The sequence below is a fragment of the Sipha flava genome, unplaced genomic scaffold (assembly GCF_003268045.1).
Source record: "Sipha flava isolate LNK unplaced genomic scaffold, YSA_version1 217_pilon_pilon, whole genome shotgun sequence".
NCBI classification, from domain to species: Eukaryota; Metazoa; Arthropoda; class Insecta; order Hemiptera; family Aphididae; genus Sipha; species Sipha flava.
This window is the reverse complement of record NW_020272843.1, coordinates 1,184,734-1,414,325: the sequence shown is the minus strand read 5'-3', so window position 1 is coordinate 1,414,325 and position 229,592 is coordinate 1,184,734. Positions and strand designations below refer to the sequence as shown.

The 229,592-nt window shown below is 28.1% G+C and overlaps 7 protein-coding genes across 18 annotated transcripts; 5 read left to right on the top strand and 2 right to left on the bottom strand.

Annotated features, from left to right (window-relative positions):
• Positions 1 to 74,468: 74,468 nt before the first annotated feature.
• Positions 74,469 to 162,974, top strand: LOC112682965 (pyrokinin-1 receptor-like). Of its 4 annotated transcripts, none has more exons than XM_025553762.1 (8): positions 74,469 to 74,994; positions 107,436 to 107,544; positions 108,438 to 108,686; positions 114,618 to 114,834; positions 131,834 to 132,122; positions 152,344 to 152,567; positions 160,888 to 161,013; positions 162,172 to 162,974. In XM_025553762.1, the coding sequence occupies exons 2-8, from the start codon at positions 107,492 to 107,494 to the stop codon at positions 162,415 to 162,417; spliced, it is 1,404 nt and encodes a 467-aa protein (XP_025409547.1). In that variant the 5' UTR covers positions 74,469 to 74,994; positions 107,436 to 107,491; the 3' UTR covers positions 162,418 to 162,974. The 4 variants fall into 4 exon arrangements, with proteins under 4 accessions (XP_025409547.1, XP_025409549.1, XP_025409548.1 ...); XM_025553764.1 differs by having other exon boundaries at positions 152,341 to 152,567; positions 160,888 to 161,030; positions 162,172 to 162,259; XM_025553761.1 differs by having other exon boundaries at positions 74,470 to 74,994; positions 152,341 to 152,567; positions 162,172 to 162,973.
• LOC112682979 (jerky protein homolog-like) lies at positions 84,822 to 85,145 on the top strand. Its single transcript, XM_025553777.1, has one exon. The coding sequence runs from the start codon at positions 84,822 to 84,824 to the stop codon at positions 85,143 to 85,145; it is 324 nt and encodes a 107-aa protein (XP_025409562.1).
• Positions 85,142 to 86,336, top strand: LOC112682978 (jerky protein homolog-like). Its single transcript, XM_025553776.1, has 3 exons — positions 85,142 to 85,184; positions 85,242 to 85,549; positions 85,650 to 86,336. The coding sequence occupies exons 1-3, from the start codon at positions 85,142 to 85,144 to the stop codon at positions 86,334 to 86,336; spliced, it is 1,038 nt and encodes a 345-aa protein (XP_025409561.1).
• Positions 162,975 to 162,987: 13 nt separating the features above from the next.
• On the bottom strand, positions 162,988 to 176,908 carry LOC112682966 (2-iminobutanoate/2-iminopropanoate deaminase). 2 transcript variants are annotated; one of them, XM_025553765.1, is made up of 5 exons: positions 176,656 to 176,908; positions 167,302 to 167,462; positions 163,498 to 163,566; positions 163,351 to 163,406; positions 162,988 to 163,105 (listed from the first exon to the last, which is right to left on the bottom strand). In XM_025553765.1, the coding sequence occupies exons 1-5, from the start codon at positions 176,826 to 176,828 to the stop codon at positions 163,061 to 163,063; spliced, it is 504 nt and encodes a 167-aa protein (XP_025409550.1). In that variant the 5' UTR covers positions 176,829 to 176,908; the 3' UTR covers positions 162,988 to 163,060. The 2 variants fall into 2 exon arrangements, with proteins under 2 accessions (XP_025409550.1, XP_025409551.1); XM_025553766.1 differs by lacking the exon at positions 176,656 to 176,908 and adding an exon at positions 167,714 to 167,825.
• Positions 176,909 to 192,544: 15,636 nt separating this feature from the next.
• LOC112682977 (jerky protein homolog-like) lies at positions 192,545 to 193,365 on the top strand. The gene is made up of 3 exons (XM_025553775.1): positions 192,545 to 192,587; positions 192,645 to 192,958; positions 193,054 to 193,365. The coding sequence occupies exons 1-3, from the start codon at positions 192,545 to 192,547 to the stop codon at positions 193,363 to 193,365; spliced, it is 669 nt and encodes a 222-aa protein (XP_025409560.1).
• Positions 193,366 to 204,921: 11,556 nt separating this feature from the next.
• On the bottom strand, positions 204,922 to 215,123 carry LOC112682984 (pre-mRNA-processing ATP-dependent RNA helicase prp11-like). 7 transcript variants are annotated; one of them, XM_025553786.1, is made up of 7 exons: positions 211,067 to 211,678; positions 209,646 to 210,409; positions 209,304 to 209,537; positions 208,396 to 209,226; positions 207,977 to 208,340; positions 207,574 to 207,902; positions 204,922 to 205,399 (listed from the first exon to the last, which is right to left on the bottom strand). In XM_025553786.1, the coding sequence occupies exons 1-7, from the start codon at positions 211,107 to 211,109 to the stop codon at positions 205,346 to 205,348; spliced, it is 2,619 nt and encodes an 872-aa protein (XP_025409571.1). In that variant the 5' UTR covers positions 211,110 to 211,678; the 3' UTR covers positions 204,922 to 205,345. The 7 variants fall into 7 exon arrangements, with proteins under 7 accessions (XP_025409571.1, XP_025409568.1, XP_025409566.1 ...); XM_025553783.1 differs by lacking the exons at positions 204,922 to 205,399; positions 211,067 to 211,678 and adding exons at positions 213,743 to 213,886; positions 214,631 to 214,742 and having other exon boundaries at positions 207,165 to 207,902; XM_025553781.1 differs by lacking the exons at positions 204,922 to 205,399; positions 211,067 to 211,678 and adding an exon at positions 214,934 to 215,123 and having other exon boundaries at positions 207,165 to 207,902.
• Positions 215,124 to 220,726: 5,603 nt separating this feature from the next.
• On the top strand, positions 220,727 to 227,271 carry LOC112682986 (ATP-dependent rRNA helicase RRP3-like). 2 transcript variants are annotated; one of them, XM_025553787.1, is made up of 10 exons: positions 220,727 to 220,912; positions 221,047 to 221,230; positions 223,923 to 224,517; positions 224,579 to 224,719; positions 224,799 to 224,990; positions 225,414 to 225,590; positions 225,651 to 225,740; positions 225,806 to 226,165; positions 226,238 to 226,607; positions 226,735 to 227,271. In XM_025553787.1, exons 3-10 carry the CDS (start codon positions 223,960 to 223,962, stop codon positions 227,214 to 227,216), a joined length of 2,370 nt encoding a protein of 789 aa, XP_025409572.1. In that variant the 5' UTR covers positions 220,727 to 220,912; positions 221,047 to 221,230; positions 223,923 to 223,959; the 3' UTR covers positions 227,217 to 227,271. The 2 variants fall into 2 exon arrangements, with proteins under 2 accessions (XP_025409572.1, XP_025409574.1); XM_025553789.1 differs by lacking the exon at positions 220,727 to 220,912 and adding an exon at positions 220,921 to 221,013 and having other exon boundaries at positions 221,137 to 221,230.
• Positions 227,272 to 229,592: the final 2,321 nt, after the last annotated feature.

Below are 229,592 nucleotides of genomic sequence, written 5' to 3'. Positions count from 1 at the left end.
AAAAAAACATTTCCAGACTTAAAGCAGTTGTCTACCTCTGGTATATAGTGTACGCGATAATTCCCTGAGAGTTAATATAAAATAGTAAATAATCTTAAGATTCTAAATATTTAATTGAGTATAATTACCCTTTGGAACTGGTTCATTTCGATAACCGTCATATTTAAACGCGATGATGGTTTAAATCACAAACTAAAAACGTTTAAGTTTTGAAGAAAACGCTAAATATTGTTTGGAAATTATAATATTATAATGCATAGGTCAACTGATTGACTTGGAGTGAAAGATATTTCAGTTAGTGTTGTCGACGATGATAAAATACGAAATTTTGTCTAACAACTGGTTAGGTACTATTTTTATAAACAACACTTGTATTATATTTTGGCCAACTGTGGATTACCTATTTGTAACAATCTTATATTTAAATTTAATTTTTCACTCGATGTGTTTTGTTTCTTTCAAATTTGAAGTGATAACTGTTCATCAATACGAAAATTAATAAATATCTATTAGGATGACAAATTACAATTAATAAATGATTTATGAATAGAATACTAGAACAATGATTTAAAAAACTCTATGTACTATTTACTTATATGATTGTCAGAAGTTTTTTGATTATTTAAAGCCAGTTTCGAGTTTATATGCAAATTTAAAATATGCTTGACATTTTTTTATGTTATTTTATTTATGGATATTTAATTTACAAGTGGTTTATTCTCGAACATACTCATATGAGATCTACTATAAAATATTAAAATGTATATATAAAATTAGTTTTTAAAATTGTTTTATATTGAATACCATATTATCCGTCTTGTTATTACTCTTGATCAGGGCTCGAGAAGTAAAGCATTTGCTTATTTTTATGGATTGACTTATAATGTAACACAGTGCTATAGAAGTATATGTCAAGTTATAATAGGTACAATTATAAAATTTTAAATTGCTTTTTTTTGCTTTTTTCAACAATTTTAAAAAAAAAATGCTTAGTTTAATAATAGCTCCAGTTTTTCTGATCATTTTTGCTTATTTGACCAGTTTTTTTATATTTTTTAGTTTTCTTCTGCAAAGTCGTTTTTAATCAAATTAAAATTAAAATTAATTCTCATCTTATTTACGTTGTCACGTAATTCGTCGTCGTCCAAGGCATCGTTTTAGAGTTAACAAAGATATTCCAACGCTTAAAATAGAACTGAGTGTTAAACATCAGAATAATCAAGAACAGAAAGAACAATTTACATTTTATTTTTCAGAAAAATCTCTTAGAAAATCCATAAAATCCTTAAGGTCTTGAAAATGAAGATTTATTTTATTTTGTTTGATTTTTAATTTTAAAAAAATTAAATTAATTTTTTTAATTTTTTTTATTTTGTATAGTTTTTTTCTTTTTTTTATAAATATTTTTACTTAATTTTAAAATTTTAAATGCTTATTTTAGGGCTCATAATGATATTTTTAAGCGCTTATTTTAATGATTTTAAGTGCTATAAGTACCGAGCGCTGCTCATGATGTATAATACTGAATTATAATTATCTATTAATATTTATTAATTATTATTATTATTATGGATTAGGTTTGTACACATATTTACTGTGCACTATAAACTATATTATCTTGAGTCTATGTGCATATTTTCAGGTTGACTGATTCATTTTTGGTAGTGGTCCTAACGTAGACAGCACTGATTCTTTTTATCTATTGAAGGAGCAACGTTTGGAATTGGATTGAACCGCATATTTAATATTTTTTATACATTGTTCAAAAAAATCATCTGTTTACTATTATTACCGAATATGAAAAAAAAAATGAAAAAAAACATCAAAATATGAAGTAAAAGATAAAATATGCAATTAAAAACCTATAGTAAGGCGTCTATATAAAAATAAATGCGTAAATATTGAAATATGCAAAAATATACTCTAAAAAAATTCGATTGTTTAAATCGATATGTTATAAAAAAAATGCTGTTCCAACTTAGCATATCATATAACAAACCAAAATAAATATGCAAATGTATATAAATACGCACTCTAATCATTATATAAGATATTATAATCAATACCCTCATATGTTATCATATGCAAACATTCCCGTAAGCATTATAATTTACTTTTATTTTATTTAATGAAAATGGACGCCAATTTTCATTCCTATCAACCGAATGTTATTTGCCAGTTAAAGGTTATTATTTAACATGTCTATCAAACCACGTCATATGATGACATCATTTCCAGTCTTCCAGATTTGGTACCCATGTCACCAACTTACACAACATTAAACGATTTACGATAATATACCTTTGTCTCTATTTATTGTCGATACTAAAAAAAACTACCAACAACTTGGACATATAAAAAGTTGAATTTTTTCTAAACACTAAAATAGTAGTTGAAAAACTATATCCACGCAAAGGCTCACCACAGTTCTACGGTTCTACCAGAAAATACTGCCACCAGTATCCACGTTGCATTATATATGGAGAGAACCACATTTCTTAGTTTCTTGCGCCAAACCGCGTAACTCTTCCACCAGCTGTGCCCAATGTGATAGCAACCACCCTTCCAACTATAAAAGTTATTAAGAATATAAAAAACTTAAACTTATCCATCCAATCAGCCAAGATACTTTCATTTATATTCCATCAACCAAAAATAATTCTTCTAGAACAACTTTTAATGACACTTCCTCTCGCCTAATTCATACTCCGTTTTTTTTTTTTTTTTTGATATTGAAACATGAATAACTTCATTCGTCTCCGAGTTTATAAATATTAAAAATCCTATCCTTTCTTATTTTACAGGATTACTACATAAAACCCAATTATTATTATTAATTATCTCTTCGAAACTGGAATTAAGTTATTTTATATTGTTGTCTGTTATCTGATATTGTTGAACTATTTATATATAATGCTCATTGACAATGTTTATATTATCATCATTTTTTTTCTCTTTTCTCTAATTATATATTTATCGAAACTGTCTCATTTAATTCGGATAATTGTACCATGCACTCTTTGTAATTATTGAAAACTTTATTTTGAGAATACATATTCTTTAAGTATTATGAACAAAGAACGAATATAATTTATTACGCTTTACAGTATCTATATACACCAGTACCTTGTATACCTATATGGTATTCATATTTATTGTAAAATCTAGTTATGTCTATCGAATGCTTCATGACCGACCACCCTGATATTGATTTAAGAGTATTGATTCAGGGCTTAACCGTTTATCATTTTTAGAGTCCAGTAAATTCACCGTAGTTCTCGTTCAAACTAAATTATTAAACGGATACTTTATTTTTTATCATATTTACAACAGGGTCATTAAACATCAAAACCCTTTCGTAGTCTTTCGAAAAATACATTTATCTCATCTTGGTATCATATTAGCTTAAGTGACCGGCTTCCTTATAATTCATAGGATAGACAAAAAATCAATTCGTATGCATAAACAAAAAGATTAAACGTTCTTTTTATTTTTTAATTAAAACACAAATGCATATTACAATTAAATAGAGCCTATTCGTTATTCAAAGAGCTGTAAACTGTTTTTCGAGAAAAAAAAAATACCAAAAATGTTGAACGTTTGAACGATTTCTTAACACGATATTTACATGGAGCGCAAGAATAAATTAAAAGATAGCTCTCCCTCCCTCCCTCCCACTACTTGATGACGTTAAGTTTTACGACAAAATAGCTGTGGATAGATGTTATTTGTTGTGGCGGGTGGACAACGAGGCGATGCCGGACGTTTTTCCACGGCGGCGACCAAACCGGAAGTATATCGCAGCAGAAATACATAAATCGTTTGATAAGTTCTTTACATTTATGGAGGTCACGGTTTTATACCGCCTTCCCCACCCGGAATAAAAAATAAAACAAAAACTTTCGGATCCGAAAGGAGGAATAGTAAAAACCTCTCTCCCCGCTACAACCTCTACCACGACCACGATCTTTTCGTGAAATCATAAAAAATTACCAGTACATAAATAACTCAATTTGTACATCATGCATTAACTTGTATACGATTTGGCGATACCGAGGAGTCTGGTTCTTTTTTTATTTTTACGACGATCGTGGATATTATTCTCATCGTAACATTATACAGTGTATATAGTTCTCCACCCTCCTCCTATCACGTACGTTCGCTTTCGCCCTCTTATTGTCATCCAATTCTTTCCAGTTTCTCTCGGTCTTTTTCACCCCATACATCGCAACCAAAAGTTCCCTTCACCCCCTTCACCCATTACAGTCAGTGTCAATCTTCCTTCCGCCCCGAACCTTATCATCTCACAACAGTCTTCGAGTTCCGGTGCCGTACTAGTCCTTATAATACGCGCTGTGCCCGAGCTCGCACAGCCTTAAGCTGGACATAAAAATGCCGATTTTATTATATATTTTCACAAAACCTCCGGATGGTATACGTTGCACTAAATTGGTACATTTTCGATACGAAATGATCTCGAATGTGGGCAGAAAAAGAAAAAAAACTACCAGATATATACCTCACTATCATATATTTATATATATATATATATATATATATATATATAACTGTCTCATTAAAATATCACTTCCTCACCCTTCCACTATTTTTAATGAAATTATTTTTAAATGATTTTTGATATGTTGAATTTTCATTATATAATTCTTTTTTTCATTCTTAATACAACCGAACAAAAAAAAAAGCGTTTATAACTATTGTATTTATTTTTAAATATAATATATTGATTATGTATTAATGATAGACGTACATTAAGTATTGCAATAGTTATTAATAAATGAAATATGTATAATAGTATATATATATATATTTATTTATATAAATTAAGAATAATGTATACTACTATACTTGTATACAGTGACTACGAAAGTCTAAAGAAATAAAAATGCATTACATATTTTTTTTTATTCGTTGAACCCACATTTTTATTACATATAATATAAACCATTTTTTCAATAATAATAGAAAAATTACAATAGTAATATTAAATATATTTTTTTTACTTCTATGAGAGTTATTTTAAATTTTACCGTTTCCTTGGTAGACACTGTATCATAATACGAACGACGGTAAATCGGAAAGCGTATAGGGTCTTGGAAAAGCGATATTGACCCTCATAAATTCACAACTCTAATATGGATAGCTTAACGTCAATATATTTACTATAACGGAGTGAAAAAGATTTTAAAATCTCTACAAACGTCACCTAGCGCGCTTCGTAACGTGTAGTATCGTTGTCTCGTCTACATGTAATCTATATTATACTTTTTTTTCCCGAGTAGTAAATGGATATTCGCGGATATTTTCTTTTTCCTCTTACTCACCGCGCTTTGGCTAATCGCTTTGTTTCGTCTGACATAAAAAAATATATTCAAAAGCCGCCGTAAGTCAAACTTCCGAGTTGTGTCAAGGTCTTACAATCATATATTTTTGTCGTGTCTGCATCACAATACCATTGACCATAATATGTACGACTCTCCCGACTGGCTCTGTACGATCAACAAAAAGGAAATTTAAATTGAATATATCAAATAATCTTTACTCGAGGCGTTTGAAATCATGGCCAGAGGAATCTCAGAGAAATCATTTTCAAAAATGAAATTCGTGTTCGTTTAGTAATTAATTGTCTATGAAGTGATTAATTAGTTTTTAAACGTGTTATACTTATAATAACCATCATTTTAATCCCTGCGTTACAATTCACATGAGAACTTTACACTGATCCATACATTTTTCAATTATTGCAATTCATAATCGTCAAATGTAACGGGAAAATCTATAATAATGCAAACAAATAATACACAAAAACATACGTTTTAATTAAAAACCGGATATAATTGTTTTAAAAATAACTTAATATTGCACTAAAAATATGCCAACATCGCAATGAAAATTTATCGTAATTTCAGAAAGAATATGTTAAAATTGCAATGAAAAATACATTAAAATTAATCAATAATTTACTTTAATAATATTCTTATGGACATAATATAATATTTAATATAATAATTATTATATATATATTTTATTATTATATATAATTTTTCTGAATTAAAATTTATAATTATATACATCTCTAAATTGTGTTTATGAAAATTTTACTGTCTGTTATTTAAAATATATCTAGATAATGAAAAAGGACGCTCAAGGTCTACGCTTGTTATTGTTGTATATTTAAAATAATTTTAAAAAAATTTTTGTTATATCTAAACTAACACTTTGATTTTCTGCCATAACCTTAGAGTAAGTTTTAATAGTTTTACATCCTTCATTTTTTCTCAGGCATATTTTAATTTATTTTTAACTGTTTTTCTATTGGGACGGGAATATTTATCAAAATATTTTCAATTTCACTAAAATATGTTTAAGCTATTAAGTAATTAGCTATTTGATTCTTCTAAACTTAAGGGTTTTGAGAATGATTCAGTTAAATATAATTTTAAAAATGCTAAGCTACATTTAACTACATGTAAAAATTACGTCATAATTGTATTTTGACAGTAAATAAATTTAGAAATAATAAATTGTATATTTTATCACGTGAAATATACAAAGAATGCAATAATTGCAAAAAATTGAATTATTAAATTAAATAGGAAGACTGTAATTAATCCGATCCATATACAAATTTAATCAGATTTAATTTACCTGGTATCAGTAAAAATTTGCAGTATTTATTAAATCTGGTTTTAATTAAACTATTTCGTATGTAGTTTTTGATCGTAAGCAATTTATACGGTATAGGACGGAATGATCAAGTCAGCACAAAAAGATAGTCAACTTCACGGTAATACTTTAATTTTTTTATTAATGAATATGCATTAGTATTATTTTATGTTTCTGGTTCAATAATCACTTGATTACCCTTATCGCATAGTTTTACCTATAAATTTTTTCCATTTCATAACCATTATTATGTCCAAAATTTCACTATAATGGTTTGATCAGTAGCGTCAAATTACATTTTTAATGGTCTAGTCAATAGCCACCCAATTTATAACTTACAATCCATTATACCCAATAACATACCATAAGACGTTGGGGGTTCGCCTCCTCCCAAGAATGTTCAACCAATTTTAGCGTCTATATTAGAATTTAGGTTCTTAAATATCTTAAATAGTAATTATTAAATGAACAGTATTATAATTAATTATTAATTGGATCAGTTCAATTATAACTCGTATACTAACCCACTACCCAACAAATATGGTCTGGTTATAACCAGACATGATCTCCCATTTAGGTTTGATTATAAATCATTTTCTAAATAAAATCGCCAAATTTAAATTCTAAAAAACACACAGTTCATCATAAAAATTATATATATATATATATATATATATAAATGGAGCCAAAAATATATAACATTTCATCGATTGAGAACGGCTGGGCCAATTTGGCTCAATTTTTTTAATTGTTCGTAATTGCCAGGAGAAGATTTTTATGAAAAAAAATGTTTGGAAAATTGCTATTGTTTAATAAATCGTAGTTTAATTTAATAATTTTTGACCCGGTCGATAATTGTGCAGTTGAAAATTAATTATTAAATTAAATTATTAACCCGTTGTTAGGCGCGTCGTCTACAATTGTAGACCAGCTATAAATATTGACAATTTTAGTTTTTATAAAAAAATTGTAGTGCCTTATACTTTATAGTAGCTGTTATTTATCTATACTACTGTGTGGTCAGTATTATCGTGACCGTTGATGAGCGTTGCGTAACGAAACATAACAATATTCCGAGTGATTTACAATATATGGCCATGCAACTTACCATGTTATGTTTTTTATTTTTTTTATAAATTTGCAAAATTCAATTTTTTTTTTTTAAATGGATACAGTTGTATAATATGTTATTATTATTAATACACCTATTGGGTCATGACACGTTGTTTCATATAAACTATAAAATCCGTTAATTATACTTCATATCAATATTATAGAATTTAGTTTACAAGAAAAAATGATTACTAAGAAAAATAAACACTAAAACTCATATACACTATCATTTCCTATAAAGAATTTACAGTTATAATACCTATATTTATTCGACGATAACTGGTAAAAAAATATAAAAATTAATTTTAATTTTGTTTTGGGGTCTTTTATAAACATGTCAATTTCAGATATTTATAGTTTCAGGCCAATTGGAAGGTAATTGAGTAACTAATTTTAAAAATAAAAATGTCATGAATGAAATTATCATAGTTTTACTATTAACAAAATAATTGTATTTTCTTCGAATATTTATGGATTATTTTTAATATTTCAATGTTCATACGATTCATTATATGCATATAAACACTTAACATTTTTAATATAAACAAAAATAATTAAAATTAATTTAATTTCTTATAAATTAAAATGGTTTACAAGTGCGCCTAAATAAGTAACAATATATTTTGCGCCTAATTAAGGGTTAAAAACCTATAAAAAAATATTTAAAAACTTTTAATTTTATTTTTAGTATTAAATGGTGGGTATTGCATAAATATTAAACAACAAGATCACGCAACAGGTTCCAAAACAAACAAGAATGTTAGTTCGTAGGATTATTATACATATCGGTTGAAGATTAGACGTGATCAGGACAACATTATTCTATGATGTCGTGAGCTTTGTCAACAATTCATGGTCAACATGTATGTAAAGATAGAGAGCAAACGATTACGATACTTGCAATTCAATCAAAAAAAAGCTGCGTGCGGAAGATTCTCAAAACAATTGTTAGATGTCGGTGATGGAAAAGTAACTACAGATGAAATGAGATGCATAAAATTACCGACCGATTTCTGCACAATCATTGAATCGCAAGATACTCTCATTGACCAGATATTTCCCAATGTACTCAGACAATACACAAATTATAAGTGGTTGGCAGTAAGAACAATTTTAGTAGTAAAAAATGTGCACGTCAACGAATTGAATCTCAAGATACAACATTTGTTACTGGGAGACTTGGTGTCATACAAATTTATTGATACAGTTTACGATGCTACTGAAGCTGTAAATTATTCAAGAGTTTTCAAACTCATTGGATTTACCAGGAAAGCCACCGCATAATTTACAACTAAAGGTTGGATCTCTGGTTATTCTACTTCGTAATTTGAACCCACCACGGTAGTTAAAAAATGAATAAAAATGTTATCGAAGCCAATTCCGAGGTGAAAATATATTATTACTGCAAATCTCTATTATACCCACAGATGTGCTAATACGATTTAAACGCCTTCAATTTTCAATTAAATTGGCATTTGCAATGACTATCAATAAGTCTCAAAGCCAAACGATGTCTGACTATGGCTTAGATTTGAGCAAATCCTGTGTTTCACACGGACAATTATACGTGGTGTGCTCTCGAACCATCCAGTTTGTGTTGGTAAAAGATGGGATAACAAAAAATATTGTACGCTCTCTTGCATTAAGGGATTGATATTGTTTTTTCTAATATTGTCATAATTAGCGATATATATAATTTCAAAGGATCAATTTTAATAAATTATTAAAAAAATAAATGTTTGATATTTTTTCATTTTTATATTCCGTCACTTTTCACAGCACTCCATACCTCTCCCACTTTTATACCACATCCTTACACACTCATTTTAAATTAGTTATTTTTTTCTAACAAATTATTCTCTAGAAATAATTTATACCACAAAACAACGTTTGTCGGGTCAGCTAGTTTAATATATTGTTTATAAGTAATCAAATATTATTGTGTAATCATGTTCATCACAACACATATGATGTACATTTTATACGTTATTAGTTATTTTAAAAAATACCGTGTTTTCACAATGACTAACCTCCGATATAAAAACAAAATAAAGCATTATGACTCATGATCGAGAGTAAATAAACAAATAGTTTGTGTAGAAATTTGATTTAAATTGAAAATAAAATATTTTAACAGAATCTTATGACATCTGTTTCAATATTCTAGGGCTAATGTATTTTCCAATGTTTGGATTAATGAAAAAGTATTCATACGTTCAAGAAATAATGTATAACTTTTAGATTTTTCATTATCGCGATAAATAATTAAAAACAGATTGCAATTTCGAAACAATCACATATCTATCTGAGTTCATTCAATATATAAGAGTTTCCATAATTCGTCAAATGTTGTACATCGTAGGAAGTTATGTAACTTTGTTTTGAATTATAATGTAACTCCAAAATTAGAAACAACGACGTTGTATTTCCAGAGTAACAAATATCCTTTATAGCCAATATTAACCAAAAATCTATGAACCAATGAATAATTTTCTAAAATGTTGTTTATAAACGTGAAATTCACGTTACAATTAGATTGAATAAATATTTGATTAACTATAAACTACAGCGCAGATTTATATGCATTGAACACCACAAAACATACGATAAAAATCTTAAACGTGCACAAGTATAAGCATTAATGTATTAAAATATACATTAAAAAAAATACGCAATCGAAATTTATCAAAATTTGTTTTTTTATGAACATTTACCCGTAGAATTATTAAAATTACAATATATATATTATTATCATTTAAATTTATACCAATTATATTTAAGTATATTGTAGATAATATTTTATAAAAAGATTTAAAGTTAACTTATATTTGTATATCTATACTTTCATAAAATTAAAAACTATATGTATTAATAAATTTTTGGCCCGCTAAGAGCATTTGATATTTTTTTTGGACCTTCAATAAAAAAGTTTGGAGACTCCTGTTTTAGTATGTCGTATTATCAATGTATACGTCATATATTACAATAATTAAAAAAAAAAAAAAATTGATATTTGTACTAAAAAATAAAATATGCAATTAAAAACGTAAAATAAGCACTTAAAATTAAGATAAATAGCTAACTATCGAAATATTCAAAAGTATGCTCTAAAAAAATTTGGTTGTTTAAATCGTTATGTCATAAAACAAATGTTGTACTAACTTAACATATCATATGACCAACCAGAATAAATGTGCAAATGCGTATAAATCCGCACTCTGCATATAATTAATTACAATCTTAAAACTTTTAAAATTGTTACTATGAAATTTTATTTAATTTTTCTTTTCTCGTTATTTTTTTTCTTTTCCTTAATTGTGGGCTATTAGAGCACAAGGAATTAAAAAAATAAAACGTACAGGAATTTCTGTTTCTACAGTCGGCTAATTTGATTTAGCGGGCCGTGGAAATAGACCCGAGAATATTGGTTTTGTGGTAAATTCGTGAGATCACCGGATTTTCATAATTTTTTCAACATTATTCGAAGGTACACTATTTAAAGTCGGCAAGTCTAAACGACGAGTTGACCGGTCAAAAATGTACGGTTCACCGTTGATATGCAACCGAAACTTATGGTATGCAGGGCAATTATACATATTGTGTACATGTCAACTCCGGGGTCGCGCGAACGGAATAACTCGACGGCATCCGTAGAACGATTCAAAACATACTGCGTAACATTTCATGGATTGCAAGTAGGCTGGCTTATCCTTTTGTGGACTATGACAGATGAACGGACGGGAACCTAACCTCGAGTGTTTTTAGTGACATGGATTCATGTTTCGTGAATCAGTACCCAAACAAATACTCCGTAATACGTCCGCAGACGCATATGTAAACTGAACATAGTCTCGCAAATAGGAAACGGGGTGAATGTGTCACATATGTTTCACATGTACAATATTTTTTTTAAAAACAAAGGGTAACGAGAGTAGAAAAAACCGCCTAAAACGAGAAAAACCGAACTCGAGGTCGCATTAAAGCCCTGCTGTTTTTTAATATCAGGGTTTCTTACCCAAGCACAGTTAATGATTTTCGAAAACGACACACGTGACACGATTCTCCGACCGCTTCCGTCGCGAGTTCTTTCCGCGGTATTGCATCTTTTTTCTGTATAAATTTACATATTACGATACCGCTTCCCCTATTGAAATCCAAAATTGATCAAAGGGAGTACTCTGATCGAAACGATCTCAATAATTACAAAATTAAAAAAAAAGAAAAACCATTAAAACCCGTGACTTTTTAGACGGTTTATACTACATTTTAAATTAATCAAAGGTGTAAAAAAATTGAGATGGTTAAAATATATTTTAAACCGTAATATAAACCTTCAAACTAAGTGAAAGGATAAATTTGTAGTAAAGTAATTTTGGAAAATTATCCACCTCCCTTCGTTAATTTCTTCAGGATTCACCATTGTTCGAGATACGATTATTTTCAAGTAGGAACCGAAGGTAATTATCGTAAACGTCATGGTACGGACTCGTATTAATAATAAGTTCTGCATTTCAACCACGTTATCCTTGAATCGTATGACGTAACGCGCTCGTGAAAATCGATTCAGTTGAATCGTATTGTGTTGGAGTATAATAGATAGGACGATGTTTTTGATGTTCAGAAGTGCGTGTCTACTGAGCCGAATAAAACGTACGCACAAATATATACTTAATCACTAACCCAACCTCACGGTCTTATAATTCTATATAAAATATAAATTTTTCTAGTGTTCGGTATCAAAGTAATGAAGCAGACGCATGATACGCGTATGTCGCGTATATCTTACGATTTTCATCATGCGACCATGTCGTATTTTATCTTTTTTTTTTTTTTTTTTTAAAAAAAATTTGGAAATGAAAGTATTACTTCCAAATGCTTTACTTATCTATATTAAAGGCTAAACAATATTCAGATAGCAAAACACTCTCGTATAGTGTAACATTTTTTTTATATTACTTCCAAACCACATCAAGTTCATTAGCCACTAGTCTATTAGATAATACAATGGCAATGAACGTCCCGAATGTTAATTTCAACCAATACATCTCATCTCAATAAAAGTTCCTGCAGTTTTTATTACCTACGCGTTTATGATGATTTATATTTTCAGTTATGTATTTCATGAATTTTCCTGTAGTTTGTTGTTATCAATAACTTATTATCAAGAATATTTTCGTCACTGTTTGTCGATGTAAAATTATCCATTGCACGATGGTTTTATATGATATAAAAACAAAAATAATTCGATTCGTTCAGATACATAATAAAATGATCACATAATGAAGCGATCAGGTGAGTCAAAAATGTTCGACACGTGATATGCGTTTACAGAAAAAAAAAAAAAAGGAAAGGCTCTCTCATTTCGGACGCGTAAAGGGAGCAGTATTTTCCCGATTGAACAAAGACCGTGCGCGGGTTAGGGGTTAGTCTGAGAATGCTGGAACCGAGCCTACCCTCTTATTTCGGAGCGGCCGAGTTGGTTTCGTGGCGGTGTTGAAACGTGAAATGCTCTTGACGGACGACGATAAACCGGTGTGTACGGGCGCGGAAAAACGGAGATAGGACCATAGCCGACGTAATAATATCGCTTGTCCGAGCGCCAAAATGTTATTGTTCATTCGCCGCAAACTAGAAATAAACCGCGTCACGACCTGACCTCGAATGCTACGTAATACGTTCGTGGTGAAGTGACGAGGCGTCGAAATAGTCCGAAACGACCACGAATTATACAAGTATACAGTGCGAGCACGTTGAATTGAATTTTTTTTTCTTTTATTTCCTATTTGTATTTATTTTTTTTCTATCGCGTACGGCCAATGAGAAAATGGATGTACCTAGACTCGGATGTGTGTGTGTGGTGTGCGTATTTAAAATTACTGTGATTCGTATACATTTACATACGAAAAAAAGTCAAACATGCACTAAAAATATCATATCAAATTAGCTAAAAAATACTTTTGAAATAGATGAAAAAATATGTATTACTTGTAAGCATCAACAATTCAAAATTGATTAAAATTTATATAGGTATTTAATTTAGTTTTTAGATAAAAATAAAATATTAACAATTAAATTGGGCAGATACAGCATTGTACAGTGATACAATGGTTTCTTTAATGTTATTAAATCTGTGACTGCATTTGTTGTCTAAAAATAGATTTTTATAGCGTGAAGAAACTTATATCTGTCTTCTGAAGTTATAGTAGCCTATTTAAAAAATTAAGAGAAACATAATGAAATTAACTGTACATTTTTTTTTTTTTAATAATATTATTATGAAAAACCCATAAAATATACAAAAATATATAAAGTAAAAATTGTATAATTTGATTCTATAGAATATGAATTAGATTTGTAACTCATTAATATTAAATTAGCGTCATGAAAAAGAAACTTAAAAAACATATGTTTTGTATAACATAACATTATGTATACTCAAAATGTATTTAACAAAAAGTGCATTAAAGAACTTATGTTAACTAATGTTTTATAGAACTTAACAAGTACATGGTTTTTAGAACTTATACTGTTGAACTTAAAATTGATTAAACGTTTTTATCTCAAGAAAAAACGGTTGTAATATTAGAGTAGTTACTATATATTAATGCATCCGGTCTTGTTTCTAGGACAGTTAGCTTTTGTCTAAAACCATCTTTAGTATAGACGTTCTAACCCAACACCCGGATTTTGTAATCCCATCTATAAAGTATTAAAAATTCTGTGATAACCAAAAATGAAAGAAAAGAAAAACGAAAAACAGATAGGGAAAATAGTGGTTGTAGATTGGATTGATAACCTTTCTATATGTATTCAAGGTAGGGTATTTAGGACCACAAAGGTTTTAGAGCAGATCAGTGCAACTGAGTAGACATGGACACCTAATGGAATAGTATTTAATCGTCGATATACTTATAACTTTACGAAACTCAAGCAGAATTTTTATTTTGTTGTATTTGAGTAATTATTTTGTATATACTGATGATAGAGCTATTTATTTTCAATATTAAACAAATAAATGGTTAACAGTCGATATATGAACACACTGAAAAACTATTATAGTGCGCAATTCTCCTCGATAAACTACCTAAAGAATTCAAGTAATCTTAATCCCAGCTACAATGTATTATTATATTAAATTAGGTGACGTTATGGTATATTTATTTGCATTTGAAAAAATGTAATATCACCAACATGTCTATACCACCGCCAAAACGATTACCGCCTTCCACTTTCCAAATCTGGTGTCCTCGTTAATAAAATATCTTCAAGTATTAACAAAAAAAAAGTCTTTCTTTGAATCGGATTGAACTAGAAGAAATTTTAGATAGTCAATAAAATATTTTATCCTGCTGATAATCACTAAATTTAAAACTTAGAACCAAATTTGATATTTTTACGGGTTACATTTTTTGCTTAGTCTAGTTTCACTTATATCATGTCGGTCTAAACACAGGCTTGAAACCAAATAAAAAGCTATAAAATGTCGAAAATATTTTAAAGTAAATTTTCTTTATTGTTTGTTTTCATTACTATATATCATTAATTAAAACTATGTCATATCGAATAAAAACATAACACGTTCGTAAGTTTAATTTAATAAATTACAGCAATACAAACAAAAGATGTATGCAATTAGGGAATGTAATCCAATGCATTTAGTGGACCGTTTATTTTTATGACAACTATATGTACATGTATTTATGTTTGTGTTGTTCCACATACAGGACATGTAAATTTATTATAATTATTATCATTATTATTATTTTTGTTGGTAAATATTGTATGAAAATAAGAATATGAAGAATAATAGATATACATAAATTCATAACATACTCGTAAATATCAAATTAACGATATCAAACAATATCAAGAAATATTAAATTGAAATAATTTTTATATTTTTTTTTATTTCATTGAACTTCGACAACAGGAACCATTATTGGTAGGACTTGAGACTTAATGCATTCGAAAGTTTGTTTCAGAAATAGGTAGGAAAAATTGGTTTCGATACATATTTGTTTTTTAATAGAAAAACTTTAAAAAAAAATTTTACTGCATACTTTTGCATATTTTTGGTTTTTTTTATGCATTTTGTAAATATTTATTTGTTTTTATTGTATATTCCGCAATTTATTTAATTCATTGGTAAGTAAAATAACGTTTTTGAAAAAAATTAATAAATTACCTATGTAATATTTTCTTTTTTCGTTTTAATTAACAAATAATTTAAATGATAAATTAATAATAATTATTTTAATAAATTAAAGTACTCGTATACCTAAATTTGAAAATTGATTTTATTAATTTTAATTTTTAAGATATAAGAAGATTCTGATTGTTAAAATAGATCCAGAGACCAACCCATTCAACAGTTCGACCATTTTTTTGATTTATATAATTTATAATATACATTTATTACTCATATGTATATTATATACAATTATTAATTTTATTTTATTTAATTGTATACGTCTCTTTTTAATTAAAAATGAACACATATTTAAGTGCATATTTTAATAATTTTAAGTATATAAAGTTTCGAGCCCTAATTATTACCATTAATTAATTAAATTAAATATATTAATTATAAATCTTAATGTATAACTAGTAATTCCAAAAATAGTAAAAAATTATTTTCATAATTGTATAGTATTATGTATTAGCTCTTTTTTTTAGATAGACCATGCACTTTTTCTAATATTCCGATTACTTCATAGGGAATTCCAGAATCGTTGTGCTTTCGTTTTCGTATTTCGTTTTAGATTAACATAATTCCGTCGTTACGCGTTTGCTATTAAAACCACTACACGAGTATAACATCTTGTATCATTACCAAAACTATCAACAAAAAACAAATTAGTGGACAAAGGGAGGTGATGGAGTACTAGAGAATGGGATATACACTATTCGCTTTCAAAACGCCCACTTCATCCTGAATGTTTGTTAATGTAATAAGTTATATCCGCGACCAAAAATATTTCATCCAGAGGATGAACGAGTAGATAATTAAAAGAGACGTATAAAGTTGCATAAGATGTATTATTTCCGTAAAAATTTTGGTATGGTAAGGATAATTGCTATGATGTTCATCTATCGATATTCCAGGAAATACGAATATGTACATGATGTGCATAATATAATACGGACATATTTATTCGTTATACGCTTACACACGTTATGTTTAGAAATTAAAACAGTATATAAAAATGTATGTATTTTTTTAAATAAAAAAAACTCTACCCATCAGAATATATCGAGATGAGGAAAATTTTAAATGTTAATTTTATTGAAAACCCAAAAAGGTTCATTAAAATTGAAGTTTTACATCTGGAAAACGGAACATAAAGACAATTAATAATAATTGATAATTTTCATAGTTTAAATTATTACGACTTAGACAAATAGCCAATGAATTCCCTCATCCCCCTCTAAGTAGAGTATAGAATTGCATTTAAAACAAATAATTGCACTCACACAAATGAACAATCTTTAAAAAATTATACATTCTTAGATTTAATAAAAAAATTAAAAACATAATTAGTAGAATCAATTTTAACCACGAATTACACTTCAAATACTTATTGATTTAGTCCTAAATCTTAAAATAATTAAATGACGATTAAATTAATTTTAAGTGAGGTTACTAAAATGTAATTCATAAATAAAATTATAAATTAATTATTATTGATTACAATCATTGAAGTACAATTTATATTTTAAATTCTCTACATTGTAATTCCTAAATCTTTTTATGGCTTTCTTTTAATTTGTGGTATTATTAAAAATATAAGGGGTATTATATTATTAATTTCAGGGATAAATAAATGTATAATTCGTAAAAATAAATTGATTTATAATTTGGAAAAATATTCTATAATTATAACTTAACAGTTTTTATTTATTTATTTATTTATTTTATTCAAAATAACTGGCGGCGGCATCGGCCATTGAAAAATTATACCTGTCTAAATTTTACTTAATAACTTTTTAATTGTAAACGTATCATAATTAATTATTATTATTTTAAATTATTTTTTACTTTAATAATTATTGAAATCAATTAAATAGTAGAACATAAAAATTAATTATGTAATACAAAAGAATTATTTATAAAACAACCTAATTATGTTTATCAACAATTTAATAGCAAACTACTTGAACAATGTGAAATGTACAAACATAATGACTTAATGAAGTAAGCTTAATGAAATCGAAATTATTTTGTTTATATTGAACAAAATATCTTATAATTTATATTTATTTTATAAGAATGTACAAATTTAAAAGAAATGAAAAATGAATAACTAAGTATGAAGATTTGTCAAAACTTAAATTATAGATTTTTTAAAAATAATAACGAAAGCAAAAATATATTCTGGAGATGATAATCATTTTTCAAATACTCATATAATGTAGTTTCATTAATAAAAAGTCATTCTTGAATTGACATTTCTAATAATTTTAAATGAAAAGTAAATAAATACATTCTCACGGTTAATTACTATGAATAGTACATAAAGGCATGCGCACAATGGGTTCTAGGTATTTTCAGGCAACCTCTCCCCCAAAAATGTTTTAAATGAAGCCATACAATTGAATACTAAGAGTAAGGGGCCTTTTTTTTTTTAACTGATGTTTTTGCTAAAACTGTAAAACTATTTTAATAGAACTTTGGTTAACCTATATTAATAAATCAAATACCTAAGTTAACGTTTTTTCAAGTTTTCGAGAATTAATGCTAATTTTTACATGTTTATAACCATCTTTTTTTTACATCAACAACAGATTAAGAGCTTTTAAATTAATCTACAAAGTTGGTAAACAAATATGATAAAGACATATCAAAAACATTTACAAGTGAAATTTTAGCTGTAATATGAACTCTTAAAAATTAAATAAGTTAACTTTGTTCAACTTGTTCAACTTTTAATGGTGAAAAATCATTCTCTAACAGTCAGTTCATTATTTTTGACAATTTCTGTTACATTTATGTACAAGCGCGAAACGATCATTTACCAACCTAAAAATTATTAATGAATATTTAAGAACTACAATGATGTAAGATTGCTTAAGTGGTCTGGCATTAATTTCAATCGAACAAGAAACAACTCGGAAAGTTGACGTTGAAGATTTAATCAATAAGTTTGCCGAAACAAAATCAAGAAAGAAGAAATTTTGAATATTTAAATTTTGTATTGGCTTGTTTATATTATTTAAACCAAAAAATGTTTAATAAAATGTCACTATAAAAATAATATTACCCTAAATATGTTTTTAAATATTTTTAAACTTAAAGGGCAGAATTTTGCAGGTGGTTATTTTTATAGGCTATTCCTCATATTTCCTTCTTTCAAATTTGTAAAACTAAGGGCCCTTTGGATTATTTTTCCACGGGCATTAAAAGTTCTGGCACTGATACAAATAATAAATAACTGAAGAAAATATATGAGATTTAAGGGAAAACAAATTAAAGCTACATTTATTTTATTACTTATACATTATAATATATTTGATATACTTACACGTTTTGTTAAGATACATCCCGAATGTATTGTAGTCCACCCCTGAAATACAGGTTTCCGCACGTCTATGCTAGTACATTACTAAAACGTCTGTATATCCGAACGTTAGAAATGTGATTTAGCTCTGTGGCAAAACTTAATTTTGAAGTTTAGTAATAATTTTTCGTAAGGGTTATAGCACAAACAAGCATTCCAGCAAATGCACTATCACCGGTAAACGACGGAATAAGTTGTCTAAAAAATTAATATCTCGGTTAAATACTTGAACGCGTATCACCATGACAAGATGTATGGTGTTGTATATGATCAAGACAGAGAAGTTTTTGTGTCAAATTACTTTGCAGGAATGCAGTTGAAATCAACTTCTCGTACAAATATTTGCAAGTCGTAATATTATATTGAAGCCCGAACTATTTCTAATATGTAATAGTTAATGGTTTAATAATATCTGATGGTAATTATTATTTTCACCCGAAACCGTTAAAATACCTACTAAACGCAATGCTTCCACGATATTTCGATACTATAGCTATACATGTAATATGTTATACACACACTTATACCACACACTTGAGGGAAATTGATAAACGATGTTTATTTAATATTAAACACTATACATATTTCCGCACCGGATTCATAAGCGAATGTACACAAAAATAATATACCTTGATTGAATTGTGATACCCTATCCAACGGTCAATGCGCCTCGAACAGGATTCCATGTACCTGCCCCCACTTTGGAAATTCAAAACCAAACTTTCACCATTCATTTGCACTGGTTTATGCTATCAATCCCGTTATTTATGCTCAACTCCTTATCGTCGAATTCAGCATTGAAATTTAGGGAATGAAGTTTACCCCAGCTACTTCTCTTTGTAGAAATAATTTATTTTTCGCGTCTTCCTCTGACAATAACTGTTCACATAAATATTTTTTATTAACTTTATTGATGTCAAAAACTTATTAAAAATAATTTTTACCGTTTCCTTACATGAAACTGAAAGAAATAATTTTATTAACCAGTATACACGTTGTGAAATAGCAAAATTGTATTTGAAACAACGGATTGTTATTCATATTACTGACTATGATCAGACAATTATGGATAGCAATAGCCACTAAGAAAATGTAAATTTATAATTAGATTCTATAACAATAAATGATATAGATGATACTATTTTCAAAAAAATCAAACATATTTATGACCTCTGTATTGAAAGTTCAAAACAAAAATACAAAAAGTACAGGTGATCGCGGTAACACACAGTTTTGTCCAACGATTGCAAAATTAGTATAAGATTTTCGTAAATTCATACCAATTTGGTCAGCCTTAATGATTCCAATTTTCAAGTATGGGAATCTAACGAAAATTAGCTGTACTTTAGAAAGCTTATACAAGGATTTTAAAACCTCTATATTTAAACAAAAGCCATTACCACTTAGGTTTTTTTAAAATACATATGAATTCCATACTTGGCTTAATGAATATTTAAGCAGATAAAAAAACAGTTCAATAAGAAAAGTCATCGTGTAATGAAGAAACAAACAGTATCAGGACATCAATAGATATAATTAAGAGCGACAAACACAAAGTTCAACCAACATTGGAATTTGAAGATATAAATAAAAATACATTAAAAGCAAAATGAAAATATGAAAATAAATAGATAAATAAAAAAAAAATTATCTAAATAGAAAATATATATATACAAATAAAATAATAAAAATAAATATAATATAAACTATTTAGACACATCGAATAATGATCCTACTGTACTTGATAATTGGAAAAGCTCGGGGTATCAATTCGGTGAGAAAAAAAGAAACCAGACTCATCTGGATAATGATCCATCCATATTATACTCAAACGATACCAACAATTCCAAAAGTAGAGTGTTAAAACTTCAAAAAAATGGAAGTATATCAAATCTAAGAAGTATTGAAGTCGATAGTAAATTGTATAGTGTCACAAATATATGCGCTTTTGATAGCATAGTTCAAATAATGTATATACTCATATGTTGATAGTGACATTTATGATGAATGGTTTAATAGTTCAAACATGCTATTTAAATTGGTTATTAATGCAATTAGGGATGGCATAACTTCACAAACGTATATAAACGAGCATATATTATTATTATTATTTCACAGTACTAATTCAATGAAATTCCAAATAGACTAATTATAATAGATTCTTCACGTAGAGCCCGTTATATGTACCAACAGTTTTTTGAAAAATTTGGTTCACATACAGAAGTAAAAAGATGTTTACTTTGTAATTATTACCAAACATAATCGTTTAAACTTTTACAGTAAATTTATTGACAGAAAGTACTTATTTTATGCAGGATATATTGAAAAGTATATTCGAAGAGAATAAGAAGTGTAATCAATGTGCTTTTTTGTAAAACCAAAATATATTTCCAATGCCGATTTATTAGTTAAACCAGTGCAATGTGGACAAAACAATATTCAATTTGATTTATCCATCGTTTTAAAAGATGTCCCTACTAAAATCAATCTGTTTGATAAGCAATTTTCCCTTAAGGGTCTCATTAATTTCATACAATCACCCAAATGTATGAATATGAATGACATGGGCTATTATGCATAATACAACTGTAGAGATACTAACAATAGCTGGGAAAGATGTGACGACATATTAAATTGCATTCGACATGAACGAACATCAACTAAAATAAATTGACAATTTAGTATGTACGCTTTATAAAAAAAAAAAAAACACGGTTTTATTTTAAATTAATTTCTAAACCTTGAATAATTGATATATAACAGCCATATAATTTGTTAATTATGTGTTTTTAATCAGATAAACGTATTTTCATATATAATATTGTTAAAATAATCTATTTTAACAAAACGCTTAACCGTCCTAAGTACACTTATACATTTGAAAGGTTATGTCTATCATATATTCGTATTTATATAAATAAATTTACATTTCATTGATATTTTTTAATATTTAATATGTTTGATATATTTACAATAATGATGTACGTATATTAAATCATTACTATGTAATAGATACATCATGTTTTTTTCCTATTAATAAACTATTAAAATATTTTTTATTTATATACTCGTATATTTAAGTACATTAAGTATTTTGTTACTTCTATACAATATACTCGTAGTAATATTATTATATTTAATATTAATATTTTAGTTTTTTTAAATTATTTATAAAATATAATACTTATACATAAATAATATAGTACTTTTGTGTTCAGTACTTCGTTATTTTTGAACACTAATGTTACTCTATTCTGTTTGTTTTTATAAGCTGATTGATTTATGTTGATTCTATTTTAATTATATTTTTAACATTTATTAAATAGTTATAACTTACATATTATTTTCAACTGTTGTATTAATTAATACTGTTTAAACAGTTATATAATTTTTTTATGAAATATATGAAAACATAAAATTATTTAATATAGTTGACATTAAATTATTTTAATCTATCAATGTATGGATGGAGATGAGAGTAGCCTTCAAGAGTTTTAAAAGTTTTAAAAGTATGGAATATTACACCTAAAATGCAAAATTTTTTTTTGCCAAAAAAAAAAAACTACTAATAAATGTCTGTTCTTTGGAAAAAAATACCTTAACACGGCTAAGAAAAATATAACTCTATATGTTTATCATTTTAGTCGAGAAATGAACCCTTGCCCCCTCATTTGATTGTAACACATTTGATTTTTACGGCAAACCAAACATTATACACAGCTATATACCAAAGAGAAAAAAATAATAATGTGGGCAGTTATCATCAGAGAGGCGAAAAAAAAATTATTTCTACAGTTTATATTCCTCGGCAAGGAGTTGAGCCCAAACAACAGGATTGAATGCACAAATTAACACATTTTTTTAATTATTGTTTTAAATATTATTGCTACAATATGAATTGATTGTAGTAAAATTTACATAAGCCATCTCTCTTAAAAACCGTTCAATTATACCGAGGATAGTTTTAATGTTTCCGTCAGTTAGTACTGGAGTAATTTACCATTAGGAGAATGATTTTACAGGTCATTAAAATTGGGAGAGTTTACAATCGAGGGTTCGTGAAAGTGGTCAAAGGACACGTTAAACCGCCAGATGGGGTCTTTCGACCCATGAGCATTAAAAGCGTTCGAAGACATGCAGGACTTATAGGGAGTAACGTATAAAGTATTAAATTACATATTTTTTCCGAAATAAATATGAACGCATAAAAATCGTTCTCGATAAAACGTTAGTGTTTTTCGAAGATTTCTTTTTCGGCTTTTTCTGCTACTTGGGAGAAACACTAAAAAACGCGGCGATCAAAAAAATATTTAAAGTTACTCGGATTTGTATGTGATTTCCGGTTCAATACGATGTTATACTACGTCGTATTTTAACGCAATATTATCGTAGTGGTAAAGGATAGAAAAGAAAAAATCTGAAACGGAAAACCCATAAATGCTTTAAATCGATAAATTCCCGACATCGGTCATAAACCAAAATTAATAGGAAAACCCGGGGGCATGGTAATAATTCAATAAAAACCCTACAGTTGTTGTCTTATAGGCGATACTTGAACGTTGGACAGATCATACAGATGAGTTGCTCTTCAGATCCAAAACAATAACTAAATGGTACTTCGTTTCAATCGAAAGACGATTGTTAAACGTTTCTCAATTGTGTTCATCCGTGCAATTTTATATAAAATACAGTGTTTCGTGCTACTGTATTGTAACAACTTATGTCAATACAATACAGTAGCATTATTGTACTATTAGCAGTATTTTATCGACATATGTTGTCTCAATACAGTAGCACGAAACACTGTATTTTATATAAAATTGTACGGATGAGTACTATTGAGAACCGTTTAACAATCGTCTTTCGATTGAAACGAAGTACCATTTAGTTATTGTTTTGGATCTGGAGAGCAATTCATCTCTATGATCTGTTCAACGTTCAAGTATCGCCTATAAGGCAATAACTGTAGGGTAATTTTTCAACATCGCCGTCCACTCGATTCTTTAATCGACATATGTTGTTTGAAGAACCGAGTGGACGGCGATGTTGAAAAATTCAAAAAGTAATCTCTTAAAGGTAAGTAGGTACACTTGTTATGATTCATTTTTAAACCGTTCGATCAATATTCTACGTATTTTACTAAACTTATTACGTTACTGCTATCTTCACTACGCGGAGCTTAAAATCGAGGTAAAAAAAAAAAAAAGAACCGAGCCGAACACTATTTCAAAAGGAGTAGTGTGTATAGTATGCACTGTATAAGTTGTTTCGCATCGCACTGCATCCGTGAATATGTAGATACGTAACACTGTATAATCACTCACACGTCGCAGTGATCCGGTTGAAACGCGGTATTTAAAACGAAACGGGTCTTCGGTATTATATGCAAATTAATTTCGTACTGCGCCGAGCATTAATCATTAAACATCAGCTGGGTGTTGTACGCAATGCGCCCAGACACAAGTGAGTGGATATTGTATGCGAACCGGTGCGAAATCCCGTACGACTTTTCCCTCGACGTGCAAACGTGACGTACTATCGTGTCTGTACATAGCAATGGCGTTATTGTGTTGCATCTTCTACGCTAAATACCGTAACACCACCCGCACCCGCTAGTCCGCATCTTCCGCATCAACGGCGTAGGAGTATAATAGTATCAAATCGATACGGTCGTGATGTATAATTTACTATTGACGATGCGCGTCGTTTCGCTATCTACAAGACACTAATCAAATATTAAAATGCACTAAACGTCAATGGCACCGTACTGGGAAATGGTCACGAGCAAGGCATTAGCCTACATAAGCCATCCTTTCAGATCACAATCGACGTGTACTAAATAGTTTTGTTTCGTTTTACTCCGCTACAGTTTCCGTCGATATCATTGTGCTTTTACCGGTTTAACTTCTTATACAAGCAAAGTATAATTAGTGTGTGCATGAAATGTTTAAACGTTTTTTTTCTCGTTTATCTCGAGCTTCGAGAAGGATAAGTATAAGATAATTATCGGAGAGAAAAAAAAAACGTAATCGTAAGATCGTGTTACACAATCAAGTCGTTTTCACTTCCAAATTCACATTGCCTTTTTATCTATTATACTTATGACATTTTCAGATGTTTGCATCCCGATAAACCAGTAAAGAAATATATAATTATTTTAAAAAGGAAGGAGAAACACAAAATAAATAATTCTTGAGCCACAAACTACACGGAAATATATATTAGCTATAATTTAATATACCTACCCATAGTATATAATTAATTATGAATTAATGTGAATTAACTATACATGTTCAGCGGACAATACATATTATAATCAATATAATATATAATCACAATTAGTAAATGTTTTTATACTAGTATTTAATCAAACTCTTATTATAGTATTAAACATATGGTAAATACACCCCCTTGATAGACACACATAGATTCTTTGCAAGTTTGATTTCCCGGTTTTAATAGTCCTTTTTGTAATTTAACATGATAATCATACTTTAAGACTGAATCTCGATGAACTGATTGCGTGTAAAATCAGTCGTCAGGTAAATCAATCACCAAATAAACCTATTTTAGATGCAACTATTATGAATTAGTAGTAAATTATTAATAACTAAGATAATTAAGAAGTAGGTATTCATTAACGTCATCACATACTTGAAAAATGTCGTTTTGTTTATTGTAAATATTTTCATGATAGATTTATAATGTAGTCGTCAATACAGTTAATTATTACATTACTGGTTCTGTGAAATGTATTATAATACTAAAACATTTAAAGATTGTGTTGAAAGGCTATCACTCGTGACACAATATTATTTATATTTTTACCGTTCATTAGGTAGATTAAATAATTATATATTATGGTTATACAAGATATGATTAGTCACATTATTATCGTAATATTTATACGGATGGTATTGTATATTATATAAATATCATCATTATTATTATTATTGATCACATTATTTTTTTTTCATCTGATTATTACATATTTATTATGATTTAAGACATAATTAATTATAATTATAATTTATTAACAAATGGAGAAGAAGAAAAGACAACAACTGCAATAGATAAATAAAACACAACATAAGTTTTTAATACACATCTTTTTCAGTTATTACCCAGTCCAGGGAATTGAAGCCTTCAAGTTTATGGTCATCACTAGACCGCAGACAATAATGACCACAGTGAAATGGTAACACAGGATATTGAGACCAAAATGAACTCCTGATAGGTGTCCATAGGCGATTCCTGAATATGTTACGCGGATGTAAGCACAGTGTGATTTTTACATCATACATTTTTACACATGCTGTTTTTTATGTTTTTAATTTGTATCGTTTATTTTAAAAGAAAATTGTAACTGTCATTTATTAAATATCATATTTTAAAACAAGTAAGCGTATTCCCTTTCCTCATACAAACAAAAAATAAAAATAAACATATCAAAACTTGAGATACCAACTCTATAAGAAGCTCATAATATTAAAGACGCTATGTTACTATGTCACGGTTCGACATCGAATTCTTACATCCTTCTGGAAAAATAAAGTAGTGATTGATTTGTATAGTATAGAAAGGACTGATACCCTTTCCAAGCATACTCCGTGTAATTCCAATACAAATACATTTATCTCGTTTTTATCACTACTATATATATATATATACACACATTACATTTTCAGAGTATATTCAAAATTATCTGTATCACGTAAAAAGTTCTATTATATTTCAAAATAAATATGAACATTCCGTGTTTTAAAAAGTTATAGTTACCATAGTTTCTGTCTTAGAAATCAAATAAATTTCAGTGACACAATTAATATTAGGGTAGTTTAAAAATATTACAAAACTCAAGGGTGAGTTGGTGAACGAAAATTGAAACAGAGTAAACAATAAATAGGTAAATACTACACGAGTGTAATAATTTCGTTATAATGACTTTTGTGTTATAGCAATTTATTGAAAATGAGTGATCCATTTTCTATTTATATGAGAAAATTAAAAAATATTTTCCATAAAAAAAAATTTATATTTTTAATGACAAAGAAGAACTAAATGTGCACCAGTTGAACAAAAGAAATATCCTCAACTCGGTTTGCACAGTGAAATATTGCAATATCGGCCACATTGAAAACGAGCATAATTTCACTAAGATACCTTATTCGGTATTCGCCATGAATAACAATATAATTAACATTACTTCCAGCATTGTTTAAACTCCAATGAAAAAAACACGATGCAATACACACCGCGTATATGACTTTGTGTTCTTCAAATACCTGAATGCATTATGTGGTGGAAAAGCGCTCTTTTTCAAGGACACTGCAAGCACGTTATGTGTACTGCAGCTATTCGATAGTGTTAAGGAAAACGGTTGACCTCGTTCGCATAGTATGGCAACTGAATATTTATTTACTGGACCAACTTTTAAAATAATTGCCGGACTACATACTTATATGATCCGGGTAAAACTTAAAAATATATCGATATTGTTTTTAGTTTTCAAATACGTGAGATATGATACGATAAAATGCGCGTTCCATCCGAATAGGTTTTTTTTCACCCACCCAGTCCATTCCCGGTAAAATGTTCGCTTAATATTGTATTATTTTATGAAACTCAATGGGGCGCATTATGTTTTGCTTACTGTGATTGTTATTGCTATTACTTATATTATTCCACGATTATGAAAATAATAATTGTACTATGTGTATTCGTTTTGGGTACCTACCCATAGTAATAATAATAGCTCGTGATACGGTCAAGGACGAGCCAGACGGTAAATAATTACGTAACGATAGAGTTTCTCGGGAAAAGTTTTCAAATCTCTAAAAATTAGACGATCACAATGAGTAGCCAACCCTTGATGTTATCCGCTGCACATTTCGGGAAACGTTGAAAGTATCCAGCATCGCTTAGCTATTAGCACACTGATTGCCGGCGAATACTAAATTCGACATTATAATTATCATTAGAGCACGCTAATCGCAAGATTTACATTTGCGATAGTAATTGGACAGATAAACAATAAGATTACAAAATCAAATAACAACTTTTTGGGTTACAACATTGGTTTTGGTTTAAAATTAACAAAAAAATAAAAATAGATATTTTCCTTTATCTTGTCTACAACGGTAGGTTTCCGGGAAATGTTAAGTATTATATTTAAATCTTAAAACGCATTTACACTATGTATCGAAAGAATACATATATATACATATAAGTACAATATTTTCAGTTGAATAGTTATATGGCTGGCTTCTGCAGTTATTTGGTGACAACAAAAGGCTACTTCTTTTTGATTTAATACGATTAGTTTGATACTTATTGTTTGGATAAATATTTTTTCCTTTAGTCGTTACCTTTAAACGGAGAACTTTCTTATGTAAGTATCATTATTAAATTACATTAATAAAATAAATTTTACATCTTTTCATTGTTCGGTTGTATTTTTAACTTCATTAAAGTTTTTTTTTTCTTTTCTTGTATTTGATTTAGTTATTCAGTTTTACTTGTTATATAGTGTAGGTTCTATTGATTTTATGTCTGAACAATATGTTGTAATTTTTTTTAAGTAATCGCCCCAGGCTTATAATTATTACTAATAATTTATTACTTATAGACATTATTGTACCAAATATAAGTTTGTAAAAAGTATTAAGAATTGAATATGTGTTTTTAAATTCTATACAAACGAATAATGGATTTTAGTGCCGAGCAAAAGAGCTATTATGAAATATATCCAACAAGTTATTTACACTTATTATTTTATAATTTATGAGATAGATTCACGTCATTTAGCTCGTTATTTGTTTGTAAAATGATACCATCATCGACATTTGTGTATTAGGTATAAATTTGTGTGATGCTATTTTTATGCTATTATTTTATAATGACGTTAAAATTCGGTATACTCAGTAATGTTATACCCATCAGCTGTGTATTGAATTGTTAATATAATACAGCAGCAGAGTGTAGGCCTTTCGAGCATTTATGCATTAACATTTGACATTTTTCACTATTATAGAATATAATGAAATGGTAAAAATAATATAATTCTATGTCAAGTACTGGTCTCTAGGTTATTGACGTTGGTGAATAATATAAAGTATAGATTTAAGAAGTATTTTCTCAATTCATCAAATTTTAATAGCATCAATCAATACTGTCAACATTTTTACTTTTATTTTTTTTCACTGTGTGTAACTAGTAACACTTGAATAGATATAACATTTCACCTTTTATTTTAATATTAATTCTATAATAATTGGTTTATAGCATGAAATTATAACTTTTATTAGCACTTAGTTTGTTGGAAATCAAATACGACAAATAACTATACACGTTTAAACTCTGGGTGATATTTATCAGTAATGCCTTCATCAACGTCTACACTGTAATTTTGACCATTTAAAAAACAAATAGCCTAATATCAATAATGTTATATGATTATAGGTTATATAAAATCTCATACTGAATGTGATATTCTATAATTTATCGTTTTGTACATTATTTATAAAAATATAAATTTTATATTTACATATGTCGATTATTAACTTTATGTTATTTTGACCATTATCATATAAATAAATAATTAATATCTGTAGAAGTCAGTGTTTTTATTCATGCAATGAAACATAATAACATAAATAAATAATTTTTAAATTTTATCGGTACAAATAATACATACGTGTAACATATTGATTTTCCGAGACCGATCAGGAATTAATAACTTACAGATTTGTCACATTTACGATAGATAATACGGGGTTATGATTAGTATGTATCTGTAAATTAATAATTCAAATGATTTTATACATAATTCGTCGGGTTGGATCGAATTTCAATCATACTTTAATGATTATTTCATCTCCGCTCGACGCGATACATTCTTAACTGTCCTCGATTTATCTTTTTATTTCCACTGAGCTTTCGATTTGAATCTTTGTGTTGCTACCGGGCGATATTTATCTTCAACGACCAACGTTTAACGTTGACGGTAAACTTAAAATACTTCATTCACTGACACCGAACTAGACAATCATTTTAAACAGTATCCAAGAAGATCTTGGCGCATAATGTTTACAGCTACTCAGGAATCGGAGCTAGGACTCACACAAAATTATGTTACGAAAAGATTCTCGATGTCTATATACTACATAATTTACTGCAGATCTCACTCATGTTGATATTTTTTTTTTAACGTCTGCAATAGCATTGTAATAAAAATATGACAGACATTGATTTACTTTTTTCGATTTTTTTTTTTTTTTAACAACGCATTCCAATGTTAATCATAATCGTTCGTTGTTATTCGCTACAGGTGTGTTACTACACCGCCTCACGCCACCTTCAACTGCATCGTAAATAATGGCCAATTACGTTCGCATTTCGAAATCTTGATACTCGATTCCGGTAGAACAGACTCGCCATACACGGGTACGTTTTTGTTTATATGCGCCGAAGCCCTAAGGTGTGAGTTATCGTCTAAACTGTAACAACTGAGTTCGAAAAACGATGATGTTGCCCTTCACAACCGCATAATATCCTACGGCGTCATAATATTATACGATAATATTTTCGGCTGAGTCGTGATTTAAATATTGTATTTTGTATGTAAAAAATATAAACAGTCAATGGCCTATTTTTAAGTTAGTATCGTTTAAATAAATATAAAATTACCATTGAAATTACTTTCAGTAAAACCATAAAGATGGCTAGACTGATGGGACAAATGTTCATTCGAATATTTCATCGAGAGAGCACTAAAAATGGAAATTTCGGGTTGACGAGTGCATCTGCCAGAGTGCATCACACTTTCTACTCAGAATGAACGTTATTGAATAAAATATGATAAATATAATTGAAACGAGAGAAGTATTTCATCAGAGCATCGCCCTGTCAAGCAAATGCGATAATGCGCTACAATTTTTTTTTTTTTTTTTACATTTCAACATCGACCGGAATCAAGTCTAGAGGTAGGTGATAAACAGCTAGAAAAAAACCAATACCTAAAGAAATATTCATAAATAATTAAAACTCTTTGTTTCATTATAAATATTTCAAACAACGTTTATCAAAATGTATTTTTATAATTAATAATATTGTATATCCACAATAAAATCTCAAACCAAGCAACGACATGAAAATACATCAAACGAAACTCAACTAGCTGAATACTCATTTTTCTCAAAAACTATAATTCAAAGTTGGTTGTAGTTGTTTAAAATAAACACTGCTTGGAATTTGCATGTCTACCATTAGTTCTGACACACGAAACAGTTCTGCGAACAATTTCATAAATAATAAATGAGAAAATTCTGAAATTTTTTTTTACAGCAATGAACGCAGTACAGAAATGAATAACATTATAACATAGTATACAAGTATAGGTAATCTGTCACTCGTCTTTATATAACCGTAATCGCATTGAAAATTCATATCAGCTACAAACACCATGGCGCCGAAGTATTATGTCCGCCTTCGATTATGACAAATTGATGAACAATAAAATTATAAGTAAAAGTATAGTGTAGATAAATGAAAATAAATATCATTATAATATATGACAATCGTACGCTATTTTCCACTTCAATCCTTTTTTTTTTTTATCTCGAAATACTAACTGCTCTGACCTTTCCGCATCACACCATAAAATAATAAAATACATCCCGGGTTAGGCCAGGTAATTCGACGCATTTCTTATATAAATCGACAATAGTGTATAAATACATATCGAAAATTGCCATAAATAATATTATTACTACAAAAACGTCAGCTCTTATAACAGATAAGAACCATAGTAAGTGATTGATGAATAATGAAGGTAAGAAAAAAAAAATTACCAAAGCCAATTTCACTGTATACAAATTATAAAAAAAAAATCTTTCAAATACAATAAATGTTAAACGATTTCAATGCGATAAAACTTTTAAAACATTATTTCCGTCTCGCAAAGATGTTTGAAAACAAAAGCAAACATTATGGTGAAACTTTTTATTTGAACATATACAGCATAAGCGACAAATCAGCGACAGTATAAACTTTTATTTGGTTGATGAATTCAAAATTATTTTATATTATACAATGGAAACTACAACTGCATTATACACAATACTATAATGGTAATATTGTATTTAATTATTCTCTCCGAAAGGCGATATCAGCTCTCGAAATGTTACTTTGAGTTCGCCTGTATTCGGGTAAACCTACGTACACGAGTTCGTAATCCGTTCAAACAAATTTCAAACTTTCAAATAAATTTCTATTGCGTTTTCGTTTTTTTTTTTTTTTACGTTTTAAATATTATTACAAAAGCGTATTACAAAGCTGCGGAAAATGACTTGCTGCCATTGTGTTTTCATAAAAATATCATCAACATTTATGATCGATATCTAAATTTTCGATTATTTTCAATAATTACATGGATTCGTTGCAACATTTATTTTTCCACTCACATTTGATGTACATCTCCTGTTGAACACTTAGTTACTAGGGTCATAGTAAATTTTTATGAAATAAATCAGTGTCACTCTATAACTACCAGCTAACTAATTCTAATATGTAGCCAACTCACTTCCAGTATGAAGTTTTCTTATCTAAATATATGTTTTCTTATCTGATATGATTTCAAGTCGTCCGGCTTCGATAAGAAATAAAAACACGAATATATTTCATCATATTCTGAACCTCTATTTTTTTATCAAAACTAATTTCTACAAGACTTTATTTTGTTTGTCTTCCATTATTTTATATTGTTTTTTATTTTCATTTTTTATACCAACACTTAATAGAAGTTCATCGAACGGAAAACTTTTCAATTTATAAGTGAAGCAATCACGTGACTACCACCCGGAGAAGAGAGAGAGAGAGAACAAATACATTTGAGTTATCCGAAATTATTTTATTAAACTGGCTTGTACAAATTAAATGTCTAATTTTTTTTCGTTAATTCCAACTAAGCGTAGGAAACGTATTTTGTGTTATATTGTATTGATCTCGCTATTCAATCAATGATCGTTAAATCAGTCGATAAATTACGTTTCGATGATCTGTTATTATATAAGAATATTTAGCTATTCTAATGAAATATATTATCACTTCAGAGATTTGAATAATTATAAACTGTTAATGTTTTATTAACGATCAGCCGTATCAAATTTTTATTACAACTAAACAATACATAAAAACATATGTACGGTATCATAGATTGTATTCACTCATTTATATTTGTATATTTAATCTACGAAACAGTACACTTGTGATCTATCTCTCCACGTTGTCGTTAATTAAACTATAATATTAATAAATAAAAAAATAAAAGTTTCATGAAATACAATTCGATTGCGTATAACTAAATGTAATAATTTTTGGATCATAAATCAAATTTCTCAATACATATGTGTATGAATTAAATGTAGGTACATATAACATATGCATATTATATTTAATCAAAATAATACTATTATGACGAAACTGTTAAATCATAATGTTAAAATAACTGATACAACTAGTTTTTATTTTAAAATAATCTCCTGCACACTAGGGGTAAAAACAAACGCGATTAATTATAGTATGTGTTTTTTAAACACAATATTTATTTTTATACTATCTTTCATCGACAATTTTCGAATAGTGAATGAATACAATATGACATATAATACTTTCGATGCTGATTTGATGTATGTCAATATTGAAGAACACTGTTCCTGATGAAAACACTTGAACATGAATTATGTATACTTATTTTGTCATTTTTCAGGATACCGTATAGCCGATTATTTATTTCTTCATCATTTTCAGTTGGCAGGCCACGAAATAACACCATAAAATATACCGTTAGATAAATTCAGTGAAAAAAACAGTACATATAATATATTTATTATATTTATATTATAATATTACATATTATGTAATGTATTTCCATGATTATATATATATATATATATATATATATATATATATATATATATATGTATAATCTTCTTTGTTGGTTCTTTAGGAAAATAACGAGGTATCTGTTCAATGATGAAGAGTCTTGTATCGTAGGTTTTTTAGACGCGTCTATAAACGCACTGATTTAGAACACTTTGGTTACCTCGTAGTTTGTGGCTTGGATAAATAGTGAAACCTGTGCAACGGGTGTATAACTTGACAAACGAAATCGAATTATACGGTTTACATTCGATGAATTTTAGATTGAGATCTATAGGTTCAGTGCTCGGTATTCAAGAACTTTACTCCAAATTGAAAACAAGATTTTATAGGTTCTAGAAAAGGTATATTATAAACTATAAGTCGTAGTTGAATTTATTTATAGTTTTATAAAAAGAACTTGAAAGAACATAGATTGATAGCTTATTAAATAATCGAATATAAAATCATATCATATTTTTGTACATGAATCTGAATCAAAGCAAATGAAAAATAGTGTTTTATTTGAAAACACGGAAGGAAAAAACAAGTCCATCTCAAAAAGGTTTAATAAATAAAAGTATAATTATTACCAATTATTCTTGATTTAACACGTACATTGTATGCACCCGAAAATTATGTCTGTAGAAGCATATTTATTGTCGAGATGACTGTGTGGTTTACCTTCTCTTGATATTGACATTTGTTAATATATATATATATATATTACGGATAAATTCTGAAACATGGTTAAAGTTCACACTATCCGGATAGTATGCATCCATGCTAATGGATAATATGCAATCTATATTAGTTGATTAAAATAAACATTTAACATTTAGAATCACAATTTCGTATATTAACCATGGATGAAGTAAATGGGTAGAAAAAATGTACAAAACCTGGTATTATATAGTTATATTTTCAAAGGCACTAAATTTAAGACATAAAATTATTTATGATGTGAGAACCATACAAAGATAATATCATAACCATTTATCACGCGATCATTTATCGTAATCGTTTGACTTTACCAATATGAGTAGAACGTCAGTTGAAATTTAGTTGTATTTGGAGTGAAACTTCTGAAATATAATGAGTTCAAAAGACAATTTGTACGTGTGTTATAATAAATTAATTGCGGGAAAAAACCGAATTCCATTAACTTATCTTAAAAAAATATTATTATTTATATTTCGTGAGACAAATATTAGTGATAGAGTAAGAGAAGTCATTTTATATCTTAAATTTAGTGTCGTTGAAGAGAAAATAATAATATCAAGTTTTGTGCATTTTTTCTACTCATTTACTTCATCCATGGTTAATATATGAAATTATAATTCTAAATGTTAAGTGTTTACTAGTATAAATTATGTGCAAATTATCCAGATAGTGTACATTTTAACAATGTTTCGGACTTAAACCGATAAATATATCTCAAACATAAAACCCACCGAGTAAAAAGTTCACGTTTGAATGTAGAAAATTAAATTTAATTAAACACTTTGTTATCCATTAAACTTATTTGACGATTTTGGAAAACAAAATTAATTCTCGACCCCACTATAGGTTATATATATATATATATATAGGTTAGATTATAAATGGTTACATTTTTATACATAAGTAGCATAAATGTATTACTTAGTTTCCGGCATATCTTTCAACTATGAAAATAAGTGTCAGTGTAGAGTTCTTAAAGTTTACGTACGTGTTCAAGTATAGAAAACGTGAGATAAGCGGCCAGAGGACTTTCGTCAACAAGAGTTGGTGGATTTAAATAACCCATGTTATACGTAATATTACATTTATTGAGTGTAAAGTAAACATATGATGGAATAACCTGAAGAAAAAAATAAATATGCCTATACTACATATAGGGTATAAAATCAGGGATACGACGACTAAGTAAACTTGCTGTGATAAATCGTATTGAACGCAAACGCGTATAATATTAAATCTATAGAGTTTTGGAAAAAAAATGGTCAAGTCCTACAGTTTCTAACACGATACTTTTGTGTAGAATTTATCGTACGTTTACATACTCGTATAAGTTTAATCAGCGATATTTAACCGTACGAAATGTCTTTACAGGATCCACTTTATCTGAGACAGCGTTCAAAAACGTAATTATTGTTCGATTTGCACAAATTTTATTTTCAACGATTTGAATAATGATTTATTATTACCACCAAATGGCACCTTTAACAGCCATTAGTAAATTATCCAACTATTTAACCAATGTACATCGAATGGTACAGTATAATCTAAACATTTCACAAAGATAAATTATTGAAATTATACAGTACTTGATTGGGTAACCAAAAAATAAGATTATGACATTTTCATGTTAACGAATAGTTAAATTTTATTATTTTCTTTTTGATTCATATAATCTCACCCGTAGAAAATATAAAAATATTAAGAATATTTGACGTCTAATTCAATAGTATAATAATATACTGGATTAAATATCTTGATCTACATTATAAAATATTAAAATACAACTGTATTGCACATAGTATAGGTTCATTTATCTGGTTAAAATTTGTCAAATAATATAACGTTATGTTAAAAACTTGATTTTCAAAAAAATTTAAGAAGTAATTTATGAAAATAAAATCAACAGTTGACCTGTATATTACTGGGAATATTATTAAACAATATTTTTCAAATGGCTTTTGAAATATTAATGATAAACCATATACAATAATGTACTATAATGTTTTTATTGAAATTTAGAATGCATCGATTTCATTACTTAAGCCTGCAATTAACTAAAATACTTATCAAAATATTTGCATTATTTATTACACTTTAACTGTTTTGATTGTTTTTATTAAACCATTTTAAATGCATGCATACATTTATTTATATGTCTGAAAACAATTTTCTGTCGGTTTTTAAATTTACCCTAGTTTCGCGTTTACTTATATAATATGTATTCAATTGACTGGAATCCGCTTATGGAATACGAATTACAATTTGAATATATTTGAAAAAATTACAAAGTTCCATAATTTTTTACACAGAAAATCTGCTTAAACTGCCATAGATACGTGTTCAAACTTTGAAACTTGAAAAACGTTTTAATTTTACATTTGTTTATACAACATTTGTAATTTTAAGACCAAACCAAATTTAAATATAAATTTGTTTAAAAATATATATTACTTAGATGATAATGCATAAAATATTAATATTAAATACACAAAAAATGTAATCTATATTTATAAGTTACATTTTTTGTGTATTTAATATTAGTGCAATGTTATGTCTTCGGTAGTGCGAAGGGGATTCGATATGGCGATGCATTTAATCATTTTTTTTAACCGGAAGAACAACTTTTAAACGTGTACACTGAATATTAGTGTCTGAAAAATAATTTTGACGGAAATTAATATTCAGCGTGTACGTTTAAAAGTTGTTCTTCGGGTTAAAAAAAATGATTAGATGCATCACCATATCGAATCCCCTTCGCACTACCGAAGTCACATTATTGCACTAGATCATTATGTGTTGATACTATATCATAACAATGAGCTACACAAAACGTTATGCAGTTTGGACATATATGCTTTTGATAAGCCGCCATAGTCGAAAATATTTCAGTAGGTACCATTATGATCGCAAACATCCGTACGCGTGTTGGGTATACGTGCATTGTTGCTGCCTCGTTTCGGTATGCGTTTTTGACCAATATTAAACGTACACGAATTTGCATATAGCTAACGCCGGAATTCACTCGACATTACTTTTGACGTATATGGTTTTTTTTTTTTTTTTGTTTTTTTCTCGGGTGTCTTTGGAATAACGTGGTACAACACAATATATTTATGAATACGAAACGGGTTTGGTACACGAAATGCGAAACCGGATATTATCGAATCCATGTGCGTCATAGCAGTGACAACATTCAGAAATTGTTTTGGAAAATATCACTAACGCACCTGACTGCTGCCCGTCACGTGCGCAAACATATATAATATGTAGTCTAGTATGGTCCTAATTTTTAATTTATATTCCTATTTGTCTTTCAACATGATTTCCCAAACTCTTCTATTGATCCGAATTGAATTATTCAGACGCGTGTTCATATTTCACAGATTCGCTTAAGCAGTTATTATTTAATTCATCCGATCGGCACGTATCAACATGGTTATTCATATAAAGATATACATTTAAAAATGTGGTTTTATTTTGTTGATTACGAGTAAGTATCTGCAACTACTCGTATTTAATTGATACAGTATATCGCGGAGAATATTGTATGTATAATTTATTAGCCGTTGACAATTAAAATCCTTTGCAAGTCATTCATGGATAATTTTACGCCGCATATTCTTATGTTAGTACGGAAAATAATTTATATATTTATACAACATTTCAAAAAACAAACTGTCGGCACGACAAGTGCCTACCAACAATAAGAGGCCATTTTCTTCGCCAATTTAATAATAATAATGAGTAAAAAAAAATAATAATTAAACAAATAAATTATAGCTATGAGTGGACTGTATAATATAAATATAAATATGTTGCTTGTTTAGCACATGCAAATAATAAATATAAATAAATTAAATTAAATAATTTGCATACGACGGTACAATGCAGTGTTATATATACAATAATAATTAATACAATAAATAAATGAAATAATTCACCTTCGACGGCACACCGTAGTGTAATATATAAAATAATACAATAATTCAATAACAAATGATATAATTTGCCTTCATCGGCCTTTACAGAAATTAGAACAGATATAGTTGACCAATACTCACATTTTATTGTATTCCATAGCGGATTTAATCCCACGCGATCGCACCAGCACTGTGACTTTAACAATCGCCTACGACGGCACACCGCAGTATATAAAATAAATATAAATAAAAGTCACAATACTTGATACGTACGACCACTAAAATACATTCAACAACGAATATGAATCCACGTGTCTGCAGCGAAACACAACACATTTGAGGTTAGGTTACCTAACCACGTTACTCACAATGACCGCTGGTAGATATGTCTAAAAAACCATTAATGTTAAACAATGCAACAAACAGTTGCTAAAACGATAAATATCACATGGTCAAACAGGAACTGAACACAAGACAGCGTGGGTTTCACAAGTAATTGACTGCAGACAATGGCAAAAACGGATTTTTATGTACATACCACGAAGACACAAAGATGACAACACAATGATGCCGACGACATTCACGACGAAAGCTATGGCCGTCGGGAGGGCCGTAGAGAAAAATTAAGGGCCCTAGACATAGGCGTGCGCAAGGGGTATGCAGGGTATGCAACTGCATACCCTAAACATAGAGCCTTCTTTCCAAAATTACATAAAATAAATAAAAATTATGACATATTTGGTCTTATGTATATTATGTGATTTTGTATTACATTATGATTTTTATTATATTTTTATATTCAGTCCCAGACAGTTTAATTTATTTTTGAAACACAAATCATATGCTATAATAACGATTTAATCTGTTAATGAAATTAAGAAGTACAATAATTCAAGCGAGATTATATAACTATCATTTACAGAACAAGAAATGGCTATAAATTAAAATCTCGAAAACATAATTGGTGATATTAAAAACTCAACTGTACGCAGAATCGTTTTATGATTAATTTTAATTATTTATTAAATTTATTTTGTTTTTCATTTAAGTATATAATTACGTTTTTATTTATTTACCCTATTTAAACGTATTATTCAAACCATTTCAAGGGTTGTGTATTTAATTTTTTTTTCATAATTTATTTTAAATTTTAATCATGAAGACAGTTATAAAGATTAAGAAATGGCTATTCAGTCACTTTTTTTTGGAAAAAAAAATTAAAATTTTAAATTAAATAGTTATTAAGATCAGAATTTTGAAGGCTTAAATTAACTTTCAGTTTTAGGGGGGGGGGGATAGGCAGTGGTAGCCTTTTGCATACCCTAAAATAGAGGTCTGCACACGCCTATGGCCCCAGGGATAAATTAATCCAGGCACTCCTCACACGAGGTATTAAAATTGCCACTGACATCCAGTGTCTTCTTTTAAAATGTGTATACTAAAGAGATAATTTAATCGCAGTCCCGGTTATTCCACAGACTAAATGAAAATAATTATTTATAGCCTATGGGTCTTCCTTGAAAATGTTATTTGTCTACGTTTTAAATCAAAATTGTAGTGTTCACTTTATTTTTGACTCGTTATAACTATACAACATACGCTATAATTATTTGAGTAGGTATTAGCACGATTCATGTTGGTGACATCATGGCCGAGACGCAAGAGCGCAACTAGAGCACAAATATTGGGGTTGCTGAAATTGCTGAAAATAAAATAAAATGTAAATTAATTGTAATTATCATAGATTATATGGAGCTGAAGAAAAAAAACAGAAGTACTACATTTGAACTCAGGGGTGCTAACAATTCTATTGTGTCCCACTAGTTGCGCTAATGCCAAGACGTAATGACATTATCAGGCCCCAGACTATTAATAAAATGTTCAATAATTCTTTATTTTTATTATAGCCTGTTGGTATTAAATATCACAACGTATTTCTATTTGTAAATGATGTGGTACCATTCATGGTAAAATGGTTTTCTTAATAACTTCGAACATTTTTAATACATAAAACAAGTTTTTAATGAGCTTGATAATGAAGACGTTATTTCTATTAAAAAAGTACAAAAGGTAGTTGAAATGTCTAGACTAAACAGCAATTCATTTATATAAAAGCTAGTATATGTGAATCAATGAATAAATTAGAAACTCACAGACTGAATTTATCAGAATGGTTAAAAATATTAAATTAAATAAAATATTCGATTAATTTAGCCCCAAATCAAATCGACATTACAATTAACAAAAAAATAGTAAGTATTTTGAATAAAACAATGGGTTGAAAATACTAAAAAATATTTCAAAAAATTATAAATAGTGAAAAAATCAATGTAAAAATAATCCATAATATTTGATGGTGAATGCTATTTTATATATTAAATATAAGGCTTCAGGCACATCAATCGATGTCAAAAAATTTTCTGTTTACAAAAGTATATTATCCGGCCAACAACAATCAATCTAGTTCGAAAAGTTAAGACAAAATATTATAATTCAATGAAACAACAATATTTATTCAGGTTATGACTAAAAAAAATTAAAAGTTTAGTCAATTATTATTTTACATTTTAAATTAAGAATTTAAAACTGTTGAAAAAAATTCTTTGGTCAACAACGATCATCAACAGCAAGTCTCTAATGCATTTAATTCTATAAAAAATTAAATACATAGTTATATATCTCATAACTATTATAAAAATGGTAATAATATTTAATAATATAATTTTTTAACTGTAACAAAAATATTTTTTGACGCATTTTTTAATAAGCATTATCGTATTTTTTGGTAATTTTTAGATCATCAAAAATCTAACCCTAATTATTATCGTAAGTATACCACGTCTCATACGATGAAAAAATCTACGAGTATACATGCGTCTATTCATCGTTTCAAAACAGCTACCATCAGTTTGTTGTGGGCAATTTAATATTCAGTAAAATGCATATTTTATTTTAAAAAAAAATGAGAAATATACATGACGAATATTTGTTAAACGTATATAGTAAAACTTTAAATATATACAAAAATAACTTCATCGATAGTCTAATAATAATAATGATATATAACAATATACAAATAAACAATAAAAATAATGAATAATAAAAAATAACAATATTCAAATTATTAATAATGAATAATGAAATGTATCAATATTAAAATAAATAAAAATAATAATAGTGATGAAAATTAATGAAGATCGATTGTCTCACGGTTAATTTGTTAAGATAAATAATTGAGGCGCAACCATCGATGTTTGACGACAGATGGAATAGCATATTGTAGTTTGGAGATTAATTCAGATGGTGATAGACGCAGCCACACGTGTTATGTGTACACCGATTTCCGATTAAGGTTCTATTGGATCCTTTTGGATCCACACGAAATTCTTTATCTTTTCCCCGTGGATCTTAGAGAATATCTGAACCCCGAGGGGTAAAGCGTATTCTTTACATATAGGTATATAAAATCACCTCCGTTCTGAGGAAATGTATTTTGTAAGATGGAAAGGGAATATTGGATATTATTGAACTATTTTCGAATGTATTGAAATATAAATCAACTCTTAAGGGTTGTTTCCTTTGTCCCTATTTCTCATAACTATGTCATATATTTGTAGACGTTTTCTTACTAAAACGACCGATCGACCAAATAAAATCTTTGATACAATATTATAATATTCTTATGCGAATAAATAAAACGTTGAAATGTCTGCTGAAAATCATAAAATATTAATCTGACAAAACCATAACAGTATAAGTGTAAGTGTAAGTGTAGTATAAGTGTGTGTTATATATATAAATTATAACTACTGAATTCTTGATAAACAAAAATTATTGAACGGTCAACAAGAAACATGGATAAACTTTTAAAACGTAATTAAATGGGCTGGAATTTTAAAATTAATATTAATTCTCTGTGAAATTACAATAACTGGAATATTGCATTGAAGATTTCTTAAAGTATTATCCTCGGTTTGTGGTTTACCAATCGCGATATCTTCTGTGTAAATAATGTTTATCAAACAATATGTATAATATTTTTAGAATAATTATTATTATTATTATTATTTCGCTGTACGGGGTGGTAATGCTATATCACCAAACTTCATCCATAGTAAATCCCATCTAAAAAATTGTTTTATGTAAATTGAAAAACGAAGATATTAAAAACATGAGTATAATGAAATTTAAGTAGACCTATCAACAAAAAAACTCTGTTAAACAATTGCTCTCTTTGACGTTTTCGATAAAAAAAAAGCTTTAAAAGTTAGTTTTTTAATTTTCTACCGAAACATATATACTAATTTTTTAAAAAAATAACAAAAACCCTGTAGCTATTAAAATCTAGACGCCTTATTTTTTTTAACATTTTACGTAGGAATTGATGATAGTAAACTTCAATATCTATCCATAATGTTAGTATAAAACGAATCATCTTATTATCATTGAAACAAAGGTAAACCCGTATTTTAATAATTGTTATGAAATATCGTAAACTTATTATCATTTGCCGATCAATTAATTAAACGTGTAATTTAAAGTAAATTAGTTAAATATGGAAGGAAGGTACTTGCATTCTCCTGCAGTCATCCACGCGCAATCTACTTAAAAGGTATATGTATACGCTTGGGCGGTAACGGTCGCGGGCTGCAAACTACGTTAAATAAGATAAACCGCAAAAGACGAGCATAAAATCCGATATGACGCATACTTTTGTTTACGGTGTGTTATAAATACCGGGACAAACAGACAATTATATTTCTCTCGTGGCGAAATTTATTGTTGAAATCGTTGAACCGAAAAAAAAAACGCTTTCGATTACGGTTTGTTTATTCTCAGTAAACGAATTTAATTTAACGTAGTGGTCGGGCTTATTTTCATACGAATTTTGTATTTTAATTCAACTCCACTCGACATTTCAAACTTACAATGTTTGATAAATAGCAAATCGGTATAATAATATTTACACGATATATTCAAAACGCGCGTTTAAATTTACTCGTACATTAAAATGTATTACGTATGAAACATATTTTAATATACGTTGTAATTGTTTGGTCCGTATAAAAATATTCAATTACTTCACAACCATTTTTAAATATTTCGTTTTACTATTATTGTTAATAATTCGAATCAATAGTACTCGTATAATAAAATTTAAATTTAAATCGTAAACAATTATGTCGAAGATAATGATAAAAAAAACTTATAACTCGAAATATAATTGTTAGTATCGACAATTTTAACTGGAATGATTCCAAAATATCCGTATGAGTTATAGATTAAAATATTTTCAACACGATTATATTTCATATACGAAAATATCAATGTTAAATTAAAAAATGTAGTTAAATTAAATTAACTTGTTTAAGTAATTTATTATTACGATGGACACATATGACGGATACATAATATTAAACTCTGATATTATTATTACTTGGAATAGTTATTATTTTTTGATTACACATGTACTACTATTCTTATTCGTCTTTATATACTTTATAGTAATCAAGTTTATGTAAGACCTTGTGTTCTCATCATGAACTTTTTATTTGAAAAGTCTACAAACCACAGTAAAATTTAGGTGTTACTTGGAATAGTTGGTTATAACATAAATAATAACGACTATAATTCAAACATTTTTCGATTACCAAATAGAATATTTATTAAATGGAGTACAAAAGTGCGTACAATACCAAAGTGGAAACTGATTCAGACGTTTGTTATATAAAACGTCGGAAACCGATTCGGATGTGACCATTATTCTTGTATGCGTTAAATTTCTAAAAATTGTTTCGACGAACACATGTAAAACACAATAGAGTATATATAACCTGGCAAAGTAAACAAAAACTAAACAATTCGTTTTGAACAACATTATTATTATTACATTATTTTAATTTTAAACCTCACGATCGAATCGTCTAGACACGAGAAATTTGCGCATTGATTTGTCGATAATGTTTAGATCCTCGTTTGCGTAGAGATTAAAGCAATAATGTCGTTGTATTATTTTATCAATTTATCGAAAAACCTTACAACATGGGGTAAAATCTAATTGAAAGCAAAATGAGCAATGTCTATGATCCATAAAATGTTTTATTTAAAAATATACTTTACATTTACTATTAGACTAAAAGTATTTTTTAGTGAAAATTGTCTAATGCGGACCCTGTATAAAACGGAAAAATATCCAATCAGAAATTTATTTTTGGTTCCAGCATGTTCCTATAGTTTTATATAGACATTGAACCTCAATTAAACGGAACAATTTTGCATATTCCTTGCAAGTTAAAACTTTGGATAAACCATAAATATGACACTCGTATGTAACAAAAACGTTACGTAAATATTATTGATATAAGTACGTACATACATCGTAAATCAATAATTACTGTCAGAAAAAGTCCAGGTACATATTGTTAAAGCAAAAGAATCATATCATATTTTATAAATGTTTTATTAATTAATTGGTCATCAATTATCAAGACTCGACCAGGAATCATTTGCTTATGACCCCCCTCCTCCCTAAATGTATTAAATTTGAGCTGGGTCTCTGCGCGCAACCCTCACGGTCAGTCGGTTGCCGGTTATATAAATCGGATTGAAGCGTTATAATATCAATGATGAAGCGGAAAACTATTATAAACGAATCAAAAATCTGTGTTCAGTGCAAACACGTAACATCTCGTCATGTGGGTCGTACGATCCTTCGAAAATTTTATAGTTTAAATTTTACAGGACAGTTTAAACGCAGGAGTTCACAGTATAGTGTCATGTAATCCCAACCATGAACAATTAATATAAATCGATGTAATCGATGTGTCTAGAAAGCATATTAATGTGCATATATTAATATATATTATACTGTTGCCGAGTCGTATGAAGATTGTCTCGTTTGAAGAGATCAAACAACGTGTGAAAACGTTAGGTGTATGCAGTGGTTGCGAATACCTTAATGGCATTGTTCAGACAACTTATTAGTCGTCATCACGGCGTGCACATCGGAATTCGTGAGATAAGGGCAAAAGTGCACGTATTACATGCGTAACGATATACGGGTCTGGAATCTCTCAATTCAGACCTAATTAACGATGGTGTATGCGAAACATATCGCCACCATCGCTATACTTGCGTATCCTTCACCGACTTCTCATGCCCGTTTCATCGCACCACATTGAGTTTTTGGGAGAAATTACCCCTAAAACTAATACATAGCTTCTACCGTCATCGGATTTCCCGTAATCATAGAACAACCCTATATTTGTACATCTTCTATAAATCATTAAAAATCCACCACTATGTATTTATATATATATTATATTATCACATCGATTTGGTTTTAGAAAAACACTGTTCTTCGCAATAAGTACATAAACGCGATTGTTCATCGGATTCTAAAACGATAATAACAATTATCATAAACCAGTTCCGACGTGAAAAACTATAATACTAAAATAAACTCGTTAGCGTAACTAGAATCGTACACAGTGAGCTCCTTACCTTAAAATGTGCTCTCCGAGGTGTCGATAAAAAATATACAAATAAACAGTTTATACATAAAGATAAATAAATAAATGCTTAGCCTGGCTTTTTAATTTTATTTATTTATTTCCTTTATTTGTTCCACATTCAATCGCGATTTTATCGTATATATCTGATGATAAATGTTTCGATACCGGCTGTACAATACAAATATAATAATACTCACACGCTAAGCATTTATTTATTTATTAATTTACGAATAATAACAATTTACTCATTTTTGTTTTATTTTAACAAATAACTTAATTATAAAATGTACAGTGTGAAATTTGGATACAGGTTAGCTCCCGTGGTCTGTGAGCTATTCTAGTATATGCACCCCCAAAATATTGGTTTAGCTGCGTTTATGTGTAACCTGCTATACAGCATCGTCGCTATACCTTTTCTTCATTCGCTATTTTGTGACGCGTGTTGTCGAAAACAAATATAATATTCCAATATACTACTGACGAATTGAACCTTTAGTACTCATTCTATGTCAATTCACTCGTAACGCTTCGACTATATCTCACCATGTGACACATTCGGCGACAGTCGAAATGTGTTATTTTATCAACGCTCAACACGGCTTTTTTATATGGAACACTCCACTGGAGGAGTCTAAATCAGCAAAACATCCGCTCTCGATTTATACGAGAGAGAAAAAAGAAAGCTGACAAGTTCGCATAGTGATATTAGTATACAGAAGTCATTTCACATAAACTAATAATTAAATGCTGATCTCGTCATTTTAAAACGACTGAAACAGTTTCAAACCTTTTTTTTTCCTATTACGTCGATGTCACGTTTAGTATACATTTTTCGTGTTAGCTTATTTCCTTGTATTGTGTATTTTATTTATTTATTTTTTTTCGTCTGTCGACAAACCCTGTATGTAATGCAATAAAAACAAACCGTTCTTTCCGTACTGTGGCTCGTGGAAAATCACTGCTCGGGACGTCGCACGGATCGATCCTTTAATCGAACAGACATGACACGGTACATTTTTTTCAAAAAGTTCTATGCTCTTTCCTTACCGATGTTTAACGATCAATTTTTCCACAGCTCTACTAAAGTACACAAACATCTGGAGTTCATGTCACTGACTCGGCATTCAACCAGGACGTAAGTTTCATCTCTCCTAATATAATATTATTACACTCGCGGTAAATGACCATAAATCGGCAGTTTACTACACCTCCCGGCGATTTTTGCAAACGTTAATGTGCACTGACGATCGGACATATGTTGCATGAATCGCTAGGAAATCACTTTATCACCTTACCAGATAAAATGTACAGTAATGTTATAACATATAATAAATTGTTTACGGGAAATCTACTAGCGTCTCGATAAATATTAATACCTGGTTAGATTTTTCGTTCACGAGTATCATCAAAATTGTAAATAATTTACACCTGGTACGTAAAGATTAACTGTTCTGCCATTTCAAATATTACTCGAACAGCATATTATTACGAGTAATAATAATAGTTGGTACTCTCCGAGTTCTGTAAATTATTTCCTACGCCGAATTATTTTTCCTTAGAAATCGTAATTGGTATAATGTTTTCAATTGTTTAATTTTAATACTTATTTTAAGTGCTTTTTACTATCGTTGGTTAACAAATAATCTTAAAAACTAACAAACGGAAAAAAGCTGTTATCCGACATTTCTTGAGAGTATAAATGAAAAATTATACGATAATATGTACATATTTTTTCAATAAGCATTATTTACACTTAAAACCAAGTGACACTGATGTACCGAAAACCGCCGATAAATATTGCAGGATAATTTTTCTTTTGTTTCTAATTTTCTCAGTTGCATAATATACAGATAAAATATACCATTTATGACTATTAAAGACGAAATGGTTCAGGGGTCATTCACTTAAAAATATGGACCCACAAATAACGAAAATCATCAATTTTCTTTACCTCGTTAAGTTTCTTAGTAAAAGTATATTATTATACGAGAATACATTTTGTGTATTGAATATATATTATTATTTTCTAAACGAATAAGTAAGGGCCGGTTCTATTTGGAATAATTATTTGAATAATATAACAAAAATGCCGTATTCAAACTATTATTTGAATAAGAAAAAAAAGAGAACCACAAAACACTCTTTTGTTCGAACTATGCTATTTACATGGTTGATAACTGATATAATATTATACGCAGTATATATTGTATTGTATTACGAAAGGAAAATAAAAACGAAAACATGGAATGTAAAACGAGATGGAAATTAAAACACAAGATGAATATTATTTGCACGTTTAAATGCATGTTCGTAATATAACTTTCCGATTCTGGAATCTCTATCGATCACGACGACCACTGTATTGTATTATTATTATTATAATGATTAAACCATTAATACGTCGTCTCGTATAAATAAAACGTGTGTTAATAAACTAAAGACCATGTTTCTATTTTCGTTTCGGTCGAATATCACAAGAAAATACGTAACTGAACACATTAACAGTCGCCAAAGTTACGGTAAGTATGGTTCATATTATTATAAAATACACGTATATAATTATATTAAGCTTTGTGGGATATCGAAATAGTAACATAAACTTGTGAACGGAAAATCTGCGAAAATATATTTTTTTTTTAACTAAACTCGTTATGAATTAAATCAATCATCCCCGCATGATTGAATTCAACTATTCGATTAGTCCGATATCCAAAAAAGCACTCTTTTTGGAAAATGAGCACGCAAAACACCTATTCGATAAATATCATAAAATACCTTTTAAGCCTAAAAGCAAACTGATGAATTATTGGACTCATTATTTTTTTTGAACTGTATACGAAATTTATTTTCGACACTCCACACAAACCACGAACTACATATTGTGTGATTGTAGAGTTTGTCAATCAGTGTGAAAGCACTTGTATAAAAGCACCTTCCACTGAGGTATCTTTCGTCGTAAAAATCATTATTATCATATGTTAAAATTGTTAGCGCCTACAAAGACATAACAAATAAATTTGATTCTTGCATCCAATTTGATAAAAAAAAAAAAAAAATGGTTTTCAACAATATAAACTAATATTATAGATAATTAAAAAACCGTTTACTTATAAAGTCGAACGCAAACAACGACGTCTAGTGGTTGCGTCCACATAGGTACTGCCAATTTTAACAATATAGAATTACGTATATGTGTATTATATTCTAACATCAATGATTGGTCAATTTTATTATCAGTATCAGGGCTGGGCAGTATCTTAGATACTAGTATTTAAGATACGTATCTAAGATACAATTGAATCTTGTATCGAGATACATTATTTTAATGTATCTGGTATCGTAGATTTAAATACTTTTTTAACTTGTATCTAGTATCTTTTTATGATTAAAGATACTAGATACTAGATACAATCCATTGTTATGTAATAATAATTATTAATAATTTAGATTAAAGTTAATCTTACATATATGGGGGTGTATAATATACACCCCCATATATACACTGTATATACGCGTGGAAAGACTCGCATGCATTGTAGTTCTTTGATTATAAATCGTATCTGAAGCCTAAATATGAGGCGGAAAAAGTCCTTCATCAGAAATATAATTATCGACTAAATAGTCACTAAATTCTTTAACAGCGTGAATCTCTGGGATAGTTGACATAAAATCATTTGTATAAGATTTACCAACTTTAACTGCATTTAAAAAACTTATTCCAAATATATTACGAAGCCATTTTCCAATTTCTCTTTAAGATTTGTAATTAGTTGAAAGTCCTTAATTTTGTATTTTACGATACCATGATTGTAATAAATGGAATCTACAACCTACTATCGTACATAAATGAAACATTTCATTGATCGCATTATAGATTGCTTGTTCAAAATCTGCTAAAAATAAATTTGGCATAAATATTATACCAAATTCATTGCACTTTTCAGAAATTATTTTAAACATATTTTTGTATATTTCTATAGTTATTCGGAAGCAAAGCAAATATGAATGGTACATAATAATTATTGTGAACTGTATGCAGTGTGAACATTTGATAAAAAAAATTTTGGGCAATGTGAAAACGTGCCACCCACAAAAATAATCGTTTTTTCACATATATATTTTAAATTTTTTTTAGTTGAAAATATTATAATTTTATATGCAGAATTGTTATCTATTAAAAAACCTTCATCAATATTTGTGTTAATAGTGTCATGTATGTCATTAAGAGATTTTGGTAAAATCGGATAGTTTTTCCGGTGTTCATGGTGTACATTTTTTCGTATTCGATTTATGTCCTTACTATTTAATAATTGTCTTAACTCTGCAGGGGCGTTAACGATTTCTTCCCTAATAATTTTTAATGATTTATAAATACCTTGGTCAGTTGTTTTTCTTTTTGCTGAATTTTAAATAATTTTCCGAAGTAGATTAAATGGTTCTTCATGGTTGTGTATCAAATCACACTGCAAAATTATTTTAGAAAATTCATCTAGATGTAGTTTTGAAAGACAACCACGATGAGTACAACGCCATTTAACTTCATTATTTACATGTTTTTCTTTGTAAAATGTATAATTTTGATACACGATTAAGTCACGGCCTCGTTCATTTTTAATAATTATTAAATTGTTCATATTTACACAACGACGTAAAAGTGTGTACTAATTATAGATTACATGGGTCTACATAGTACACGGTATACAATATAAGTATTAATCGTATATTTGTATTGATAACTATTTATTATTCAATTAGGTTAGATTCTTTTGTCGATTTTTGGTGAAAATGATATTATCTGCGTTATCTAAATGGCACAAACTATTATACAATGCTATTAAATAAGTACGCCGTGGCGTTCTTCAACAGAAAGATTCGTAATATTTTTAAAGGGTTTTCCATTTTAACTCTTTTTTTTGAACGAGTGCAGTTCGATCATTATCTTTTTTCAATCCAAGTGTAATTTGACATTAATTTGTAGGTAATAAGTGCAATTCGACGATCCCGTCTTATATATATCTCAGCTACCTGTATCTTGTATCTAGTATCTTTAAAAATATCGAAGTATCTTGTATTTAGATACGAACTATAAATGTATCTTGTATCTTGTATTAAAATACTTTTTTTTAGGTATCATGCCCAGCCCTGATCAGTATGCTAATTTGGGCGAGGCCGATTATGGAATAATATTAACTTTTTTTAGTGACGACATTATATTTGTTAAATAATAAAATGATGCTCTTCTTTTGGGTGGCGCTCGACTCCGCGTTAATGATTCAATCTAATTACAATACGCACATGGTAAAAGAAGTCATAGGTTTTTTCTTCGACAATGGACTACTTGGACGTCATACATACCGCAATCGTATTGCAGAACTAATTACCTACAACTTTTTAATTTATCTAAATCTATACCAATGCGTCAGCACGGAATCTTTATAAACAATTGAGTAAAAAAACGAATCCCGCTACCATATACAATAAAAACGTCAATGTTGATAGTAATGTATAGCACATTTATAATGCCAGTACCATAAAACGCTTATTTGAACATCAGATAGTGCGTCTATGATTTGTCCTTCGGTCAACAGTATACGCATGGCTGATGATTTTATTTCTGTTTCTCAATTCGACTTTAAATACACGTTAACAATGGATATTTTACGCACATGCGCACTACATACTCGAAGCTAGCAACTTTTATTTTAATCTAAAACGTAACGATTTATTTTTATTCGTCCGAATTACCGACGACATTCAGTTATTCTTGTTTTCGTTATTTTTCAATACTTTTTATGTATTACGAACTATTTTCCTAACTAACAGTAAGTCTCTACCCTAGTAAAATAGGTTTGAATAAAAAATAATTAAAACAATAAAAATTTTAATTTTTTACGATTATTTATACGTACCGAGATTCGAAATCCAAAAGTATTAAAAACAGGCAATTAAAACTGTGATTCTCTCGAATAACGAGTTAAAAGTTAATGAACAAAAAATGATTTCATAATTTCATCTTAAACAAAAAAAAAAATTGATTTTATTGAACATTTTGCGCATCTTGAAAATGCATACTAAACAATAAAATTATTTCTTTTGAATGCTTACGATTTAATTCAAAGTTCATTGATTACAAATTCGTTCAGGAGTAATTTGTATAAAATCACGATACTTAATTAGCATACAGTAATGGAGTTAGCTTATAGTAAATACAGTGGAATTTCCATATAACGATCACCAAAGATACCGGAAATATTAAATGCTATTTAGAGGAGCTCGTCCTACAGATGACCGATAACAGAAGTTCAATACCTTCCACGTGACCACTATAAAGAGTGCATACATATTTTAAAAATAAAATATCAAATAAGTAACACATATAATTTGGGAAATAAAAAAATTATTTATAATTTATGTTATAACGTAGGTAGGTAGAGTATAAAATGAAAAAAAAAAATTCATATAATCTTTTTTATAAACATTTATATCAGTTTGTTTTAAATACCAAATTTATCTGTAAATAAATAAGTGTACTCTTATTTTATTGTAGGTAAAAAAAATAGTTACTTGATTTTTTCCACTAAATTTAGATGTTTTTATTTGTATGCAATCGAAACTATGCGCACTTCGAAACGTATTCAATAACACACAGATAGTGTTATTAACACACGTTTTCAACATCATCAATGCTCAATAAGATAAACTATCGAAAGAAATTTAATAAATAATTTAACATTTTTAATTTCAAATATTTTTAAATATTTTAACCGTTGATTAGAAGTGCCCGCTGTATAAAGGAGTTAATGTATTTTTCCCACAAAATTCGACGTGACCAAAAAATTTGACCATTACATAGAAATGGCCGTTAACGGAAGTTATATTAATATAATGATAACAATGCATTATTCTACGGATGCACATGATGCTACAATATAATAGGATGTGCATTCTGGATGTGTGTTACATATTATGTTCAGACGTTTTAACAAATCACGTATAAATACGGTCTGCCAAAAGCGATAATTTTAACTTGGTACTATCACTTTTTTCCCTATTTATTTATACGTAACTGAACGAATACCCCATTTTAACGATAATCGATAGTTTAAAAACTAAACACAAAAAATGTTTTTGATAAGCAATGTTTATCAGCTAGACATATCAAAGGCTATGGTTTATCGAACTTTGCTGAACGGGAGAAAAAAATGCTATTTTAGATTATAGGACTTGAGGTATAGGCATCCATTCACAGCAATATACAATTTTACTAATGTTTTCTTCCGAAAAAACTTTTAAGTAATGTTCGAGCACGTTTATTTAGGGCAATGTTATGATCGTATATACTATCGAGTGGAAGCATTTTCAATAGATTTTGCAATTTTTTCCTAGATAAAAAAAAATAAAACCATAAAACTATATAAATTCCTTTCTTTCCCAAAAAAATATGATTATTATTATTATTAATAAACAAGAAAATATTTACACATCAATTTGTTGGATAAAATAAAATATTTACATCTAATAACACGTATAAATAGAATATATGCATAAAATGCATATGCTTTAATCATTTTAGTTCAAACGAATATCGAACAAAGTAATTGGTTTTATTTCGATGTAAACTGCGTATTAGTGATGAGGATTGATAATGTTACTCGCTATAGCCAAAAGTAGACAAGTGTCGAATGAATTAAGTTACAATCATATGCAATACATTCGGTCAACGTCCAAAGATTCAAGTGGTAAAAATACATCTAAATAATGTTGAAAAAAACAATAATTTATAATGTAAAAAGTAAATAAATTAAGAACAAAATTGTAGCTAATTTTAACTTCATAAAGAAAAAATTAAAAAAGAAAAGAAAAACCAATGCGCATTATATAAAATGTAATAAAATAATACATATATACATGAAATTATATTATGTTGATGTAAAAATAAAAAATATTTATTATTACACAAATAATAATAACCAAAATAAAAACATTTATTTACCGATTTAATTTCGGAGTGCTAATAACGTTATTAAAATCAAAACAACCTACAGATGCTTCCATAATATGAACACCATTGTACTGATACATGTGTGCACGAATAAACAACCTAATTTCTAAGTGATTCAATACATGGAAAAATAATAAAGTTGATCGATTTCCATAAACATCAAATAATAAAATCGACTTTCGATGTTAGATCGATTAAAATTTAAAAAATGAAATTCGATTCCGTTAATCAAATCAAGTATAAATAATAAATCTAACTTTATACTATTATTTTTATTTTTTATACACCTACGTATAATAAATATAACATAATACATAAGTCTTGATGATTATAATTATTCGTGATATAAAAACAAGGAAAATTATGTTTTTCATAGTTGGTTTTTGTTTTAATTTAACGATGATGTACAAATGAAATAAAACAAACAATTCACTTACATATACATACACGCATATGTACGTATTTATGATAAAGCGCAAATGTGTGCGTGTTGCCTTTAAGCTATACCCAACGTCCATAAATTAACTTTTTTACAAAATATAAATTATAAAACCATTTCAATCATACCACATACCTCATTTATTCTTTAGTTGTATAACTTTATACAAAATGAAATAGGCATATAATTATAAAACTGTACAGCCATAAAAACGTTTTTATACTTCTTTTTCTCAATAGATAACAGTATTAACGCACTTCTGTTTTATATATATCCGTTCATTTTGCTAAAATTGTCTTCTCTTAACTCTAATCGAATTGCCGCTTACACTTGTCGCTCACATCATGGTTTATTAAGGCACTATTTGTTATATGATAGCACTATTTCAGAAGAAAAAAACCGGTCATACAATTAGACGATGTCATCATTAATGAAAGCATAAAATATTGTTATCAAGTCTCAAAAGTTCTAGCAAATATATAATTTTCTTGGTTCGTCCTTGAACATTCAAAGTAATATACATACAAATATATTTCACATTTCTCAGATGTTGTACATAAATTTAATTTTGCTAATTATTACATACTTATGGTTTTTTATTGCTATATTGTCAATTTAGAGTTTCAGTGCTATTTTTGGTTATATTTTTTACATAATATAGAAAATTATCACATTTCGTTGAGAATAATGATCTACCTATTTAGTTATATTTATAAAAATATATTTATTATTATAAATAAATAGACCTCAATGAACCTTCAACTTAATCGAACGTAGATATGAGCGGTCACTTTTCATTTACAAAAATATATTTACAATCAGATAACCACAGATCTTTCAAATTTGTAAAAATATAAGAAAACATTTAATAGTCCAGCATAATTTTCAAAGAAAATATATGCGATAATTTAATTATAAGTACACTTTTACAAACAAATTAAAGTAATTTAACATTTTTGTTAACAGTTTATAATTCAACAGTCGTCTATGAACCCAAAACATTTATAAAATTGTAAAATTATATTTAATTGATTTCTAATAAATTTATAATTTTTTCAAATGAAATGCTTATTTTTTAATTTTCCATCCTATAAATAGCACAATTTTGAAATTTTTAAGTGCATATTTAAGAGCTATAAAGTAAAAATGTTTAGTGTTGCAACTTCCAAGCCCTGATTATTATTTCCTGACACTCTATTACGATGTACTAAGGCAGTCGACTTACTGATGTACTGAATTATTGGCTTTAGAAAGAAAAAAATGTTGTACAGGTATCTTCTTAGAATTTTTCAAGGAATTTTGCAGGACATTACCAGAGTAAATAAGTTAATTAGTATGGTATTTTATACAGAAGATATTTCATTTGAATAAATTATTATTCGAAAAAATTTTTCATTATTATTTGAAAAAAAAATGTATTGGAATTATTTTAAACCTTATTATTCGAATAAAAAAAAATTTAAATTATTTTAAAATATGATCAATTTGAATAAAAATATATTTAGTTAATTTTCAAACACAGTTATTCGAATAATTTTCGGTTACCTATTTTATTTTAGTAAACATAATTATTAATTGGAAATTTAAAATATGCATATTTTAAAAATACCCTGATCGATCATTATATTATTGTGTAGAGTTCTATATTTAAACTGATAAATATAAGGCACAACTTAAGTACCTATCATCGCGTATAGAGATACGACAATAGCTATATCCAATAGCTTAATGATATGACATGTGCATGTGCTAATGCACATAGGAATGTAACAATATTATAATGCACCGTGCTAAACACTACGTCTATGTTGCTCCTCACGTTCGTGATACACTAGTACTACAATATATGTACAAATCATTTTATAATACATTTGAGTTTTGAATTAGCATTAGGTTTAAAAATTATTTTATCAACTATAAACGAAAATACCCATGTCATCTTTTCCCTTTCCCGCAATATATTATACGACTCAAAACTGAGTTGAATATCGCAGTAACCATTTTTATCTCCAGTAAAACAAAATACCTCAATATTTTACTGGAAAAACATCTAATTTACCTCTTCCATCACGAAAACAAAAGAAAAATAACCAACAATAGATTCTACCTTTACCAGTCACACATAAAGACAAAATTAAAAAATAAATTAAAATACATCTGCACAAACCCATGATTCCACCAACCTCTCAGAACACCCGAATCTGGGACTCACCAAAGTCTTGAAACTTTAGTAAATTCAAAATATGACATTTAGTATTATTACTGAAGCCACCTGGTATATTACCAAATCAAGACCTACACGACCTCTTACGAATAAAAACTTAATTTGAACTGGAAAAATTGTAAGTATCTTAATTTATTTTACATGGATCTTGTGTCCAATAATAATACCCTATCTTGTGGGCTTACAAATACTTTGACAAACCCTCTTAACGACTGTAAATAAAACAAATCACGACGTACTATTCTAACAAAAAAATAAACAATAATAATATTAAAAAAACATAATTTAAATTTCTAAACATAATAAAATGACGTACAATTATTTTTATTTAATATAACACTTGCTCATGTTCATTCATAAATGGTACTGTAATACTTCTATGTGTTATAATTTTTTAAGTTTTTTTTAGTCTTAAATGCTTATAAGGATTTTAGATTTTTTTTTAAATATTTTTATTTATAGTAAACAATATTATCTCTCATACATATACTATTGTTCAGTAGCACCAACAAAATTTTGAATGATCTGGTTAATAGCCACCCAATTTACAATTTACAATCATCCTCGCCCAAGGGTCGAAGAACGTACATTAATGGTTTAGGAATTCACCCTCTCCTAAAATTCCTTAACCTATTATAGCGTTTACTATAGTATTTAGATAATTAAACTTCTTTAAATAGTAATTACTAAGTAAGTAGTATGACACGAAATACATAGTAATTTATAATTAATTCGACTAATTAATTTATTACTCGTACATTAATCCACTAAGGCATCACCCACCACCCTAATATGGTCTGGTCATAACCAGACATGAACCCCATATTTGATGCCACTGCTATTGTTAACGAAAAGTTTTTCATCCATTTAAAATAAATAAATATTTAAATTTTCAAATGTAATGGATGAATAATAATAAATGTAAAAAAAAATATCAAGAAAAAAAATAGTTATTTGCACTTTTCATCTTCGATTAAAAAATCCTATTACTTAATTGTACAGTTACAAAAAGCATCAGAAAATTACTTTTTCACTTCTATTATTTTTTAATAAAAATTATAACTATTGTTTCCAAACAGTTAGGTTTTTATCAATTATTTACGCCTTGTGCTTATTTTTCGTTTAATTTTTTACATGTATTTTTAAACATAGAAAATATTTAATAAATAGCAGAAACAAATAATTTTTGAATTCAGAACTTTTTGAAAGTAAATAATTTAAAAACCTGAATCAATTTTACTTTTGATAAAAAATATTAAAATAACAATATTTAAATTTAAAAAGTCTTCATAATTATAATAATAACATCACATATTTTATAGTTTCAAACACGACAACATTCGTTTTATTTATTAGCTTCTTTTCAACGATCTAAATTATCGATAAAGTATCATGCAAAAAAAAAAAAAAACAAAATAAGTTTTTTAAAATTACGTTACTATTACAAAGTGACAATATTTAAAAACAAATGTTTACATTATACATTAAGCCCTTTTGTTATTTCTGTATTTCCAATTTTGAAAAAACATAATACTATTTTATAGACCACATACATTTTAACTAAAAAAAAACAGAAGGTACTGTTTTCGACTAAATATTTTAGGTTAAGGTCAAAAGATAATAGAAATTTTAACATTGAGAAAAGTGAGATAATAAATTAAGAAATCAAATATTTTCTATTTTAAATATATATCAACAAACAACAAATGTATTAAATGAAATTATTTTTTTTTTCTTTATAAGTATTTTACATAAAAGTAACCAGTGAAACAAATATAAATGTGTTTCTCTATTCCTATCAAATACCTTTTCTCGAAGGTTAACATTTTTATTTTAAATTTTTAAATTTGAAAATTAGTTTTAATTCTCAGTGTAATTCAACGCAATATTATTAACGTGGAAAAATAATAAAAGAATACTTAAGTTTAAATAATAAGCTAATAATAAGAAAATAGAAATATTTCAATAAATAGAGTTACTATTACTTTTATAGTTCAGATTTCATACGAAGCTTTGAACTGATTTTTAAGTTCCTATACTAAATGGATAAAAAAAGTACTGTACACTGTTACGATTGTTTTATGCAAGCCTAACGATTCTCCATTTTTTAGTCGAATTGGCCGAATGTCGAATATATTATTATACGATGCAGTGGCGCAATTTAAATGAAAAAACTAGAGAGCTGAAACTCATCTATCTTTTTTGTGTTCCTTCCTTAATGGGTATAGACACCCTCAAACCATACAATTCAATAGTTACTAAAATATTTGGTAAATATATGAATACTTCTAAATGTATATTGTTCACTTTGATTTTATATTTTTATTGTATGTATAACGAATTACTTGTCTGTAAATACAAATGTCTTATCACATAATCACTTTTAGATTCTGACTGAAGCGAAGGATATTATGGTTTTATAATGATGTTTGTATTTTATTTGTTAAACACTTTTTCGGATAGAAATACTGGTCCAAAAGTTTTTTTTAGGACCTTTTTTAGATTTTAAATTAGCATTTGGTGGTACTTTAGACAGGTCATTTATTTAAATCTTAATCGTTTTCTAGACGTGAGGAAACAACTGTCCTAAAATGGTAAAAATACGCTCTAAATAAGATTTTCACATATCAAATTTTATTTATTTAGTCATAATTTCAAAAGTAATGTGGCTAGAAACTTGAAACTTTTAACCTATAGAAAAGATATTTATTTTCGTATTGCGAAATATTTTCGTATTGTATAAAAATTTATATATTTATACAAAAAAACTCAAAAACTATTTTTTTTTTTTTTTTTTTTTCGTATACAAAATGAAAAATGAATATTTAAATGTAAATTAACATAAACACATTTAAGGGTGCTAATTTCGAAAATGGGGGTGCTAAGCACACTCAAGCCCCCCACAAATTGTGCCTATGGTACAATGGGGGGGGGGGAACTGCTGATGAAGTCAACGGTCAACTATAACCCGTAGAACAACAGTTGACCAGTTAACAGATCAGCACTTTAAAGCGAGTAACTTGAGATCAGATCAATATCAAGTATTTGCTGTGTGTTTTCTCCGCCTGTCATTCGGACCATCATTGTTCAATGCTGTGGTCCACTCAGGTGCATACATTTAATTTAAAATATTTCATATTTAAGTAATAAACATCATCGTGTTGCTTATTTCAAAACTATATATTTTACGAGATTTACGAGCTCTTGAAGTTCCACAACAGGGCTATAAATATTAATCAGAGAACTTCAGAGTATCTAGTACAGAAATAGTCCAGCCACTAGATTTTACTAGATAATTCTATAGGCAGACATTCGTTATTCTTAACGGATATTGAATAGTCACGTTACATTTGTTCATTATTATTTCAATTATTCTTAGGCATAGAGGTTGGTCCACTCATTCTTCTTCACTTAGAATTATTTTTTGAAACTAATAGTACATTGATATCGAATTTATAAGAACTTTTAAGAATTAAAATGATTTGTTTCTATATATTACTCGACCCTTGAATCTTGCCCTTTTACAATATTTTTTTATGACGTACATAAATCATTTAAACATACATTATTCAAATTATTTTGAAGTTAATGTTCTACAGTTAGCCTGTATTAATTTTTAATATGCAAACATAAATTTATTACAATTATGAATTTATATATTATTTCGGTATTTTTCACAACTTAAAAACAATACTAAAAATATAATACTTCAGATGAAATCGGATGGATTATTAAAACGAATAACATACATTTAAAAATAGTTTGTAACTATTCTGAGATAAAAAAATAAAAAAAAAAATGAAAAATAAGTCTGTATTCATTAGAGCTTCACGAAATTGTATTTCAGGTAATATATTATTTAAATATATTTAACACTATTTGTGTGTTTCTGGGAAAATGTTAATCTTTGCAGGATAAAAAAAAAATGATTTTATCAAATTAATATCTATGGTAAATAGTTTCAAATCAAATTATCACAATTTTTGTAACGCTTTGACAACTGGTAAAAGTATAAGTTTGAAAATACGCATTGCGTTTAAACCAATAATCTCAATAAAAATAAAAAAAAATAATAAAATGAAAATATAAATCCGAACGAAATACAATTAAAGGGAAAATAACGTACTTATACATTTTTCATCCTTGAAAAGAAATATTTAATGATGTCGTTTCTGAATATCTGAAGATAATTTTATTACTGTTTTTATTAGCTGACGAGTTACCACAATATATTACACCAATTTGTTTAAATTTCAGAAGCATTTGATATCTAATGATTGTAGATTAAGCCATAAAAACTATCATAAAAATACTATAATTCGGCAGTTTAGGACATAAATGATGTAGTTTTATTTTCAACATTCTCGCTGGACAAGGCCGAATATTAAATTAATATTTTAAGGAGTATATAATATTATTTATAAATATATTGTAACATTTGAGACTTTTTTTTTTCAGATTGCATTTTTCTTTCGTTGTTATATTTTTGTAGTAATTGTTCTAAAAATAGCACAGAATCGAATATTAATTTTATTATTTCAGTCCTCTTTTTTGCCACAAAAACGAACTTCGATCCATCTTAATTATCATTTAAAAATAAAATCTATTTAAATTTAACTGTCGTTTATTTCATGTGGATCAAAACTGTAAAATGAAATGTTTTGGGTGTTGGTTTGGATTATTTTGGAAGAAAAAACATCCTCATAATTTTATTATTCTACTCGTAATTTATAGACGCATTTATCGAGAATTGAGTGACTGTAGGGAAAAAGGAATTGAACTCAATTCTAGTATACCTACTTATAATCTATGTTAATGTACATGGGACATTTCTTCGTTCAAAAGGAAAGTTTTCGATAGGTAAACTGTTTTGCACTAATAACTTCTACACGGTATAAATGTAATATTCTTCGATGCAGCAGACAAACTATTATCATCATAATAAAAATTAATAATATGATCACGTACTCGTAGATTATAAAATCATAACAACAATTCCGTCTCGATAAAATATAGTTTATTATTATAGGATAAACACAGTTCACATAAATATTATATTTTTTCGATGATTTTGTTAAACATACTATTTACAAGAGCAGTCCGTAGTTGGAAATGGTGGTATTTTATTACGTTTTTCGTGAAAAAACTAACAAAAATATCTATGTCTTGGCAGTATTCTATTATTCAATCTAATTTTATTGGCATATCGTATTAGCATGTACTATGAAAATTTAAAAACCGTATTGCCCATACAAATTATAATATATATTTTTTTTATTAAACAGAATATGATCATAATATTATAGAATAAAAAAATTGGTATTTTCAGTAGTTGCATTTTGCAAATGCTTTACGTTCCGCGAAAGGAGGAAAAAAATAACGTTAAATAAATAACGTGTTTTCTGATTGCGTCATATTACACAACTGAAAATATTTACTCATTTCTTTTACCGTTAAACTAAAACATTCGATTTATATTCGTGTTTGAAAAATGCTGCTGGAATTCACAGCACACGTTCGTAAAGGTATGATGTACTAGTCACTATAATTGTATATACGAGTATACAGTTCCTTTTCTAATCTGATTCTGAATTTTGTGGGATATTTAAATAATTTAACTAACACTTTTTGTGCATCGATTTTTACGTATGATTATGTTCATTTTAATAAAATAGCCTTTACACTAATACTTGTAAAAAATTGCATTAATTTAATGAACTTTGTTCTTTGTGTATGATATTTAACCTTATAAAAAAAGTTTTAATTTATTTATTTTTATTTTTTGTCTTCACAAAATGTCTAAATTCAAAGTGTTATATTTGTCGGCGGTAAAACTCTTGGAAATCAAATTTCGTTAGAAACACTCGACGAGTTTAAACTTTTGTATGACTTTTTACTGTTACGATTAAAAACTTTTAAAATGATTTAATCTTTGAAAAAATACCCTTGACAGTTATGCTAACCTAACAATTATTATTAAGATCAACATCATCAGCAACCCAAGAAGTTTAAAAATTAATTAAAAGTCAACATTTTAATAACAGTAAATGTTTATTTAATTAATAAAATATATGTTTTCGAGCATTCATTGATCTAAAAATTACACGCGATAACTAATAACAGTTAAATCAATAGAAATCAAATATTACATTTTATTTATGAGTTCTTTTATTTTTTTTTAAGTCAAATGTTCAGATGAAAAATAAAAAATAAATTCAAATGATTTGATTAACCAAACATTAATTTCTTATTTTAAGTAATTTTTTTATTAGTCTTTATTAAACAACTACAACGGTGAAAATTAGTATTTGGAAAATTTAATAAATATAAATTAGCACATCAAACTAAATATTTATTTCATTTTTTTTTTTTTTTATATATTATTCAAATAATCTATACATTTCAATTCGATATCTATAAATAGGTAATAATTTTGAAAAGTTAATATAATAATACAACTGTGTACTTTGGTTTTGTTAAAGCGACACGTTAAATGTCATGTATTGTATAAAAGCAATAATATATTTATTATAATAGTATATAATCATAATTGTTACATAGATAACTACGGTTTTTTTTCGTCAATGAACCAAGTTTATAAATATTAATAGTACATATTATAATTTTGTGATATATTTTCTTATTCAATCCAAATATAAACTTTTATTTGCCTCATTAAAAATTAAATAAATAAAACAATATTATTTTAAAATATTAATTGTAATGGTATAAAACAATTACGTCTATTAAAATATAAACTATTACCCAGATCTGTTAGTTAAACAATTATTAGGTATGCATAAGGTTTAATGAACTCATTTACAAATGCAGTCCAAACGATAAAATTGAGTGAAATTAATTTATATTATAATTTTATAATTAACAATCAATGTTATTATTTATAAAATTCAAACAATGTGATTTATGATATAACATCTTAACAGCAAAATTATTGGAGTTCCATATGCGTATTTTTTCTACTCGATTCGCATACTATACAGACATTTAATATTTTAATTAAGAGTATCAAAAGTTCGAAAATGATAACGAAACTAAAAATATTTTTATGAAAACCAAATATTTTCCTGTATTTATGGAATCAGTAAATTATGTACTAACAAAACTTTTAAATCATTATTATGATTTTTAATTTCGAATTAATTGAAAATATTTGACGCACTACAAAGTCAATAATATAAGAGAGATATTGTTAAGATTGATTATTAATAGTATTGTCTAATGTTTTTACGTGTTGAATTATTTCCAAGACAATTATAATCGACGAAACTAACCCAAAGTATTAAAATAATTATATTCGAAAAAAAAATAAGCATATATATATATATATATATATATATATATATATATATATATTACATAAATCATAAACAAAAAAACATGAACCAAATATTTTCCTAGTGAACCATTGTATCATATACGTCTTTGGTATGAGCTGAAATTTAAATAAATCTATGATTTATTAGCTGACTAAACAGACGTTTTCTTGTCTTAACTATGAATTTTGAATTCGAATTGGTATAGTTAATAAAAAAATAAATAATTATTCCAAAAACATAGTTTTTATTTTTCTAATTATTTTTTATTTTCTTTATTAATATTATAGAAGAAATCGGGTGAAACTGACGTTATCGGAACTTACAATAATAATATGATAGCATTAATTAACCACGGCTACGATGATTTTAAACCGTTAAATATTGTCTGGGCGAAATAATATGTATATGTATTCGATCTCGTTTCGTGAATAATATCGAGGAATATATTTATGTTACCGTAAAACGGGTCTATCAGGAGTAATATTACCTGTACGGGGACGAGGTATATTTTTGATAAATTATACCGTTGCCGATTCCTCGGTCTGGTTACAATAGGATAGTCTACGTAAGTATATGTGAAAATATCGATAGTAATAAGCTGCGACGTATCGTAAACATAATTATTTTCTTATATTTTTCTTTATGACTTGCTTACGATGCATCATAATACCTGAATATATTATAATATTCATTGTTGTTACATACATAACTTCAGACTATATCCACTGTGGAAATTCTATTAAGCTCGTTTGATCTTTTAATTTAGTACTTGTACGATTATTATATTTACTTTCTAATTTTAATATTAATTTTGTGTTTTACAAACAAGTAGATCAAAAACATAATTACTTCATTTTAGCTATTACTGTTTCTCCGTCGCAGCTAGTTAATAAAAAAATTTGTGAAAAAAACAATATGTGAGTATTAGGGTGGACCATATTATTGAACTTACGAATTTTTGATTTCTTACCCCCTCATTTTGTTCATTACTATAAGAAAGTTCACGTTTTAATGTAGTACAGTTTATACAATATCTTATAAATCTATTACTATCTATTATTTATTATTTCAAGAAAAATTATAAAGGTAATATTGAATATTTTATTTATTTAAAAAAATAAATTTTTTATTATTATATTATTATTTTTGTACATTTGTTATTATTTAGAACTTATAAAATTATATACATTTTTAATATTTGTATTTTTGAAACACTGTAAATTGAGTGTCAAGCTAAAATTTTACTGTCGTAACTCAATAGTTTCATAAATAACACACATTTTAAGATAATAATACATTGTATACAAGTAAATAATATTTTGTACCTAATAGTTGTATCGAAATAGGATATGTTACAGTTGAGATTATGGGATAGTAAACTTCTTCCCTCACTATCCGGAAAAAAAATGATTGACCGCCTATAGGAATACCAATAGTAATATCATTTAAAGGCAAAGAGCAGCTGCTTGGTGTACCAGAACTTATATCTGGCACTAAAAAAAATCAAACAATAGCAGTATATCAGCTCTTGAAAATTAAGGTTTAACCGAAAACATACAAGCTTTATGTTGTGATACAACCGCATCCATCATGGGTCGACTAAAAGGCACTGATATATTATTAGAGCAATAGCTAAAACGTGAAATACTATATTAACCATGTAGACATATTCTTGAAGTTATATTGAGAAGTCTTATTGAAATAAAAATTGATATTGCATCCACCCCAGATGTACCAATTTAAAAGTTTCCAAAAAGCTTGGCGTAATATTAATGTCAAAAACTTCCATAGTGAATTGAAAGATATTTTTGTTTCTCAATCAGTACAAGATTTCAAAGAAAACCTTTTAATGTTCGGTAAAATCAATTACAACAGTTTCAACCTCAAGATGACTATAAGGAACTGTTAAAACTTAATATTATATTTCTAGGTGAAAACCTTAAAATGGTATATTTTTCAAAGTTCTAGATTTCGTACATGATGCTCGTTGGATGGCAAAAGCTTTATATACTCTAAAAATATTTTTATTTCGAAACGAATTTAATTAACATTAAATGAACACAATGCTTTCCACGACTTGTATATTTTTATAGTTCGGATATATGTTAAATTGTAGTTTTGTGCTCCAGCTATAATCGCTCTGGCACCATACATGGACTTATAATTTATTAAAGAGCTAATATTGTACGAGGTCATTGATATACAAATTTCAAAATGAACATTAAAAAAAATGTGTAGTCATTTGTGATACTTAACACCAGAAATAACATAATTAGCATTTTTTGGTGACAATGTATCACTGAAAACAAAGGCGAAAATGGTTAAAGCAATGAAGACTTTTGATGTCAAATCAGAATACAAAAAACGAATAACTTTATAATCAAATAAAATATACGATTATGCTAATAAATATATCGATAATTTTATATGAGTCCAATCTAGGAATTTTTTTTAATAGATTTGATATGATGTTGGATTTTTTAGATTTATATACAAAATTGTGGAACGAAAATGATCAATATATAAAAGGAAAAGAATTAGTAAATAACTTAACTGTAGTTAATGATATTGCGGAGCGAGGAGTCAAATTAATTGAAGATTATAGCAAGTTAATAACTAAAAGCGAAGACCAGAAGCAATATTTACTGCAAGTATTGAGTGAATATCGTCGATGATTCCTAGATTGTAAAAAATCGCCTTTGTTGCGTGCCAACCGTTTGATCAGTTGATTCCAGTACTAATGTCTAATCAACGCTTGGATGTAGGTGTAGTGAAGAAATAATTAAGACTCTTTATGATAAGTTAATTTATTAAACTGTTAAAATTTATCCTAAGTACAATAAATTAAGTTAGTTATAAATATTCAGTTTATATTTAGTTGTAATATTAAGTCCAAATATTTAAACTATAGAAATTATTCTAAGTCCTAACACTTAACTTTATAAAATTAGTTAGAAATATTTCTAAGTCCAGACCATGACATACACTGACGAGGAAGGTTCTCAGTGCAGCATAGCCAAAACTCGTCTGATTGCCCTTGTTTTCGGATCCCTTTTATATTTGCTATATGTAAGTGTGTGTAAATTCCAAGTGTGTGGGTATGAAAATTATAATAAAAATATGATATTTCCTTATTGATTGTGAATGTGTGTGCGCTATCTCCAGACCAGCCTATAATTAATGACCCACATGCCCAGGATGTTGTTTCTATCGTTTCGATTAACTAGTTATTTATAATTATCCATTAAAAACATTTTAATTTCCCATAAAAGTTTATGTGAACCATTTCACTTATCCACGCTTGTGGTTTCGATATTCCTAGAGCTCTCGTATTGCATATGAGTCTAATTTATTTATAGTTGTGGTCTTGATGTTCGGAGAATCTCCTTTTAATATATTTTATTATATGACTACACAGGACGCGACACCTTGTTCAAGATCTTTAAAATAACTGAAAGAAATCAATTATGTAAAAAAAATTAAAACAATTATAATAATAATTGCTATCATATAATTTTTCTTATGAAATAATAAATAATAGATAATAATAATAATATATTTATAAGACATTATATAAACCGTTTTATATTAAAACATGTATTATTAATGAAACTCTTGAATTAACATAATAACATTTAAGATACATTAAATTTTTTTACGTTAACCCGACTGTTACAATAAAATAGTCAATCCAATGAAATTTATACGAATTAATTTTTTTTTAGGAAATCAAATTCTTTATCAATTGTACATAAATTTTTTGTTGTATCATCGACCATTATTTTAATATATTTAAATTACTAAAAAAAATCATTTTTTTAAATCATTAAAATATTCGATATTTTATCATTTTTCTTGGGAAATAATAGATTAATGAGAAATTGTATGAATATTATTTTTATTAAAAATATAAATATCTATAATATATATTTTATACATTTTTAAGAAAAATGCAATATTTTTTTGAATATAGTCAAAAAATGACAAAACAAACCCTTTTAACTAATATTCAACCCTCTTGGGGCACGTGAAAGGGGTGATTAATCATGACCAAATTTAACCAGAATCACTTTCAAATAGTAATGAACAAAATAGGGGTTAAGAAATCAAAAATATTAAAAATAAAATTTCTTCGTCCATAGCTAAAAACCACCCTAGTGAGTAAATATTCTTTAGGTTTTTGGGCATTTCATTGAAAATTACAAAATTAAAAACTACAAGACTGTATTTTATGCTGTTATTATTTTTTTTTTTTTTGAATACATAAGAAAACAGAATTACTGACAACTAAATACTTTTTAAAATATAAGTGAATTTTACATTTGTTATGGTGATAAGTCCTGTTTGATTAGATGAAACCAGTTTAACAATCTGAAATTAGAAACCGGTATGTATATTAATATACAACCGGTAATTAATATTCACACGAGACCCGAACTACCGAGAATTTATAAGATAAACTCTCCTCTTTTATAAAATAATTAAAAAATGTACAACGCAAAACTAAGGTCAAATTAACTGTGACTCAAAAAAAAAAAATCACAAGGAAATATCATAAACTAACTAGTCACCGGCAATTGGTATTGCAAATAATTTGATCATTATATTTTGATATGAAACACAAGTTTACTATAATTTATCCCGTTTTTTATTAAAACCAATTGAAGAAACAACTGTCAACTGTATGACAAGTAAATTAATAAAAATACGAATTTTTTGCGTTAGAAATATTTTAAGATGAAAGCACATAAATACTTTTTTCTTTAATTGGCTTAAATTATGGTCATCCTTATCATCGAGTTTTATACATGTATGATTTATTGCTTATATCGCATAACAGTTAGTAGTAGACATGCAAGTTATTACAATTCCAAGGATTTATTATTAAATTCTTTTCAGTCAAGAAGATTTTTTTTAATTTCGATTTCAAAATCGATTTAATTAAATACCAGTTACATAAAGAACAACACGCGTGTTGTATTACATACATCGATTTTCTGACAGTACATATCAGGAGCGGATTCACAGATGGAAAACTGTGGTTCTGGCTATTTCAGGCCACTTATAAGGTCTGAAACTGAATTATAAGTATATAATTTGTTATAAAAAACACACTATGGCAATATAATATATGTTTTCAAGTTTATTCATAGTTATCATTGAAAAAATTAACATTTATTATATTTTGTGGAGTCTTACATGAGGTGCTGCATAAAAGTGATTTACTGTACTACACAATTAAAAAAGTGACGTTATTTAGAGGAAGGGGTGGAAACTAGGGCATTCGGCCTAGTATGGTATTAACTTCAGCCAATTCACTTAAAAAATATTAGAAATCTTTAAGAGACCAATTTTGTCGACAACTATTAACTGTGAGTCAGCTGACCTCCTGAACTCACTCCTAGATCCACCCCTAGTACATTTATAGTATGATTAATATATGAATAAATTATTGAATACATACAAAAATATAATTTTGATTAGTAGATTCGATTTAATACGATACACAAAACAGTAAGTGTAACAATTATTCAAATATAACTATTAAAATTATTACGTCAAAAGCAAATAAAGTGTAATATTTACATAATTTAATTTTAAATTATAATCTAGTTGTACGGTGTTATTGTATTTATTAAATTTTTGTTGCATTATTATATTATCTATTTCTAAAATCATATCCATTATTTTTACGGCAATTTATACTCAATCTCTTAGAGCGAAACTTTCAGAAATTACTTGACGTTGAATTTATGGTTCATTAAAGCATTGAAAACTTAGGGATAAGGTTAATTTTTAGTACGTTGACTCTTACACTTAAGATTGTTTCTAAAAACTTAAACATGATAATCTGACAACTAAGTAATTTAAAAAAACAGATAGAAATAAGTAGTATAATAATTTAAAACAATTTATTAACAATTTAATCACAATAATATAGTATTTCAAACATAATTGTATGGTAGCACTAATCATTCTTCATCCATTATTTGACATATATCAAAACACTTCTGTCGTTATTTGCTACGAATAACTGCACTGTTCTCTCCGATTGAACAATATATTATGACCACAGTCACTATGTTCAACCCGTTTCAACTGATATTCAAAATTAACTTAACCCATGTCTGTTAGATTTTGGTTAATATTTTGGTTAATAATGATTTAAGACCGACTAGTGTGCGTTTCACAAGTTTTAATACATTTTGAAAAAATAAATAATACTGTTAGAGGATTATATGAATTTCATACACCTGAATAATCAAAACGTTAACATCCAAAGTACATGAAATAATATATTTTACGACTATTAGCTTATATACAGACTGTTAATAGAAAATTAAACGTTAAACATTTCGATCAAATGCTGAATTCTAAGAATTTCGGACAAAATCCCATGGAATTTTCAACTTAACGTTTTTTAAGTTACGTGAATGAATAAGAGGATTTATTTATTTTTAAAAAAATTTTAAAAGTTTTATGTACAGAAGAATTAAATTAACAAATTCTGCTGAAAAAAAAAATCTATTATGTAAAGAAATATTTTTACAATATCTTAAGGATGAAAACCCAACATTAAACAAGAACAAATCTCAATAAAAGTTAAATTATTTTTGTTGATTTTAGACAAATTTCATATGCTTCACAACCTTTACGTGGCAAACAAGAACTGCATTATTCGTTTTTTGTGATGAATGAAAAATGAAAATATTATAATTCTGTTGTCTAAACTCCCTGTGTTCGAAAAAAGTAACGTCACATCATAAAACCTATTGCGCTATACCGTATTTTATGCACTATTTTTGTTTACCGATATTTGCTTTGGAAATTAGATTTCAAAAGCGAACTATCGTATTTCCGACGATGGACGTAAAACCACGTTGTTATTCTCCAATAACATTTTTAAAGTCCTCCTTTGACACAGTAGCAATTAAAATTTCCAGTATCTTCCAGCGAATACGCTTGTAAACTACGATTTTACACGAATTGTATTACCGGGCTTAAAGACTTAGTTTCATTTCACACTTTTTCGATAAGATATTGGTTAGATGGCGGCATATTATACTCGGAAATAGAACAAGCGCGAGGTTTAATGTGAACGGTATCTCTTAAATATTAAAACGGATTTATTGAATGATGTGTTAACCATCCCGTTAAATCCAAGAAAACAAATAGCAACAAAAACATTGCAATATCAACAGTGTGTTTTATCAAAGCTCTGCGGTAAGAAGGGCTAGTTGAAACAAAATCGAAAAAAGCCAATCGTCTTCGGTAAACATTTAACCGTTCATTATAAAATATAATAATCATTGGTGTAACGCATTTGTTGTTCAGAAGTTTATTCAACACTTCCGAGTTGTCCAACATTTTTGCACAAGATTTCTCAGAAAGTATTTTACTATACGTATACCTGCGATTAGAAGAAAACAATGAAGTACAATAATAATAACACATACGAGTACATACGGTTATTGTTATTTATCATTACACTAAGTCTTACTGTATTTTATATGACCTCGGTAGACCAAAACATACATAATGGATCGGTATAATACTAATTCAAGAGTTATGTAAGCGATGAGTTTTTGTCAATAATTTCACAACTTATTGAATAGCATGTAACTATAACAGTATACAAATGAGTTCGACTTTATTTCGCCGAAGGTGATTGGTATAAAATAAAATTATTAACAGCAAATCAAGCATAAAATAAAGAGTAATGCATAATGAAACTATAAACGGTCTTGAATAACAACAAAAAAAAAGGTCTGGTTATAAATTAATTTCCAATAAATAATATATATTTTATTTACCGTCTTGTTTATTTATTATTCGATAAAATTAATATTTCATATTATTATATACGTATAAAAACGGCCAGTCAATAGAGTCGACACGTGTTTTATTTAACACTGATTGAAAATAATAAAGAAGAAAAACGTATTTTTATTTGTCGTAGATGATATAGGCAATGTTTTGAATTCAATGGTCTTGAAAAAAAAATAATACATTGACGAATTATTTTTTAATGACTCGGTGCAAAATGTAATCATTAAATTGGCCAAAGACCATTTTCATTTCTCGAAGACAATTTCTCCAAAATGGAAATAAAAGATGGCATTATTAGAGTAAAAAATATTTTTAGCCTACCCACTAATGTTTTAAGTGAATTATTTATCAAACAATTGTTCGTCTAAAAACTGCACATATAATATATGATAATGTATGAGGGAAAACTATGATTCTCCTTTAAACACAAAACAAGGCATTCCTAATCAACCCTAACACCATTTTCGCGTTACGTTGGTGAAAAATAAACAGCCTACCAAAATGCATGCTGTGAATTCATAGGCGTACACACGTGGTATGCCCAGGCGCACTCCAAAACTTCTCACAAGGGAATATATGGGGGATTAACCCCCCCCCCCGTAGTCATTTTTTTTTTTTTAATAGATTTATGTGTTTGATTTTTGAAGGATTTTATTTTATCTAGAATATCACAAAACTACCGATATCGAAGGTAGATTTTTTGCTAATAAAATAAATTGTTAATACACTTGTAGTAGATTATCCGTGAATCCAATATTTTTGATAAAACATCAAGGGGAGGAGCTATATTCAATTTGTTACCCCTCCCATAATTACATATATCAAATAAAGAATAATATCAATAAATTTGTATATGATTCTATTGTAAATAAAATAACTTTCATTTTTTATTTCATAATTTAAATAGTTTAATTTTATTGGAATATAAAATATAGTAAAAAGTCCATACGTTTGACTATAATCTGAAAAACCCAATCAAACTCGACTAGCGTAACCTTATTAATTCTAGTTGTAGGTCTATATTTTTTGATAACGTATGTTTGTCTATTATTATTAGTTTAATGTTTGCAAAAAAAAACATTTTTAAAAAAAAAGTTTAAACATACAAGTATACCGTGAAAATAATACGACGTACAAAATATATATATATATATATACCTTATAATAGTATATATATAGCTATATATAGCTATATATATATATATATACCTTAGTATATATTCACCTAAGGTAGTGCAACTATGGATGTGGCGATCGAAAAATCCCTCGAAACATAATTTGTCGAGTGTAACAACCGCAACGATGAAACATAAGAAATCGAGCGCCAGTAATAGATTGCAATCGGCGAATGGACAAACCGGTCATCATTGCCGCATGTCGACAATTTTGACTGGTTTCTCTTTACATCAGTGATTGGCAACCGACTGTCGGGCCGCGTGTGACCCTCTTTTTGACGGCCGACATTAAATTCTAAAACTAAGAAATTTCATTGAATATCATAACAATTTTTTCTATCATCTGGCCCGTTAACCCTTTTTCTAATTTACGAATATAGCCCAAAGGGTTCAGAAAGGTTAACGACCACTGCATCACAGTAACATTCATGTTACATTCTCGATGATCCGCGGTCTTCTGCAGAACGAACCATGTAAATAGAAAAAAAAAAATGTTTCTTTACATAATATATTTATACATCATTACGGTTATGTTGTTTGTTGAAATTATTTCAATAGCGAGTTAAAACAAATTACTTGTTGCTGATTTTCTTTTTTTTTTTTTTGTCTAAAAATGAAAACTAGGTATGATACGTCGTATTTTACGATATTTCAAACAAAAATATTCGGTGTTCTTATTTAATTGTGCTTTAATACCGCATACAACATTACAAGATGTTTCAACAGTATAATTGTTGAATCTTCGTTTCGATTTAAATTCAGCCACTCGTCCGCGGAATTCGCTTTTCATCGGCACCACATCCCGTGGATAACCGTGGTGCGTCGGCAGCAACACGTTTACGAATGAAACGGAAAATCCAAAACCGAAAACAACAATATCACGGACCGCGGTATCGTATTCAATTGTACCGCGGTCATCATGCGCGTACGTATACCGCGCGCGTTGCGTATACGTGCGCGCGCGCGCGTGTGTGTGTGTATGTGTGTGTGCACATCGGCGACGGACTTTGGCGGGTTCGGCCGGCAAAGTAACACCCCACGCATGTCAGTCGTGCGTTCGCCGTCCGTGTGCGAGTCGCTTTTTCGCGTTTCGGAAAACACACACACACACACAAACGCGCGCGCGCGCGACCGCGCTGGCGCACACGTACACACGGGAGAATGCGATTCGAACGCGGTGCCATCGAAGAGTAGTAGTCGTAGCGGTGTCCTCTTCAAAACGTAGACCTAACAATAATAACAGTTCCGAAGAAATAATCGCAAAACTGTTCATTTTTTTTTTTTTCGTTTTCCGTTCGCGACATTTTCGTCTCCTAGCGCGCATTGGCAGCCGTCGTCGAAATCGTTCTCTGAGGTCCGCGTGCTCATCTTAGCGGTCGCCAATAGAAAATATTACGTTCGTTTGCGCGCGCAATCCTTTTGTTTTCTCGCGGTCCGTGTTCGTTTATTTATTTATTTTTTTTTTTTTCGTTTATTTTCGTTTACCAGTTATAATTTCTCCGCCGAGACATTTTTCGCGACGACCGCACCTTCGAAGTCTTGCGATCGTCGACACGGTAAGTATTTATATTATATTATAAACATTTATAAACGTCTTGTTACAAAATAGCAGTTATGAATAGGGTTATTTTATGTTACCTAAACAAGAGCCCCCCCCAAAAAAAAAAAAAATTATAACTTACTGTAATATATTTTTAAAATATGCACGCACTTTTCAAATGGATTTATAATAATTTTTAATTGAGAAATAATGTAAACATATCTTGTTTGACAGAATTAATTTTATTATTTTAAATCAAACGTTACTTTTCCTTCCAATTACTCTCGTATAATGCGGTATCTTAATTATATTATAAATATGAAACAGGAAATCGGGGAGCATGGTAAATAATTATGAACAGGGTCTTACTATGAAACTTCTGATTTCATGAAAAGCCTATTTATCACAAGATATAATAATATCGCATACACGTATGTGTTATTATTGTTATCTTGTACGGAAAGCATGTCTACTATAAATATTATAACGTCGATATTTGTGGGCCTATACGATGATGACCAATACATTTTCGCCAAGAATATTACGTATTCTAGATGTGTGCGATTCTGACGAAAGCTCTATTTTTCTTCTTCTTTTTCTTATTTGTTCTTCATCTCCGAGCCGTTGTTGTAAAATTTTTTGTGCATAGTCATTTACAGGGACGAACGCAAGAAAAAATTTCAAGGGAGATTTAAAAAAATGTAAAATGTAAAATTTGAATAAATAGCACGTCTTATTACTCATTATATATATATTATTTACAAGTCTCATGGGAAACTTTTAAATAACTATTAAATTTGTAAATAAGATCCTATTTTATTAACATTTTTTTTTTTTATATATATTTCGGGAAGGGGGATTAACTCTTTATTCTTCTTCTTGAATTTGCGTCTGGTCATTTTATGCCCATAAATTATATGTCATCCCATCATAACAATTCAATTAAAATAGGCACTGTGTTTCAGTGTGTCACTTTTATTATGTTTTTGATGTAGAAGTTTTTTCACTTCATCCCTAATCAAAATAACATCTTAAGGTACTTGTAAATGGTGTGAAAGTTCTTGGTAAGTTTTTCGCTTTATTCAATTACGAATTTTTGTGGGGATAATAATAATTAAATTAAGTATTAGTTTTGTACTATTTCAAATAGAGAACTCTTGATATAATATCGTGTATACAATCTGAACATAGTAATCGGGTTTTTCAAATAAAAATATGGAACAAATATTCAGAAGTGTATCCAGTAGTTTTACAGTTTCTTATACATTTATTTACAACAGCCTTATGCTAAGGTCATATAGAAAACTACGCACGATCCCTAGTTATAATATTGAAAAATAGTCGATAGAAAATTGCTTATTCAATTCTTTTGATGAAGTTCTATTAAGAATTCGATTATCTACTGCAAAATGTTTAATGTACTTAGTATCTATAACCTACTTATAATTATTTTTTTAAACTATATACTAACTTTTTTCTTCACTTTGTCGTAAATTATTAATGTTTGATAAGAATAACTATGAACTTATGGAAATTTGATACAAAAATTAGGAAAATTTCCTTTTTCCATTAGTGAGTAGAAGGTTTATAGAAGGCCTACTCAAAAAAAATGTTTAGCTACATCCTAGCAGATATATTCGTATATGTACTCGTAGAACAATCAGATGAAATAAATGTGATTTTTCATAATAATTGAGTTCTTATAAATATATAATATTTTCTCTTCGCTCCCATTCCAATTTATAATAGAAAAATTACAAAATTACGACTACTATAGTTAATTTAGTACCCACTAAATTTGTAGGCAAGTTCTTCACAAAAAAAAAACTGTCGTTAGTATTTATTTACAATTTTTTTTAGCATAATATCTTAAAAACCTTATAAAATCGATTTAATATACTTTTGTTTAACTTTTTTTTAGGAATCTCTCTAATCAAAACATACTAAACACCTAGATATGTCCACCATTGAAATTTATTTCACAGTCGGTGTATTGTGTTCTAAAAGTATTTCATTGAAAAAAGCTAAGAGTACAATGTTAAAAATAAATGTTTAAAATAAGTGAATCCAATATCCCATCATTCAATCATTCGTTTAATTCAAATTTAAGTCACGAAGAGACAATTAATTAACCTAATATATAACATTATAAATGTTTCTATTAACTAAAAATTCAATAAAGATCGCATTATTATTTATGATACAACTTGGTAAATAATATTTTTAATTAGTTATTTTAGGTTCTGAAGAAACCTTATTTTCATCACTAGGCAATTATTATTTTCTTAAACTTGGAATATTTTAACATTAGTTTATATTTAATTAAATTTAAATTTAAAAAAATAAACTAATTTTTTTTTTATTGTATATCCCTTTCATAGTTATTGTGAAATTGTCCATACTTTTTACGTATTAAAAAAGTATAAATATCTAAAGGTTGCTTGAATAAAAAATAATTTCAAATTTATATTCAATGATTACGATTAGATCTGATAACAATAAAATATTATTCATATTTACTATGTATTTTATTAAATATAAAAATAAATATGATCAAAAGTTATTGTTAAAATATCAAAATTTTTATAATATTATATGCAAAAACATCTTAAAGTGAACAATTAACTTATTTTTATTTTAAATAACCCATATACTATATAAATATGACCAATGCAATACTTTGTCAACTCTATATAGGTATTCAAACAATTAGAGAAAAATAATGACAATCCCCTCCTCCTGGTTAATGGTTCAACCTTACAAAAAAAAAAAATCATAAAACAATTTATAATTAACGAATCCAGAAGTAAATAATTTTTATTATTGATATTTTTTAAATTTCTATTTTTCATATAATTGTGTGTTTAAATGTGTTTTTCATTAATTAATCGTTTTATTGTAAGTATATTTTCACATAATATTGTTTTTTCGTTCATTTTATTGACTTATATATAGATTTTACAGTTATAAAAAACTATAATTTTTGGTTTTAATATTTATAATTTTTTGAAGACACAAATATTGTATCTATTTATCTTTGATGGTTTTATTTTTATCATACGTTTTATTTAAAGTAACTTATTATTTTACATAGATACAATGCAAAGATGGTATAACATTATAAAAATAAATTTATTTATGAGACATACTATATATAAACTACTACGTTCTTGATTGAAAATCGCAAAACCTTTGAAGCTTAAGTTTTTACAAAGTTAAATAAAATTATGCTGCATTAAAAATGTCAAAGGTTAAAATTCAACAAATTGTATATCTAATAAGAACACATCACAAAAAAATAATTACTTGTATAAATAAATAAACTAATAACTATTATAAATGCTATGACTTATTTAATGAAATTTTAAGACATCCGTTATTAGTAATGACCATTCAAATCTAATTAAAATACATACATACATAAATAAAAACAACGTATTTGTAACTCACTTAACGAAATACTAAATCCGTAAATACTCGTACAAGAACTTAGGTATAAGATCGGACAAAATTGAAGAGTGTGCCAGAAAAAATTTCATGTTATGCTTTAGTTTAATGAAGTTTAAAAAAATATTAATCAATACCATTTTTCTCTTGAATATTCTACTCCCGATAAAATTAAAATATTTGCAAAACAATAACAATTCTCAATAATCGGTTACTGATTTTTTCTCAGCTATATTCACACTTGACGTTTTCTAAATAAATCTTCAAATCATTTCCATAATAATAAATTATTCTTATATTTTCGACGATACTAATTATTAAACAACAATATGTTATAAGTTGATGAGTAATAATATTAAAATTAATTGGCGTACTCTAAAGTATCGTGCAACTAACATTTTTGAGAATAACTCGAGAGCAATTTTATTGGATGAGACCATTGACTGTACCAGAAAAATTATAATTAAATTATGAATAACCTTAAAAATGTTTCAAATAATAAAATATTTCTAAATGCATAGAATAGATATCTTGAAAAAAAAATATGATAAAAATTGGTATGTTGTTGTCAGATTCGCAGATTCGGGCGATTGTGTGCTTCCGAAAAATTTGTACCGATTCTATGAACTTTTTTGTCATCTAAATAAGCAGTGCAATTGATCATAAAAATGTTATACCATCATGAGTGACATATAGGTTCATGTCTCCCGTGATTAATAATATTTAGTAACCGCATATAATCATAATTAAATTATGACCTATGTGATTGGCCATAACACGTTTGGGTACAAATTATACACCATTTGGGTACACTATATATCTAGAAAAATAATACATTTAAGTACATATGAATAAAAATTTGAAGGTGATTTATTGACAATTATTGATTTTTGCAACGTCAAACTTAAGTTGTATCTTTATTTTTCTTATTGTATTTTAAGGATTACGTCTATTACCTAATGTATTCGGCCCACATGTGGGGATGTGGAATGTAAAATTGTTGATTAAAATGATTATGGAATGCTTCTACACCATTTGTAGTTCAAGGTTCGTCTTATGAATGTCCTGCATATAACATGGGATTACATTTTGAATTGGGAAGTATAGATATTTCAAGAATATAGTCAGAAAATGATAAATCTAAAATCGGGCAATCTGATATTAATTATGTAAAGGCATCTTCTAGTTCTTCTGTGGGTGAATACGGCAAAACAAAAAAAATTTTAAGCCAATTCCCAATATTGGAATTTTCTTAATTATACTCAAGTTATAATTGTTCTTTACTTTAAATGTGCCGAAACCAACTTTGAGCTAAATTAAAATTACGAGAAACAATTTAACAATCGGTGTAAAAATGTAATAATGCATCGTGTGCAGATATCTCAAAATCTACATGAAACTCTTTAATATTTAGTTCTTAATTAAGTTTATGAACACAAATATCCTAAATTGCTATCCACATTGTAATATACGTTGAAATTGACTTACACTTCAAAAACAAAAAATTACTGGCACATAAAAATTATTTTGGCCTTCTGTCTACCAAGATAAAATGTAATTATTAACGTGTGCGTAAACCAGTTATACATTTATTGTAAACGTGTGCCCAAATGAGCCGATTTTTCAGATAAAAATTATAAATTGTACGCAAACAAGTTGCAGTCGAATTTGGAAGTTTGTGTACGTCATTATGGGTGAATGGTAATTCCGGTGTATTTATAAGCTTGAAATCTTTCATCAAGTATGGAAGTAAGAATTTTTTGATCGGACACGATTTATTTGTTTACATATTTCAAAACGTATTCTTCGATATGATTATCATTTGTAAATAAATTTGGGAAAATTTTTTTGCTTGTTAAGAAATTTCACAATTTTAGAGTTATATAAACAAGGTATTTTAAATAAATATATCCAAAGACCTCTGCAAACGACAAAGTTCTACGGAACAGTCAAGATTTTCATATTTAACACCAGCTGTAGATAACGAGTACGAAAAACAGTCGTAAACAACTTCAATGTTGACAATTGTGTATACCTTTATATAGTAGTGGATTATTATTTTAAAATTTAACACGAAAATATGACATACCGATAGTATAATGTTTCTCTGTGTGATTTCGTTTACATAAAAGTGTCAATATTTTTTTTGAAATCTGATGTTTACCGTGAAATTCTCCACGGTTTCCTTTTTTTATTTGATTAGAAAAGCCCTTTGGAAATTCATAAGATAAATAAATTCCATATTAAAATATTCAATTCCAATAAAATTATTTCTACGGAATCGCCGAAGGGGAAATTACTCAGCTCTTTTCGTAAATGAATGTACACTTTGAAAAACGGTATAAAATTAAAAAACGGTCATTGGACAACAACCAATAAAGCCTTTTTTAAATACTCACTGTAATTTTTTTATTCTATTCTTCAAAATATTACTATGGTGATTGGATATAAAATTTAATAAAGAATTGTATAAAATGTATAAAGTCTATAGCTTTATAAAGAAAAAGTATAATATATTTTTTTAGTTTTTAATATCATTATTAATACATTTAACATTTATACATCTATAAACATCAAATAACCTAAATATATATATATTTCAATTTACTACGCTACTCCAAAATCAAATTAAAAATCTTTTGGCAGATAAAACTAAATTCAACAAAACATGTACAATTTAATTTTAGCGCAATGAATCAAAAAAAAAAAAAAAAGAAAATAACGTATTTATTATTTAATTTTTTTTTTTTTTTTTTGTAAGTGAATCAAATTTCTTATTACTAATAACTTTCTAGATTTAAAGCCATTTTACCGCAGGGAAAATCACGATTATCTATTATAGACAATTTCAACCAGAAGAAGTGTTTCGATAAACAAATAAAAGGTAAAAGATAGGATATGATTATTAGTATTTAGGAATTATTTTTTGAATTTCTCAACCGTTGTCCAAAATTTAGAAAAAATGAAAAAAAAATTCAAAAAACTTCAAATTTCATATAGAATCCCAATTTTATTAACTTTGTATATGTACCTGATGAAGACTTTTTAATTCGAAACCGGTCATACTTTACAAATATAATAATACTCCAGACTAAGTTTTTTTTTTATTTATATATTTCTATAAATAAACTATTTGTTTATTTATTTATAAATTTCAATTTCTACCGAGATTTGAACCCTCACCATTAATAATCTCATATAATTTAGTCACGCACTATTTATTTTTTTTTTTTTGAGATTGTGTACATGATTTCAACCAGAAGTGTATCGAGCTGCTTTACAATCTAAAGATAATTTCTATAGAAGATATTGTGTACATGGTACTTTGAAAGACTTAATAATAACTTAATAATTACAAAACACTGACGAAAAGTTATAAAAAAAACGACAACATTTACGACATAAACAATTTTCGACAAAATTTTAGTTTAGTTTTTAGTTGAGTTTTCTTCGTGATTCAAAAAATAATGACCAAGAGACATAATATTTTTACTGAATGCTTGTATCACCGTTTTCTAGAGATTTTATTCTATGTTATTCAAAAGATTATTTTTTTTTTAGTTATTTATAAAAAAATTTAATTTTCATGTTTTCTTAGATTAATTGAAAAATGTCAATAGAATAATTTTGGTTTGACAAAACGTCTTGTTAATTTAAAACAAAGTTTCTCATACATATATATAATCGATAAATAAAAATATATACATTGGTGTGAATATTAAATTTTGACGAAATTATAAAAATCGGCAACATTTTTGTTGTAAAAATGCATAATATTATAATATTTGATTGAAAATTACATACCAGGTTTTTCGTCTGTTTCATATCATTCTTTGTTGTTACATACAAAAAATGGAATGTCACAAATATGATTTATAATCATTACACAATGTAATTTGGACGAAATCAGATATTTCAATGAATTTCCATGAAATTATACAGTTGAATCACAATAACTCGAAATTAGTTAAAAGGGAATAAGAATTCATTTCGAGATATCTATTATTCGAGATACTAACTCGAATTTTTCAAAATTAAGTCAAAATTTAAGTTATATAATGAGATATAATTTTAAAATTGTACGATAAAAAAACATTATAATAAATATATGTATATAAATGTTATCACAAATTCTTGTAATTTGCCTATGACTTCGAATATAGAAACATCCGCTCTTCGGACAAATTTATCAAATTACCTAACAGTTAGCAATGATGAAATTGCTTGGTTCGTCGTTATCATATTTAAACATTTTTCAGGCTCATCATTTTCATCATTCTCAGAATCACTATTTATTATATTTCTACCCATGATTTTGTTATCAATTAACGGTAAACTAACTACAACATTATCATCGATTGTAGCATACGATTGAAAAGTAGTTTATTGATTGATATTAAATTTATCTGCTACAATTTGTCAATCATATGCACCAATCATCGTCATTGTTTTCCAAACATATCATCATATCATCATCACATTGCTCTTCATTAAAACAGAATCCAGCTTTTTTGAAACAATTGACAATTTTACTCGTATTTGGTTGTACATTCCATACATACAAATACATACGTACTGTTATTGTGCATACGCTAATAAACAGTTTCTATCTACTCGTTTAATCTTTATTATATATACATTACAGATATAACAAATAAAATAATATACATCGACTAAGCTATTTATCACAATTTGATATTCAAGTTAACAAGACTTATGATACATTGAGTGTTAAGAGAATTTCTAAGGGAATGAGAAAAAAAAATCAAGTTATCGAGGTTCGAATTATGGTGACTTGATTGTATAAGTTATTTAGTTACAGACATTTTGTAGTTATAAATTATTTTAAAGAAATTTGTGCTGTTTATAGGTATTTAATATTTTCCATTTTTCAAATCTTAGATATATTATTCTTATTACGAATGTCTGACTATTTGAAGTACATTATTAATGTGAGTTGCTACCTTATAATAAATTTGATTTTTCTACTATATTAACTGACTTAAGAAATGTAACTAATCTACTTGTTTTTTTTTTTTTCATCCAGAATAGTTATTTTGAGAGTTATTTATTTTAATTAATTAAAATTATTATTTTATTTCGTTATTTAATTATGTAATTTTCCCCGACTATGGAATTTCACCCTTTTTTATTCGGTTTCTCTTCGATGAATTCGTCATTTGCATACATAAACTGTTTTCTGCCATTCACAAAATATATAAAGCTTTTGGTTTGTTTCGGTTAAAACGCTTGATGCACACAATTAAACGATGTACTTGCTGAGTCGAAGCACTGTTATGGCAATGAAAGCGTTTGTGATTCGCATGGGCAGAGCGATTAAATATCATAAATATTTGCGTCGTGTGATGGCGAATCGTCGAAATAATCTTATAATAACGTGGTCGTCTTATAATAATGTCTTCAAAGCGTCCAGTAACTTTTAAACGACCGCAGAACGTACGCGATTTAACCGGGTCCCTATCTCATAATGGTGCAGAACAAGTAAAGAAATTACATTTTACACCATGTCTATTACATGTCGGCATAAAGTACAATAAGAAGAAAAAATATGCCGGAGATCCGTAGGGATGTGGTCAACGCGCAAAAGTTTTCCACTATTCTTATTTGTGTTTGTCCTAAAACGCTCAGTTAATCCAATTCCATATACGACCTCATGACATTGTCATTATCGACATCGTATTGTTGTATTATAAAACCATGGACTGTCAATAACACACGCGCGCGTGCTCACACGCTCACACAGTTGCAGTGTACGTAGAGTACATAGTGGAACTAAAACAAAATCAGTGCAATGCTACTAGTGTGAGATAAATATAGTAGTCGTCACTTGTTATGATCATGATTAATGAATGCAATCGTGTAAATTTATCGATAAGTGTAAGTATAGATCGGATGTACACTGAAATGTGTAAATTATCTCGTTCGTTGTAATTAATTCTCAAATAATGTTATCACTAGGGCGTGGATTTTTTTGTAAATACATAATTTTATTGAATGTGAATTTCTTTATTCTGATGAACAGGGTGTATATATGAATAAAATATGGCTTTTTTTATTTTACCCGTTTTCACATACAGTAGAATCTCGCTTATCCGAACCTCCGTTATACGAACCCTCTATTATCCGAACTATAATTAGCGTATCCGAACGTTCTGTTATCCGAACATGAAAACTCGTATCCGGTCAGTCGGCCGGCCGGTTTATCGATGTATCAAATTATCATAAATCATTAGTCAATCATTAGTAAATCACCAAAACGCAACGGGCTTATCTAAATGATGTCCTCGTGTATAACTTGTCAGTTTAGTTCGGCTCTCTACCTCACACACATCGTTATACATCGGACAAATATATTACGAATGTCAATTAACTAAAATGTCTAATAAACGTAAACGTCATGTTCTTTCGATGGAACAAAAAATAGAAATTCTTGCTAAACTGGACAAAGGTGAGACTAGCGTATCTTTAGCCCGTATTTATAATATAGGTAAAGCAACAGTTACAGATATTAAAAACAACCGTCATGCAATCATGGATTTTGCGTCAAAGATGAATAGTGATTATGGAATAAAAAGAAAAAAAGTTATGAGAATCACAAAATATCATGATCTTGACAAAGCAATGGAAATGTGGTTTATACAAAAACGAAGCTTAAATGAACCAATTTCTGGACCTTATTTGAAAAAGCTCTTGAGATGAATACAAAACTTAAGGGCCCTGAAGATTTTAAAGCCAGCAGTGGCTGGCTTCATATATTCAAATCTTGACATGGAATACGTGAGTTATAAATTCAAGGTGAATTATTATCAGCCGATTCAAGTAGCGCTGAAAATTTTAAACAAACATTCCAATTATTTGTGGAAATAGAAGGATATTCTCAAGATTCCGTTCACAATGCCGATGAAAATGGCTTACTCTGGAAAGCACTACCAAAAAAATCATTTGCTTCTTGTCAAGAACATGCAGCACGTGGTCTTAAGGTATCCAAAGAAAGAGTAACAATTATGACATGTGCTAATAATGCTGGGACCCATAAATTGCCATTACTACTCATAGGAAAATCAAAGAAACCACGGTGTTTCAAGAACATCAAAAGTTTACCTGTAACGTATACAGCTCAAAAAAATGCCTGGATTGACTCTAAATTATTTTTTAATTGGTTTGAAAATGATTTCATAAAAAATGTGAAAAAAATGGCGTCAGGATCATCACAAGATAGGTAAAGTGCTACTAGACAATGCACCCACTCACTCTTCCACCGATGTATTAAATTTAATTGATCCAGATTATCAAGTCATGTTTCTTCCACCAAACGTAACGTCTTTGATTCAGCCCGTGTATCAGGGAGTAATCGAAAAGTTCAGAAGAATGTACCGAAAACAAATGTTGAGGAGACTTTTATTAAATTTAGGCACTGAAGAAAGTGTTGTTGCATTTTCAAAATTATTGAATTTGAAACACTGCTGTTACATGGCAGCAGATGCCTGGGATAATTTGACTGAGAAAAATTTACGAAATGCTCAGAAGAAGTTTTGGGTTGCTTCTATGGAGTTAGAAGCCGAAGAAAAAACTGATCTAAATAATCTTGATGATTTTGTTGATTTATTTAATGAAATTCCAGGATTTAATGACTGTAATTATTATGACGCTATTGATTGGTTAGCAACTGATGTAAATGATCTAGGATATCAAATATTAGATTGCGATGAAATCATTTCTTCGTTGCAAAATGAAGAAAGTGATGATAGTAGTGATAAAAGTATGGGTGCACCAAAGGACCATCATCTGCTAAAGCATTTGCTGCTTTTGAAACTGATCTTGAGATGTTTGAACAGTAGGCCGAATGTTGTCCAACACAATTATTTCTACTTAAACATTTGCGAGACTTAGCTGCAGAAGAGTGCGTTGCAGCTCATCGTCAAATTAAAATGGATAATTTTGTCAAAATATATAATAAATAATATAAGTAAATGTAATTTATTTCTAATAATGTATGTACTCGTATTTCTGATAATGGAATGTATGTAATTCTAATGAAATATCAATTATAATAATAAATATTTAATTATAAAAATAATTAATTAATACATCATATTATAAAAAAATTTTATTTTATATTTCCAATATCCGAAATTTTGCATATCTGAACTAGGTGTGGTCCCAATTAGTTCGGATAATCGATATTCTACTGTATTTTGATATTAATACATATTTTCAAATTTTCATATTTATACAATCAATATTTGTATTAAAATTATATTGGAATTAATTTATTCTTTACTTTCTTTTTATTTTTTCATTATATGTTTATTTTAAATAATATACAGTGAGTTTCAACTAATATAGACCAGCCTCGTTTTCCCACAACTAGCGATTGCTCATAAAAATGGAAATTAGTTCAAATAAACAAAAATTTATAATATAATTTTTTTTTTTTTTTTGAACAAGTACATTGAACCATACAATTGAAAAATAATATTATGTAAATTACTATATTGCCAAGTGTAACCATTGTGTGATTTCTTAATAAAAAAAAAAAAATGCATGTAGTTACTTCATGCTATATGACTATATCACATATACTTATGCTAAATTGTATAAATTATGTATACCTAATTGTGAAATATAAAAATAAAAATAGAAATTATTACATAAATAAAACTAAATAAAATTACTATTTGAATTTCGAAGATGAAAAAAACGTTGGAATTGCTCGTTCTTTTAACTGTTTAGTAAATATTTGATTGTCAAAATGGGTACTCTTCAAGCTTATCAGACAGTCTATTTTCATTACCATCTTGCATGAAGAAGTTCTGCTATAAATGAATACATTTTTTAGCATTTCTAGCTGTAACTAGTGGGTTAGTATCATATTTTTCTTCTTCTTCTTCCAATTTCCTTTTTTTAAGAACATTTTGTACTACAATATCACTAATGTCTTTATTATTATCAAAAAAGGAGTATTTTCATCAATATTTTATACTGATTATTTTTGAATAAATAAAAGTTTTTCATTCAATTCAATGAACTTAGATCTAAACCAACATAATTAAAAGATCCATAATGAATGAAACAATTCAAAATATTTGTACAGTTAACTTCTCGTCAGCTCTCTAAAAATTGCCCACATAAATCGAATCGAGTGCTCATATGCGGTTTTTTTAACCTTGTTAATATACATTTGTATTAGGATCAAACCATTTTGTCCATTTTACCCGGATACTCATATTCACCAGTGCCCACATTTTGCAGAATCCACTGTGAATTAAATTAAAGTAAATTTGTTGTAGCCAATATGTAGATATATTACATTGCATTGATACATTTTTTTTTTCTAATGTACCTTGCTAATTGTAATTTTATGAAAATGTTCGTTTAGTCATATTAGTTTTGTCAGTGCTAAAGTGATTAAGTAAATTAAGTGGCTATCACTGTAAATTCTATATTACAGCTATAGCAAGCCCATTGTAATAATAAAACGATAATCAACAAACGGTTTGAAGTCATCGCGAGATGAAAATGTTCAAGTTTTCTTTAAATCTACTTATTAGTTTATTCGCCCTGAAATATCAAACGAAACTATATGTAATAACTGCAGCTGGTTGCGTTTTCATTTTTAATGATATTATAAAGGCGTACAAGAAAATCCAAGGTGTTTTTACAATAATTACAATATAAATAAATAACGACAAATTCATACTGCCATTATGCCAAACGTGTTCTAGCCATTTCAAATTACAACCACCCGCATATAAACTAAATATTTTTTTCTTTAAATGCTAAAAGTGAGCTAAAAAAAAAAAAATACCTATTTATTGATTGTTACACGTTTTCAGATCGACTGTAAATTTAGCCATCTTAATTTTTTTTCTCAGAAAACACTTTGGGTTGCCGATTTTAATCGTACACTACATTTTTAACAAATACAATAAATCCTACGACTCTATTCATTGAACGGTTTTAATTATAAACGTATGTATGGTTATAGATTTTGTTCGTTATAGTTTCTATACAATTATTTATATAAATAATCTATGGTACCCAGATTATTTATGGACTTTCTAATACAATATTGGTTCTAGAAAAAAAAGCATAATTTTACTTTGAGGCATATAAATCATAATAAAAAAAAAAAAATCAATTATTTTACGGAATTCGAAATTTCGGTAGACAATTTCAAAAACTGATAACTTTAAACAATTTGCGAATCTCATTAATCGCTCTAATAAACACGGATAATAAAATTTAATTTACTAATTGGTACTACTTCATAAATAAATCCAACTTATAAATCAAAGAATTTTCAGAATTGGTCATGGAGGGTGGGGAGCTAACTCAGATATCATCTACCAGCTGAATTCTTAGGCTTAATGGGGAAAAATTTTTCTTACGCATAAAATGCATATTATCATATTTTATTCACTCGCGATATAAATTCGGAGGACTTGTGGAGTACATAGCCGTAATATACTTATTGCGAAATGCTCTAAATTGCATAAATCACAGAAAGGAACATATATGGGACTTGAATCCCTTCAATTAAATTTATCTAGCTCCGCCTTTGTTCTTTGCAGTGATGGTAGTAATATAAATCACAGATACTCAAGAATAAGTTACAAATGTTACCTATCTACCAGCCGCCAACCGAATGGCTGCTCATAATTTACTTTCCCTCCAACAACTTGACGTTAGCCTTATTAATTTTTTGGGCATTTATAATCACGTGCTTAAAATTACAGTCGAAAAATAATTCGAATTTGATATGTTATTTTTCCGTTACATATGAGCATTAAATGATGACGCGTCTAAAAAGAGTAATATAAGTTTGGCAACCGTTATACCGAGAAAACAGTGATCAAAGAAACGCCCACTCATATAAAATGATAGGTATTTTCCTGTATCAAGGAATCAATTTAATTCGATTTGATGGGTTTGTGGACAACTGTAAAGCGATATTGACTGAACAACTATGTTTTGTGTTAATTCTTCATAGAGTAGATGCCATAGAAAATAGAACTTTTCAATTTGAATTGTTTTAAGACTTATACTCGTAGAGTAAATTCAAAAAAATTGTAATAAGTAAAAACAAACTTATCTTATCGTATCAAATAAGAAAAAAAGTTGAAACATAGAATATACATTTTTAAACGATTTACACATCGACTTGGACTGATAGAATGTCAATAAAATAAGCGTAAAAATAATATTTTTATAACGTAAGAAGACTGTGAAAACTATAACGTATAGCCTTACATGTATTTTGTATAAATTAAATAAATATATTATAAAATATTTAAATAAATTACAGATTTATAAACAACAGTATAGTTTTATAACTTGTTACTATTTGAATATTACTTGGTAATATTCGAAATATACAGTAATAGGAAATAGTAAATCTTAAAAATGTAAATTCTATTTTGTTATTTTTAATGCAATGCAACAGATAATTTAGTGAGAAGTAAATTCGCAAATTAAAATTTACCATACACATAATATTTCGATTAATCTTTTTTTTAAAAAATCCACATTCGAAATTTTAAAAACATAAGTAAACACGAATTTTCATTTTATAATATTCTTAGTTTTTATAGTGTTTGTTTTACTTGTGGATTATAATCATATTGATTTTATAATAAAATATGAAATTGAACGCAAAATATTGATTTGTATAACATTAAAATAAAGTACATAATTTTTGCCATATAACATGCGCTAACATTGACTAAATTAATTGAAACTTAACGATAAAACAAAACGCGTAATTTTATTGAAATCCTTAAAATATAACAACAACAAATACAAACAATTTAATTTTAAGCATCTTATTTTTGATTTGCTTCCATTGTATTATTACACCTATATGAATTGAATATTTAATTTAAATTTAATACAATTTAAATTTCCAAAATTTAACTTTCGTACTATGTGAGTAAAATTAAACATATGACGTACTGTCAACATAAAAATATTTTTGAATTCAAATTATATGCACTTGCGAGATTTCTGTTTTTTTTTCTTTTAAATCATATATTTCCCCAAATAATTTCGTCTTTTAAGGCTTAATCGTTATATTTGGTTTAGTAATATAGATTATTATCTGGTTGATAATCATTGATATGCTCCTTTTAATTCAAGCAGTCTTCGATGTATTAACTGTAAACCAAATAATTGTAATTGCTTTTCTTTACCTATAACATATGCAACATTATACTACGTATATTATTTTATATTATATTTATCACCGCGATCACGTCATAATATATTGTACTCCGGCGATATTCGTTTAGATCTCGTACTGTTATTTAATTTTAGTTTTTAATGCATTTCGTTTTCATGACGAATTCTATTATTTTGATGAACGTTATTATTGCAACAATATGTGAGGTCTGCTGAATAGTACTTAATTTACCCGATATAACATTATTTCGTCATACCACAGCCACGAATTTAACGTCCATTGCATGTGTAGCTCAACAAATCCACAAACATCAATACTGCATCAAGACAACAATGTATTCACTCTTCATTGAAAATAAATTTATAATAATACACATTACAACGTAACGCAAATAATTTTATTGCTTTGAAACCGCAATCGAACGCGATATGACGCGAAACAAATGTCGTCGTCGTCGTCGTCGTTGTAAACAGCAGCTGCTGCAGCACAATGTTCTACTCGCTGTTGTACGAATTGGTCTCGACCTAAGGTCAGATGAAATTTTGCTGTTAAGAATCTAAATGTCTACATAGATATCATAATAATAATAAAAACTTAAAAATATAACGCTGCTATGTGTTTTAATACTGTTTTATTTTTACACATTCGTGTCGCACGGCGGCATTGGCGGCGGTGGGCCAATGTGTCAGTCGTAAAATTAGTCTTTGATACTCGGTTATAGAAAAATTGTGTGTTTTTCACGTCACATGGTAGTTATAATTTAGTACAATATACTTGAAGTTTATAAACCGTCAAGGGCCGCTTTGATATTCAAATGCCATTGATTGACTGTTAAACCCAAAAACAATTAACGACGTCGAAAACGTATTATATTATTTTTTTTTGTCCACACGCAATGAATCTCAAACGTCCACGATAGGCGTTTTATGATTTTAGCAGCCTGAGTCATCATTTACCCATAACCTCATTATAAATCCTGTAAAATTGTGTACCTACTCTTATAATCTCACAATCTTGTAACAGCATAACGCGTATCACATAGTCAACTTATACACTCAAACACACTCGATAAGTAACCATAGACCGTGTACCGATTTATTGTAGTCATTATTATTTTTAGAGCCTTAAGTTTATAATTTTTTGTACCACTTAATTCATTCTTAGATCAGTTAAATATCATAAGAATCATTATAAGCCTAAATCTTCTAAAATTTGATCTCAATGTATTCATATAGATGGAGACATTTTTTTGTATTCAATATAAACTAATTTTACGATATTTTTATGTGTAAGCAACTGTTTTTGTAACTCTAATGAATCGGATCGTATTAAACACTTTAACATTACATAATACACATTTTACTTTAGTACTATGCAAAGTGTGTCATAGTAGGTACATACTACTTTAGACCCTGATTATGTGATGTGACGAGTGTGCGGTGGAATATATTTGTTGTTTTTGTTAGAAGGTCAAGTTTAGTACGCAGAATATAAAAAAAATTAAATCCTTTGGCCAAGTAAACATTATACGAAAACCAAACATCGTTGTACATTCACAAATAACGTGTGTAAAAGATCATATATTGTTGGAAATCCTCATGGCATATATGAAACGCGGAAATGTGAGTGTGGCTTGACCGTGAATTCGAACACAAATCCGCTAATAACCGTACTGCAGTTAAGCAATACCAACATTACCGAACTGTGATGTGACGCGGTGACAAAATCTTCAATCGGATTTCACAAAGACTGAAAACATAGGTTTAGAACACGTTCGGTGGCTGTACTTACATTATCATACAACCCAATCTGAATTCTAATTTGATTTTGAACTTGATCCCGCAATATTTTTCTAAGTTTCTCACATGCGATCAATCCAAACGACTAAAGAGCTATACCTACAATAAACCCTAAAGTGTATATAAATACGTTTTTAAAATTACGATTTATTTGTACCACGTAAATCTTTCCTAAAACAAAATGGGTGTATAATATTGTTAATAATTATAATTACCTGTTATTTATACAATATTCGGTCGAAAAAATATAACACATTTATATTTATAGTATTAAATTTCATATTTTACAGTAAGCGTATTAATCCTACGTACATAAAAATCGAATTAAAAATTAAAACCGCTAAAATCATTAAATATTAATTTTAGCCAAACATTTTGTTGAACGCGAACTGACCCGGAAATGAAAATAATTTTTGGGCCCACAACCGATGACCGATATTATTGGCCGTAATAATGTGATATAAATCCCCGAACCAGTGTAGTGCAATCTGTGGGGGAGAATTAGGAGATTGTGGGACATTAGGGGTTACCAAATTTTATTAGGGGGTCACCAAAAATTTTAAATCAAATAAAAAAGTTATATACAAGTACCTATTATGTATATTATTTTATATATCATACAATTATTTTGTACTATCGCGACGGTACAAAATAATTGTACGACGCATCGTTGACTATGTCAATATTAATAATGTCATATATTGATTTTGCGATAGCAAGTTCTATAACAAGTTCATATGGTATCAAAAACGTCGTCAGAATTAAAAATTAATCGAGAATGTTTGAACCAAAAAGTTAGCTAGATGTACTTAACTTTGTTAAGGAATTAGTCTTTTAGAAATTGGGCCCTATATGAAGCAGAAACATGGTCTCTAAGAAAAACTGAGGAACTAAGAATGGTAGTGTTTTTTAAATAAAAGTACATAGGAAAATGTAGAAAATGTATGAGGTACACTTTTATGTCCAGACAGATTAATGGAGGAAATTACACAACGATTAATTGCAATCCCTTTTTCAGCGATCAAATATACTGAAAGAGATTAGAAAAAGGAGAATAGTTTGGGTAGGACATTCCTGGAGGAATCATGAGTCACTGATAAAAAAGTAATAGAGGAAAATCCTGCAGAGAGGTAACTTCTTGGAAGACCACGTTTAAAATGGGAACATTGCATAAAAAAGATACTGAAACAGTGAAACTGAATAGTCATTGGCGGGATCTAGCAGAAGATAGAGATATATATCAGTATGTTTATTTAAAGGTATGGTCTTGATTGGTCGAAACCAAAGAAGAAAAAACTGTCTATATTTTAGTTTAAAATGAAAAAATACTATTATTTTATTTCTTTCTGAAATAATCAATGCTTTTAAAAATAAAATGCATCTATGGAAAATTATATCGACGATAACAAATTTGAAATATTTATCCAGATATTTATCGGAATTCCTCAGTGATAATCGAATGGATATTAATAAGATAAAATAAATTATAACTACTCATCTAATAAGTTTACGAACAAACTTTAATGCACGGTTTTAAGATTTTCCAGAACAAAATTGTAGTGGATAAGAATTTTTTTCATTTAATTTTAAATTAAATTTAAAAGTAAGTATATATAAAACACTTACATAATTTTGGTTAAAAGTGAGGTCGCCTCATCGAATAATAATAATTTGAGAGTCATGGATCAAAAAATGTTGCATACCGCTGCTCTAAACTACATGTCAACAGCATACCCCATAGATTATTGCGTCTTAAATTATTTCGAGATTTCGTAATATTTTATTGAAAAATCATCGTAACACGGCACTGCAAACTTTCATACACCCTCAACATAACCTTATCGAGTCATCAACGTCATTAACGTTACTTGTCGTTAGGCGTTGTTTGCAATTAAATCTAATTGAGAGATGACTGAATATTATGCGAGTCGAATTTAATCGGAATCTAGGTCCGGATACACGTTCTGCCATGGTATGAATTTATATTCGAATACGTACTGAGGCATACACACAAAAATCAAATTATAACATTATAACTGACTAATCTTAATCTTAAATTCACACACACACACACACACACACACACACACACACACATACACACACACAAATTCAGAAAAACTTACAACGTGTACGTAAACTGATGTATTCTAAACGCTTTATTAAAGTGTTTCCGACGTGACATGTTTTTTGCCGGGTTCGCGTGTTCATAAAGTTGTTCGCGTGCATACGATCTTCGCGTTGCATGCGAAAATAAACGACAGCACACTAAAGGTCTCAGTTTTTCAGAACGGTTATACTCCTATAAAGCGTATCCGCGACTCGCGTGTGTTATGCGGAGGTGAAACCGTGCCAAAATTATCCGTCGGTCGTCAGACAAATCTTCGTTTGACGTTCCATGTGCTTGCCGGTATTTTTAAATATATTTATACATACATAGAGAACATTAGTTAATGATATTTCAAATAATACGTAATACAAAAAAAATTAGTGTTTTTTTTTTCGTCGTTAAAGTCAATTGTAACACATTTAAACATCCAACCGTCGATTCGATTTGATAACAGCATTACGTTTTCTACATCGATACAGTAAAGAAAAATAATCACCTTCATAAAAGTAATAGTTTCCCTGGTCGATTTCGCAAAATCTAAAAAAAACAAACACTAATCGATTACGAAATTTACATTTTTTAATTTATATAACGATTTTCGTTTAAATGTGCACAACGTATCCGTACGAAAATACGTTTTGAATATAAGTAAAATTATTTTTTAGGAATAAAATATTATAATATATTATTATATTATTTGATCCGGTACCGGAATTTTAATAATATGATTTTAAATAGTTTTTGAAAATTATATTTCTCAAGAATGATGTGTACGTGAAAACAGTACGTGGGATGTGGTAGACACTCGAACACGAAGTATCATTACAATTATGATTTCATTGGAATATTTTGAAATGTTTTCTTTCAGCAGTTACTTTATAGAAATCGACGAATATGTATCTGTTATTCGTGGTACGTGGTCTCTGGTCATATCGGACCTCTTACGGTTTAAAATATCATCGATTCATAGAAAATACCCAGTTAAAGTACGAAAAAATAAAACAATAATATAGTATGGCCACGTTAATTACATATTAATGTAAATGTATCCTTTTTCCTGGGTCATAAAAATCGGTATCGTATATCCGTTTTACACGTCCAATTTTTTTTACATTTTTTCAGTTTTAATCATAAATGGTGAGCGTCAAAATGAAGTCAATTTTATTCAACGTTATTAAAACCAAATATTTCGCTCGGTAGTTCTGATGTTTAATTAAATTTAATATTCGATGCTGCTTGCAGGATCAGTGAGAAGTGTACCACTTATTTCAGCACGAGATTTCAATACGAAAAATATAAAAATTTATCTAAAATCCAACAACATCATCGGGGTTTTTTCACACACATGTTTGTTTTTGGTTTTTAGACAAATACTATAGATTGAACGATACTGAAGTAAAACATTTTTTTCATGATTCACTTAAAATATGAAAAATATTATTATTTTTTTTTTATTTTTTTTTTATCGACGGATATTATTTTATTTATCTTATTATTTTTTTTTTAATTAATTGATTATTTTAATTATCTTATTTTTTGCAAAGAAAAATACGCTAATGATCTTAATTTTTTTAATCGCTTTTTAGCGACATTAAAGATATGAAAAATTTAACTTTATAATTTTTTTGATCTTGCCGTTTAACGAAAACAGAGTTTTTTGTGAAGTTAAATACTATAATAGTTGTAAGTAAATTTTTCTTTATATTATAAAATACTAATGTTCAGATGCCGATAATATTTGTATTCTTACTATTACTATATTACGACCTATTATGATCACAATATAATATCGGATTTGTAATAAGAGTTTTTATTTTTTTCATATTTTCAATTTTTGTAATTTACTGGCCACTTGTAAATTCTTCTTTTAATTTTACCAAGTTTTTGAATTTAATATTTCCATACTTTGTCCCATTTTGATAGGCAGCTATTTTTATTATTTGGTTTTTAAATTCGGAATATGTATATGTATTGATTTTTTTGAGTTTGAATCGCCGATTTCTTTTGCGCCTTTGTCTGCTTTTCAGTTTCCTTTTATATAGTATAACTATGGCCGGGGATCCATAATAGTGTAATTGATTTATTCTATGTATTAATTGAGTTTACTATTTTAAGGGATATGTCACTAAAGATAAAACGATTTTGTAGACTAGTTAATATACTCAGAGAGTCGCTGAGAATTAAATAATGTTGATCTTCTTAAATAGATATATCCTGTACCGATTTTAAAATGGCAGTATAATATGGATCATGTATTTTTGCTATGAAAAACGATGTGATTTCGCATGTGATTGCTACGCCTACTGCATTTTCAGATTTGAAAGCATTTGCGTAGATTTCTTCGTAATTTTAGTATTTTTATTTAATTTCGTGTAATTATTGTATACGATAAATTTTGTATACATGTTCATTTGCTTGTTTTTTATTTTGCTATGAAAATAAATCGATGTTGATATCAAAGCTTGGTATCCACGTTGAAATGTTATTATGTTAAATCTGGATTATGTCACTAATATTTGGTTTATATTTTTCTATTAATTGTTTAAAATAGTCTAAAAGGGTTGTTTTTTTATTTTGTTATTACGTGCTGCATGAGCGACGTATGACAATACAATATTAATTCTTCGAATCTGTAGAAGGGTTCACCAGAAATGGCGTATTTACTATCAATTGAGCTTGATTTATAGGGATCTTCTATTGCAGTTCGTAAGCTTGTATTGTGTGTAGAATCTATTACTTTTAATTTAGATTGGCTGATGAATATAATACCGATGTATAATCTGTTTTTTAAAGAATATGTGATTTTTATATTTACATTTAAATTTGTATGTCTACTTCCCAAAAGGTGTAGGATAATATTTTGAAAATATTGAGTCTATCTGACGTTTCAATTTTTATTTATTTTTTTTTTTTTTTGTGATATAACTACTTCACTTTTTGGTCAAAAACTGCACCGAATATTTTTATCTCATTTTTATTTTGTATTTCATTTTCAAATAATTTTAATTTTATTGTGATAACAACTTTTTTTATTGAAAAGAATATTACTTAAGATTTTTTGTGTGAAAATGTGAAACGAGTTTCGTTGAACTGTTTTGATAGTTGATTTATGGTATTTTGTAAAAAATTTTGTACTTACCATTTTTTGAGTTTTATTTCTATACAAGATATTTATTTCATCAGCGAAAGAGTGTAAGAGTGTATAATACTGGCTTTTTATGTTTAAAGTGATGTCATTTATTACTATAAAGAACAATATTGTTGATATATTCGATCCTTGTGGTATACCATAAATGCCGTTTTTTTAGACAAATGATAAGTTATGTTAGATAATGATTCGCCGAATTTTACTTGAAATGTTTTTTTTACTTAGAATATTTTTCATACAATTAAATATGTGGCCGTTACTTAATATTTTTTTTTGCATTTTTAGATTATTCTGTGTCTCCATGTTCAATTGTAAGCTTTTTCTATGTCCAGACAAACAACTCCTGGAAATTGGTTTTCATCAAATGCATTTTGGATTTTTGTTTTAATTTTTATGAGATTATTCATTGTCGAATGATATTTACGAATACTACTTTGATCTTTTGTTTTATAATTTTTTTTTTCAATGTAGGTCCATGTTAATCGATAATTTACTATTTTTTCTAATATTTTTCCTAGATTTTTTAAAATAGTTGTAGGACAATAATCTTTAGGTGAAAATTTGTTTTTCCCAAGTTGGAATAGGAATAATAATTTAAACAATAATAATAATAATAATTTAGAATAGGAATAATAATTCCAGTTCTCTATTTTTAAGACATATTTTGGATCTCCATATTTTGTTATAGATTTGAAGGCGTAGTTTTAGGCTATTTTCTGGGATGTTGTGGATGAAAGAATATGGAATTCCTTCTAGACCGGGACTTTTATTTTGCATTTATTATTATGTATATATATATATTATATTTATTATATAATAATGTATAAAGAACAGGTAAAATGAATTACGTATGTTTGAAATTAAATATTAATATTAATAGTGCTATAATATAATAACAATTATAATTTAACAATTTCGTCATAATCATAATTAATATTTATCAAAGTATAGATTAAATATTTACTATATAACATTCAGTTAATGATTATCCATAACTCATAAGACAAATCCCTTCATTTATAGGGGAAAAAACGGTAGTAGTCCATTTTTATCGATTTATTTTATTATTAGTTTCGATAGTAGTTTAGGTGTAATATTGACTGTTCAAATTGTTTGAGTGAAAAAATCTTTTATCTCGTTATTATTAAATGGAGAATATTAGATATATCGATGAAGAAAGATTTTAGTCCATACTGTCGTAGGAAAAACAGTTTGAAGTTCAACTCCAAAGTTTTTATTTATTTATATTTCCATTTTTGTTGTATCTATACAATAAAAATACAGAATACTGTATCTTCACGACGTATAATTGTGATAAAAAGATGTTACAGGAAAAAGTCAATAAACACTAATATAATTGAAGCTAAATATTAAATTAATCAAAAAAAAGTAAATTTTAAATTTTTATTTTTAAACAATAAACATTATGCCGATCTTATTATAAGCAAACCAAACAGAAAAAAATTAATTGCCATTTCTCGCACTTAAATTGTATATTTAACAATATGTTTTGAAAAACTTTAGTTATATAAAACAGAAAACTAATTTCACAGTTGTATATTTGAAAAATAAATATCATCTTTGATTTATTATCCAATAAAACTTTTGAAATTTTCTTCAAAAATACTCACAGCAATACTTTTAGTTTGTATAATAATCTTTGACAAGTCAATATGTGATGGTAAGCAAACTGCATTTTGTTTTAGATAAATCACTACTATACTTCATTGGCTCTTAATATTAAATTGATCACTATTTTTCATCATCAAATAATATACTATAGAATATTCTTAGACAAGATTAATTTATCTTTTTTCTCGAAGTATTGTGTGCACTTTTAAATATTTTACATAAGTTTAAAGTATTTAGAATATTTGCTTTTATGGTGCTAAGTAGTCTACTTACATATTCTAACTTATAAATAAATTGTTTGTGACTCGATTATATAATTGATTCTATAGCCAGCAGTAGCTATAATTCAGCGTTTTCTATACTTTTTTATTCGAATCTCCCTTTTAATAAAAATAAACTATCATGGCTAATAAAAATAAGGCACATGTTACAATAATTGTTTGACTCTTTGTTTTTTTTTTTATATTTTATTATTTGAGTATTCAAATATTTGTATTCTCAAAACAAAATGATATAAAAATAAATATATGAAAATTTTACTCCACACATTTCAAGAGTCGCATGGTTTTTGACAATCGCTAAACTATAAAAAATAATACTAAAAACATTTTATGGTATTGAAAATTCGTTAAACATGGTTATTTCTTTAATGGCTTGATAATAAAATGCGATGAATAATTTACTCTATCAAATGTATAATATAGAATAAATAATAGTCCATATGCTGAACATTTAATTGAAATAAATTTATAATAAACTTAATATTTTTAATTTTCAAGCACTTACTATATTTTATTTAAGAAAACTCAATATCCAAGTATACTTTCCACGTCAACAAATCGAAACATTTAGTGAAATTCAATTACGCAAAAATATCAAAACTTTGGCACCTAAGTTCATATTATTATAGTTCTGTAGCTTAAATACCTTTTATCAGTTGTGAATAAAAGAATATTTTCAAGATAGTGTCGTATCCTTTTTATAAAATACTGTTCAACAAAGAATTTATTGCATTTATCGTTTTCAAAATGACTTTTACTCGTACACTTCACGAAAGTAAAACATTAACTCGACCATTTTATTGGTATAAATGACATGTGATATAATATATAAAATTAAAAAGAAATATTGATTAAAATATTTGTACAGCTAAAACTGGACATCTTCGATTTAATTTTTTTTAATTGGAAAAAATGATTTACGGAATTATTTATTATTTATTTTATATGCTTGGATTATATATTTTAAAATTTGAACTTCAGATACCAAAATCCTAAAAATTTCCAAAAAACTAACTTCTAAATAAATAACCGTCAAGTACTCTCCAAAAGTGCTAAAAAAGTTGTAAAATGAACTTTTTACAATCATTAAAAGTATCTGAAACGACTTTATTTTACACTGAAAGCGGCACCGGAAGTTTTGAAAACAATACTAATGCATCAAAATCCCAATCCTATTTATTACATCAAAATTGCAATAGTACGCATTTGAAATTAATTTATTATTAAAATATTTTTCATTAGTACTCAATATTATATTCATTGCACTCTAATAGATTATATTCTAATAAAAAGTTCTTTTTTTCTAGAAAACATAAATGAAAATCAAACTATTCGAATGGTCCGTTAATATTTTAGATAATACCTACCTATACAATAAAATTACTTCTAGAGTGCTTTTTAAAATACCCATCGACTGTGTCGAATTGAATATATTTAATTTACCTACGCTACATTTTTAACAAACAGCTAATATTCCCATTGCTTTTTTTTTTTGTCTTACTTTTAAGTTAAAATTTTTTAATGCTACTATATTTACATATACTTAGTTTATTACATTATTATTGAAATAAAATCATGAATTCCTGTAATCCTGTGCATCGATCATTCGAAAGCATCGACAGTCCGAGGAAATAATTTTTTTGTCCGGTGTCACAGAGGGTATTATATTAAACATAAATATGTTTTTATGACACGCTAACTACTATTATATGTAAATTACCTGTAGGATCCTCCAGGATTTTTGTAAAAAACATACTAAATTGAACTTGAACATAAATTCTCAATGTTTATTCGCTGTTATACGTACCTATTTTGCTAAAAACATTTAAAAATATAAAATTTTAACTTTTAATCATGCGTGAAATCACTACGTTTTCATTTTTAAAGTCGACAAAAATGAAATGGAATTATGAATTTAACCATGTTATTGTAACCATAACCTCATTTTGGTTATCTTTGGCTTTAATTTTGGATAACAACTTATTAAGTAATTTGTATTTAATGTAATACATCCAAGCACTTCAGAACATTGTTGACAAACTAAACTCATTCTAATGAAGATGTTTATGGATGATCGATTTTTTTGGATTATTGTAAAAAATAGATTTATATTAAATAAAAAATATGTCTTCTCATTTATAATAATGAACGGTCGTTAGTAACTTACGGAAACTATATACATGTATTTATTGTATATTTTTATATTATAATTTATTTATAATATATAAACATTTTCTTCCAAATATTGCTTATAATAATTTTTTTATCAAATTTTTCATCAAAATTCAAAACTAAACTAGCTCACACAACTGCTAATTCGTATATAAAACAATTTTAAATAAATCAAAATAACAAAGAATTTATATTGAAAATAATTTAAAAACATATAAATATTTTCAAATCATTTAATTAACCTTTCAGAAAATAATTGATGTTAAAATTTTCGAATTATTTTTTGACTATTTAATGCGTTAATATGTACGACGCGTATAATAGTCATAATTTGGTGGCAATAGGTGGGGCTTTAATCCTTAAATTAATCCACCAAGCCAAGTAATGTTAGATTTCAGGAAAGCTGATGTGCTTGACGAATGCGATGTATACGGTACAGGATCAGCCAAAACAGCTAAAATACCTATTAAAATATATGTCGAATGATTCTGTAACGAAATAAATTGTAGTATTATAGAAAGAATAATAATAACAACAACTGAGTTATAAAAAAATGTGTTCGGTGCGTGCTGCATGTATAATCTAAATATAATTATATGAGTCAGACTTCTCATAATTATATATTTACATTTTATTGTCCGATTGATGAATGAAAATTCAAAGTTGCAACTAATTCAGGATTCTATGTATTCAAATATTATTACATTAAACAATGTTATAACTGTTATTGATAATCAATCAATAGTTATGTTTTTAACCATGAAACAACTATTAGTTATATTATTGGTTCATAAATTGTAATTCAGGTTGTATCATGTCGAATCAACTTACGGTTTTTGGCTTATTTCATTATAACATAAATTTTAATACACGTAACTGCCAAATTTTGAATTTTAATTAATATAATTTCTAAGTTTTCGAAAATTATCCATTGAAAAATTAAATTTATCACTATCATAACACTTTTTCTAAGTTGACATTTTTTTCTTAATGGTAAAATTGGCTTACATGATACATCTTTCATTGTATACCTGAAAACTGTAGGTTTTTCTAAAAATGTTGACTTTACTCATAATAAGTATATAATTTGATTATAATACATCTTATAGTATATTACATGCTGAAAACTTTTTGAACTGATTATTGAGCATTCTGTAGCTCGATATATAAACTATATAACTATTATCAGTAGCTCTTTATTATTTCCACTATCTGATGTAAATGTTTTCATTCGATGTTTTACGTCAATTCAAATAAATTATCAGGGACGTTCTTTTTATGTTTCAAGATTTTTCGTTTAAAATGTTCACTATGTTATATAGCGTACCAATACTATAATTATAAAATCTTTTCGGATTCATTCGTCGTTCCAGTAATTTGTATAACAAAAACTTCTAAGGTTGAAAATCTAAATTTCGAAACTAAGAAATTCTCAAATTTGTTGCATGTGCACATAGGACATATATGCACATATAACAAAAAAAACCCTATCCAACGATATTGTTACTTTTTTTTTCCATTACATTCTGACTTATGTAAACCAATCATAATTAAAAAATATAATAATACTTATATAAGATTAATCGTGTAATTACGATAGAATTGACAACGAATACCATCTCGCTTTTGTAAAGAGACTCAATCTCGGTCTTTGAGAAATTAGAATGATGACGTTATTTTAAATGAAATATGTTAATCTTATGAGCTCGCTCTGAATATTTCTTCTTTATACATAATCTCATTATATAGACACTGCTATCAGTAGATTCAATTAAAGGCACTGTGGCTAAAATCAACATTTCGGCACGAATATATGATTACGGCCGATCCCTCCACCACTATACTCTGTACCATTATTTACAACAAAAACAGTAGCTTATTCCGTTAATTCTGCGAAGAAAATGTTTTGATTAATTCTTTCATTTGACAATGAATAATTATTTATTTTTTAAATGGGAGACAATGCATGCCAATATCATGTTCAACTATACGATTTACCTAACGATATAATTTCATAAATCATAATTATTTTAATATTTTGGTTAGAAAAAATTATACAATTTAAAATTAAAAAATTTAGTCACATTTAATGGTAATTTCAAAATATTGTGCTGCTGATAAATAAACAATCCCTATTTATAAATTATTTGGTTTTAGACAGTAATGAGTTAAATTGTATGCTAAAAAAATTAATTTTACACGACTTAACAATGAGACAAATATTTTCCTGAAAGTCCCAGCCACACCAAATAATTTCATCTTTTATTACATTTTCTTCATATAGTTCTAAAAAAGTAACAGATCTAAACTACTAAAAATCTAAAGTTTTTGTATGAAGATATGTGTTTTATATAACACATATGACCAAATCAGGATGTTAAACTTAAATTGTTCAACATTATTAATATCATTTTTACTTATTGAAATTATATACTTATATTTAGTTATATATAATTTTATATTTTTCATAACATATTTAAATATAAATGAACGGTTGAAAACACCATTTCCCGGATGGTTAGCGTCTACATATTTTACTTATAATTATGATACTAACGCAATAGTTAGTTTCAATAAAAGTTGTCAGACGGATTAAAATAAAATAAAATCCACATTATCTTAATTTAAAGGCTCAACTTTAATTTTGAGTTTTTTTTTTTAATTCAAATACAAAACCAATTGATTTAATGTTATTTAAATTATCAGCTTTTCGAGTGAACTTTTTCGACTCTTTTTAAGGAGCTTTTCATACATCGGCCCATGAAGATGTATAATGTACATAAGATATAAAAAGTTTTGTTTAATCATTGCAATTACAGTCTTATTATATATCAGTACAATACTATGAAGTTAAATGATTGTTCTTCGTAGGCAGAATGATCAAATGCGTGATGATCAAATTGAGTGTCTAACGAAATTATCAAGAAAAAATCCCTTGAAACAGATGTCTGACTTTTTACTAAATTTACACTTTGCTCAAAGAAAATGTTAATAACGACAATCACGATCCTATAACTACCATACTGACAAGTTTAAAGTAACTATAAATCCATTATAAATATCCCTAACATGTCTGAAAAATGCAATTTATGTCCATACAAAATCTAAAAACTTCAAATTTAAAAAGCAAATACACGAAGTATATACTCTTCTGAAATATCATTGCCGAGGCCGTGGATTCAGTGTTGAATGGTTGTGATCATTTGATATGAAAAAAGTTGGTTTGAAATCTATCTAAATCTAATTTGATTAAGTCAACAAAGTGTAGAAGTCACGCAATGTCAAAACCATACCACTTACTATAAATATTACTATAGGACATATTTCTTTTGAAAAGCAATAAATAGAAAATAATTTCATTAAGTTCATTTGGTCTTTAATATCTCAAATACGTCATGTTAGTATGGTTGTCCTCGAAAATAGTTACTTAGTATAAAACAAGGGCGTATTTGAGTTGAGACCATGGGGGGGGGGGCGAAATTAATTTTTCTTTTATACAAACTTAAAAATAATTTACAGTTCATTATATACAGCTCATGTTACTGTTATAATCTTATATATTAAAAACATTTATGGAAACTCAAGTCAGTCTGGCCGTTCTATCCGACCGATTTCCTTCATTTTTATTTTTTTTAAATGAAAGGTATTTAGACACAGATATGTCATTAATCATTGAAATTTACTCAACTCCCACCAACCTGATTCTTCCCTGTACATTTCTTATGGGACACATTCACTCAATCAATTCGAATTCTCATAGCTCCTCTTCTAACAAATTGATATTGATCATTTTTTTCTCAGAACACTCAGTGAATCAAGTTCTTTCTTTTGAGCTATTAACTGCTTAAATTCGTTGAGTTTGAGGGAAGTTATGAGTGCACAATTAAATTTACATTTAATTTTTTCAAAGTTTTTCAGTATTTTCTTTCACTAACCTCTATAACTAGAGTTCTAATAAACGTAGGCTGTTGACACAAGTCTAATAAAACTTAGTGGATCAATTTCATTCTTTTAAGCCATTAACTGCTTAAATTCGTTGAGCTTGAGAAAAGTTATATGCGCACAATCAACTTTACTTTCAATTTTTCCAAATACTGCATTCTCATTGGCCCTTACCCAATGCTATAACAACAAACAACTTACAAACAATACTAATATTAACTTATATTGTCTGGAAGGAAGCACTGTAAAATGATTTTATGTATTAATTACACCCTCTCACACATAGTTTATCCTAATAATGCGGAACATATATTTTAATAAACACTCTGTCATTTCGATATGTGTTTCAATTTTCGATATTATACTCATTTATTGATTTGTGAAAATGTGTTTACGTATTGATTCGATTGCACCTATACTTTTTATTATATAAATAAATTATTGTCTATAATCTATTGCGAACTTTCGACCCCCCCCCTCCCCTCAAATACGCACTTGGTATAAAAATATAAAAATATCGTGAGGTATAACAAACAAAACGGAATTTAGAAGGGAAAAAACGTATCTAATGAATATTGGTATTCATATTAAAAAATGCAAACCTATTCAAGTAAGTTTGCATAAAACTGATGGAAAAAAAAACAATTTTTTAAAAATATTATCTTATTTTATAGCATATTACTACCAATGACTATGCAGTAAATAATTTAAAACTAATGATAGTATGCCTTTAGTACGCCATTAGTATTTAAAGTGAATCACATTTATTAGGTCTTCTTTTCCTCTGATATTATCGTTCTAAATTTAATTTACATTACTTTATTAGGTCAAATATAATTAATCTAAAAAATTTAAAAATTCTATTGGAAGATAAAAGTATATAAAATAACTGGATATTAGATTTTTTTTTTTCATACCTATTGTATAAAGATATAAACATATAATATATTTTTGCTTAGCACGACGATATAAATGATGTAACTGCTAAAATCATGAAATATTAATATTTAAAATAAGTTTCAAGACTTATTTTTTTTTTTACAAAAATCGCTTACGAAAAATATAATTAAAAATAAAATAAAATACAAAAAAAAATGCAGTATAGTGTACCTATAGTTAATAAATATAGTATAACCATTTGTTTCTGACGTTAATAAATAGTGCCGGTAAATTAACTACTCAAAATATATTTTATTAAATTGAAACGGATGATTTATCTATTTTATTTTCAAGTTATAAAACTTGAAAATAAAACCGTTAAAACAAGTTATAAAGCATCGCTGACAAAACTTTATTTTGTAATTAATGTGACGGATATTTGTACCTATAGATTTAAGAATTTATTTATCATCCATGTACTATATAATTTTATTTATATATATATATATTATTTACGTACCATAATACATACACAGATATTTATTAAAATAACAATATCACTTCTCTTTCTTCTCCTTCGCCTTTCTCCCATTTGGGGTCGATTTTCTACATCCCCTACGTATACAGTAACAGCCCTCATATCATTCTCAATTATATCCAACTATTTTTTTTTTTTGTTTTCTTCTTCCTTTTTTCCCTTAACGTTCATTTTCATAACCGTAGTAAAATAAAATAAAATAATATTACTAAAATTATTGATATTAAGTGTAAAACTTTACTATCACAAACAAAATTTAATGACTATGTTTAAATGTTATCTTTAAGAACGATATTGTTTTTTTTAGGATTTTTGGTGCGATGGTTATTTAAATAATGCATCAGTTGTACTGCGTTTTTGAGTATGCTCATTGAAGAAATATTTAGAAACGATACCTTCCATAACGACAGTATAAGGTAAAAATATTTCATAATAATTGTTATTATTATTATTATTATTATTATTGTTTTTATAACTACTAAACACTTGTCAGAGGTGATGAAAAAAAAAATTAAGTGCGTAAGTGCCGTAGCCGACGCATGACACGTCTATGTACACAAGTATCCAAACGTTATCATTGACAATGAGAAGAATAATATACCAAATGTGACAACTCTAAAATATCCTGTTAGTAATTTATAACTCCAATGCACGTGTACCTATTTTACTACTTTCGTGTATGCGACAACACAATTTATCGTTTCGAATTGCATAGTATCGTATTGTGTTGTCCTACGATCGATAGCTAGTTTGTATTTTTTTTTTTTTTTGTCCCTGAAAACCTAGAAAATATTATTATTATTTTCTAAATTTAAACCTACGTATATTCAAATCCAAGAAAGATCAAACAGAGGGTTAGAGCCTTTTTCGTATATACATTATACATTATGTTATATTGTTAAATTGCATGTAAATATCTTAATATTCTATACTTAAATGTACTATCGAATTAATCAAATAACTTTAAACGTTAAAAATTTGTTTACAAGAATCATAATTCATATTCAAATATCAGTTTCATGACTAAAATTAAATTATTGCCCCGTTAATTTTCAAATCATAATTGTATAGAAAACGCACATTTCTTGTCTTACAATTTAATACGGCACTTACACAACTCACATCATCAATACATACACATTAATTACAAATAATAATAAAAAAATCATTAATGTTAATACATTTTTAACTATAAAAATTAACTAAATTAATATAATTAATATAATAAATATATTATCACCGTTAACTTTAATATCAATCACATAGATGATCACCTTTTATAGTTGTTTTAACAATTTTTCTCTTCTAGCCACAGCAGCAGTAACCAGGACCTGTGGGGACCGAAAAGAGATCCATTACCAGTAGTCGTACCCGTGACACTAATCTACACGTTGATATTCATCTCGGGCATCGTGGGAAACGTGAGCACGTGCATAGTGATCGCCCGGAACAAGTATATGCACACGGCCACCAATTACTATCTTTTCAGTCTCGCCGTGTCTGACCTGCTGCTCTTGTTGTCTGGACTACCGCAGGAAATCTACCAAACATGGTCCAGGTAACGGTATACGTTCAACGATAGGATACATTACATAACATCACATCGAGCCGTCGTACGATTAAATTGATTTACCGTAAACCGTTTCGACATACCCAAGATGTTAATACAAGTACATCATAACAATAATAGCGTAAATACGTCTGTTTCAAAATAAAAATTAAATTAAAATAAAAATCAAATACCAAAATCGTACAGGATAATGTATTACACTGCACATCAACATAACATTACTCGTATATTATACTCGGTACTCGTACGTATCTCGAAGATCTTACGATTTTACAAAACGAAATTACATTTACATATTAATACGCCAAATTTTCGTAGAACATATACAATGCATATTATATTATTCAAACATTATCTTGAAATAAATTCTGAACTTATTTTCATTAACCAATTCATACGTTAAAATATACATATTAGATTACTTTCGAGTAAACCCATTAAATTTTAAGTTTTACATTTACATTTATATTATATTTACATTTATATTTATATTATAATCTTATTATAAATTTATTTTACTATTATTATACATATACATAATATTTCATCCAATCAAATCGTTTTGTATAATTAAGCCATATTTTCGAAAAGTTTTTGAACGCATCAATTATATTAGAAACAAACTTCCTTTGGCTTGGACATTAGAAAACCATAAAACTGTTTTTGCCTATAATCATTAGGATGTGGTAAAAATATTGTTAAATATATTACCAATGCATCCTTAATTGACTTCTATAAACTTTACCAGATATTAGACTCTCCTAATATTTATGTTCCAAATACTACAACTGTAATATGTATATTTTATATACTTACGTAAAACCTAAAAAATATTTTTCAGTTTAAAGTCAGACCGGTGTTCATAGGTGTTCTTGCTCTAATTTTTATCACTAATTTTGTTTTTAACTTATTACTGTAATATTAAATGTATTTATTCTCTCTTGTGTTCATAATATGACGTATACATAATTGTATACTTATGAAAATTTAAACGATTACTAAGACAAATATTCAAATGCATTAGAAATTTGGATTAGTTAATATTAACATTTAAAAAATTCGATTATATAACTTATTTTAGTGTTAGGTATAATAACATTTGACTTGTGTCGAAAAAACCATTCAGAAAAATGAAAAAAAAAAGTTAAAATAAATTTAGAACCCGAGGTAGATATATATATATAAATTACGCTTGAAATATACTAACCAATATTATAACATTGCAACGGAAAATAAAATGTGTATGAACTCTTTAGAAATACAAAAAATTAATTCAAGGAATGAGTACTTTTATTGTAAAGTATAGTAATTTCGTATAAGCACAATATCGAATATAAAGACAATTATAATTTACTAATACTATTATCATACTATAATAATAAGAGCTCGGGTATTTATGTACTTAAAATTACTGTAATATATATATATATATATATATACATTTATGCACTAAGAAACTACCAAAATTGGATTCAAAATATGCACAAAAAAAATAAACTATGCATTTTAACTAAAAATATCAAAGTATGCAGAATTGTCTTTAATATTTAGTATTAAAAATTAAAAGTGCATTATAATTAATAAGTTTTTAATTTTTAACAGTTATTTTCTTTATATTTTTAATATAATCATATTAGTATATTATATACTAATTTACAATATGAGTGTTACATCATGATACAGTGTTTTTATAATTTGATGTTTGATTTAATTTTTAATTTGAATATTTCGGACAATCAAAATTATACGAGTTGACAATTTATCATTTATCTACTTGATAATCTAAATTTTTTTTAGAAAAGTTCGAAAATTTACTGAAATATACGTTTATATTTTAAATTCTCAAAAATATGCAAATTAAAAAATAATACTATTTAATTCAATAAAAAATAAATCAAATTTATATCCTAGCCCGCATTGAATTAAATCCATAGAAAAAATATGCAATTTAATAAACATCTGAGCCCTAATAATAACAATATTTTACATTTTATTTAATAAAATTTAATAAATTATTTGAATTTATACTAAATTTAAATTTAAAAAATTTATTGATATTAAGGCAAGTAGTCTTATCATTGTTTTAAATAATAAATACACAATTAACAATTAATAAAAATTAATATATACACACATAACCTTTACATTTTTTAATTAATTTAACAATAACTTAGATATAACTAGTGAAATTATATTAATGCGTACAGATATGAATAATACACATTATTTAGCTAGGTATATACTTTTAAGGGAAGATATGATTTTCTTATAGAAAATGCTTTAAGAATAACAAATAATAATGAACAAGAAAAAAAATGTTTAGAACGAAGCTAACTAGATCTAGTGTTATTATATGAAGATAAAATATATTTGTTCTTGACCGAGAAAAGCTTATAAAACAGTGCCTTTGAGACACATTGCATTATTTTTTTTATATATATAATTGTGTGTAATGTAATACAAGTTGGAAATATTTTTGTTTCTTTCGCGAAAATAACTACCATGTTTTTAAATGTAATAAAATCATCACATGCGTTTATATAAGGTCTGTATATGTAGGTGTGAGGATGAATCTGTCTCTTTTTTCCTCTGGGAGAGTGAGTGGGTATAAAAAGATAGTTAAAAAATGTATCCACGTGTCTTTCCGATGACGTATAATGAATACATTAATAAAACAATATCCGCTTTAAGTTTAAAATAAAGACCCAGATTTGGCGTCTCGTAGACTGTAGTGACTATAAAATAAAATAAGAACGTAATTTATGTCAATGGAATATAAAGTTGAATAGGTATATTATTTCAATCATCATAAGACGTAAAATATATTTTGAATTAAGACACAAAGGTATGGTCCGTTTATATTTTTATTAAAAAAACAAATAACGATTTGTAACGATTTTCTCATGACACAACCCAGAACGAAAAATATCGGATAGGAAAGAGCGATCGAAATATATTATATTGCGTTTCAATATTGTTTATTTTTCAAAACTTAAACGAAAATTAATTCATCAATTGATGGGTGTAAATAATGCAAAGTTATTAATTGGTAGGTAAATGTGTTCTATCATACGCAATTACGAAATGATAAACAAATTGACATTTATTTGTAATGTAATAATAAATGTCTACTTGTTCATCCTTGATAATAAGTGATTACTAAATAAGTTTTATAAAATAAACAATGAATATTATCAAGTATAATAAATATATAGTTGCATAATTTCCACACAATTTTTATACATCTGTCATAATTCATTAGTTGAATACTATGATATCAAAACAAAATTACTACACACTATAATACTTATTTATATATGTTTGGTTCTTTTAAATTTGTTTTATTAAATCCGCTAAATTTAAATTTTTAGATTTTAACCTATAACCAAACGTTGGTCTTTGTATTAGATTCTTTTTTTTTTTAATTTTATTTATTAAAATATAATTTTATCGATGGAGGTTTACAATATATATGTGATGTGATAAGAAAAAAATTATATACAGAGTGTTTCTAGAATGGATGAAGGCACTAGTATACGAGTACTCGCTGTGAAGGCTCAAAGTAAATTTTTTTTCAATTTTTTTTCAATCTCCAAAATCTTGGTTTATTCATTTTATTTTTAAGACATTACCTTAAATGTAAAAATAAACACTTTAGTTGTATTTTTTGCAAAATTATCATAAGAATAGAGACGTCACACTCAGTGCCACAACTACACACTATGGGGCAAATCTGAATTTGGGGCCTAAATATTTTTTCAAAAAAGTATTTACTTACTATAAATAAAATATGTTAACCGGTGTTTATATTATGGAAGGTAGTGGATTTTTAATTTTAAATGATCTTCATTAGTGTAGACCTGCATTATTTTCTGCTATTTTCGTTCTAAGAATTAGTATTACCATAGGGTTATAAATACTTTAGTAATATAATAGCATTTATAATCAACGGCATTACATTTGGTCATTGGCAACGAATTAGTAATTGGGTATGTTATTTGATTATAAATATTTAATAATATGATAAATCTGTTTTTTATATTTATCAATTTACTTCAGTTAAAATACTTTTTTTTTTGTGGGGGGAGGGGGACGCTGGAAAATTTTTGATTCTCAAAGTGGGTGGTGGATGAAATAAGTTTGAGAACCTGTAGTCTAAACAAAGTAATTAGTTAAAGTAAGCCCACATGGAACTTTGGTGATGTTAACACAGACGCAAAATTACTGACAACGTTTAATTATATATTAAATGTACATCACTGTATTAATTTTATAGTATGAAATACCAAAAATTACCATAACATAAATTTTATTTGAGTTTATTTATCAGATTAATATAGTTATGAAGAGCAAAACCTTATTCGTTTGAAAACTCGTAACACACTTTTGCCGACACTGCACACTCCTGATTATAATGTAGTCCGAGTGAAATTATCTTAAAACTATGTTTATTGACATGACCTCCTCGATCATGATTTGCAAAGGATTTTGTAACATCGTAAATCAAGAGTTAATCTATTCTTAAAAATATAAGTCATATCCAAGGCTTACATAATATAATATATTAATTCAACGATATCACATAATTATTGCATTGCGTAATACGATTTATGTGTTGTACACCAATTAATATACCCTAAGTTTATTCGAATTTTTACTGCCGTTTTTGAAAGTCGACTTTATTATTTTTGATTATTTTTGAGCCGTCATTACAACAACTGTTTTGTAAATATTATAATATAATACACCCTCCGGTGCATGGCGTGTTTTAAATTACTCAATACGAGTAGCCGTGAAAGTGGCTGCACGTCCTTCCCTACGGATCATTCCACAATTATAACTATAAAACGACTATTATATACTTTGCGACAATATAATTCCATGTAAAATCGATTATCTATAGTATCTTGCGATCGGATGATGATGGTTAAATACATTATGTTTATATCACGTAAGTTATGAATGCTGAAAATGTAAAAAGATGTGTGACGAAAAACGTGTGTACGATTAAATTCCGTTAACGACAATAGAGACTTCACACAACATAATTTTCTAATTATAAAATGTACGAATTTATAGTATTATGTTATATCGATTGTTATTTGCTTCTGTAATACAGTTTTCCGAGATCCGTTCGCTTTAAATTTCTCAACCTTCGAATTCATTATTATACCCCGCGGTCATTTAAAAAGTTTAAGAAATAACATTTCCGATGGATGCTAAGGGACTAGAATAAAAATTCGGTTGGTCAATTCTTATTTGTTGGTTAATAAATATAAGATATAGTGACTTAATGACGTTTTATAAATAAAGTCTATTAGATCCAAATTATCGACAGGGACGGCATACGTGGTATTTACTACAAACGAAATCTATTTTTTCATTTATTATTCAAAAGAATTATCGCTGACGAGGTAATTTTATGAGCTATATATTACATGATATTACAAAAAAAATACGTTATTTATATTTATTTTTTACTAAATATATGAATATGTTCGAACGTCATATAAGCTGAAAATTGTTCATATAGTGATAATATTATAATATTGCATGCCACGCTCTCTACGAATCTTTAACGTTATGTGATATATTTTTAATGGAAAATTATGATACTACCCTGATTTTTTTTTTTTTACTAATATCATGTACTAGCTATTCTTAACCTGTGGCCCGTAGCCTCCTGGGGTCTGCAATACACATACTCATACTCATTACTGTATATTATATAGTGATCATGAGTATTACCTTCTGAATACCTAACTATTATAGCATAGAAACATTACGAAATTAATTGTAAAAGAATAATGAATGATAATTATAGAACGCAGTCTAACGTAATACATTTGTGTGTAATTTAGTGTATCATTTCAATGCTGATCTTAAAATGTTGTGATTTTTGTGTTTTTCTTTTTCTAGATATCCCTATGTTTTCGGAGAAATGTTTTGCATAATCAGAGGGTTCGCTGCGGAGACATCGACGAACGCTACAGTATTGACGATTACGGCATTTACCATCGAAAGATACGTTGCAATTTGTCATCCGTTTCTATCGCACACAGAATCCAACCTTTCCAGAGCATTTAAATACATATTAATAATTTGGATGGTGGCTTTGACACTTGCTTTTCCTCAGGTGAGTAGTATTCTGATGTCGTTATAATATGAATTACTAATTCACTACCACTAAGCTAAGTTTAATTACTTAATAAACCGTTTTTCCGCACAATTTTCATTATATATCTGTACATACGCATCTATACCACGTGGCCTGACCATAGTTCGTGATGTTTGCTTGTTATCTTCGCGACATAACTGTCCATTCCTGTTCAGACCGCGTCGGCAAACACTCGTTACGGTCGTTCTGCCGAGAGACATTGAAACACACTCGAGAAATATCTATACAAAGGATATAGGACATAAGATGTATAAGTAGACATAGTAGTAATAATAGGAAATACAGAATTGATATTTTAACTCATCGAAACGGATATATCTATAGGACATTAACGAACCACGTCAATGCCGCTTATTTAGGCAAACACACAAATCTAGTTTAGGTTTTTTAACAAGCTTTACTATATAATTCTAACGCATTATCTGAAGCCGAAAATCGCTTCTAGATTTAAAATTTAGTATTTTTTAGTATTTTTCGGACCATGCTATAGTAGTATTATTATTAACAACAATTGTATAATATTCACTTCGAGCTTCGTACGATGACGGAGCTGGTGCCAAAGATGTACTTTACTAATCTAGTCATTACTGCCATATAATTCATGTATCGGACAACGATTATTTCCTATCATCTTTGCACAATATTTATGTGTATGACGTCATCGGTGAGTTATAACGCAAATCTCGCGTATTTGATCTGTTTTTCGCTTGTTAAAAAACTCCTGAAATTTGCAATTTTAAAACTTATTAAACATATACAATTATTTAAATCATACGTCTCTTGTCCGCACTGCATTATGATATAATATAATAGCGACCCCTACATTTTATTTTCATTAAATCAGCGATATGTATTCCCTAAATATGTACTGTATATTCAATTATTTTTCGAGCGTGTCCTGTAGATAATAATAATAAAAAAATAAATGTGCCTACGATTCGAAATAATTTTTATTTTTCGATCCTGTACAAGCTTTTACAGCTGTCATATGGTAAACTCACTATCACTCTTCAGTACCGCCAAACGGAAAACAAAAATTAAGCTGTGAAATGATATAAATGATTCGTAATATTATTTATTTATCAACGCAGGAGAAAACAATACATAGAGGACAATACACTGTACTAACAACGTTTCGAAACCATTTCAGTTTTCAACATGTCTCGTTTGAAGTACATAAACATATTATTTATTCATATTTAACGCATGGAAAGAAAAGAAACACGACTGGGAACTAATCTGCGGTAATCAGATCACCTTAAGGCTAATCGGTTAAAACTAAAGGTCTCTATTTCATGTGAAATTAAATGCACGGATACACGTGAAATTATAATTCAGGTATGCAATCACGTAAAATATATTAACGGGAATTTGTGAATTTAATTACACTTGAATAATTTAATTTAATTTCACACGAGTCTTTAAGTTCGAGAGCTCTAGTTTAAAACACCATGTCCAATATCCCATTTCGAAAAAAACAATTATAATATCTATATTTATTGTTTGAGTGTTTCAATACTGATAAATTATTATAATTAATCCCAATAAAATAAATATTGCACAAGTCTTATGTGTTGGTAGCTTTAGAACTATTAAAAAAAAAAAATTAAACATGTTACAGTATGTAACAGTCTTCATTTATTTCATCCGTTAAATACAGTTGCTGTCTCTTGGGATTGCTTTGCATCGGAAAATTTTCTCAATGACTCAAACTAAATTAATAAAATATGTCGATTGTTATTGAAATATATTCACGGTTTTTAAAATAAAAGTCTAAAAAGTCTACATTAACCAAAATAAAGAAACAACGCTTGGCGGTTTATTTAACGTTTAAGAACTAAAACTATGTAGTTTTTCTATGTTATTCATAAATTACACAGACAGTGGTGGTCTCAACTTTGTTTCTAATTTTATCCACAGGATCTGATTGTTTCGTTAAGACGAGGCATGAACCATTTAAAACCTTCACAGTTTATGCATCAAAACAAACATTTTTCTACTTATTATTTTATAAGACGACAAAAACTCACATCGTCTAGTGATCCCAAATCGAAATACAATACTTAAATCTCTAATTATAAATACGAAATATGTATGAAACACCACCAAAGTTTGAGCGTATCTGAAGTTGTTATGTTGGCAGTGAAGTTAGTAGTGATATTGGCATATGATTGTTGTTGATTCTGGTTTGAATTCAGAATAACATAACTTGTAAGTGGTATAGTGAAATTGGGAGCGAAACGATGATGAAGTTTGTCTATTTGATATTTTCGGTGGTTTACCATAAGTTTTTTAAACACCAAACATCCTTTATATGAGGCTATGTGTAGTCCTGCTTATAAGGGCACACTTGGTAGGTACTGACGGTGATTTAATGTATTCTGAAGTATAGTGGTTGTCTTCACATTTGACACATCAAGGAAACAAAAATAACTTTTGCGAAAGTAGACTTGACAATCATGGCATTGTAGGAGAGTAAATTTTTTTCTTTGGTAACTCTATTTTAATTTTAGTGTGAAGAAGCAAATCAGATTTGAAAATATTACTATTGTTATCTATTAAACTCGCTTGAATATATTTAAAAGTAATGGACTGGTGGAGAAACCTAATTAATATGACGTATAATTTCAAGTATATAAATATGAGTGAAATTCGATCAGCTCATTATCGTTTAGATATTTATAAACTAAATTATAATTAGTTACGACGTTGGTATGAATGATTAGGTGATTTATAGTATTTTTAAAATATATACTCAATGTGCTGACATGATCAAGTAATGTTTTTTTGAAAGTTCAAAATTCGAAAACTTTACTTAAATAAAATGGATAAAATAGACAATTTACTTGGAGAAGATTGCACGCAGATGGGCTGTTTGTTGCATAAATCTTGTTATAATATTGCGATGGGTAGAGCCAGTAGAAGACTAAACACACTAGTTGTAAGAGGACTAACATCTGATAAAATGCAGTGTCTAGAGAGCGCGATTTGGTGTGACAAATACCAAGCTTTATTTGTCATTGATTTTCATAGGCAAATATAATGATGATGATGATGCTAAATTGCGTTGAGAAATATTCCAAGACAGATTAGGATTTACAATAATTTAATCAAACTCGTTAGTGAAATAGAAAATATGATGACGAACAAGCGCAATTATCGCTTGCTCTTTTTGAATGATCGATGATTACTAGCCTCTTTCGTTACACATTTACTAAACAACTACGATAGATCCGACGTGTGGTAAATAAAAGACTACAAAAATTACAGTTTTATAATATTCATGAATTTTTAAAAGTATATTTATGAAAAATTTGTATACAAATGACTATGTGATTTAAAACTAATTTACTTTTATTATTATTATTATTATTAATAATGTTATTGTTATTATAAACGTTATAGCTCATAAAATTATATACGATTTACATATAATATGCGTATACATTTTTTTACTTATATTAGATCTCAACCATTCTTGTGTCACTGGGTGTAGGAAAACCAAAGGACATGTGTGTATAATAATAAAGAACGTTTTATGTTCCCAACATCGAGATCCGTGAGGTAGACACAATTTTCGCCTAAGTTCTCCACTGCAAAATTTATATCTCGTAATTATTATTATTCACCGACTAACGTAATATAACACCTATGGTGTAATAATTTAGTAAATGGTCACTTTGTACTGTCCATTGTTTAAAATGCAGAATGCGGACACTTAGTACGGTCTGGTAAAAAGGTATATTGCAGAACGCGGACACTTTATACGGTCGGGTAAAAAGGTACTTTGCAGAACGCGGACACTTTGTACTATTATATACATAAAGTATATATTATAAGTATAAGTTTTATACCTAAGTAGTAACTAATAATTATGTATAGTGTTAATTATTAAAATAGAAAAAATAAAAATAAAATTGTTATAAAATATTGATTGTATAATAATAATCTAAAAAAACAAATAATAATATCATTCTATCATCAAACTACATGTAAAAATGTGTAAATAATTATTAGTTACAACTTAGGTATAAAACTTATATTTATAATATATACTTCATGTATATAACATAATAGTACTAAGTGTCCGCGTTCTGAAATGTACCTTTTTACCGGACCGTACAAAGTGTCCGCGTTTTGCACTTTTAATGTCTGACCGTACAAAGTCACTTAGAACCTAATAATTTAATTGTTCCATTTGTTTAAAGGTCAAGTGAGCTGACAACTACTATATAAAGCTGTTAAATAGAGTACATTGAATTATTTTCATTAATAAATATTGTTCGACGAAAACAGCTCCGAATGTTATAATTTTCAAAATACTTGATGTCATTTAATATATAATTATCAAATAAAAAACGAAAAAGATTAATATTTTTTTATGGTAAATTCTCTGGTATATAAGAAGATTTTAAATTGAGTAACAAAAGAAAAACGGTCCAAATGATTGATTTTTAACTGTAAATAATTTTATTTTTAAAAAATTTTAATTTAACGAATAAAAAAATTGAAATTTTTTCAAAATACATATTAGGTTATAGTGTTAGGGAAATTGAGTTTTATCAATTATTAAAAAAAAAAAACTAATACCAAGAATCATCAATTAAACCGATGATAATTAATTATTGTACTGAATGTAATTTTTTATTCAAGCCGAGGTACTTGTTGAGATAATCGAAATATTGTTAGTTTACGTCTATTTGAAAATAACAGGGGTCCATTATTTCAGTTCATCATTATTTGTTGAGCTAATCTTTTTTATAACATCATCAAATCGCAAATTAGCTATAAACCATACCATGTTGGTTTATATGTTTCTAAGTTTTATGTTTATACCCATCTGTTATAAATCATTCATTAGTTGCATGACATACATCTCCAACGGATAGGTCAGGGTTAGTTGGGCTGAAAATAAACAAAGCTAATATAATAAAAATGAAATAAAGTATTTCACTTATTGTTACCGAGGTTGGACTATATAAACTTATATCTACATAGATTATAGATGTAGTCAGGCTTCATGTTCAGGGTAAGCATGGACTTGTATGTCGATATTATCAAATATCGATATTTTGCTTTAATATATCGATATAATTTGAAATTTGAAACATACAATAATATCAATGTATCACTGATATTTTTTTCACTCTCCTGACCATACTGTTTCAAAATTACTAATAAAATTAAATTACCAACTTGTATTTAAAATAATTTCGGAAAAATTAATCTCTACTCAAAACCAATCAAAGAAAAAAAAATCCAAGTATTCATAATCCACCTTATGCACATTCCGTTTAGACATAGTTTCAATTACAAGCCATACACTTATATATTTATAACATTCGTTAGTCGCCAAAACATAAACTGAAAATATATTAACATATTTATCATCACTCGATGGGAAATATTGGAATTTACAATTAAAAAAAAATGATACAATGACACAATAAAATAATGATACAATATTAAAATATAATAAATTAAGATAAATAAAAGTTAGTGAAAAAAAAATGTTTTGTAGAATTGTTACCAAACGATGATCTATAGGAAATAAATATAGGATAAATAAAAAGAAAATATTTAGATTTTGTTCAGAAAAAATTTTCTTTATTTGCAAAATATATAATGTACCAAAGTTAAAAAAACAAAAATTACAAGTCAGAAACGTATACTTTGAATTTTCTATGATTCAGTCATTTTTATTTTAATAAATTCTGAACCTTATATTGTCCATAGACAATCAACTATAAATTTAACTTAATTGTTGGTTTAAGTTTTGTGGCACTATTAATTAAAAATGTACAAGTTCAGAAATATTTATAACATTTTATATCATGTGAATGACAACTTTTGGACGGTTTAGACGATTTATTTCATACATCATTCATTGTATTTTGCGTTAGGCACAAAACTGATAATAGTAATTATAATAACGGCAGATTATTTGATTTCAATTTAATTATTATTTATTACATAAATATCAATATCTTATAAGTAATATTTAGTACAGGTATTTAATAAAGCTAATGACTACTAAATATCTAAAAAAAACTGTAAAAATAATAACAAAATGTAATAACATTTTATAAATTAATAGAGTTATGCTTCTAACGCCATTGACGCGGCGTCGCGGTGTTGCCTTCAAAATCTAGGCGGCATATATATCATTTTTACATTCATTTTAAGTGCTTTAGTTTTAAATTTTTAAAAATTAAATACGTTTTAGAAATTAATTTCTAAGTGCTTTTCCAATAACAAAATGTATTCTATAATGTGAATATTATCAAAATAAATCAAGCATTTATAATTAACATTTATTATTTTACATATGATAATGTGATTGAGCTTTATATTGCACAAATGTAAAAAGCAATTGTTAAGCCGATTTGATTAACCGGCGTCATTAAGTGCAACCATAGAAGTAGCCAAACTTCGTGTTCAGTGTATGCAAAAAAAGCTATATATATGTACAGTGGCGTAGCCAAGGAGGGGAGGGGCTAAAAAGGCTATAGCCTCCCCCATTGGCCATATTTTTATTTTGTTTTGAAATATTTAAATTTAAATATGGAAATTGTTTTACAAATTATAATTATTTAAAATAGGTAATACGTTAACGGCAAATCAACTTTAATTTGTTATCAGTATTTTTTTTCAGTTATCAATAAGTATATATTTCAATTTGCTTATTTACTACCGTCTTCTACATTCTAAAAAATGAGTATTAACCGTTGTACCTATACCATGATATGAAATTAATTATTTCTTAAGAAACCATTATATAGTAATACTATAATACTAATAGTAAAAACAATATTATTTTATAGCAGGCATAATCTTCCATTACGGGGGCATCGTGAACAGGGTAGTTTGGTGTCAGATGATTTTAAAAATGCCTGTTTAATTAAAGAACAGGGAGTATTCTGAGGTCTTCTATCTTTTAAAGTAGAATGTGGTGATACTGATATTTGGAAACATTTTGAAGAAGCACCTAAAAACTGCACTATGATCAATCTACAGATACAAGATGAGATCACTGAAGCTATTGGAACGGTGGTTGTAAATAAAATTGTTGATCGTGCAAATTTTTTTTCAATTTTATGTGATAAAATTACTAATAGAAATACTATAGAACAAATTACTGTTTGTACACGGTATGTTAATGTGGACAAATATAATGTTTGGGAGGACATTCTGAGATTTATCAAAATTGCATTCACTATAGGAATACCGATTTGAGATGCGATTAAACATTGCGATTTAAACATAAGCTTAAAAGTATCGGTTTTAGTTTGGAAAACCTTAGAGGTCAAGGATATGATGGTGGGACAAATATGGGTGGTAAGAACAATGGCGTACAAGCTTTAATTTCAAATATACAGCCGCTAGCGTTTTACACGAATTGTCATTCCTTAAACTTATGTATCTCAAGAGCATATGAAACGTCTTCTATTAAGAACATGATGTAAGTTATTTCTGATATTGTATATATTTTTTTTTTTTGTATCTACAAAACGATCAGACGTACTTCAATCTATTTCTAGTATGTTGCCTTATTTACCCATATATTTCAATTCTATCACAAACAGTGAATTTTTGGTATCTCTTAAAGTTACAGCAGTTTGCTTTGCTTATACTGTGCAATTATGTATTGCTTTATAAGGTAAACAACAAGATCGGTCAAAAGCAGTATTTTGGTTATAAAATTCTCTCTACAGTGTTTACTTGATAATGCATATGATAAATTTAAACAAATATTTATCGATATTGTTGAATTAGGAAAAAGTATTAATAAAAAAACCATAAATTTGTGAAAGAAAAACTTTTAGAGTAAATCTTAATTCTGAGAACCCAGAAATGCTTCTTTTCAAGCGTTTGGTCTTTATTCCTTTTTTTGATATTATAATTGAAATTTAATTTTATAATTGGATACGCATTGCAATCAAAGGTTAGCTAATAGTATGCTCCTCGAAGAACTTATTCCGACAAACCTCAATGATGATAAAAATTATTTTAAAAGCTTCTAAAGTATAAGCACAAGTTCTCCAAAATGCTACTATCTCTACACTCAGAGCTTAGCTGTTTATATGGAAGGAACAATGGAAACAAAATACGTAATCAAAACCAATGTCTGCTATAGAATCACTTTCTCACTGTACCAATCTTCAACCCAATATCAAAATACTTTTGCAATCATTTACTACGTTACCAGTAACTTCGTCCACTCTAGAAAGGAAATTTTGTACATTAACTGGTACAAAAATGTATTTACGATCTACAATGACAGAAAAGAGACTCAATGGTTTAGCTATAATATAAATAAACAAAAAAAAAATGTATTAAAAAAAATGACGTGATTACATTATTTTCCCGAAATTCTCCCAGGAGAATATAACTTAGAAAATGGCATAAGTAAAATATAGCATTATTTAATTCTTGTTATTAGTTTTTTAATAGAAAATTTGAGTTAAAAAATTATTATTAGAAGCGTTTATTAATTTTGTTGTTTTTAATTTTCAATAACTCAATTAAAAGTTTTTAGCCCCCCCCCCCCCCCCATATAACAAATCCTGGCTACGCCTCTGTATATGTACCAAAGTAGACTTATAATAAAAATTAGCAATCTCCAAAAAAGTAGAACATAAATTGCGATTTCTATAAGCGTTCAAGATATGTAGTTGTATACCTTGAATACGCCCATGACACAGAGTGTATGAATGAACAAGTTAACAAGTTGTCTTTGCAAAAATGTCAAGCTGTTAAAAAATTGTTTTCGAACAATTTCATTCGTATTAATATAAGATGGATTTAAAACTCTAAAATATGATGATATATTAGATTCTTATCGAAGCAACAAATGTATTATCAGGTTTTTCCTATCTAAGGTAGTTGTTATCAGTGTTCTTTCAGAGGTTTTTTCAACCTTAGCGTGAACATTGTTTTACTAATATATTATTATTGAAAATGTGACATTTTTGAACTAACTTTTAAGTAATATTAAAGCACACTAGAAACCACTAACTCTTCATTACTAATTAATAAAATGTCTTTTATTTAAAATTACAATTAATTAGTTTTGAAAAAAAATGTCTATCACAAATCGTGCTGAAACACTAGATTTTGAATAAATTCTTAATACTATTGTTTTTTTTTTTAATTTTTAAATATTTATCAACATTTCCTTCAAAACACTGCTCAAAAATCTTTGTTCGAATAAATTATTACCAAAGTAGAACTAAATCTTCATCACCAAAACTTGTTAATAAATGCCTATGGGGTAATGCATAATTTCATTATTTAAATTATTATTTGTTGTGTATTAAATTACAAAAAATATTTTATCATTTGATTTATTTATTTTTCGAAATCTCAACCATTTCTTGCGATATAATATATGTAAATATTGTATATATGATACATATTATATATTACATATACAAAAGAAAAAAAAGAAAACACAAAAGGTGGCAACGCGACGCTGTGCTTTCTCATAAAAACCCTTCACTGTTTAAAGTTGTTTTATTTGTTTCATGCGATTCTTTATTGCATATAATTTTTAAATAGAACTTCTTTCTAAATCTAATAAATTATTCAGGCAGAAAAAAATATTAGCTTACTGATAGTTTTAAATTGACCTTGCAAACCAAACTTATTATAAATGTATGTTAGTATGTTATACGGTTATATAATACGAGTGTGAACAATCTATTTTCAATTTCAATTTTCCCAACATTCTGAAGCAAAATATTTTTTAAAAAAATGTATAGTATGAAATTGCATTTATTAGAAATTATATATTATACTCTATATAATTTTGTACTATTAATCAAAAAATAAAATAAAAATCGCTAGTTCTGTGTTCTCGTTCGATAAGCCATTCTAACGGGTAACATTTAACACTTTCACTGCCAGATGATTTTTATTTTGTAACATGTACCTGCCAAATAAATTTAACATTTTTATTTATTTTTTTTTCTCGCTTTTAATAACTTGAAAGATCTAACCCACCTACAAAGTTAAATAAACTATAACTATAACATATAACATATAACATATAATTACAACTAGTGATGGGGATAATCGAATGATTTCAATAATCGAATGGTTCATGATTTAACTACTAGAACTGTTTGTATAAATAATCAAATGATTATCTATAAGCTTGAAAGTGAAATGCATTTTCAATCCAAATATTTATACATATTAAACCGATTAGTGTGGCGATTACCGATACCAGTATTATACAAATGATTAAAAATAAAATAAGTTATAACACGATGCTGATGGACCGTCGACTTCTTAATTTAGTACCCAATGAGTAGAACACGCAATTTTTCGAATAATTCAATTAATTTGCTTTTGATAAATATGTTTGATACCACTATTTCGATTATTAAAATCATTCGATTATTTTGATGATCGAAAAATAATAATCGAATAATTTGATTATTTCAAATAATCGAATATTTATAAAATGTATTTTCACTGGTCGTACAATAACACGTACACACACGCTCCTCTGGTATTTCTGTACAGTTATAACTGCACAGGCCAAAAGAATCGTTTTTCGATTCTTTTCCGGCCACCTGTACGGTCCTCGAAAACTTCGTAAACTTGTCATTTACACATTCCGGAAAAACTGTGCAGTCCATCTGCGCAATCGACCTCTCGTGATCTAACCGGATCGTGTATAGCTTAACGACATTTCATGCCATACGATAGTACTTAAATTTAAAAGATAAAAGTAGGAACACTGGTTGTTTATTTTTCGAATAAAATACAAACGCTTTACATTATTTTAAACCGAAAACGGTATTTCTCAGACAGTTTTCACTGCATATTAGAAAGTACTGACGATTTGACAGCTTTCAAATTGCATTCGTCGTTAAATCTCAGTCTGTGTTTTTGTTTGAACATTTAACAAATGCAAATATAATTTGAAATTTCAAACGCGTAATTCAAAAAAAATGTCAACGACGATAATCACAAATGTTTAGTAAAAAAACCCGTAAAATATAAACTGTACTCTGAGTAACATGAAAACGTCAAAATACATGATTATATTATACACGTACACGAATGTATACATGAACTTAATATCAGAATTTAATGAAATTAAAAAAAAAATATATGAAAAAAACGGTGGAAAAAAATTAAAAAAAAAAAAATCGTCCAGGCCGTCTACCAGAGGAGGACCACGGACAACAAGTCGCACAGCACGTGTTGACGGTGCACGATGTCCACGATGACGCCGTGCACGCACCTGTGCGACCGCAATCCCACCGGGTCGCGGCACCATCATGTCCAGGTAGTGACGCATGTGAGCGACCAGCGACGGCACGTCGTCCATGTACACGACGCAGACGCCGCATTGCGCGGACATCGCGGCCGGATGGACCGCGGCCACGCGGTTGGCTAACGAGCGGCGGCCGTGGCAGTAGGACGCGCATAGCAACGCGAGACGGCCGTAGCCGTGGACGGCGGACCACGCGTGGTGCACCCGTTCGTGCACGAGCGTTGCGTGAACATTCGAGAACCGCCGATCGCAAGCAGAGCACATCAAGCGTGGGTCGTCGCCGCGCTCGCGGTGTACGTGCCTCCACTTCACGATCTTGGCGCGGGTGCGCATGTCGCGCACCTCGGAACGGTCCGCTTCCGGCGACGGCGGTCGAGTCCTCCGACAGCCGTCGAGCTTGTGCCCGTCACGTCCATACCGTGCTCAGCGGATCGCCGAAACGTTCGGTGTCAGTGGAAATGAATCTGAACGTCAAGATAATATCACATAGTATTAGCGCCCTTTTTTTGTGTGGGACTATATCATGGTTATGGTTTACCGCGGTAAAAACCGTCAAGGATCAACCCGTATATTTCTCTGAGTCGAATGAGAAAACAAAAAAAAAATAAAGTTTGAAATTCGGGAGAACTTACTGCTGCCTGAAAGACGATTTGAACCTCAGCGGTTTTCTCGACGAACCGCCGACTCGAAACCCGTTTTACTCGGTCCGAATTTGAATTTTTCTGTTCAACGAGAAAATTAAATACTCATCAAAAAGTGATATACAAAACGACACGAAGAAGTGATCGATTCTGGTTTTCTAGCAACCAAGAAACTATATTATTAATAGTCATAGCAACGAAGATTCGCTTAATGACGCGAGGAGAGTATAATATATTATGACTTTTGTTATAATCCATAAAACAATCTAGAAAATCCTACTCTGCGAGTGTACCAAGGTCTAAACAAATTTTATACAATGAATTGAAATTCCATATGCCTATGCGTAATAATCATAATTCGCTCGTTTTGCGTACAATTTATCTCGCAAACGGTAACATTACATTAGATTTTAGACATTAATGATTATTATCTCCATATCCACTAATGTTAATGCTAACGTTTGTATTGAAATACGAATAGTTCTCAAAATAGTTATAATATATGTGAAATATTACAATACATACAGTTACATATAGAGTGAAACCTCTAAATACCTAACGCTATCGATTGCCGTAATTTTATCCGTTATTGAGAGGTGTCCGCTATTCAGAAGGAGAGAAGTAAATAACTCGGAGAAATTAATAACTATAGTTATTATTATTATATATATTATATTATATATGTATACAAATGAAGAATATTTATTATTTATATAATATTTGTAATAATGAAAATATAAATAAAAACAATTGTATGTAATAAATTCACTTTTATCGAAAAAATCAATTACTTAAGCTTGTTTTTTTAACAAAAATTTAATATTTTTCGTTTACTAGCCATTGCATACTGCAATACGAGTACATTTATGAATACGTTCGTATGTAATGGAATCATCATATTATAAATTATTTATTTCGCTACATTAAATAGATCTATTGAAATGAATGAAATATATTAATAATTAATAACAAATTTATTTCTTAAGTTATAATTTAATTTAAAGCTATTAAATAATTTAACTCCGTGGTTCTCAACCGGTGTATCGCGACACACTAATATGTCACGTAATACTATGGAGTGTGTCACCAAATATTACTAATTAAAACTATAAGCTTTCAAACTATGAATGTATATTATAACGGAATTACGATGAAATAATAAAAGCCACATATAAAAAAAAATTATAATAATATTCTTATTGAATCTTATTTATTAGAAATATCAATAATTATAACGTTAAAATCCAAATTTTGTATATCTCAAAGTGATTCATTTCGGATTTCTCAGTAAATCGAATACACAGGGGTAATAAAAATTGAAAATGTTGTTTTATTTTCATCCTCATACATGTTTGAATCAGCATATTTGATATTGGAAATAACAAAAAGCAAAAAAGATATTAAGAGTAAATTACGCGAAACTTTGTCAACCACTTACCCACGAATCAAAGACCTATGCGTGCCTGGATTTTTAATAACTTATAATGTTTTTCATAATACTTTCTTTGAACTTTTAAAATTTTAACTAAGTAAATTGAAACTTATTTTTTTAAGTTTTAATTTATTAAATAAGAATCCATTAATTATTTCAAGTATGTCGCTATTTTTATAGATATAAATTAGGATGTCATCACACAGAAAAGATTGAGAACCACTGATTTAACGTATAAATTCTATAACTATAACATCAATATTGACTTCGTAATTCAAGTTACAAGAAATGCAGCCATGACTTCCCAAAAATATGAAATAATCATATTTAGTACTTACGAAGTTAATAAATAAATCAAAAATTATTGATAAAACAAAATAAAAATGGAAAAAATATTTATAACTTTCAAAGATGTGTGCGTGACATGACTGATACGTCACACGTACGTGTAATCATTTTTTTTCACATTTTAGCAGGCACTAATCGCTATTAAAATTAAAATTAATTATAAAAACCAGAGAAATAAGTTAGACACGAAATTTGGATGTCCTAAAATATTTTATTTTTTGTTCTTGATGGTGAACATTTATGCAAACTGATAAAAAATTCTGTTAACATTTTATTGATTAAAACGTAATAGTTCGTCGGTGGCAGTGAGCGGTCTAATAGGTTTCAACGTAATAGTACGTCATCCTACAATACGCTTCGGTGACAGTGAAAGGGCTAAAGGCAAACATAAGTCATCGCTTTAGAAAATTACATTGGTCTATTATTATAGTCTTAGTCTATAATAGTGGTTCTTAAACTTGTACGGTCACGGTTTTCTTAATAAAAGCAAAAAATCTTAACTAAATATTTTTTAATTATTTATTTATTCATTCAAAATATAATAAGTTGTGTTCAATATCATAATATTTAACGATTACGGATTTGTAATTGTTTAAATTAAAACTATAAATATTCCAATTAATTATTAATAACCATAAATTTAAATAAAGTATAAAAAAAATATCTGATGTCATTTTTAAAAAAAAAGACTAAAACTTCAAAAAAATTAATTTTGTTAAAATAAATTTTATATATATATATATATTTAAGGATTGTTGATTTTAAAATGTATTAAAATATTTTTTTTACTAACGAAAACATGCACAGAGGTAAACTTTTAAGTTTCTAAATTTTTTATGACTTTTTATAATAATTTATAATTTATATTGTATTTTTATAATTTTTTATGTTTGAGCTATAATTTATAAATTTTTGACTTAAATTAGACAATTGTTTATAGATTATTATAATGTTTCTAGATTTCAATGATATACTAATATTGAAAAGCACTCAAATACGTAATCCTAAGAACTTTTTATTCGACTCACGTGAAAAAAATATTTTGTTTTTTTGTATTTACTTTCTTTTAACTATTTGAATATTACAAATTATAAAAATCTTTAAATCATATAATTTAACCCAGAAATATATCAAATTTTACTAGATTATACATAAATATAGATCATATTATTTTGTTATACGTATTATTATCAGTCTTTATGAAGAAATTATTTGAAAATACTTTTACAATATTTTTAAGAGTATGAACATCGATTTCTAGCACTCAATACATAAAATTCACAGTATGTGAAACTGGAAAAATTAAATATAAAAATAAAACACAGATCGAATACGTTATTTAGTACTCTCTTTTGAATTGAACGTAAAATCATTTTACTCCATTTTCAAATGACCCATAATCGGGAATCGTATGTAATTGTATTCTGGTAAAAATAAAATCGAAGCACAAAAGGGCGAATTGTTTGGTCTCGCAAACATATACAAGTCAACAGTCCCAATTTATTTTAAACTTTACCGTGACAATCAATTGAAAACATGATTTTTCATGTCCGAAGATCCGTTATATTATTAGAAAATAAGTACAAAATGTAATGTTTATTGCTGCCATTTTCCCCTAGCTAACTATTCGTGAGAAATCCATCAGACGTCTTGAAGACGCTATGTTCAAAAATACACAATATGCTAATGTATTCCTGTGATTTTCCAAAACCATTTGCAATAGAAATTTATTGGTTAATTTACGAAGTGAATATTGATTAAACCTCAAATCGTTGGTGACTTCAATATAGATATTATACGCTTTCTACAATATATAATACTTTAGATCGTATAATAATATATTGGAAAATAAACAACATATTTATGTGCTGTTCGCTTGTTTTCTTTCGTATAAAATATTGTTTATTTGTATTTATTTATATATACATCGTCGTTGCACTTATTGTTATTTCAAATTTCCCAGCATGAGACAAAATTTACAAGGAGACAGGGGATGCAGATTCAAGATCCCTAAACCGCATCTAGACACGAATAATTGGTCTGGCATAAGATTAGTTTATTGTACGCAATTTTTAAACCAATCGATAAAAAAATAAAAAATCATTGACAAAATTACAATACGGATGTTTAGAAACAAATAAAAGTAACAAAAATGTTCAGAGCGATTACGATGTCGTTATTGAGACGAACCTGAAACCCGATAAAACGCATTCGGACGTCTTATGCATAAAATGTAATAATAAGAGGCGGTTTTGGTGTTGTATTTTATGGTTCACCGAACCACCAAAAAAATAATGGACTGGCCCGTCACATTTTAAATAGACACTTACGCACTTGGTCATGGATACAATTAATATACAACAAGTTAGTTAATACATAAATATGTATTAAAAATGTATTTTAATATGGGTTAATACAAAAACATAATTTGATAATTTGGCGACCGAGTACTTATTAAAACAAAATGTAGAAAGTTGATAAATTAATAATTATAACATTGACTTCATTTATTGAGTAACAATAAAAACATAGTTTTTTTAAATGTAATTGTATGATTATTTATATATAACATTTACAATCTATTATGAATCACCAATCATCAAAGAGCCTCGTTAAACACAATGCGTTCATATAACATTTATTATTTAGACGCAATTTGTCTAAAATCTAAAATGATAAAACTATCTTGCCCGTACCGACGCTAAATCATGAACTACATCATATTATGTTCGTAAATATATTAAACAGAACCTGTATTTGTCACACAGAAAACGATACAAAATAAAAATACTAGTAGGTGGTGAATACAATATTGTGTAAACCATAAAAATTTATATTTATATAAATACGATGTATATGATTCCGTAGGTAAATGTAATGTAGAGTACGAGTTGCAACAACCTTTATACAAGTCATGACTGGTATCGGATTCGCCTGTGTACTACAGGGATGAAACTTAAAGGGAAACTTACTTTAGCCCGGTAATACGGATGGGGAGGGGGTTAAAACTAACTGCATCGCTACACGCCGAGGTTCACAAAGTTTTAACAAACGAAAAGTGGCTTAACCACGGTACGTATGCAGCAACGACGACGACGTTGTGGTGGGTAGGTGTAAAAAAATGTTGTCGCTTTCTACATTATATTACGTCTGCTTTCCTCCGAGCCAATCCTCGCCACCGTGATCAATGAGTGCAGTTTTTGTTTCAACTTTTTAATTTTTTTTCTCTCTCTAATCCCCAAGGCTATTCAAATGGGACTAGTGTACGGGCAGGACCAGAACGGCATCACCATACCCGAATTGTCCACATGTGGTCTGGCCAACAAACTGCCGTACGCATTCGAACTGTCATCAGTGCTCTTCTTCCTGGCTCCTTGGACTCTGATCGTCGTCCTGTACATACTCATCGGACTCAAACTGTACAAGTCAAAGCGCGACTCGTCCAGAACCACGTGCTCAGCGCACTGCCGACACACAGCGTGCTTGAGTTCCACCAACACCAGGGCCACCGGACGAGTGGTCAAAATGCTTGGTAAGTCTAACGTGTACGCATACGACCCACGCAGTTCATCGCAAACTGCTCCACTGTTCCCAAAGGGGGTTTTTGAAAAGCTCCAAAGGTGATGGGCATATATATATATATATACGTACATTTCTCACTTACTTTTTCTATTAATTGCTCCATGAGAAGTAAATGGTTGTACAAATATGTTTTAATGATTATTATAACAACTATGAACCTACATGCATACACTAATCAAAGATAGGAGGAAATATCCAACCCTTATTCCCCGTAAAACTGTCTACAGCAATCTTACACTTTTTACCTTTTTACGCTTTTTCGCTTTCCGATTTGATACTACAGTCAGTCGACACAGCCATTATATAAGTAGAAGGAGTTTAGTATTCGTAGTAAGTGTGTTTGGTCAATTTTAGTTTCCGTCTAAAAGGAAATTAAATTATTAATGTTTCCTAGAATATATTACATTATATACTATACCTACTATAGGTATATATGAGTTTGTAATTTTTCAACACCTTATTATAATATTTTGTAAGTTTGTTATATGTTTAACTATACAACCACTATGCATAACCAACTTTTTATTAATCTCTTATTTCTGATAAATATGTTGACAACGATATTCCAATAACCAGTAGAAGCAAAAAGTTCTTTAAGCAAATTAAAAAATTCATTAAAAATTTGTCAAAGTTTACTAGGTTTATATTAGGTTAAGTATACTACTAGTCAAGAATGTTTAAATTAATTTTGTAGTATATCTATTAAGCATAAACATTAGTTGATACAATAATTTTTGATGATATAATCAACGTTTTTGCTTGTCTAAGAGCACGTAAAATTCAAATTAAATACCTAATGTCAGCATCTATTTGAATTTAAGGCTTATTAATATTACAAAAACAAAAAAAATTGAATAAAATACTGCGTACCGTGTCTTTGACTAATTAATCTATCAGAGTAGTATAGTAGTAGATAGAAACGGTCTGCCTCTAATATTAATTTTCCCTCTAATTTTTGGAATAGTTAATTTTACTCGGTAATTACTGCTATCCGCAACTCTAATCACAGATCAATGTTAAATCCTGGTCGACCTGATTTCAACCGTTCGTGACATTACGCTTATGAAACTTTAATATTATTCCTTTTTTTATTAATTTTAATATTATTTGATTAATGAATGGCTTAGACAGTTAAATAATTCAACAAAATTGACAAGTCTGAACTTTACAAGCTGAAAACAACATTTTCCAACTCGTCTTCAAAACTCCATATCTCAGAAAAGAGAACATGAAACATAAACAATGGGACAAAATGCAAAAATATTATACGAAAAAATTATTTTAATTTGGAGTTAAAATTCCTAATACGGGGAGCTGAACATGTTCCTGACATTCTCTTAAACATTCAAAATTTGAAAAAGTATTGAACACGAATTACGAGGTCGAAGCACATACCTGTGTAAGTGACAGTAATATGAATTTCCTATAGAAATGTCTATGTGGAAGGTCGCATGGCGCTGGATCGCAAATTATATGAATAATACCACCATACAAATACAAAATTACCTCATAAAAATGCAATTTCTTCCACGGTCTTTATTTTATAAATTACAGTACATTTCAAATCATTATGCATATTTATTGCGATCGACTGTTATACTAATTCTTTTCGAAACAATCAATCAATGGATCACGATTTCTGTTGAAAGGTTATTTCACTTCCATTCGATTTTGTACGTTGAAATTAATGTGACTGACACTGTTTTCGATTAATAGCAAAAGAAAGGTAGGTGAACGAGGCAAATACGCTTTATTACGGGAAACGAAAAAAATATATAATCTTAGACATTCTCGACGACTCAGTATACAAATAATTGTATTAAAAAACTAAGTTGAACTCGTTTATATTTGCATCACGTGCATTTGTAATTGTTCTAATATAATTTCCTTTTCCTAGGAACAGAAATCGGTACTTTGCCACACGTTTTAATGTACAGCGTTCTACTGTTCGACGGAACATATATTATATTACTCGAATACGTTCGAGAACAGCGAAAATAAGAAATCTCGAATACCAATGAATCGCTGGAATAAGAATAGTAAACACATTATCGTTCAAGGAAACGAGTAACTTAAAAAAATAATAATACATATACATATTTTAAATAATATTCTATATATGTGGAGGTATACAAAGATTATTTTTGCCAGTTCATGATCTCGCTAAATCTCGCTTTGCTACGATTAAAATGTAAAATAATATTTTCCGTCTATTACACGTGGCTTTATGTGGAACACTGTCTAAAATATCACGTATTTATTTTCTATATTAAAATTTTGTCATAAATGTAAATATTTCAAAATACACATATTACTTGCGATAAAAAAACCTTTTTTAAAATGGTTATTGTATTCAACCACGTATGTAGATCGGTAAAATAAAAAAATAATAAATTCGCCAAGCGACACGTCGTGAAATTAAAACTGCACAAATATAAACGTTTGTTCTTTTAATATTTTTAAATAAAACGTTACAACTATTCCTTGGCAGTAAACTAATTAATAACGCTTGTTCATCGTATACTATGAATTTATATAAACAGTATTATGTTTTTAAAACTAACATAAAAATAAACCTACGGAATTTTCTAGCAATCTCAACAAATTGACCGGCGATGTTTCTGCAAGGTTCATTTATGATTTAATACAATAGCTATGAGTTCATGAATGACATTTAAAAAATATATTGTTTATCAAATAATATTACCCGCACGACGAAAGCATAAACGAATGTATATTTGGAAAACCGAATACAATCGAACGGTGTATTTTTTACATCAAAAAAATAAATCACCTCACGCAATATAAGCAGCAGTATATCACATAACATATGCCATATTATATAATACTATAATTTTCTCTCTCTCTCTTTCTCTCAACGCTTTCTTGGTATTTTGATTAATACAGTCGAATCGTGATAACTCGAAGTTGAAAGGGGATAAAAGTTCACTTAGAGATATGTATTATTCGAGATAACTAACTAATTTATAGGGGAAGTATTTTCTAGGGGAATAAAACAAAATTTGAGTAGTCAAGTTTTTCGAGTCATCGAAGTTTGAGTTATCGCGACTCGACTGCATGAGATTATTTGAATGTTCCTTCGTCCGGATGAGAGTCGTTCGCTCTCCTGTTCGTTCTTATTGTAATGTTAACAAAGGCTTTAGCTAGGAAAATAAATAAATTGTGTTTTTATAAAAAAAAAAAAAAATCTGACAGAATTATGCAAAACATGTAGCCCAGTTTTTTCATTTCACTTCCCGTTTGATTTATCCCCCGCAAACTCAACGTTATAACGCACGTGCAATAATATTAGTATTATATTATAATTAATATGTACACACATATACAATAGATAAAACTTCGATGAGTACTTGGATTAAAGTAGACTTATCTTAATAGCTATAATACACGAATACCTGGGATATATAGATGATATGATAAAACTGGTGCAAAAATTAAACGTACTGCTCGACATGATAATAGTTACATAACTCGGCGGGGCCTACTCAAGTAGTACAGAAAATCTTATTCAATAAAAATAGACTTTTTGACTATATAAATACAACAACATACGTACGATACGAACATGAATCTATTACATATTATATTCATTTTCAGAAAAATTTCGAAGAATTTCAAAATCAATAAATTTGAATTGTGTAGATCAGCAGTTCCCAAACTTTTTTTTTCCGCGGTGTCTTTTTTTGGACTCAATTTAACCACGGTGCCCTGCTGTAAATAACATGAAAGACAAGACAAAAAAAATACTCATTGATAACTAATTTTTTTAATTTTATAAAAATTTAACTTCATTATAAATTAATGCATTCTTAAACCTAAAAATTAAATAAATAAAATTATTGTTATCATTATTATAATCATCACATAAAAATATTATAAGATTAAAATGAGAATGTCCGAATATACAATAGAAAAAATTTCATTATTTGATATAAATTTTTTACAAAAACAATAAGGAAAAAAATTTTAAAAATTTTAAAAATTTTAAACTATTTGTTATGAACCGTAGACCACGGTGCCTTTAGATAGTGCTTGCGATGCCCCTAGGGCACCGCTGTGCACAGTTTGGGAACCGCTGGTGTAGGTAATAATGTAGGTAATATAGTAATATATATATATATATATTTGATTCAAACTACTAAAACCACAGAACAACATTCGACCATAGTGCATGGCCTTAAAACAATGATACATCGGGATACTGTCGAATAAATGATGAATGATCTCAAGTCAACGTAATGTAAGAATTTTTTTCTAAATAACAAATCATGAACTTAAAGATTTTGTGTTATTTAATGATATTCTGTATTTTTAAAATTATGTTATATTTGATTATCATTTTCTGTTTCATTACGTTTAAAAATTAAATCATTAATTGTGATATATATGGTTATAACGATGTTTGAAAACTTTGATTATAATATAATATATTGCCCTAAAGTAATTTTTAAAAAAAAAAATTTTCTTATTTAACTAGATAAAATAATTCCTTAATAACATTACAATAGTTTAAATTGATAAAAAATTTTAATATTTCTATGACTCAATAAATGCTATACAAATCAGTTCTGTTTGAAAACTAATTAAGTTCTTCTAACGCTAATAATAGTGTTAAATCGTATTTTATTAAAACTTTGTTTTTTGAATTACAATATTAAATAATGATTTCAATGGATTTTATTCAAAATAAATGAATAAAAAATAAATTAGTCACGAATTGAATTAAATTTTCGATATAATTACACATTGAAACTCGTGAAAATATTCTTTCTAAAATGCCAATAAAATGAGATTTTCAGTCGATTAAACAAATATTAAATATTGTACAGTCTTATAATAAAAATTAAATAATTAAAACCAAATACACAACTGTTACACTGACACATTTGATTTCTCTCTTGAACCCGTGTAAGTATATATAATAATTAATATTACTATAAAAAATACAAATAAGTACTATGTGATAATGTAGTCCTTCATCAAAGTAAAGTTATTCATTTGTAATAAAAATAAAAAAACTATAGAAATTAAAAAGTGTAATTTTTCAAAACATGAAATTAACTTTAATGAATCGGTTTAAAGTATATAATATTTTATTTATTAATAAGTTACCATTAATATACGTTCTCATCAATAATAATTATATTTCGTAATTAATATTTGTATTATTTGTTGAAAATATTGTAATCAAGTTTTATTCGACTCAATGGGAAGGAAAAAATCACAGTATCCACAGCTAAGTTCAATACCGATTGTAAACCAATTACAATAGTTAATTAATTCTTCAATATTTTTAAAACGACGATCGAACGGCTTCAAAAAATCAATTCCACAGCCTAAAAATAATCAAATTTTATTAGTACAAGATATTGTTTTAGCTGTGTAATATACATACATTGTTCTCATTTACGAGAAATACACACTTCCCCTTTCACCATTCACATACCTACATACAAATATTATATTATTTCTGTTGGCATGTCATCATCAGAACTAAACAAAGACAAGAGTTTAACAATCACTTACTTTACGATGTATAATTTTATTAATAAACCACACAATATATCCAGTATATAATAATATACTCCGTTATATCCGTAGACCATTGACATTTCGAGACATGACTGAAACCCCGAATGCGCAATTCTATAAATCACTTATTTATCGATTTAAGAATTTCTCTCCGTTTTTCAACCGATATTGAATTCCTTATTTGCCTCGATTATTTTTTTTTTTATATAATTAATAATATAGGTTTAATGACTGACGTTTTTTATTTTTATTTTATTTTTTTATCGACTGGATACAATGATAAAAGATATACCAGAAAAAAAATTATTATTTTAAGACAACAAACATTTTTTTACGATTGCTAACGAAATGCAAATTTCCTAAACTTTGGAAGAGCGAATTTCATTCGTAAAAACTTTTTATTTATTAGAAAATATCTTATTAATAAGATTTCACGAGTAAGACGAAACTCGGTCGATGGAATTAATCAAATTACCATGAGCTACGAGCAGACGCTGTGCTTCAAATGCTAGTCGTTCATCAGTGTTCTACCGGGTACAATAAATCGTACACGTTAACACCCCATATGCCATAATTACTATTATCGATACGCATTTAAAAATGTATACATCACACATCATGTTCAATAGTATTATTTTTTAAATCTTACACTGCTTTTATAATATAATATCTCTACTATGAGGCTAGATAATTATAGAAATTGTACTAAAAGATGTATCGGAAATGTATAGTCAAAAAGAATATTGTCGTACGAAAAATACGATTAATGTAAATTTAATGTTTAAAAGCACAAACTATTTCATCTGCTCTTGACACGTGTTGTAACAGTTCAGAAAGAAAATACATTAAATCGTAACTTAAAATTAAATTTTTCTACGGCTATCAGTTCAAAGACTACTTATTTTTTAAAAAAAAAAAAGTACTAAAATCTAATTCGTGAAAAATACGAAGGGTAACTCAAGGTTTTGAAAATAACTTAAAATTATTATTAAAAAACTTTATTCGTTTAAATCTTTACAAAAGATTCTCGATACACCATAACATACGATTAGAATTTTTAATAGGACAAAACGGTAACAAAAAAATAGAATAATGAAAACTAAAAAAATTTTATATCTACAAAAATATTATTTTCTTATATTCGAGTACAAACTTTGATATAAAATCAAGGATTGAAAACTGTAAATTTGCTTATAATAAATAGTAAGTAATTATACTACATAATAACTGGACTAGGATTAACATTGTTTTCCAAAGCCTTTAGTACAAAGCTCGTACTATCATAAATTAATTTTATGTAATTTTAAATGAGATTATGAAAATTTATTTTACATTTTTTAACAATTTTAACGATATTCTTTATTGTTTAAGAAAATCTTATGATTTTTAGGGTATTTTAGAAGTTTTAAGATCTAAAATTTGATTTCTTAAATTTTGTTATATGATTTTTACATGTTTCCGTGATTTCGTTTTATAAATATAATAATATAACAATATCTGACAATAACTATGTGAAAACCTAACCAACCTTTTTTTTTTAATCAATTTTTAATATTATATATAATTTATATCACAATTATTAAAAGATAAAACAAATGTTGTTAGTTATTTGAAATTTGTAGGGAATAAAGTATTTTTTTAAGAACGTTAAATTCCTAGTCCTAACAAACATTACAATATCCTAGTAAGCATTTCGTTTCCGTCGACATTTTGGGATTGTTATAAATAAAACATTAAATCGAAATAATAATAATAACCAAACAAATAAATTAAATCACATATCCAATTTGTGATATACTCGTATTTTAAAACCACTGTATTTTTACGTGACGTTATTTGTAAAAAAAAAATTTACTTTTCACGATGTTTATAACCGCAATGATTCGTAGTGTGTTATTTATCTCGTTCGCGACTTAATAACTCATGATTGTTTTCTAAATATTTGACACTAACGTGCAAATTAAAATCCACGAATTGTTCAAACGAAAAATCAATTTAAAATGAACAAGTATGAGCCATTAACTTTATTATGAATTTAATTTAATTTTTATTATTTTATTATTTCAAAATCAATGTATAATATCATATTATGCATAATAAAATACATTTATCTTATTTTATTTCATAATGTATTCAAGGCTATCATATCATGTCACTCAAGGCTAAACATAATCAGTGTTGTGCAATAGCTAAATTTAGTTAGATAAATTTATCTAGATACTTTATCTTATCTAGATGAATTATAATATTGATATCTAACTACTATTTAAGATAGGAACTATAATCATCTAGATTAATTTATTTAGATTTTTCACGAACTGTGAAGGTTACAAAAAATACACATATGTTATTTTTTCAAATATTATTTTTAAATTTATTTATGATGTCAACATTTTATGAGTAAATATAAGTCATTATGCATAATATAGTATAAAAAAAATAATTACAGCTTATAGGTTATTAATCCGGATCTTGTATGGGTTATTAAATATACTAGGCTTATAAGTAGGTATAGTATAGTAGTTTATAGTATATAGTAGTAGTATAGGTCTATAAGTATATTTTCTTAATAAGTTATGTATAGTCGCGCAGATTTATATATATATTTGTACCATAGTTTTTACTATTCTAAAATATACATATATGATTTAAATGATTATCAACGGACTATGATATAATGTTATGTCATTTACTAGTATGGTAATGATTCGTATAATCGTGCATATATTTTGTTATGTTTTTTTTTTTTTTAGTGTAAAATAAACAAATTATTATAATTTATAAAAAGTATATTATTATTACTCAAACTAATAGTTAAATTTCACGAATACTTATATATAAATTATTCTGATCCCTATATTCCGACTAATTTTCCTTTTCGGAAAATCGTCTATTAATATTTTTGCATAATCATTTAAATCATTTAACATATTTTATTAATAATAATTATTATTATTAGTGAATTAATATTAATATTTTCTATGTACCTAATTAGAATAATATAATATTTAACTAAATTATATCTGAAGGATAAAATGTAAAAATGTATCCCATTTCTACTTAAATAAAATTTATATTATCCTACCTATATCTAGATAAATTTTCAGTTCAGATATATTATCTACATCTAAATAAAAATAATTATCTAAGCTCAACAATAAACATAATCCGCCTTACCTTACACTAAAATATCAGAAAATTTGGCAAAGTCAATCTTTTCTGTTGTTTTACTATTACAATCATTTGAAGTTACACTATATTATAAGTACTAAAATTTAAATTTTTAAGAAATGTAGTCGTAATTACAAGCTTACAAATTTTTTTTATGACGTAATTCATTTGGGTGACAGTTAAAAAAATAAAACAATAAATATATATCATCGTATATTCATACATGTAATCTGAATGAGTATAATGTGGCCAAAATTATTTTTCAGATACAATAATTTACATTATATATTTTCAAATATTGTACTTGTACCAAAAATACGACTAACGCAACGAAAAACAAATACTACTCAGTTCCATCTTCTTTAAATTAACTAAATTAACCATCTGAAAGTAAATCATAAATGTCTTTTAAGGTTCGCCAGTTATACAGTTTTCTATTATTATTTTTATCGATGAAAAAAAATTGTTTAAATAACATTTAATTGAATCAGTGGCTTAATAAAAAAATGTTTATACTATTGCGATCACAGTTAATGGTGAACTACACTAAAAATCCATTGTATATTATATAATTTATATTGTATTTTATTACATCCATTTTATTTTTCATCTAACTGGTGTCTAAAATATATTTTATTGTTTTCTACCAATTTAATTTTTGTGATAACTACATTTTGATATATATAACGTAGATTTTATAAAACGCATGGGTGCTATACCACATAAATGTTTTTGTAGATATTTAGTTACCGTTTCATTTTAAATTAATGATTCCGAACTACATTTTACAAAATTTAAAACTTAAAAATAATATGCATCTTTCGTTAACAATTATATTTCTACAAATTTGAAATTAAAATATTTATCATAAAATATTTTATTTTTAGGCTCTCGGTTGACATTATATGAGAACTTTTTTTTAAAAAATATTATTAAATTTGAAATTGTCTTGAAGCATCTAGAAAAAACTCATATACACAAGATCGTTTCTTAGACAACGGTGATATTTAAAATTTTGTTTCGTATAAAAAATTTACCTATGGAAAATTTTGTAAATGCTTGATAATAATAAACAAAAGCAAACGTCTGGTTGAATAATTTACTAGACATTTTGCGAAACTAGGTAAGCCAAAGAAAAATATCGAGAAGGATCATGTTAATACGCAGGATAGATTAACTAATTAAAAACGGTGGAATAAAATACACTTCAGTTATCTGCTTTCATAAATTAGTAAATCCTTACAAAATACTGTTTTTTTAAACTATTTCTCGTTCTTCAAATATTTAATTTTTAATTGAAAACGATAAAAATAATCAAACTGCAAGACTAAAAACAGAACAATATCATTAACAATATTCAAAACTAGAATTTTCCTTAACTTCTCGCTAATATGAACCAAACTAATGATGTTTTTGAAACATTCAAAATTTAAAAAAAGTTTATCGATGACATTCCAATTATCTTAGATTGAAAAAGTCTTCCTTCAAAACAAAAATGTATTATGACGTTATGGTCAATGACTTTAATGCATACAATATTACCTCGATTATTTACATATTATTATCTTAATACTCTCGAATAATAGTATTACTGAATTCAAAATATGTGACAAATCATTTTCTTCTCTCATTTTAATAATATTGTGTCATATGCCCTAACACAAAATAATTAATATTATAGATGACTTATTTCAGTCTTTAATTCAAAAAAATTAAAATATTTTAACATTTTTAGAAGGGATGACTTGTAACATACACTCTAAACTGACATCATACCATCATATTTACGTTAGATAAGACTGCTACGCGATCGCGATCGTTTTCTAAAGTTACCACCGGACCATACATTAAACCATTTTTATGGACCATTTTCGTAGGTATCACCAGTTGAATGAAAAAATGTTTTCTTTCAAAATGTGACGTGATTGACGAGATACTATACAACATGCTTATCGCGTACATCGTGTTTTGATCATAATTCTAACTATATAATACTTGTAAAATTTTAATTGAAACAGTAAAGGAGACTGTGCTGAGACTTGTTTGATAGAACATCAATTACGATTGATATGATCTCGGTGATCCGACTGTTTTAGAAGACTTGAAACGGTCATACAGTCGGATTATTACGGGAAACGTAAATACCTATACAATTATAATTGAAAGCCAATGCGAATTGATGATCGTATGGTATTTAAGAGGTCCATGTCTCCAGCACCCCCACTTTCATATTTTGGTAAGATCCGGTCCTAATCGTTTGTACCTCGTTTGTACCTGATTTTACCTCTAGTCCTTTCGTTTGTACCTCAACAGTTTTTGTACTATTGAGATACTGTTGAGTACTGGGGAGATGCATGAACCCAGCTCCACCTCCAAATTTTTGATCAAAACCGATGCCCATCGATTGTACCTCGTTTTTACCTGATTGTGCCTTTAGTTCTTTCATTTTTACCTCTACGGTTTTTAAGTTATTCCTGTTCCGAGTAAACGACTGCAATCTCACCTCAAAATGTTGGATTGAAACTGGTGACCATCTTTTGTATCTGATTGTATCTCTAGTATCTTCAATTAGTATCCTCAACGGGCTTAATTTATCTCAATTTTACTTGCAGGGTTGACGAGGAAATCATCCTTATAAATCATCATAATAACCAAAACAAAATACTATTAGATCAATTTAAATACGACCGTTATTATTTTTTAGTTTTTGTTAAAAAAAAAATATACTTTTAAATACTAAAATAAAAATAACTATGTATAGTTTATTAAAACATAATTAAATTAAACTTAATTAGTATAACTATTGTAACGATTTACATTTACAAATGTTTATATTCAACCGTTTGTACTCGTATGTTAATTCAATTTTTATTAAAAACGCATTATAAATTTGAAATGAATTTTAGGTGTACACCTAAATTTTTACTAGTCATGGAAATACATTTAATGCAGAAAATACAAAATTCCACAAAATTAAAAAATTTTAAGCACACGGACCTAAGAAATTTTGAAAATGTATATGATAGTAGAACAGGGATAACTTAAACTATGTTAATGTATGTATCATAGACAACAACTTTACACGCAATGTTTTTTATTTCCTAGGGTAAAATTGTAACTTCCTTATAACCCCCCAAGTAAAACTGGAATAACGTAAAACTTTTGTGGTACAAACGAAAAGACTAGAGGTACAATCAGGTAAAAACAAGGTACAATCGATGGGCACCGGATCGGACCCAAAATTTGAAAGTGGAGATGCTGGGAACGTGAATTTACATTTACGATTAGTTTCAGTACATAAAACAACGGTCAAGTGCTCGTACCATTAATTGTTCGTTTTAAATATTTTCAGTGCTCGACTTGGAAAAATTAAAGAAGGAGAACTCTATTTACTTTAAAAAAAAAGAACGTCCCCAAAACTGGTTGAGCGTTATGATTATAGCGTAATAATAGTAGGGGACGCTAAAATTTCTGAAAATTAGGTGGGGTACTCCTTTCCCCTGCGTCCCCCCTCAAGTCGAGCACTGAATATTTTCATAATATACTAATATATATCATCTTTGTACATATATAGATATATATAGTTATATTCCTAATAAATAAAAATGATCCCAATAACCACGGAAAGTTTTGGACTATCGCACGTCCGGACTAACAAAAGTATTGAGCTCATTTCAATGCATATTATTGTAGTGTACATTTTCTCGGTGTTCACGAGCTATTAATTTTGTTTTATATCGTTTTTCATTATCCCATTTCTTGAGCTTTCGAAGTTTTGGCTTTAACATTAAAATGCGTTCGATTCTCCGCATTTGACTTTACACAAACCATAAAAATTTACTCAAAAAATCATGTTTTTATAATTTTAATATAAGTATTCAACTTATATAAGTTTTGTTAACTTTTCAGAATCAAATTTCTAAAAAGTAATAAAAAGCATAATATCACCACAAATATCGCAGCGAAACCGACTGTAATTGTTTTAAATATGTATTTAAAACGCGAGAAAAATAATATGCGGTTCCTATTTTCATTTTAAGTACTTATTGTCATTATGTAAATCTTAACTGGAAAACATTATACTACTGGTTTGGATATCAGTATATGTATTCGACACATTTTCTATTTTACACTACACCTGACCATGCTAACCATGCCGTCGGACGTACAGGTTTTTAACAATATTTTACTATTATTTAAGTTGGACTATTAATTAGTGCTGCATTTTTAAAAGCACAGAAAACATGGAAAATTACAAATTACAATTTTAACAAATATCAAAATATTCGATAGTTAGGTGTAACGTAAATTTCTTTTTTGAAATTACTCTGCTACTATTTTATATTTTTCACATCTTTCGACCATGTCAAAAACATAGAACACATTCTAGTTATATCATATCTCGTCTACTGTTTTGCCACATTTAAATTGAGTCCATTTCGTACTCGTGGTGGAAATATTGTACTCTATGAAGATAATACTATCCAAATCACACACCTCACAATTATAACTAAAAATATTTGGATATGAAACTAATATAACTGATTGGTTAGCTCGTGGTCGGATTGAGCTGCTTATTATCACTAAAACTACCACTTTTTTATAGTCAATACTTAACGAAGCTATAAATTATAAATGAAATATAATTTTAAATTAAGTTAAAATTATCTCTAATTTCAAAGTCTATACAGATTATTGTAAATAAAACGAAAAATTATTTCTATAACTTTGGTTGTGATACTGCTAATTGGTTTTTTAATAGTTTGATTATAAGCATCATTCAAAAATCACTCACCATAAAATTTAAAAAGTAAATATTCCTGTAACGTCATTATTTGCATAACGGTGATTTCCATCGAGCGCATACATACACACGCGCACACTCATACGCAAATGGAACAATTGATAAATAGACAAACTTAAACGATGACGTAAAATATAGATATGGATATTTATGTATACATTATTTACATTATCAAATCGAATATAAAAAAACAAATTTAAATTGAAAAAATGTCAATCGATATTCTAAGTGCAATTTATTACATTTATATTTTACATTGATAAATTTTAGTTCTTTCTGCTAAACCCAATCGAGTTATATGTACGTTTGTGCGTTCCAGACAAAACTTTAAGCGTTCGATCGCTCATAGCTTGCAGTATTATCATGACATTTTTAAATTACGTTTTCAGTTTTTAGAAACGCTTCTATTGTACCAACTGTCTTAATTGAATTCTATTGAATTCGCAGCATTTTAAACTTTTCCCTAACAATTATTTGTTGTCAGAGACAATTATTGATGTAATAAAATAAAAATAAATTATTAAATGGTAAATACTCAGAACTTCCCTACTTCCCTTCCGTAGAAGGTAAGTCGAGATAAAAAATCACGGTCGACGACGTCTCATTTGTTTCGTGTTACGAGTATTTTCAACGACAGGACAACTGTCAAAACAATCACTGATTGCCATAACTTTATCATGGGACCGAAATAAATACGGATGATCGATTATTATTATTATCCGTAGGAAAAAAATCCATTTCTACGGCAAGAGTAACGACTCCCGTTCCAACCACGCTTGGCACCACGCCGCTATCGATATTGATTGAAACTTTGAGCACTGGACTCAGTGGCAACGGTTGCGAAATTGTCACACACAGTATTGCTTATTACGAACAATGTTTGCACGGCGAAAGATGTTTAATACATAGTTCATACTTCCACATCTTAGGTTAATGAATAAAACATATTGTCAACACGGACGTAGCACGGTTGTTTCGTTCGTTTCCACATCAGAGAGTAACGACCCGAAAATGGTTGTTTATGGCAGCTGCAGAATTCACACACACACACACACACACACACACACACACACACACGCCCACTTACACGCCCGCGCGCGTACACATACATAAGAACACACCAGTTTTCCTCATCCCGACAACATTATTTCCGTCGCCCAGTTTTCGGAGTAGTTATCATAAATAATTTTCACCTCCACAGCGTGTATTTCTACACAAATGGATTGGTGTTAAAGGTCGAAAACGCGCAAAGTATCGAAAACGCATTTGCATTTTGTCGTATCGCCCACGAAGACAGATTGCACTCACTATTGCAGTCGATAGCATCTGTGCACAATAAACATCAATATTTATTATATTTACGCAAATCACTTTGTGGGACGTTATTTTCAACTTTTTTTATTATTTAATAGAAAAATACGTCGTCGTTATATTATACTACGACACAACAATGTAAACTCAAAACAAGCCTTAACTTGAGCTACACGAACAAGTTTCGACATTGTAATCATGGATAACTTGGCAAAATTTTTTTTCCTTGTTTTTTTTACGATAGTTATTGTTTACAACGAACTTTTGACGCTCAATCTAAATTGAAAATCCGTTGTACCACGCGTCCAGAATGCGTAAACTTATTATACCGAAAATGACCTGAAAAAATATTATCAACTTTTACGGTTTTACGACATGGCCGGTGGTTGCTGCAGCGATAATGTTCGGTTTTGTCCGGAACATAATTTTACGAAATTCAAAGTCAATACTTAATGATTATATTTTTAATAACACTGATAAAGAAAAATGCGTCAATCAGTTAATGGTATACGTTGTCATCAAAATTTTAATACAAACGCAACGGCTAACGAGGCCTTGTCGGTCCGTCGCGACAATTGTTTTAGTATATATACGATGTATCTCTGCAGAATAGTGATGAGAAATCCGGATTTGCCGATGATTAACATTTTTGAAAAATTTAATTAGTATTATTTTATGTATCACTAATAAATAATGTTTAATAACTAGGTACACATATTTCGTAGTAAATTAATTTTTTAATTAGAATACAGAATTCCACAATATTAAACCCAAAATTCAGAATTTCAATTCCGAAATCTGAATTTTTCAGCCTGAAACCTGAAAACTAAATTCTGAATAATCCGAATTTAATTCCCATCACTACTACAGGGCATCCCCGTCTTTTTTTAATTTCCATCCTTTACGTTTCAAACGGAACCCTATGGGAACCGAATGTGAGTTTGTTGTTTATATATTGAATTATCTATACAAATAAATAAATACGTTTACTGCGAAAAGATGCAAAAATATTCGATTATGGGGCACGTAATAATACGAGTATATTGATAGTGAAAATAATGGAAATAATATAATATTATACAGACATGCGTGTCACAAAATACAAAGACCCAGTTTTACTATATATTAATATTTGATGTTTATACACGTGTATATATATATATATATATATATATATATTTGTTTCCATTTTATGAGTGCCTAACGTGTGTTTACATTGTGACAATATTTTTATAGGATTCGCATCTCCCGTTTTGTTTCTCACATTGCATTACGAATATGTAAATATTACTCTAATCCATGCTCGAAAACAACCATCATCGTTATAGGTTTGAAATTGTTATGTTGTATAACACATTTTTTACATGTTAACCATTGTTCTGTGATAATACTATGTTTACTATGTTCTACAATATTTTTGAAAATTCTGGTCTTACCTTTAAATATAACTGTCATAAAATTATCGAAGCAATGTATCATAAATGTTGCTGTATATTAATAACTTTTCATCAGTTTTTACAATTATTAAGAAAACTATTGAGAAATTCGTTATATACCTTTCCAAAGTTCTAAATGTTGCTGGAAATAACAATAATGTTATACTATATTATAGAATATATATCATAATATATGGTCTTACAAAGAAGAATTTCCCATTATTTTAGATTAAAAGCCGCGAATCGAAGATATTTGCTCTAGGCTTGATCGATTAGGAAGTTATAACTGTACGCAGAATATTTTAAAACTGACTATGATTTCTTTACTAAAGCGTTTTCTATGCGGTTAGATTCGATTATTGGTTTAAATTATTAAAAATTCAAAACCTCGACTTGGGGGAGCAGATACCTGAGTAACCTGGGTACCCCAAATTTTCGTTTCAGATATTTTAACGTTCTTCTCACCCTTATTTTAGGCTGAACCCATATAGGGTGGTATAATTACCCAAACTATAACTAACGTTTAAATTATTACTCTACTTTGAATGATGTAGACGACAAGAAAATTACTACAGTTGCAGCGTCTATTCATTTACCATCCCGACTATTTTAAAGTTTTAAATGCTAATGATCGAATGGTTAAAATTTCAAAGACTATTGAATTAAAATAAAGTTTACTCGGAACGTCAAAAGTACATATTTAGTATGTTATGGGATTTATACTGGCTTGTGGTCATCTTTATAACTTCTATCAATTTTTATGCTCCGGTCTAACATTCATATTTCACTCTATTACTTATAATTTACTTTAAAAGATACCTCGTTGGGCAGCGGTTCAGCATTCGTGTCATAATAATTATAAGAAAATATTATCACAATAATTATTATTCTTACGAACATTGTGATTATAAATATTATTATTCTCTTTGAGTTCCTACCTGACAACTAGTAAAAAGCTGCATACGATCTTATGTTTCACGATGACACGATTTTTTTAATCGCGTTCCGAACGACATCGGATATCGCATTTCCGTACATCAACGGACGTCGTCCCAAATTCAATTTTAATGTGAATACGAAATCAGAAAGCAACATTCATTCAAATGTCAACGGTATTTCTGTATACTTATTTTTATAATTTGTACAACTTGCGTGATTTTCTTTGTTCATTTTTCTTTCTCGTCATCACGAATACGTCAATCAATTTCAAGGCAATTATTCGTCCCTGCATTGTACGCGTTAACAAACATTAAGCAATCGCACAGTTTTTTAGTGCAGCAATCGTACAAACGCATTTTAAAGATCCCTCATTACCAACCGACAAAAATCTAATTCCAATAAATGAAGCGTTAGAATTGACGAGCAGTGGATATCTACCCACGTTTAATTTCAAAAAGTGCGATATAATATTATTACGACACGTTTTCGTTTAAGCGTCAAAGATTTTATTTTAAAAATTTATATTTCCGTTTAATACATAATAATAATATATATAATTCTACGTGATTATTCAAAAATAGAACTTTTGAAATAAATGTGGAGAGAGCGGCCAAAAATGTGTTTTGATCTTTAAAAATGAAGTGATATTACGACTGATTACTGACGGTTCAGTGATAAATTGAGACATATGTATATTATCGCAGTCCATTGTTTTGAAAACTTAAAACTGTAGCTTACAGAATTAAATTTGACATTATCTGTGAAGAGATAACTAAATTTTCGACTTACCATTTTTCACAACTCTATCATATAATATTTATAAAGACTTGTTACCTATTTCATCCGTATAAATGAATGTTAAACCCATCAAATCAACTGCGCATAACAAATGGTCCAGAATCATTTCATAGTTAATTTCACTCTCTTTTTCTCAATTTAATATGCCGATTTATTGAAGATTTAAAAATGTTTCACAGAATTATCTCGATATTTAATAGAAAATGAGTTGAATAAAAATAAAATAAATATCTAATATTGAAAAAAATAACTAAAGAATAATTAATCTAATTAAATTTTTATGGGAAGAATTAAAAACAGGGAAAACTATTAATTAATTCAAGTATGTTCAGAAATCAGTTTCGAGTTCAATTAATATATATTTTTAAAATAAATCTTCTTAAAATATTGATTCGCCTACTTATTTTTTTAATTTTTTTTTTAAATCTCGTATAAAATAATTTAATAATTATTTGTAAACAAATGGCCGACGTTATTAAGTAACATAAAAATTGATAATTAGAGTGATTTTTAGGTACACAGAAAGAACATGTTCCAATGGTATCAAATATATTATTAACACGAACGTAATTTAATAATGTATATAAGGTACAGTCAACAAAAACCATCTGGTGTCGATCAGTGCCCGATCTAAAGCCGGGTATATACCGGAGCATTTGATTGTAATGTAACACCGTAGTATAACAGAGTTCGTGCTCGTTTACACGTTACATGGTACAAACGTGTACGTTTAGGGTCGAGAACTACTCCGTATCAGTTTTTCGTCGGTCTATCCATCAGTTTTTACAAATATATATCAAATAAATATACGAGTATATCACCGGACGATTCACTGCGAGCAACTGGCATACCGTCTACACTAAGCAAGTTTATGGATACACGCCTGATTCATTGTAAAAAAATACATGCACAATATTGTGAAGTTATCAAATGAATTAAAAATAGATCTGTGTACAAACGGTCTCTGAACACTCTCTCAACGATTAAAGTTAGTACCATCTATAGTCGTGATACAAGTAAACCACAGACTTATAGATATTTTTTTTTGTCAGTGAATTAAACAAATTACGCTAGTACTCTTTTACCCGTTTGATATCAAAATTTAATAGGTATTACCCTATATAAATATTATTTACTGGGTAATGTTAATACGTCTAGTTCATGGTCCGTGTACCACGATTTTCATTGAGGGTGACGTATAATTATAAAATTAAGAGGTGGGTACACGCCGTGTACCCCCGTATATCCTCCACTAAACCACTGGTCGTAATGTTACATTCCTTTGATATTCATCAAAACACCGACACTCGGGTGGATCGACGACGTCGCAAACCGAACACGCGCGAATGATACGAGTACAGTAACACCGTACGCACCTGAGCATTTCAGTTACATTACACCTAAATGCACTGGTGTGTACCCGCAAGGGTACATTCCCCCCCTCCCGCCATAGATCGTATTTTTTTGAATATAATACATTGATTTATTTAAAAAATGTAATGTATAAATAATTAAGAATATAAATTACTAGTCTATTATTATAATATGTTATCATTATAACAAGAACATGAACAGTAGGTAATGAACTGTAAATTATTTTTAAGTTTGTATTGAAGAAAAATTAATTTTGATCCTCCCCTATGGCCTCAACTCAAATACGCCCTTGTATACCCAGCTTAATATAACCAACGGTGATGGATGTGCTTACACTGCTACTGCGATACCTTTTGAGAGGAGAAAAACGAGAAAAAAATCGTCTACGCAATGATTTACCTTTTCTTTTACCACTCTTTCGGAGCTACCACATTATTATTATTATTATTATCAATATTATTATTCCGTACATCCATTTTTTGCATACGGATAAACGCAATACAATATACGACGTCCGCGAGTGAATTTGTTTTTTTCGGACGCTTGTTGAATTTGGTGAATTCGGTTTTTATTTAATCAACTTAATCTACGGAAATAACAAAATAGCCATTATAAATTAAATCCGACAGGTTTAACGTGTATCAGCAGGAGATTTGAAAGGGAAGGGGGGAGTGAATCGCACTCTTTTACCCCGAAAAAAAAATTTTAGTTTGTACACAAAGTTATTATCATGTTACACAAGAATAGCATTTTTTAAACGTAAGTCTTGTTGTGATTTTCAGTAGTCGTGGTGGTAGCATTTTTCGTCTGCTGGGCGCCCTTCCAGGCACAAAGATTGGTGGCCATCTATGGAGACGCTGACCATGAAGACCGTTCTAGCGTGTCTATAATTGATGTGAACTTCTACCAGGTGCTGAATTACGTATCGGGTATTCTGTACTACTTGTCAGCCACTATTAACCCACTGCTGTACAACCTCATGTCATACAAGTTCAGGACTGCATTTAAAGTGAGTGGAAACATGAAATCGATCTGTCACAACGCCATACCGAAAATCAGAAAAACCCTTCCAAATCAACATATATACATTGTATAGGTCTTGTTCCTGTCACCACTTTCCTTCTCGATAAAATGTCCCCACTTAATCTCGTATGGATTAAAATACATTGAAAGCAAAAGGTATACTAATTTCGAATAATAATAACGACACATCCCGGGAACTGATTACGGTGTGTGGAATCACGTACGTGGTTATTAGAGCAAAGGACTTGTAGCATTTGCATATTTTTTTGCACAGTTACAAAAATAGCAGAATGTGAAACAAATACGTTTCATGCTTCCACAAAGCTAGTTTTGAAATTTTATTGTGCACATAAATGCATATTTTGCGTTTTTTTTTTATTTTTAGGGCATATATCTTCCATTTTATACTGTTAGATGCATATTTTAAATAATTTATCATTTTATTAATATTTTTTTGTCGACGTTTTTATTTATTTATTTATACAACCAAAATAACGTTGAATTTAAATTTTTTTTAAATTTTGATCATAATATTAATATGGTTTTTGACTTTTCCCAAACCCATCATAGTTTTCCTAAAAACACGTTTCGAGAGTTGTCAATTAGATTGATTTTCGAGTTATTAATTTTATTTATATACCGATAAAATAATATTGTTTAACGCATAAAATATTCATACGGGCCACGCACAATGTTTTTAAATTAAAAAAATGGTGGCTGAAAATCAAATTTCTTAATTTTTTTTTTTTTAATAAAAAAGTGAAAACATCTTAAATTATTATTATTAACGTGGCCACGAGGACGCCTGTCACCGACATCGGACATATTCAGTAATCGCTGTTTCTCAACGGTTGACAGTCGACCATACATCCAAACACGTTCTATTTACTATTTATTATAAAAAATGCCTAAAGTAAGTATCCAGATAAGAAAACATAAAATAAACCCAATTAATTAATTTTAACTTATAAGTTGTTAAATAAAGTTGTAAATAAAATGTATTCATTACGAGTACATTGTAAGCGTTTTCATACACATAAAACAACTGGTGTTTATCAAAACGGTATGTGTTTGTAAATGTCGATAACGTTTCGGGTTTTTGTATACCGCGTTGATATCCATATCGGCAAAATCTTATACCGTAAGTCCTTAAGGCTAGATTCCTGGAAAACAAAAAGTTAAACAAAAATACATTGAGTGAAAAACTATTCACATACACTTTATTATATTGTATTTCTGCAAATAATAACAATATATGTCAGTGGTTCTCAACCGGGGTGACATGTCACCCAAGGGTGACATGGACACAGTGTAGGGGTGACACGAAATCTCCACAGGAAAAGGAAAAAAATTAGAAAAAAATTAATTTTAATAAAACCATATTATTACGACAACAGTCATGTAAATAGCATACCTTTAAGTTTACATCTTTATATTATTTAGATCCAATGAATATGTGCAGTATTGTTATTAACGCAAAATCGATGTATTATCGATTTTTTTATCGACTTAACCGGGGTCGTTAGTTATTTTACAGTCGTTAGATATGTAGTATTATTATATACAAATAAAACAAATAAGTATAAAAATCTTTAAAAAATGTTCTCTCTTTTTTTTTTAATTTTAAGTATAAACTTTATAATATCAATGTTTATTGAACAATGCATCTCAATAAATTGAAGGTGTTCTACTGTTTTCTTCTGTTATTATTCATCTGTTTTTATTGTTTTTGTTATTTCAAGAATTATTCTAAAATACACAGTTAAGATTATTTATTATTTTGATGTTAGGGTGACGCGGTGTTTAATTCTAGTGGCTAAAGGTGACATGAATGAAAAAAGGATAAGAATCACTGATATATGTATTATAATTGCACGATTTAATTATTTTACTAGCAATTTTTTTTTGAAATAATTATCATTTTCCCATTTTTTTAATATATCAACCATAAAAAACGCATCTAGAAATTTACGAAGTACGTATTACCTAAAATTTAAAAAAATAGTACCTTAAAATATGATAGGGATGTATGCAAATCAAAACAATAAAAGTATTATCTGAAAAAAGTCGACGAAATTAAATTACCAAAATATATATAGATATTACAAAAATTTAATGAACACGTAAATACTGAAACCGATGCAATGTTAAAAGAAACACAAGGACCTATCTTCTACGACGTAATTGCAAAACAATACTGAATAAGGCGACGGTAAACGAGAACTTCCTGTATCACTAAAATTAAAACACAGATAATTCACTCGTAGTCATCGAGTTCCCATATAGATAATGGACCCCTAAAATACATAAAATTTACGATTTATTCAAAACGTATTTATTGTCCTGAAAATTTTATTTTACTATTATTTAATAAACTATGATAATATTTTGGCAAACATACAAATAATGTAATACAATTTTTTGTTGTTTATATCCAATCAAAATACTTGAAAGAGTTTATTATTGCAACTTATATAGTCAAACCAACTAAGAATGAAATGCAATCATTTTCACCAACAATATGCTATAGTGATTAAAGTGATAATTGTAAAGGATTATTTTTTCTATACAAGATAGTCTCCAATGTCTGAAACCCTTTTAGAAAATGTATAAGCCATTGTGATCTTGAGTATGGTTATCGATATTGAATTAGCATAGCATATAGCATTAGCATGAAAAAAGTTCAATGGTAAGTCTGACCAATGCTAACGATTTCATTTTTTAAATCGTATTTTTTATAAAGCTTTCTGTTGTTGGAAAAAGTTAACTCTCTTTAATTGAAAATATAACGTATTAATTCTCAACCTCTTCTAATCTACGCCCCTTTTGTAAATTCTCAAATATCTCGCCCTCTCGTATAAATTGAAAAAAATCAATCATCTTTTTTTGTGTACTTTCCAAATAAGCTATAGAAAATTCGGAATGATAAATAATTTTTTATTGATGATAATTATAAAATATAAATAATAATATGGATTAATCAATTAAGGAGAAATAATATAGAAATAAATGAATATAAAAAATTAATAATAGTAAATAAAAAAAATACATAATGAAATGAATAATTAATGTTAATTAATGTTAGTACTGACAACACTTTCGACAGTTTTTTTTTTTTTTGTTCGTCTCAATATTTGATAGAGAACGTATAAAGAGAACCGATCAATATTTTATTTTTCTCTATGTTTTAAAATAAAAGTTGTATTTTTTAATAACTGCTTACGCCTCCCCAGCAATGTGTACACGCCCCCCCCCCCCCCAAATTGGGAATAATTGGTATAAAATGAAAAAATGAAAATGAATGCACAATATAACACATTACGGAATCCATAAGTACCTATATGTGGTAAAAATAATAATCGGCATAGGAAAAAACCTTACATTTGAACAGTTCCCAACTAGACATTTTGATACAAGTCAAAATGGTCTACAAATGTACAGAAGTGCGGATACGTTGTGGTTCTAAGAATATCATTATAAAAACAGTAATATAGAAAAACTAATCGGATTTTGAATTAACACACTGATTGTAGAAAGTATCGAATTTTAAGAAATTACGAAAACAATAATTTACCAACCAAATATACGAACTCTGTAATTGTTCTACAATCATACTTTAAATTTTTATTTTTCTGAAAAATTGTATTTATCTTATTTATTTTTTAAAATACATATAATTGTTAGTTTTTATAATTACAATTTATATTTTATATTTTATTTAGTTTGAAATCGATTTATTTCTGTATAGTTGATTTTTCTGTTATCTATTCTTAACATTGACAAAAAATAATAATAATAATAAGTAGCACTAGAAAAGAAAGTATTATATTATCGATTAGAAAAAAATATGAATTTTGAAAATATTATTTCCGCTGATGGGTTGTTGAAAAAATAATATTATTTTTCGAGCCTTTCAACAGGTTTCTGTTTGTGTTCTTGTTATGTTTGAGTTACCATTTTCGTTAATGTGCTAAATTCACACTACTGAAGTATACTAGACCAATCCGAAGGATATTAATATTATTGTTATTACATTTTGTTCATGTTATTGACTGCACGTGATCCTATGTCACACAACGTTTTATGCGCTCTCGAACTGCGACCTGAAGTCATCTGTGAAGAACTTCAATTGCAGACTTGCGAAACTTAAGCGTTTTAAAATGGTCGTGATTATTCATGAGCTCTTTTTTTTATATTTTTATATTTTGCCTTGTTTATGATTTAATTGTATACGACAGCAGCCAATAGCGGTACACGGGTGGAATCCCGATGCGATCGAACTGTAATGATAATAATATGTAACAGCGGTAGGCAATAATAATAATAATATATAGTTGATATTTTGAGGTGGTTACGCGCATGAATAATGTAAACTAGGATAGTTATAAAATAGCTGTTTAGACCTTTAGAACATCCCTACCCACATACACACACATCCAGGGCCGGACTGGGTAGGCGGGAGATATCGGAAGTTTTCTGGTGGGCCGCTTGTTTGAATTAGGCCACTTTCACTCGTTTGGAAGTTTTTTTAGGTTTATCGGTTGTGGCTCATTGTGTCGACACCCATAGATGCATTTTCTAATACGCTTACATTACAAACTGTCAAAAATTAAATAAATGGTCTTTTAATTTTTAATAATAATATTAAGTGTTCAAATTCTCAAAATAATATACAATAATTTTATTTGAAAATATACGTTTTTTTTAGAGTTGTTTTTATACCTTTTATATCTAAGAAGGTCGTTTATTTTTATTTCCCTGATTGAAATTTCTAATCCAGTCCGGCCGCGCACACACCTATAGACTATAACGCTATTGGTTCCCTTTCGAATCATTCACTGATTTACGCAAAACAAAAACAGTGTGTACACTGGTGTAATAAACATAAAACTGGTATAATAACCATTGCAACATTCGTCACAACGTTCCCCATTGCGAGATTTACTGATAAATTATCAATATGAAAGCATTAAATTATTTTTTATTTTTTTTTCGTAATAATTATTTCAAGTTTTCACTATTTATAATTACAAAATACGTTTTTAATCGTTTTTAATGTAATGTTCTTAAATTTAAATGAAAAGATTAGTGATTTTTACCCTACATCATTTCGGTGTTCCATTTTGCTCGTCTTAATATAAAATACTTGAAAATAACTAACCACAATTCAATACTTCATATTTTATATAAAACTCGGTAAATAGTATGCATTTCGTTTGTCGAAATATTGAACGTTACTTATTAAAATAATTTTCTTGTATACTAATTAATGCAGATGGTTTTAAAGCATTAAGATTTTTCTATACAATTATACGAAAAATGTATTTTAGATGTTACCAGTAATATTTTTGGATAAATGGAAATACGATATTTTCAATTAAAAAATAAACGCTTCAAATCGTGAAAATTAAAAATTTGAAACGAAAAATCAATTAATGTTCCACTAAAATATATTCCCAGTATAAAACTTAACTGTTGAATCTAATGGATTTATTCTGTACATTATTTGGTATACCATTTTTAATCTTCACATACGATTCCGTTTAACTAAGTTCATTTTATTTTCCGCTCAAATGCGTATGATTATATTCGCATGTGGTTTGTATTTTTTGCAAATCATATCTCGTATGATGTATCTTTATGTCATACCACCTCATTAATTCTATGAACGTCGCAAACAAAGCATCATTAGTGATTATTTTTTTACAAAAATCCGTTTCGGTAAATATTATCCTAACGAATTTGGTTTATGTTGCGGATGAAATTATTTTATCACAATTTTTATCTTTATTCGATCCTCGATGACGCAGTAATACATCTATTATATCGTTAAACGAGACATCAAAATATAAAGGTAAACAAACGATTACACAAATATGAATGGGAAATAATTTTAACTAATAAATTTTTAACAGTTCATTTAAAACCTTTTAAGAAGACCGTTTATCATTATCGCGAGTACATTTTTCTCGGTGAGTAAATTTGAGATAAAAAAAAAAAAAAAGAAACATAATGACTTTCTTCAACTGAATAACGAGTAACACGACGTTACTTTTAACAGTGGTTATACCTGGTGGATGGTGATGATCATAGCCAATGTTGTATCTAGAAAATTTAGCGCCTGGAGCTAATAAAAATATAGCGCCCTTACGTAGGTGGAAGTACGGGGTATGTTCATGACTTTTTTTATTTTTCATAAACTCAAGAGCACCCGTATACCAACAACATATGAGGCAAGCCAGTTTCCTAGCTCTTGGTCCAAGCCAGACATACCCAGTTGCCTTTCTCCCTCCCCTAGGTCACTAGTGCCCTAGGCACTGGTTGTACCTCTTGACACCTATCTTGTGTGTATAGTATACAAAATATTTCACGGGGGCTTATTCATTTCGATAGCTCCGGTATTATTTATATTTGTATAATTTATATTTTAACTTACGGACAAAAATTAGTATTGGACAATAATTTCAACGATAAACACTTGTTTTTCGTCCAATGACAAGCTTTTGATAATATTAAATAATACTCTTAGATCGTAAATTAAAACTAAAATAAAAAAATATTTAACTTTATTTCTTTTTCATTGAAGCTTGTCCGAAGTTGAACCATCAAAATATTTAAAAAAATGAATAATATAAAAATATTATAAAAATTAATCATATAAAACGACTGTGTCTTAAAGTTTTATAAAAATAACATAATAAAAAGTTAATTTTTCTAATCAATAATGGTTGTCTTTACTTACGAGTGAGTTTTTAAGAAACAAATTCGATTAAAAATAATATTTTAAAACAACAAAAGAGATATCACAGGATCAGTAAATCCTTACGAGACACTCGGTGTGCTCAAAGTTTGAAACAACCTTATTTTCGAGAATCCACTCATACTGATATGTAGGAGCATAATCCTTCACGGACAATCTAAAATAATTTTACATAAAATAATTTCAAATAATTATTATTTGTTGATTCGAAAATCAGTGGACATGATATTTAAGTACATTATATAACTTACGATCCATCAATAGGCGGTTTTGCGTTACAGTTTTGCCAGTTAAGTTCGGACGTATTTAAAATCCATTTCGTCGCGTTCGAAAAACGAGCTATCGTTATTATATCACCAAAATGTTTTCGAAATAGCTCCGAGAACGACAGAAATCGTTTTTCGAATGAGTATTATTGCTGTTGAGAAATTCGAATAAATTCAAATCGTGTAGTCCATGTCAATAAGAATTGCGACTACTTGAAGATTTTTCGATCGCATAATCAGAATAGCGCGAAAAACGATGAACCGCCATGTAAAGTTTTTAAAGAAATACGAATTAATTTCATTTTCAAACAAAACAACATAAACATAGCTTGTTTTGTCGTTTTCAAAATGTAAATGTTCATCAAAATATCTGATGATATTTGTGAATTTTTTTTTTTTTACCACAAAACTATTAAAATCGAATACGTAAAAATCGTGAATGTCGTAATAATCAGACTTAAGTAGTATTCAGAATACTTTTTAAATACTTTTTTTGAAAGTATTCAATAAATCATTTTTAATACTGTATTTCGAATACCGTCAAATCATCTTTTTTTTTTAATGATTTTATTACTTCTCCGTCGTATCTTGTATAATCTAATATCAGATATTTATTATTATTATAAACCATAAACTATAACAGTTATGTAATATAAAAATACCATAAAAAAACATACATTTAGTCTACAATTTCAAATATTTCTGTTGAGTGGACATCTATTATTTTTATAGTATGAAAACTAGAAGTATTTTAAAAGTATTCAGAATACAATTTGTATAAAGTATTTGAATACATATTCGGAATACTACTTTTTGTAAGTATTCGAGTATTTATTCTAAATACTTTTGAAAGGTATTTTACCCATCTGGTAATAATACAGTTTTTCTAAACTTTTGAAAAATTTGTCTCTAAACGCACCAGGGTCGATGACATTTCATATGCGTTAAGTTGTGAAAGTTTTATGGAACAAGCACTACTACCACCACTACTACTGCCAAAACTAATAGACTCAGAGAAAAGTATTCATTTCCGAACATTAAGAACAACTTATAAATTGTATTTCTACACGAGTTGCGCATACATGATTGCAATAAATTTTATTTTCACGTATTCTCGACAAACGGAAAATAATTTCTAGTCGAAAAACAGTAGTATTATTATGAATATATAAAGAATAATTTAAAGCTACCAACTTAAATAGGTTTCAAGTTCAACGTATTTTGTTATTTTCGTGTACACTCATTTTACATTAAATTGTTAATTTTATATCGTTTGTCAGGAAACCTGGAAATCTTGCAAGGGAGCTAGTGGCTTGAGCCCTGATCATGGCATGCCTACACTGGACTATAAATGGCAGAGACATCATAGCCACAGCAGAAGTTTCAGCAGCAGTCACTTTGACGAGGTACAAAGAGTTCTTAGGTACATGCATATCTTCACTAACATTTTTCTCCCGGCGTAGGGTATTTAGTTAGAAATAAATGCTGATAAATTGTTTTTCCCCGCTATGTATGGATTACTAGTAGGCATGGTAATCACTAGAAAAATTCCGTGTTTTCAGAAATTTTACTCAATAGCTGAGTACTTGATGTCTTAATTAAAACTCAGCCCTTACCCGGTATTCGATGAAATATTGCAATTTATACTCGGCTAATACTCGGTACCCCATTTTTAATGAATTTTATACCAGAAACATGTCTAGTATACACACTGAAATGTAGACTATTACAAATTTAATTAGGAAATAGTTTAATTTTTTATTTTATCCGTAAGAAAAACTTAATTATCACAAATTAATATTCACAAATAAATTCCACCTAAAAAATTATCAACATCCGCCACTATACCATTTGAACGTCATTTTTCCCAGTCTCGGTGGCTTTGCATAATATGCACTATTTAATTCTAGATAAGAATAATACATTCCGCGCATAAACCGTCAATAACACTTATTATTTTTCCACACCTTGCTTCCGTATGTAAATGAAGCGCTACGACGGATGATTGTATAAGACTACTATGTAAACGATTTTTGACAAATTTATTAAATTTATGCCCTACTAATGGCTATAAACATTCTAAATCTGCGTTTAACTAACTTTTCAAGATAAATGGAGCGGAATCTCATTTTGATTTATTTCATACGGACTTCTTCGTTTAATGCATTTTATACCAGTGATGGCCAAACTGCGACTCATATCATAGACTCTGCGGCTTATATGACAATTGATATAATATCTTATTTACGATAATCGTATAAATATATATTATATATAATATATATTATTATTTATTGATATATTTGGCGGCTCGCAAATCTCTTCTCGCTGGCCACCACTGGTATATAAACGCATTTTATAAATTAAAAATTAATACTAAGCAACATTTTTGATCTATCGAAGTAACTATTGTAGCGGTCGAGTACTCATAGGGACTTAATTTCAGAATTACGGAACGCTGCGAAAACGTAACCTGTACTAATACTAATGTATTTTTTTTTTTTTTTAATGTCATAAATCGACGTTTTATTTTCTTGATCCATTGATCGTTTGATCGTTCGCAGGTGAATTCGATGAAGCGACTGATGACCACCAAGTCCTGGCAACCCACGATCGTCACAATCAACGAGTCCAGTGGTACGGCCACGTCGTCGACCGTGGACAAAGCGTTACGATTCCCGCGCAAAACGATTTTCAACAAACAAGACGTAATCGCAGAAAACGGCGAAGCTATGTTGGACAACAGCATCATGGTCGGCGAGCTGACCAACAACAACAGGACGACCACGACGTTGATGGCGCCGAATTGAACGTCTCCTGCTGGCTCCTGCGCGTTCAAACGTGGCCCGTCCGGGACGCCGCGAATGGAAAATCTCAGCAGAGACGTTACACGGGAACCCGGTCCCGGTGATAACCGACCACCGACTCGACGATTTGATTCCTTTGTTCGGTTACTAATTGCAAGGGAAATTTGCATTTCCTCTCACCGCCGCTGGCACAGAAAGTCCGCGATGCGTACCCTACAACTTTCTGTTCGTGGACCACGGGAAAAACACTGTAGAAAAATGTTGAAAGACATTGTATTCATTTCGAATTGATATTGTTTGCGTTATCAAATGAAGGGTGTTGTAGAAAAAAAAAACTCCTCGGTTATAATTTTTTCGTTATTTTCTGTCAGTGTTTCTCCCGTTTTTATAAAAAAAAAAAAAAAAATACAAAAATAAAACCATAAGCACGACTTTGTCGTATTTCCAAATGTCCCTACATTTTTCTTCTTGTTTTGCTGAATATGCATTGAGTAGCCCACCTGCTATTATATATAAGATATATATACATATTATTATATAACACACATATTATATTATTGTAAATAACAAATGTAAACTATTTTCGTTGCTTATTATTTGTTTTATATTTGACAGAAAAAAATTAATGGAATATATTTTATCACGATCACTTGTTAACCGCAGCAACCACTTCTATTTCAATTTTGGCACCCTAAAAAAAAAACGTACAAAAGATTAATTGCCAAGCTGGTAAAATCGTCACATAATTTAACTGCCGAATTGACAATTATCGTTTGGTAAATTTATTGACTTGGTACTAAAAAGGATAAAACGGAAAGCAGCCACAAGTAGTCTACGTATTAAAGTGACAACCCGCAGTGGACCGGGTAGGGAAGAGCCATACTCGTAATTTATCACATTAAATGTGTCTTAAAGTAATTATTATTTAATACTCACCAAAGGCAAATTGGCCACTTGAAACATTGCTCTAGCAGGATACGGTTGCACGAAAACTGTTAAAAGAGAAAATAAAGAGAGAAATTATTGTTTTAATCAGTACTTAAAGCTATCTGTTTTGAAATTCAAATGATTCTGCATAATTACATTGTTTGTAAATCTCGTTCACCGTCGGTCCGTCCTTTATATCAGCCAAAAGAACTGTGGTCTTAACGACTGAAAATAGTAAAAAGAAATACACTTACGAAAATTAGTCAAACTTGTTATCACCAAAATAAAAGGGTTTTTTTTCATTTGATTACGTAATTGTGAAGAAAACTGTAATCGACATAAATAAAATTCCTTTTATATAAGTATATGTATTAAATTATATTTTTTTTCGTATTTAAGATGAACATAATACATTTACCGAACAAAATATAATTATTTTTTTTCATCATTCGTCTTGTATAATTACCTACCTAATTATATGTTGACTTGTTTAAAAATAAAATACATATTGTTTAATTCGTTTTTTTTTTTTTTTATAATTTTTATTTTTCCTTTTTTATACCTATTTTTCTACTTGGTTATATGAAGTTTTTCAAAAGACAATATATTCAATATATTATGACATTTATTATTAATACACATTTTGCACTCTTACTATAATTTTTTCGACCAGCGTCAAGGGTAGGTAAATAATAAATATTTTATGCACAAAACGTAGTAACATTACCATTTTCATTTTAACATAATGTCCTAATCCTCGTATGAAAAACTGAATGTTAATTTTAAACAATAATTATAGTTTAACTGTTAAAAAAAAGTTAATAACTATATTTATTTTTACTAATATAAATTAATGATAAATGTTAAAATTCGTGTTGTTTTTTATTTTTTAATTATTTTTACTCTTTAAATGCAAATATTATGCGAATGGAAGTGTAATTAATTATTAAAATAGTTATAACACGTTTGCAACTGCTACCAAACATTTGGTAGCTAAAAATTATTTTTACATTTTTCAAACATTTTTATATGAATGAAGATATCAACAGGCAATGAATAATAGTTATTGGCAAAGCAGTCTTCCGACCGTGGACATTCGCCACAAGTCAGTATAATACGCCTACCCAGTAAAATATATCACATAAACTCATTTGTAACATAAATTTGTCATACATACATAAATTTAAATTATTTATACAATTTAAATTTTTTTAGTATAAATTGTAAATATTAAAAAAAATATTACATTTTATAAATACTTGCACTTTTATGCTCATATTGCACAGTAAATATGACCTAAAGCATGAAGTAATTGAAGACAAATTTCTAATAAGATATACAAATATACATTTCCCAAAAGGATCATTAATTGCATTTTCTCAGACGTTTATAAGAATAATCGGATTATTTTATTTTTTCCAATTACGCACATGGCTAAGGACTAAATTAATTAATATTAAATGTAAATTAAATATAAATGTTTGAGTAAAAAATTAATAAATTACTATTTATTTTGTTATTTTCGCACCAAATTTAAAAATAACAAATATAAATTAACTTTTTCATTTACTATGGACAAATTGTTATTAAATTATATAATTTGTGTTGATATCAGATACATGCTCACTTATAAATTTATAAATTATTATCTAATAAAAATTTTTTAGTAAATTAAAAAAAAATTATACGTTAAATTGGAAAGGTAAAACTGTCAACGTTTTTGAGAAAATCTTTAAATATACTTTACAAAATGAAATATACACATTTTTTTTAATAATTTGATAAAACATTTAGGTGTGTACATTATAAAAGATAATAATAAATAAAAAAAGTCTTTAGTCTAGCTAACTATCTAGAAAAATATAATTTATTTATGCCGTTTATTTTATTTTATTTATTTATTTATCTTTATCAATGCTGAACATTTCAATTTTTGGCTATACCTTGTATATTTTATAGCGAAAAGAGTAAAAAAAAAAAAAGCAAAGTAATATAGAGTGAAAATTCTTGATTTAACATGAAATCTTTTTTTCTTTTTAATAATTAATTTTACTAACAAATTTAAGGGTAAAACATTTATTTGAAAAATTATAAATCATACAGTAAAAAATATCCGCAATCGTATCTTTTACTAATAAAAATAATATTTTCATTACAAGCTGTGTTTTTTTATTTTTAATTTTTTTACGTTCTGATTTAAAAAAAAAAAATCGGTACACATGTGTGGTTAATTTGTGTTTTCATCGAAACTCTAAAAAATTCAATTGTACAATTGTTCGACATTCATCAAAATCACTCATAATAAATGTCTTAATAACGTGTTTCCTTATACATAACCGCCGGACAGTATGATAATGATGTCTGGTGCAAAAAACCTAAACAATCAGTTTGCCACGCGATATTATACGTATATCATTCAAAAACAATCGGTACACGTTTTCTAATCGATCACATATTTAATGGATTAACGGATTTACCGTTTTGACGTACAATTACAATTTATACGTTTAAAATGCGCGTATTACAATATTATAATGTCAACTCGTCGGGGAAGGCCACGAAAGCACAGAAAATTCAACTCTACGGAATATAAATAACAGAGCCGTATCGAGCCATTTTTTATCCTGAGGCATAACTGAAGCAATGCGCCCCCTAGATTATAGGATTGTCGCACTCACAGCTTTTAATATGTATAATACGATTTGGAAAAATCTGAAAAATTGTAATTAGGTTTCTAGCAAAACAAGAAATAACATTTCTTAAAATAAGTTAATTTTTAATATTTTTGCACCCCCTAGCTTCAGGCGCCCGAGGCAAGTGCCTCGCTCACATCACCCTAGTTACAGCTCTGATAAATAAAAACCGATGCCCGTCGTGTGATGGTGAATCATGCGAGCCCCTGGTCCCGTTAGAACCTCGTCAACTTCGATAGGGGGACGGACAGCGTAGTTAACGTGCTCGTCATTTTAAACGAAAACGCCTAGCTCGGTGGAAGATCAAGAGTTGATTACGTGTTAGAAAACTTTAAACCGATGCACGAGCTCAAAGGTCCATCCGGTCGTCTAGCAAAAAAAAAAAAAACACGATTAACGTTTGCCAGTCGGAGAACAACGGTGTGCAATAGCGCAGTCTTTAAATCAACGTTATTTTTTTCGTTCGCTTCGACGTGCTTCCGCACGAATCTCAATCCAACACGATAATACCACGAGAGACATAGGTTAGTGCTTCTCAACGTGGGAGGTTTTCCTACCCCCCGGCTGGTGTTTCACGAACGTGTTCAAAGTATCAAAAGCGTGCGGCAAGAATATGAACCGAACAAAAAAGTAGCATAAAATTGACGCAATTACCATTTACATTAACTATATTGCAATCAAACTATAATAGGTAGTTGCGATAAGGTTATACGTGAAAAGAAGATATTTTATAGAGTTTCATCACTTTATGATGTGTTTTTCGAAAACATTTGTTTTCATATTGTGGCACAAAGGTGTCATTATAAAAAATACTTTTTTTTCTTCCTAATTATATTTAAAAAAAAAAGGCTAGTGGTCCAATCTAAGTTTTTATTAGTAGGCCCATTCAAATTGAGGACCGATGGCGAGGAACAAAAAAACGATTTCGTTATATTCTCACAAAAGCCATTCAACATTAATCTTTTTTTTAATGAAATTATATCTTACATGTAATAGACATATTACTATAATACCGTTGTTGGGTTTAATTAATCGCATTGTATTTTTTATTGTATTAATTACCTAATGTATTATTTATGGCGACCGTTGAAACTCGAGAGTTTAAAATAATGATGAAAGAAAAAAAGTCGATAAAAGCAATTTGAGTGCGGTGTAGCACTTTTGAAAAGTGTTAATGAGACTTTGTCCGGACAATAGCACGCATCGGCATTATATGATTACGTTGATCGAAAACCCATTTGTTACGTATAACATTGTCTGGACCAACCTGAACGGAATGAAGATTGAGACGCTTCCAGGATACGTTGAATATTCTCCAAGGCTTTGGTGGTCTCTGGACCGGCACCGCCTTCGACCAGCTTACCGGTGTTGACGTCCAAGCCCAACGCGCCGGACAAGTAAACTGTATCGCCGTACTTGACTGCTTGACTGCGAACAGAATGCATATATTTTTTATATATTAATCGAGCAATCCAGCAATCACGTTATTATTTATTCCGCTATTCGTGCCGAATCGATTCGAATAGAACTTATCGTATTGTATTACAGTGCCGCAGTATCGCACCGTAAGTAGAAACGACAACACCGTGATCGGGCAAATAATAAAAACTGTGCACCGCAAAAAAAAATGATTCGATTAAACCCCGTTGGGGTTATGTTTGATATTGTTGTATGCTCACCCGGCCATCTGTATGAAGACAATATAGATAAGCACCACAAAACCGCGATTTTCTAGTATTTAAATATCGAAGTGAATTTTTGCCAAGTTGAACTATAATAATAAATGTACAGGTTTCAAAACGAAAACCGTACACGAAGTTCTTCAGACGGATAAATAAAAAGTTGTACACCCAACGCATATAAATCAGGTACGAGTTATTCGTTATCGTTTGTTGAACGATTTTACACTCGAGACGGATTTATTACAATACATGTATGTATAAGCTCAGCCGTACAAGCAGACCGAACGCGAACGAGTCGATAAGATTAGAGTTGAATAGTATAATAAGCATTTGTCATCGTTATAATATCGCTATGAATATACGAAATGATATAATCATGTACAAATCGAACCAAATCAAACCACCACGGCCATGAACGTACATTTCATCATCATGGAATTAGAAAAGAATTATTATCGTACGAGTGCATGGGCTAAGAAAAAATGGTAGCCGTACCTTTGAAAAATAATTGATTTGTTTCCATCTACAAAATGATTGTGCAGCGTCCATGCGCGACGTTTTTGAATAAAACATGAACGAACTGCCTCGTGTCAGAGCTCAGAGAAGTTTAACGGATCGATCATACCTCAGCGACAAATATTCATACATGTACACAGTATTATTTTATTCATACAAATAACCCTTTTGCACAGTGTTTGATCAAAACGTAGCTTTTCCAAGTTTGTAAAAAAGTTTTATTTTCTATTTTTTTCATCTTTCGTATAAAAGTTGATTTTAACACAAGACTGTATACCGTTAAAATATAATTGGTTAAGTTTTGTAGTGAAAAAAAAAATATTAAATGGATTCTTTTTTTCGGATTAATTCGACTAAAACGATAAAATCAAATCACTTGTGAATTTCGTATTAATCCAACCAGCGTAATACGCTGTATACAAGGCGATCGGTTTAAGTACACGATTTAATACACGATAAACGTTCATTGGATCCTATTAAATACTCGAACAGTTTTCTTTGTGTATTAGTAATAAACTGTTCGGTAAGTACTCAGTGATTATGTTTCCACCTCGTGCAATGGTTTTAAATAATATTCCCCATAATAGCAATAACGGTCTACGACGCGATGTTAAAACACAATAAATTGATTCACCGTCTGATTGGCCGATTCAAATATTCGATATTGTTCGGCTGCTAATTAAAAGATTATGGAACATTATGACGCGGTGTCCAAACACATTTGACCTACTGCGTCCGATAATTTATTCAACGGTAAAATTACTGTTTTCGTGAACAAGCGAGTCGACCATACACAGCGAGTCGGCACGTACACAGTGCAATAACAAATACGATCAAATGTATTTTAAAACCACATGCATGTATAATTTATTTACAAGTGAAGCTATACGATCAGCGGGAATAAGTTCTATCGTGAAATCGTCAAAAAAATAAAATCAATTGAAATTCGTTACACATCCACGTATTATATTTCCATTTAAACGCGTCGAACGGGTCGAACTAAATCGTGTGACGCTGTTTTCATACAAATCGATTCACACGATAGAGCATTGAATGGGAGGGAGGTATACATTTATCCAGCGTCCCTATCTCGGGATTTCGGGTTCGAAATACGAACAGTTTTTTTTTTTTTTTTGATACGTTTTGTTGAAATCAGAACGCCAATAATAATTATTTTAATGTATTTTCGATCGCAGTCCGAAGAAAAATCAAACTTAATCCAGACAAATGGTTCTTGTCGACCACAGCGGTGGTAACTATGTAATAACTAAATGTAATTATTAAACGTCCCGCGCGCCTTTAATTGAATACGAAATAAAAAAATAGATAAGTTATTTTTTTACGGTTAAAAATAAACTACAAACAATACGTCATAACATCGATGACACGCGTCATGGTAGCATTGGCTCGAAACGTAAGTCGGTTAAACCATTCAAAAACGTCAACCTATCAAAATATTGAGTAAGTCTAAGTATATAAGTCTATTCTATTATTAATTTTTTTTTTTTTTTACCGAACGAGAAATCTTCCGGCTTATTCGTTTTTAGTCAGTGCGTATCTACTAGGTAATCTTTGGCAATACGTATTTCTGATAAGTTGACATATTCGCTTTATTTGATTTATTCGTTTAGCATGAAAATATGGAAATAATATAATACTACTGTGTGTCTTATGTACCGCCTGTTTTGGCGGATTCATTTGGTGTCGATATTATCCTGTCACTGTACGAAGAGAACGTTACGTTGGTAAACCACAAGACATGTGCGATCACTTAAATCTCGAGGTGGCATAAACTCCGAAAAAGTACGAGCATGTGATTAAATGCGTATCTGAACATACCATACTTGATTAATATAGCAACGATTATTGAAAGCCAAGCGATAGTCGAAAAGTATAATATACGAGTACAATACGATGTCACACTTTGATTCAAATACTTTTCCAACGGGTGACGGATCGTAATATGTTATGTAATGAAGTTTTGAGAAATTCAATACGGTTACCTAGTAGATAATTATTGTATTATTTTTCGTTATCGAAAATATTTAACAAAATATTTTGAAATTATTTAATTAAGTAAATTTAAAAATACTCTATAGTCTATAATCGACCATCCGGATTATACTCGAATAACAACAAAATCAAGTGATTTATACTGATTAACTTTATAAATTATCGTTTAGTTATAATATAATACCTTATATTTGTGGTCTAGGTATGTGATTTACTCGCGCAGCGAGGTTTTAGGTTCACATACAAAACACAATCCCATTTGCAACAGTATCAAGGTTTGTACAAAAACTAGGTCATGCTTAGGACTATAATGTATATTTTCATGGGGCGAAGCTCCATCGCCCCAAAAAGTGTCATGCAGTGTCACTCGATTTGGTGAGTGGAGCCGATAGGCGTAACAAACGAAGTCCTAACATTTTGAAAATTAAAGTTCCGATTTTTCGAAAAAAAAAATCCAAACAATTTTCATTATGATAATAGATCAAAACCAGATACTGGTACCTAACCGATACCTTCGGCTTCGTGTTAATAATCATTAACTTTAGACTTTCAATATAATTTTATTTAGATTAGATATGATAAGATACAGTTTTTAGAGCAATAGAATATGTATCAAGCGGTAGTGAATTAACGGAAAAGATCCCGATTTTTAAACTATATTTTTCTTTTTTATTATACAAAGATCCTTATAGATACCAAGACTTAAGACAGACTTTCGAAATTTTTACTCCTTAGTCTGTCTTACATATAACGCGTAATAGATACGAAGAAATTGATCGACTTGACGGTTTTTGTAAGTAACGATGTATAATTTCAATACAAAATTAAATAAATACGAGTTTTCATTTTTATTTGGAATGCTGTGTGTGATATTTAGTTAAGTAATCGTCAAGTGATTGTATCATCTATAGATATTGTTATTTCATTATTTATTTCAAGAAAAAAAATTATTAAAATGTTCACTTAGATGGATTTTACATCATTAATTTTAATCTTATAACTCATGCCTTACGGAAACTATCCATTTAAATTTCGTATGAATCTGACCGAAGGTATGTATTTTAAACATTTAAGGCGTTGGTCAATAGCTGTACGTTTTATTGAATCAGATGCATTAATGAGTGCAGAAACCCGGTCACTTCCCATCGGATGGTGTCGACGAAAAATTCGGCTAGTAACCGAATTCCAATATTGTTATCATGTGTCGTAGAGATCGAAAGGCTTTATTTTTCTTAGCATTGATATCGATATCCACTATGGAAGAATTCAAAAGTTTTTTTTTTATATTCCCATGTGATAAGAAGATCAATCGAAGAATTAAATGGTTTGATCTTCTCACTAGCCGAATTGCAGACGAGTTTCAAAAATATTTTTGGATTTCTCGAGAAAAAAGTGTATATATTTAAATATTTTATAAGTATCCCTACATCAGCACAAGAAATACCATAAATCTACTTCAACAATTGTATAAAGTGTGCGACTGTTGAAAATAATGTTTTTACAGTATTTCATAAGTCGATAATTATATGAAGATTTTTTTTTTTTTTATATATATAATGAAGTATTTTTGTTTCTTTGTTATTCTAAACCATATATATATATCCCCATAGGGACCCCAAAGAACTTTTTTTTTACAATTAGTTACAAATGGATGATTGTACGATAAATTAAACTATAAACCAACACCGCAATATACATAGAATGGTCATATACCAATAATTCCTAATATTTGTTGTTCGTACAGGTCATTACAGATGTACCTCATAAGTAAAAAAACACAATTTATGTATTTTTAAATAGACATTGCAAGTACTACGATGCTTAAAAAAAATATATTTTTAAAGAACTGAATAATAAGAATATATAAGTAGATCCAAATGATAATGTCGATCACCTTAAAGTTGAAAATAGAGCGAAATACGACATTTTCGTCATAGGTTTCGTATAAAAACATATATTTATAATTAAAAATCTAAAATATCCAAAAATAAAATTCTATACATTTCTGGTAGCGAGACGAAATGTATCAATGCATACGTAAGTGAAAATACCAAACTAACTCATTAACATCTAAACCTTTATTCTTACAGGTTATGGTTTTTTTGGGAGGGAAAGCAATATGTAACAAGTATTAGGTGTTAGTGCCTAAAAATAAAAATAATTTATTACTACATTACTCTTAATAGGTCATTCAACGTTTTCTCAATAATCTTGAAATAATTATTCGAAGATGATTTTTATGACTTTAATTTCGATTACTGTTATTATGTTTATACATTATGATTTTATTGACGACTTAAGAAGCTAAGTGATTTTCGGTTGCAAACGACTTTCATAGTTTGCTGTTTACAGCTTTAGACCAAAAATCTTAAATAGGTATTAAAGTGGCAATTATAAAGGTGCGATAGATGGATCGCCCCCCCCCCTTTGGGATTTAGTTTTTTAAATTTAGTATATCGTTGGCCCAACAACACCTATCTACAAATCTATATTTTCGAACTCATGATTTTATAACAAATTATTTTTTCGTTTTATCCACGAATAATATATTATCATACTCTATGTCTCGGTCGCATACGGCCGATATAATCATAATTATAATAAGTATTATAAGATAAATTTTATAAGTCAATACATGTATATCTTTTCTTTAATACATTTATGTTATTGTTTTAATATTATTAATGTATCAACATTGCTATACATTTGATAAACTTGATAAAACTCTCTTATTAATATAACGAAAATGACGAGAAAAATAACGATATTGTAATAATATTATTAGTACGTTCAATATTGTACAACAGAATTATTATTTTAGTAGTAAAAGAATATTAATCTTTATTGCGTTAAATCGTGAACGCACGTTTATGATAAACGACAAATAAAGTTGTTGGTAATAGGCGATGTCCAATTTTGTTTTTCTGCATATTGCCTACTTCATAATTGGCATTATATATAATACCAAGGCAAAGCTCGTATTATGTATATTGCCGAGTGATTTTTGGCATTTTATATAATGCCTAGGCATTTTGCAAAATACCGGATATCCATATTGCCGGTAATACATATAAATAATATAATATAATATAAATATATAAAAATGCTATGATGTAGGGAAGGGTTGATTTTATTTTCACTCCCCCCCCCCTCTTTAAACATCATGTATAACCACTGCTGACGTATTACGAGAGCATTTTAATTGAATCACACCAACTTTAGGTGTTCATTTTAAGTTGTAAGCGTTATTATCTGAATCAAAGCATTTTATTAACAAGGCATTTATCATCTGATGAGTTAACTTTTGTATAGCTACAGTACACGTTAATTACTTTAATTCGTATCACAACATTATACTACTTAATTCAATATACTGTTAGACCTTGTTATTGAAAGGTCATTCTGGTCGTAGCTTATCTGCATCTGTTAAAGTGTATTTGGTATTCTTACGTAGATTTACGGTATAATGTTATGATATATTTATCTTTCTCGTTTCGAAGGTTTCCCAGATCTCACTGTAGAAATCGTAAATTAAGAATAATCGCAGTGTACTTATAGTATACTATATACTTTATGTATACCTAAATAATGATTTTAATTTGACACAAAATAACGATACCGATTGCATTATTTTACTGCTGTTAAATCTAATAATTAATAGAGTTTTATATTAGCAATCGACTCGTTATGAAAAAAAATAAAAATTATATTTTAATTATTTTTATATTTTTAAAATTATATGCAACCTTAATACCGATTTTATAATATTATCGTATTTTCTTTTTAATAGTTTACTATATAAGCTTTAAAAAAATATTTGGTGAGAACACAACATGTTTAAACATTTTGATTAATTTAAACAATTACTAGATCTTTTATAACTATATTCTATAACCTTTCGAATAACACTATTCTAATAATAAGTATTAATTAGCTATTACTTGGGCGTACACTAAGATGAATAATGATCAAGTAATAGACATAACATATCGTATAAGTATTCGATAAAACTTCTTTGACAAAAGTAAAAATATTCACGAAAATCGTAACAACTCATTATTATTAGTACGCACATCTGAAATTTATTACTTGTATATTGTTTAAGCAACCAATTGATGTATACACGTAAGTATAGATAAGTATTAAAAGTATTAAAACTTGCCCGAAATAACAAAATTACGATTAAAATATTATTTCTAAAGAGAAGACATAAAATGTTTAATAATTTTAAAAATTAAATACAATTTCAATAAATCACTATATTTTTATGCAATCACATTATTTTCATTCATTTAGCATTGAATAAGTTATAACTGCACTGCACAAACAAGTACTTTTCTTTAAGTAATCTCAGATATATTTTATGTCATTCTCATTTAACGACATTTGTTACACAAAGTTATAATTAAATTATTAAACTTTTATCACGTAACAGCTAAAATATACCATAAGAGTTATAATCCATTTGTGTTCTTTCAATCATACACCGATTAATACGACCTGTTATGATTTAAAATAAAATATTTTTTTTTTTTTATGAATTTAATTTTTACCCCTTAAATAATAAAACTATTCTGACACGGAATGAATATAATATTTCAAATAAATCATTTTTCCGTCCAAGCGTGCACATGTATGTTCACCATTTCAATTTGAAACCTGACAGAACCATAAAAAGTAAAACTCAACGTATAACTGTCGGTAGCCACCAAGTTTTTGCAGATTTTATATATTGTAATAATTTTAAAAATACTTATATCCTCATGCGTAACAAGTGCAGTAGGATTCGAGATTCGTATCAGGATCAAACTTATCAAACCACCGTCCGTCTGCCAAGAAAACCAATATTGTATTCACAAACGAATACTTGACTACGATTTATTATTATTATTATTATTATAATTTTATCCGTCCCTCACTGCGCATGCAGCAAATTAAACGAACCGCCGCACGTATAATAATAATGTATAATAAAACTGAGTTCACCATCCGCGTTTTGGTTTTATAACCGCTAGACAACAACAGACAACTCACGAGTCAGTTGAGTATCGAGGACCGGAAACAATTTTCGAAATTATTAACCGGGTAAAACAGTGACGTGGGAATGTCAGGTGCGTTCGATCTTATAATGGCGTATATCAGATGAAAACGTATTTTTCAAACGAATAGTTCGAACACAACACCGTCGGGACGTTTGTATCTTGTAACCTAAATGCTCACATAATTGGGCTTTGAAACCATGTAGTTTGAATACAGAATAATTTTTTAATAATAATATCTACGCGATCAACTCGTCGTTTTTCTTCGAAGTTGATAAGCCGAAAATGTATTGATAAAACGATAACGCAAGTCGCATTAAATTATTGAAACTCGGTGGCAGCGGTAGTGAATATCAACGGCTGACTTTCATGGTTTGAAAAAATTCAGATCAATCGCATTGTTTTTGCCGATGAAAGGCCAAACGACTTGTTCAAATCGCATGCCCGGAAACAGAATAATAATACTCGTTATGGAAACAATAATACGTCGTGTTTTAGCGGTGCATACAGCTCATGATTATAATGGCCGTGTACAAGAACTTAACATTCAGTTTTCAGAAATGTTTTCTATTCGACCGGAACAATAATGTCTTCAGCACAACTGTTGGATCTCGCAGCATAGGTATAAATTTCATATTTAGTGTTTATCCAATTTTATTTTATTCGTCTCTAAGGAGTACATATATTATTTCCTACTCTTAAAGCATAAACATGTACGTACGAAACACGTGTTAAGATACAGTCCCTGGGGATTCCACGCGAGTTGTTTCAGCAAGGCTCGGTAATGTACGAAAAATAAAAAATAAATGATAAAAACAAAAACGTTGTGAACGTGGGCGGCCAACATAAAACCTAACCCAGAAAACCTTTACGGGCCCCCAACGCTCTCCGACCCGATCCGCTACTAACAACGAACGGGAACGCGTTTAATACGACTCGTGTACTTGTGACGAGCATCCGAATCGCGTGTATTGGCCGAGTGTTTCGACTCGACAATTCGGTCGGTCCTTTATCGAATTAGTCGATTAACAAAACGCGCGATTATCAATCATCAGAGATGGAACTAGGAATTTTTACGCCCCGGGGAAAATGTTAAAATTACGCCCTATCATAGACCAATAATCAAAGACTCTTCTCGAGAATTTTTTTTCTAATAATTAATATACAATCATACTTATTGAGTTTTAACCTAATAACAATATTTAACTAAAATAAAAATATCAAATTAGTTGTTAATAATTGCAAAAATTACACCCTCTAAAATCTTACACCCGGGGATGAATCCCCATCTTCCACCCCATAGTTCCGCTCCTGTCAATCGTTTCTTCGACCCGTGTTCGTATGACTTGGCTCGAACGAATGCATTTTTACCTGTAAGCACCGACGGGCGCGGGGGCCGCTGCCGTGTAAACGTGCGACACGTCGTTGTTGCTCATGCTGCGGCTGGCGAACCGGTAACGTTCTAGGGCTGCGGCGGCGGTTGCGTGCGACGGGCACCGGGACGAAATGACGACTGCCGCAATTCTTCTACCGGTGACGAACATCACGCGGCGATAACACGACCGCGTTCTGCATCATCGGTTATCGCTCGGTACCGTCAACCGGTGCTCCGTTAGATAGGGCCGACCGAAACGTTCGAATCGGCACCCAACGAATACGTTCGCAGGTGGTGGTGACGTGGTCATGAAACGATGCGCGCGAATCTATCCGGTCGCGTCGGCCACTCGCGCCATGATCGTGTGTTTCACCGTTGTAATTTCACGCGTCCGTTGCGTGCGCGCGCGAACGAAGGGACCACTAGTAATCGTAAACGTTTTTTACCGCTTCGATTCGCCGTCGTCCTTGCAACCGATGACCTATTTAACCGAGTGACGCGGATCCGTCGCGATTCGTTTTACTATTTTGTTAACCATCCAATCTGCTACCCATAGATACACGGACCTGGAAAACCTTGAAATATTGTACAAAAATTTATATATGTAGTCTTATACGATTTTACCAAATAACCATTTAAATAAAACGTTCATTATACGTTGTTCCAAATATTTTGTACGTAGGTTTTACGAAAATCGCAGACTTAGAAAATCTGTCGTTATCTTATTCGACGGCAAAGGAAATCAACCTTTTTTTTAAAAAAAAAATAAATCTGCTGTAAACTATATAGTTTTTAAAACATTCAAGTCCGTTCCAATAAGCGACGGACTAGATAGCGAGTTATGATAAACTTTGGCGCCCGCAACGTGGGTAAAATGTTCTTGCCCTCCACGAAATTCTCAGTCGTTCGTTACACGCATACACGAGAATAAAAAAAAAAATATATCAAATAATTAAAAATCTATAAATAAACTATAATATTATGGTATAACGGTTATACCATATAATATAATATATATATTATAATATAATGTTATATAATATAATAATAATATCCCTACTACACCCTTTCGGTTGTATTATAACGGAAAGGGTGTAGTTGGGAAAAAACGAGTTATCTCGACGGCAATCGATGACTATAATCGCAATAATTGTTTTGTACACAATCTGCGAGCCGAATTCGATTATTTGCTTACGAATTAATCATGTATCAGTTATTATTGGTAAAAGACCACCTCAGTTGTAGTGCGGAAACTCGCGTGGATAAAAATGTTTTCACGGTATTGCGTTGTCACGGACATCGAGAATGAAATCATAAAGATCACTTTACGTCGTATAAAAATACCGTGTTTGGGACGAACGAAAGTCTATTTTTTATTATGTTTCATGGAATTGATTCCACATCGTTTCACATTCGTTTGATATGTGATTTTTGTTTTTAAGTACTTACGTTCATAAATAATATAACTGAACGAATAGAATAAGAAGGAAGAGGAGTTAATATTTTCTCACATTTTATTTGCAGCATATGATTTGTGTGTATTCCTCACGAATAAATGCGTTTGGACGGTATAATTGTATTCAAAAACACTTGAGTGTTACACGCTTCGTATTAGCTATTCACAACGACTGATAAGACGTATTCTAGTTGACTTTTGACTGCTAGATAAGAAAACATTCAATGTACCATGTATTTTACGATAATCTTACGTTCACACGACGATGTCGTATATCTAAACACATAAACAATGCTTGTTGCTTGGAATCAATTATCGGTATTCCTAATATTATTCAGGAACATTCTGTATAATATATTATTACTGTAATTGTGTAAGAGCTGTGAATGAGTGATTAATATTAATTTTAATCATAATAATAATACTCATGCGTTTTTACCAGTTAAGAAAGACTTTACTTTACATTTTCTTTTTAGATTCAAAATTTAATTCAATATTCCATGACATTTATTTTCTTAAAATTCGGTATTTCGACTTAAACTATTTCAATTTTTTCGTAACTCCCTAACTCTATGCATTCCATTTTAAGTTCAAAGCGAGGATATTATTTTTTTACTTTCATTTATAAGAATATATACTCGTACGTTTTAAATAATATTTAGTTTATTCCCTATCATCTGTATTTTACACTATCATAATATACGTAGAACTATTTTATATTTCCATTAATATCTTAATTCATGATTATGATGAATTAAGAAATAAAGTTCAGAGTAGCAGAGTAAAATACAGAATTCATTATACAGTTATTAAATTATTGATCTTATACAATAGAGTATAAAACATTTTCAACGGAATCGATAATTCCCTAACTCATAAGCCATTCAACTAACCACAAACACTTATTAACTTTATTAACTTACTAACAATATTAATCTACGATGTTCACTTCGATAGTGATGTGTAAGATTTATAATTATAAAAAATACTTAATTTTTTTTCTTTTATTTATAATTTTACAACTTCAAAACTATGAAAGATGTGTTTGAATTTTCTATTTTTTTTATTTGTTCCTATATAGCAAAATAATATTAATTTTTTCTCTGGGAATCGTCGATGAAGATGACGATTATGGTTTATAATTGCCTATCTCATTGTTTATAGAAGCGGGTTTATTTATGTTTCTAAAATCTAAAAAAAAAAAATATCCATTAGTAAAACTCGGATATTAATGATCAAAATTTCATAAAAATATGTAATTATATGCCATAAAATGTATTAAATATATCTATTTTTTCGACAAATATATGCAAAAAATAGTTAATAATAATTCAAAAAAAGTCTATACTCTTTTAAATGGGTATTTAAAATTACTTTATTACAAAAAACACAGCTAATATATATGGAAAAAAATATGAATTTATTTTCGATCTATTAAAGTTAAACTTTTCATAGATTAAGTACTTTAATTATCAGGATTACACTGTACAATAATAATTTTGCTAATATTTTCAAATTTGAAGGACCTTCGACGATCCAACAAGACATTTTTGTAAACTGAAAATGACACAATTAACAGTAATGATTAATAATTTATAATAGTATGGACAATTTTTAATATTATACTTATAATTTATAAAATATATGCTACTTAATCTAGAAACAATCTATATATACATGTATATGCTCAAAAATGTCAAATATGCAAAAATATGCAAAATAAGTTTGTATTTTTGCAATCGAGATTTCATGAATCGAATTTATGTCACATTAGGGTATAATTCTGGTTACGTAAAAAAAATATGCCAAGTCATAAACATCCGAGCTCTACATATTAGTAAGACAAGAAGTCCCCTATTAATATTATTACTATTGCTATAACTATTACACAGATTATAATATTATGACAACAATATCTGTTTAAAAAAAATTGTAATTGTAAAATAAAAAAATTTAAAATAATAATTGTCACTTTTATTTGCTATATTTGATATTGTTTCCAACTAGTTAGAGCAGCGATTCCAAAACTTTCTCAGCCACAGAACCTTCTTTTGAACTGTATTTTCTCGTGTTGCCGCAAGAAATATTTAATATTAAGTTTTATTTGCTTGTGTTCTATGTAGCATATTACACATGATACCTATGTATTTCAATTGAAAGAAACTCAAAGTTAAATAATTTATATTTAATATTATACTTATATACAATAAACCTGACAAGGTAACAAGTGGAATGAGAATGTATATTATCTAAGATTAAAAAATTATATTTTCTTATCGGAATTTTAATATTGTTTGTATACGTATCGATGAATTACATTTGAGTTGATGGAATCTTGTAAAAATATATATGCTAGCTGATTTAAATAACGATCAATACATTTTATATTATTACATTTCTTATGGAAAACCGAACGAAGCCCTTCAGAAAAATTGCCGTGTCCTAAGAGCTCCACGGAGCAAAGTTTTGGAACCTATGGTAAGAGTTAATTATAATTATTACGTGTTTTTTGGTCACCATATATTATAATACTTATTTTTATTTTACACTATTTTATTATATATTTAATGTGAGCTGGAAAAAGTTTAATGGTTCTCAGTAAAGAAAAACCTTTAATGGAAAAGCTTGAAAAATGATCTTAATCAGACCCAAAAAAAAAGAAACCGAGTTATTATACAATTCCATTCATAACTGAATAATTAATATTAAAATTACTTTTATGATTAATTAACTATTAATAATATTATTATTCTTTTCTTGTGAGTATTCAATTTTAATTTTTAAAAATAATGAGAAAATATAACATTTGATTCAAAACGTTTTTATATAACATTACCTAAATTAATTAATAATTGCATAATATTGAAAAAATATTATTATGTAAGGACATTTTAATATACAAAAGTTATTTTCTTAAGAGAATGGTGGCAAATTCATACTTGGTATAGTAGTGACGGTTTGTTAAATACACCCCTGGTGATAACTCCAAGAAGATTTGAGAGACGGCGAGTTCCTTTCTGGTCCTTAAAAAAAAAACCACCTCAAAACAATGCGTATATACATAAAACCAATTAAATAATTATAAAAAAGTTTTTATTTTTGTCTAAACAGACGTTCAGACTATTTTTTTTATCGCTCAAACAATTATTAAGATACTGCGAAAATGTTTTTTTGAAATTAAAACAAGAATTTCTCTAACCTGCTACGTTTGAATATTTCCCAGCGGCCGGGTGTTGTCGACCGGCGATTGCTGCGCTATTTTTACAGATTATCTTGAAAACTCAAAAATTAAATTGAAATTATTGACAATTGATTACCTATTCAATTATGAATAATTATACCAATAATGATTTTCGCTAGGATTTTTGTGCCACGCTCAAAAAACACGTTGCACACATCTACTATCGAAATATGACCTCGAATGACGGTCTATATTATAAACAGGAGTTGTCCTAATTTATTCCAGGTAAACATTCGATTGTCATCATTCAAGATGGAACAAGGGCGTATTTGAGTTGAAGCCATTGAGAGGGAAGGGGCAAAACTAATTTTTCTTCAATACAAACTTAAAAGTAATTTACAGTTCATTGCCTACAGCCCATGTTCCTGTTATAATGATAACATATTATAATGATAGACTAGTAATTTATATATATTCATAAGTATTTATACATTACATTTTTCAAATAAATCAATGTATTATATTAAAAAAAAAATACTAGCCACGGAGGGAGGCGAATGCCCCCTTCGTCCCCCTCTTAAATACGCCCTTGAGAAAGAATATATTTTCCTCGCTCCAATATGACATAAGCCGATTTTCTGCTTCAGTATCGGCGTAAAATGTTGTTCTGTTAAAATATTCTCATATTTCATGAGTCTATATTGTAATTATTTAACATTCAAAACCAGAACATTTTTGGACATGTTTACAAGATTTGCATTATTGGTGGTTATGTGATCACCAATAATGTGCAGTATTAATGAAATCGAGTTGATCAAATCTTCGACTTGCACAAATAAAAACTGATAAACGACGCCCCAGTTTAAAATATAGACTTGCAAAAAAAATGAATTTAAATTACAATATTATCGAAGAGTCTACAACAGCAAAAACAATAATTATAAACATACACCAATATGAATTAATAAAGATGGATATAGAAGTTATAGGCGACCGACTGTTATGCCCACCGCGGGTCTCAACTACTTCATGCGCCCGTCTTGTGACTTATGAACCTTTCTAATCATCTTATCCTTCTTCTAAGCTCAAAAACTATTATGGGTATTTCACCTAGAAAGTTATAGTGGACTTGAAATCGATAATCTAACAATAATAATAAATGCCACAACTAATCTTTTTGAGCCCCACGGCAACAGAAGTTTTAGTGCCCCAATTGTCCGTACATCATAATATTACCATCCTGTAATAAAATTCTTTCAACCAAAATTATACTACAATCATGATGTATCGTAAAATGATTTCTCAAATTTGTTTACATCAGTGTTCAATAAACAAAACAAAAAACATAAAGATCACAAATGGTATCATTAGAAATATATTAAATACCACTTACTCAGGTAGTTTAATAATAAAAACAAAATAAAGAAATTTATGTAATATAAAAAGTAACTATTAACCGTAAATGTTATTATATAACTTTAAAACTTCATCCTCCTTGCCTTCAAATTTGAAAAGTCTATTATAATTTTATCTAAAGACAACTCTTTAATACGCTGTTGTTCAGTTTTCGTCAAACCGTTCATAGCCAAACTATTATAGTCATCAGTGATGACTCATCACCAATATTTGGTATATTATTAAATTAAACAAAGTTTATTACGTATAGATATAACAGTTTAAAAGTAGATACCTATTTATTAGTTAAATGACAAACTTAAAAAAACCAGATTATAGGTATTAACTAAATATTTCTTAATATTAATATTTTTTTTTTTTTAAATATTAATATTTAGTATTAAACAATATAGACACATTTATAATAATAATATATATTATGAATTATTATAAAACAATGTACATTTTCTATTTTTCATATATTTCAACAATTAGTTGAGTAATTATTATTGTAATGAATATAGTTATAAATAATAATATTACATAAAACATACCGACCTTATCTAAATTATTTTTTTTACAAATGCATCCAACGATCGTTTGGCTTTTTTAAGTTCAAGATCTTTTTTTCTCTTATTTTTCGTTTTTGATGACCACTAAGTTGTTTAGGTTTGGTTGACATGTTTTTAATTTTTTTAATAATAATTAATAAGAATAGTCAGAATTTAAATACTCAAAAATTGAAATTGAAAGTCGTAAACTGAAAAACAAATAATAATTCAATATCAATGTGTATACTGATAGAAGGACTTTTTAATTATAGAGTTATTATTACTTTATTTGTTGATCTTAACAATATTAAATACTTTAACCACAGAATAGATTAAACCTATTCTGTGTTTTAACCATGGTTATATAACACGACAGTACAATCACCAATGTTATTCAGAGATATCAAAATTGTTTATAAAACTTATAAGAGAATAAAATATACGAATGGATCTTCGCAAGAAAAAATTTTTTGTGTCCGTATATAATATTGCCTATATTTAGCCCCTTTTTTGCAGCTATCAAAATGTGATAACATTGATAAAACGATAGCATCATTTTTATTATAATAGTTTTATATATTGCTAAATTTAAATCAAAATAGTTAAATACATTAATAGTTAAATAAATTTAATAATACAAAATTCGAAAAAAAAACACAATATCGTAATTTAAAATTTAAAAATGCTCAATTCATTGCGAATACTTCAAGCGAAAATATAATACAAATGTTATAATTAGGTTTAATATTTTGTATTTTTGTTATAAAAGCGTACCTAACTGTTTAAAATTTAAACCATGGGTCCCATCAACACAGATTTAGTCATTTCCAAATACAAAAAACGTCTTTTCCTAAATTTATGGCAAAATTATCTTTATTACAGTATTTAAAATACAAAATTGGATTATTAATATATTTTATTAACTATTTACCCCATAACACTCATACTATAAACATTTCAATGTTGTTCCTTCCACAGAATCTGGGACATCATTTAAAATCCTTTGAATAGGAACCAGTATACATGGTAATATAGTATTATATAAAATAAAATAAGCTACCAGCCAATTTTGCTCTATCAGCTGTAGTAAACCTTAATTTACCAATTTCATTTTGGTGCCATAATTGAGTACTGCTGTATCTTACAATTAATCCATTATCTTCGTTTAATAAAGATTAAAATATGGTACTTTGAATTTAAAAAGGTATGGAGAAATATGAGAGTAATAAAAATGTTATATTTTTTTATTACTTTTGAATTGTACCTTTTAAATGACGACGTAAGTGAATATTGTGTTTTTTTTTTTCGAATTGTGTATTATTAAATTTATTTAACTATTATTGTATTTAACTATTTTAATTTTAATTTAACAATGTATAAAAATATTATAATAAATATGATGTTATCGTTTTATCAATGTTATCACATTTTGATAGCTGCAAAAACGGGGCTAAATGTAGGCAATATTATATACGGACACAAAAAATTTTTTCCTTCGAAGATCCATTCGTTAAAATATCGTACTTATACTCGTATAAAATCGATAGGAAATTGTTAATAAATAGATAAACATTTTACATTTTTTAATTTTAATAATTTTTATTATTCTTGAATCTAGACTAACACAGAAGATATTCAATAACAGAAATAGTGCCCCAAAATTAATCTCATAATGCCCTTTTAGCAGGGCGTTGCTTTGCCCCCCCCCCCCGTAATTACGGCATTATGCACAACATACTATTATAAAAGTGATTATGATGGGTTGTTATCAAATCATTCGTATCTGTTACATTAGCTCATGGTTTTTCAACATGATTTTTGTACAAAAATTTATTGCATATTGTATACATTCGAATAAAAATTAAAAGAAAATAAAAACCTAAAATAATGTAAACATAAATTTTTACGTACGCCGAGCAGAGTGCGCTATACGATACTTATTTTGGAATCCATACCACCGACTTCACTCAAAACGCCGACAATTAGGGGAAAAGTAAGTCTTACACGAAAGTAGCAGGTAAACAATTACATACATCAGTTCCTACATGGTAATGTGTAAGTTTCTACACGGTTAAAACTGGGTACGTATGTTAGTTCCTACACGACGGAAAAAATTAAATATGTACATAAAAATCTTAAAAAAAAACAATGTATAAAAGTGCCACAGCACCACCAGGCGTATCCTTTTGTTGGGTTATTTCTTATTGAAACTTTGAAACATTCAAATACTATATTTGAGTATAGTATATTATAGTATATATAGAGTATAGTCAGGGCCATCCCGAAGATGAAAATCAAGGGGGGGTGAATAATATGATAAATGCCGACCACAATTTTTTTACTCAATGTATGTAGTATAATTAACTATATGTAGTCGTATATTTACTTTTTAACATATATATATATATATATATGTCAATGTCACACGTTCTTAAAATTGACAATTTAATTATATATTTAATAATATTTTATATTGCATAATAAGTATTTATATAAATTTTATTCGTGCATACACTGTATTATGAAATATGTAATATTTGTTTTCCGTAAGTAAAATTAGGTCCTTCTAGGCTATAATGAAACAAGTCCGATTGCCGACTGATGTTTTCGTTGGGGGGGGGAGACACTCCCTCATGACCCACCATCGGGACGGCTCTGAGTATAGTATATTAGAGCAGTGTTTCCCAACTTCTTTTACCCGCGGAACCTTAGCAGGAGATTGAACGTTTTGTGGAACCCCAATATTTTTTCTATAATATTAATACAGACATATGTTTTATATACTTAAATGAGTGGGTTACCGGACACTTCCGGTACAAGAGTGTCATTAATATAAAAAAAACAAGACGACTTTAACATTTTATTTTGTTTATTACTATTAAAATATTATAAATGTACATATCAAAGCTTAAAATTTAATATTTATCTCTTATTACCTCTAAGATAGATTCAATGAGAAGATTGGAATCTTTTCATAACTATTTTTAAATTTGGAGTTATTCCTGAAAGTTAGATTCGTAAGTCCGGAGCCGCGTTCAGTTGATTTTGAAACTTATTCTTAGTCTTTGTATACACCGAAAAGCTACAAACTACGCACCACACATCGGGAAATGTGTCAATTCCAGTTCTATATTGAGTTCTATGTCCAAATCAAAATATTGCTAATTAATTTATATTTTCCCAAATTACTCACGGAACCCTTCGCTCAAGCTCACGGAACCCTTAGGTTCCGCGGAACACCAGTTGGGAAACACTGTATTAGAGTATCTGAAAAACATATACGAAATAACAAAAAAATACAATAAGCTACAGGCTGATAATAGTATCCCGACTCGACGTAGGAAAGATAAAATATCTTATTACAACTTTCCATTATGGATAAAAATGATACAGAACTTGATTATGGTTTGATAATCTTATAATTTGTTATAACCATACACCGTAAAATGTACATCTAGCTTAGGGTGACCATACGTCCCGTTTAAAATGGGATTGTCCCTTTTTTTATCATTATGTCTCGTTGTCCCAATAAACTTTGAACGGGACTTTTTTTGTCCCATTTTAATCCCATTACTTCCATAAAAATTATAAACCAAAAGTAAAAAAAAAAAAAATAAGACATGTCATATAGCTTTTATTACCTATGTTTATTGTTAATGATATCAAATACCTATATCAGATATAATCAAAATTCCATTATTACCGTTATACGGTATTTTCCGAGTTTCAGTAAAAATAGTAGGTGTCAGGGGATGTCGGAATGTCAGGGAAATCAAATTTAAGCATTTTCAAATAATTTATTAACAATGATTTCATTAAAATAAAAACTGTCGATATAACTGTTATATTTATTGTTTATGCTTATTGTGCTTATTGTTTGTCTATATTTATTAGAACTGTTAGTATATGTTTATTGTTTACATTCAGTGTTGGGACTTATCTAGATAGATTTTTTGTCATCTTTTATCTCATCTAGATAAATAACGCTAAGTTATCTAATTACTTATCTAAGATAAAATATTTACTTATCTAGATAATTTTCTGTATTCTTGCCAAGGTAAGAGTTATTTTTATTCTTGTACGGAGACGAATCCAACAAATCAGAGATCATAAAAATCGGTCCAGCCGTTCTTGAATTATAAATTCTATAACTAACCTAACTTTCTTTTACATATATATATATATATAAAGATTTTGTATTCATAATCATAATTCGTGTATTATTAATAAGTAATTATTACTTCTTGGTATGACATTTTGTTTGTATTTTCATGTCAAGAAAATATTCTTGGTATTTTTAAACTTAATTTCTTATTTTTCCATGGAAGTTTCAAATATAGTAGGTATTTGATTTTAGTATACACGTGTAACTCATACGCTGAATAGTCAATACTTCACTCTTGGAACCTGTTAAGTCGTAACTACTTATAGAATAATGAAAATCATTAAATTAAGATTATATGGAAAATAATATTGTGAACTTAAAATAATTTCATATGTATTCTGTATTCATCCTGATACGTACAGAACAATTTTCATTTTATTTTTTTTTTTTTGAGTAACATTTTAGTGATTAGCTAGCATTAACTATTGTACATTTTATGTAAATACTGCTTAATGGTACACAACATTACTACAATAAACATTAAACATCTAAGTACCTATTGATAATAATGATTATAATTGAGTCTTCATAGATATTATTACAAATATTAAATATTGACTAAAAAAAAAATTTTAAAATATCTTTTTTTTATCTAGATAAAAATGAAATTATCTTTTATCTTTATCTAGATATTTTTTTTATCTATTATCTTTATTTAGATGAATTTGGACATATTATCTTTCATATTTATCTAGATACATTTTGCATTATCTATTCCCAACACTGCTCATATTTATGTTTATTATTTATTGTTTATGTTTTTTTTTTGATTTTTTTGATTTTTGATTTTTTTTTGTTGATCTCTAAATATTTTTACTATTATTAGTGAAATTAGTGAATTTGGTAATGTTGCATATAATTTCTTACGCAATCGTGTTTATTTTTCTTACCCACCTTTTTGTTACCAATCTACAAACATAAGCAATCGTGTTACCAAAAAGGACAAACGTGCGCAATCGTGTTCTACCCGTTAAAATTGTGCCCTACTACTGTTATACACACAAGACATGTTTGGGCTGATAACGACATTATTACATTACAGTGACGACTACCATTATGTCATTAAGAAGAAAATTTCCGGCGTAGTGTTTTAATGAAGTGGATTGTACAACATTTATTCTTCGCGTGTAAAGTGATTAATCGAGATTTCCAACAGCCAAGTTTAAACAATCCATCACGCTGACGCGTAATATATACACGGTAAAACGAGTCGAAATTATGATAATATCACAAGAGTGCCGCGGTAGAGTACACTCAAGCACCAATCTCGTTTCGACTCGCGCAAAGGGACTTGGAATTAAATATCACAGAGCACCAGCAGCCCTCCGAGATAACGATTCATTTAAATATATCATGTCAGTGCAGGGGCGAACTGACACAAAATTCAGGCACCTGCAATTTGTTTAAAATGACCCCGTTTAGATAAGTTAAGAGACCCAAATATTTTGACTCCGTTTAAAGCATTAACCAACAGTTATTTATGTACCTACCGAGTACTGATAACAACGCGGTCTGCAGATCCATTATTGATTAATATAAATACATGTAATATTAAAGCATACGTTGAATAAAATAAATTATATTGTACCTACGACCTACCAAGTTCCTGATATCAATTGTATTAAATAGCTTTGTAGTATGTAATAATATAGTATACCTACAATAATACAGCTCATGTCGTATAGATCAATAATGTTACTGTTATTATAAATATTTATATTATCAGCCCAAACTAAAAACGGTGGCTCCAATATAAAAAGACAAACCACTCCTGTGTAAGGATAACGATCGCGTTAGGTCGCGGACGCAATCTGGAAATACAAAAATATTTAAGCAGTTTTTATTTTATAAACACATAATCAAAGCATTTGACAAAAATGATTAAAAACATTTTAATAAATAGGTATATGATCAAAAAATGTAGCAAAATAAAAATACAAAAATATTAAGTAGGTAATCATTATTTTCAAAAATAATTTTATAAATGTATAGTCATCATAAAAATTGGGAGAAACATATTTTTCAAATAAAATCTGTATATATGTTAGTCGGACTTTCATTTAAGGCTTCAATTAATTGACATATCGTCGCCTCAGTTCAAGACAGCAATAACTCAAAAGTATTCCGAATTGAGTTATCTACGTGATATTATTTGCAAAATTACGTCGATTTTGATTCTATAATTCAATAACTTTTAGTTGCAATATTCACCTCTAGAGGTCGTTTATTTCATTCTAGAACCAGTAGTTTCAAAATTTGAGTTATTACAGTCTTGAACTAAGGCGTCGATATATTAAGGTGACTATGATAAAACATACCATTAAGTTTAGAGTGAAAACTCTCGCAAGCATTCGTGGATCGCAAAATTGAAGGAGAAAATTCAGCTCATATATCTGGAGAAAACATTGCAGAATTTGTATTTTTATAGGTTATAAGTACGTTATCTGTAAAATCGCGTAAAGCAGTACAGTTAACCGGCAACATAGACATCATTTCGTCTATAAAACAATCATCCATTTCGTTGATGACAAAAATGGCAATCCCGAAAATGTTTTTAAACCGTTTCTTTGTTCGTCCTCGATAATATATAATTTAGCTTGACCCAATGACTGTATCTTTCTGAACCAAGCCTATCCGAAATGGAACCTACATCATTTTATTTTTGTCACTGACCATACCAGACGAACGGCTGAGTGAATAGATAATTCAAAATCAATAAAAACAGTATTCGGTATTATTGATGAACGTTCTTACAATAACTCAAATGCTGAATAATAATCGGCAACTAATTTGTTGTCCAACAAACAAAAAAATAATAGCACGTAAATATTATTCTTTACATCATAAACCACGAATAGTTAACTAAATAGCTGCTTGAAAAATTATCGACCATTAAAACAACACTTTCGTCAAAAAAAAAAAAAAAAATCATCGCATAAAATTATAATAGTGTTATAGGTAATCTTGGATACTTACTCATACGAGCAGTGTGTACATTATGTTCAGATTAAATGTATATCCTTTGTGTCAAGTATATTTAATTCATTTAGTGAATCTCAGACTGTATAATTTTGCTAGTACGTTCACATAACTCTTCTACCGCTAGAGTTAGACACTATTGCTTACTTATACTTGTTGTATGCTTACCACGTAAATTCATCAACAGCCGCATGGTTATGTTCAAAATTATTTTCTATTTGAACACCCTGTGTATCAATTTTTAAAAATGCATAATAGATTTTTTTTTTTGTACAAGCGTACCATTGTACTTCATTACACGTTATGCGATGAAAACGGAATTTAAACCTTCATTCGTGTGTAATCCTTTAAGTTCTTTCATTGTACATTTAATTGATAAAGTCGAGAGATATAATGAAATAAGTAAATTCGTCGTTGAACTGATTTAAAATAATTTCAATAAGTATAAACAATTATGTCAATCGTCCACCTTCCGTATCGGAACTCGAATTCGTAATCGCTATATTAAAAATAATGATTGAATATTTTTTCGCAACTAGTAGTGATACAGTAGAACAGCAGTTCTCGACCGGGGGTCCGCGGACCCCTAGGGGTCCGCGAGTAGGTATTAGGGGGTCCCCGGAAAAAAAAAAGCGTAATGGCGGAAAAATTGAAATTTGTTGTAATTAATTGAAATTACTTGTGAAACTAGTAGTGAAATATTGTAAATGTTGTAAATAGGTTTTTCGTAACTTATACGATTTAGTATAAGTGTATAATAAGAGTAAAATACTGGAAAACGTGTATTGAGAATAACCAACCAGAAATTTTTGAAGCACTGCGTGATTTTCTCAGTGAAACTGATATGAACTTATCACAAGGCATCAAACACCAAATTGTTCAACATTTGAATGAGCTTAAAACAGCTTTTGCAAAATACTTCCCTAAATGTGAAAAAGAAGACCACTGGATTATGTTCCCTTTCAGTGAAATTTATTTCAAATCTGCAGTTTTATCAGCCCGTGAAAAAGAAAAATTGATTGAACTGAAAACGGACTCTTCACTCCAAGCAGCATTTCTTGAAAAAAAATCACTGATCACCTTTTGGGCTAATGTGAAAGACGAATATCCTGAGCTTTCTTACAAAGCATTCAATGTTTTGCTACCGTTTACGAGCTCTGTATTAGTGGAAAGAGCCTTTTCGTCATACACATTTATTAAAAATAAGTACCGCAATAGACTCTCGGTGAGTTCAGACTTACGAGTTTATTTATCATCCGTGGAGCCAGATTTCAAAAAGTTAAGTGCTAGCAAACAAGCTCAAGGATCACATTAAAATTACATTTTTAACTCAATATTATTTTTTATTATTTATTTTTATACATACAATGTATTGCGCATGTTGATCAAAATAAATCAAATTTTTCATTATTAAACTTATTTCGTAAATTCATATCTATCTTATGTAAAAATATATGACAAATTGGCATTTGGGGGTCCGTAAAGTAGTAGTGAGTGGTCAAGGGGTGTGTGAATGAAAAAAGGTTGAGAACCGCTGCAGTAGAACCTCGATTATCCGAACCTCCGTTATACGAACCCTCTATTATCCGAACTATAATTAGCGTATCCGAACGTTCTGTTATCCGAACATGAAAACTCGTATTCGGTCGGTCGGCCGACCGGTTTATCGATTTATCAAATTATCATAAATCATTAGTCAATCATTAGTAAATGACCAAAACGCAACGGGCTTATCTAAATGATGTCCTAGTGTATAACTTGTCAGTTTAGCTCGGCTCTCTACCGCACACACATCGTTATACATCGGACAAATATATTACGAATGTCAAGTAACTAAAATGTCTAATAAACTTAAACGTCATGTTCTTACGATGGAACAAAAAATATAAATTCTTGCTAAACTGGACAAAGGTGAGACTAGCGTATCTTTAGCTCGTATTTATAATATAGGTAAAGCAACAGTTACAGATATTAAAAACAACCGTCATGCAATCATGGATTTTGCGTCAAAGATGAATAGTGATTATGGAATAAAAAGAAGAAAAGTTATGAGAATCGCAAAATATCATGATCTTGACAAAGCAATGGAAATGTGGTTTATACAAAAACGAAGCTTAAATGAACCAATTTCTGGACCATATTTGAAAAGGCTCTCGAGATGAATACAAAACTTAAGGGCCCTAAAGATTTTAAGGCCAGCAGTGGCTGGCTTCATAAATTCAAATCTTGACATGGAATACGTAAGTTATAAATTTAAGGTGAATTATTATCAGCCGATTCAAGTAGCGCTGAAAATTTTAAACAAACATTCCAATTATTTGTGGAAAAAGAAGGATATTCTCAAGATTCCGTTCACAATGCCGATGAAAGTGGCTTACTCTGGAAAGCACTACCAAAAAAATCACTTGCTTCTTGTCAAGAACATGCAGCACGTGATCTTAAGGTATCCAAAGAAAGAGTAACAATTATGACATGTGCTAATACTACTGGGACCCATAAATTGCCATTACTACTCATAGGAAAATCAAAGAAACCACGGTGTTTCAAGAACTTCAAAAGTTTACCTAGTAACGTATACAGCTCAAAAAAATGCCTGGATTGACTCTAAATTATTTCTTAATTGGCTTGAAAATGATTTCATAAAAAATGTAAAAAAAATGGCGTCAGGATCATCACAAGACAGGTAAAGTGTTACTAGACAATGCACCCACTCACCCATCCACCGAAGTATTAAATTTTATTGATCCAGATTATCAAGTCATGTTTCTTCCACCAAACGTAATGTCTTTGATTCATCCCATGGATCAGGGAGTAATCGAAAAGTTCAGAAGAATGTACCGAAAACAAATGTTGAGGAAACTTTTATTAAATTTAGGCACTGAAGAGAGTGTTGTTGCATTTTCAAAATTATTGAATTTGAAACACTGCTGTTACATGGCAGCAAATGCCTGGGATAATTTGACTGAGAAAAATTTATGAAATGCTTGGAAGAAGTTTTGGGTTGCTTCTATGGAGTTAAAAGCCAAGAAAAAACTGATCTAAATAATCTTGATGATTTTGTTGATTTATTTAATGAAATTCCAGGATTTAATGACTGTAATTATTTTGACGCTATTGATTGGTTAGCAACTGATGTAAATGATCTAGGATATTAAATATTAGATAGCGATGAAATCATTTCTTCGTTGCAAAATGAAGAAAGTGACGACAGTAGTGATAAAAGTATGGGTGCACCAAAAGGACCAACATCTGCTAAAGCATTTGCTGCTTTTGAAACTGGTCTTGAGATGTTTGAAAAATAGGCCGAATGTTGTCCAACACAGTTATTTCTACTTAAACGTTTGCGAGACTTAGCTGCAGAAGAGCGCGTTGCAGCTCATCGTCAAATTAAAATTGATAATTTTGTCAAAAAATATAATAAATAAAATAAGTAAATGTAATGTATTTCTAATAATGTAATGTACTCGTATTTCTAATAATGTAATGTATGTAATTCTAATGAAATATTAATTATAATAATAAATATTAAATTATAAAAATATTTAATTAATACATCATATTATAAAAAAATTTTATTTTATATTTCCAATATCCGAACTTTTGCATATCCGAACTAGGTGTGGTCCCAATTAGTTCGGATAATAGATATTCTACTGTACTTATGTCCGTAATTCGTATGTTACCTTTTTACGTTTTGTTCACAACTCATATGGTGCTTATTAACTTTATGTACGCGATTATTATATTGATAACCTACCCCGTGTCCGCAATTGTTATGTTATACGTAATACCCGTAAAAACAATTTGTCTGATACTATAATGCAGCCAATATTTGGCCGTAACGGATTTTCGTTGATTTCTCTACATTTAAATCATTCTATAGAAATACTTCAGAATCTTTATACCTGATATATGTTTATTACTATTTACGCTCCCGGGAATTATTTCCCTGGAAATGTTATGTACTGCGTTTATAAAGAGATATTAATTAGTTCCTATGTGTAAACATACTTAAAACAGAAATTCGTCTGACGAAAACAGAAAAGTTCGAAAATAAGTTGAAACACGGCTAGAAGGGTCGAGTTATTGTGCATAAAATGTTCTAAACTTTAAAATTCAAAGTATTCATGTGCAACTTAATTTAATAAATGTTTTAACCTCAATTTTATTTTATTTTAAGAATTAATTTCAAATATTACTTTAATATATTAACTTGCTCATGTGTAGAAACCTAAATACATTTAATAAGTAAATTAATATATAAGTGAATTAAATATTTATATTTTGTTACCTATTTATTTATACTTATTTATTTACAACCCTGGCCAGTATGAATGTAATTAATTATCTTAATATTAAGAAACTTACCTATATACTGGTTACTAACGGATAGGCGGACAGACTCAACGGGGATATTTTAATGAGTCCTAAACTCTGAAGCCTAAAATTATTTTGATGGGGAGGAAGCACATAGTGTTTATTTTCTGGCTGACTATCAGATCACACTTAACTATGAAAACAATAGTAAAGTGCTATTTTTTCTTTTTTTTTAAATTTTTTTTTTTATAGTACGTATTTTACTCGGTTCAACTGTGTTATTTATTTTTTATTAATAACAATTTAAAATAGTTAAAAAGATCAATTGAATTCTAAATCAATTTTAGACTTAAGATAATGGAATAATTATGTTTATAGATTTATTTACAATCAAAGACAAGACTACATCCCTGGTTATTTACGCCACGGAAAGTAGCTTGAACTACTTATGCCTGTTAAATAAATCAACACAAAAATTATTTTAAACCTATGTATGTGTATTGAAAATTGTGATTTACTGTTTATAGCATAAAATAAATTTAAGAACCATTGATCAGTGTTACCACAACAATTTCGACAAACATGATAATGACAACGATTAATGCTTGATTGACTTTTTAGTCTGATTATAAATAACTTGTATGTATGCCAATAGTTACTGATCTGCTTATTTACTGCAATAACATAATCACGATTATAGCATTTTTTTATCGCTGTCTTTTATTTATTACTTTATCAAAAAATTATCGTTTCGGTTCTAGACTTCATAACTATAAGCGTGTGCTCCCACGGATAAGACGAAAATAAAAACGAAAGGAACAACCGACATTTTTGTATTGGACTAGACATTTGAGAACCGTAAATTATAACAAGAAAAACACTAAAAATAATAACTACAGCCTTTGACATCCTGAAAACACAACTAGTCGTGAATACTAGCCAGTGCACTAGCGATTTTGATCACACAAATTTTACTCGCCGGAGTGTGAAATAGGTAGCAAAGTAACCCGGCCGTTAACTTAAATCGCGACTGAGTAGCGTCTGTTGAACGCGCGTTGGAGTAAGCGAATGGATCCATCGAGCGAATTTAGTAGCACCGAGTGAATCCGGCCAATGTGACCGACGCACGATTAATGTTTATCTCGAATAAAATTACGTAATATTTTAAATAAACACTATCGAGCTATGATAATCAAACTTTTCTGATCAAAAAGTTCGTGTGCGCAACAGAATATTACCGTGCCGTTAATGACATGATTCGGATGCGTAATGCGAGAAATCGATCGGAACACGAAAATAATAACATCCGATAAAAGAAACGCATAAACTCATCAGGACTCATCGGTCGATCGGTCGAGACTTATTTACAGCGTATACGATTGTCTAACGTGCAGTAAATAATAACAGTAATATTGTACATCGGGTCGGGAAATATAATTTTCCGGTCTATTGAATGTTATATTGCTGTACGATTTCGATACCTATAGACACGCATGTGTGTGTGTGTACATCGTTGTGTTAGGTATATATGTCGTATACGTAGACGTGTATCAGCTAGATATGTATAACACACGCGTAAACTCGAAACGATTTTGAATAATGCGACGAGAAACTTACGATATTATGTATAGCGAGCGTGGAACAGATATAAAGACTTGTGTACTTGTATATAATAATAATAATAATAATAATACATAAATACGTATGTGCGCGCGTGTGTAAAACGTGAACATATCCATGCGAGACCCCTAGACTTAGATAATAAATAAAGTTTCCATTGTGTTTTTGATGTACGGTGCACACAAGAACAACGCGTGGGTACTAGTAAGTGTATGCGTACGTACATGTGTACGATAAAATTGACGTCTTCACAATACTATACTAAAATTACACGGGTAAATAATACACAATATCCTCGCGTTAACTCTCTCTGATACTGAAGATATGTACGCGGTAATTGATTTCGAACAGTTTCGCCGACGAAAAAACAACGACCCACTGCTGCTGCCTTAAACTCCCAAACGTGTACGCGCAAAACTACTCTTGAGTATTATAATATGCTAGCAGAAATTCCGGTTGAACGACTCTGATGCGACAGATATTTTCGTTAGTAGAAACCATATATATACTAAACTATGGTAGAAACTGAATACTGTACACCAAACATCATACGCGTATTATTAGATTATTTGCTGTGTGCAGGGTGCGCCACGACGATATTCTCCGGTTTTTACATGTCAGTTGTATTTTATTTTTTAAATATTGGAAATAATTATGTAGGTCCGCATACGCAACAATATTTTTAATGTTTCCATAAATGGGATTGAGTCTGAGGATTTTGTAGGTCATGAAATTATTCCATGGGACCAATCCATCGGTAAAAAATGTAACATAAATATTGTCGAAAGTAATGGCGTTGTATGCTGGTATATCTTGTTTTAAATAGGTATATATTTTCTAATAGCAACTGTAAATGATTTACAAGAAAATCTGGATATCTTCCAACTGTAAGTGTTCCGTCATAAAAATAAGGACCTAGAAGTTTTCTACTGATTAACCCACACCATATTTTTTATACTCCGGACACCCGAAAGTTAGTTATATCGAGACCAGTGTGAATTTGACTGTCCCAAAATCTATGGTTTTGTTTATTGATTATGTCTATTAATTATTTGTAAATTTAGACTCATCAGTCCACAAATGTTGCCAGTCTTTTTTTTTATGACTTATCCATCTGCAAACAGATATTTAACAATATCAGAGATTTTAATTTGATTTTCAAGTATTAAATTGAACATAATTACAATTTCGTCAATACCAGACTATTCGACCTTCAACATACTAAAATTTTGCTAATTTTATAATTAGAAAGAACTTTTTTTACAAAAATTGTTAAAAACCATAAATACTCGAACATGAAGAGAGAAAAACGGTATTGCCATTTAAAAAAAAATAAGTTGTATTGCACATGCACGTACCGTCTGGGTCAAACATTAGAAATTTAGCTTAAATTGTGTATTTTGGTACTCTCTTTCATTCCCCAAAAATCCCATTTTAATACAAGGTTATCAAACTGAAATATTTAGTGGTACCTCTTAGCGTGAATACACTATATATATATATTATATATAGTTATAAAAAATAATAATAGCAAATATGAAATATAATCGTCTAACTATGTCTAACTTTCAGTAGAAACCAAAACCTTAAGAATACATAATACGCTTTGACCACTTTAGCTCTACGCGTCTCTCAAAACTTGAACTCTGAACACTACAGACTATATATATATATATATATTACCGGCAATATTGATAATCCGGTATTTTGCAAAATGCCTAGGCATTATATAAAATGCCAAAAATCACTCGAAAATATACAAAACACGAGCTTTGCTTAGGTATAATGTATCATGCCAATCGTGGGGTAGGCAATATAAACAAACAAAATTAGGCATCGCCTATTATCAACGATTTTACTTATCGTTTATCATAAATGTGCATTCACGATTTAACGCAATAAAGATTAACACTCTTTTACTACTATAATGAGATACAATTTGAATGTACTAATAATTTTAATATAATATCATAATTTTTCTCGTCATTCTGGTGTTGCATCTATGCATACGATTTATATGAAGTCAAATTTTTTTAACAAACTATAAATGTTTTCTTAAAAATATGGCCACTAATACTAGTTTTTTATCTGATGAACTGTTTAATGAGTTGATAAAAATTCAATCCACAAGAATTGGCCAAAGATTTTTAAAATGTATTTGTAAGCCCAAATGTCAAAATAAAAAGTGTATTTGCCTTAAAAATAAAATGTTGTGTACTTCAAAATGTCACTTTTCTACAACATGTCAGAATAAATAAATAGTAGTTTGAGTAAAATATTTATAAAATAGTAATAATATAATAAAAGATAAAAATTAAATTTTGTCCGTAATATGAGTAATGTTGTATAATAATTATAAGAATCTCAATGTACTTAATATACCTAACATATAATATAATGTTTTGTACTTTGCCTAAAAGAAAATTGGCATTTTGCATAATGCTTAGGTATTTTATAAAATATCTAGGTTATATGTAAAATAATATTGAAAATCATATATTTTATTTACATTGCCTAAAATGGGTCAGCAATTTGCATAATTCCTAGGCATTTTGCAAAATACCTAAATTATCCATATTGCCGGTAACATATATATATTTATATATGTTGCGGGCAAAGTATACGATTTGGGCAATATAGATAACGGATGATAAGATTTAATGAAATATTATAAATCGTAAAACATAGTTAAAATTATTATCTGTAACTAGTTTGTTCTTATTGTATTTTTACAATGGGGATGTCCGCTTGTCCACATATAATACGCGTGTACGTGACATAATATATTATCACTATATTTACTGATTTATAAGTTATATGATATGAAGTTGTAGTGATTATCGTGCAGTCGGCCTTTTACCTATTCTCAAAAATGAACTATTTAGTAACCATGAACCATTTGTATAGTGCAGGTTAATTCATTCAGTGCGTACCTAACTACTTATTCGAATGTGGAAAAGTTTAATGAAGATTTAAACAATTTGTTAAAAAAAAAAGGTTCAAATACTTCATTTTTTACTGAATTAAGATTTGATCAATTAATTTTACATAAAAATCAATTAAAAAACAATTCAAAGAAAAAGGAACTGAATGATTATAAACTTTTAAAAAAATATGATGTGTTAAAAGCAGGGCTTTGCATCCGAATTAATCCGAACCCGTAACACCTCTAAAAACCCTTAAAAAATCAAACACCCAAAACCCATATAACCCGAATGATTTTTTTTTTAAAACATCCGAATTAACCAAAACCCGAATAATTTTTTATTTTACAATCTTTATGTGACATATCATTTTGTATGTATTTTTTGTGGTTATTTCAATTTTGTCATTAGTTGTTTAGTAGTAAAATTATTATTCATAGGAATAATTTCACAAATAATATACAAAATTGTTAATTAATCTAAATTTATCTAAATAAAGATAATAGAAATATATCATATTGACAGGTGTGCATGAATGGTATGGTAAGTTGAATGTTCAAGCAAGTGTAAACAACTGTGATACTATTTTTAAAATTATCCCAAGCGGATATGTCGTATTATAATAATTAAATAGATAATAGGTCTTCTACGAATCACCGGGTCGTTATTTATTTCAATACTGTAAGTCTGAAATAGAATTGATGTCTCGCGTATGATTACCTAAATTGTTGTTCGCGTTATTCGTATTTTTTCAGTGTATGGCGTGTAGTATATATTTCTATGGCGTGAATTGTCAATTTTTGTTGGTGTAATAATTTCATCGTAACATTCATAAGTACAAATTATTATTATTTTTGTATTACGCTATGTTCTAGCTAGTACGTTTTTAGTGTGAGCACACACCACAAACCATAAGCAGAAATTTGGTGAAATTTGTGGGAGGGGGCTGAGCATTATTTGCTTATTACACCTATAGAAACCACTGTGCGCAATTATTTATTTTAACAAGGCAATTTACGAACTTTGACAATTTGACATTTTTAATCAACAATTTAAACAAAAAAACAATTAGGTGCCTAATCTTAAACATTTTTGGAGTAGGTATTCTAAACAGAAATTATTAATTAATTAAATTAAACAACCTATACGGGTATTATTACATATTATTAATATTACATTAATTGCGATCGTTCCAAGTCATGAAAAGAAGTTTGTAAAATTTTACAAATTTGATTTAATTTTTTTCACAGAATATATTTTTTTAATTTGGTTATTAAAAATGCATTTTACAATTATCATAATTATTGTATTTTTAGTATCTTAACAATTTTTAGACTAGGGGGCTAAGACCTGTACTTTATATTTCTGGGGGCTTAGTCCCCTCAAGACTCCCCTCCCACGATTATCGCCTATGCCACAAAAACAAACGTAGAATACAAAATAGTTTGTTTTTTGTCGCATACGATATGCCCGCACTAACTAGGAGTAGGACATAGTGTTAATATTTTAATTTTAATAGATATAATTAATAAGCTTCATACACATATAAAATAACCCCCCTCTTCCCCGAAAATAAATAGTTACACCATTGCTTGAAATTAACATAACGATAGTTTGGTTTAAAAAACTGTTGCATAGTTGTATAAGAAATTTATGTTTTAATATATAGGCAGGTAACAAAAAATATAAATATTTCATTAGTGGAGGGGGCTCAGCCTCCCCATTGCCCTCCACCAATGAAAAATAATATTTTTCCTTGACTACTTAACACCCGTATTAACCAATATTAACCCGAATAATAACGGTTATTAACCGTTATTATATTAATACCCAAACGTTTGTTTAAATGTTGTATTGCGGTGTTTGAACACCCGAATATATTCAACACCCGAACCCGAAACCCGAAAAAATATTCGGATGCAAAGCCTTGGTTAAAAGTTTCTGATGTTAATAATTTAATTGTACCAGTATCTGAAAACAACGAAATGAAATATTATGTACATAATGAAGAGTTATTTGATGTTATACATAAGGTTCATTTATCTATTGGACATGGTGGACGAAACAGGATGGAACACGAGGTAAGTACAAAATATAAAAATATCATCAGAGATATGATTATGCTATATTTAAATAGTTAAGAATCATGTAAAATAAAAGGAAGCACAGACAAGAAAGGATTGGTGGTGCAATCAATTATATCTACTGAGATGAATTAATAATATAAATACATGTCATTGTTCATTGATTTATCATATTTCATTAAATCATATCATCTGTTATCTATATTTCCCAATATACGAAGGGCATTTTATATACTGTCCAGACAATGTATAAAATGCCTAAATTGTATACTTTGCCCGTAACATACACACATAACAAAGTCTCGCCTCCTTCCATATGGTATGTGCGGTATGTATACCCAACCGAAATTCAAGAAATAGTATTTATACATATCTACGTCGTACGATATACTCGTACATACGTACCTTACATACGTAAAAAGGAAAAATATATTTTTTCGGTGAGTTCCTTTTTCCATATTATTCTTTACTCCTACAGTGACAAATGTCAAATTTGCAGTTTCACAGCCTTTCGTTATTATTTTATTGCTTTGCCGTTGCCTCCCCCTACCCCTCTCCTATCCAAAAATATAATGCATACTTTATTTTAATATGACAAAATAACCAACGACAAAAAAAAAAGATACAATTAAAAGTAGAAAAGCAAGTCATTCATTATTATATTGTTTATTGTTATTATTATTACTATCATTATTGTTATTATTATAAGTAGATGAGGCGAGGTTTTCAATATTTCAACATGTTTTACCAATTGCAACTTGCGAGTATTTATACACGAGTACAAATTACACGTTATATTGCGTTTTAAACGCAATACTCATAAGAGCGTCACTATGTATCCTATGGATTTAGAAATGTAGAAATTGTTGTGTGTTCAAAATCCAGTCAACTCCATCTGAATATATCTATTGAAAAAAAAAGTCTAATTGAGTTGTCTTGCGTCCGTTATATGAGAGCGAAATATACCAGTATAGAGTTGAATAACAAAATTTATAAAACTTAACTAAAAATGTATATAATTATAAAAAAATTAATATTTTCATACTGATTATTAAAAAAATGTCTTTTTTTATTTATTTGTACAAAAAAAAAAGGTTATTGATTTTATCAAGGGTGCCACGAGATGATGTCAGTTCTAAAAGAGCGATGCGAAACGAAAATGTTTGGGAACCATTGACTTAAGGATCAAAATTTGTGAAATGGAACTAATCGACCTCAAATAGACTTAATAAAGAATTTAAAATAGTTATAAAAAAATCTTATTTCCTAAGTCAATCTGTATCATTGACAAAAGATTAGTCCTTTTTGATTGAAATAACCGTCGGATTGCAATATATATATTGCATTATATAGTCTAGCGATTCTCAAACTTTTTCGACTGGCGACGCTCTTTTGAAAATGAGGTAATCTCATAGCGTCCTTAATATAATTGAAGACCCTTTGTTATAGAAATAAATACAATTAGAAAATATTTTAACAGATAATCATATAACGGTCGGTAGCGCGAAGTCCTTGTAAAGTCACCACAAAGCACCAAGACCACGGTGCACACTTTGAGAATCGCTGGTGGAGTCAAATTCAAATTATTAATTGAAATTATGTGATTTCGAAAAATCAATATGATTCGAAAACTTCCTAGAGAAATTCTACTGTACTGTGATCGCCGACTATAATATTAATAATGTATTGTTGTAAGCGAACTTCTTGATTATGTAAACAAGCAATTATAATGTCTTGAAATAATATTCAATATAAATATAATTTAATTAAATGTAATAATTTTGATACTTAAACTTGATTACTATTGTGAAATTTTCAATATATTCAAAACACAAAAGATGAAACTAATAAATGTCTATTCATTGTAGAAAATTATACTATAATAGTAATTATAATCTTGAATAGTAATTATACCCAAATACGAGACTCTGCAACTTTATGATCGATATTCATAATATCACACTTGCAAAAACGAATTATTAGACAGTAAAAACTACCTATTGCTAAAATAATTTGAATAAAAAAGAAAATCACATTATAATGTAATAATTAAAGGTTGGACAAAATCATTAAAAAGTGATGAATGATAGTTATACCCGTTTGGAGGAAATATAACATCGAACAAAGTAAATTAAAAAAACGTGGATTCCACATGCTTTTTGATCACTTCTTTTTTTGTCTTTCGAACAATGGTACCTAAGATTTGTCTTCATGTTTACGACGATTTTTTTTCAAAATTCAAAATTTAACGAAACACTCCATTTTCGTTTACTGCTTTAGTAACGGCAGTTTTAAACTATATTCAAATTAAACCAGTGACGCAATGAGTTAAGAGAAAAATTAAGTAGAACAATAGATATATTAAAAATGTATTAGTAAGGAATCGTAATTCATTACAGAATATTCTTTATTTACCCATGAACTAGATATTATGAGAACTATTTACACATGAGAAAAATGTCCTACTAAATTTTTATTTAATTGTAAGTAGAAGGTCACAAATTCCTCAATACTCAAAACTTCTTTATAACTTCGTTTGCTTTTAAAATAAAAAAAAACTCACGCGCATCGTTCACAAACACCTTAGTACAATAAATATCCACATATTGTAGTCCTTGAGTAATTTATTAGCCAACCAAACCAGAAAGTTCAACAATTTAGTAAAGTTGTTTTAATCATTTTAATGGTCAGCCAAAACGTCGGGTTGTAAAATTATTCTTGATAAATAAATTTTAGGAGTAAAGAAGTTCCGGCCGATTCGTCTTCCGTGTCTAACCCACGGAAATCCAATGTTTCAAGACAAAGTGTTTGTGTCCCGCTCCATATTAACCATTAATTATCAGTACTATCGCCGAGTATAGAAACGGAAACGTGTCCATGCACCGAATCACGCATATTAAAAATATATCGTCAAAAGGCTTATTAAACAAAAGAAAATGCAGAGTCATTTTCGGGGTATGTGAGACTCCAGGTCCTTATATTTATAGGGGGCATTTAAATAAATAAATTATGATATATATATTTTATGAACATATCAATTATTACTATTAGCTATTAATAAACTTTATCAATAAAAAGTCTTGTTCTTGTTTGAATCTGTTACTTACAACTTTATTATTAATTATGATTGTAAAGTGTGCAGTCGTATTACGCATAGTCATTTATCTCAACTATATACAGACGATTATTACATTCAAAATTGTTCATGATTTATAAAAGCCCCATCGCGTCATGTGTGGACAAAAAACATCAGTTTTTCATTTCATTGATAAAATTACATATTAGTTTTATAAAAAGCTAATTTTAATATTTTGCTTTCAATATTTATCTTTTTAAAAAAAGATGTAACATTTAATTTTGTAAATATGTAATATGTGTATTGACACATGGGCAAAACTTTTTTTCCGGGATATATTTAATAGGGCCACATATAACCAACAAATATACAAAAAAGTACTTAAAAAGAGTATTTCTCTGAAATCACAGAAATACATAAGATTACGAAAAATGTATAAAAACAATATAAAAAAAAAAAAAATTAAATAATTAAAATTATATTTTTTTACTTTACTACTTCTAGTAGGTAGGTAATTTATTTACAACATCGTTTGAATCGTATATTTTATTCAATACATTTTTCCTATATTCATCAACATCAAATATTCCAATATATCTCGTCCCAAGGTATTTCTTAAGTAATTTTTAACTTTCTAATTTTTTCTTTATAGCTTTTTCATAATTACTTGTATTATTTGAAATAAAGTTTTGGCATCATTTACGAAACCAATTACCTCAGCTGAAGATATAACTTTCAAAGTTATAGAGCTTGATATACTTCCATAGTTGGCTTTTATAAATACTAAATTGAATTACATTTCTTTGACTGTCATTAATGTTTCGATTTTTTGATAGCTATGACATTGTTTTCTTCAAAACTGTTGATTACTTACTGTTTTAATGAATTGAAAATATTGACAACAGTATACTAGATCTTCTATCCAAGTTTTCATCTGGTCAATATTGTTTGAATTGGTATATATTGGGCACATCAATTTTAACTTCAAAAATCTAGAAGATACAAATATAGGTACATTAAAACAAATAAAATAACCGAAAAATTCTAAAAGTGCTCTTAAAATGAGAAAAACATTGAAAAATGCAAAATAAAATTTTCGGTTTTGAAGTACCTATCTGTTACATATAGGTAACAAATTATGTACTACTTAGAAAACATTGTCTAAAGCCATATTTTTTAATAAAAAAAGTAACAATTGAAAAAAATAAAAATATACCAACTTAAGATTAAATACCAGAAAAAAATAATACTACTTATTGTAATGTAGGTTATTTTTTTAAATTTAATGAACTAATCTTGGATGTTGATAACTGTTTTGAATTTCAAAAACGTAAATTACATTAAACATAATAATTTTTTCCATTATCCGACTCAAATAAAATATTAAAAAATTAATTACATTGGCGCCAAGGAATGTTTAATATACATCCTTCACAATTCATTTTCGAATATTAAAAATAAAATGCAAAAGTATAAAATAAAAATATCACATGTTACAGAATGAGCAAATCTGAAGGAATGAACTATAAATTGTGTGCAGTCAATGTTAACTAAATCATTATGTTTAGTGTTATTTATATGCTTATTATTAATTATTTCTATAACAATTTTATATAATTCATTTATCATTTTATACAGTTTGAATATGTTGACCAATGTTAATTTAAATTTTATAGCGTTAGGGTAACTACTTGGAAAAATATCTTCTTCAAACTTTATAAAATTATTAATATAATACTATACCAAAATTACAATCAACAAGGTATTTCTGCATTTATAAGTTTATCAGTATCTTTTATCTATAAATTTTTAGTTAAATTTAGTAAGATTATTGTTGAAAAGTATTGGATTATAGATATGTATTTGTACCGCGTTATATCCATGAAATTACTTATAAAAAAAATTTCAATTACATTGTCATAACTAAAGACTGGATGTAATTGCATTAAAAATATCTTAAAATTGCACTGAAAAGATGCCAAAATTGCAATGAGAATGTATCAAAATTGCCGTATAAATATGTTAAAATTGCAATGAAATATACATTAAAATTACACAGTAAAATCATATCAAATATATAATCATTAATTACTTACTTAAATAATATTATAGGAATTAATATATTTACAAAAAATTACAAAAATAATTTTTCTGATTTAAAATTTATAATTATATACATGGTATCTACATTTTGTTCTTGAAAACTGTATCGTCTATTACTTAAAATATGTTTATATAATGAAAAAGTATGTTCAAAGTCGATAGTTGTTATCGATGCATATTTAAAATAATTTAAAAAATTTGGAGTTATATCTAAATAAACATTTTGATTTCCTGTCATAGTTTCAAAGTATTAATAGTTTTCCTTCATTACTTTCTAAGACATATTTTAATTTATCTTTAACTATTTCTACATTGGGACCGGGAATATTTATAGAAATATTTTCAATTTTACTAAATATGTTTAATTTAAATAAAAAATATGTTCATAATACCAATACCACTAACAAAAAAAAATATATATAACTTTAATCTTATAATGTTACATTTATAGTAAATTAATAAAAAAAAAATTTCAAATTCATCAAAATAAATAAAATACATAACATTTATCATATAATAATATTAATTTATTAATATATTAATTTATAATAATATAAATAATTTTTATTACTGAAATTTTGTTGGATCTAAAACTTCTAATAATATAATATATATTCTCATAATATGAAAAATAAGACAACTCAAAAGTCATGGTAATAAATTTAATTTTTACAAAGTTGAAGCCCAATGTTGGGAAATTATAAATGTTGTAAAATTGAAAAACCTTCATTGCATACAACACAACCCAATTTATCAAACATTAAATAAGTAAAAAAAAAAATATCACAAGTATGATTAATAATAATTTTACAGTAACAAAAAACAAGTTTAAATAAATAATCTTAAAACAGTAAACATTAACCATCTATAATACAAATCAATTAAGAGATGAATCATTCACAGAACCCAAATCAGGTATACATAAATCAGTCACATTCTGAGGAAAATTGAGCATACACATATTAAAAGAAGTCTCTATGTTTTTCTTGGCTATTGAATCATTTTTTGTAATGAAATTAATTACTCTTACACGACGATTAAAACAACCAACAATTCTACGTACATAGTCTTTTGAATTTGTAGGCAGATCATAATTTACAATCCACAATACTGCAGAAAAATCTTCACCTTTCAGCAACTCAGTAGTAATCAACAGTTTACATAGATCAGATCGAAACTTTTGTATTATGAATTTTCGGTCTCTAGTATCCATTTCTTGATGTACAGCAGACACTGTACAAGATTTAAGTCGCAGGTTTACTGCAACTTCTAAAGACTTACTCCATGTTTTACAATAAACAACGGTACGCATTAAATTTAGAGTTTCATAAAGTTCATAGAGAGCATCAAATTTCCATTCTTCAGGTACATTAACGCAATATTGTAAAATGTCTACAAATAAATAATACTAAGATTTTAATAAAGAATAATAATGTATGTTATAAATAGAAAAAATAAAAAATTACCTTCCAAAGAAGGTTTTTCATCTGGTACTATAATGTACTCAGGATTCTGCATTACTTCAGAAAACTGATCGAAAATCTCCTCCAATTTAGAAGTTGATAATACAATTAGTTGAGGGTTATTATTGAGGAATAATAACACACGTCTAATATTGTTAAAAAATCCATTGTAATTAAACATTTCATCTGCATCATCAACTACAAGTATTTTTATGAAATCTTTACACAATGAATTACAATTGATCATGTCACATAAACCATGAGGTGTACTGATGACCACATGAGGAACTGGTGAAACCTTACGAGGAACATTGGAACCACCAATACAAGTAGAAACATTTAAGAATTTCCCAAATGATTTTATCATCTAAAAATATTAAATACTTAAAAATTGAGTATAACTTGAAAAATTAATTAAATACCTTAAGCCCACATAATGCTAGTTCTAATGTTGGAACTAAAATAATGGCTTGACATTCATTGAGACTGGTGTTGATTTTTTGTAATACTGAAATGAAACATATGGTTGATTTTCCAATACAAGGGTATGAATGAAAAATAATATCACGCCCATTAATACAATGAAATAAAAATTGCTGCTGCAAGGTCATAAAATTCTCAAAGCCATGATCACGAATACCATTTGATAGTTCAATATTCAAATCCATAATACTACATTTATCTATGTGACATGGTTGTAAGGATTTTTCATCATTATTAAAAGGAGATGGTTTATCACCATTAACAGATAAATCATTACATTTTTTCATGACACTAGAAACTTCAATATTCAACATTAATGAATTAATTTCATCTTTTGAATTATTTGTCAAACAAATTGGATTATGAATTTCATTTCCATAATTATATTCCATACAATAACAAATATTCTCAAAGTTTTTATTTACACTTGAGTCTTCTTTTGATTCAAACTTTTGATCTAATTGTTTATTATTTTCAACATGAGTTTCTACCAAGATATTTTTTTGTTCATTGTATTCATTTGAAATAAGTCCAGTGTTAAGTATCAAAGGCGTGAACTCATTGCTATCTTTTAAAACATTTGTCAATTGACAATTTTGTTTATGGGCATCTATCTCAATTTTTTCTTTTTGTTTGTTGTATTCTCTTGAGATATCTTCAGTGTTTAATTTAAATGGTAGTATTTCAATCTCATCTTTTGATCTATTTGCCAATTTATTATTCTGTCTATGGGTATGTATTTCTATGTTTCCTTGTGATAATGTGTTATCCTAGAAAAACAAAAATGATTAGTTATCTTAACAATACATGAAAAATATTTAGTATTTTATATTAATATTAGTTGAACCTCAATGATTTCTTGAATAATGTCAACAGTTGGTTCATTTTTAAGAGCAATGTCAAGTAAACCATTTTCATTGACTTTAACCCATGAATCATTGCTCGATTTCAACATATTATGTTCCTTGTTATTTAATGAGTTATGTCTATCACTAGATCCTTTGTCAGATAATGTCACTTGGTTAGCACCAGGTGCGATTGATTTAACATACTCTGCATTATGTTTCAATTCAACTTCATCCTATAAAGTAATGAAAATATATTATACTAATGACAATGATTAATAACAGTTACTCCGAAGAAAAAAATATAATTATTTATATAAATTTTATTTCAATAATATACGAACATTTTTACCACAGTTTAATAAATTTTTATCCTTTACTACATCATACATTTTTAAAAGTTCTTCACTTTTATTACTTGTACTCATTGTGCCAACAATGTCATTTAAGTTAGGTTGCACACAACTTACATCTTGCATTAAGTCACTAACATTGGATAAAGTTGCAATAGATTCAGTATTTTTAGTTAATGATTCAAACAATGATGAATGCATACTAGATGCCATCTGTAATGCTTCATCATACATAACTTTGTTTGAAACAGATTTTTCCATATCACTTATAACATCTTCATCTGAAACAACTTCATACTCTGACAAAACCATAACACTATCTTCTGAACTGATATCACTTAAAGAATCTAATGTTTCAATGGCACATCCACTATTTGCAGTTAACTGTGAATTTTCTGAATTTTTCTGTTCTTGAGTATCCAAATCATTACTAGTTAAAGTAGAAACCATAAGTTGTCTATGCAATATATGTTTTAAATATTCCAATGGTTTAATTTCATTTTTTAGATTGTTAATTATACTTTCTAAAGATGTCAAAATTTTTTGTTTATTTTCCAACTCAGAAATTTTTCGTTTTATTTTATCAAATGATAAACATTCATTAAGTAAGTCAATTTTGTTTTGTAATACTTTTTTCTCAGCAAACAACTCATCAATTTGATTTTGGAGTTGGTTTTGTTTTATCACATATTTCTCAATTTCAGAACTCATTGTATTTATTTGTTTATGTATCTTACTCAATTTCACATTCCTTCCTAAAACAAATATATTTTTAAATAAAATAATCAATAATATAAAATCAATCATCAAATTAGTTATTCATTAAATTTAGATATTGATTATAACAACTAATACTTATAAAATAAAAATCCAATATAAAATTATATTGAAATTTTTTTAATTTACTTTTGAAAATATTTTCCCAGAAGTTGAGCAATGCAAGTAAAAAATTTAAGACCAAAAAAGTTAGTTTTTTTTACAAACCATAAATACTTTGGTACAATATTAGTTAGTAACAAAACAACATAATAAAAGTATTTAATTTTGAATCTATAAATTAAAATTTTTATAGAATATTAAGAATAATTATTGACAAATTAAAGGTAACATCATTAGGTTTAAAAGATCAAAAATAATTCATAATAATTAAAACCAGTGAGTTTTGTATGATCTAACTACAGTGAACCTTCTATAACTCGACCAATATCAGAACAGAAAATTGTTGGATTAACGAAAACGATTAAAACGATTAATATAAATTGCTATAATAAATTATTAGTTATGGATTATGCGTAGAGTGGTTACACATTTTCTATAATAGAGTGAAGTTAATAACACAAAAAAGTGAAAACCAGGAAAACGCATAGCATTTGAAACATGCATTAAAAATTAAATTTGCATAATAGACTTACTTCGAACACTAATGAATTCTATTCTAATTCTATCTAAAATCATCCTAAAATTTGTGACCAACAGTACCTACACAACGATACTAAGACGGAAAGATACTTACGAGGAGGTTACGCGGTCGTGGAATAATTCCAAAAACTCGTGACAAGTTAGATATTGTCAGCCTACCGACCGAGGCAACCAAAATCTTTAAAAATATATACTCATAGGTATTTTAGTTTACCCGAAAATATCCTCGAATCGCGGAATTGTCATTGTTTTGGACTACGCGCGATAACAGTTTCATAACGCGAGAACAGCTGTTTGTACTAATAACGACGGACAACGAATTACGAGCTGAACTTATAATCATGATTAAAGAATATCTAAATCATTGAATTCTATATGATAACTGGAATACTCACCAAGCAGGGTTGCCCGATAGAGCATGTTAAAACGAGATGGCACATACAAATGGTGTTATTATCTTTGTCTTGCACATGGCGCTAATATCTTAATAACATATTTTACCGCGATATTATTTTAATTTTGTTCTTATAAGTTAGGACTTTAATTCATAAATCAAGCATATGAAATAACAACTTCATTTACAATAAAATAATATTTATTAAAATAAAAACATAATGTTTATAATATTATTCATAATTAAAATAAAAGTGTACTGACGCTACTTACCTGAAGCTGTTTCTATTACTTACCTTAGATTGTAATTACTACTTTCCTAACTTAACTTAATTTAGACTTTATGATGGTTAAATTTACAATATAATCATTCAATCATGTAACCTGTCATTATTTTGCTTTAACTTATTGGGTGGTGGTACTAACAAATACTTTGCCCCACCAAATAAAATACAAATAGGCGCCACTGATAATAAGTACATTTTTACAAATATATTTAAGTAATTTAACATTTTTGTTAACAGTTTATTATTCAACCAGTCCAGACTGTGTCTATGAGCCCAAAAATTTGTAAAATTACATTTATTTTTCCAATAATTTTTTGTATATTTTTTTATTTTTTGTGCTATTTATAGAGCACATTTTAGAATTTTTAAGTGCATATTTAAGAGTAACATTTTTAGTGCTTAAACTTCCGAGCCCTGATTATAACACACAAAATAACTTTGTAAACATATGTGACAAATAACTACAAAAATTCACCATCTTAAGTCATAACTGCACAGTGCACATTATTTTAATTTTTTTTACAACATTTAAAACGCATAACAAAACGTTTAACGAACAACGAATTTAAAATGTATTGGTAATTAATTCATATAATTATGTGTGATAAAAAAAGATAGCATCACCATTCTTATCTGCTATCTTTTTCTAACACGCTCTCTCGGTTATGTTTGCATTGGTCTTATGACTGATGAGCATTCCAGTTATCATATAGAATTCAATGATCTATAATCGTGCTTATAATCAACCTTATAATAATCTTATATATATATATATATATATATATATATAACCTTATAATCAAGAAATCGGTTGGAAATATCTGAAAAGGGAGATGCTAACATCCATTGAGCTAAAATTTGGCTACCAAATATAATTTTATTAGCAGGAAATGGTAAACGGAAAAAAAAGCTCCTCGAAAAAAATTTTCGGAAAAAAAGTCCCCGGTAGAAAAGTCTCTCGTTATAGCATGAATAAAACGATATTTTCATTATATATACTTGTTATTTTATTTATAAAATAAATTTGGTTGACAAATCTGACTGACAATCGCACAAAACTAACAATGCTTGCGAGGGCTGGAACAATAAGTTTTCCCATCTCGTCGGCATTAAACATCCCAGTATTTAAAATTACTAACAAAAGTGCGTCAAGAAATTATAATAGACAAGGTAAGAATGGCATTGGTTGAAGTAGGAGAAATTAATCGGAAAAAAACAAAATCTGGTAAAAAAATTGAAGTTCGATTGAACATTTTATGTAAGCGTTTTGATGAGGACAAATCTGCAGATATTCCTATTTTTTTTTAAAGCGAATAGGTCAAAATGTCAAAAGAGATCTTTTATATCTGAATAATTGCACTCTTATATTTTTTAAATAATATTATAGATGTTTAAGATATTATATTATTATATTATTATAATATACGAGTATTATATAATTATATGTTATTGTATATTTTATTTTGTTTGTGCATAAAAGACTGAATTTAAATCAAATATTAATTTGGAGACTTTTTTTCCGTGGGACTTTTTTTCTGTGGGACTTTTTCACTGGTTATATTTTTTTTCTAATATCGCAGGAAATCATCAAACTCATGATAGTGACTAATCAAAAATAATTTTTCTATAATTATTTAATAGTCAATTTTATAATATATTTATATAGTTAATATTTTTAGTAGCTTTAAGAATTTAGTATATAAAAATAAAAATTGTTAATAGGATTTAATTTTTTAGTTTAATTAAATGGCTGATTAGAAAAATGAAACTATAATTTTTTTTTAATTTGTCCGGGGAGGGGGGGATTTTTTGAAAATGTTTGAAAGGGGTGTTGAGTAAAAGAAGGTTGGAAATCACTGCACTATATGATTGAAGACAGTGGCCTTCCCATTGCTAAAATCCAAGCTAATAAATAAATAGGCAATAATAAAAATAATTATTACTTACAAATATCAAACCCCTTCCCATAAATAACCTTAAGCTACATACTTGGTTTCAGACAATGTTGAAACGTGAAAAACGGATTCAACAACTCTCCGTGTTGATCATTTAAAATTTAAACAAAGAAAATCCAAAAAAGATAATAATCGAATATAAATGATTATACATTCATCCTTGAATTTTCATTGCTTCCTGTCAACAATAACATTCAATGTATAGAAATAGCTCATGATTTAAACAACTTGGAAATTTGTCATTATTAACTATACATTTAATACCTTGCCGATTATTACTTAAATCGCTTATAAACTTATTTATAATACAAGGCAGTGATTTTTATTTTTAGAATCCTTAAGGTACTAAAAATGTCCATAGAATCCTAACACCTATAACCAGTAATACTAATTGTAAACCAAAACTCATAAAAAATTATGCATCCATCATTCGCGTTACTTATTATTTACTTTATTACTTATTATTATTTACATGCCGCATAAATACAAGGTATTTAATTTAATTTATAAAAGAAAAACATAATAAATACCATTTAATAATTTATAAGTTATAGTATGATCAATGATATTGTTTTTTTTTAAATTTATTTATCAATACTTCCATAACTGGTTTGATAGAAAAAAATTGAAAGTGTATCTGCTTTTATATAACAATATATATATATATATATATACTTTTAATAATGCAATTAATAATATTTTATTTTCACACATATCTATGGAGTCATAGAACTCCATAGAGTCCAGGTCTCCACAGCATAGTTTGAGAACCATTGACATAGATATGTTTAATTATAAGATCAACTATTTGTTACGTTAAAATAAAAATATATTCCATACAGAATCTGTATGCGATTTCGATGTATATGAATTAAACAATAAAATAAAATATAGCATAATGTACTATAATATTATACATTACCGTATATAAAATGTTGACGTTTGATCTACACTCCATAATCAATTGCACAATACTGCGTTATAATTATGTAAATACGCCAGTCAATGTTATCTCAATTTAACGAATTTAAACTGTACATACAAGTACTTAAATATCGATCATATTATATTGTGGCAAGAAAACAAAATTAATAGATATACATAATTATTGCAGAGAATTACGTCAATGAGAAAACCCGATTACGCTGTCATACGTACGTAATTTATAATATTTTAGATTCGCTAGATCATTTCAAAAGCATATTGGGTATTTTTAATAACTTACCTACATTTTCTTTCTTTTCCAACTGTAACTGCACTGTACCCATAGTTTACACGAGGTACACACACCAAGCATGGTTTTGGATTTACAAATAATACACATACGAATAGATACACTCGTGAACCATGTAAATAAAATAAAATTATAATAAAATATTCGAAACTGCTTTTAATTACACTATACCGCTGTATCAGCTGTATCATATACTCTATCATTTTGAATAACATTAAATACGATCTAGTTAACAATTTATAGCACGTACATGGGCGGATCCAAGGGCAAGACATTGGGGCAAGTTCCAATCCTTTGGAAGAAATAATATTAAAAATAAACTAGGTATATTTAGGAGAACTAAATAATAGATTATAAAAATAAATGTTGATACTTTAAGTATAATATAGTTAAATTATTTTTGGGAGGGAGTTCAAGGCCCCTCTTCAAGACACCCCCATAGGCGTGCGTACACTTCAACTTTCGGTCGAGTCTGAATACAATTAGTGCCCCAATACTAAGACAGTACCCCTAATTTTATTCTAACACTTCAACATAGTACATTCTGTTTTAAATTAAAAACAATTTAGAATTTATATCTATATATAGAATCAAGTATTATATTGCTAATTTTTAGACATATACTTTTGAAGTTAAAAGTAAAACATTAAATTGTTTAAAATCAAATGATATAAATACAATTAATTGATTTCCACGAAAATATTAAAATATATATAGACATTTTACTATGGTTAGCTTAAATTTTACTATACCCCAAAAAAATTCCGGTCAAGCCGGGGCTCGCCCCGTGCGCACGCTTATTAACACCCGTACATACGCCTACGATCAGCTACATTGTTTCTCCTATAAAGTGCTTCAACCGTAAATAAATGCTGAATCCACCCTTGAACACAGATTAAGTAAAAACCTACTACAACCATAGGCGCCAGGTTTTCAAAAATGTATTGGGTGCTCTTACCAATGTCAAGCAGTGGTGCACGCAGGGTTGTAGGTGTAAGGGGTTTCACCCCTTACCCTCGAAATTTCTCCGAGGCCTAGTATAATGTTAGGGCTATACAATATTTATCTCTATAGTAAATTATTAATAGAATGACACCCCTCACCCCAAAAAAAATCCTGTGTGCAACTGACGTCAAGTATTAGCGAGGGGCTTTTCCCTTCACTCCCTATACTAAATTTTCTATAACCTGGTAACCTGATAATTGCAAGACCTTTGTCACTTTTATAAAATTGATGATGAACATAAAACAAAAAGGTTTTCTCATTAAACTGCTTCTTTCTATGTATTATACACGATTTAAGATAATATATCTATATAATATATTATATCTTAAGTTGTGGTATTATCTTATGAAAATATCGGGAGAAATCAAAATGAATAGAAAATACAGTGCATCCAACAAAAGAAATCCAATGAATATTTTCGATGGGTGCTCGAGCACTCGAACACCTATGTACTTGGCGCCTATGACTACAACTATAAAACTCTGAATACACAATTTAGAAGTTACCGAAGACATGAATCTATACAGTTGGAGTTATTGGAGAACTTTCAACTTCAAAGGGATTAAAATATTAATATTATTTGTACCTACTTAATAATTAACTATTTAATATAAATAGGACAAAATGCAATTTATGCACTTAAATTTAATTGATTTTCAATCTTGTAAAGTACTTGAGTAAAAGTATTTGAATAAAATTATTCAAATATTTTTAATGTATTCAAATTCGTATTTTAAAAAGTTATGAAATAAATACTTGGACATAGTATTTTAAGTACTTTCCCAGAGTATCTATATTTAAGATTAAATATTTTTTTTTACAAATTGTATTTCAATTGTATCACATTAAATAATAAACTAATTTACCAATTATTTATTTATATTAGGTATATTAAAAATATTTATCCTTATTGTTTAAATATAATCAATATTTATTAGTGGTATATTATAAAAATTTGCCGTACAGACCTATTTTAACCAATTTCATTATAAATACCAGTTCTGAGAGCCCTATAGTCTACAACATACAGTATTATGATTAATAAAAGTATACTACATGACAATCCTTATCAATTAATAATTTCATAACAAAATTAAAAATTTGTTTAATTTTTATTTTCCAATTACATTTTAATTATAATTTATGGACTATTGCAGGTGTTGGGAACCTGTGACTCCTTAATATGCAATCAGTGGCTCTTTGGAAAATTCATCAATATCGAAACTCATAAAATATAAATTATATTATACGTTATTATCGTGATAATATTTCTGAATTTCTTAATAACGATATTTATTTCAGGTAAAAATAAAATATTATTTTGTCTATGATGATCCCACAATATTTATTATTCATTTCTATAAACTTTTCACCCTATTAAAATATAGCAATATTGTGAACAAAATGTCTATAAACAAAAAGCTCAAAATTGAAGAGGAAAATAGAGGATTTAGAAGCGAGTGGACTAATACTTTTTCATTTGTCCAAAACATCATCGTGTAACCAAAATCTCTCATTTGTGACGAAAATATAAAAAAAAGTTTACCTAAAAGATTCTTTAAACATCATGGTTTTATAACTTTTTTAAAAAAATGCCTCTTTTCTATGAAAAGGTTCCCGGTCCCTGGCCTATAGGAACTCAGAACTATTTTATTCGTTATAATCATGTAAGACATGAATATATTTTTAAAATTATTTTACATTTTTTTTATGATTATAAAGTAAACAACGATATAAATTTTTTTAAGTATTTGAAAATATCTATGAATACTTTTTTGAAGTATCTGGATTTGAACTTGAATGCTTTTTTTATCAAGTATTTAAATACTTATTTTAAATACTTTTGAAAACAGGTATCTATATTTTTATTTAAATACCTATAAAGTATCTTTTACAAGATTGTTGATCTATATTAATAATACTGTTGTATAATATCCAGTTATATTAGGTTATAAGCTAAAAAATATTGGTATTATACCAAGAATTGTAATTACATATACCATATTTTCCACTTATATAGGTTATTCGTAAAAAATTTAATAAGATTCATCCGATAAGTATTCGATGAATCTTATAAGACTTATTAAGCACGATTTTTTTGAAATATTTTTTTTCATTTAGAATAGAGTAATGTGATAGATACTGTTGATTCCTTTAACTGAAGTCTAAATTGCCATAAATAATAAATTATAAATTCTCCAAAATTATACATAAAGTCTCAATAAGAATTACAATATAATTTTATTATACCTGTACCTATCAGATAAGCTATTATGGTATATAATTAACACGCACATTGCACATAATAATAAATATTATATACAGTATGAACTATGTAGACTTTGAGACAAAAGAATAACTTAACAAATATATATTAAGTAGCCGTCATATATCACCACTTGCGTAATAATACGTACAAACGATATTTTTCAGTTGTGGCAAATATTTATTTACCATCTATGCAATATTTGCTGACATCTTTGCTGACATCTATATTTCTTTGCCATATACTATATATTTTATAAATACAATACATTAGCTACATCTAGTTATAATCACCTTTGACCTCATAACATTCATAACTCATGACGCAGTTACTTTTCCGTATAATAATATCGACTACACGGGAAAAAAATGTACAAACTCATCCATACATTACGCATTTTTATTTTTAAATAAATACGCATACATTTAAATGTTTTAAAACTCACTTTTTAAAATTTGCCATTGTTATTATGCAAGGTTATTAAAGTATTATTTCTGTATTCCGCACCAATGTACAGTTATAGTTGAGTAAACTAATTTAGGTATTATACCACTCAATCACTGACTACTATTTATATATTACGCATATAATAATATTATAAAGTATACAAATTATACACACTCGGTAGTCTATATGCTCAAATACTCCGTAGTTAATGGTAATATCTTATATCTGAACTTTAGTTATTCTACTTCTACTGAGTTCTACGTTATAATAATATTACTAATATTTATTAATACGAGCGTACTCGAGTTGAATTTATTTAAATTAAGACATTTACTTATGGAAAACGCGTTTTAGTTTTTAACTTGTCAGCTTTCACCTTCGATTTCAGTATTAGGCATTATATGAATATTCTGAAAAATCGAAAGAATGATCAATTATTAGTTTTTTAGAAAAAAAAAATGATTTATATATGAATCATATACCACTATTGTTCCTTATTGGTTAGTAATAATAAAATATGAACTTGTACATGTATAAAGAGAGAGAGAGAGAGACAGCAATTCCATTTATTGATACAAAGAGACGAAGTTTGAATGAAATATAATAATAAAATAGGTACGTTAAATAGTTCAAATAATCCATTTAACTTGAGTTTCTTAAGCACGAAAAGAGGAACTTGGGGCTTGAAAATCAATTTTTCTTAGAACTGCTTGAATCGTTTTACAACTTGATTACTACGTAAAATATCTTTTTATATATTTAAATCATCATTACCTTGACGATTTTCATATTTATGTATTATAAATATCATAGAAAACCAGGGGCGTCATTTCAACTTTTCAATAAGGATGCAAACATTTGAATCAGGCCAATTGTTCCCTCCACCAGGCCATTTATATATCCTGTTTATTTAGCGGAGCGACTTGCAATCTCTCACACCGGCGCGGCGGAGGCACATTTTTTTTTATAAATAGAATGGTTACGCAACGAGTTTTGATAAGATATAATACTGTAATAGATGTATTCAATACTCCAATAGAACAATAGGTTCTTATGAAAAACTCGCACCATTACAGCGCGTTTGCATCTTACATTTTATCGACGACGGCGCAATTATAACATTTTATACGGGCCAACCAAACATTTAAAAAAATAGGGCTGCCAATGTATAGTCTGAATCTCCCAAATGACGCCCCTGTAGAAAACTCAGTCTCTTCCACCCTTTTTCACTCCAACAAACAAATAATTAAAGCTATTCTTAGTCATTTAAGATCCTTGTACCAACCAGTGGCGTATTTGAGGGGGGGGGGGGGATGGGGGCAACCCCCCCCCCCCCCCAAGAATTTTTAGACCAAGACAATTTTTATAAAAGTAATGGGTATTTTATTAAGAAAAAAAAATTATGATTTATTTTATAGTATATTTTATAATATTACTATATTTGAAAAAGTTTCAAATTTTACACTAATTTAAATAACGCAAAACGCTAAATTTTTCATAACGTTTTAATTGTCAATAACGGTAAACGGAAAATTTTTTAAACGCTTAAATTGAATAACGTTTAAATTATTTATAGCGTTTAACGCTCAATTGCTTATAACGTTTATATGTCCCATAACGATAAATAATATATATTATTTTGATTGAAGACCAGTCCATACTTAGTGAAAAATTAGATAAAACACAAGCAAAACTTTCAAAACACAGATAGGTGTTAAAAAAGAACTACACAAAAGACCATTCTAAGTGGCTCCGGTATTAGATTAAAAAAAAAAAAAAACACAAATATTAAGGATTCACCTGATATAAATATTACCAAAAATTTTTCTTGTAAATTTTGAGCCTGAATTAAAGAAAAAATTTGAGTCGCCCCCCCCCCCCTATAAGTAAGTTTAAATACGCCTCTGGTACGAACCTCGAATTTCCTGCGATCAAAATTCGATTAAGAAAAAAAAAGAAGCTTTTGTGCAGTGTGATCGTTACACAACGTTCTCTTCACTTCGTCCGATGTGGTCACGCTGCCGTGTTATTGTCTACTGCTTCGTGAACGGGGACCATATCTTAAATCATGACAGAAACTAATAAAAATATTATTGTCTGTACTCTATATTGTTATAGTAATTACTTCGAGCGTAAACAAAACAACCGGTTGCTCAGTCAGAGTATGAATCATCCTCGCCGTTTGCGTTGACCCTGAACCGGACGAATTTCTTGTTTTCGTGATCCGTCTGCTGACGAACAAACATTTCAATGTTAGTATATCAGGTGCAATTCAAGTTTTTCTATGCAAACTAAAAACGTTGAAACTCCGACCACATACAACGACAAATTACTCTATTCGACACTCGAACAAGTTATATTTTATTTATTTTAATTAACTTTTTAGTTATTTTGGATTTCCAATCTGGCTATGCACTGAACATAATATAATATATTAGATACAGTACTGACGGTTTTCTACATTACATTTTTAAAGATCTACGTTAATTGTAAGGACGGAATCTGGCAAATCTATAAGAAGTGCAAGTGTACAAGTACTGACCACCTAGAACTTGCAATTTTGGCATTTGGTAAATAAACATTATTTTACGTTGTTCTTTTTGAGATAGGTAGTTTTATTTGGAATTTTGAACTCTCCTTGTGTTATGTGTTGATTACATTTAAACCTTTCAATTGTTTTATTCAAATCCAATGCACAATCTTAAAAAAAATATATAAGTATTCCATATTACATTCTATAATTTTTATGTTATATAGTATAATATACTATGTTTATACTTTTTAATTCTTTACATACCTACTATTTCAACTTTTATAATCCATTTTTTGTAATATTTTTCTAAAATTAATTTCTAATGTATCCATTTATTATTTAATACAAATTTTTAAGAATTAAAATATAAATTGGGTTGAAGGATATATTTTGATGTTTTTGTTGTAATAATTGATAATTATGATATTGATTTAATTGTGTTAAACTCTTAGCTAAGTATCCAAATCATTATTATATTTACCATAAGTTAAAATGACTCTTGAATAGCCAATAGATATAATCACAGTTTCTTGACCTATACATTTAGTACCAGAAAATCATTTTTGTCATAGATGTTATATGTTCTTTAAAATAATTTGATGTTTGAAATTCCAGTTTAATATACATTTTCTAAAAAAAAACATGTGTATAATAATATCATAAATTATAATTTTCTTGGTCCATAAATTATAGGAAAATCTTATATTTTAAATTTAATCTCTTAGCTATTGACTTAAAATGTATTGACTTTTATCATAACATGATAATAATTTGATGATCAAGCTATACAATCTAATCTTAATAAAATTATCACTTGAGATGAATAAATGAAAACCCAGCATATATATATGTTTTTAGTTTGATCATAAAAGTATTTCTTTAATCTTATTTATTATTATTCTTTATAATAATGTAATGCATATTTATTTAGTCTGAAATTTAATTTTTAATAATCTATATCTCATAAGTATAGACCGGATACAATTGCATTAAAAATATCTTATAATTGCACTAAAAAGATACTAAAAGTGCAATGAAAAATACATAAAAATTACAAAATAAAATCATATCAAATATCTAAACATTAATTACTTACTTAAATAATATTATGTACATTAATATAATATTTACAAAATTTATAATTTTTCTGAATTAAAATCTATAATTATATACATATATAAATTGTGTTCTTGAAAATTGTATCATCTGTTACTTAAAATATGTTGATAAGTGTTATAATTATAACATCATAATAGTAGGGGACGCTCAAATTTCTAAAAATTAGAAAGGGTATGCCGTCCCCCTGCGTCCCCCAACAAGTCGAGCATTGGTTATAGGTACATATTTAAAATAATTTTAAAAAATTGGTATTTTATCTAAATTAACATTTTGATTTTTTGCCATAACCTCAGAGTAAGTTTTAATAGTTTTATAACCTTCATTTTTTTCTAAGACTTATTTTAATTTATCTCTATTTTCCCATTGGGATCTCCGTTAATGTTTATCAAACAATTTTCAACTTCATTAAATATGTTTAAACTATTAAGTAATAGGCTATTTGATTTTTCTAAACTTGTGAGTCATGTGGATAACTCAGAAAAATATAATTTTAAAAATGTTAAACTATATTTAACTACATGTAAAAATTTACATTGTAGTTATATTTTCATTGTAAAATTACTTTAAAAATAATTTGTATATTTTATCGCGTGAAATGTACAAAAATTGCAATATTTAATTAAATAGAAAGACTGTAATTAATTCGATTCATATACTTATTTGTTCAGATTTGATTCACCTGGTATCAATAAAAAGTTGCAATATCAATTAAATCTAGTCTTTACTCATAAGTAATGCCCGGGCACTATATTCCGGTATTATATGCACAAAAATGTACGAAATATGCATGCGTTTATACGATGGTTATCATTCAAATATGCACTCAAAATATGCAAAAATATGCAAAAACATGCGAACAAAAATGCATGTGTATTATTTATTAAATTTATATAATTTTAAAATGTCTACGATTCATTAAATAATTAATATTCAACAAAAAATATACTTTAAAATATATTAACTGTATTTTATATATTTTATTGAACTGTATGGAACTGTATGTTGTATTAAAATTAAATTGTATTTTGAACACTCACTCATCTAAACAAAAAGTCACAAACGAAAATCAATTTAAATAAATCAAGCAAATTTTTATAATATTCTTAAAGTTACTTGGAGAGTTACTATCATAGTGGTACTTTTAGCAAACTTTATCTTATCTTATTATAACACAAAAATCAAATTTTATAACTGCACGATTCACGGAATTTACAATGGACATGCGCTAAGTAATAAATAATAATATTAATAACTTTATAATATTTTTTTCTATACATGCATTATATTTCAAAAAAATGCTAAAATATGCATAACAATTTGAAATGTTCTAAATATGCAAAAATATGCCAAATTTAATTTCGCATACCACATTAGAGAAAAACAAGATTCAAATTTCTGTCTTACCTAGCTACTTTTTAGTTTAATATATAAAAATATGCAAATGCATACAATTCTGGGCCCTGTTCATAAGTATGTTAGGATGCAAATAATTGTTATTTTTTTAAAAAAATGATGAATTTTTAAATAATTGAGGATCTACTAAAATAGTATTAGTCTTATATTAAAAATTTAATAATATACCTAATTTATCATATATTTTTTTTATTTAGGATTTTAAAGTACTGTATTGAAAGTTTGACTACATTTATGATGGAGTCCGAATTCAATAATCAGAATGACTTATTACATCAACTAAAAATGTTACGTGCTGAAAAAGAATTATTGGAAAAACATGTTTTTGTCCTTAATGAATGTTTGTCCATAGATGAATTAAGAGCCAAAATATCTGATCTTGAAAAAAAGAAAGAAATGATTAGTTCATTAGAAAAATTGATTGCAAAATTACGTGCTGAAATTGAACCGCTTAAATATTTAAAATCTATTTTGGAAAATAAATTAGAATTTGAGGATCAAAAGAATAACTTTAGGTCACAATCTTGTATTGATTTGAAACCAAATGTTTTTAAATTTGATACAAACATTTCTAAAACTTCATTATCTCAAATGACTCATAACATTCCTACTGAGTCTATCAAAAAAGAATCAGTTTCATCACAGAAGCTGTATGATGTACTGTCAGATACAAATAAAATACTTTCTAATACTGCTTCAGTTGTGACTAATAACAGTATTGATGAATGTATGCAATTTTTGGAACAGTATGATGTGGTAACTGATCAAGAGATACTTAACTTTTCAGAAGAGGTTGGTTTAGAAATATAAGTATTTAATTGTAAAATATAAATTTAATATATTGATTTTATAGAAACACTCAAAAACTCAAAACATTGACAAAGAATCTACTTTGGCTAACTTGAATATTGAACCAAAGGCTTCTACAAGCACAAATATTGAAGCTGAAGGCATAAATATAGAGTTAAACAATTATGACAGTTTATCTGTAAAGGTAGAGTGTTATTGTTGTTTACATTGGTTTTAAAACCCATGATTTTAGTATTTTTTATATAAATACTTTTGTTTTATAGGAAAATGTTGAATCATGTGTGAAAAATGTAGTTACAAACTCTGACAACAATAGTACTCAACTTCATGAGGCTAGTTCATCAAATTTCATAAAAAATTCACAGAGTGTATACTCTGATCCTAAACAGACTATTAATGATTTGTTATTGAAAATACCACAATTATTATTACAACAAGGGCTCTCCTCTGTTACAGTTAGTATATTTCTATTAATTTTATGTTCAATTAATAATATGAGAAAATCTGTTATAATATTATTCTATTATCTATCTACATTTTAATCATTCACATTGAATGGTTAATTTAAATTTGGTTTGAGTATATGTTTTTTAATAGAAACTGTTAAAAACATTTTTGAGGTCAGTAAAATTTTTTTAGAATAAGTTCTCTATGAGTATGTGTCTATAAGTAACTGATATTTTTGATAGAAATTTATCAATATCTATAGAGATTACAAAATATTGGTTGTATATGGGTGTGATGGATGGTTTCAACATTATTTATATTTTTCTTTACTATTTAAATTAATATTTTAATATATATATATATATATAATTAATAATTAATAATTTAAATTTATCTATGATTTTAATATTTTATTTGTATTTTAATATTAGGTAGAAGATAAATTGAATGAGTCTTTAAAATATGTAAATGAATCATTGAAGGGAAATACTGAAAATAATAAAATCTCAGATAAAGTAGATTATTTCAATGTATTAAAAAAAGAAGTGGGTTCAATTTTAGCTGGCTATGAACAATTATTGTTAAATAATGCACCTGAGATCATTGAAGTATGGTTTATATTTTTTACATGATATGTATTGTATAAGAATTTTTTTTTCTATTAATAGACAAACAAAAATGAATCTATAAAACCAAGTACATCAACTCAATCTGGTTGTGAGAAATTGTTGAATAGTGAAAATAGGTTTAATGATGAAGTATTGATTATCTTTTTATGCTTATCTTCTTTTATTTTCATTTTGTATTTATTTATTTGTCTTAGGAGATAACAAACAAAAATGAACCCATAGAATCAACAGAGTTTAGTCAACATAGCGAATCAAAGTCACTATTTACTAATAGTTTTTCAGAAAAAAATATCAATAGCTTTAATGAGATGAATTTAAAAATTGATATTCTACGTGGTATTTACTCACTTGGTTTTGTGAATCCTACTGGTTTACAAAAACGTGTTATTGTACACTGTTTGAATGGGCGTGACATTATTGTTTTATCTGGACCGGGAAATGGCAGAACAATGATGTTTACTATACCAATATTACAACGAATTAATACCAATTTAAATGAATGTCAAGTTTTAATAATAGTACCAACTCGGGACCTTGCTGTACACATTCAAAAAGTATATTTTATTAAATTATTTTGGTAGTTTTTGTTTCTGTTATATTATTTAATTGTTCTTTTTTAAATGTAGATCATATTGAGTGTTGGGGATTTTATGGGTGTTAATGTATGTATTGGTGGTGATAATGTTCCAAGGAAACTAACTGTTATCCCGCATGTAATAGTTGGTACACCAGCTGGAATATTTAATATGATTGCATGCAAATCACTACGTACTGGATGTATACACACCGTTGTTATGAATCAAGTTGAAAAGATGTTGTCCAATAGCTCCATAAAGCTAATTGAAAAAATTGTGGAGAATCTACCAATTAATAAACAAATTACTTTGTTGACATCAGACAGACTTGACCATGTATTAGACACATTCATGGACACCTTGCGGGACCCATTGGTTATTATTAATGAAGAAAAAGAAAAAGATACAAAGATTCTTAAAAGTATATCTTCATAAATTATTGTTTGTAGTGCTTACAAATTATAATATAATGTAGACAATCCTATTTAACTTATATTATCATAAAGTATGTTTTAATAAATCTTAAAATATTTATGTTTTAATCATAGATCTTCCCAAACAATTTTATTTGAACATTCAAGAGAATTGGAAAATGAATGCTCTTTGTGAAATTGTTGAAAGTTTAAAGTTACAGAAAACAATTATTTTTTGTAACTCTGTAGATAGAGCGGAGAAGCTATGTGAATCATTACAAAAATTAGATTATGCCGTATCACTTTTTCATTTGGAAATCAGTGCAACTGAACGTGAAAAAAAACTTAATATGTTTAATTCAAACATGCTACATATGCTAATTACAACAGACCCAATTAAAGGAAATCAATTTCAGAATGCAGCTTGGATAATAAATTATGATTTACCCATAAATTCAATTTGTTATTTAGATAGAGTTGCTAAATCTGCAGAGAATTTAAAGGTTATTAATCTTATTAATGAATTTGATGACCTTAATAAATTGGCAATCGAAACATACAACAAATCCTATTTCATTCAGATGCCTTTGAACATGATAGATTTGTTACAATATTAAACTTGTATGAAAATATTAATTTATAATGTCAAGTTAAACAGTTAAAATAATCAGTTATGTTATTATTTAGTAATTATAAAGTTATTTTTCTTGGAAATGGATTGACAATTATTATTTTTTATTAATAGAATTAGTTATTTTATAGTTTTATTTCTCTTATTAATTTTAAAACCTTGTTTTTTTATATTTGATTTTGTTATTATTATTATTATTCTATAAAATATTATGATATACTTATGTTAATTAGTTATGAAATAAAAATAAAGTTAATGTTTGAAAAATCTTATTATATTATAATGTAGGTGATACTTTTAATTCAATATATACATCCATAAAGTTTGATGTTCCTTATGAGTATTAAAATAAGTATAGTTCTATTATAGTTAAAGTATTTAGAATTCCAATTTAGTGCTGCTAAACAGTATATGTTATAAAATTATTAGTAATGACTAGGGCTCAGTTTCCCATAGATTTACATTTTTTCCTGAAATGCTTGACATGATACTTTTAAAATACAAATGTATTTCAAGTAAACACTATTATAATAACTAGGGCCCGGATTTCAATGCAAAGTGCATATTTTTTTGGTTATATTTTTTCGTTTTTAGAGCATTTTTATTATTATTGGGTCATTTTGTTGGTTTTTAATGCATATTTGTTCGATTTACTATACAAATTTAGCCTATTCAAAATAAAATCAAAAGAAAAATTATTTTTTTGATATTTAAGTAGGTTTATCAGGTTTTTCCATACACATTGTCAATCTTTATTTTTTTATTCAGTTTTTATCTTATTATTGACTATGGAACGTCACCAGTATTAGGTTAAATAAATTAACTTTAGTTCGTATTACCTCGCAGACTTTGCTCGTATTACGTGTGAATGTGATTTTAATGTTTTAAATAGTGTGTTAAATAATGCCCAAAACAAAAAAAAATTTTCATTTTTAAGGTAATTTTTTCATTTTTAAGTTAATTTTTGTGGTAAAATGCGTTTTTTAAGGACATTTTCGGCTATTTTTTAGAGCATTTTTGTATGGTTTTAAATGCATTTAAATCCGGGCCCTAATAATAACAATAATTTTCCATTTTACTAGGTTTTTGGCGTTAAAGTACATTTTTTAATGTATTTATGTAATTACTTATTTTTAGTAACATAAAAAAATTATAATTTTAAATACTCATATATGGTATACAAATTTGGGGTAATGTCGCTCTAAGTAAAATGTAAAAAATCCAATCTTTCCAACCCATCTTCTTACGCACTATAATCTCTAGTAAACTCCACCAACGATTTAGCTCTCATACTAACCTCAACATAAGTCACCTTGCTTCACTCTACATCCCTAATAATTCCAACAGAAAACTTAAAGGGTTTGATTCTCAAAAAACAGGAAATAATTATTTATACAATTAATATTTTTATTTTTGTGTTTAAAAAAAAAAAACAAAAAATAAATTTATAAATTAGAATATAATATTTTTTTTGTCTTTGAAATACATTTATGTGTGGATCACCAATATTTTGATTATAGTTATGGCCTCAAATTATTTTAATCCCGGCTTGTTACTTGTTGTACTTAATTCTGTAATTGTATAATTCATTATTAAATAATAAAAAAAATACTAATCGATTTAACTACATGGGTCAAATTTGTTTTATTTTTAATTACTTATATAATAAATATAAAGTAATTTAAATAATTATTAATTAGTGTACACTTTGGTACTGTAATCTATCTTTATATACTGCGTTTTAGAGTTTTTAGACCTTACATTTATTTTTAGGACATAAATGTATTTTTTAATAGAGCATTTTTCGAAATTTTTATGTCATTTAAATCCAAACCCTAGTAATGTCTAATGACGTAAATTGTTATACAGTTTTTGTAATTATTTTATTCTGTTGTCGGTAAAAATATTAAAAAAAATTATAAATTAAACTTCTAAAATAATATTATATTACAGTAAAATCTCGCTAAGACGGACAATTTATTTAGTCCCGTTTCAAAATGTACATAATGAGTTCATCCCGCCAAGACAGAAACCTCACTAAACCATAAACAGTCAGGTAGCCATATCAAAATTGGCTCAAAACTTGCAATAAGGCTGGATACAATGTAATTAAGTTAGTGCTTTCACATATAGACCGGACCGATAAATTTATCGGTCCGGTGAACGATTCCGGAATTCGCCATCAGCGTTGAATTCGATAATTCGAATGCCGAACTGATCTCCGAATTATCGATCTCAATGTTTTCTTATACAAACGTGTACACACAGGTCTTGTCGGTACCGAAGGGAAACCTAAAAATAGTTATTTATTCGCGTTTATGTTCTCTGTTTCATTTTGTTTTTAATATTCAAAATTGAAGGA

Coding starts and splice junctions, on each gene's coding strand:
- LOC112682979 (XM_025553777.1), top strand. CDS start 84,822: ATGTCTAATAAACGTAAACGTCATGTTCTTTCGATGGAACAAAAAATA.
- LOC112682978 (XM_025553776.1), top strand. CDS start 85,142: ATGAATACAAAACTTAAGGGCCCTGAAGATTTTAAAGCCAGCA. Junction 85,185..85,241: donor TGAAGATTTTAAAGCCAGCA/GTGGCTGGCTTC, acceptor TATAAATTCAAG/GTGAATTATTATCAGCCGAT. Junction 85,550..85,649: donor AGAACATCAAAAGTTTACCT/GTAACGTATACA, acceptor AAATGGCGTCAG/GATCATCACAAGATAGGTAA.
- LOC112682965 (XM_025553761.1), top strand. CDS start 107,492: ATGCTCATTGAAGAAATATTTAGAAACGATACCTTCCATAACGACAGT. Junction 107,545..108,437: donor TTCCATAACGACAGTATAAG/GTAAAAATATTT, acceptor TTTCTCTTCTAG/CCACAGCAGCAGTAACCAGG. Junction 152,568..160,887: donor AGTTCAGGACTGCATTTAAA/GTGAGTGGAAAC, acceptor ATCGTTTGTCAG/GAAACCTGGAAATCTTGCAA.
- LOC112682966 (XM_025553765.1), bottom strand. CDS start 176,828: ATGTTCGTCACCGGTAGAAGAATTGCGGCAGTCGTCATTTCGTCCCGG. Junction 167,463..176,655: donor GCGCCCGTCGGTGCTTACAG/GTAAAAATGCAT, acceptor TTCTGTTCGCAG/TCAAGCAGTCAAGTACGGCG. Junction 163,567..167,301: donor TCAATCTTCATTCCGTTCAG/GTTGGTCCAGAC, acceptor TACTATTTTCAG/TCGTTAAGACCACAGTTCTT.
- LOC112682977 (XM_025553775.1), top strand. CDS start 192,545: ATGAATACAAAACTTAAGGGCCCTAAAGATTTTAAGGCCAGCA. Junction 192,588..192,644: donor TAAAGATTTTAAGGCCAGCA/GTGGCTGGCTTC, acceptor TATAAATTTAAG/GTGAATTATTATCAGCCGAT. Junction 192,959..193,053: donor TCAAAAGTTTACCTAGTAAC/GTATACAGCTCA, acceptor AAATGGCGTCAG/GATCATCACAAGACAGGTAA.
- LOC112682984 (XM_025553781.1), bottom strand. CDS start 214,976: ATGGGTACAGTGCAGTTACAGTTGGAAAAGAAAGAAAATGTAG. Junction 209,538..209,645: donor TATTAAACTGTGGTAAAAAT/GTTCGTATATTA, acceptor ATTACTTTATAG/GATGAAGTTGAATTGAAACA. Junction 209,227..209,303: donor TTATTCAAGAAATCATTGAG/GTTCAACTAATA, acceptor TTGTTTTTCTAG/GATAACACATTATCACAAGG.
- LOC112682986 (XM_025553787.1), top strand. CDS start 223,960: ATGATGGAGTCCGAATTCAATAATCAGAATGACTTATTACATCAACTA. Junction 224,720..224,798: donor ATGACAGTTTATCTGTAAAG/GTAGAGTGTTAT, acceptor TTTGTTTTATAG/GAAAATGTTGAATCATGTGT. Junction 225,591..225,650: donor ATGCACCTGAGATCATTGAA/GTATGGTTTATA, acceptor TTCTATTAATAG/ACAAACAAAAATGAATCTAT.